This window comes from Dipodomys spectabilis, unplaced genomic scaffold (genome assembly GCF_019054845.1).
Source record: "Dipodomys spectabilis isolate Male_0828 unplaced genomic scaffold, ASM1905484v1 ptg000009l, whole genome shotgun sequence".
Lineage (NCBI taxonomy): Eukaryota > Metazoa > Chordata > Mammalia > Rodentia > Heteromyidae > Dipodomys > Dipodomys spectabilis.
In genome coordinates this window covers 24,146,592-24,434,949 of record NW_024870686.1, presented here as the reverse complement: position 1 = coordinate 24,434,949, position 288,358 = coordinate 24,146,592, and the positions used below count along the sequence as shown (strand labels likewise).

The following is a 288,358-nucleotide window of genomic DNA, read 5'->3' as shown; positions in this document are numbered from 1 at the left end:
CGCTGTCCCTCAAATCTTCTGCTCAAGGCTAGCACTCTACCACTTGAGCCACAACGCCACTTCCGGCTTTTTTTCTTTTTGCTTATGTGGTGCTGGGGAATCGAACCCAGGGCCTCAGGCATACAAGGCAAGCGCTCTACCACTTAGCCACCTTTCCAGCCCCAGAAAATTGTAGAATTAAAATATGTTTATAAAAGTTTTAAGACATGGTAGACTCAAGGGAGAAGTCAAATAGTATAATTCCTTCAAAAGGCAAAGTCAAAGTTGAACAAAATAAACACCAGGAAGCAGGTATTCAAAAGGGATGGGATGAGGTCAAAGAGAAAGGGCATCAAAGACCAATGAAGAGAAGAAGGGGAGGATACAGTCAAAAACTCCATGTAGGGCTGGGAAGGTGGCTCAGTGGTAAAGTGCTTGCCTTACATGTCTGAGGCCCTGGGTTCGATTCCTCAGCACCACATAAGCAGAAAAAGCCAGAGGTGGCACTGTGGCTCAAGTGGTAGAGTGCTAGCCTTGAGCTGAAGAGCTGAGGGACAGCGCCCAGGCCCAGAGTTCAGGCCCCTGTAGGGGAGGGATGGGTGAGATTGTTGAAGGGGGTGGCATTGATCAAGACATACTGTATTCCTCAACTTTGTTCAATGGCAATTCCTTTGTACAACTAATTAATTTTCAAAAATGTAAAAAGCATTTCAGCTCCTACCCGCGTTCTTTTTTCCTCCCTTCCTCCCTCCCACCTTCCCTTCCTTCTCTCCTTCCTTCTTTCCTTTCCTCCCTCCCTTTCTCCTTTCACTCCTCTCTCCTTCATTCCTCCTTTCCATTTTTTGTGTGCTGAAGGTTGATCTCAAGAACATATGCACACAGTCTACACAGAACTACACCCATAAAATTGTAAGTCTTCCACTAACAATGCAATAGGGTTCCCTTCTGTCCACATCCCCTCCAGCATCTGTTGTTATTAGAGTTCTTGATTATAGCCATTCTAACTGGGGTGAGGTGGTATCTCAATGTTGTTTTGATTTGAATTTCTTTTATGGCTAGAGAGGTTGAGCATTTCTTCATATGTCTATGGGCCATTCTTCTTTCCTCTTCAGAGAAGTTTCTCTGTAAGTCTTTAGCCCACTTATTTATCAGGCAGTTGTTTCTTTGAGGATTTGTTTTTGGGGGATTTAATTTTTTGAGTTCCAAGTATAGTTTAGATGTGAGACCCTTGTCCATTGTATGGCTAGTGAAGATCTTCTCCCAATCCTTGGGCTTTCTATTGATCTTGCTAGCTATGTCCTTTGCCATGCAGAAGCTCTGTAATTTCATGCCATCCCATTGGTCCAACCTTTCTTTGATTTGTTGTGTTTCTGGGTCTCTATTAAGAAAATTTTGGCCTGTGCCAAGGAAACCTAAGGTTTCTCCTATTCCATCCTGTAATGTTTTTAGGGTGTCTGCTTTGACTCCAAGGTCTTTGATCCATTTGGAGAACCACTTTGGAAAGTAGTATGGAGGTTCCTCAAAAGACTCCACATAGAGCTCCCCTATGACCCAGCAATCCCACTTTTGTCCATTTACCCAAATGATCACAAACAAGACCATACTAAAGCTACCAGCACAACTATGTTTATTGCAACATTATTTACCATAGCTAAGATATGGACCCAACCCAGATGCCCCTCAGTAGATGAATAGATTAAGAATATGTGGTATACATACACAATGGAATTCTATGTCTCTATCAGAAAGAATGACATCGCCCCATTTGTTAGGAAATGGAAAGGACTGGAAAAAAATTATATTAACTGAAATAAGCCAGGCCCAAAGAAACATAGGTCTCATGGTTTCCCTTATTTGCAATAACTAGCATATATCTGAGACAAGCAGCAAAGGTCAGATAAGATGATGTTAAGCGAAATGAACGCCAGGATAAGGACACAAGTGGTCTTTTCTTTCTTGCTATTGTTTCTAACGTATTTATAAGGTACCATGTGTTTTTTTTTTTGTTGCTTTGTATGTCCCTCCCTCATGGTATAACCCCTGTTTTCACTGTATTTGATGTTAGTATAATTTGGGGAGCGACAGGGAAAAAAACAAATTGTTTAAATAGGGATACAACAGGTGGACCCATTGTAACAATGAGATGTACAAGACGCTATGTTGAAAAATGAACTCTACAATTTAGTGGGGGGGGGGGGAATGTAGTTGTGGAAATGGGAGGGAAGGGATGGTAGGGGAAAAACAAAGGAGGAGGCAACAATGCTTGATAGGAAATGTACTCATTACCTTGCTCATGTGATTATAACCCCTCTGTACGGGACTTTCACAATAAAAAAGTAATTTAAAAAACTGTAAGTCTTCCTAAACATCCTTGTTGACATTCTGGAAAAATAATGAGATTTCAAATTTTCAAATTAATTCCTTTATTAGAAATGAGTATCCAGAATTGGGGGTGTAGCTGGGTATAGCCTAGTGGTAAAGCACTTGCATAGCTTACATAAGTCCTGGGTTCAATCTCCATCACTGGAATAAAGAAATAGATTCATTCTACAAATGCCTCACCATGCAAAGATAGATCATAATCAGATCTGAGGTGTGTATCAAAGATTGTTTTTTATACTTCTTTCCTGCATAATGCAAAAAAATACACAAAAAACCATACTTAGCACGTTTAATGTTTGGCTTTAGTTTTGGTTGTACAAGCAATACAATCAATCTCCCAATTTCATTCTATAACAGCAGAGGTCCCAGTCTGATACAATACAACCAGGATTGTACAAATGCTGAGATTAAGAGAAGTCATTCTACCTCCTCCTCTGAAATGAATCCTTGGGAATTAATTTAAGATGTCAAACTAGATTTAGATAAAAACATGCTGGAGAAACAATACTCTTTTGGTTAAGGAAGAGGTTAATGAGGAAACTGTAATCCCTACTTGAAGGCCCTTGGAATGCAAAGCCACATTTATTTGCATGTGTGGTATCTGTACAAAGTCCAAGGAATTTTGTTTTTGGAGTTTTGATTGTTTATAATGTATTCTCTTTTTATTCCATCTACTAACAATTCCCAGAAATGACAGAAATCAAAAGGCAGAAACATTTAAATGAATTTCGGTTCTAAGAAAATTACCAGTTGCAACATCAACTCAAGCCACAGTTCATGAAGCAGGTGATTATGGGGACAATAAGGAAAAATGTCATTAAATCAGTAAAAAAATAAATAATAATAATAAATCCCCTTGACTCTTGCCAACTCTGTAATAGCGTCTAGAAGTCTGACACTTCAAAATAGTCCTTTCCAAATTTTGCAACAAAATTTCACCAATAACGATGCTTGTTTGCAAGGATGTAGTTGAGATATTCCAAGCTAGAGGACATGAAACATACTGGATGCTTTTTTTTGAGGTTGTTATGTTTTATTAAGTTATTTGGAAAGTGTCAAATGAATCTCGTCTTTTCAAAGTCATCCTGGAAAGGTCACCAACTTTTCAACAGACCAATTCCTCATCTCACTTTTAGGTTATTTCCTTGCACATTTCAGGTTCATAAATTGCTTCATTAAGAACACTGGATTTCAAAACAACCTCATTTTCTTCTAAGGCCCAGCAGTCCGAGCAGAGCCCAGGGTTGGGAAGCCACAGGCCATGGAGCCAGCTGGAGACGGCAGAGCTGCCTTGGCAGGAAGTCGGTCAGATGATTGTTCTGGTCACAAGTTCTCATTTAAAACAGTGTAGCTGTCCTGTTGCAGCCCACTGCTCAGTGTTACCTCTATGTAATAACAATGGTTAGAATTATTGTTACTTAGCAAGGTGTCAATGGCTCATGCCTGTAATCCTAGCTACTCAGAATGTTTAGCTCAGGGAGTTTGCAGTTCAACGTCAGACCAGGCAGGAAAGGTTGTTGGACTCTATCTCCAAAATATCCAGCATAAAGCAGGGCTGGAGGTGTGGCTCAAGTGGTAAAGCACCAAGCTAGTGAGAGCAAGGCCCTGAGTTCAAACCCTAGTACTGCCACACACACACACACACACACACACACACACACACACACAAATACTGTTGGCTAAACTTTTACTTCAAGATCTGTATCTGTCACTTAAATGGCTTCCTCTAGGCTTTAAAATATGCGAAACAGAACAGAAAATGAACCCAAAAATGCAATATGGTGATCACTTGTTAACATTTCTACTTCTGGCATCTTTTGGATACACAGATACTGATCTGCCTTAACTGAATTCCTCTGAAGAGCTCTGTCTCCCTTCTCTAACAATTAACAGTAGGACAGCATCTGCTAGAACCTGTGCCTGAGTGGACGGGCTTGGTTGGGAAGGTACTGCAGAACTTAAGAACCCCTTCTCCCTGTCCTACCTGCCACCTTCCCCTCCCCCACACTTCTCAAGGGCAATGTTTCTCAAAGTATGGGTCAGTATCAGCATCACTAAAGAATCCACTGGAAACTCCAGTTCTCCAGCCCCATCTCAGACCTGCTGAATCAAAACCTAGAAGTGGATTCTAGCACCGTGTTTAGAATGAGCTGTCCGAGTGATCTGAAAGCTTTCTGTAATTTAAGAACACATCCTACCGTTATTCTCTGGGAATATGGGAAACAAGGTCGACTTGATGAGTAGCAGGGCAAAACCAGCCTCAGGACCGTGATCTAGGAAAGCTAAAATGCTGCATGCTGTGAGGTCCCTCCTCTCCCCTCAAATCTATATCTAAATTTCCTTCATTCAAGCTGATCACATAGTACCAGAACACAAAGTCATGAGATTTAGGCAAGGATGTAGTGGTAGAGGGAGAAGGCAGGCCACAGGCAAACTGGGTCTGGCTTAGCTATCCAATTCAGGTCCTAGGATGGAAAAAAGATGGAGCGAGTTGGCTTTTCTAAGGACACATTCAATAGGTCTACTTAGCAGGAAATAGCAAATAGGGTTTAATCAATATATTGAAACTTGAGTGATGGAAATAGGAGCTGCTTCTGTTAGACCAGCAGAGGGGGAGAAAGGAGTAGGGACAGAACGCATAAGGAGAAAGCATACTTACCCCCAACATGAATCCCTGGACCCCCTAAAAAGATCTGTATGCTTCAATTCTATTCTCTAGCTATATTTGGTAAGATACTACATCCCCTTTCCATACCTTTTAAGGCTCACTCTTTCATTGCTTGCTTGAATAGGCAGCTTCTGGTTTGGAGACTCTGGAGTGGAGATTAACCCAAAAACAGCATATAACCTTTTACCACCAATCACCTCTTATACTGGGGGCTACATGACTTTCTTATCAGTCCTTAGACAGACACCTGGAGAGCCAGCCACACCATCTCTTCTCCAATATAATTTTCATAACCAGGAAGACCCTACTGTGTTGAAACTCTAAAAGTTGCATGCCCATCTCCCCATCTTATTTTTAGTGGGTCAAGTCGGCCACAGAGCACATGAGTGCTGTAGCTCAGTGAAGGCCAGTAAGGGGCATCACAGGCCTTAGTCTTGAACCATAGACCCGAAGGGCATGAAAGTGAGAGCAAGAATCTTGTTATAGCAACCTGACTTCTAAAGCTATACCTTTCAACCTTCTTTCTAAGAGAATTCATAAGAAATATATTTCCCCTTGCAACTTACTACCCTCATAACCATGGGAAAAGAAGATTTGTGAAACAATTCGTTTCCTTCTTTATAAAATCATGCTTAGGATACTTTTTTTATTTTATTTATTTGTTTATTGATTTGAACTCAGGGCCTGGGCGCTGTCCCTGAGCCTCTTTGTGCTCAAGGCTAGGTCTCTACTACATGAGCCACAACACAATGGCACTTCCCACTTTTTCTGAGTAGTTTGTTGGAGATAAGAGTCTCAGGAACTTTCCTGCCTGGGCTGGCTTCCAAAGGCAACCTTTAGATCTCAGTTTCCTGAATAGTTAGGATTATAAGTGTGAGCCACCAGCACCCAGCTAGGATATTTTCATTTATTCTACTCTGTTTTCTTAATGCTCTTGAAATTTCTCCCACCTCACCCACAAGATTGATTTCACACACACACACACACACACACACACACACACATCTACATTGATTTCACTCGTATCTCCCCACACACTGCTCTGCAGAGCACTTTGTCCTAGAGACACAAGCAGCGGTATGTTTAAACGCAGCATCCGTAGCATGTTGCTGTCATTCCCGAGGCTGCAGAGTGCTGTGTGTGTGCTGCGTGTGTGATTCTGTCATTGCAATTAAAATCTTAAACCTGCCATAGTCCAGAATTCCAGCTCGATGCTCTCAGTAGCCCAATGAATGAAACATGACTTCCATTGACTTCCTCGACTTCAGAGGGTGTGCATCGGCAGCACATGTGGAGGGGCCCTGTTTCCAGGACCGGCTCAGGAGTTCTCCCCTCCCCCTCCCCCCAAGTTTCAACACATTTCCACTTGATCTAAATCGAGTGCATCAATAGCATTGTATAAGACTGGGGTTTCTCTGTTCTCTCAGTTAAATTACAATAGTTGGAAGGCTGGAAATCTTTCAAGGAGAAAGAAAAAAAAAAAAAGATGGGGTTTGCAAACGAAGAGCGTGCTATTCAGACCCTCAGCTGCACTTCAAACTCTTGCTGCCTTGGGAGCAGGGAGGCGTTCTGCTTCATTCTAACCATGCATTTATGGCATCGCTTAGGAATAGGTCACCAAACACAGCACAGGGCGACAGCCTTCTGCACCCAAAGGAATGTGTACACGAAGGCGCCCACCCCGCCCCACGGCATCTGCAACCCAGACAGACTCAGGATGCTGGAAGATTGGAACCGGCCTTAACCTCTCCTCATTCTCTTCCCAAATCAAAACCCACCGTAAACGCCACGAAGAGCCAGGAAACCTCACGGCTTTAATCATTTCCTTTCCCCCAGCTCCATGTGGCACACAGGACACGCCGCTCTCCTTTGGGCTTGTCGTCATTCTGCAAGGGGTGAAGAAGAAAAAAGCAAATCTGTGTTTCCTGAGGGCGGAGGGCGCACAGAGAAAGCGCCACTTGCAAGCTGTGTTCTTCCATCCATCCCTGGGCTCCTCTCTCTAAGCAAGCCAAGAAAGCCTCTGGCTCTAGCAGAGGTTGAGAGCTGGCGCCACCTGGCTTTGCAAAGTAGAACACGAGGCAAGAGGTGGAGGAGAGCGGAGAGAGCTATAGGCACACTGCTTCCTCGTGGGCACCAGCGGGGCTGGAGGAACGCTGCGGCGCTGCAAAGCACAGGGCACCTGAGCTGTCGACAACCGCCCTGCAATAAAAGGTGAAGCAGTCACTCTGCTAGGAGCCAGAAAAGAAAAAGAAAACCAGAAACGCCCGGCTGCTGACGTTTGAAGAATCCGCACTTGAGACAGGTTAAGTGTGCAGGAATAAGTGCAGCACTGAAAGCATTGCAGATAACTACTATTTCCTGTCCGCGCCCTTCAGCCTGTTCTGAGCAGTTTCTATCAATCATTGGTTCTATACACACTTCCTGCTCAGATCTGCTCAGATCCCAGGTTTCTGGTCTCTATTCCAGTCTATTGCAGCTTTGGGAAGAAGTCAGTTGAGATGTGTGATGCTTGGATGTCTGATGCCCCTTTACAAACAAAATGAAGACCACAGTGCCTTCGGTAACTGCTCCAAGTGATCGGTTAGGAAGTCAAAGGAAATGCCGAAGGGATATTCTTTCCCACTCAGTGCCTATTAAACATGTTCTAAGTTGAATTTGTGTGAGGAAGGTGTAATGGGTTCGTAGAATGATTGTTAATTGGAAGACACAAACTGCTCTATCTACAGCCTGCACTAATTATCAAACAATAATTAATTTATCAATTTCAAAGCCAAGACATACGAGAAATCTCTGGTATTGAAAATAATGATACTGACATATAGTAGAGGAATATTAACCAAAGGCTAAGGCTAGAAAGACTCAAAATGACATGAAGCCTGATTTTATATGTATATGCACACATTCACACATGCACATTCATACCCGTATGGGGAAAAGAGCACTACTCAATAATCATTATCAAGATGGGGAAAAAAATGAAATTACCACTACGCATACATGCATTCACATATACCCACAGGTATATGGATAAAAAAGGACAAAGATACAAGGAAGTCCTCAGTTAAAATGCTTATTCTTAAAAGAAGAGGAGGGAGAGTTGGCACCTTTGAAGTAAATGTGGCATAATATTAAAATCAACTGTTAATGTTCAATTCTGCATATTCTTACATATGTGAGATATTTCATAAAAATTGATTTTAAAGGGCTGTTATAATATAGACATGAAACAGTGAGAATAAAAATTACATTCACAGAAGCCTCAAAACAAAAGAGTTTAGAATCTAGTGCAAGTTATTTGAAAATTACCTTTCCATTTCATGAGATCATACAGGAACACACAGATACATGGATGTAAATAATATGTATACTCGAAGTGCAGGTATGACAGGGTACAAACACACATGGGAAATAGGCATTTGCATGTATCATAAGGTTACATGGCTACTGAGCTTACAAGGTTTTTTCATTCAATTTTCTTTCATTCTTCAAATCATTAGGGGACATTGCTAATCCTCATTTTACAGATGAGAAAACTGAGGTTCCAGGGAAATAATTTTCCCAAACCTTGACAAAAAGTTGTAGAACCAAAACCATTTATTCTACCTCTGAGTCATTTTCACATTTAGTAAACCTATGATGGATGCCCACTATATGCCAGGCATTAAAGCACAGTGTCCACCAAGAGTAAAGACATACACTACACTCAAGGAACTCAGCTAGTGGAGAAGAGAAATATTACACTTCCCTGAGGCTTAAGGGGCCACCCAGGCAGAATCTCAAAGGACAAGTGGAATACAGTATGACATAGAACCGGGGAGATATAGCCTGGGCAGAATGACAGCATATGCACAGATGTAAGGGTAAAAGAAGTTACAGTGCTTAAGTAGCACTAAAGGCTTCTTAGCAAGTGTGTAGGGAGAGTAAGAAAGGAGACTGTGGAATATTATGAGCATTCTATGCTCAGCATTTGTTTTATCCTGACGTCTTTGGAGAGGTGAGTGGGAGAGGAAATGGGGAAGGAAACGCCATAATCAATGATCAATCCATCTGTTGGTACACCAACAGTAGGAGAAATGATGCAGACAAACTCAATATCTGTCACTGCGGAGGCACATAGTAATTTGGAAAGAAAAGAGTGTGGGTTGGAAAAAATAATATTTAGGAGGACTTGATGACAATTGCCAGGTCACTGGCCTGAGCAGTGGATGGGCGGTGGAGCCTTTCCCAAAGGCCTGGAGAATGTACTGTAGGTGTTCGACAGAGAGTAGAAATAAATTCTTCTTGAGAATAAACAGTTTTAAAAGTCAAAGTACTTCCAAAGGGAAAGTCATCTAGCAGGAGCTTGGATTTTTCAGGTCTAATACTCCAAGAAGAGGTTGAGTTATAAAGATATGTCATCAACACTAATTAAAACCACAGAATGGTTAGTCATATTTGCTAACTGCCTCCAGTGCTACTTATGTAGGCAGCACTGTGGGAAAAGCACGTTTAGTAGACTATCTCATTTAATCACAACAGTCTCACAAAGTGTCCTGATGATGTGTTGCCTAGGAAGGTTTCATATCAAATGAGAAGAGGTCTCAAACAAAAGCTAGAGGATTTCTTAGCTCCACCCTAGTGGAGGGGCTGAAGGGGCTGATGGGGGATGGGCGCCCATTCCCACATAACATCTGGTCTCTACTGAGGAGACTCTCTCAAACCAGTTGGGGTTCTTTTGTTCCTCAAGTCATGTCTCCCAGCCTGAAGAGAAGAGAGGAAAAGACAACTTTAAGCTGAGAAACTACCAGGTCTCTTAAACTCCCAGGGAAAATTATATTCTAGCTGTTTATCTAAAACACTTGGGCTGCCTAGTGCCGGTGGGTCACATCTATAATCCTAGCTACTCAGGAGGCTGAGATCTGAGGATCATGGTTCAAAGCCAGCCTAGGTAGGGAGGTCTGTGAGGCTCTTATCTCCAATAAACCACTCAGAAAACTGAAGTGGCGCTGTGGCTCAAGTGGTAGAGCGCTTGCCTTAAGCTGAAGAGCTGAGGGACAATGCCCAGGCCCAGAGTTCAAGCCCCACAACTGATAAAATAATAATAATGATGATGATGATGATAATGATAATGCTAAACACTTGGATTCTAGCCAGGTAGTCCCAAATTCAGCTTGGTCAAGATCATCCAAAGTGAGGTGGACAGGAGAGAAGTGAGTTTTTACATCAAGAAGGTACTCCCCCCAAAGCAAGGAAGGACTGTTCACTATCTTATTCTTAATGATGGATAATTCTCATTAACTTCTCTTTTTTTCTCCTCTCTTCTCTTCTTCTCTCTCCTCTCATCTCTTCTCCTCTCCTCTCCTGTTCTCATTGGTTCCCAATGTTGATCATTTGAGAGTTGATTGCATATGATATGAAAAGATCAGTTGAATATTATTCTAAATATTGGCTCTGCTTCATTCATTTGTCCCTTTAATAGGTATCATTAGGGATTTTTCTCTCTCCAACCTTAAACTCCAGATTGCAAAACCAAGTATAACTTGGTGCTTTCCTTCTCAGGAAAGAAGCCATGACAATGTCCCAGTGGCTCTAGAAGGCTCATTCCCCACATACAAAGGCAATGTGTTTAAAGGTACGCCATGCACGTGAAATGGTGCCTTCCTGACTTTGAGTTTTATTTAAATTCATGCTCTGAACACAAAATTATTATATTCTGTCCCAGTGATTCCTGATATGAATATAAAAGGGAGTTGATCTCTGCAAATGGATGGGAAAGGAAGAAAAAGTTGGTACCTGCTCACATACATCTGCCATGGACATTGGTGGGTCCAGTGTCTGCAATAACATCCTTGGGAGAGCATGGTATTGAGTCGGAAGCTAACCTGGGCTCCCTAGCTGTGCGTATTGAAGAAGTCAGATCTCAGACAGGCACTGGTGGTTTATGCCTCTAATCCTACCTCTTCGACAGGCTGAGATCTGGGAATTAGAGTTACAAGGGCTTATGTCCAAATAACCAGCTAAAAGCTGGAACTGGAAACATAGCTCAAGTGGTGGGCAATTTGAGAGCTCAAGACCCTGAGACCTCAATGCTAATTTTTTAAAAGTTATTTCTCTAGGTCCAGTGAAATGAAGGAGCTGAAGCATCTCTCAAGCCTTTTCTAAATTTAACATTCTGAGTATTTTCACTTATGAATGATCAAGGTTATAACATTGGCACTGAAGTTTCTACCTAGTATGGGGAAGGGCTCGCTAAATGTTGATATATATATATATATATATATATATATATATATATATATATAATACTAACAGAAAAATATATTAGCAGAGAACATCAGAACAGAAGGCAGATTTATGGATCAAAGAGGCCACTAATTAAAAATTAAAATCTGCATGTGTGTTCATACATTTTATATATGTGGATACACATACACATATAAAGTGTATGTATACATATAAAGTATATATATATATATATATAGAGAGAGAGAGAGAGAGAGAGAGGGAGAGAGAGAGAGAGGGAGAGAGGGAAGGAGACAGTGACAGAGAGAAACAACAAGTTGACGGCAAACCAGGTCTAAAAAGAGGTTTTCTAACTATTGGTTGGCCATTTTGGCCACTGGTCTCTATGTATATCATATATTCACCAGAGAGCTGGAAGATTTGATAAGACCCATGTTTAATCAGGTCCATATGTCCTGCGCTTCTTCCTTACCACTATCAATATTGTGTGAGGAAAAAGCTGCATGTTCTGGCGACAGCATGGGTCTTCTTTTAAATGGGAGTCCTAAGAACGCAGCCCTGCTTTTAATACTAACGCTGCATGTAAATTTGCTGAAGGATAATATCCTGAGATCATTTTTCAGAAGTGATGAGAGGAGTCTATTTAATCGAAGAGACTAAAAGAGAGGAAGTTATCTGGCTTGTGCTCCCACAAGGGCAATATGGGATAGTGAGCCAGACCAGGCTGCACTAGTCCTCGAAAACAGGGCAGTCGTCCAGTTCTGTTCTTGCTGTGTGGCCTGGCCAAATCACTTTACCTTTTTGGGGGGGGTCTCAGCTCATCTTCAGGAGCATGCAGAAGTTGAATCACTTTAACCAACTCCACCATTCTGAGATTTCACCCAGAGAAATTCCTGGACTATTTAAACTTTTAACCAACTATATTGCTCTCTGCTAGGTAATTGAGAAAACCAGGTTAGCAGTCAAGATAATAACAGCAAGAGGAGTTTTGTAACAGATCTTGCTTGGACAGAAATTAAAAGGTAGATTGACAGGGCCATTGCCCTTTATTTAGTTTGTTCAATATTCATTTGGTAAGCAGTATATAAAGTGATATGCTAAGGCCTGGGTATATACCTATATTATATATATATATATATATATATATATTGTATGTGTGTATGAGGATAAATATGTATATATACATATAAGTATACATGTATGTGCATATGTGTATATATACATATGTGTATATATGTATATATAGGCCACTGTATCTTGACCACATTAAGAAAGTAATTACCAACAGGAAAATGTGAATTTGCAAGAAAAAAATGCATGGCACAATGCCAAAAAGACACCTAGCATCTCTGAGTCTAATAATGGCTAAAGTCTCTCACAATCCACTCTGGGCCCAAGTGAAGTTATAGCCTTTTACGCGTTCCCTATAAACTGGCCCGTCCTTAAAGTCTTTTCTTGGTATAGATTGTATGATTGTATTCAAGAAGGCTTCATTGATTGTCTTGGTACAGCCAATATCCTGATAAGAACCGCAGAATTTCCTAGGTAACCTGAACCGTGACTCCCTCCCATTTGTGGAGAAAAAATTATATATATATGGAAGGAGAGTAGTGGGAGGATAGAAAGGAAAGAAAAGAGAAAAATCCTGAGAAACATGTTCTGGCAGGCAAGGCCTTCAGAGATTACCATATGTGCTCCATATTGAGCAGCCTGAGGTCTTTGATGTTTTCCTGAACGTAAAGGCATTATTCTTTCTCTAACTGCGCCTAAGTAGTACAGACATTCAAACAATAAGGCTAGAACGGCGTGGACACGGACACGGGTCTAAGTGTTTAATTTGTCCTTCACCCCAGTGCCTGCCACCAGTTAGCGCCCCAGTTTGTACCCAGGCAGCTGGGTAGGCGTCTATGCCCTCGGCCCCAGCCCCCTTTCAGACCTGGATTTGCCTGGATCTTGGAACACCTTAGCGCCAAGTTCGGAAGTAAGTGCTTTCCCAAACGGCGGGACAAAAACTCCCCAGATGTTTCCTGTGTCACAGAAACGAGCTCAGGTTGGATCTGAAGCATTCTTAACGACTGGGGGTCAAGGGGGGCTCTCCAGTCCCGGCGCCCCGAGCGTCAGCTCCTCCCCCTTCCCCTCCCGGTACCCCCCCTCCGCCCCTGCCCCGCGCCTGGAGGGGGGGGTGAGCTTCGGGGTGCGGCCTCTCCAGGAGTCCAGGGATCTACACTCACCCCAGCTCACCTGAGGGGCCCACGGGGGAGGGGAAGGACAATTTATTACACGCAGAATTCTAAACCACAAGCTAGGGTCCCTAGTACATTTACACTGTCCTCTTGGGGGAGTTTATTAACTAGTCACTCAAGCCTCCCCTCCCCCTGTAATTCCTCTCCCCCTGGAGAAGTTCCTGGACTATCTAAACTTAACCAACTATATTGCTCTCTGCTAGGTAATTGAGAAAACCAGGCTAGCAGTCTAGATAATAATAGCAAGAGGATTTTGTAACAGACCTTGCTTGGACAGAAATGAAAAGGTAGATTTGGGGAATTTGGCCATAGCTGGACAAAAAGGAGGCCCTAAAATGAGGACTCTCAAATCCGTTCACGGAACTCTCCATGAGCGTGCTCTTGCCCTCCGGGCCAGGCAGACTCCTCACAGGCTAGCGAGGAGGCCAGCACCTCTCATTCCTCTAAGACCACTAGAGCCTTTGCCAACTGAAGTACCTCCAAAGTGAGCAGGGTAGGGGCTCACCTCCCAAACTAGGAGGTCCAGCAGCTGCTTCCGGGTCTAGCCAAGAGCCCTTCTGGGGTGCACACCACTCGGGCCAGGGTGGCACCGGCAGGATCATCATAGGCCGTGATGGATAGGGAGGGTAAACGCCCAAAGGGAACCCCAACCACCGTGGCCCAAATAACTTCAAGCAGCTGCTGAAATACTTGAAGTATGAGGAAGAAGATGGCCCCGGGGATCCCTGGGGGAGAAAATGCATTGGGCCCAGCGTTTCTGCGCTCAGGCCTCCAAGGAGGTCAGGGAGAATGGGACCTGGGCACCTTCAGGGTCAGAGAAGGAAGTATTATGGGATAGAGACAGAGGTTGCTGTAATTCTCTGCTCCTGAGGCCTGGTCAACTGGAGAGGGCTCCTAGGCTGAAGCAAGGTTTCCAAGGTGGGGGGGGGGGGGTGTAATCTGGAATCTTCCAGATTGGACTGTTTGAAGTTGAGTTGAAAGGGGGGGGGGGGAAATCCTTTTAAAATAACTCGTAAGTAGGCCTGAAGTAACACACACACACACACACACACACACACGCACACATCTTTGCTTCCACTGTTCTCGAATAATTGTCTCTTCTCATGGGAACATCCATCTGTCAATCCATATCATCCTCTTAGCACCCACTGGCTCCAGTATTTGCCTTTTAGGAGAAACAAAGCCATCCAAATGCCTGGCTCAGGATTGGGAAGTGAATTAGTGAAAGGGAGAGCACTCATTTAAACGACTTCTTCCACAGTACTTTTTTTTTCCTGGAACGAATTAAAAAAGTTACCCAGAGAAGAATATGATATTGCATGCCTGGGCTTCAGGCTTGGTTTCTGTGTTCTGACCCTTCCTCAACCCAGCTTTTCCTCTTCAGGAGATTTGGAATTCCCCCTATTGGGCAAGGGTAGGGAGACAGCCAGGTAAGCCACATAGTATGGTGAATTGAGGGGGGGAGGGGGAAGGAAAGGAAAATCGTCTCCAACTGCAACCTGGCAGGTAAGGGAAGCTGGGAGCAGAAGGAGAAAGGGAAATCCGCATTAAAAAGGCAGCAGGCTGCATTCTCCTGCTCAGGTGTGAGGAACGTGTCAACACGTGGTGCACAAGCTGAAGAGGTTGGGCAGCTGTTGATCTGCAGTGAAGTTCTTGGGACCGAGAGGATGTTTTCCTTTGTTCCTGGCCTGCCTGATTCCTTTCCTCCCTCTCCAAATCTGAAAGTTGGAGAGATTTTCCTGGGTTCCCGTTCAAGAGTGGTTATCATGGCGGCCTGGAACCATAAGGAGCTCAAGGAGACCAGGTTTCCTCAGCTCCCAGGCCCCTGTTTTAGGATGCCCCATTTCTACCTACCAACTTCTCAGTCCCACCCCCCCCCCCCTTCCTGCAAATGATCCAAACTACACGTTTGTTTAAAAATCCATCTGAAGTCGCCCCTCTCAGGCTTTCCGTGTCCCGGCGCCTTCCGGTGACTGAAGCAGTCTCGTTTCTGGAATGTGATCATCCATAATTACAGCCTAGCCACTCTGGAAATATATACAAGCTGTGTATATACAAGGTCGGATGCTCGCCGCCCGGCTCCGTCCGCGCAGCGGCGCCCTGCGAGAGGGCAGAGCACCTGCTTGACCTTGAACCTTTCTGGGCTGGGCGAGGGCTAAGAAGGAGGGCTGTGGAGCAGATCCGGGGTTTCCTGGTCCGTCCCGGGGACCCCGCACCGCCAGCCGGGGTCGGTGTTATCTCCCACTTTGAGCTCGTGTCCAGTCTTAGGCCCTTCTAGTCGCTATATTTGCACTGGAGGGGGGAAGCAATGCTCTTCTTCTGCAAGTTGGGTTTTATGCGCAGGGTCCAGTTCGTTTTGAGGGTCTTTCCCGAGGCAGGGGGTGGGGGGTGAAGGTGGGAGTAGAATATCAATTTCCCGATGTGAAGTGGGAGAGTTCATGGAAGCGACTGGGAAGCAATCGCAAGAATTCAAAGATGAGACGTTGATCCACTCTATCCAAACTGCATGGAGGCTGGGGGCAGGCGGGTTGGGGGGACACTCAGGGTGGGGTGCGAATCTGAGGCCACCCCGCCGCAGGGTAAAGGGAGATGGGGCTCGGGTCACATTTTCTGACTTTCTAGGAATTGCATTGGGGAATTTTCCTAGAAGAGGGGGCGGGCGGGGGGGGGGGGGCTGGGGGGGACGGATACAGAAGGATCACCAGGTACTCTCAGACCCATTATTTGGCAAACACCCCTGCTGTGCAATCGCAAAGACAAGCCCGGAGCCGGCGGGAGCCTCTCAAAGGCCTTCCTAACTCTTCTGATGGTTTTTAAGTCAGTGTTGCCTTTAGTGAAAGACAATGTGTTACAAAGGAAGACGCAGTGGTAAATTGTCTTTTAATTTCCACTGACTACAGGCACCCGCCGAGCCTAATTATTTCAAGTGTGCCTTCCTCCTCGCCCCTCCCCGCACCCGCACTGAGCATTTGAACTCAGGGCACACAGCCACCAGCAAACACCACCTCGTCTGGAAACCACGGAAGCCACCCACACGTCAGCCCGCGCGATTGTCGGCTAGTGGCCTTGGCACAGAGCCGGAGCTACGCTGTTTTTCTCATTTGGATTCCGTTCTTTGGGGTCTTACCTGAACTAAGATCATTCTGACTCTAGTAATGGGGTTTGGGGAAGCGCTCAGCTGGCCCTCGGATCCGCGCATCCCTGGTTGGGGATGGCCTAGACTGGACCTGCTGGCTCGGGGCAGGTCTTCCCCAACCCAATTCCCCACCACCCACCCCCAGCTTCCCCTCCCCATCGCCTGCAGGGAGGCCTTCCAGGAGGCTGAGCCCCCTCGTCTGTAAAGAACTGCAGAGGTGCTGAGTAAGCGAAATGGGCTCAGAATCACGTGGATCGCGCCAGGAGAGCGCAAGAGACCCGCCTGTATAGACTGCAGCTGTTGGAAATACCGAATGCCCTTCTGAGCCTTGTACAGTTCTTTCCCTCTTGCTTGCCTTTTCTTCCCCTCATACAAGCTGGTTGTGCAACCTTAAAATTTCCTCAGCTCTGTCTTGATGTTTAGGGTTTCCAGGCCTTTTAAGTGCCCGGGGATCAACTATGACAGATAGATAGATATATAGACAGACAGACAGACAGACAGACACAGAGAGATGCAGTACTGCTGCTTGAATTTGGTTTTCACTTGTCTGTTGGTTGGCTTTGCTATCCCTGAGTTACATAATCAACGATTGAAAACTAAGGAAATAAATCACCATAATCTCTCCTTTCATAGGTATGGTGTATTAATACATCCACTTTGAGTTTTAAAAGTCCTATTGGATGATCATTTATTTGGCCACCTCCAGTAGCAATGGGCCTGGGGGCTTTAGATAAACCAAAAATGTGGGAAATTTATCTGATATTACTCCCCCCCCCAACCCCCAGCACACACAGCATCACTTTCAAGCAGGAAGAGAAAGAGATGACTTTAGAGGAAGAATGTGGCTTCAGGGAACGCTGCAGAACAATTAACCCTTAATGACCATGTGTAGTAGGTATCCTTTGCAGCTGAGGTCCGAACAGAAGACTATGAAGGTGAGCACTTTCTCCCTAGGCCTTAATTCCCCCCCCCCCCCCCCATTTCTTTCTGTACTGGAGAGATGGCTCTGTCAGAAGAGAGAAGACAAAGAGAAAGAGGGAAGTAGCTAGATCATGGAGAAGATCTTTGCTCTGGCTGTCTGTGCACAGTTCTACCCATTCTCCTTCCTTGCTTCCTGGCTTTGCCTGCTCTGTTTCAGCCCTCCAATAGGAGAAAATATTCTGCAGATTCCTTAAACTTTCTCCAGAGACAGCCTTTCTAAATGAGAAAGAAGTTAATAGCACTACTAAGCAACTATTGGATGAGGGCTGCCAGGTAACTGCAAATGAAAATATTTGGGAGATAGAAGTTATGGGGTTTTGCTTGCAAAGGCTGACAGGTGGTTGACAGAGCCCCACATTCAGTCCTTTCCCAACTTAAGAGTAGATAATCCCTTCTGCTCACTGGACAAACTCCTGCCCTGACGAATTGGGAAAATGGCTGAAGAGGGACTTGCCAGGTAGGAACCCAATTCATTCCCTCCTAGGCCTTCATAGCCTTCTCACCTGGAGTTGTTCCTGCCCCCAGGTCAAAGCAAGGAGCTTTAGGTACCAGTAGAAACTCAAATCCAATGAATTTGAATTAAAATCTAAAACTCTGATGCAATGAGGCAAAAAAAGTGAACTTTTAGGATAGTGGATGCTGGGTTGGTTCCTCTAGTTGAGTAAAAGAGATCTGAAAACTTTTGCAGAATAATAGATGTGGAGACAACCCTTTAAATTGGTACCCAAAGCATCAAGTTCTTAGGACAGGGCTGCATCTCTTAGAGCACTCTAGAGTGAACCATAAAGGCTCCTGGAAGGGGTCTCAGCCCTTTTTCCAAGTTGACAGGAGACCTAGTTCATGGCCAGAAGGCTGCAGTTTGTTTGGATACACAAATCTATGGCTCTGGCTAGATCTGTCCTCTTTATACCTCCAGTTCTTTGCAGGCACACATGGTTTGGAAATGCCCTCCTTTTGGGTTTGTGATGCTTAAACAATATGCACCCTGTAAAATGTTTGGCACTTAGTAAGAACTCATGAAATAGTAATTTCTTCCCCATGTCTTGGAGGTATATGTGTGGGAGGAGGGGTAAGCAGGTTTTATTATTTTGGAAGAATTGAGTTATGGAAAAGCAAGGAAGGAGCACTCCTAATTTCCCTTCACTTCTTGCATTGAAGCCTCAGGGCTACCAGATTCTATCTTTTTAAGGTGGCAGATTCTAAGTTCTCTCCAGCTCCTTTGCCAAAGTGAGGGCTTGGATATGCTCCATTCACCCACCTGATTCACTTGAACTGAGTCTCAAAGAATCCATTAACAGGCAAAGAGCAAGGCTTCTAACTATCTCCAAGCCCCACTCAATCAAATTTACGGTGTGGCCCAGAGGCCTAGCCGTAGCAGGCTGAGGCCACAGTATGAAGGGGAGCAGTCACTGGGCAGCCTCTGAGGCCTAGTGTCCAGGAAAAGAACCAAAGGCCCCGAATCAAGTAGCCCAGCCCCTGTTGCTTGCACAAGGACAGAGGCACAGCCCTATTTTTGAACCTAGAGTTTCACCCATGCCAGACAAACCCTCTGTCGTTAAGCTACACCATCAGTCCCAATATTTCCAAAAGCATCCTTCTAACTGCTACCAAAAGTCAGATCCATTTGTCACCAAGCCTTGTTCTTCCTATGAGCTGCCCCCTTGAAAAGGAGTGCAAAGTTTTCTCCACACCTGAGCTCCACCCTATCCAGTGGCTACCTCCATCATCGCCATCTTACAAGGCTTTGGAGACCTAACCAGGAAGAGGAAAGAAACAATCCAATGGTCCCCCCTGGAAGAAAGAGCAGTCCTCTTTTCTGTCACCAGAAGGCAGATGAGTTGGAGCAGTTGCAGGAGGCCTGGCTTGGGATATGGAAGTGTTTAGCAGGTTCAGTGCCATTACTGCCTAACAGGGTGTGAAAAGTAATATGAATGTGAAATACTGTGGGAAAATGGACAATTTCCAAAGCAAAGCAGCCGGGAGGCCCCTCCTCTGGCTGGCCTAGCAGGCACCAAATCCCTGCTGCCCCCTGAATCACTCCAGCACTCATTGCTATTGGCCCAGAACTACAGAGGAAAGCCGGGAAGGGAGGCAATGGCATGAGAAGCAGGGCAAAGGAGGTGAGCTCTGGGATCATGCCAGCAGGAGGTGGGGGATCCAGAGGACAGGTGAACAAAAACCTTAGCAAAATGCTGCCGTTTTCCTAGAATGGTGTGTGTGTGTGTGTGTGTGTGTGTGTTGAAAACAACACTTTCACCAATTTTAGGAAGTAACCTATCAACCCATTGCCATTGGGGAAAGATAGCAAGAGGCATGGAGGTGGGAGAGGGCGGAATGCCAAGGTCCTAGACAGAGGGAGATTGCTCCAATGGAAATCTGGCAAACAAGCCCAGTGCTCTGACCAACATCCTTTCCCCTCCAACCCACAAACGCGCGTTTCTTCTAGGCCTTAGCAATCCCTGGTTTCAGGCTACAGGGGGAGTCCGGGCAGCTCTGCTCTTCGCCCTGTGTAGGTGCCCAGGTGACTTCTCGGGTGAGGACCGGGCACTGCGGAAAGGCCCAGGAGAAAGGTGGGGGCCGATGATCCCCGGGTGCAGCTGGACTTAGCTGATCTCGCTCTAGGCGCGAGGAACCGGGGAGAAGAACCACTGGGCGTTTGGGGACCTGTTGCCTGGTGAAGCAAGGTGTGGGGGGCGGGGGGGGGGCGATGCCTTTCCAGGAAACAAGGCAGGGGCGATCGCGGGGCGCAGGGTCAGTTCGGAACGGTGTCTCCCAGTCTCCTCGCTTGTTTTGTGCTTTCCACGGCGAGGGGTGGAGGCGAGAGCGCAGGCGGCTTTGGTTAGAACGGTTCCCCAACAAACACTGCATCCGGGCAGCCAGGTGAGGGTGCAGTTGGCACAGAATTTGGGAACAGACCTCGCCGGCCTATTCATCCAGCCCGCACGAGCCGCGCGTTCAAAACCCCGGTCACCACGCAAGGAATTCAGCAAAGCCCTGGCCCCTGCATTTACGAGACTAAGAGAAGAATGTGTGTGTGTGTGTGTGTGTGTGTGTGTGTGTGTGTGTGTGTATGTATGTGTGTGTGTAAGCGCGCAAGCGCTCAAGCAGACACAATTGGAATGGAAAGGGAAAGAATCAAGCTCTTGTGCGTCCTGAGACTCCAGCTTCTGTCCTCGCGGCCTGAGCCTCCAAAATCTCGCCCGCTGCATCCTGTCCCAGACCAGGGAGCACGGAAGACCAAATGCAGGCGTGGGATGGAGTCGGTGCGTGTGATCCACGGCAAAGGCCCCACGGCTTCGTGGGAGGATGGAGGCAGGGGGAATCTGGGCTTGTCGTTTCTCCCCTAGGCTCAGGGAGCCTCCGGGTTCTGAGCCCCGGGCTTGGCCGTGGGAGGCGGGGGCAGGGAGGCGGCTGGCCGAATCCGTCTCTTCTTTCCTTCCTTCTGCAGTGAGCTCACTTCCTCCTGGCGCTGAGCCGCCGGTCCCCGGCCTCTGGGTGTCTCCAGGAGTCTCCCTGGAGCCCCTTCCAGCTTCTTGGGGAGATATCCAAGATCGCAGCGAGATTCCTCCGGGAGGAGAGGGGAAGTGAGCGTGTGTGGATGGTTTCTTTCTGGGCCTAGGAGTGGCTTCCTCTAGATGCGTTGTCCTCTCGACTCCAGGGCCTGTGTGTTTCTCTTTTCCTTCTTTATACCGCCCCCCTCCTTCTTTCCCCTCGTTTCTCACTTGAATCCACTTGTGCTTTAAAAAAAAATTCATATGCAGGCACTTTTAAAAAGCAATTTCGCATTTTAAAGTTGGCCGGCAGCAGAGGGAGACTTACAAATAGGATTGGATTTAATTAGCTGGTAATGCTCCTCTCATGCCCAATAATTAAACAGAGATTCTGGTGGCGCTTCGGGGTCCACAAGTGATTATTACAAGCATATTTTACATTTACATTAAAATGCTGTCCCCGGGGTGTAATACAGGATCTGGCTCCATTTATTCGGATGTGGAAGCTGAGCACTGCTTCCCACCGTTGGAAGACTGGCTTGCCCAGCCTGCCGTGTGGGTTTCTTTGATTTTCATTTTTGTCCCGTTTTTTGATTCTAAGACCTAAGGCAAGTGAGTTCTTGGCTCCCAAAGCCACTGTGGATGGAGACAGGGCAAGCAGGCACTCCACTGAGACGGCAAAAACGAATTTTCTATAACACAGATTTGTGTAAAACTCAGAACTTTGTGTTTCCGTACAATGCACAAAAAGCCACATCCGGACCTATCTAGAGAGCCCCAAGGGTAGAAGGGATCAGGGGGCGTCTCAGAGAGACTAGCTCCAGATAGAGATCTAGAAGCCCCACATTCATACCTAAGCGATTTCTTTCCCAGCCAGTTCTCCTTGTGGCCTCTTCCTCTCTCTCCATCACAGTGATTAACTTCCCTCGACTGCTGTTCTTTGTGAATTCACACTAGTGCTCTCTCCAACCCAGAAACATTGTCCACTGAAAGCAGTGCCCAAGGAGGTTTTAGTCCGGGAATCTACCTTGTGGTCCCTGTGGTCAACCCATTCCCACCTCTGCCACTGGGGGTGGGGGGAAGGGGGTAAATTCTCCAGGTTAACTTTAAGCAGAGTGTGTGTGTGTGTGTGTGTGTGTGTGTGTGTGTGTGTGTGTGTTGTCAACCAGAGCCATCAGTAGTTTTGATGAGCACTGCTTCCCTTTTGCAAACACTATTCCTTTCCCAGGAGAAAATAACTTCTTCTCGGTCTGGCTTAGACAAATAATAACCAAGTCAAAGTGTCTGTGGTGTAAACCCCCCCCCCAAAAAAACAAACAAAATAATCAAAACAACAACAACAACCCCCAAACCAAAACCAAAACCAAAAAACATGGGCCTCTAACAGCTGTGTGGAGTAGAATAAAGACATTCAGGAAATGTTGTAGATAGGGCCCCATCCAATGAATTGATCCAATTATCATATCTCTGGCTGTTTCTTTTCTCATCCATCTGGTCCCCTGTGCTATTTTTTTCTCCTTCTTTCTCTCCCTCAAAATATTTCTTGTAAAATTTCCTCCTTAGTTATGCCTTTATCTTTCTTAAACAACAAATCCCTGGAAATAAATACTAAAGATAGGAGAGGAGCCTCGCACCTCTAGTTTCTTTATTTAGCCACCAAGCTGGAATATGTTTAGACCTCAACCTTCTTATCTTCAGAGACCTGGTAATATACATAAATATGCATAAATAGAAAAATACACACACTTTCAGGAATGTGTGTATATGTGTGTAATGTTCTGTGACAACATGCAGAGGAGGAAAACATTTTAAACTTCTGAGAGTACCTTTTTGATTGGTTCCTGGAAGACCAACCTTCTCTCTTGGGAATAGAAAAGACCCCCCAGGATGGAAAGCAGGAGGGGGTGGGCAAGTCTCTGGAACACTGCTACCATCCAAGTCCACTCATGGTCACATGATTCATTAGGACTCTTAATCCTTCTGAGAGCACTAGCATCAGACCCTCTGACCTTGCTAGTGAAGCCCCATAAAACTGGCCAAGAGGCTGGCCAACATATGTACACATTAATTACAGTGATGTGGGCTTTTGGTTTCTAGTCTGATGAACAGCTTCAGGAAGGCGGCAAGGGGCAGAGGGTTTGGGTTCCTGTTCAACCTTTGGATACCCTTTGGTCCTACCAATGTATCAGCTGAACACAGAAGATGATGGGAAACCCTTCGCCCTGTTACTTAACCTTAGTATCTAAGGCTAAACCTGGTAGTGGATCCCTAGTTGGAACAGATAAGAAAAATATTCAAAGGAGCAAACAAGAATAAGCTTTGAAAATTTTGTTGTTATCACCTAACTTATTTTGAAGCAGGGCTGGGGAGAAACCAAAGTGAAAGAAGATGCATTTTTCCATATTAATGGAAAACATGTATACTTAGCAACCCTCTTTCACAGGAGGGAAAGGGAAAGAGAGAGGGGGAGGGGAGGGAGGAAGAGAGGGAGGGAGGGAACAGTAGTCCACTGAAAGTGTTTCCAGCACAATTTATAAGGCATAAGGAAAAGCATGGTGAGGAGGAGCTTGGGTTTCTGCCAATACGTCCACATTTCTGGCTTAGAACCTTAAGCCACAGAATATCCAGAAAACAGAACTGCCCTATTTACAAGTGTCCCCATATAAAACATTTTTTCCAATAAAATGCATTATTTTCCTTCCATATCTAAGTCCTAGATGGAGGAGAGTCACTGTCCAGGTTAGATTTGGGAACAAGACTTACCTATCTTCCAGCACCATATCTACACTTTCCACTGCTATAAAGAAAGTGTTGTCTACTTTGGAGATGAGTCATCATCTCTGGTGTTATCTCTATCGTGTGTGTGCACATGTGTGTAACACAGAAACAACAATAACAATACAAAAAGAAAAAATTCAAGTTGGAGAGTGAGAGTATACCAAAGAAATGATATAGCCTTCCTAGAATTCTAGATAGAATTTTTGATAGCCTCATTCTTTCTGTAAGACATCCAATCTGAAGTCTTATGGATCCTTTGTTCTGCATGTGCCTTTCACAGGTATTTTAAATTATAACCAGGAGGTACCTTCTACCACATCCAGACAGGATTTAGTGTGAGCCTCTTCAAAGCTTCCAAGATCACACCTCCATCACAAGACCAGATATACAGAAACAACTCTCATTCTAGAGCCATAGAAGGGAGATTCAAATTTGCTTTTCCATGCATCACAAAGCTCAGAGAATATACTCAAGAAATAAGTAATTGTGTGTGTGGGGAGTAGGGGATAACTGATGTTTTATAAATAGATAGAGATGTGTCAAGGAGATCTATCTATCTATCTATCTATCTATCTATCTATCTATCTATCTATCTATCTATCTATCATCTATAGGAGAATGCCTGTTCATTAGAAATTAATCTCATCAGAACATAGACCTTTGGGCTGTTATGTTGGCGTGCAGCTGATATCTTAGTACTCTGGAGGTAGAGGCAGGAGAATTAAGAGTTCAAGACCACATGGACCATAGCGATTTCCAGATCAGTAGAGGGTACAAATGAAGGTATCAGAAAGAAAGGAAGAAAGGAAGAGAGAGAGAGAGAGAGAGGCCCTAAATAATTAAGTAAATAAATACATTTAATCAGGATATATCTGATAGTGGATACATTCTTGTCCCTCCCTCCCTCCCTCCTTCCCTCCCTCCCTTTCTTCCTCCCTCCCTTCCTTCCTTCCTTCCTTCCTTCCTTCCTTCCTTCCTTCCTTCCTTCCTTCCTTCCTTCCTTCCTTCCTTCTTTCCTTCTCTTTTTTCTTTAGTTATGTTGGTATGTGGGCTTGAACTCAAGGACTGGATGCTATTCTTTAGCTATTTCTGCTTGAGGCTGGCACTCTGTCACTTAAGCCACAGCTCCATTTCTGGCTTTTTGGTGATTAAATGGAGGTAAGAGTCTCATAGAAATACAGAAAGAATCTCATGGGTATTCCTGCCCCAGCCGCTTTCAAATTGTGATCCTCAAACTTCAGCCTCCTGAGTAACTAGGATTACAGGTGTAAGCTACCAGCACCCAGTGCTAAATGTATTTATATGTTATCACAGATGAAAGAATTAGCTCAAAGAGTCATCTCAAGACTATGGGATTGAAAAACATGCCACAAACTTTCTGTTTAGCTCAGTAGGTTCTAAATTGGAAATCAGATTAGAAAATAGTATTTATATGCAGAAATATAAAACTTATAAATAAGACTTTAAATGCACTTTAAAATTAACTTTAAATATACAGTATTCTTCTTTCATTCTCCCAAATGGGAAGACTTGCTGGATTAAAGTAATTTTCTTCTCTGGAACGACAGACTTGTTTGAATGACTGCACACAGTCCGTGAGGAAAGCTAAGCTAGAACACAACTGAAATAGAAAAGTGTGCAGTTTGTAATCCATGCTTTTAAATGGACAATTTGTGGTTTTGTTATAATTGCTTTAATGTTACTTTTATTATTATTATAACGATGATGTTTAGAGGTTTTACCGTTACATAAGTCAGGTGACAAGCACATTTCTTTTGGGGCAACGTCACCCCTGCCCTCACCTTCTCCCAGTTTTCCCTCTGGTCCCCATTCATAGACAATTTGTTCAGAAGTAATGGCTTTCTAGGAATGGCTTTCTCTCAGAGCCCTTGTTTTTTTTTTTTGTTTGTTTGTTTGTTTTTTACCCATAACTTCTGGAGAAGGCTGAATGCTTTGTCCCTTTCCCAAGGCTCTAGCTGGATGGAAAAGTTCTTGTTTGTCAAACTCTTCTTAGGAAACTTAAAGTTTTACATCTAGATTGGAAACAGAAGAGTGAAAACATCACTAGGTAATCCCAGAAACAAACGCTTCGAGTTGTTTAATCTTCTGTAAACTCCTGGATACCCCCAAATATTTCAAGTCAGAACTGCTGTGCTCTGCTCCTCCAGAGATATGCAAATAAACTTACCCAGTTAAATGAGGCTCACATTGATATTGAAATATCCCAATTTTTCTTGTCCCATGGTCCCTGCTAGTAAACACCATCCTTTGCTCTCATGGAAAAGGTCAAGTTGCAAAAGAAATGAAACCAAGACTTAAAAAAAAAAGTCTTCTTTAAAAGTATAGTCTATAGAAAACCAAAATGGAAAATAATCCCTGTTTTATCCATTTGAGTCCCAAATGCAAAATTAAGTTTGCTTTTTTCTACAAACACAGGTGGTGATTTCCTGGAAAGGAGTTCAGATAATGACCAGGAGAAATAATAGGCTTGGTGTTTGTGAGATCCAAAAAAGGTGGCTGTTGGGGAAAACAGTGGGGCAGGAAAGAAATGAAAGAGAGTTGAAAGAGCCTTTGGTTTCCCCAGCTGTTTGCAGACATTGGAACATATGGTGCTAGGGTTTTTCAAAGATGACAAAGACTAGACAGTAAAATTCTCTCCCTCCCCAAGAATGCCTTCCTCTGCATAAAGATAAGTCTTTAGGGTAGGATATTTTTCTTTTTCCTTTTCTATGGGGAACCAACAGAGGTCACGTACAAGGAATTCTTGTCATTTCGTAAAAATAACAGGGTGATCATGGAATAGCAGAAGTCAAGGTGTTCACGCTTAAAAACAACAACAACAACAAAAAACTTCAAGACCTGGTTTGGTCTGGAGTGATAATACCCAAACGAGTTCTTCATATTTCGAGTTTTATAGACAGTCTTTCCCCTAAAGGATGTACTTTCATTAGGTCATAAATGCACCAGCAGATGGGGGGGGGGGGAGAAGGTGGGGGAGGATTTGAACCGTTCACTCCCACAGAGACTGCAGGGCATAATCCAGGCTGCCCTCTGTGGGGCTTGCTCGCGGCTTGCTGAGGTTTGACTCAAGGGCGAGGTGCTCACCTCAAGGCTGACATTCCACCACTTGAACCACAGCTCCATTTCCAGATTTGTTCTTTTTGGGGGGGGTGGGGTGGGGAGAAGGGGTGGGTTAATTGAAGATAAGAGTCTCACAGACTTTCCTGTCCAGGGTTAGCTTCAAACCTCAATCCTCAGATCTCATCCTCCCGAGTACCTAGAATTACAGGCTTAGTGAATATTTTAACTCGAGGTGGGGACCTCGGTTTTTAAGCTCGGGGTGGGAGGGAAGGGATGCGCACTTGTCCCTGCACCCTAGTTGCAGAACTTTGAAGAATTTCTCCCTCCAGCTAGGAGTCCTCGAAGGTGGACGTCCTTCACCCCTCCTCCCCGTTCCCGGCTGGGAGAGCTTGGCAGGCAGGGAATTGCCACGTCTCCCCCAGCATCCCAGCCTCTCTGAGCGCATTCCTCAGTGTTTTAATGCAGCCATCGTCAACGGGCCCTTTCTGTCAAATCTCAGAGAATGTTTAACTCCACACTTCCGATTTACACTTAGAAGGTCGGTAGCAGTTTTAAAATTATTGTAAAGCACCCACGGATAATATATTATCTGTCTAGGCCAGATTAGCAAGGGGCGCTCTCATACTGGGTGCTTAAATCACACCCTGAAATGCGACAGAGAAGAACTGGAGCAGTGCTTATGTGCTTATTTTCATGGTGTGTGTGTGTGTGTGTGTGTGTGTGTGTGTGAACCCTGGGATCAAGGGCGAGTTAGGTAAAGTGTAGTACCAGGCAAGCGAGTCGCCGTCGTCGTTTCAATCCAATCCCAGTTGGTAGTTCAAGGCGCACAGACTTTAATTGACACCGTGCATATCCCCCAGCTCCTCTCCGACTGCCTTGGCAGAGACGCCCGCAGAGTATTTATTTCTAGGACTGGAAACAAAACAACCAAGCCGGTCTACGGCGTTCAGAGAACGTTCCAAGATGGACTGCCGGAGAAAGGCTTTTTGACCCCAGTGGAAATTAGTCATATTGACAGACGCGCAGGGAAGGTAAATTACCCGGTGCGCTGACGTTACGCAGAGGCGCCCGGTGCTGTGCGTCCGCCCGGGCGCAGAGGGGTGCCGTGGCTCCCAGTTCTTTGCCCCACATTTGGATCCAGCCCTCCTCCCCGCCCCCTCCCCTCACCGACTTTAGCTTCCCCCAACCTGAGATCTCCACGTGAAGGCGACAGACAGAGCCAGAATAAGACGTTAGAGAGGAACCAGACCAGAGAAAGAAGCCCACACAAAAGGAAGGAAAGAGTGGGCTGTGCGTTAGGGCCAGATCATCCCAGAGCGAGGACGGAGAACGGGAGCAGAGGAGGGGATGAGGGAGGAAGTGGGGAAGGCCGAGACTACGCGTTCTCCCCCCCCCCCTCCCAGCCCAGGCCACCACTTGGGAGGTCCTGGCCCCCGTGCAGGCCCGGACAACCGTTTCCCCCCTGGGAAGATCGGGGCTCGGGCGGGGTCACAATTACACCTCGGCTCCAGCCGAGGACTTACAACCCAGCGGCGGGGACGGCCAGTCTGGCAGCGAGGCCCTGGCCTGCGGTCATCAGAAGGAGGCGGGGGGGGGGGGGGGGGAATAAGCCAGTGCACGGGAACCTTTTACAAGGCAAGTGTGGGTCCAAGGAGGGGGAAAAAATTAAAATAAACGCCTTTCATCCAGCATGGGCAGTGCAAATAAAAGCTGCCTTCTGCGAGCAGGCGAGCGGGCGGTTTTGGAATCGAGTTGTTTTGTTTCGATGTAGAGGCTTGGTACAAAGCGTGGGGTATTAACGAGGAGAGTTCGAGAGGGAGAGAAAGCGATCGTGAGGGGTTCAGAGGTTTCCCCCTCAATCAGATCGTGCCGGGATGGAAAGCTCCAGCCTCCGTCCGGAACGTTTCACGAGAAGCGCGCGCACGACTGGCTTGTGCTTGGCACAAAATAGCCCCCCCCCCCCGACCCACCTCTGTTCTGTTTAAAAATTGGCCCTGAGAAATGGACAGGTGGGGGGGGGCGTCTGATTTTTTTTACCAAAGGCTGGACCGGAGGTCTTCTCCAAGCGTAAACAACATGGCCACGAAAGACCCCGAATCTGGGAGCCAAAGACTCCAGGCCGAATTCGCCCGGCGGCGTGGGGCCCGCGCCGGCCGCGTGCGGGGCCTGGCCTGAGCTGAGGGGGAGGAAAGGTACCGCGGGCTGGTCCTGTCCCTCCCCCCGGAGGTGGGGGAAGGCGTCCGTCCCCTTTGTGGGGGGGGGGGGCTCGGCTCCCCCGCGGAGGTGAGTAGGTCCTCGGAGAACCTGAACCTTGCATCTGAGCCTTTAAGAAATTAAAAATGAAAATCCAAACCAAACCAAAGGCTTTGCGGGCTCTCTCCCAGCTGCCCCTTCCCGAAAGGGTGTGGAGGATAGATGGTGGAGGCTGCCAGGGTGTTTTGATGGGGTGTGGGGGGAAACAAAACAAAAACACCAACCCACAACCCCATTCATCTTGAAATAAAGAAAACAAAACGCGCGCGCCCCAGGCGTCTCTCCTCCTGGTCTTCTCATCGTTCCGCCCCGCGGTCACACTCCACGACACGCCGCCGTTAAGAAAGAGGACCGTGGGGGACAAGGATGGGTGGGGCCTAGAAATCCACTTCAAATCCACGTCCCTTCTGCCTTTGATCCTTTCTCCACCACCGTGGCCCGGAGTCTGTCTGGACAGCTTGCCCTGGAGGCCGGGGGAGGAGGAAGGCTCACTCTGCCTCAGGGAGGCGGCGGGGGTGGGTGGGGGAGGGGGGGGAGGTGTCCAGGACATTTATGAAGTTACTTTTACAATAAAGGCTTACAATAAATCCAAATCTTTCTGCAACGGAATTTCCAACTTCTAAAGTATCCTGGGGTCCGGATGCGTACCTTTTCACCTTGGCCAAGGCCCCCAGTCCAGTCTTTTGGCTCAGACCTCACACTAGATTGGTGCAGCATCCCTTTGGAGGATCTGCTAGATCCACTGAGATCCCAAATGTTAGCCCCAGCGTCTGGGGTGGGGGGGAAGGGGGCGCACAACCACACGGGAGAGGTGTCTGCGGGCCGAAGCGGGGTGAGGGAGCTTCTACTGCTGCCTTTGTTCCACTCTTCCCGCCCCTTGTTTCTCTCGTCTACGTACCGAAGCGTTTGGCCTTTCCAGGCTACCCCAAGTTCTCTTCCCACGTGTTCAAGAGCTGCGCCCCCCCTGCCCCTGTCCCAGATACCACGCCCTACCCACCGGATTGGCTTGGGGGGGGGGTCTCGAGGCTGGGGTCTTCGGCGTGGCGCGGTGAGCCGGGCGATGCGGAATCCCAGGCCCAGCTCATCTCCACCTCTACGCTATTGGTAACCCGGCGAGTGGAAGATGCTCAGGCGCGGAGACGGGTGGGGGTGGGGAAGGAAAGCAAAGAAAAGAAGAAGAAGAAGAAGAAAGGGCGGTGTGGTGTGTGGGAGGGGAGCCTCCCTTACACACAAGCACTCAAAACCAACTTTGGGGTTGCCCTGTTTTCAGTTTCTCACACGAAGCGACCTGGAGTATCTGGAGAAGGTTTTTTGTGAAGACGTTTAGGAGGAAGGGTGAGTTTTCTGCTGAGAAACTCAATCTGCCATACAGTAGCGGCCCCATCTGGGATCTGTCACTGCTGACAGCACCACGGGGCACAGCCCTGATCTTCTGCACAGCCTGCATACCCTCCTTAATCAAAGGATGTCTGCGCTGGGGCTCAGCTGACCGCGCCGGGAGCAGCAGGGCCAGTGGATTCCACCCCGGGCCCGCCCCCTCCCCACGCACTCGGCCAAGACCCCTCTCCTCTACCCAGCACATTAATTAAAAGCGGAAAAGACACAGAGGCTGATGTCATTGCTAGCAGAAGATCATAAACGTTAAAGAGTCATCCTACGAGAACCCCTGAAAATGACTTTAATGAATAATTTCAGAGACAGTTATAGCTTTGGGTGATTACTGAGCGAGAATATGAAAACCAGATTTGCAAAAGAAGGCCGTGGACAGGAGGCCACTTCCCCCATTGAGACCTCACCACCGACTTTCTTTCCCCCAGCACTAGTTACGAACAAGATTTTCCCCCACTCTACTCCAAGTTTTCTTCCTTAAAAGCAAAAGCCACAAACACACATCCCAGCCCCCTCACGCAGGCTCTGCTTAAAGATGAGAACGTCAGCTCCAGGCAATGGTTAAGGACAGCTGGCTTTGGATGGAAAGCAATCTTGCACTGGGTTAGTGGCCATTGGCTTCCGTCTTTTTTACAAAGGACTGATTTACTGCCATCTTAATTTGGGTATCTTTTTTGGCTTCTTCTCTAGGCAAGGTGCTTAAGGAAAGTTGGAAACTCTCTGCCCATGAGTAAATGCAGTTTGTTTTAAATCATTTCAGTTGGTTGGAGCAGAAAACAACAGAGGATGGAATGACTTACCTTCACAGAAGGATCTGCAGCTCTCTTCTTACTTCTTGGTCACGAATGCATTGAAAGATGGCTTGGTGTTACAACAGGAATATTTCAAACACTCTATCTGGTCACAGAGAAATAACAAGTTGTCTGGGTCTGGTCGTTCATGACTACTTGTGCATTAAAATATTATTTGAAAAAAAAACCATTTGCGAACAGAGTAGAGGTGTTGATTGGGGGAGGAGACTGGGAGTCTCTGATCCTTTACACCAATGGTTTTAAGTGCTTATAAGTCTACTTCCTTTTCTTGGGAATATTGACATTGTATTAGATCTGGCCCACATAGTTTTATCCCATCTAATTCAAATAAAAAGTTCCTTTATACCCTAAGCAAGAAAGTATTATAGGCCCAAGTGGTATGCAGTTACTGGCTTTTGAGTTATGAAACTGGTTGAGTAGACTTGATCTTTAAGGCAGATCATGGAAATCCCTCTTCCTAGTGTGGCTGCCCTAGCTTCCACCTCTTCCTCCAGCAGCACAGAATGCGGGGCATCAAGGGTGCAGTTGTCTAAAAGCCTCATCTTCATCTCTAGTTCCAACCCTTGCAGTACGATCTTTCCTCCCTCTGGGTTGAGGATAGAACTGTGGGATAGGGGAAAACTAGCCATGTGGTATTTCCCTTGACTAGGAGGAAATGTTCTTTTTCCATTCGAGATCCCATGAAGATACTTTGGAATTGAAGCAGAGACCACTTTGGTGGGAACCTTTGGCTACTGCCTTCCCAGTTTTATTATTATTTTTTTTAATATGCTCTTGGCTCTGGCACTCAAATCACAGGCTGTCTTCTTTTCTTTCTAGGTAAATTCACCGTAGCCTCTGAGCATTCACTTTGCCCTTTTTAGTAAGGAAATAATGACAAGGGCTCTACCATTTGCTTTACACCTCCAACCGGATGCGTTTGTTTTGAATATTTTCATTGCTCAATTAAATCGAGGTGTAGGGTCGATCCACGGGATGGCGAATTCCCTCCCTGTGGAGACTTTAAATAATGCAGACGTCGCCCCCCCCCACTTCCTCGTCCTGGATAAAACCACCCCTACCGTCACCGCACGGATTCCACCCCAGCCGTCCAGGGAAAACGTGCAGAATGCGCGTAACCAATTGCGCGGGGTGGGCGTGGCCTCGGGCTTTGGTTCCGGAATCCTGTACTTGAGCTTTTGAAAAATCTGGGGCCCCTAACATCTAGTCTCTGACCTGCTCGATTAGGATTTCTGGCAAAGCTGGGATGGAATAAAGGCTGAATTTGTGCTTTTTTTTTTTTTTAAAGCCATTTCCCAGGGCAATGGGAAACATCCACTTAAAAATCTCAGGTGTTGCTTTCATAGCCGCAGTCTCTTTACTCCACGAAAGATCGGGCCAACCCGCAGGGCTCCTGGGTCAGAGGTCTGGGCACGTCTGTCTGTCCAGCCAGCAATGGCACAATCCACCCGTCCTTGCTCCGAACGCTGCGACACAATATAGGACAAAGCTGCCGCCAGTCGGCACGAGGTATGGGGTGGGGGTGGGGGCAGCTGACCTGATTCATTAGGTTTTAATAGCAGGTGCAAATGTGGCGATCCCAGAGATACCGCATACTACGTAACTACCTTCTGCCAGGCACCACCGTTTTAGCCAAAGGCCTTGAGGATTTAGCGAGGTGGGGGAGGGCAGCCTTCAGAGCGTCCTGACCTTTCAAGTCACCCCAACCCGGTCAGGGTCTCCCAAGTCTCCACCCTGGGTACCGGAGAGAAGCGCCCTGGCTCTGAGCAGGGACTTGGAAGAAAGAATTGCCTGGGTTGGAAAACTTAAAAGTGGGGAGAGGGAATTAGCAAGGTCCGCGGGGCCTCTTCTCACCCAAACAAGGAAAACCAAAAGGTCTTCCAGGCTAAAAATACATCTTTCGCGAATTCCTGTGCGCGGGCGGACTGCGCGTTCCAGCTGCCGGCCTGGCCGGGTGAGGACTTGGCGGTGCAGCCGCCGATTACACCCAGCTGGGCAGCGATGGCTCCGAGCCGTCTGCCCTGACGTCAGCGAAGCTCCGGGCCCCGCCGTGGCGAGATAGGCAAGCGCGGCCCGGCGCGGGCGCGGCGCTAATCACTCCCAGATGTCCCTAATAGCGGAGATAAAGAACCGAGAGGCCGAGAATAAATTTGTAATCAGGGCCCTACCATCTGATCATCAAAGCGTCCCCAAATGCCGGGAGAATTTGGAGTGTGTGTGTGTGTAGGGGATTGCGTTTGGGGATGGGGTGGGGGCGCACTCCTGGATAAGAACTAACTTGGGCTGCGTGGATAGGTGAGAACAGGCAGAGAAGTTTATAACTTCTGTGTACACCTAAGTCAGATCTTCAGTGCATTTATCGATTTCCATTAGCCCCGCGGGCCGAAGGAGCTTAGCAGTTACAAACAGGCTCATTCCAACTGGGCAGAAGGGAGGTGCGCGCCGCCGCGCGCGGAGCGTGGTAAGGCGTTCACAACTGTCCGGCCCCCGGAAACGTGAGATTGGCTTCCTCTCCTGGAGCAACACCCCTCTCTCCCACCCTCCGTCTTAAACAGGTTTTTTTTTTTTTTTTTTTTTTTTTAAATAGATACGCATAGTGGTTTCCTCCTGCGGCAGCGATTCCTTGCATCTCCAAACTTTTGAAGCTGTTGAGGGGTCGGTCTCCAGCGAGGATCCGAACCCCAATCTGAGGATAGCTCCTGGGTTTACAAAAACCAAAACACACGACAACAGCAACAACAAAACTGCATCCGAGACGAGAGGGAATACTGCGCGTCCGGCAGGCTCGTGGGCGCCCCCTCCTTGCAAGGAGATCCACACGGGCTGTAGGGACGCGACCAACTGAGAGGGTTGGGTTTTGGGTCAACCGAGCTACCCTGCGGACACCTGGGCAGTGCCCAGGCTCCCGATCCAGACCTCTCTGGGGCTCGCGACTTCTAAGACAACCTTGCTTGACATCCAGCGGCCAATCCCTTTCCCATTTCCAGGTGAATGGGAGGGACTTGCGCACCAGGAAAGGCCAGGAGACGGTTGGAATAGAGAAAACTGTGGGTGATGAGGTTAACCTTCGAACCAGAATTTAAAGTTCTGGGAAGAATTGAAAAGTCTCTAGCGCTTTGTGGACCCGCTGTGCAAATGTAGTTGGGTAAAGGAGGCCTCCTTTGCCCCCTTTGCTGTTCCTTGCATACATACTGGACTTAGCGACTGGCTCGACTTATCTCTGCAAAGCTGTAGTCTCAGACACAGTCCACAGGCGGCCTGTTCCCTGTGGGCTTTGCATTTGAACTCAATCTTATCTTCCACTCGAGATTCCGAGTGCTTCCAACTCCTGTTCTGCCCTAACTACAAAGAGGAACTCTGCGATTCTCACCACGGGGCAGGAGCCAGGGAGCAGAGTTACTAGTAAAGGGGAGGAAACCCAGCATCCTTTACCCCTGACTCATGCACACACATTTTCCAAGTGGCATAGAAGCCTACTTTCCACACTCTACTGATGCATCCATACAATCCCGAAACAAGTCCTGGTGTCCTCCTCTATTTGAATCTAGGCTTGGAGTCCTACTATTGCTGGACACTAAAGCCTACTGGCTGGCCCACCTGTAGCTGAGCACTAGAGATTTATAAGCCAAGCAGAACACCCCTCTTTGCCCCCTCCCCCTTGAGATCTTGCTGTCATCTTGGACTTGTGAAGAACCAGGAAAGCTGTTGTCAGTGCCCCAGCTGGGGACCAAAGTCCTGGAAAATTGACACTAAGTTGGGATTGTGGTCCACATCATTATGGACTTTCTTAGATTTCTTCTCAGGCTGCAAAGGGTCAATCAAAACACACTTGCAAACACACACACACACACACACACACATACACACACACACACACACACACACACAGAGCCCTGGACTGCCCATGCTCCAGGGTTATCAGGCTTTGGGCCTGCAAGTTGGTCTGGGGCTGAGCTCTGACAGCCAGATCTACCATCAATTTACCTTCCGCCGCCCCAGCTTCCCATTTAGCTTTTAACGTCAAATCCTACATTTTTGTCGGCTCCGGCCTGTCTAGAGCGCTTGTGATTTCGCTGCAGGAGTGATTGCTCTTAACAAAATGGCAGCAGCCACATTATCCAAGCAATTAAAACAGAGGCTTTTTAGCCAGCCCCGTAAGTAAGAGGTTGGAAAGTTAAAAAAAAAAAAAGGAAGAAAAGGAATCAAAAGAGAAAGAAGTGTATGCAGAAGAGCGAAGCATACAACCACCGAAGGAATGCCGGCCCAGTTTGCTTCCTGGGACATTGATCACACGAAACAGTGACCCATGCATCTAGGTGGCAGGAAGCACCAAGCTGGTTGGCATCTAGGAGTTGAATGAGGGACAGGAGAATTCAAGGGATCCTGGTGACCTCAAAGTGTTACCCAGTTAGACTGTGTCTAGACAGAAGGTTTGGGCCTCAGGTGTGGAAGCATTTGGAGCTTTTAGTTGATCAGATACAGGATACTGCTGAGTTTCTGGTCAACTGGGGCCTCTGGCAAGTTCCAGTGACATAGCACATGACATACAAGAGCCTGATGCTGTAGGAAGCAGCCACTAGCAGAAGAGATTGGGAAATGCCTTGGCCGCAACAAGACAAAGAAGCTGAGTGTCTGGAACTCTGGTTTAAAAGCATGGGTATTACTGGGCTGCTGCACTGCAGTGATGCACTGGGGTCTTTGGTTCCCTTGTACTGTGTCAACCAGAGAAAGCATTAAACCCACAGAAGTACAGGTAAGGCCCGGGCAGGAAGACCAGCTATCCAAAGAATGCATCATCACATGGGCATAGTGACGAAGACTCCTCTCTGGCTCAAGTTAAATTTTTGCTGCCTCCATTACCTTCATTCTATCACTCTGGTAGTATTCCTTTCTTTCACCTCTAGAAGCTGAAGTCTTTCTTCTAATGGGATAAAAAATATAGGCCCGGGAGGAGATTAGAAGCAAAAGGAAGGAGCTGTTCCATCAATCAGACAAGGATCTCAAGAGCATCAGAAAACCAGGGTGCGCCTCCCCCACTCCCTATGCTATAAACAAAGGCAAGTGTCTGTAAACACAGCCCCTAGCCCACCAGGTTGGCCCAGTGCTGGCTGACCTGAAGGGAGAAAGTTCAGATCGCTTTGGCCAAGTTGTTCTAACCCCTGGCCCCTGCGTTGTCGGATGCCTGCAGAAGTCCTACAGCCACTGGTACATCTCTCCCGGGGACACTTGCAAATTTGCCCACTCCGGCCTCATTGGGGCCTACTACAAGCCACTGGTCAAAGTTGGCATCCTTGGGATATCACAGGAAACTCTGTGCCTGCAGACAAGGTGCAGAGGATGGGCTTCAAGATGGAAACTTTCTGGAAGCCTCTCAATATCAGATTTATAAACGTGGCATTTCATGAAACAAACGGTTTATTATTTTTTAAAATATGGTTCACCTTTTTTCCACCCCCTTCCGAATTCATCCTCCCCTCCTCCTCCTCTTCTTCCTTCCCTCCTCCTTCTCCTCCTCCTCCTCCTCTTTCTCCTCCTCCTCCTCCTCATCCTGTAGTCAGTTCTTTATGGTATTTCAGTTTCTCTGGTTTCTAGAGCAGAAATTCAAGCTCAGCAGGAAAATGAGGCCACAGGGACTTTCTTCCTGGATATTAGATATTATGGGACTCCAGGAGACCAGAACTCCCCAAGGGGTGAGGACCCCTTCCGTCAGCTGGTAACCAACGGAGAGTGCCTCCTGTTCCACTGGGCTTTGGGGCCAGGAAGACTTCAGACATTGCGCACGGTTAATATTGAGTTCCTTGTAGCTCCTTGTAAATCTAACCCACCCCTCGCCTCCCTTTAAATCTGTGGTCTTGTTCACGATTTCTTACTTGACGTAAAATTCCTTGTTACCTCATCATAGACATTTTTTTTTCAAAAGCACCCCCACATCCCCAAACTGAGCCTGCTCAGAGAAGAATCCTCTCATCTAGACTACAAGCAATTTCTCCTTTTCCTTTTTTTCCTTTCCTCTCTTTCCCCCCATCCCTTGGATAAAAGCCACACACACACACACACACACACACACACACACACACACACACACGTACATTACTAAACACTGCAGACTATTTCCTACACCAGTAACAATGCCTGGGATTCTCCTGACACCTCTTTCACCAAAAACATATTCCCCAAACACAACCCCTGCCCCAAGCACGTCATCTGGTTGACTTCAGGAAACGAGAACACCTTGGCATCTTCAGAGCCAATTCCCAGCCTTTCTCCCACCCAGACACATCTTCTAAGGACCACTGAAGGGTTTCCAACACTCCACAGAGTTCCAGCCCCCAGGCTCGATTTTTCACTAAAGACCCTTCTCTTTCATACAACTTCCACAAGCTCCTGGACCTCAGTCATATGGATGGATAGGAAGCACTTAAAAAAAATAAAGTTAACAAGCAATTCTGATAATTTAGTTTACTTCTGAATATTTTAAATATTATGAAAACAAGTATAACAGCTTTGTTTTCAAAACTTTTGAGGTATCAACCATTAAAAGATTAGGGTTTTTGTAAAAAAAAAAAAAAGAACACACAGTGGTTTATTGAATACTTACAACGTTTACATCTTCAATATTAATTAAATTCCACTTAGTTTCAGAGGACGGAAGTGCACAAAACAAGTACTGTTGGAAACATTTTCGAATAAAGAACCACCACATAGGAAAAGACAGCACTAGATATCAACCCCCAGCTGAAATGCTAGCGGCCCGGTTTTCTGCTTTGAAATAAAACTTTATAATTGCCAGGAATATTTATACCCAAAGGCCAAGTTTTAAAGATACATTTCACATATACACTAGTGTCCACTGCCTTTATCTAGAAGGAGCTGGGTAAGGAGTGAAGGTAACGCTGGTGTCTACACAGCCAAGAGGCAACATTCACGCACACAGAATCTACTAGTCGATGGGATTCCTTACCCACGCGGTAGTGTCCTCTTCATATTAAAATATGGAATGCTTTTCTTCAAATATCCACTTTTTTTGGAGGGGGAGCCGGGAGCGGATACCTCAAGGTGGGGGGGGGGTCAAAGAGATGGGGAAGGAAATTGCACATAAATAAACGGGATGAGCCAACTGCAAGAAGTCCTCCAGCAGAGCCTGAGGGTTTGCCAAGAGTTCTGGGTCTTCATCTGGCGCTGTGGCCCAGGCTCGCTCATTCTCTCTCTTCTTTTCCCCAAATCTTCACTGCTTGAGCTCCAGAGCCCAGACATGCTGTGGCCAGCCCGTCCGCCCTTTGGTTTTCTTGTCGTTGGTACTCACTGTGCTTTTCAAGATTTCATTCTGGACAGAGAGGGCGAGAAAAAACGGAGAAGAGAAATTCAGAGAGAATGCCTGGTCTCAGGCCACTCGGGTGCTTCCTGGGCTCTGAGTTACAGTACAAGGGAGGGAGGGCTGAAAGGTGGTGGGAGGTGGGTGGGGGTGTAATTTTTCAGTTGTGGCCTTTGCAGAGAGGTGCTGCAGGTTTTGCAACACCATAGCTACTGCCTGGGCCTCCATGCTGCAAGGCTCAACTACCAGACCGGCAAGTTTATAAACAACTGCCTGCTTTGCAGCCGTTTATGGAGGAGCCAGGGGTCTTTTTCTGAGTCCAGATGTAGGGGAGGCAGTGGGGGTCGGTGCTAACTCTGCCTTCTGTTTTCAATAGCAATCGCAGATTCCTGCTCTAGGAAAAATGGGGCGAAGGCCCCACAGCATTGGCGTGGGCCTCTCTCCCCTGGGCTCCCTAGTCGGCCTCCAGCTCAGTAGCACCGCCCGACAGCCTGAGGCCTCTGAAATCTTTGCTTATTTGCGAGGTCACTCGATTATGAAGCAGTCAAAGGACTGAAGGCCCCAAAGGAGAAAATCTGGGAGACAAATGGAATCATTTTTCAGGCCCTTCATGTCCATAGTCCTGGCCCAAACACCACTCCCCTATGGTCACTTGGTAGAAGTCTGACAATATATTTTTGTAACCGTATTTTTGCCTGGTTCACTATAACATTGTTAAGAACAATGACCACAATAATCTGGACTCTTTTTTGGTCTTAAAATGCATACTCTCCTTCAAATAAAACCACTGTTATCTGTGGAGTGTACGCATGTGAGAAATCACATTTTTAATGACATAGCCGAAGCGAAACCTCGGCTGTACTTTGAAATTAAAGACAATATTTACCTGCATGTTTTATGTCTCCTAGTAATTAGAGCAACCATAAAACCTTAGAGTCGTTGGCACCCTTCTTTTTTGGAGGGGAAAATATGAACAACGGTGAAATACTTGGAATAGGGGATTTAGGGCTAACTTACATGAAAACAAAATGGAAATCAAGGTGGGATCCGAGGCCAAATGAAGCCTCTAACGAATGCATAATGAGGGGATTCCCGGGCCGGTGTGACCGACTTGGGAAGATGGGTCTGGACCAATAGTTTAGCAGGCCCATCCTAAGCGATCGATCGATCGTCCTTAGACGATTAGCGTCTGAAACATTCCCTGAAGAAAAGCTTCTCTTCCTCTGGCTGACATCCTTCCTTCTCCTTTTTCCCACCACGACCTGGTTGCAAACAACCTACCGCCTAGGACTACGCAACTAACGGGTGCCCGAGGCTATTTCTGGGCACAATTAGCCAGACCAAGGGAGCAGCAGCCATCTCCGGAGAGAACCCCACCGGTTCCCCCCTCTCCCCACCGCCTTCCGCCCCAGGTACTGACCAACTCCTTCTTCCTCTTCTCCTCTTTCACGTCTGTCTTCTTGATCTCCGCCTTGAAGGCCTCCGCCTCGCCGTTCTGGTCATCCTTGGCCAGCAGGTCCATGAGGTAGGCGATGTAGCTGGTGGCCAGGCGCAGCGTCTTGATCTTGGAGAGCTTGGTGTCGGCGGGGACGTTGGGGATGCACTCACGCAGCTCGGCGAAGGCGCTGTTGATGCTCTGAGTCCTGCGCCGCTCCTTGCGGTTGGCGGTCCCGCGGCGCTTCACCGGGCGCGGCCCCCCCAGGCCCGGGGGCCCCGCGCCGGGCGGCACTCCCCCATAATGGGAGTGGTCCAGGCCAGCGGCGCCGCTGGCATACTCGGGGCTGTAGGACAGGGCCATGCTGTAGTCGGGGGGCGACATCTCCGGGTGGCCGATGAGCCAGCCGTGGAAGTAGGGGTTCTCCTCGTGGCTGCAGCGGCTGGCAGCGGCGGCGGCGGCGGCGGCGGCAGCGGCGGCGAACGGATAGCCCTCATGGTGCACCACCGGGTGGTGGGGAAAGCCCCCCACTAGACTCATGTCGCCCTCCGCGCCCCTCCACGCGCCCCAGCGTGCGCGCAGCCCCGCCGCGCTCTCCGCGTGGGCCCCGGCTTCGGCGATCGCCGCCCTTCCCCACCCCCCACCCCCCAACCCCCGGGCTCCGGGGCCGGCCCGGCAGCCGCAGAGGGGGCTGCTGCAGCCCGGGCCCCCCCGGCCCCCCGCCTGGCCAGCCGGGCCTGCTTCAGCCTCGCTGCGGCCGCCGGTTCCCCATGGGGCGCGGCGAGCTGGTCCCGGCACCGTGCGCCCCTGGCCGCCGCCGCCGCTGCTGCGGGGTCCCGCCCGGCTCTACAGCTCGCGCACCGGCTCCCGCGTCCCGGGTTACAGCCGAATTCAGGCACGATCCTCCGGTGCTCATGCAAAAGAGCCCGGGCTTCCGCGAGGAGGTGGCGCGGAGTCGGAGGGGGGCGGGGGTCGCGGAGAGCGGGATCCGCGCTGCTCGGGCCGCGCTCCGGGCGCCGAGGCTAACCTGGAATCCGAGGGCGAGTCCGAGCCCGGGCTGGAGGAGCCGGCCGGGCTCTGGCGGGGAGGCGGCGGGGTCGACGGCTGGCGGCGAGGCTTACCTCCGTGCGACCCTCCCCTTCCCGCCTCCTCCCCTCCCCCACCGGCTCCAGCCGGGCTCTCGGGCGCTTATTGTTTTAATGAGATTGTTTGGCTGTTGTTGTTTTGGTCCTGCAATGTGATTTTTTTTGTTTTGTTTTAAAGCTGCGAGTGACTCGTCCTCGCCTCGCTCGGCCTCTTTCGGAAGGTTGTTTTTTGGTTTTGTTTTTTTGTTTGGTTTTCACAGAGGTCTCAGTGCATCCATTTCCCGCCCCCCCCCACACCCGTGCCCTCTTAGATCCTCTCCGTGGACGGCCCGAACGCGAGGCCCTGGCAGGCGCCTAGGAGGTCGCAGGCGGCGGCTTGAGCTCTCCGACGGGTCTGGGCGACGGGCGAGGGAGCTCCGGGGTGGCGGTGGCGGCGGCGGGTCTCCGGGCCGGGCGCCGGCAGGGGAGGCAGGCGGACTTCCCCAGCAGGATCTCCATGGACAGCCACATCTTCAGGGCCGCTCGGGTTAATATATGTCGTCAGAGGCTGCGCACGCCAATCCGGGGGCGGCGGGGGCGGCGCCTCGCGCTCTCCGCAATAAAACTTTTTGATGTTCCAGTTGCTAATTGCCGGGGTCCTGGTCTAGGATTGGCTGTTCGCTCATAACCATAAGGTAATTAAAACAAGGGAAAGGGGGCAGGGTTAATTTTTTTTTTTTTAGCAGCCAGAGGTTAATTCAAGTGTTTAACAGATGCTTCACTATTTAAAAAAAAAAATCACAATATTCCCCCCCCCCTTTCAAGTCTCAAATATTGAAGAATCGCAAACCAGGTATTGTATCACTCCACTTTCTTTTCTAGACTGTGTGTGTGTGTGTGTGTGTGTGTGTGTGTGTGTGTGTGAGTGTGTGTAGCCTCAAACCAGGAAGGCGGATACAGCTTTTCCCCAGGATTTTGGTAGGCAATCGAGGCAGGAAAAATGAACCGGCGGCCTGGTGCCGTTTTGTGTGAGAGCCTTCTTGGGCACAGGAACCACCACCACGGCGGGGAACGGGCTCCGGGGGGCCGAGGTGGGTACTCGGAGCGGCTGCGGGACTGGTGCTGTCCTTTGACCTGGCCCGCGCTGCAGGCGATGGTCCCGAGGGTTTTTGGCTTTCTCGATCACATTTCCATCAGTTTGCGGGAGAGGGGTGACTCGGGTTATTGTGACAACTTGGAGAGATCGCATTTGAGATCCTCCTCTCCACACTCCCCCACTCCTCCACCCACCTGGGGTGGACGAACAGCCCCAACTGATCGTAAATGCTTTCCTTTCCTTGTAGTAGAGGAATGCCAGCCAGCCGTGGAGAGACTCTCTGGACGTCCAATTTCAAAGCGCGGTGAGAATCGGCGGTGTGGCCGGGCTTGGTGTTCCCTGGGTTTAACTAGCCTGTTTGGTAAGTAACTGAATATTTTTTACAGCGTGTTCAGAGCTTATTTTCCAGTTTTTATGAACAAACATATAAATACATCTCTGCATTCCTGCCTCCCCATAAAAGCGGGCATCTGTGGAAAGCAGGTTTAGTTATCGGAGGGGAACTATTAAACGCCACTTTAAGAGGCGGGCCGGGAGGACGGCTCGTGGATGTTTAGACTGCAGGCCAGTGGTGATCTCGGACGTACTTTGATGGGAAATGGATCTCCACGTGTAAGTCGCCGGGCCGCGGGGCCCTCGGGCGGCGGCGCGCTCCGGGTGGAGAGCCCCCGCGCAGAGCTTTCGTGGCGAAGGTGAGGACCGTCCAGGGGTAGAAGTTGAAATCGTCCTGGAGTGGTGGACCGCCCCCCCCCCACCTTCGGGGAGGATGTGGATGGCAAAAAGATTTGGCCCCCCGGTGGAGTCCGGTGTGGAAAAGAGTGTCAACAGGAGTTGGTGGGCTGTAAATTAGACGGGCGGAGCGGGTGGAGCGCAGGGTGTGCGGCCTTGGACCTGGCCCGCTTTTGCCACGACAGACGCACGGACGGACCGAAGCCATTAGATCTACGAGCAGCGCAGGCGGGAGACCAAACCTGGCCGGAGGGAACCCAGTTAGTTCGGGGACTCGGGGTCGACTCTGTGGCTAAAGGCCAGGTCAGTTCCCAGAGAGGACATCGAGGACGCGGTGGTGCTTCAGGGGCCTGGTTGAGTCTAGAGCACCAAGAAGTAAATACAATTAAAGGCATATTGTAATTAGTTGGGCGGTTGGAGAAGGGAGGGAACTGAGGACTGTAAAAAGCCAGGCTGGGAGTCCAAACATATCCGCTCTTCTTCAGCTCCCTTAAAAGGGTGCCGAGCGACTTATGGCAGAGGGTAGAGCAAAGGGGAGTAGCTGAATCCCAACCTGTTGATGAGCGCTAGGGGCTTGCATTTGGTATCAGAACAAAGTAGCAGCCAACAGCTGCGTGCTCCCAACCTGGGTGGGTCTGTAGAGTTTTGGACCCGAGGAGATTTTTGTTTTTTAAAGGAACTTCTTAAAGGCAAGAATACAGGTAGGGTGGCAGGATTCTGTTTACATTTCATCAGGAGACATACCCTAAATGTGTAAATACTAGTAGTTCAATCCTCTGACATTGGGTACATTAAAAAAAATCTGTTTATAAAAAAAACACATTTAGGCCTTGGGCTCAGGTAGACTAAGTAAGATGGTTATTCTTGATCTAAGTATTAATAAAAAATAGAGAAAGTATTTGTTTGGTTGTCTTCAGAAAACAATATTTAGGTGGTTAAAAGAAAATAAAAAGAATCCAGAAGATGGCTGGGTTGGGGATGGAGAAGCTACCCGCTAGAGGGGAGTGGGTGCAGTTGTGATGGGTCAGAACTTATCACATCTAGCCTTTCCCAAGCTTTAAAATGGAAACAACAACACAATGAGGGAATGGATTCGATTCGTGGCCCCAGATAGTCTCATGGCAAGTGATAAAAGAAACGGACAGCCTGGAACAGAAAAGGCTCGTAAATGATGCTAATCTGAACATTACTCCTCACTGACAGCATCATTATCAGTTAATTACTACGATCCAGGGATGATCGAAAGCACTGTGTATCTCAGAAACCCAAACTCCAGCGGTTAGAGCCTTAGAAACGCAGAACATTGATGGCTAGGGGACACGTTGGTAAGCTCTAGGGTGTCTCCAACGGTAGTAACTGACTCAGAGAGGCCAGACGGGTTCTGAACGCACCACAAAACACATTCACTGGTTTCTTTTCTTGATGTTTTTTGTGGTTCATGTTTGATCCAAGAATTCGAGGGTGTTAGCCTGCTGTTGTGGAAAGCTGTGAAACTAAGGTGTCGTCTTAAGTTAATCCCCAATTTAGGTAGCTAGGGATGGTAGTGCCAGAGTCAACTGTAATGGTAGTAATAGAAAGAGTGTCGTGTCAGTTTAGATGTTAGCCTGAGGACCCCCTACCCCCTCGTGGGTTGAACTAGAATGGCCTCTGGTATGCACTGCCCCCCAAAGGATACATATTGAGAACTCTGAGGAGTCAGAAAAGTGTGATGATGCACACTGGGGAGCTACTCTGGGTGCCCTGGGAGAAAGCCAGGGGTTGTGGGAGGAAAGGCAAGTTTCCTCTCTAACTCCTTCCAGGCTGAAGGCTGAGGGTCCTGGGTCTGGAAACCAGTTATGGGGAGAGGAGGCAGCCTAGGTTCGAGGAGTGTTGGTGATTGTGTGGCTGCAGTCTTGGTCTTAGCTGATGATGTACTTGCAGTGCTGCAATATTACATTTGCCTCCAACTAGACCAACAGCGCTGGCTTCAATCATATACTTTGGGCACCAGTCTCTGGTCTCCTTTCCTTTAGCAGTATTACAGCTTTCCCTAGAAAAGATTCAAAGAGTACTAGAAAGGCTGAACACACCACTGCAAATGGTTTTAGTGTTGTGAGGCATTCCTTTTAAAATCAAGCTGGGTTAAGCTAAAGTATTTTTCTTTGAACTCTAGGCTTTTTAAAAGGAAAAATATAGATATTTTAAAGATATTTATTTATTCAGTGGCAAGAGCAATTTTGCATCTTGTGTTTTGCTCATGAAAACTCAAAATAAACCGGACCCAAAAGAGATCAGCTCAGAAGGGCATAAATACACGTTGTATATTTACAGGAGTCAGGACTCAAATCCTTCATTTGTCTTTCAAAAGACTTTTTAGCCTTTTTTCTTAACCAAAGCTGTAGAAATAATTTTTGAGCATGCTTCTACATATCTCTAGTAAGGTGAACTCCAGCTCATGCTCAGGACTCAAGAAAGAATATGAAACCCAGAAAGTGTCAGGAAAACTAGTATGATTTTGAAGACGCAGTCTCAGCCTGCCCTACCTGCTCCAAAAACAGTGCTTCTTGTGACGCGGGTGGCTCTCATTACTTTCTTGAACAGGGCTGCATCATTTTATGTGTTAGGCACTAACTTCTACAATGTTTAAAACATTCAGAACATGGTATATGGGCTGAGCAGCTGCAAAGTTCTCCCTCTAACTGGAGTTCTGGAGTTCTTCCTCTTGGCGAAATGATGCCTGTAAACTTGGCAAAAACAAACAAACAACAAAATAACCATCCCTCTAACACCCAAAATGAAGTGTATGAAAAGATGCCTTGACATTTACATGGCTTTATTTCCTCTGGACAATTTTTTCTTAGTTTTTTTTTTTTTAAATGGGAGGAAGGGCAGTGTATTTGAGGCCTCTTTTCTAGGTCTACAGCAGATCTGTGGACCTGGAGCAGGGAAGGGCTAGTCCAGTTTAAATAATGATGGAGGGGCTGATTGATTGCTCATGAACTTTTCAATCCAATTTTGTTTAGGAACAGTTATATCAGTGGAGAAATTCAGGGCTTGCTAAGTGACTGTACATTTCCCTCCCCCCCACCACTTTTCCCTCCCATTTCTCTCTATTTCCTTCCTCATCTGTCTCAAATTTATCCTCCAACAAGGTTTGGATTTATAAGATTTAAATTTTATTTATTTATTCATATTAAAAATAAATTAAAGTTATTATTTTGCTTATCACAGACACCGAGGCTAGTGTGTTGCCATCAACTATTGGTTTATTGTTAAGTTCTTAAGGAAAATTCAACTATTTAGTATTATAGGCAATAGAACGTTCATTTTCTCCATATAATCCACAACCAGATCCCTGTATTAACCAGAAGACATGTTGCTGCTTCAGAGCATTTTCACTGGTAAGGAAGGACTAACCACTTTGACAGGTAGCCAAGTCTGTCCATAAAGCAAAAATACTTATTCAGGCTAACGGCAGCATCAGATAAAAAGGGCCTTACAAGACATAGCCTGCTGCATACAGACGGAAGGTGTTATTAGCCCAAAGAACTATGAGAAATCAGATCTTTACTGATCTTTACTACTCTGTAGCAAAACACAGGATTTAAAGCAAAAGTCACATAAAAATTACATTATTTAATGTAAATCCATACACAGGATTTACATCAAATACTTGCCCACATTATTGTTTTAAGCAAATTATATAGAACTAGAAATATTCTTGGGGTTGAAGGTATAGCTCCGAAGTTGAATGTATGCCTAGCAATGCTGAAGGCGCTACCCCCAAAAATACCCCAAGAAATTACAAAATAACATTTAAATAAAATAAAAGAATTCAAGCTAGGTATTTTCTTCTATGTTGGAAGAAAATCATTCACCACTCAGATGAAGAAATAAACGTGCTTTTGCATAACTGCACTACTGAAATGTAATAGACTTCAACTTGTGTTCACTGTTGCCTGGGGTTCCAAGTAAAATATGAATGAAATTAACAACTTAAAATGTGGGGCTTTGGAGAAATCATTTATGTGACTCAAAGATTTGTTTGTGACTCAAAGCCAGGACCTCGCCTTCGCAGTTCCAACTTCTACGCTTTGGCTTTCCAGGGAAAGTCCTATTCTGTAGCTTCTTTTGCAAATCCATTTGCAAGTCCATGTAGATGGATTTCTTTATGTCTGACAGTTCCTTCGGAACCTGGCCTACATTTCCTTCCCCCCCTCCCCCCGAAGGTTTTTGCTTATAGACAAGGGACTTGAGCCAGGATGGTTAGGTTTCAGGTTAACAAAAAGAAACACTTTTATTGTCAATATTACTGGCAAACCTCGATTTTTACAAGGGTTGGGTTTAGCTGCGTGAGCAGATCAAAAGCAGCTTGGCTCTATTTCTCAATATTCTCTGGAGCTTAGACAATTAACTGCAATTTTGCCTCTCACGAATCAATGCAGAACGTTAGTCATAAAAATGTTCAAGTTAGTCTTTCAGGAGAGACTTTTCCCCCCCACGTGTGCACAACTTCTTACAATAGAATACATTTGTCTCTTCAACTGGAGTTGAGTTTTGAAAGAAAATTCCTTAAGAAAATGCGTGTGAGCCGAGTGTGCAAGCCGCAAGCCTGTCTCCGTGCGCGCATTCCATGCTTGCCTTCCTGGCGCGGTAAGGATCCGGTGCACTGAGGTTTCCCTGGTAATTTGGGTACACCGAGTCTCCAGTTAATGATAGATAATCAGCCTTTGGGTCATTCGGTCATTCTCTTATTACAAACCCCTTCTGCTCTCTCTGATCTCCTTTCAAACTAAATTTCACACAAACAAATAAAGCAAGACAGGGACAAAGTTCTTCTTTTTAAAAAAAGAGGGGGAAATATTAGGAACTTGTGATACAGAACTCTAAACAAGAAAAGGCAAGCCACAAGAGAATAGGAAAGAACATCTTATCAAAATGAACATGTTGTGTACAAAACATTAAAAGGAAAGGCTCTGGTTTCTGTTACAGTGACAGAAAATTAAAATAAAAATAATTACAAGCGGCAAAGTGAAAATATAAACAGAGAAGGCAGGACGACTTGCTGGAAATGCACAGCATCAGGCGGCCAATTTCTTGGTACTGATTAGATCTGCCCTGTGATTGAAAAAGGACTACTTTGTTCCATTTTCCAGGAGAGAATGGTTTTCTTTTTAGTACTTGTGTGAGTGCCCATTTAAGTTAACACAGGCCAAACCCTCGAGGAACAAAAACTGGAATTGCATTCTGCTTGCCATGCATCCAACTTCAAACGAAGAAATTGGTTGCGCACAGAAAAAGGAGAATTCAGAATACATTTAGAGACTTCAATAAATGGGTGTGACTGATTTTTTTTTTCCCCTAACGGAAAGAGAAGTTCATTCTTAGGGAAGTACAACCAAAACCAGTCCTCTCTACTCTCCTGGGGGTCTGCCCTTTCCAGTGACTTCAGAAGGAAACTTCCAGATTGGTCAAGATACATCTCAGATGAGCTGTATCTGGAAAAGTGCAGGAATGCGTGACTCTGGTAGTTGGGATGTCTTGGGAGAGCGCCCCTAGCGCTCCTTTCCCATTCCTGCCCCTTATAAAGGGCCTTTGATATTAGTAATAGCAAAGATTACCCACTAGTTTTTGCTTCCAAGCTTTAGGTTTCACTCCTAAGGAGATCAAACTGCAGTCGTTCAAGCTAGAGGGGCAGGCGGGAGATGGGTGCAGATGGCCAAAGCGTGACTTCCACATTGTCAAAGCTGCGGGTCGGCTACCCCACTGAGTAAGCCAGGATCTTTGTCAAGCAGCTCATCTGCCTCACATGTTGGAAATTCCAACCCTCTTGGTGATTTCTAGGCTCAGTCTAAATGCCACCTCCTCTGGGAAGCCATTCTAGATAGCACGTCTCCTTTACTCTTCACCAAATCACAGCTGCTCCACTCCTTGGAACTCATTTTTGGCAACATCACCCATACTCTCTGGTAGTTGTCTGGAACTGTATCCGTCACCTGCTGTGACCCGTGGATTTCTTAACAGGCCAGTGAATACACTGCGCCCAAGATGCTCAGACAGCGGTGGAAATGAGACGTACAGAAATCTGGTGGGATTGCAATCGGATTGGTTCCTTTATTTCCAAAGAGATGAGAGCTGATAGAGGAGGTGGAAGAGGCCACCACCCGCAAGGCTTTGAGGGGGGCTGGTGAAAGTCTGCTGGGGTTCAGCCCTAGCCCCAGCCTGGCTCCTCGGTGCCTAGCGTCAGGAGTCGGGCAGGGGCCACCTGCGACTCTCCAGCATTGGACACACCATCTTCCTCCGTGTCTCTAAGACTCTAGCTATCTGAGACAATGACAGGGACCTAGCGGGGTATGGGAGCGACAGGAAGTAAAGATTGAAACCCTGGAGAGAGACCCAGGAGACGCTCAATAATTATTCATGCATTTTCTCTTCCTGCTTTGTCCCCCACCCTCCTTCTTCCAGCTACCTGAAGACCCAGCTCAACCATGATGGGTGCCAGCCCGACCAGGTGTGCCCACCCGCGGCCTCTTCTCCATCGACTCGCACCACGCAGACTCGCTGCCCTGGAGGAACGATCCGAGATCGCCCAGGCCTCAACCTGGGAAATCAAGACGCGGGGCTGAGGCCTAGGCCTGAGAATGCTGGGGGGCAGGGAAGGGGGGCGACCGGAGGTGTTGCTAGCTCCTGTCCTTCGCGCGCTTTAGATGTAGACACCTACGACTCTTCAGGCCTTGTTGGGACTGTCCTGATCCCCTTGTTGGGACTGTCCTGATCGCCGGGGCTCCATTCTCATTCTGATCCCTCCCCTTTGGGTTTCTGAAACTGAACAAGGGCTGTCCAGGCCAAGAGAGGTCCTGGCTTTGGGAGGGGCAGAGCCCCAACTTCCCCCAGTCCATCTGCGGGGGACATTTCGTTGGAGGCGGGCAGGAAGGGGTTAACCGCCCCCCCCCCGCGGGGTGGGGGCGCACTCGCAACTTGGAACCCCCAGGTGCTGGGCGCAGGCCGACCCGCTTTCCCTCTCGAGGTCTCCTTCGGGGAAACCCTCCCCGCACTTTTCAACCTTTCTTCCACCAAGTGCCTTGAACTGGAGCTGCACGAACCAATTGGCGGCCAAGCCGGAGACCCACGCACCGTGTCAGCCTTGTTTGCTTTGCAATTACGGCTCGGCCTGTGGCCTCAGCGCCGCCCGGGAGGGTGGGGTGGGGTGGGGTGGGGTGGGGGGTAAATCGGCGTCGGGCCGGCCGCGTTCCGCGCCGCACCCCCGGGGAGGGTGGAGGAGGCGCGGTGCCGGGCGGGCGAGGCGCGGGGTGCGCGCAGCCCGGGGTGGGGGGAGCCGCGCCCAGAGCCCCCGGAGACGCAGGGCTGCGCGACGGCAGACCGACCTCCCCCGGGTCCTGACTTACAGAACGCGCACCCCCGCACCCCTCCCCGATCAAGTGCAAGCCATGCATGGGGCTCACTGTCCGGTTCCTTCCAGTTTTACTCTGTCCCACCCCCCCCCCCCACGCCCCACACTTCCTCCCACGCTCCGTCCATTCTTCTGCAGTTTCGATGGCAGTAGTTCCTCGGTTTCCCCGGCTGGTTTGCGCTGCGCCACGGGCTGGCCCCGATCTTGCTGGCGTCCCCGCGGCTGCGCATTGGTGTTGGCACGTGCGCGCTCGCGCGCGCGCACAAAGTGGCTTTGACTCTGCGGCCTGGGGTCCCGGGCAGCGGCGGCGGCGGGGTGGCCGCGGTGCCCAGCCGGGTGCGCCTCGGCGCGGCTTCCTCCCCGCGCGGGGAGCGCAGCCTGCATCAGCACCACGGTACTTCAATCAAGCCCTAAGCCTGGTCTTTCACAGACAATTACATCTTAGCTACTGTGGAGCAAAACTATAGTATTTACTCTGCTCTACACGGAGGAGCACTTGTAGCTAAAAAGAAAAGTGTGTGTGTGTGGGGTGGGGGGGGCGGGTAGAAAATATGATAATAAAGCTCTTTTTCAAAAATAAAATAGACTCTCAGCCCAAGTGGAAGCACCATGATTTAAATTCCCAGCAGCGCCACGCTGTTTGTGGCACAGATTTTTCCTGCTGGGGGTGGCGGTGGTGGAGACACACCTGTATTTGCTGCATTTCTTTGAGATGGAAGGTTTTGCTGCTCCACCCCCATAATATGTAACAAGGATTATGGAGCAGTATACTCTCCAGGGTGAAAGCTGCCTTTTACATGGATTAAAACAAGGAGGTGTGGCTTGGGTAACTATTTTATGATTTAATCTTAGCTTGTTTACCTATCTTGTTCTCATGTACACTTTGGAAGGAGAGGGGAAGTTGAGGCAGAGAATATTAAAAAAAGATTATGAAATGCATACTAACGTGTAGTTCATTGAGGATGTGTAAAGTACAGATGTTATATTAGTGTCTTGGTGGTCATAAACTGAATTCATACACATTCTAACCAATAAGCAATCACTTTCATATTTTTTTTTGCCTATAATCCTACCTGGAATGCATCTTCACTATCTTGTATGATTCTTGTTGTAACATTTTGGTTCTCACTAAAAACAAATCTCAGAGAGGATGGCTTCATAAAATTGCTCAATAACAAAGCCACAGAATAGTATTTGAAGTCCCTACAACATCATGCACACCCATGTATATCATAAATCATCTTCTAGTCAGTTGACTGCTGTAGTATTTCATGAAATACAAAGGAGTAGTTAGGAAGAGTACTATTTCATAACAATTCTCTTTTCACCAAAAGAAGTGGTCTGGCATATGATCCAGTGAACAAATTATACTATTATTTTCCTGTGTGTTAATCTGTTTGGTATTAAAGCTGCTAGAGTGTCTTAACCATTTACATGTTTTACCATGTTATTTTCAAATGGGTGATCTCAGAGAATTACAGAAATGCTGATGTTAATCCCACATAGAGTGATCAACTATGAAAATAAACCTTAAGGCATTACTACTATTCTCATGTAATTACCAACAAACAAAATAGTAGAGGGAACATGATTACTTTTTATCTGACATTATCCTATAAGGATGTGGCGGCATTCATGTCTTTTAAAATCAGAGCATATTTCAATTCCTTTTAAACCTTTTTCTTTTAACATTTTTGCAATTCTCATAAACCACAGCAACTTGATACTGACAGATACGCATTTTCCACATTATTATTCATTAACTTCTTTGCAAACTCATTAAAATAAAATAATATTCCAAAGATCACCACACAAGAAACAATGATTAGATTCTATGTATTTACTTAGGTAAGCCAATGTTATGAAAATTAAAAACATGTGCCTGGCACATAAATACTTTTTTTTTTTTAAAAGGAATTCTTTTTTGGATGCACAGTTATTATTTTTTAAACAGACTCAGATTTCCAAATACTGAGTTTTCACTCTTGAACAGGCATTGTATTGTTTCAAACAGTAGCTCCTGGAACAATATTGTCCTTAGTATTTTAGAGTTTCAAACAATTGGAATTGGATAAATGCTTTCAGCTGGGAGCACTTTCCTAATACTTTGGTAGGTAATAGGATTCTGTATTCGTGCTGGGTACAAACAGACAGTACCCTGGACAGACTTCCTATCCTTTGCAGAATCTACCAGAGCACTTTTTCCCTCTCTCTCTCTCTCTCTCTGATATTGCTTGTGACCTATCTAAAACATTTCTTGTTTAGATGTGAAGTGAAACCAGAGAATATGAACAAGTACCCTTTTAACTAAATCTATAAAATGATGTCTTAGAGGGATAAATAAAAATATGACAGAAGGAACATAAAAACTCGAAATCTGAAAAAAAGAAAGTTTGCTTAGGCAAGCTCTGATTTGCTTTCATTTTAAATAGGAAATTGAGGAATGATTTTACATAACCCAATAGATGGAATTCTGTTTCCTCCGATCTAGCTCTATCCTGGCTTCTCTGGTACCCATTGACTTTGAAAATTGTTCTTCAATGGATGATGAAGCCCAACCAAAGAAGTGTATGCAAATTACACACACACACATACACACACACACACATACACACGCACATACACACAAACAGGAAGATGCTAGCATACTATGATTTTTAATATTGAGTTAAATATAAGGATCTTAATTACAATGTTATTGTTTTCACTAAATAATTGTGTAGGGCAACACTTGTTATCCAATAGTACTGTTTTTGTTCTGTCAAATGGGATTTAACTAGAATGATAAATTGTATTCATGAAGTGATTTTCATAAACTCTTGCTGAGACAAAAAAGTGAAAAACTTTTTTTTTTCAGGAAGAAACAGGGCAACGTAACTCTCATTAATCTGGGATAAATAAAGCAGGAAACAATCTCCTTACATTCCTAGTGATTATTTTTGCTTTCCTAAACATTGTTAGTTTCTATGCATCTTGTGCTATTCAAGTAGAGATGATGTCTGTAATCAAATTACAAAATCGAATCAAGTGATTATTTTTGCTTTATTACAAAATTACAAAATTTATGTATCATATTAGCCTTTTGAATTGCTTAGTAGGTTGAATGCTGTATTTTTCTTTTTTCAGATAGAGTGACATTTAATATCACTTATAAAGTCACTTATAAAGATAAGTATGATGGTTTATCAAAGATAAAATAGTCACAGTAATGAAGTAACACTTGAATTTGTGTACTGTGTGCTTTGTTAATTATACTGCTTTTAAAATCATGACCCAGGTATTTATAATGGGGACATCTGAGAAGAGAAACTTGAGTCTCCAGTTTGCACAGCAACCGACACATAATCATATAAGGGAACTTGCCCTCAGAAACATTTTTTTTTATAGATCTTGCTATTTCCTTTTTTTCCCCTCTCCAGTGCTTCTTTCTGTGTTTTATTAGAAAGTTACAGAATTAGGAATGCCTGCGGTAATTTACTGCAGGGCTTTTCTCTGCTAAAACACCTTCATATCACTTGATATTAAATAGCTACATTAATGATTGAAAAGTTTTTGCAGCTGTCTTTGTACCTTCGGCCTATCCTCCTTATCCTTCCTGTATTCCCTCCTTCCTTCCCTCCCATTCCTCCTCTCCTTTCTCTTTCTCACTTCTAACTATCTGACTAGAAATAACCAGATCACACACTCTCTTTTTCTTGTTATCTTAAGTGCTAGAACTTTAACTGACAGCCTTATACATTCAAGTAAATAGCAAGCTGAATATTTTATTGTGCTGTTGTTGTTTATGCTCTGATTAGTGCCACAAAGGATTTTAAGCAGTTGTTATGATGGAGTGAAGACAAAGCTTCTGCTGTCTTTAGAGGCCCCAGACAGATATGGGGAGATGGACTTATGTAGAGAGATGCTGTCAGTAATCAAATTGCAGAATAGGTGGGTGCTGGTGGTCATACCTTAACCCTAGCTACTCAGGAGGCTGAGATTTCAAAGACTGAGATTTGAAGTCAGCTGGGAGAAGAGAAGTCTGAGAGATTCCCATTTTCAAAATAACAAAGCAAAAAGCTGGGCTGAGGCATGACTCAAATAGTAGAGCACCAGTTATGAGAAATCAAGCCAAGCAAGCACTTCAAATTGCAGTATATGATGAAGTGATTATTTTTACTTAATTACAACATTTATATATCATATGACGGTGTTGGATTACTTAGTTGTTTGAATGCTGAATTTTTATATTTTCAGAAAGTCAGCTATTTAGGATCAATTAATATTTAATATCACCAGACAGTCCAGACTGTGGAAATCTACTTTTATGCCATTTTCATCAAATGTAGTGTAGTCTATTTGTGCCTGACATAGAAGTCTGAACTGAAATGTAAAACCTTAGAGAAATAAAACATGCTAGGTGCCAGTGATTTCTCTCTTTTTACTATGAACCTCATCAGCAAACCATTTTAAATATATTCATTTGCAAATTACATATCCACATTACTGATACATTATGTAAATTATAAACCCTTGAAAAATAAAGTAACAGAGGATAAGATAAAGAATTAGACAAGAAGTTTAAAAATTTTAAGGTGAGATTCAGCAACATCAGTAAAGGCTGCAAATTCACACTTGAAATAGTCTTGTCTGCTTAAACATACTTGAGCTGATTTGCTGTTGGACTCATGTCATTAGTTTCTGCATTGTTTGTGGTTGGCAAAAGCTCTTAACTAACAAGGAGCAACAAAGTCAGTTTTACCAGTCTTCTGTTAATGGTTCCTGTTTGCATTCTTTGAATGGTGCTTCGAAGGGAGAATCTTTAAAAAAATCTCTTCTTTATGATAAAGGTTTGTTTAGTTAAAACTGGATGATGATATCTTTTTACCTAACACAGCCAGGTAATCTGTAACATATCACAGGCTCTGTACTTGTAAGGACCACTGGCAGCACATCTGGGTGATTTCCCATTCCCTGAGGATAACTGGCTGGCCTGTGCCACAGCGGTTGACACAGAAGCCTGTGATGGTGTGCATGACAATGGTACATTCAGTGCTATTGCATCTCTCTGAGTGTTCCTAGGAGAATGAATACAAAAGGAATTTCTGGTATAGCTCTACCATCTTTCCTTCTTTCTTTCCTTCTTTGCTCCCTCCCTTCCTCCCTATTTACTTTCCTTTCCTTCCCTCCCTCCCTCCCTTCCTTCCTTGCTTCCTCCCTTTCTCCCTCTTTTTCTTTCTCTTTCTTTCTCTTTCTCTCTCTCTCTCTCTCTCTCTCTTTCTCCCTTCCTTCCTTCCTTCCTTTTTTTTTTTTTTGGGTCTGGTCATGTGGCCTGAACTCTGGGCCTGGGCGCTGTCCCTCAGCTCTTCAGCTCAAGGCTAGCACTCTACCACTTGAGCCACAGCGCCACTTCCAGCTTATTTTTTCTGCTTATGTGGTGCTGAGGAATCGAACCCAGGGCCTCATGCATGCAAGTTGAGCACTCTACCACTGAGTCACCTTCCCAGCCCTCTTTCTTTCTTTCTTTCTTTCTTTCTTTCTTTCTTTCTTTCTTTCTTTCTTTCTTTCTTTCTTTCTTTCTTTCTTTCTTTCTTTCTTTCTTTCTTTCTTTCTTTCTTTCTTTCTTTTCTTTCTCCTTGCTTCTTTTTCCTTTCCTTTTCTTTTTATTTCTTTCAGGCTCAAACTCAAGGCTTCAAGCTGGGGCATGGGTTTATTCTTCATATCTGGCACTCCATTGCTTGAGCCTCATCTTCATTTCCAGATTTTTTTTTTTCTGGTTACTTGGAGAAAAGAGTCTTGATGATTTGTCTACCCCAGACTGGATTTGAACCTCTACCACAGATCTCAGCCTCCTGAGTAGCTAGGACTATAGGCATGAGCCATTAGCAGTTGACTCACTTATATTGTAGCTTAGGAATCAAATGGTTCTTGCTGTTTCTTTTCTTTTTTTTTTTTAAATTTTATTTTATTTTATTTGTGAACATACTGTACAGAGGGGTTACAATTACATGGGCAGGATAATGCGTACATTTCTTACCAAGCATTGCAGCCTCCTCCTTTGTTTACCCTTCACCTCCCTTCCCAGCCTCCCCCCTGCCCCCCCCTTGCTGTTTCTTTACCTTGTTGTGTAGTGGAAAAATGAGAAAGCCACTCAGCTACGTCGGACTTTATTTTCTATAACTTTGCCTTATGCTATTTCACAATAGTGATATAGCTTCCTGCTGTTTATAAAGTACTCAGAATCCAGCATCTCTGTAAGACTGGTAAAATAGGACTTGTTCTTCTTGGTTTGATAATGGTAGGGATCAGCTAACAGTGGGTTGAGATGTCAAATAACTGCCCAAATTAACCCAACTGATAAGCAGAACAGCTGGGCTAATTTTTAAAAAAGTATTATCGTGCTGCTTCTGTTCTAGCATGTTACTGATAGACTCTGAAGATAGTTTGGCAATGTCTTAAAAACCTAAACAGAATTGTACTTCTGAACATAGAGCCTGAATGGATATATGAAGACTTAAGATTTACAAAGGATCCTGACAGAAAGCTTATTCATCATCGGCAACAACTGGAAACAGCCCAGATATCCTTCAATGGATAAACAATTATTCTGCTACAGACTATGAATCATGGTGCATCCATAGTATGGAATATACTCAACAAGAAGAAGAAATAAATTATTAATGAGTGCATAAAAATGGAATGATTCTTTAGGAAATTATGCTGGGTAGAAAGTCAGCCCTGAAGGATTACATGTTATATGGTTCTATTTATTTAGCATTTTAAAATTGTATTTATTTATTTAGAATTCTGGAAATAAATTAAAAAGTAGAGAAAAGATTGGTGGTTACCAAGACTTATGGAGCAGTAGGGTGGAAGGGAAGTGGATATGGCTATAATAAGGAAACAAAATGATTCTAGTCATAATGGAAATGTACTATTTCTTATTTCTGCTTATGTGGTGCTAAGGAATCGAACCCAGGGCCTCATGCATGCAAGTGCTCTACCACTGAGCCACCTTCTCAGTCGAAATGTACTATTTCTTAACTCTGCCAGTGGTCATATTGTACCACTGGGACAAAGTGGGTTTCTATTATTTCTTACAACTGCATGAGAATTTAAAATTACAAAAGAGAAAATAAATAAATGAAAGAGGTCAATAGAACTTCAAGGATCTCAAGTCCATACCTTCTAGGACTGACCTGAAAGTAGGTAAAGGATAAGATTGAAAATAGGTGTTGTAAATTTTAAGAATAATTTTCAGCATACTGAAATGCTCCGATTGTGATGATTGATTGTAGTACACTCTTAGTCCTACCTTGGAGAGGAAAAAAATTCTACTTCTGTAAGGAGATTCTGCATACAATTTTTAAACCATCTAGATGAAGCTAGATTGCATTAGATCTGATTGTCACAATCTATTTTTAAAGCCATGAGAAACATATAAAATTATTTTTCATCTCTTTCCAACTTTCAATTGTTTCTTTTCCTTCCTTATTGCCTTCTACTTGAATCCATGTTTTCCCATTATGTGCTGTTTAATCTAGAAAGTAGTAAGCATCCTTATTTATTTGTTTGTTCTTCTTTGAAGCACAAATCACTATGCAGCCCAGGCTTGCCTTGAACTTGTGATACTCCTGCTTCAGCTTCCTGTGTGCTTGGATCATAGGTGTGCACCACTATATCTAGCTAGAGGAAGTGTTCTTATTGTTGATTAAATTATTAACACTTTTCATAAAATAAGGATAGACTGAGTAGCCACATGTGGTCACATGCTTGCAGCATGCTTGAGTGTTCTTATTTTTGTTCTTATTTTTGAATAGAAGTAGTGGAAAAATCTAAAGACTATTGATAAGTTTGCTTAGCCAGGTGCTGGTGGCTCATGCCTGTAATCCTAGCAATTCAGGAGGCTGAAATTTGAGAATTGGGGTTTGAAACCAGCCTGGGCAGGAAAGTCCATGATATTCTTTTTTTTTTTTTTTCTTTTTGCCAGTCTTGGGGCTTGAACTCAGGGCCTGGGCACTGTCCCTGAGCTTCTTTTTTGCTCAAGGCTAGCACTCTACCACTTGAGCCATAGTGTCACTTCTGGCCTTTTCTGTTTATGTGGTACTGAGGAATTGAACCTAGGGCTTCATGCATGCTAGGCAAGCACTCTACAGCTAGGCCACATTCCCAGCCCCTCCATGATACTCTTATCTCCAATAAACTAAAAAAAGCCAGAAGTGGTGCTGTGGCTCAGGTGGTACAACACTAGCCTTGAGCAAAAGAAGCCCAGGGACAGAGCCCAGGCCCATAGTTCAAGCTCTAGGTCTGGCGCCCGCCCCCCTCTCCTCTGCCCACCCCCCCTGCAGAAAAGTTTGCTTCTGGCATGTTGGGAAGATCAGGTCACAGCAATAGCACAGGAGGTTGGTCTCTTGTTTCCAGGCCACCAGTGCAGCCATGGAGCTGTGTGCAGACACACCTGCCAGTGCTGGAGAATGAGTTAACCATTGTAGGGGAGCTGCCGGCATGATAAATAGGGGTTAAATTGTGAGAATTTCAGGACATATTTTGGGGAAGGATTAAATAAATCAGGGGACTTGCTGACAGCAAATAGTATCTTTGAGTGGCTGATTTGAAACCCAGAGTCAGAGAATTGAGATGAATCCCAGGTGGTCATTGGGAGCTGGAAAAAGTCCCAATGAGTTGCCAGACTGTTGGACTTCATTTCAGTACCTTTAAATAATCTTTACGTGCTGGCTTATTAGTTGTGCTCTAGGAAAAGCTTATACTCAATACAATGGTAGAACAAAGGTATATGTTAATCTAGGAAGCATTTTGTTTGGATGATTTCCTTACTGGGAAGGTTAGAAGGCTCTACATTGAACGTACATTAGGTTCCTTTTTATACATTTTAATTTTGATTCTGAGGATCAAACCTAGAATCCAGTGTATATGTCAGCTACTACTGAGCTATGTTCCTAGCCCTCACATTAGATTTTTAACTGTCAGAACAAAAAAAAAGTGATTTTTTTAACGAACTTTACAACTTTGGCACAGGGTGTGGGGGGGAGATGGGAAGGGATGGTAAAGGGAAACAAAAGAGGAGGCCAGAATGGTTGATAAGAAATGTACTCATTACCTTGCCCATGTAATTGTAACCCCTCTGTACAATATTTTCACAATAAAAAAGTGTGGTTTAAAGTCCAAAAATTGAGCTCTTACTGTCTTACAATTGTGACTAGTAAGTGTTATTTAAGGGGATATTGGTGGGCATGAAGACAAAGCATTTTCATTCAACTAGCTTGCACTGGAGCGAGAAGAGACTGGTAGAGAGACTGAAAAAACATTGCAGCACACATAGATATTTCCAAGTGTTTACCAAAAAGAAGCGGTGCGGAGGGCAGGGCAGATTCTGTAAATACTGAGGAACAAACTTCTGAATCCATTGAGGAGAATGTGGTATGGCCAGGCCTTCAATGTTTCCCAGGGTAACAGACAAAGAAATACCCTCCTGCCCAACTAAAACCAATCAAAATCCTAGAATCCCTAACAAGACAACCAAAACGGTCCTACAAAACCAAGCAAAATATGGGCTGAATTTATGAGATCAAGTTGAAGTCAGGAAAAGAATGAGAAGCTTTTGAGAGGAAGGAGATCATCAAAGCTAAGAGAAGCTCAAAGTGGGGTTTAATAGCGGCTATCATGTTGCACCTGAGCCTTGACCACTTGCGGATGCAGCTGGTTCGCTTTAAGATGTTCGCACTCGTAGTCCATTCACACATCCTCCAGTGACCCGGATGCACAAACCCAGGCGCCCAGACCACTCAAGACAACTGGCAACTCCTCAGAGAGATGCAGCTATGGCCAGCAAAATGGACATGTTGAAATCCAATATAATATTTCGCTGAATTATTGTCTTAAGTCCAGCAACGAACAATATTAGGAATTTCCTAATCTGTGACAATCACATGAACTGCATTTTGTACAAATTGTGTGTGTGCGTGTGTGTGTGTGTGTGTGTGTGAGAGAGAGAGAGAGAGAGAGAGAGAGAGACAGAGACAGAGACAGAGAGAAGACGTTATTTTTAATGCTTAATAGTAATAGGATTAGGGTAGTACATTAAACCTAACTTCAAGTTTTTAAAAATACTTAATGTTAGAGTGGTGCTAACATCACTCAAGAGGTTATGTTGGAACATTACTAAATATTATGGCTTTTGAAGAATACATTTTATTGAGTGGTGAGGTGAGTTTTGTGTTTTAATTCATAAAAGGAAGATGATTTACTATCCAGACACACATGAGCAGGTGTAGTAATGCATGAAGCTCTGGAAGTTGTTCAAAACCTGCACTACCTTATACCACAAATTGGAATTATTATTACTACTAGTAATACTAGCATTTGCTATATGCCAGGCCTGTTCTAAATGTTCTAAATGTGCTTTTCATATTAACTCATTTGCTTTTTTTTTTTTTGGGTCATGGGGCTTGAACTCTGGGCCTGGGTGCTGTCCCTCAGCTTTTCAGCTCAAGGTTAGCACTCTACCACTTGAGCCACAGTGCACTTCCGGCTTTTTCTGCTTATGTAGTGCTGAGGAATCGAACCCAGGGCCTCATGCATGCAAGGCAAGCGCTCTACCACTGAGCCACCTTCCCAGCCCCACTCATTTGCTTTTTTAAAAAAGAATTACCCACAAAGCTGCCATTATTACTGAAGAATAACTGAGACACAACAAAATGACCAGGCAGCTGTGAACCTCGTGGCTCCTTTCTATATTCTCTTATCCACTCTCATTCATAATATATTTACTGAACATCTACTATACAAAAGGTATTGGGAGTTTTGTAGTTAGAGAGCTAGTTAAACTAAATAGATTTCTTTGCTTTGAGGTTTACAGCTCATTGGGCATACAGACAAATGGTCCGCTGTATACAAAAGTTAATGTCACGAGAAGTTATTAGTTCATGTTAGTATGTATGTTAACTTTGATCTAAGCTTCTTTATCAAACCAGGGAGCCTTGTCTTACACAGTTTGGGTTAGCTTCTGCTTCTGCTTTCCGGTCTGAGAAGTTTGGAAGGCTGGCACATTGTGATATGAATTTTGACTGCTTTTCTTCTTTTCTCTGCTTAGTGTCTCAGGTTATGAGTTACAGGAGCAGATCTACCTGGCCGTGATTGTGTCACTGAAAACCAATGTCACTGTGTGTAGGGAGGTCTCTGAAGGGGTAGGAGTTTGGTGTTAACTCTCCTTTGATTTGTTTTCTTGTGTAATTGTACAACTCTGAAATATGACTGGGCCCATGAACTCAAGGATGGCCTTAGGAGGGGATTTAGGAGATGGCCCAAACAGCTTGCTCCATTTATTCAAAGGAAAGTCCAAATTGTTTCTTTTAAAGATAGAGCCGCATCTATTATCTTTGACATCTTTTTTTTTTATTGTGAACATACTGTACAGAGGGGTTACAATTACATGGGCAAGATAATGAGTACATTTCCTATCAAGCATTGTAGCCTCCTCCTTTGTTTACCCTTCACATCCCTTCCCAGCCTCCCCCCCCCTCCCGTCCCCCCTCCCAATCCCCCCCCAACCAAAGTTGTACTTCTCATTGCTGCAACAGGTCCACCTGTATCCTTACTTAAACGACTTTTTTTCCCCCTTCCTCTCCACAAATTATACCAACATCAAATACAGTGTAAGCAGGGGTTATACTGTGGGGGAGGGACATACAAAGCAACAAAGAAATAATCTTATAAATGTGTTAGAAACAATTGCATGAAAGAAAAAAAACATTTGAATACATATCTTAGGGTTCATTTCCCTAACATCACCTTATCTGACCTTTTCTGCTTGACTCATACATATACTAGATATTGCAAATAAGGGAAACCATGGGACCTATGTTTCTTTGGGCCTGGCTTACTTCACTTAATATAATTTTTTCCAAGTCTTTCCATTTCCTAACAAATGGGGCAATGTCATTCTTTCTGATAGAGGCATGGAATTCCATTGTGTATATATACCACATTTTCTTGATCCATTCATCTACTGAGGGGCATCTGGGTCTTTGACATCTTCTTAGTCAATTTTGTGTTGCAATTTGAAAATCCCTAAACTATTTCCTTCTTTGACTTAAATCCAGAATTATGTGGAATCAATCACATAAGGTAGATATGAGCTCTGTGTGTGTGTGTATGTGTGTGTGTGTGTGTGTGTGTGTGTGTGTGTGTGTGTGTGTGTGTATCTGTGTCTGTGTGTCTGTGTGTGCTGATACTGGGGCTTGAACTCAGGACAGGGGTACTTGGCTTTTTTGCTCAAGGCTAGCACTCTATTACTTGAGTCACAGTTTTACCTCCAGCTTTTTGATGACTAATTGGGGATAAGAGTCTCATGGACCCTCTTGAATAGCTAGGATTGTAGCATGAACCATAGCCACCTGGCTGCGCTTCGTTTTTAAGACTTTTATCTTGAGTTGTATCTGGGATTTCCTCTAGGCTAATCTTTTTCTAATTGAGTTCCCAAGTTCATTTGGTTGGAATTCATTCATCAATAAATGTTTCTTGAGACCTAGAATAAAGCAAACTTGAAATCCTGGAGTTCATTGATTTTCCCTTCCTCCCTCCTCTGCAGCCTCCCCCCTTCTCCCTCCCCACCTCTCATGTCTTTCTCTCCTTCCCTCCCTCCCTCCCTCCCTCCCTCTCTCCCTCCCTCCTTTCCTTCCTTCCTTCCTTCCTTCCTTCCTTCCTTCCTTCCTTCCTTCCTTCCTTCCTTCCTTCCTTCCTTCCTTCCTTCCTTCCTTCCTTCCTCCCATCCTTCTTTCCTCCCTCCCCCTTCCTTCCTTCTTTCCTCCCTCCCCCTTCTCCCCCCTCCCTCCCTCCTTCCTTCCTTTCTTCTGCTAGAGGTCAAATACAAGATTTCATGAAATCTAAGCTGGTGTTCTGCAACTGAGCTTCAGTTCTCACTGAATTTCTTAAGAAGTCTAAAAAGGAAAATGATAATCCCCATTAGTACTTATGATAAGAAAAGAAAAAAAAAGTAATTCAAAGGTTGTTTAGGAAAATTTTTGTGATTTATTTTAATCTGGAGGAGAATATTCACACTGATATGTATGATCATGGTAATGCAACAATGTAAGTTTTTTGAAGACATGTCTATGAATATCGAGATCCAGATCTGGCCTCTAAATATGTTAGTATGATGCTAATGGGAGTGGCATGTATGCAGATGTGAGTTCAGCCATTTAGGAGCCTGTGTTTAGGAGCCAGAGTTTTCCCCCAGGTATTGGTTCATGAAGAAAACTAGTAAAGTGATATTGAATTAATGACCTTGTTTCTCAAAAGGAGAGACTATTGGCCTAACACCTTTCTAACTTGTAGCTGTCATCATGTGTAGCTTGCTTCTAAATAGGACCTACCCTGGAGAGGGAAAAAAGTTTTGTAAAGAAAGCTGTGTGATATTAATAAGAACCACATTCTGTTTGATGTTTTCTCAAATTATATGTTTCTTTATCTTCGTGAGAAGTTCAAGCATTCAAAAAGGATAAAACCTTCTTTTCCATGGCCCACAAATGATCAACATTTTGGATGATCAAAACAATTTTGTCCTAAAGATATCCCCACTTCGAGCCCAGCTTTAGCTGCTGGTGCTGATTTATAGCTGAAAGCACCACTTCATATTTTTTTCTAAGCATCAAAGTCATAATGTGTTTTACAAATACTCTGAAGTGCTTAAAATCCACGACCCTCTGTATTCCTATTTTTTTCACTCTCCTATTTTTTTCACTCTCCTCTACGTATGTATTTAAATTGGTTAAACAGATGGCTTTCTACTTTTGAAAAAAAAAAAACTGCTAAGCATATTTACTTCAAGATGGAGAACTCCTGGGTTAGATTTCATTCTGGAGTGTACTTTTACAGCCATGTAATTAACCTTTGAAAATGAGGGTATTTGAAGGAACATGGAAAAATCTTAAGATGATTTCACTAACACTGCTGTGGTAGACTTCTCAGAAGCTGAAATGCTCTAGGAGTTTAATAAAGGCTTTGACTATTTATATATTCATATATATGTGTATATAAGAATTTAATACATTGGATGAATGGGCATATATCTATAATGTGATATGTGAGTAAGAATGTAATATATATAATTTTTCTTTTTCTTTTCTTTTTTTTTTTTGCTGGTTATGGGGCTTAAACTCTGGGCCTGGGCACTGTCCCTCAGCTCTTCAGCTCAAGTCTAGCACTCTACCACTTGAGCCATACAGCCACTTCCAGCTTTTTCTGCTTATGTGGTGCTGAGGAATGGAACCCAGGGCCTCATGCATGCAAGGCAGCACTCTACCACTGAGCTACCTATCAACCCCTTAATATATATAATTTTTCATAGTATGGAACCTCACGCATGCTAGTAAGTGCTCTATTAATGAACTAAACTACCAGCCTCAGCGCTTAAAATATTGAAATACCTAAAGTATATAATATTTAAATATTTTAAATACTTTATATAAAGCATGTTAGCTTCCAAAGCATTCTAGTTTTCTCATTTTATTACAATAAGCAAAGGAGGCAAACATTGAGAGGAATTTGTAAAGCTGGGGTTGTAGCTCTGTGGTAGAGCACTAGTCTATCATGTATGAGGTCCTGGGTTCAATATGTAGCACTAAGAAAGAAGGAATAGGTACCAAAGTTTCTTGTAGGGAGATGGGAGTACCAACATGAATCAATAAATGTGGTTTTTTTTGTTGTTGTTGTTGGGGACTTAGTATAGTCAGCGGTCTTCTCCATGTTATAGAAATTTATAACCTGTAGAATGTAGCCTTAGCAAATTTCTAACTTAGGCTAGATTAATATAATGTTAAAAGGAAAACATAGAAAAGAACAATAGAGGAGTGTTGATCTGGTCTATGATTAATTGTTATGAGTCATTGAGTTAGGAATGCTAAGCTAAAAACTGAAAGACCAAACTGTGTGCTGGTGGCTCATGCCTTTAATCCTAGCTACTCAGGAGGCTGAGATCTGAAGCTCATGGTTGAAAGCTAGCCTGGGAAGGAAAGTCTGTAAGACTCTTATCTTCAATAAAGTACCAAAAAGCCAGAAGTGGAGCTGTGGCTCAAGTGGTAGAGCACTAGCCTTAAGCAAAAGAAAAGAAGCTCAGGCCCCAAGTTCAAGTGCCCCAGAACTGGAGGGAAAAAAGAAAAGAAAAAAGAACGACCACTATGGGACAGAATGAGAAGAATTTATGACTCGTACCTGTAAACCTAGTTACTCTCAGTAGTCTGAGATTTGGAGGATTGAGGTTTGAAGCCAGCTCAAGTATAAAGTCTGTTAAAAAATAAAGTTGACCCATTGTAACAACGAGATGTACAAGACACTATGTTGAAAAACGAACTTTACAATCTAGGCGGGGGGGGGGGGGGGGGGGGGGGGGGGGGGGTTAGTTGTGGAGGTGTGAGGAAAGGAATGGTAGGGGAAAAACAAAGGAGGAGGCGACAATGCTTGATCAGAAACGTACCCATTATCTTGCTCATGTAACTGTAACCCCTCTGTACAGCATTGTCACAATAAAAAACTTTAAAAAAAGTTCACTTCTTTGAAATTTGCACTAAATCTTGAGAAGAGACCAGTTTTGGAAAGGCAGATTTTGGGGACACGAAGAGGGAAGAATTCTAAGAAGTGTATTAAGTCTAGATAGATATGAGTTCAAATCTTGGCTCTGTTGTTTTCTAGCGCTATAATTTGGGGAAGTGATTTATCTTTTCTGAGCTTCTTCTGTGAAATGGACAGTACAGTGAAAATTATCTTTTTAGTATCAAGATATATATTATATATATGTAAGTATGTATACTTACATATGTATACATGTACACACATGTATATATGTATATATAATGGTATGCTATACATATTCAGAAGTATGCTTTAAGTAATCAGAAAATGTTAATCCTCTCAGATGGAGAGGGCATTTGAGTATGGAGGAAAGGAGGAAGTAGCCAGTCATGTTCATGACACAATGAGATTATTATAAATGGAAGGCAAATTAAATGAGAAAGACCACGGAATGTGAAAAAATAATTTGAGATTTTATTCAGTTTTTCATCCATTTCTTCCTTTAAGAATTTCTTGAGCTCCTTTATGTGAAGTCTATGCTAGGTGTAGAGATAAATACAAAGAAGACTTTGCCTTCAAATTCTGTTGGTATCAGTGAGAGAAACTAGAAAATTAGACTGGGGGGTAATTCTTTCTTTGAAAACACGAAGAGCTTGAAAGTGGTAGTTTTAAATTGTTAGCGCAGAATATCATTTTCATGACCTAAGGTTTGAAAAATAGTTGCTGTCTCCTGGAGGTTGGAGTTGAATGTTATGTCCAAGTGTGTGATCAAAATCTTGTTGTAGCTCATTCTTAAGTTAGAGGATCCATTCAAAGGAATGAGGAAGAGATTGTAGCCAAAATTTCATCACATCATTTCAAAGAAAATCTTGGCTTTCACCCCTCCCCCCCCTCCTCACATCATTCACAGAAGTATCTTTATGTGGCCCAGGAAATCATCAGAAACTCTTATTTCAGCCTTCTCTAATTACAGTACGGGTATGTCCCACCACGACTAGCTAAATGTTGACTTTGAAATGATTCCTACTACACTTGAGGTTAAATTTCTTAGCTACCCTGGTATTAATGGATAATGAATAATGCATTGAGTCTATAGTATCGGTGGTCTTTAGATGCTGGATGAAGAATAACTGTCCAGGGCTAGGAAGAAACTTGGGAATCTTGGACTTTCTCCATGATCATGTGTTCTATGGGCTCCCTTCCTGTTGTCAGAATTCTGTAACCAGATATCCATACATAAAACACATTGGATGCACATCAACAATTTTAGATGGACTTAAAAGAAATAGCTAGGGGTTTTCTTTCTTTTCCCCATGAAGCTTTGCTTGGGTAGTGTTTGGCTCTTCTATCCACTTCAATTTCTAACTACTGTTTTTCTCTGTACATAGTTTTCTTTTGCTCAAAGCTCAGTAGAACTCAGGTAAAAGAGCAATCTCTTAGTTTATGCTGGCCAACGACTAATCTCAATGGTCATTTTTTAAATTTCATAGTTGGCATCATATTTAATTGTATTTCTGAGCTGAGGTCAAATTACTTTTAAGATGATCATATTTTAATAACTAGCTTAGAAAATGACACTAGGGTCTGGGACACAGCAATATAACATAACATTTAATACTTAAACATCAGCTAATTGTTATTGTTCTATCTCATTTTCTACCTAGCTTTGATACTCCCACATAGACATCTATCTACACTGGATTCAATTTATCCTTTTCTATTTTTGTGACTATTTAGTTCAGGTGGCTAGGGCACTGAGCTAATGAGAACAAGGTCACTGGTTCAATCTTTGTGTGGGCCAGCAAGGTTAGCTTTGTTCAGTGGCCACAGACCTGGTCTAGCCAGCTGTCTAGCATATGTCTGCCCCAGGTCATAAGAGGACAGGCAGGAGTGTGTGGATGGACAAGAGCAAATCCATCACCACCATTAGGAAAAGCCAAGCTGAGCATATGTCCTACTAATGGGGGTCAATAATGTCTCATTTAAATGAGGTTGACATTTTATTACCTCTTGCTGAGAAGGTCTTTTGAACACCAAAGTTAAACATAGTTTTTTTTTTCTTGTGTGTGTGTGTGTGTGTTCATTTCTAATACATAAAAAATAGTATAAGATCCAAGATGATTACAGGTGTCCCAATGCAAATTAATGACTTAAATATTTCAAAAATTGATTTAGTGTAAAAAATGACAGTTCAGTATGGTGATTTCTTTTCTCTTAAAAATATTTTTGGGCTAGTGAAATGAAAGCTTCAATACTTCTTCTAAGTGGTTGTTAAATGTTGCTTTCACTTAAGAACGAAATCATATTTGTTTCTCTTTTTGTTTGCTTGCAATGCTTGTGGATCATAAATCCTGCTTACTCCGGCCAAGAATAGAAACATTTTAATTAAGCTCTCTAAGAATCAGACCTTTAAACCTGTAAGAGGTAGGCACAATTAATTCTGCACTCTCCAAGATTTTGGCAATTACAGTACTCAGTCCATACATACTGCTTTTCATTTTCAGCCAAACATGTTCCCTTTTTGAATTGATTATATAGCATCAGGTTTGGTTAGATTTCATATTGGGCCCTACACCAACTCCACTCTGCAGTGCTCTGCCTCTGACTAAGGCATTTGTGGTAGAACAGAGAGGGTAAAGAATAGAAGGGAAGTCTGACAAGACAATAATATGTTGAGAATTCTTGTAAAATTCACTTATTAAACAAACATTACAACCTTGATTATGGAAAGAGATATTTTAAGATTCTTCCAGTGGCAATACATTTCGAAGGGTAGATATTAAAAATATAAAAAGGTATGCTGTGAAGTTTTGCTTTCTCTCCTGTCTCAGAAATATTCAATTTTACCTTTCTTCTATTGCCCTTTTATTCATTTCTTATGTATTTGATAGAACTTCATGCCAAGTAGTTTAAACCCTCTCCTCCTCCTCTTCATCCTCCTCTTCTTCCTCTTTGTTCTCTGTATTCTCCTTTTCTCCTCCTCTTTCTCCTCTTCTTCCTCCTTTGTTGGTAGTAGTGCTTGAATTCAGGGCCTCACAGTCTTTTAGGCTTGCTTGCTCATGGCTGGAGCTCTACCATTTGAGCCACACCTCCAGGCCAGTTTTTTCTGGTTAATTTGGAGATGGAGTCACATGAACTTTTCTGCCTCAGCTGACCTTGAACTGCAACCCTCTAGGTCTCCAATTTCCTGAATAGCTAGATTACAGGCTTTGTCCTTCCCTTGCTTAATAAGAAAGCAAACACCAAAAAATACTGTTCTTAATTGTGCCCTTTCTACTAATATCTTAGAGATTTTTTTTCATGTAACAGGGTAGCTTCATTGGTTTCATATTTGCATACTATTCTGTTGATGGACTATATAACTTACCTAGCTCCCTAATGATGACCTTTAGTATCTTTTCTGTTACAGACAAAAATGTAATTAATTACTTTAGAGTACAGTATGTAGATGCATCCTTATTTTTTTTTTTTAAATTTTATTTTATTTTATTTGAGAACATACTGTACAGAGGGGTTCCTTATTATTTTTAACATTTGACTATCAGATTTTAAGTGGCTATGGCATAATTTACTTATTTATTCCTCAGTTGATGGGAGTTAGGTTTCCAATCTTTTATTTTTATGGACAATGTCATAATTAATAACTTTGTATATGCATTATATGTGTATGTAAATATACAGAATTCATTTCTTGAAGTCATATTATCAAGTGAAAATGAAAATTTTAACCAAGTTAAACACTCATCACATTATACAATGAGATTGCTCCATTTGTGCCTAAGTTATATTTTTTCCTGATTATAAAATATAAATTATTTTTTCTCTTAACATAGAGACAAACATTTAAAAGGTATGAATTCTTAAGGTTTAAGGAAAATATAAAAAGTAGGAGAAACACAACCAGGAAACTTCAGTGGAGCATGACAGGTAATAATTGTCCTTCAGGGGATCAGAACAAATTTTTTATTTTTTCTTTCTTTCTTTTTTTAAATTTTTTTATTTTTTATTGTGAAAATACTGTACAGAGGGGGTTACAATTACATGGGCAAGATAATGAGTACATTTCTTTATTTTATTTTATTTTTGTGAACATACTGTACAGAGGGGTTACAATTACATGGGCAGGATAATGCGTACATTTGATCAGAGCAAATTTAAAGCTAGAAAAGCTTATATAGTTTAGTTATAAGGATAAAAAACTTACACGTGAACATGTTATGATAACCAATTCAGTTAAAAAATTTAAGTTATAAAAACTTTCAGATATATTTATTATTGGCTTTTAGAAACCTGGGGGAAAACCCTGTGTCACCAAGTTAGAAATCTTAGGATGGTTTGAAGCCATCCTGGGTAGGAAAGTCTGTGAGGCTTTTATCTGAAATCAGCCATCAAAAAGCCAGAAGTGGGGTCAAGTGGTAGAGCACCAGTCTTGAGTGAAAACATGGAGGGACAATACCCAGGTCTTAAGTTCAAGCCCCAGTATCAGCAGGTAAACACACACGCACACATACACACACACACATACACACACATATGCACACAGAAAATCTTATGAAAATGTAAAAGATTAATAATCAATCATCATCATCATTATTATAATTTTATTATATAATGCTATAATTATAAATGGATAATATTGACATGTACAATTAAAATTGCCACATGCAGACCATTTTTATTTGTACTTAATTAAGTAGGATATCAACAATTGTAACAATTATGTTAAACAAAAATTCAATAAGTAAAAAAAGAAGATATAAGTCAGGGAATGTCACCCAAAATGCCATTTCTTAGCTCTCAACTAGCTCTATATATCCTTGTAGTTAACTTCGTTGCTGGACATTTGTGGTTATGTGTGACCTGGTTGACACTTCATTTTAAAGAAAGTGGTTTAAGTCATGGATGAAATATTGGGTTAAAGTACAACACTGTAAGCCTAGCTTATTGGGGGGGCGTTTGGTCTAGTCATGCATTCATTCATAAATGAATTCATTTATTCAACTCATTAATCCATTCCTTGTCAGATTTCATAGATCCATCCACTCCACATCTTTCTTTAGAGACAGGACTGACAATTGGGACACTTCCATAATCTGGTTCCACGTCATCTACCATGGTTGGGTGTCTTGTTAGAAAAGGATTTTAGTTGTCTTTCCAGATATATACAATGGACATATTGCCTCAGCTTTGCTAGTGGTCCAATATATCTTTTTTATTTTCGTCAGTCATGGGGCTTGAACTCTGGGCCTGTCCACTTGAGCCACAGCCACACTTGTGGTTTACTGGTGGTTAATTGGAGGTAAGAGTTGGCTGGCTTTGAACCATGATCCTAAGATCTCAGCCTCTTGAGTAGCTAAGATGACAGGAATGAGCCACCAGTGCCCAGCCAAGCTATCTTTTTTAAAATGGGTTGTATGCTCCCTCATTTTAAGTGCATGAGGTATGGGGAAATAGCTCAATGGAGCTGGCCTACAGAATTCCCATGGGATTGGTGGATCTTAAGCTTCTCATTTTCAAATTGCTGCTGTAATCCTAACGCTTGTGTTTCTAAAGAAAGGGACTATTTGTATCATATTTAAAAATATACACATTACACTTATTCTATATGAATTAAGAGAACTATCTAACTCTTGATGAGGTGAGAATAATTTGCTTACTAATATGAATTTGATCTGTTAGCAATTAACTAAGAGTACAACTATGATATTTACGATATCAGTCTAGACTAGATCTTTCCAGTTAAACTCTTGGCAGTAATAAAGATTTTCCTTACCTATTGCCCAATACAGTAGTTTATCACTCATCACAGGTAACTATTGAGCTCTTGAAATGTGGCTAAGGCAAACAAGGAGTGGATGTTTAAATTTTGTTTGCTTCATTATTTTAAATTTCAATTCAGATGGCCCTATGTGAGCAGGTGGGTGCTGTACTAAACAGTATATCTCTAAACAAGCTCTGGAAATGTGGAATCACAGCATGTGGAATCCAGGCATACCTGGAGTAGAGTTTCAAGTTTGCTTCCTCTGTCACTATGACTCTACATAGCCTAGAAGTAGAAACATCTTTTCCAGGGGTTAGGGAGGGAGGAGCTCATTAGAATCTGGCCTTTCAAAGTCCCAACTCCCATCCTGATAGATGTTTTTGATCCTGCTATGCTGTCTCCCTAGTTATGCCAGTATGGCTATGGCTGGATCAAGTTAGAAAAATTAGTTGGTAGACAAAGTAAGGCCAAGCTTTGACCTTTCCTATCAACTAGCCAAGAGGTATTTGATAGATAATTCCAGGCACTGAGGTGAGGAATGTGTTGTTGGAAGGGAGGGGCTGGAAAATGACATAAAGAACCCCCAATCTTTAGCCTGGTACAAGGTAGACCAGATGCTCCAGAATAGCAAACCCCAGGAAGGGTTACAGAAATTTAGGGAGAGCACAATGGGTAAGTGTTCAGGGAGAGCTTTAGGGCTCTCTTTGTGTGTGCTAGAGCTTGAACTCTGGGCCTGGGCACTGTTCTTGAACCTCTTTGTGCTTTAGGTTAGTGCTTTACCACTTGAGCCACAGCACCACTTCTAGTGTTTTCTGTGATTAATTGGAGACAAGAGTCTCATGGACTTTTCTGGCTTGGCTGGCTTCAAGCAGTGATCCTTATATCTCAGCCTCCTGTGTAGCTAGGATTACAGGTGTGAGTCATCAGCACCCTGCTCTCATTTCTATTTTTATTTGTTTATTTTATTGTGGGTCTTGGGATTGATATAAGGCTTAAATCATAGTTTTAACCAACATTAAAATATCTAATATAGGAGGCAGAAGATAATACTAACAGCAATGGTTGATATGAGACAATATTTTGTATTTGTTGATCCATCACAGACAGTTTGTTCCAGAATTATTTTCCTGTAGGATGCCAGTTGAATAGAATTAGTGTTAAAATTGTGTTGTTTGGTCACAGAAGATAGCAATAATGTTAGATTATGGACTGAAATCAGGAGAAAGTATTGGGTACTATTATCTTGTAGGTATAGCTATCGTAGAAAACAACAATAAAAAATCCATCTTAATTGCACACAGACGGCCAGTATAATTCTTTTTTCCCCCTTCCTTTGCAAGCACCTAGTTTTGAATGTGTAGACAGTTAATATTAGCCAGAGCTTTGTTTGGGGGCCTTTTCACTAACCATTAACTGAGTTTTGTATCGTGACATTTTTGAAGGCAAAACCTTTACTAGGGAGGCCCATGAAAGATGCAAAAGCCATGTGATGTTTTCTGCTTCTGTAGGTCTTTAAGGGTGGTAGTAAATTACATTCTGTAATCGGTTGTTAATGAATCCCAAAAGTTTCCTTGGTGTGTTTTGGTAGGGAGATAAAATAATCTAGCTTGGTACCTGATTTGGCCACTAGAGTTTCATTTAAACTGAACATCAGTCTGTATCTAGGGCTTCGTGTGCTCACACCTGAGTGGTCAGGGCTGCTAATTCAGAAGACAATGGGCACCAGTAGGTAGGAGCAAGAACTCCCCTGTTATTGGTTGGCTGGTAGAGATTGAATTGGTTTTGGTAGGGCTTCTGGTGTAGTCTTGAAGGATCATCTTCCCTTTCCAATGAACTAAATGTATGTAATCATGCTATAGATAGAGACATTCTCCAATCCTATAAATGGCTGAAAAGAACTTTGTGTGTTTCTGTGTTGCTTAAGATGCCGGGTTTGAAAATTTGGTAATTTCTTTGGTGTTTGCCTCTGTTGCAAAAGGTCTATCCAAAATATTGCCAAGCATATTTGGTCCAACTTGGATAACCTGAATGATATTCAGTTCTTACCAATCTTAAAGTTTATAAATCAGTTTCTCATCCTCAGAGGAATTTCTTTTAAAGGATGTTGTTTCCTGCACAATTATGGCCTCCTTTGATCTCACACTACATTTGGTCTTTCAGATAAGGCAGACCAATAACTCCTTAGCCGTAACTTCAGCAGCATAGATAGTGATCATTCGTTGTGTGACATGCAATTCATTATTCAGTGGTGAGTAACCTCCATGGTTCTATATTAAATGTTTTACAGCTCATTTCTTTATGGCTCACTGAGTTAATATAGCACTTATAGCTATGTCTGTGTTCAACAAGGCTAAAAACGTTCTTTGTATTGTTTCATGGTGTGCAATATTTAAACTAAATATGTTAAGCTGGCTCAGTGGGAGAAAAATCACAATAGTGAAGTAATTCTACACAGACAGCTTATTTTATTTTCTCCAATAAGGAGTCTAGTTCTTTGATGTGCCTATCAATGCTCATTATTGCCGTTTTGGATAAATGGGGGTGGGGGTGAATGTAAAGAAGCAAGATTCAGTCTTCATAAATCTCATCAGTATTTACTGACATTCCACTGTTCCTCCCTTATCCATCTTATAATGTACAGTTGAATTATTTGGCTTCCATAAAGACTTCTTTGGAATGCAGTAGAAAATAAAAAGATTGTTTCAAGATCTGATCACATACTTAAGGACAATCTTTCTACAGTTTTCAGTTCACCAAATAAAGTGGTCTGGAGATAGACTGAAGAGAAATTTCCTAATTTTGAGGCTTTGGCAAGCTGAAATTCCACCTGCTAAAAATCTTAACAGTGTAGAGATTGTTGTCCAGTGAATATTTTTTGCAACTTTCTGTTTGGTGCTCAATAAAGCAGATTGTATTACTGTACAGGAAAGAAAATTAACTTGCTGTTCATTTGAGTATTAATCTATCAAAATATTTCCAGGACTTATTTTACAAACTAACAAAAGAGCTATTATACGTTTACCATCAGAAAGTTCTTAGTTCATATTGATATTTTTAATGTCTTAATTGAGTAGCTCTATTTCCTAGCTTAATGTAGACATCATTTTCAGATTATTAGTGAACTAAGAAAAGATTAATTTGTAACTTGAATTGGATTTTTGTTACAGACTGAAAAGCCTTTTTGTAGCCTAAGAGCATATTTTTTCCTCTGGACTGTGTTTTTCCTTACCATTGCTCTCTCTGTACCCACAATCCTCAAGTAAGAGTTACCCATTTCTTCATTTCTATTTTTCACCAGTAAAGCGGCTACTCTGTCCAACGGTTTATACTCATTCATTCTGTATTTCTTAGTCACATTATGAGAAGTACAAATGTTTAGTATGTTTGCAAAGGACACAAATGAAAAGAACACAAAATCTTTAATGATGAACATCAGGATAAAAATCTGGTCAGGTACAACATAAATTTGAACTCTTGTTCAAGAACATTTGTGTGTGTGTGTATGTGTGTGTGTGTTTTGGGAACTTGATTCAGGCTGGACATGATGGTACATACTTGCAGCCTCAGTAACTCAGGAGACTGAAGCAGAATGGCTTTGAGTCTAGATGTTTGAGACTATCCCAGACAATATAGCAAAAATGAATTAAAAAAATCAAACACAATGATTCAGTAAGTTTTAAAAATGTCCATAGACAGTGTAAAAAATCAGATCAAAGCCTTTTAAAACTTTTTTTTCCTCTTAATCATATCTGGGGGAGACTGTGTGTTGTTTTTGTCTCTGTGTAATTTTTTTTTTTAAGCTGAAGAGGTCTAGAGTTTGCTTAAACTTGGAAACTAATTAAACCAAAAAGCTAGTTTGAACGAATTCCAACCTGAAAACACAACAGTTGGCCTTCAATTTTACTCTCCTTTCTCGTGCTTATTCAAATCCAATTAGATTTTTCTTGTGTGTTAATGTTTGTGTGAATTCATGAACTATGAAAACAAGACTTTATCGAGAGAAATTATTGCAGTGAATAATACCAGATTAACAGATAAACTTAGTCTATTCAGTATGAGCTAATGTTTGTTCTTCATAACAAATTCTAGTTGGTTCTGTAATGATAAAAGTGTCAATCTTTATACTTCTGTATAGCCTGAGTGTACATACAGAATACTAATAGTTTCAGCAGCTTACACCCAGTAAGGCAAACCTTTATCAGAATGAAATCTATGCCTAATAAATATCTTTTCATAAACCCTTTTTTACAACTGTTTTGTGGACCATTTGCTGAGCTATCAGGATGCTCAAATGAAAAGAAGAAGACTTCTGTTTCTTTTTCTTTTCTTTTCTTTTCTTTTTTTTTGTCTTTTTGAGACAAGAGTTTCCCTCTGTCATTCAAGCTGGCCTCAAACCTATGTAGCCCAGGCTGATCTTAAACTTGCTGTTCTTCCTATCAAAGTCCAGTGACTCTTACTTATAAGGTTTTGTAGCTCCTTCTGACATTTCTTTATTCAAAAGGATTAAAAGCTATATGAGCAAAAGATGAAATTAAACATGCAAAAATAACCTAATAATGCATAATAGTTACTCAGCAAAGTTTACATTTACAGCACAAAAAGGAGTAGTCCTTATTATGAAATACAACTCTTTTTATTTTTGCAGTGTGGCATTGATTTTACTGCGATTTTGCATTACCTCATTAGCGGTCATGTGATCTATGTTACTATTTATGTTATCTGAGCAAGTGGTCTCCTATAACTTTGTGGAGAGGGGCCTGATTCATTTTCTCTTTCTGGAAGTGGTGTGTGATTCTTTACCTTGCTATGGTTATTTACCTCAATATTTTTATTGTGGACTCTCTCACATAGTCTTCCTACATCGCCAGCATTCCTAGCACAACCAGAAGTTCATTTCCTTTCTGAAATTCCAGTAAATCACAGAGGGTGGAGGAATGGGAAGACATGGTGAGGATGGAGGAGTCCCACCCCCACCCCCTTCCCTTGGCTGCTATTTTCTACTCTCAGGTACCTTTAAGAGGTTCTCAGATTGTTCTATATGCATTCATTGGTTATCCATACTACCTTATGTGAACTTCAGCTTTGTCTTTATTATTTAAGGTAGTAAAAATAGCCTCTAATTCATGTAGGTCTGTAAGCATTGAGGTCAGATGCTGTATCTTATACTTGGCACATCTCTTTTTTTTTTAAAGTCATTAATTATATCTTTTGCCTTTTTGAGCAAAGGCAAACCATGCTGATGGAGATGGAGAGCAAATTCCTCCTCCCTAATTCTGCAGGTCTTGGCCTGTAGCACTCTGGTGGAAGGACTGCGCTAGCTGGTCTTACACCTGTTCTATGGTTTCAGCCACCAGTGGTTCTGACAATTGCAAGGAGAGCTGGCTTTGGAAAGGCCACTGAGAGTGGTGCGGTGTTCTCTACTGGCTTCTCAATGAGCCATAACTCTTTCAGATTCACTGTTCACATATGGCCTCCAAGCAGATCTGGCAGTTTCCATCCACAAGGCAGGCTGGGAAAAGTAGGGTCTGGAAAACTCATAAAAGCAGACAGAGTGGTAAAGGAAAATCAATCTTCTCCTGCTTTGGACCAAGTTGATGAGAATCATTCTCCCTGATTCTCCATAAATTGGAACAAGGCTTAGGACACTAATCCTACTGTAATACCATTTGAAGACGAACACTGACATTTGTGACATTTAAATAACAGTTGAGGTCTGCTATTAAACCAGGGCCTCCAACTGTTTAACCTTTGCCCTTGTGTACTATTACCCTTGGTCCAGTGCATGCAAATGTACTTATTAATGCATTTCAGCTTTCTGATGGCACATGCTTAGTTAGTGTGGCTGGATGTGCTTAATGTGAACTGAGTACCAAACACAAAATTTGCTTAAAAAACTTGTAAATGCACTACATTCCAAAGCTCTTTCTCAGACTGTTTTTTTATATAGTTAAAGCTAAATAAAGTAAAAATCAATTATCCAAAAATATCCCTGTGGGTGAGAAGAGTATTTCCTTGAACTAAATTGAACTAGAGAGAGCCAAAGCCATTCTATTCATTCAACAAACTTTTCTAAGGACTTTCTACATAGCATCTATATAGTAGATCCAAAATACAGAAGATATGCTCCTGCCCTTAAAGATATGCAGCTATATGATAAGGCCAGTAGCTCATGCCTGTAATTCTAGCTAGTCAGGAGGCTGAGATTGCAGTTTGAAGCTAGCCCGGGCAAAAAATTCATGAGACTCCATCTCAAAATGATAGTCATGGTCACATGTGATTGTCATCACAGATAGAATAGGAAGTGCCAATAGGATGATTGTGGTTTAGCCTGGTCTGGGCAGAAAGGGAGAGGATATCCCCAAAATAACCAGAGCAAAAGAGAACACAAACAAACTCTGGAGGTATATCTTAAGTGGTTTAAACTTTAGTACTGCCAAAAGTATGGGGAGGGAAGGAGGGAGGGAATAAGGGAGGAAAGGAAAGGGGAGGAAGGAGAGAGAGACAGAGAGAGAGAGAGAGAGAGAGAGAGAGAGAGAGAGAGAGAGGTAGCCACAGATAGTTGTGCACCTTTATTCACATATTTCTTACTCTAGTCTTTGGTTAATTGTGTATACAAAACCTTTACAGCTTATGAAAATCAAATTCTCATTGTATCTCATTGTAGCTAGTTATACTAACTAATGAATTATAGACTAAGGAGAATGTATCTTTTCCACGTAGATATTATTAAAATATCAGCATAAGTGGAAACTTATCTCAAAAACAAGATGGGTTTGGGATACATTCTTGTGGTTTTAGCTACTTGGGAGGAAGAAGTTGGAGAATAGTAGTCTGAGGTTAACCTGGGAAAACATGGGACAACAAAAGAAAAGCAAAACAAAAAGACTCAGGAATATGGCTCAAGTGGTAGAACAATTGCCTAGCAAGCTCAAGGCCCTGAATCAAATCCTAGTACTGCAAGAATAGTGTTGGTACCTTCATTTTATGTCTTAGAAATTCCTTTAAACATGAGAAAACATTTCCTGCCATATTCCTTTTTGAACTTTTATTTTTTTATTTTGAAAGAAGGTCTCTTACATAGTCTATTCTGGCTTGGAACACTATAGCCAAGGGCAGCCTTGAACCCTAGATGCACAGATAAAAGGTGTGTGCCACCATATCAGGCTCCTCACTGCTCTATTCTTTGTCACTGATGCCATTCCCTGAACACCAGAAAACATGCTGTGCATCTGACAGAGTTGTTCAGAACTGAGTTTTTAATTTGGCTCTCTATTCACTGAATCCTAGCTTCTGATGGCACTTGTTAGACAGTCATTCCTTGAGATGGCTAAGTAGTTTCCCTCCCAGTTTCTAGATGGGTAAAACACAGTGAGCTTTTTAACTGTTACAAGCATTGGCTTCCTCATGGCTAAGATGGCTGAATGGTACTTTGTTGAGGCATCAGAAAGAGCAGTGGAAAAAAATATCTGAGGATAGCCACCCAGCATAGATCTGGGCATGCTGTGTCCCTTGATTGTCTCCTCATAATGTAAAGAGCTCCTATCCTCTACCGCTAGCCTCTCTGTAGTCTGACCCTTATCATAGCACCAGCTTTTCTCTTCTAGTTCCCAGATCCTCAGTGTCCTGAGCCTGTTCTGTTGATTACAAATTGGGGAGGGAGGTGCTGGTAGGGCCTGGTAGAGATGAAAGATGCTACTAAACATTGTAGAATACACAGGAAAACCTACTCCTTTTTTTACAGCAGGTGAGACATTTAGGGCAAAATATCAATAGTCCGAAAGCTGAGTAACACTGTCAAAATCATGCTTGGGATCCTAGGACCCAAAAAATTAAACTTTTTTTTCCTCAAATAGTCCTTTTCCAAGCGCTGTGCTTCTCATACCTGGCCCAATGTGTGCTTGATTAGAATGAGGAAAAGCTTGTATGTGTGGGATGGGGGATTACCCACATGAGCTCCTTTTCAAATATCAGGAGCTAAAGTAGAAAGAAAGGGGTTTGGTACGTCTGCCAGCTCTCTCCTGCCACCATGTTATGAGGCAGAACTTCAAGGAATCTGAGAATTCAACATCATAACCTGGCTTTCCAACCTGTGATAAAGGTATGTTTGTCAAAAATCATAGACTAAAGCATTGTATTTTAGTTTGACTCTTAAATATGAAGATGAGTTATATGGGCTTTTGCTTTTTCTGGGTCCCACGAAATGTTCGGGATTGGTTTTTGCCAGTTAGATTTCCAAAACTCTATGGCTTCCTCCCTATGGATGAGATTAGGTGGACTTTATCTTTTGGGTTTCCTCCTAAGAGCTCAACTTTGGGGAGGTGATGGTTCTGTGGTTATCTGTTTCATGTGCTGAAGCTCAGCATTGGTTCTTTTGAGTTTCTACTTTGTTCCAGAATTTGTGATCTTTGTAGTTGAAACATTAATGGTGATAATCCCCATGATGATGTATTTATCTTAAGACCTTGGCCTACAGCTCAGACATAGGCCTTCGACAGACATGTTAGAATCATCTGATCTACACAGAGGCCTTCAGAATCTCTTCTAGGTTATTTGGAACTGAGGTGTAGACTCATTCTTTGAAAGTTGCTGTAACTCAATGCCATAAATGTAAGAATTGCAGTTGAATACCCTAAAAAAGGGGGGAGGGACTAGGGGACAAGAAAGGGAGAGGGAGAGACCTGACTGGATTATTTTAATTTTTTTTCAAATGGAGATTGAACTCAGGACCTTGAGACTGTTAAAGAACACACTCTACCAATGAGTTGTAGATTTTTTTTTAGAAGTTGGAAAGATGTCTGTCTTCCATTAGGTTTTTTAGTTCCTTCCCAAAATTCCCAGGTGCTTAAGTTGGTTGAGTTGGTTACTGATAGATGGAACCACAAGGATCTTCAAAGTTCCTTTTCTGGTAACTTGTCTCAAAGCTCTGTGCATTGCTTTCGTTGAGCTCTGCTCTCACTCATGCGAGGACACAGGGCATGAAAGGATGTTACAACTTGTCTTCTAGCAGCTGCCCTCCCTTATTATTGGCAGTAGAGTCTTGATTCTGTGCAACATTAACAAGTAAGTTTGGTTCTGGACTTTAATCTTTTCATTGCAAGAAAACAGTGCGAGGTCAGACATGGTTTTCAGTGTGGTATGCTCTAATTTGTAGAACTTTGCAGTTTAAAGCTGTGCCTATACACTTCCAAACAACCAGGTAAAACTCCTCCTCCCAAATGGGTAACTGAGGTTTAAGGACTGTGTGAGGAATAGATAATGGAAAAAACTTTATCTGCTATGTGTAGTTTCTCAGATAGAATCTTGATTAGTCACAATTGCAGTCAAAGTTTCAGGAGATGGTACAAATGACTGGCAAGATGCTGGCCCAGAGAGCAAGAGTGGAATTGGATCATTATTCCCAATTTTACAAACAAGAAAGCCAAAGCCTCTGTTAATGATGGATGTGAAGTTTGAATTCATGTTTCTCTGATTTCTAAGGCATGAGGGAAGCCTGAGGAACTGGAATTGATAAATGTGGAAGCCAATGGAAATGCTGAAAATGACAATTTTTTTGGTTTATGTCATGCAAAAAAAAAATAGGTTCTAGGAAGTTCTGCTCTTATTTAACAATCATGGCTTACGGAGTCAATGGAGAGACTTCTTTTTTCTCTCTCACTTACCTGGAGGATTTAAGAGAGCCTGTAGATTCATTAATATAGTTAAGTTTGGTAAAGGAAAATAAAGTCAAAGTGACATTTATTTTGAGACAGTCAATTGACTGGCTCGCTCACTGTCCCTTCTGTCATGGCAGATGGCTTATTTTGAGGTTCCCTGCCTGCTCTGTCTTTTTCTTCCCTTCCTTTCCCAGGCTTCTCCCTCTGTGTCTCTGTGTCTACCAGTTGCATTGGATTTGTCTGAAGTTTGCTTACATCCAGATTCAGGATCATTGTCTGGCTAATCTGATCATCCATGCAAATACTATTGTTAAGATGACTTTAAAAAAAGTAAACACAATCCAAAAATCATTTTTTAACCTCCTAAATATTTCATTTATGTATTTTTAGGCTTATGTTGATCACAACCTTAAGTTTAAGCACTGAATCTAATAACAGATCCATGGACCAAAAACAAAAACAAAAACAAAAGACCTTTTAAAGTTATGATACAGAGACTTCTATGCCAACAATTTTATGACTTAGTTTTGTTTATTCCTAAGATTCCCAGTCTAATGGGCACATCCAGGATCTCATCAAATGGAGAAAATTTTAAGCATGGTTGTTAAGTGATTATATTTGTTTCAAGTTACTTTACCATGTGTTTCATCTATAAGTAGCAACAGTGAAGTCTGTATAATCTCTCTTAGCTATAGGGAAAAAGTAAAGGATTAAGAAAAGACCTGTGTCCACAGTAGAAAAAAATGATGAATCTTTTCATCACTCAGCAGAGTAGGGATGCTCCAAATATATTGGTTTTCCCTCTCTACTTTGGAGTTATTTATTGGCCAGAGGGGAGGGTGAGCAAAACTTCTTTTGAAGTTAAACATCTTGCTTGGATGAGCAGATATGTTGCCTCAAATCAAAGTAATAAAAAGACAAAATGCTTTATTAAATCTTCTTTATCACTATATTTGTGCTCCAATGGGATGATCTAATTAAAGACACAGTTGAGCCTCTTTTCACTTGAAAAGGAGTTCACAGGATTTCATTATTAGAAGGTTTGCACAAACACGAATACATTTGTGTATTGCTTCCAAGTCTCCCAGTGGGACCTCCTTCCTGTGTTTCTCTAATTATTATGAGGGTCTTGGCTGCTACTTTGTGCTTGATCCTAATTAGTTCTTTTCATCTTCAAAGTACCTGCAATAAGATACTACGATGATTAATATTCATAGTACCACTCTGAGATAGGCCCTGGAAGCAGTACCTTCTTTTCACAAATATGGAAACAAAAGCACAGAATTTGAAGTAGGGCTCATTTGATGAACACTTTGCTTTTCTGGTTCTTAGGTCTCCAATGTCTCAGCTGATATTTGACTTCTGTGCTCTTCCCTCTCAATCCCACTCAGGTACTGACAGTTCATACCTCCTATCTGGAGATTTCCTTTAGTAGCCAAACCAGTCACCACCATCATCAGTTAGAGAAATGTATAAAATTTAGAGAGAACCTGATGGATAATTGCTCCACAGGTGGACATCTTTTTTTTTTTTTTTTCTAGTACTAGAGATTGAAGTCAAGGTCACTAGAACCATGCCCTCAAATCCTTTTGCTTTTAGTTAGTTAGTTGTTTTTTTTTTGACAGGGTCCCACTAACTTTTTGCCTGGGCAGGCCTTGAACATTGATCCTCCTATTTCTATCTCTCAAATAGCTGGAAACTTCAGGTGTGCCTCATTTCACCTGGTTCCTTCTGTTAGATTATTTGTAGGTCTTTTTGATAGGATTCTTGACAAATCCCTTTGATTTAGGAAGCATCACTAGGTACGGAATCTTATTTTCACTTAGTTCTGGAATAATATCATTCATACGTAGAACTTTGTTGTGGGTGGACTTCATTCTGGCATTCAAAAACAGATAGCTTCTTCATTTACCATGGACCTAAACATCTTCTATTGCTTTACACAGATGATTATGTGTAGTATTTGTTACCTGCTTCCCTGAAGAGGCCATTTGAGTCCAGTAAATTAAATAGAGAGGGAAGGATTAACAGTTTTTTCCAAATCAGGGGAAAATTTGGCACAACTGGAAAATTGTTGACATTTTTTGACATGACCATCTATTTCCTTCTCCTAAATGATCCTTCCCTTTCTTCTGTCAAAATCTTATTCTTTTATTGAATTTAGCATTCTCAAAGTAACTAATCTAATAAAGAAATCCACACTGAATTGTTAATGACTCTGCTAATTGTACCTTTCTAAGAAAATCATGACGGTGCCTGGATCTCTGGTGTCTGCCAAACCAATGGCAATTGTTTTTGGAGGGGGTGGGGTGGGGGGGGGGGAGGAAGGGAAGATAGATGGTGGGGGAGAGTAACTTTTTTTTTTGGTTTAGTAACCTATTTCAAAAATATTACATAGTTGTGCTTGTTGGCTTTTTATACTTTGTTCATAAAAGACATTCTTTGTGCCAAAGCTTTCTTCTCCTATGTTCAGAATTTGATGTTAGAATCTAGAAAATTGGCCGGGTGCCAGTGGCTCAGGCCCGTCATCCTAGCTACTCAGGAGGTTGAAATCTGAGCATCGCGGCTCAAAGCCAGCCCAGGCAGAAAAGGAAAGGCCGTGAGACTCTTTTCTCCAATAAACCACCAGAAAACCGGAAGTGGCACTATGGCTTAAGTGGTAGAGCGCTAGCCTTAAGCAGAAGAGCTCAAGGACAGCGCCCAAGCCCAGAGTTCAAGCTCCACAACCAACTTAAAAAAAAAAAAAGAATCTAGAAAATTGGAAGATATTAAAAGGTAAATGTTGAAAACATTACGTGTAAAACTTTGTTTATGTGCTTAGGCTTCTCTGCATTAAAACACCCAAAAATCTCACATGGAGGAGAATATTGTGCAGTAGAAAGCAAAGAAACAGAGGCAGAACCTGTTACTTTTTATTTCCGTTCCGATTTAGATGCCAACTATTCTGGCCCTGGAAATCCCGGATGCAGATAGAGGAGAGATTTCCAGTCACGATGAGTGGTATCAGACAGAGGAGACGGTTGGGAAACAGATGCAATGAATGAGAAATCTGTCTTGACCAGTTTCAGAGTGTTTTTCCATGGGTGAAAACACAGAGATGTAGCCTCACCAGCTTCTCTTGTCAGCTTAGGCAGGAAAGTCCATAAAATTCTTCATCTCCAATTAACCACCAAAAAAAAAAGTGGACGTGTGGTTCAATTGGTGGAGAACCAGCCTTGAACAGAAAAGCTCAGGGACAATATGCAGGCTCTGAGTTCAAGCCCAAGACTGACACAAAAATAAATAAGTAAATAAAAATAAATAAATAAATAAGTTAATTAATTAATTTCTGGGACACATGCATCGCAGTTCATTTTTTGCCTTTTCCTTTTTTAATTTTTACAGGTTTTTAGGCTTTAGTTCAACAGTAATTTGTGATCAAGGTTGAATGAAAGTTTATTTTACTTGTAGTGACATTTTTACAACTAGTTTGAACTTAGGTCTCTCCTTGAAGAAACATTTACCAAGAAATACCATCAAATTCATGGTATAAATGCCATGCTATTCAACTATGTAAATAACATAAAACACTGGCAAAATGTAAACATCAATTTTGTTTTAGTTGTTCTGGATATAGGCACAATGAATGCAGTAACTGATGGAGAGAGTAAGAAATTGTAACAGGGCCCAATAACTCTAGTGCGTTTAGAAGTCTTTTTAGTTTAATTACTGGTTTTCCAGTGCCGTTTATTCTGGTTTTCAAAACGTACGCATTTGTTGCCTCATTGGTACTTTCATACACACTTCAGTGCACAAGAGGGATTTGATTCCTTTACTCATGAAGCTTTTCTTTGGCTGAAAATTAGATGTCTTTCTAGACTTCTTCATTCTCTTAGGCCATTGAGGATATATACTTGGTATCCCAAAGCATTACATCATGCTTACCTATTTCTGCTCAGTTGCCCTCCATACCTGTGAGTTCTGTATTGACAGAGTCAACCAACCATGGACTGAAAACAGGACAAAAACTAGGTTTGTATTGAACACCTACCAACTTTTATTTCTTGTCACCAATCTCTAAATAGTACAGTATAACTATTTATATAGTATTAGCTGCCAATATTGTGTCTTCTGTAGGAAACTTGAATATCTGCAGATTCCAGTTTCCTTGGGGTGGGTCTGGGAACCAGACAGAGTAATAGAAAGCGTATTGTATGGAGCAACCTGAGTACCTTGAGTATCCTCACAGGTCATATCTTGACAAGCTCAGTATTAGAGGAAGCTCACATACTTAGTTAGGGGCTGAGGAATAAATAATAACTTTAAGAATAGTGTTCCAAATGTATCTGTTTTGGAGGAAGACAGTCCTTTGTTCAAGACTGATCAACTCTAACATGTGAGATGAAATTGTAACAGCATTTGATCCAGACTTTGGGGTACATGGAGGATTGTTTCAGCAACCTCCAACTGATTATATAATTTAATTTTTAAATTACATGAATGGGAGAACTTGAAAAAATAGTAAAGGAATTATAACTAAATATAACTTAATATGAAGAGCCTAGATGTCGAGCTGGACCTCTTGGTTTAGTGATGACACCTGTGGCAAGTTACTTAAGTGTATGACTCCTCAGCTTTCTCATTAGTAAGAAGAATGTAAGAGTAATACCTAGTTCACTGAGCTACTGTGAGGATTAAGTGTTGTGACATATATAAAGTGAAGAAGAGAGTCCCTGGCATGGTTAAAGTGACATAAATGTAATTGCTATTCATTTAATTGTCAAATATTTATTAGTAATTTTGTAACTAGTATATATCATCTTTCCAAATTACCATTCTAATCTATTGAGAGAGACAATTCTTTAAGTGAGTTAAGCTCATTTGAGGTCTGTCCTACTTCTTTCCCTAGAGGACTGATCACTTTTTACTGACTCAGAACCTGACGAAAATATGTTCAGGTCTTGAAAAATTCTTAGTATAAACTCCTCATTTAAAAAAAAATTATAGGAAAGCATCTGGACCTTAGCAAGCAAATATGCAATAAAGAATCATTCTGACCTTTTAAAAAAGTTCAAAAAAGTTGATCTTTTTAAAAAATTCAAATGGTAAAAGTATCATGAAGAATATAGTTCCAAGTTGAATTGCTTTTTTGTCAATATTCAGTAAAATGTTTATATGAAACTGATATTTTTAAATTTCAAATCATATGCAAGGAAAAACGATTAGATGTTTGGAATCACTTAAAGTGAAAAATGAAAGTGAATAAGATTGGACTTAAATTCACTGATCAGTGAAATCGGTCCTGAACACACACAGTCTCTCTTTCTCTCTTTCTCTCCTCCCACCCCGTGTGTGTGTGTGTGTGTGTGTGTGTGTGTGGTGTGTGTGTTGGTCCTGGGGCTTGAACTCAGGACCTGGATGCTGTCCCTGAGTTTTTGTACTCAAGGCTAGTGCTCTATCATTTGAGCTATAGCTCCATTTCCAGCTTTTGGGTGCTTAATTAGATCAAGCTAAGAGTCAGAAGTACTGTTTCCTGCCTGGGCTGGCTTTGAACCACAATAATCCTTGGACCTCAGCCTCCTGAGTAGCTAGGATTACATTAGCATTACAGATTTGAGTCATTGGTGCCCAGCCTGAAGCTATTCTTCTTAAGCTAGAAAATGATTAAATCTTGTTTTCGGCTATAAGAGTCAAAGATCCAGAACAGAATATTTTTCTTTCTCTTATAGTCACATCTTTCCCTTTAATTGGAATTAAGCAAAAATAAAACAAACTACAACAACAAAAAAACAACAAATAAACCCGGGATCATTTTCTGACCTCACTTGCTGCAGCAATGACAGTAAGTGGCAAGAGCTTTCCACCTAAGGCCTTGAATCTCTGAATTCAACAGTGGGCTTTCTCAGAAATAGAACATTATTTTCCTAAGTCAAAGGCTTTTCTACAATGAACGAAATGAACACTTTCATAGTAAATTTTGTCAGTGTGTGTGTGTGTGTGTCTGAGAAAGAGAGAGGGGGGAGAGGGAGAGGGAGAGGGAGAAGGAGAGACAGATTCTATTGATCTGTTGACTTTCGGTTAGTCTCTCTTCCCCCTTTGGGAAGTGAAGTCCTACTAAGTGGAGCCTTGGAGAAGGAAACAAAAGATGTTTCCATCTGTTGACAAAAATAGCCATATGTTTTAGAATTGGACAATGACCTGCTCCCTTGGGACTTTGACTCTAGTTTAAGTCGGAGGAGCCTAGAGATGCGCAGAGGGCAGATTTAGAGCAGCAGGAGATGCTGGGATTGGAGTTGAATGCTTACCCTGTCTGCACACCTGGGCCTCCAACCAGTTTCCCAGTCTGATCCTCCAGCCTTCCCAGCATTTTGCAGGTGGCCGTATGCTGCCATTCAATCCTGCCTTACTGTATTTTTTCTCACAATAATCAGAGTAGACTTCTATTTCTTGCCAATGAGTACTTCCATCAATTCACCAAGTGTCAGAATCTGGGTAGCAAATAAATGTTAATATTTTACATGGAATTATCAATCAGTCAATCTAATAGAAACTAGTTTTAGTGAAAAGTAACACTGTTAACAATGTTTTATTTTGAAACTTTTAGCTATTGAGAAATGGTATCAAGTACATGTCTCTGTAGAGTTTCACAAATAAAATCTTCCCAAATGCATTTTGGTTTTGTTGGCCATCTCTGTAGCCAGTGATGGTCTACACTACAGTGTGGTTCTGTGTTTCAGCATTTTTGTTGCTATTTTAGAATTAGAATCTGCTATCATTGGAGTGAGCCATTCTAATGTCTTATGGGTAGGAGAAGGCAAATTAACAAACACGTAATTGGTTTCAATACTGTGCTTTTCAAAAGTGAAATGTCTGCAATGGCATTATTAGCTGAGATACTGTAGATAGTTTTACATGTCAGGAACAATTAACATGTGTCCTGTGGGTCTGATTACTAGCATTAAGGAAGTTCTGCTCTATATAAACCTCCAAGAAAAACCTCCAGGAAAGTTAAAGGTCCCTGTTCTACTATTAAAATGGGAAAGTAATGTGCCCTTTTTTGATTGACTATAAACTTTGTCTCATGGGACTTTGTTCTCAAAGGTGAAAACAAACATGAGTACCAGACAAGTTGTTTACTTTGAAAATTCTTAAACCTTCAGCCCAGACTATTGATCAAAGTTTCTTCAAATGAAACTATAGCCATAGTACCTTATGAATATCACAGGAAATAAACAAGTAATCAGCCAAAGTAGACATTTTTCTTAACTTCAGCACAAAAGAAATCTTGCATGTTTAGAACATTGCCCAAAAGAGTGATAAATCTGATGTTTGATATGTGAAACGGTTATATGTATTGCCTGAGAGCTTGTCATTCTAAAAGATTTTAGGAGTAATGAAATGATTGAAAGTGAATTTATGAGACATCCTGGTTATTACATAGTATAGATCTTTGAAATACAAAAGTAATTACATGATATTCATAGAAACATAGTAAATTAAATGTTTTGCTAGTAACGTAGGTCCTGCATTAGATGTGAGTAGAAAGCCAAATTGCAAACCAGACCTTATTTTACTAAACAAGTAAGAAATCTAAGGTTATTTTCACCAAATGGTAAAGTGAAACATAGATTCTAAGAGTTGAAAATTCCATAAGCTCTGTAATTCTATAGACCTAAGTATAATATTTGAATACAATTAATCTTTTGTGTAGTTGTTTAAATAATTTTCTCTTCTCTAAGCACAGAGCAGAAGGTAAAAATGATAGCAAAGATAAATCCAAACGATAAATCCAAAATTCTTAGGATCTGAGTGAAATTGGGAATGCTTAAATTCTAGTGCATTCTTTTCAGTGCAGACATGACAGGTGAGAGTCAATATTTCTATAATGAGCATCACCCAAGGCAAAGAACAAGTCTCTTCATAGTGTACAGAATCCTGGTACAAAATAGAAGGTGCTAGACTGATGAGGTGGTCTGTGTATGTGTCACAAAGAACTCATAGCTGTGGACAAATTATGTAACCCTTGCAAGCTTCTTTATGAGGAAGTAGGCCAAACTTCAAAGTTCTTTCAAACTCTTGTATTCTTTGATTTAAAGGAGCTGTGTTTGGGAAATAAAGATTCAATTTGTCTAATAAACTGTTATTAAATTTCGCTCTTTGGCCTAACATATCATTGCAAGTTATAAAGTAGAGGTGGTTTCCAAAATGGACATTTTAAACTATCAGGAGTGAATTTGGGGAGTTTTCCTTGAAGAAAGGAATAAAAGAGCTAGCCACATAGTCAGGCAAACTGTTAAGTTGTGAGAAGATAGAGAGATTAGACATTTTTTTTTCTACCAAAGGCAAGAGAGTTGTAAGAGGAAAGTTTTTTTTATTTTTTTAGGTCCAAGAGTCAAAGTGGGGGAGGAAGAAGGAAATCGAATAAGTGCAGCCCCTTCTGCGCTGCAGGTCTTTGAAGTGACGCCAGAACTACAGCAAAGCATTGTGGGATGGGAGGTCGAGAGAAAAAAGTGGATAGAAACTCTTTGTTCAAAAGGTTAATAGTTACGTGTCAGAAGTGCTTTATCAGAGCAAAATGCAGTGTGCGTTTTTGTAGACTTTTTAGAGGAATAAACCAAATTCTGTAACAGCTTTGTAAGATTCTTCTAAGAGTTCCATAGTTTATAACCTGCCCACCCCCCAAGATATTCTGGAATTAAGATCTGTTTTAATTAAAAATAACAGCAACAACAAAATTATGGGAGAGGCTTGATGTTTTATGTTTAAATGTATTCAAAGCAACTGACTATTTTGCGGTACGTAGGGTGAGTGGGTGAAGCAGCTGACAGGAATCTCTGGAGCCTTTTATAACGCACCTGTCCTGATCTATGCCAGGCAGCTGTGTACCTTTGGAATGGCACATATGATCTTCGCTCTTCCTAGATATTCTGATGCCCAAAGATTCCAGCCAATGGTCAAAGCTGAGGTAAATTTAAATTTGACTAAGCAAAATCTGTTTCCTTATTCAGTTAACTGAGTAGATGATTGGCAGTGAAAGTAGTGAAATTAGCATAGGTTACTATAGAAACATTAGGAAAGTTAGTAGCCCTAACTTTAGTTAGTAGTGGTGTTTTTCTTCAGTAAGTTATCCAAAGTGGTTCAAGTCAGCAAATTCCAGGAGGGCATTTTTTTTTTTTAAAGAAAAATCAACATTGTTGATTTTTTTTATATTTGGCAGGTTTGTGTGGAAGTGATGTGGTCCAGTTTTTATTTGTATAGCTTTCCTCAAACGTGCAACCATGCAGTCCATGGGATGATTAACAGAGCTCACAGGAAACCTCCACCTCTGACTGTTTAATTTACCAGGACTTTTAAAAGCAAGGCTGATAAAATTCATAAATTTATCACATCTCTGACAGTTGGTGACACTCATCAAGTTCCTTTCTAAAAATCTCTTTGGTCCTGTGCCAGGTCACTGATGACAAACTGGAGGCAGAACAATCAAGTCATAACTAACTTTTAAGTGTTTCCTTGAAGGTTAAGACCGGAGGATCTGAAAAAAAGAGTAGCAGGATCCTTGCTCTGATCTTTGCTGACATTTCCCAAATCCACAAGGCAGAGGCCATGGCACTAGACTGGAGCGAAGACTGTTCCCTACTCCAAGCTCTACCTGATGGCAAGTTGGATTTTGCAGGCAGGCAAAGGAATATATACATGTATTTTGCAATTGATTCTTGATTTAACTCTGACTTCATTTCTAATCAGATTCTAGAAGTTCTCATCTGCAGAGAAAATTTAAGAGCACAGTTGTAATAAATAACTAACCTCAATATTCCAAGTTGCAAATTTTTGTTGATTACTTAAAAAAGAAGTCTCATTCTTCCAGTCCATTCTAGCATAGCTTTATCCAACCACTGATTTGATATCGTTTTAGGATTATGTATATGGGTGGAAGCTTGGTTAATTTCTAAGAAAGATTCTAAGAAAAAGTTTAAAATGGTAATACCTCCCCTCCATTGTCAAAGTTTCAAATAGAATGGAATGTTTTCTACACTCGATGTCAGGCAAACTATATGTTTCTCACAAGATGGCTAGTTGTCTTCACATAACCAAGTATCGTTCTCTGGAAAAGCAAATTAAGTAATGCTAGACTTAGTAATAGCTGTGGGTACTTTGAGCACCTGTCAAATCAATAATGACATAGGTAGCCTGATAGCAATTTATGAACCATGATCCTCTTGGGAAACATATTTCAAATGCTAACTTCATCTAAACTGTGTATTGGCTAAGCTTGCTCAAATGTATGAAGTGTCAAAAGTTTTTCTGACATCAGGCTTGTTATTGTCCTGTGATTTATGTACTCAAGCAAAATGTAGTAAATAAAAAGATTGGTGGGTTGGTATTTTGAAGAAATGATTAGAAACATTTGCCAATGCTATTCATTTTATATCATTTTTTTCTTTCAAAATTAAAAAAAAGGATTTTCTTCCAGTAAATTTCACAGTACAGAAATTTAAATAATCATAATGATATACAGAAATGTCAGTGAAGTTGATATGAAGTATTCAGAAAACTCTGATCTAATTTTATAATGTACATATATAATAATTATATAATGTTCATATATACTTCTACTTGAATTTTGTATGGCCAGAAATTTACAAAATATCCCATTTATAATCTGAGGTACATTTATGGTGGTAAATTTGACATTATTAAAAACACAGCCATTGTATTTTAGTTTTTCTTTTTTTTTAGTAGAAAGTTCTTGTGGGTAATACAAAGGCTATATTTTTGAAAAGCTTCTTTGGGTAAAAATGTTTTATGTAAAAAAGCACTTTTATTTGCACAGGAATGGAAATAACAATTTCAGCTTTTGGGACAACAGAATATTATTAAGGAGTAAAGGTATCCAAACACAAAAAGGTGGGTGGGTGAGGAAAATGATGGGAGGGATGCACCGATGAAGATGCACCGAACACATAATGGACATGTCAGACTGAAACCTCTTGTACAACAATTGGGAGATAAAGAAGGAACAAAAAGGACAAACTGTATATAGTTTGAACAAGATTTCATTTAGATATTGTCATCTAGAGTTTATTTTAACTGGAGTCTTTCTATTTTTGTGATTACTTAACTAGATTTCATATCAGGCAACTCTGAAAACTCTCTCTCTCTCTACATATGTAGATATTCATGTGTCTATATATACGTAAGTATAAGAGGATTCCCAAGGATTGCATTATGAGTTAATTATAATTATCAATTACCTAGTTGATAAACACTGATGCACATAGAATTCACTAGTATATTGAAGGGAAACAAGAATCCTAATGGAGACAGGCACATTTTAATTCAAGAGTTGCTTAAGGGGCCTGGGAAGGTGGCTCAATGGTAGAGTGCTTGCTTTGCATGTATGAGGCCCTGGGTTCGATTCCTTAGCACCACATAAGCAGAACAAGCCAGAATTGTCGCTGTGGCTCAAGTGGTAGAGCACTAGCCTTGAGCTGAAGAGCTGAAGGACAGTTCCCAGGCCCAGAGTTCAGGCCCCACAACTGACCAAAAAAAAAAAAAAAAGGAAGTTGCTTAAGTAAGGGCTATTTCTGTTTCCAGTGAATCTTTTTTAGAGTATAACTGGCATCATAAAAAAGGCACAGATATAAAAGGACAAATGAGTGGACAGATATCTACACCAGCATTGTTAACTTGTTGGTGAATCTGTTTCCTTGAAAACAAGATAGAGTGAATTTTGTGTATATTTAATGGAAAGTGGCTGCATTTACTGAAGAATGAGGAGAAAACAACTCCCTGATGGAGTCAGAAATTCTGATCTGCTATCCTTCAAATAAAGCCTGCTTCCTAGGCTGGCCAATATTCTTATGGAGGAACTTATGCCTATCGATAAGTTATCGGATTCCTCTCCGGAATCAGCTGGTCAGGAAGGATACAGAGCCGGGAACAGGAGAGAGAAAGGACACTGATAAATGTCTTTGTGAGATAGCCGAGGTGGAGGGGGTGGAGAACTGAGAAAGGAAGAATAGGAGAGGTGAAGATAGGAGAGGGAGGTGGAGGGGGACCCGGGAAAAATCAAAGGAAGCAAATCAAAACAGAGCAAGGAGATGACAGCTAGATAGAGACAAAAGCATCCTTGTAAATGGACTAGCATTCCAGCCCTCTAGACGCTGTTGAATGGGCATTCCTAATCTGGATTTCATGGACATCCCAAACCTATGGAAATTAAGTGCGTATATTTTGAGCATTTATATATATCTATAGATGCATGATTTACTTTTTATTTGAGGGAAAGCATTGTGTTTTTATTTTTTTAAATTTGCTTCTCCAAAGGAGTCCAAGATTCAATACAAGTTAACAACTACTATTTTGGTTGGATCAAACATCCACTTTTAGGACAACTATCTTAAAGGAGTCATTGAGTACTTGAAATTGACTGTAGATAATCCAAGAATATTATCTCCAACTATTAAGATGTCTATTCCGAGAAGATAATCCATTCTTTCAGACCCAGCATCCTAGTTATTCAGCCAAATACCATACACAGACTATTTGCATTCATTTGGTGCCCCAAGAGAGCAGAGAGAAATAGTGTAGTACATTATTAGACATTATTTAGAACCGGGTATTTATTTATTTATTTTATTTTATTTTTTTGTCGGTTGTGGAGCCTGAACTCTGGGCCTAGGTGCTGTCCCTGAGCTCTTCAGCTCAAGGCTAGCGCTCTACCACTTGAGCCACAGTGCCATTTCCAGATTTTTCTTCTTATGTGGTGCTGAGGAATCGAACCCAGGGCCTCATGCATGCAAGGCAAGCGCTCCACCACTGAGCCATCTTCCCAGCCCAGAACCGGGTATTTATAGAACACAAATACTGTCTGTAATGTTAACAAATGGTATGAGATTGCGTGTGTTACACTGTCTCTTTTACTCTTCCTGGTTTAGTAAGTTTTCTATGTTGTTGTTGCTGTGACAAATACTTGAGAAGACATATTAAGAAACATATTATTTTATTATTTTAGTAAGAAAATATATCATTTTGGCTGATGATTCTGATAGGTTTACTGTATAGCTGGCTTGTCTTATTGCTTTGGGTGTGGGAGGAGGTAGACTGAGAGTGTGGGTGGAACAAAATTGTTCTCCTCTTGGTGGCCAGGAAATAGAGAAATATAAGGGGTTGAGAACTGTAGTGACCTACTTCCTCCAGCCAGGCCCACCTTCCAGGGATTAATCCATTGGTTAGATTTGGGTCCTCAGGATCGGATTCATGTTTTGAACTACTACCTTGGGACTAAGCCTTTTGGGGGCTTATTTATATAGAAACCACAATTTCCCCACACCCTCTCCCCTGCAAATGAAAATGATACAAATTGCTTTATAGGGCTATCACAGAGATGAACAGCAATTCAAAACTAACCCACATTTGTTGGGTGCTTTCTCTTTTCCACGCAGCCTGATATGCATTTTATATGTGTTATGTAAGTCACTCTTCCCATAATTTTGTAAATTGGAACGATGTTTATTTCCATTTAATAGATGTAGAGGAGTCATTACATAGATGCAGAGAAGCCATTAAATTTACTCAGTCATGCAACAATAAATGATAAAACTGTAATATGGGTACTGCTCATGTGAGCACTGGTCATGTGATCCCAGACCTCATACTCTGGAAATGTGAGTTGGGACTAGCAATAGACTGGGTGGTCACTTAACCCCTGGTGTTGCTGCTGCGGATGTTGGAGAGGGTCCCATCGCATGGAAAGATTGCTATGCAGTTGTCGCACTGAAGCTGCTACTGTTTCTCAATCATGTATCATTGCTTTACTTCCTCCACGTTGGACATGAATATTCTTCTGTTCCTCGCAGTTCTCTCCTACCTTTCTAGATGGCTGTGTGGGTTTTTGTAGTTCTGGAGGGAGAAAGGATGATTAAGAGTCTCAGAAAGACTCTCATAAGACAGTTTCCTTTCTTTTTTTTTTTTGTTTGTTTTGTTTTTGGGTCCGGTCGTGGGGCCTGAACTCTGGGCCTGGGCACTGTCCCTCAGCTCTTCAGCTCAAGGCTAGCACTCTACCACTTGAGCCACAGCACCACTCCCGGCTTTTTTCTTTTTGCTTATGTGGTACTGAGGAATCGAACCCAGGGCCTCAGGCATGCAAGGCAAGAGCTCTACCACTGAGCCAACTTCCCAGCCCCAAGACAGTTTCCTTTCTGTTAGCTATGCCAAGTTGTTTCCTGGAAGTTCCAGAAGAAATTGTATTTTCCTACAGACTTGTATTTTTTCCTCTCAAAATGAGCTCTAATGTTGTAGAAGTTTATTTTCAACAAGCTGAGTCCACATTTCGTGCCCTAATCAAACCCTATTGATGCCATGTGCTTTTAGCTAGTAATTTCCTGTGGACAACTGTATAATGTGAGCAGATATTACTAGTAGTTGGTATTTTATATTCAGAGAAAGTTCAGGATTTTTCCTCTTTCAAAATGTTTTCTTCTTTCTCCCAGAGGAATACAGATATTCATTGATGTGTTTAGTGTTTAAATATTAGGAAAGCACCATATCAGAATGTAGCTTTCTTTTCCTGTTTATTAAACTTCCTTTCCTTTTTCTTATAGCACAGTGCAGTTCATCCAACAAAATGGCCAGCATCGAGCTTATGAAAAAATCTCAAAGTTTTGTTATTATCTTTAAGTTATTATCTTTAATAAAGCAGTTTATGAATGCAATATGTCTTGAGCAAGGTCAACCTTTTCAACATTCTATGTAGATTTTTTTTGTAAGTTTGAGAAGATACATTGCTGTTAACCTTTTTTTTTCCTTCCACAAGAGAATATTTCTTTAGGAAGAGCAAGGACACATATGGAAGGCCTTAGCTTATCTTTAATGTCTCGTATACCCATTCTGGAGTCCACAGCAAGGCTAGTGAATGGGATTACGTCTTAGAGATAGGATGTCAGTCATTGTGAGGGATGAGCTGGAACATTCTTCAATTTTTAGTGTGGATCACATAGAGAAAAACAATTTACTACCATTGATGAATGTCATTAATAATGAGATAGGGTAAAATTTTATTGTTCTCTGGAGACTGATTTCTGTCTTTTCTCTTAAATGACTTAAATGAAGGTCCAGGGAAGAAAGAGTAGGTTGGCAGACCTCTTAAAGGAAGTTTCTGTTTCAATGATCTATTTTAAAGCTGAGTTCTTCAACTCCCTGTATTGATCTAATTTAATTAAATAGTGATCAAAGTAACTTGAAAAAATAAAACCCAGAGAAAGATGCCAATCACACTAATTTGAAAAAAAAAATTGAGGAAATCTTTATTTCTCCATAAACGTTTAAACTAATGAATCATTGCAGTCCTGTACCGTAACATCATGAGTATTCTGAAATAAGACTCACTTAGCCTATTTCTTTTTGCAAATCATTTTCCCATTTTTATTGGCCTATATTAGTTTCATAAAGGGGCTCTGTAGTGGTATTTCCATGTATACACAGGATGCACACCAATCAAATTGAAACCTCATCTTTTATTCATTCATCTTTCCCCCTACATTTTCTTAATATCAATTAATTATAGCATGAGGTTTGATAAGTCTGTATGTGCATATAATAGACTCATTTGCTTGTCCATCACTACCTTTCCCAGGCCAGTCTTGCCAAGACTCATTGTTCTATTTTCATACATGTACATAAAGTATTTTGACCATATTCATCTTCCCTTCACTTGACTCTACTAGTACTCCTACCTCATAGGGTCTGGTTTACATTCTTCCTCTTTTTTTTTTTTTGTCCGTCATGGGGCTTGAACTCTGGGCCTAGGTGCTGTCCCTCAGCTCTTCAGCTCAAGGCTAGTGCTCTACCACTTGAGCTATGGCGCCACTTCCTAGTTTACATTCTTATGATTCTTTTCTTATTTTCTTTTAGCCTCTGCTAGTTGTTCAAAGGGATGTTACCTTGGTATGTCACACATGCATCTACAGTATTAGATTGACTCTCACATTAACACTATCTTTTAAATCCAGGGAAATTACTGCCTTCAAAACTTTTGGATCCTCAAGTCAGAAAGTCAAATACTCTTTAGAAAGGGAGTCTTAATAATATTTATAAATGAGGTACTTTGCCAGAAACAATTTTATTAAGTATATAAGGCTCTTCCTGTTTGAAACACTGCATGAATGATTCCTCTCCTTGAGGCTCCTGGAAAGCTAGGAGTAAAGTTTTCTGACCTATTATTCCCCCAACATCTTCTCTCACTCTTCTCCCTTCCTTTTCAGAAGCAGTGTGAATTAAAGGGGCTGCACAACTGGTTTCCACTGGTGCCTGGTGGAGCTTTAATTCCTCCCTGTCAGCACATCCCAAGTCCACTCTCATGGTTAGGATAAGGGACTGGATAAACAGTTGAACTTCTGCGTACTTTTCGAAATGAAATTCAACCTCTAGACCTTTGGGGGTTTACCCATTCTTCCTCACTGCTTGAAGATGAGTTTGGAATGAATTTTCTCCTAATGGATTCTATTTGTGGGTGGGAGAAGCAATGGCTGCCTTGCTCAGAGTTGCAAGCGTAACTTCAAATAAGGGAAAAGAGCTATGCAGGAATGTGAGAATAGATGTGATCCTGAGGAAGGTGTGTCTGAGGAGGTGGTGGGAGATTCTAATCGGCTGTTGAATGGAGATACTGTGTATCTCGCATGACAGAAATCACCTCCTGACATTAGATTGTGTTTGAGTGGTGATTTAAAATAATAGAGCTGACAAAGCATTACAACACGATCCAGTGAAATGAACAGGCAACACTGAGATGAGTTACTGAGTACCGATTATCTGGGAGGAAAAGTGATAAAATATAGAAAATAAAATGTGCAGAAATAGCATCCTGGCTAGGTGGAATCATGCCTCCTGCTGGTTTGTTGCAAGGAATTCTTTTTTGGGAAAAATCCTATTGTGAGTTGTGAATCTGGCTGCGCCACTGTAAATGTTATGAGAATCGAGAGAGAACAATTATATGTTATTTTTAAATTATCTCTAGGTAGTTGTAAGAGAACGATTTTAAAAACAAAGATGAAAAAGAAAGCCCTCAGTTTTAGTAGCTACTTTCATGAAAGTAAACTGCTCCCTGTTTGCTTGTTGAGGTTCCTGATTTCACATTAGAGTTTAGAGCTATGGTGAAATGTGTGAAATGCCCAGGCAACAGAGCCACAGAACGGTTTAATTTATCCCGGTTAGATCATCAGGACAGACGCATATAAAGATGCCCCATCTTTGGGTAACGTTGCAAATAACGGAGAGAAGATATTAAATGTCGACCATAATACTCCTTTACATAAAGGCTATTCTTCTTTGAAGACAGAACTTGCTCTCCATTGTCAGAAAAAAATGTGACCTCATGCATCTCCATCAGCAAGGAACAATTGGGCAGTAATAGTACATCAATGAAGTACCAAGAAGTCTAAGATTTAATTTCTTTTTTTCCTTCAGGAAGGTTATGTTCCACTCAGGATTGAATACAAGTCAAGTAGACAGTAGACAAACTTGGTGTAGATGGCAGAGTAGGGGCAGTGGTAACAATGGCATATTGAGCTCCAGTAAGAGCAGGTAGCAGTGAGGGAGGAGGTGGGTGAACAATGGGACTTGAGCCACAGCCTGAACAGAGCAAGGCAACTATGAGCTCTGGAATGGGCGTGATGCTTCAGGCCATGGGGTACATGGTGTTTTGTTTGTATTTAGTGACTTCTGTCTTTCCCTCAAGGGAATTATATGACTTTGCTTGAATTTGTAATGAATACTACTTGCAGGGGAAGTATATTTACTTGACTCCTTGGTGGTTTTGCCTATGTATCTTGATTTCTCCAATGAAATGTGAGGAAATCTTGTCTTAAGCCACATCAAGGCAAAAGCTTTAACTGTGTTTGCATGATTTGCTTCTGTCCACTGCTAGGCATATTCGAGTATGTCCCTGTGAATGGCAGCTTCTTAAGATGAGGTTCTAGAATGAACTGACATGTTGACTTAGAACCTGAAGCAGGGCTCCGGCCCACTGATAGCCTATAGACAATGTGAACGAGACATATTTGCTGTTGTATTTATGGAGATCTTAGGGGTTGTGTGTTACTGCAACACAGCTTACCTATATAGGGAGGGAACAATTTCTGAATAGAAAAATGTATTGGGATAGATAGCTACATGGCTGAGGGCCAGTTAAATAATGAATTTAGCTTAAGCAAAAGATTTATGTAGAATAAAGTCATGGGTTGGATCACACTATGAAAGCCTTGAGTGGCAGATGAAGAACACTGAGTTTATTCTATCTGGAGCACAAAAACCCTGAAAATTAAGAGCACAGGAATAAAGGAATAAGGGTAGAATTTTGGGAACATTCATCCAATAGCAGCATTAAGATGAAGTGGAAAGTGAGAAATAAGCCAGTTAGAAGTGTGTGCTTAGATTGGTGCCTTAGAAATGTTTTGCTAGAAGAGGGTGCAGTTGACATATAAAAATGCAGCAAAGCAATTTTAAAGTAAAAAAAACTGATATAACTGTGCTAACACACAGTCTATTGCTATGTGTACGAGCTATAAAACTTTGATGTAAATGTGCTTTTCTCAGACACAAAGAGGGATAGTGGTTGACATTAAGATGGGAGTTATCAGATATAAAACTATAAACTTCTGTTCCTTTTTGTTTTGCTCAGTACTTCATCTGTATTTCTTTTTCCTTTATTGGCCAGTCCTGGGGCTTGAACTCAGGGCCTGAGCACTGTCCCTAAGCTTCTTTTGCTCAAGACTAGCACTCTACCACTTGCACTGCAGTACCACTTCTGGCCTTTTTTTTTTTTTTTGAATCTTTGTTTTTTTATTGTGAAAATACTGTACAGAGGGGTTACAATTACATGGGCAAGATAATGAGTACATTTCTTATCAAGCATTGTAGCCTCCTCCTTTGTTTACCCTTCCCATCCCTTCCCATCCTCCCTCCCCCCCCCCCCCTCTCCCCCACAAGTTGTAAAGTTCGTTTTTGACATGAACCTTGAATCTTTAAACTTCAGAATCTGGACTTTTACCAGAAACTGTGAAAGACACAGTATTAGTATAGGCCAGCAAAAAGAAAATGAAGTGAAGTAGTATACACGTGCAAAACACAAATTCCTTCCTTTCTATAAGTTATCCCTGCCTCCACTGCTAAGCTTACCTATTATCCTTCACTTGCCTTTTTTGTTTATGTAGCACTGAGGAATTGAACCCAGGGCTTCATGCATGCTAGGCAAGTACTCTACTACTAAACCACATTCTTAGCCCTTCATCTGTATTGCTATATCTAAGGAGGACTATGATTTTACATGGATCTTAAGAACTATCTTATATTTTTCTAACCAATATATCATTAGAAAGATCAGTTCACAGGGAAGAGATCACAGAAGTTTATACTTATACATTATACTTATAAGTATATACTTATATGTATCTAAGTATATACATAGCCAACACAGTCCTTATCCGTGTTCAGATAGGTATTTTCCATCCCCAATTCTTCAACTGAGTTTTCTCAGTTGTGACCCCTTTTTATTTGCCCTGATCACAGTGTTGCCTTAAATCTCATGAAACCTGGCATGTTACTGCTGTTCTGAAGCTTTGTGAGCAGCGCATTTAAGAAACTGAGACTATCTTGCACACCACATTCACTAAAAAGGAGAAATCCTTTCAAATAGATGTAGTTTCAGAAATCCAATTAAGTTTATTTAAGAGGGAATGAGGACCTTATATTGTAGGTGTGGAACCTTACAATCTTTCAAACTGATAGCATAATGATTTGGGGGATGGTTGGTACCTCATAGAATTGTTTCAGCTGCAATGATTGTTTTTTGTGAGCACATTCCCCAAGCCATGATCGTGTTTTGATAAGAAAAATCCTTTTCTCCACAAGTTCTCAGATCCCTTTCATTGCCCCCATGTGCCCCAATTCTGGAACCCAGGTCAGTTCTTGGTGATATGTTTTCAATTTGAGTCGACTTGATGAGAGAAAAATTACCAAAGAAAGTGGGAATGAGCTGTGAGGTGAATAGGATTTTCCTATCAAAGTGGAGGTATTTTTAAAAGCATTTATTATGTTAAACTTAAACATTTATAGAAAGCCTTGAGTGTGAAGTGTATGATTACCAGTTGTGGTTTTGCTTTATTGAAAAATTCAAGCTCATAGGAAATATTCATTGAGGCTCTGGTGAGCAAGCAGTATGTTCAGGGGAACACATTGATCAGCATAAAACAATAGTTTACTACATAATAGGAAGAGGTCATTAAAGTTCATAAATGTTTCCATAACTAAGACATAACTTAGGATCCTAGATGGAACCAATTCTGTTGTGAGGAGAACAGAATTTAAATGCTGCCCGTATCTATGTGTCTTATACATGAAGTGAATGTAGGAGTCAGAAAACCACTCCTCCACTTTCAACATTTTATGAACACTGATGTAATATGGTTCTTTTTTCTATGTTAAAAATAATGACTATTATTTCTGGTACTTTTTTTCTCATGGTAAAGCATATTTCACGAACAAGTAAAAAAGTCTGCCTTTGACCATAAATCAAAGAGATATATAATAGATCGGTTTACTTCTTAGGAAAGGTCAAATGTGTGTGATAGTCTCTGGAAATTTGTTTAGAGCACATAGAATTATCTTATGAATTCTGGAGATCTGTGGGAAATATATTTAATCACATTGAGTGAAATCATTATTTTTTTGCAGGAGTTCTTATCAGGCTCACAGTATTTTTTCGTTACCATATAACTTGTTTTTACTTTTTTACTTTTAATTTCTTTATTATATTTTGTGGAGTTTATTCTATTACATCTGAATTGTTGAGTAAGGAGTAGGCTGTAAGCAGTACTAATAGTACATGATCCTACTTATGTATGTGTGTATGCATGTATGTAAAAAGAGATATCTTAAAGGGTGCTAATAATTAGATCTGGTGGTAGGTTTTGAGTAATTATTATATTTGTTTGGATATTTATGCTGTTAGAGTTTCTTGGGTCATTGTGAAAGGTGCGGTATATTTGAAAGAAGAATACACATAATTTAAAGAATAATAATGTAATGAATAATCACTGCTTGATTAAAAAATTTGCTCTTAGAAGGAAAACATTACATCTGCCCCTGCTTCTGACAAGGAGGTAACTCTCTGGGTGAATTTTGTGTCAACCATTTCTTTGTTTTCCTATATAGTATATCCACCAATAAACCTCTCTATAAGTTATGTAATTGTTATATTTTGATTGCTTTTGAATTTTAAATAAATGAGTTCATATTAAATGCATTGTTCTGTGATTTCTTTCTTTTTCCCTCCCTCCCTCCCTCCCTTCCTTCCTTCCCCCTTCTTTCCTTCCTTCCTTCCTTCCTTCCTTCCTTCCTTCCTTCCTTCCTTCTTTCCTCTTTTCTTTTCTTCTTTCTTTCTGTTTTACAGACTCATCCATGTCAATGTGTATATGATATTTTTCTTTCTTTATTTTTTTTATTTCTCTTAGATTTTTATTTTTTTTGGGTCAGTCTCAGGGCCTGGGTGATGTGCCTGAGCTTTCTTGCTTGAGCCACAGCTCCACTTTCATGTTTTACATAGTTAATTGGAGATAAGAGTCTTATGGCCTTTCTGCCTGGGCTGGGTTTGAACGGTGATCGTCAGATCTCAGCCTCCCAAGTAGCTAGGATTACAGAGGTGAGCTAGTAGCATCTGGCCTGATATCTTTCTTTGTAAGAAGGAAATAGCATTTATTTATTTATATTTAATCTTTTAAATTTCTCTCTCTCTTTTTTTTATTGTGAGAATACCATACAGAAGAGTTACAATTACATGGGCAAGATAATGAGTGCATTTCTTATCAAGCATTGTTGCCTCCTCTTTGTTTCCCCTTCCCATGCCTTCCCATACACCCCCCATCTCCCCCGACCCAATCCCCCCTTCTCCCCCACCAAAGTTGTAAAGTTTGTTTTTTGACATAACGACTTATACATCTCATTGTAGCAATGGGTCCACCTGTGTCCCTAGTTAAACAATTTGTTTTTGACCTTCCCCTCCACAAATTATACCAACATCAAATACAGTGAAAGCAGGGGTTATACTGTGGGGGAGGGACATACAAAGCAACATAGAAATCATCTTATGAATATGTTAGAAACAATTGCATGAAAGAAAAAAATTTGAATATTTATATTGGGGTTCATTTCCCTAACATCAACTTATCTGACCTTTTCTGCTTGACTCAGACATATACTAGTTATTGCAAATTAAGGGAAACCATGGGACCTATGTTTCTTTGGGCCTGGCTTACTTCATTTAATATAATTTTTTCCAAGTCTTTCCATTTCCTAACAAATGGGGCAATGTCATTCTTTCTGATGGAGGCATAGAATTTCATTGTGTATATGTACCACATTTTCTTGATCCATTCATCTACTGAGGAGCATCTGGGTTGGTTCCATATCTTAGCTATGGTAAATAATGCTGCAATAAACATAGTTGTGCTGGTAGCTTTAGTATAGTCTTGTTTGTGATCATTTGGGTAAATGCCCAAAAGTGGGATTGCTGGGTCATAGGGGAGCTCTATGTGGAGTCTTTTGAGGAACCTTCATACTGCTTTCCAAAGTGGTTGAACAAGTTTACACTCCCACCAACAATGCAGTAAGGTTCCCTTCTGTTCACATCCCCTGTAGCATCTGTTGTTATTAGAGTTCTTGATTCTAGCCATTCTAACTGGGGTGAGGTGGTATCTCAATGTTGTTTTGATTTGCATTTCTTTTATGGCTAGAGAGGTTGAGCATTTCTTCATGTGTCTATTGGCCATCCTTCTTTCCTCTTCAGAGAAGTTTCTCTTTAAGTCTTTATCCCACTTATTTATTGGGCAGTTGTTTCTTTGAAGATTTGTTGTTGGGGGATTTAATTTTTTGAGTTCCAGGTATATTTTAGATATGAGACCCTTGTCCATTGTATGGCTAGTGAAGATCTTCTCCCAATCTGTGGGCTTTCTATTGATCTTGCTAGCTATGTCCTTTGCCATGCAGAACTCTGCAATTTCATGCCATCCCATCTGTCCAACCTTTCTTTGATTTGTTGTGTTTCTGGGTCTCTATTAAGAAAATTTGGGCCTGTGCCAAGGAGCCCTAGGGTTTCTCCTATTCCATCCTGTAATGTTTTCAGAGTGTCTGCTTTGACTCTGAGGTCTTTGATCCATTTAGAGTTGATTCTGGTGCAGGGTGATATATAAGGATCTAGCTTTAGTTTTCTATAAATAGTTAGCCAATTTCGCCAGCACCATTTACTGAAGAGGCTGTCTTTCTTCCATTCTATTTTTTTTAGCTCCTGTATTGAAGATTAGATGGCTATAGGTCTGTAGGTTCATTTCTGGGTTTTCAATTCTATTCCATTGGTCCTGAGGTCTGTTCTTGTGCCAGTACCAAGCTATTTAGATTACTATGGCTTTATAGTAGAGTTCGAAATTTGGTATTGATATTCCTCCAGCACTGTTCTTTCTGTTAAGAATCATTTTTGCTATTCGGAGTCTTTTATTGTTCCATATGAATTTTTGGATTGCCTCTTCTAAAAGAAATAGCATTTTAATTACATACATATGAATAACTGAACTAATAGTGATTTTGCATAGGAAATCTCATATGGAAATTTAAAATAGGTATGAGTTGGAAAAGTGTTGAGGAGTATGGGTATTAGTTCTTCTTTAAAGGTCTTATAGAATTCTGCTGTGAATCCATCTGGTCCTGGGCTTTTTTTTGTTGGAAGACTTTTGATAGCTTCCTGTATCTCATTATAGGATATTGGCTTATTTAATTGGTTAACTTCTTCTTTGCTCAGTTTGGGTAACTTGTATTTCTCTAAAAATGCATCCATTTCCGCCAGATTTTCTTCCTTTAGAGAGTATAGCTTTTGAAAGTAGTCTGTTAGAATTGTTTGGATATCTTGGGTACGTGTTGTGATGTTTCCCGTGGCATCCCTAATCCTATTAATATGGGTTTCCTCTCTTCTTTTTTTAATTAATCTTGCCAACGGGCCATCAATTTTGTTTATTTTTTCAAAGAACCAGCTTTTTGTTTGGTTTATTTTGGTTATGGTTTTCTGATTTTCTAATTGGTTAATCTCTGCTCTCAATTTGGTTATCTGGCTTCGTCTAGTAGCTTTAGGTCCCATTTTTTCTTGTTTTTCTAGCTGTTTTAGTTGCAACATGAGATTATTTACTTGGTCTGTCTCCATTCTCTTGATGTGGGCACTGAGGGCAATAAATTTGCCCCTCAGGACTGCTTTTGCTGTGTCCCACAAGTTTCTTTGTGAGGTGTTTTCATTTTCATTGAGTTCTAGGAAATGCTTTATTTCTTCTCTGATCTCTTCTGTTACCCAGGCCTTGTTAAGGAGTGTGCTGTTCAATTTCCATGTATTAGAGAAATTTCTGCGGTATGCTTTGTTATTGAGAGCTAGCTTGATTCCACTGTGGTCAGATAGGATACAGGGGATTATGTCGATCCCTTTGTATTTGCTTAAGTTCCTTGAATGAACTATGATATGGTCTATTTTGGAGAAAGTTCCATGAGCTGCTGAGAAGAATGTGTACTGTGTTGTTTTAGGGTGAAATACTCGGTAGATGTCAGTTAATTCCGCTTGAAGTATGGCCTCACTTAATTCGGTAGCTTCTTTGCCAATCCTCTGGTTGGTAGACCTGTCCTTTGGTGAGAGTGGCGTGTTAAAGTCTCCTAGTATTATCGTATTGGGATCTATTTTATTCTGTAAGTTTGAGAGCATTTGTTTAACATATCTGGGTGCACCGATATTTGGGGCATATAAGTTGATGATGGTTATATCCTCCTCTTGGATTGTTCCCTTTATTAATATGTAATGTCCGTCCTTGTCTTTCTGTACTGATTTTAATGAAAAGTTTATTTTGTCAGATATCAGGATAGCTACACCTGCTTTCTTATTGGGGGAATTTGATTGGTAGATCCTTTTCCACCCCTTCACTCTGAGTTTGTTTGTATGTTTGGCTGAGAGGTGGGTCTCCTGAAGGCAACAGATGGATGGGTCTTGTTTTCTGATCCAGTCCTCAGTTCGTTTTCTTTTAATTGGCGAATTCAGCCCATTTATATTAAGAGAAAGTATAGAGAGATGCATTGTTGTCCCTGCCATTCCGTTTTCCTAAGTTTTTCTTCTTTCCTTTCCTCCTGTGCTTGCTCAGTTAGACTTTGAGTAATGCCTGTTTGGGGCAGGTCCCAGTTCCTGGTTGCTTTCTTCAGGTTGTGTCCCCCCTCTTAGAATTCTTTGTAATGCTGGCTTAATGTTTATGTATTCATTTAGTTTTTCTTTGCTATTAAAAGTTTTCAGTTCTCCATCGAATGTGAATGCTAGCTTTGCCGGGTATATCAGTCTGGGTTGGCAGTTATTGGCTCTCAGGGCTCGTATGGTGCTTTCCCAGGCTTTTCTTGCATTCATTGTTTGTGTGGAGAGATCTGCAGTGATTCTAATTTTTTTCCCGTTGTAGTATAGCTCCTTCTTCATTTTTGCTGCATGCAGGATTGTTTCCTTATTATTCAGATCCATCATTGTTACTATTATGTGCCTAGAAGTGTTTCTCCTGGGATCTTGCTTGTTGGGTGTTCGATAAGCTTTTGTGATGTAGTTAAGGTGGTCGTTTTTGAGGTGGGGAAAATTTTCATTGACTATCTTGTTAAATAGGTGTTGCATTCCCTTGCTCTGGAATTCCTCACCTTCGTCCACTCCGATTATGCGAAGGTTAAATTTTTTAGCATTATCTGCTTGCTCTTGAATTTCCCTTTGGTTTAATTTGAGTGATTTTTCCATATCTGTCACTTTTTGGTCCAGTTGGTGTATTCTGTCTTCTGTATCTGACACTCTACCTTCCATTTCATTCACTCTGTTGACCGTGGCTTCTATTGTGGTTTGCATGATGGAAATGGATCCCTTTATGGATTCAATGTTGGTTCTCAGAGTACTGATCTCACCTCTCAATGAGGTGATATCAGTATGCATTACCTCTAATTTGGCGTTTATCTCACTTCTTACTGAGGTTTGTGCAGCTTCTATTTTTGCATCCAATTTTTGTTTGATATCCTGTATATCTTTTGATAGTTCATCCTTGTGCTCTTTCAATTTCTGATCCATTTCTCGCTTTATTTCTTGAGTCATTGCCTCCAGCAACCCTTGGATGTAGTTTTTGTCTTCCATTCCTGCTTTGCTCCCACTGGGGCTCTCCCCTGCGTGGCTGCTGGCTTTTGAGGTGAGCTTGCTGTCCTGGGTAGTGGTAAACCTTGTGATTTTTCTCTGTGATTTTCGCATGGGGGTTCAGGAGACTGCTCTTCAATCTTGTTTTGGTGTGTCTGTCTTTGCTTGGTTGCTGATTCTCTATTGGTAGAGAGAGTCTGTGCCTGATCTGGATTCTGTTGGGAGCCTATTTCCAGCTGCTATTCACTTAGGATTCTCAGCTCTCTGCTGTAGCAATTCCCGCCTTTGGAAGGGTTGAGCAGCCTAGACTGCTTGTGTTTGCTCCTGCGGGTGCTCTTGGGAAGATCAGATGCTCTGGATGCACTCTCCCAAATACTGGAGTCTGCTATGGGCTCCTGATGTGTTTTTGTTTGTTTGTTTTGGGCTGGTTGTGGGCTTGAACTCTAGGTTTGGGTGCTGTCCCTCAGCTCTTCAGCTCAGGGCTGGCACCCTACCATTTGAGCCACAGCCCCACTTCTGACCCTTTTTGCTTTGTTCAGGTGCCGGTCCCCTGGCCTGGTTCCGGCCCCAGCCTGGAGCGCGCTCGTTAGGCCTGTGCTAATGTGTATACCACCTTGGTTATGCAGCCTGGAGGACACAGTTCAAATTTCTTCTACTGTTGGTAGTCTTGACCCAGGGGCACTGTTCCTGGCTTGAGCATTTAAGCTCCCTTCCCGGGGCGCTCTTGCTCTGGCCTGGCCAGCAGAGTGTGCTCCACCGGCTGGTGGGGCTCTCGAACAGTTCCCAGTTTTAGTGGGTCCTGTGGTCCGGGTGTTGGGGTAGGGAGTCTAGGTCAGGGTCTGGGGATTCCCTCCAGCTCTGGTCTCCCTTGATGGATTCCCTGTCCCCTGATGGGTACTCACCCTGTAGGTCGTCAGTTGTTGTTGCAGTCCATCAGTTGTTGTTGCAGTCCGAGTTCAGTTGGGGTGGTTGCGGGCTGGGTTGGGCGGTCCCCCGCCGGGTCGTTGCGATCGCGACAGGTCCCTTTGTGGCGCTGCTGGTGCCGGGCGGCTTTGGCGGGATGGAGCCTCTCCGCTCCGGTGGAGAGTGATGGGTGGGGTGGGATCCTCCTGGAGACTCCCGGCTGGTAGGTTTCTCTGTTCCTGGCGATCCGCTGTTCTGCAATCCGGTACCTGGTGATCTGCAAGCAGCCCCCTGTGTCTCTGTGGCTCCGGCAGCCCCCGCCGGGCCGGCTGGCCGGCGGCTTGGCGCACTGCCGCGCGGCCAGTAAAGGTTGGGGGAGGGGTCTTCGCTCTTCTCTGTTCTGAAATTCTTCTTTTCCTCTCTTTCTTTTTTTGTTATTTTCCACCTCTGGTTTTTCTCTGAGTGTTCGTCTTTTTGTTGTTGTCGGTCTCTTGGGGAGATTAAAGGTTGGAACTCGAACTCTCTTTTTGGTTGGAGAGAGCTGTGGCGTTTCCCTACTGCCCCGTCGCCATCTTGAGAACTCCGGAAAAGTGTTGAAAGAACGAAGCTTTTATTAATAAAATATGTGCTTGTCCACATATTAGCTGTGTTCACAGCTATCTAGCTACCTTCAGAATGTGATTTTAGGGACCATTGACTCTATACCATACTCCCTGGACCACTCACAGGGTCTAACATTTAACCATTGGTTGTTTTGCTTTGAGGGTTTTGTACCACGTTCCAGAAAGCTAGTGGAGAGCACAAACACACTGGCTGCCAAGTGTGTTGGTAGAAGCTTATAAGTATAGCACTTGTAAGACTGAAGCATGGGAAGATTATGAGTTTGAGGCAAGCCTAAGAAGCATAACAAGATTATGTCTCAGCACACATGCGCATGCACGCGTATGCGCGCACACACACACCAAAGAAAAGAAAAAGAGAAAAATCACTGTAAGAACCTTTCAGTGAAAATGCCATGCTTATGTCCAGTGGCATCTAAAGGATGAGATGAGTGTGGTGGCCAAGAAAAGGGGGGAAGAAGCCATTGCTACCGAGGCAGGAGACATGAGAGGAGAGGGCTCCAGTGATCTAATGCTATGGCTAGAGTGTTGGGCCCACCCCCTAGCCCCAAGGTGATCGTTCTGCGATCTGCCCTTGTTACCCACCGGATTAAAATCACTGGGTTGTTTGTACTTGGCCTCAGCCCCCATTATTTATTGTACTTTTCATATTATTTTTCCTGAGATAATTATTTGAACAGCTCTTTCCTCATCTATATACATGAAGAACTATCTCAGAGTGCCCAAACTCAGCTTTCTGCCTTTCTACAGAGAGTCTGGTGAATAGATATTTCTTTTCAGAAGGACAAGATTTATTTTGCATTTCAAAGTTCTAGGGAAAAAAATCTCAGGTTCCTCTGAGAGCAGATGGGCGAAACCACGCAGGTCTAAATGTTGGAGAACTCCTATCAGTTGTCAAATATTTGAGTACTTACTGCAAACAAGACACTTCATGATTAGTTTGTGTTGTGATGAACAAAAAGCTAAGAAAAACGACTTAAGGAAAGATTTAGCCCACAGTTTCTGATGGTTCTGTCTGTGATATTCTGGTTCTCTGTGTTTGAGCTAGACATCATGACATTGTTGTTGTGAAGTGTCTTCATATTTTCCTGTAGACAGGAGGCAGTCAGAAAGGCAGGAAGAGGTCAGGGACATGGGATCTCCAAAGATCTGCTCCTTCCTCCCAGTGGCCTACTCCTTCTAACTATGTTCTACTTCCTAAGGTTTCCAGAATCTTCCAAAATAGCACCACCATATGGGGGCCAAGCACTCAACACATGAGCCTGTAGTGGACATTTCATATTCAAACCAAAACACTTTGTTCATCGATTACAAAATAGTTTAACCTTGCATATGGAGTATTTTGTTGATATTTACCTTTAAATTTATGAGTCTAAGTATTTATAAAACAACTATAGAAGGAATAATCTTGTTGCACATCGCAGCTCCATGGTTTCAGTAAAGTACAAAGGCAGAACAAGAATCATATCAAGAAAGTATATCACTTTTTAAAACATTTCAAATTTGGGAACAAGTAAATATTCACAAAAATGTTTTAAAAAATATAAAAGGTTTGTAGAAGAGCACCAGCCAATGAACAAAAGTGTCCGATCGAGAGTTCAAATCTCAGTCTTGGACAAAAAAATGATCAAAAGCGTAAGAATCAAATACTTTTGTGATCTAGATAGATCACAGGGTAACTCAATTAAATTTTAGTTAGCAAATAAAAACTGGGACTTTTATTAGGGATTCTGGAGGCTATCATGCTGTCCGCGAGAGACCCTCTTCCCTCCAGGTTGCGTACCATGACTCAATGGGATCTATAATCAAGAATAAGTGAATAGGAAATTTCTCTTCCTTCCTCTAACCCCGATTCCCAACAACAGCCTTTCCACTGGTTAGGGCTGTCATGTAGGAAATTCATAGAAAGTCTATCTGCTTTTAACTTAGTCTGGACAAACCAAAAAGCAATAAAATAATGATGATTCAGAGGTAGAGTTAACCAAAAAAGTTGGAGTCTGTGCTTTACCCTAGAACTAATAGATCTTCCCCTTCACTATTCTTTCCCATGAACAGGCTTAATGTTATCAGTCCACAGTTCCACGTACTCCAGGGGAAAGTTCTGTGAGATATTATTGCCTATGTCTCTTGGAGCTCATTCTTTTTGCCCAGCTTCTGTGGGATCAAGTTGCAGCAGATCAAATTGCAGATTGTACTTGAAACTGTCTCTCTGTTCCTTTCTAGGTCTTTTATTACACACACACACACACACACACACACACACACACACACACACACACACACACACTGATTCTGGGGACCATCTTGCTCCAAACCACTATGTATTTCTCCTGCAAGATGCTTCCAGCTGGCTTCTCTACTCCTGTCTATGACTTTGACACACCAGACACTCTCTAACTTTAGGTTATTTGTACTTGCTGTTCCCTCTGCCATTCTGGCTCATTTTCTCATGTGTTCAGTACTGTATACAAATGTCACATTCTCAATGAGGATTTTGTGGCTGTTCTATATGAAACTGCAGCTCCCAGATCTTGCATATTTCCTATTTTGTCGTCTGATCTATTTTCAGCCTTAAAAACATAGAGTTAAAAAAAAGAAGGGGCTGGGAAGGTGGCTCAATGGTAGAGTGCTTGCCTTGCATGCATGAGGCCCTGGGTTCGATTCCTCAGCACCACATAAGCAGAAATAAAAAAGCTGGAAGTGGCACTGTGGCTCAAGTGGTAGAGCGCTAGCCTTGAGCTGAAGAGCTGAGGGACAGCGCCCAGGCCCAGAGTTCAGGCTCCACGACTGGACCTCCCCCCGCCCGGACCTCCCCCCGCCCCCCTCCCCCCAAAAAAGAAGAGTTTTCCCTCTGTGTTATTTGTTGACATCCAGTATACTTATCGCCATCTAGTGTATTTAAATTTTTTATGCTGGTTATTCTCTCACTACTAGAATTGAAAGTGTGTGAAATTTCTGTTTCCACACTGTTGAATTTATTTCTAATGCCTGAGTTGTAACAGCTTCTAGTACTCATTACACATATTTGTTCAAAGAATAAGTGAGTGTATATATAAGAAAGGGCTTATTTCTATCTGATATTATTTTTTAAGAATATTCTAGGTCAAGATTTAGTTAGAATGACACTTAATTTTCACTTGAGTGAAGCAAAGCACATGTGTTTCCTTGCTTTGTAAAATAACTTGAACTTGAATTTTTGCCTTTCCCAGCTGAGAAGAATCACAGATTGAGTACAAGTTTTGAAATTTCGGACTTTTCTCAAATCTCTAAGGGTCATTAGAAAGTGAAAAAAAAATCTTTAAGATTTCCAGAAATGTTTCTTTTTGAGGACACATTCAGAAATAGATTTTAACTATATATATAATTTAAATTTTATTGTAAAAGTGATGTACAAAGGGGTAACAGTTATATAAGTCAGGTAATGAGTACATTTCTTTTTGAACAAGTATTATTTCTCCCACTTTTTCTCCTCCCTCCCCCCTCTCCAAGTTGTAAAGTTCATTTCCAACATAGTGTCTAGTGAGTATCACTGTTGAATTGGTTCACCTTTTGTCCCACAATTTCTGAGATTCCCTTTCCCTCCCCAAATCAGATAAACTTCTATACAAGACAAAGGGTACAGAAATAAAAAACAGTGTAACACACTGCTGAATCATGAGTGGGTCATGGAAGAGATTAGAAAGGAAATTCAAATGTTCATGCTATTCAACAAAAATGAACACACAAAATACCAGCTCCTCTGGGACACAGCAAAGGCAGTACTCAGAGGCAAGTTTATAGCTCTGAGCTCCTACATCAACAAATTGGAGAGATCTGAAACTAACAATTTAATGACACATCTAAACCTCCTTGAAAAAGAGCAGCAAGATAAACCCCAATCCAGTAGACGGAAAGAAATAATCAAAATTAAATCAGAATTAAATGAATTAGAATCCAAAAAAACTATAGAAAGAATCAACAAAACAAAGAGTTGGTTCTTTGAAAAAATTAACAAAATTGACAGACCCTTAGCAAATCTTATCAGAAAAAGAAGAGAACACACCCAAATTAATAAACTCAGAGATGAGAATGGAAACATCACCACGGAAACAAGCAAGATTCAGAACATTATAAGGGAATACTTCTCAAAACTTTATGCTAATAAGTTTGAGAACTTGACAGAAATGGACCTCTTCCTAGCAAATATTGACATGCCAAAACTAAACCAAGATGAGGTAAACTATCTTAACAGGCCCATATCAAGCATTGAAATAGAAACAGCAATAAGAGACCTCCCAGCTAAGAAAAGTCCAGGACCAGATGGTTTTACAGCGGAATTTTACAAGGCCTTCAAAGCAGAGCTCACACCAATTCTCCTCCAACTCTTCAATGAAATTGAAAGAGAAAGCTCACTACCGAACACATTCTATGAAGCCATCATAACCCTCATCCCAAAACCAGGTAGGGACTCATCAAAGAAAGAGAACTATAGACCCATTTCTTTGATGAACATTGATGCGAAACTTCTCAACAAAATTTTGGCCAATCGACTTCAACAATTCATCCAAAAAATCATACACCACGATCAAACAGGATTCATTTCAGGGATGCAAAGCTGGTTCAATATACGCAAATCAATTAATATTATTCATCACATCAACAGGAGCAAGAATAAGAACCACATGGTTATCTCAATAGACGCAGAAAAAGCATTTGACAAGATCCAACACCCCTTTATGATGAAGGTTTTGGAAAAATTAGGAATCCATGGAACATTCCTCAATACAATAAAGGCTGTATATGACAAACCTACAGCCAGCATTATACTCAATGGTGAAAAACTAAAGCCATTTCTTCTTAACTCAGGAACAAGACAAGGATGCCCACTCTCTCCACTTCTTTTCAATCTAGTATTAGAATGCCTAGCTACAGCAATAAGACAAGATGCAGACATAAAGGGGATCCAAATAGGGAAAGAAGAAATAAAACTCTCCCTCTTTGCAGATGACATGATCTTGTATTTAAAGAATCCCATAGACTCCACTCCCAAATTACTCAAGCTGATTCAAAACTTTGGCAAAGTAGCAGGTTATAAAATTAACCCCCAAAAATCAATGGCTTTTCTGTATGCCAACAATGAGAAAAGTGTGGCTGAAATTAGGAAAGCAACTCCATTTGTAATAGCCTCACAAAAAATAAAATACCTAGGAATTAACTTAACTAAAGAAGTGAAGGACCTCTATGATGAAAACTTTAAAATCTTGAAAAAGGAAATCAACACAGAACTTAAAAAATGGCAAAACCTCCCATGCTCCTGGATTGGAAAGATTAACATCGTGAAAATGGCAATACTGCCCAAGGCTATCTACAAATTCAACGCAATACCTATCAAAATTCCACCCTCATTCTTCAAGGAAATAGAAGAGGCAATCCAAAAATTCATATGGAACAATAAAAGACCCCGAATAGCAAAAACGCTCCTCAACGGAAAGAATACTGCTGGAGGAATATCAATACCAAATTTCAAACTCTACTATAAAGCCATAGTAATCAAAACAGCTTGGTATTGGCATAAGAACAGACCTCAGGACCAATGGAATAGAATTGAAAACCCAGAAATGAACCTACAGACCTATAGCCATCTAATCTTCGATAAGGGAGCTAAAACAATAGAATGGAAGACAGACAGCCTCTTCAGTAAATGGTGCTGGCAAAACTGGTTAACTACATGTAGAAAACTAAAGCTAGATCCTTATATATTACCCTGCACCAGAATCAACTCCAAATGGATCAAAGACCTTGAACTCAAAGCAGACACTCTGAAAACATTACAGGATGGAATAGGAGAAACCCTGGGTCTCCTTGGCTCAGGCCGAAATTTTCTGAATAGAGACCCGGAAACACAACAAATCAAAGAAAGGCTGGACAAATGGGATTGTATAAGGTTGCAGAGCTTCTGCAGGGCAAATGACATAGCTAGCAAGATCAATAGAAAGCCCACGGACTGGGAGAAGATCTTTACTAGCCATACAACGGACAAGGGTCTCATATCTAAAATATACTTGGAACTCAAAAAATTAAACCACCCAACAACAAATCCTCAAAGAAACAACTGCCCAATAAGTAAGTGGGCGAAAGACTTAAAGAGAAGCTTCTCTGAAGAAGAAAGAAGGATGGCCAATAGACACATGAAGAAATGTTCAACATCCCTAGCCATAAAAGAAATGCAAATCAAAACAACATTGAGATATCACCTCACTCCAGTTAGAACAGCAAAAATCAAGAACTCTAACAACAACAGATGCTGGAGGGGATGTGGACAGAAAGGAACCTTACTTCATTGTTGGTGGGAATGTAAACTTGTTCAACCACTTTGGAAAGCAGTATGGAGGTTCCTCAAAAGACTCCACATAGAGCTCCCCAACGACCCAGCAATCCCACTTTTGGGCATTTACCCAAATGATCACAAACAAGGCCACACTAAAGCTACCAGCACAACTATGTTTATTGCAGCATTATTTACCATAGCTAAGACATGGAACCAACCCAGATGCCCCTCAGTAGATGAATGGATCAAGAAGATGTGGTATATATACACAATGGAATTCTATGCCTCCATCAGAAAGAATGACATTGCCCCATTTGTTAGGAAATGGAAAGGCTTGGAAAAAATTATATTAAGTGAAGTAAGCCAGGCCCAAAGAAACATAGGTCCCATGGTTTCCCTTATTTGCAATATCTAGTATAGGTATGAGTCAAGCGGAAAAAGTCAGATAATGTGATGTTAGGAAAACAAAACCTCAAATATGTATTTTAATGTTTTTGTTTCTTTCATGCATGTGTTTCTAATGCATTTATAAGATTATTTCTTTGTTGCTTTGTATGTCCCTCCCCCACAGTGTAACCCCTGCTTTCACTATATTTGATGTCAGTATAACATTTGGAGGAGACGGGGACAAACAAGTCGTTTAAGGATTCAGGTGGACCTGTTGCAACAATGAGAAGTACAAAATGTCATGTCAAAACCAGCTTTACAATGTCGGTGAGGGGGGGGGGGGAGGGGGGTATGATTGGGTGGGAGGGAGGGGGGAGGCTGGGAAGGGAGGTGAAGGGTAAACAAAGGAGGAGGATACAATGCTTGGTAAGAAATGTATGCATTATCCTGCCCATGTAATTGTAACCCCTCTGTACAGTATGTTCTCAAATAAAATAAAATAAAATTTAAAAAAAAAAAAAAAAAAAAACAGTGTAACAAGGGAATAAACCAAAGGAAAGAAAGAAAGAAAAAAAGAAATAACTGCAAACAGTACAATAAAAAACTCTTTGTTTCCATTTCTTGAGTTCTTAATTTTATCTATCTATCTATCTATCTATCTATCTATCTATCTATCTATCTATCTATCTATCTATCTAATTGTGAAAATACCGTACAGAGGGGCTACAATTACATGAGCAAGATAATGAGTACATTTCTTATCAAGCATTGTTGCCTCCTCCTTTGTTTCCCCTTCCCATCCCTTCCCATCTCTCCCCACCCCCCCAACCCTGTTGTAAAGTTTGTTTTTTGACATAATGACTCTTGTACATCTCATTGTTGCAATGGGTCCACCTGTATCCCTATTTAAATGATTTTTTTCCCTTCCCCTCCAACATCAAACACAGTGAAAGCAGGGGTTCTTAATTATATTTTTATGTGATCTACATAATCAAAGAGAACAAAAACATTTGAATGATATTATATATTATTAGGCTAGAGTGGGTGTTTTAAAAATGGAGATGTGATCATATATTTGATGGAACATTGGCTCAGATGCTCAACAACAACCTATGTTTCATTTTTCTTCTCTAACAAGGGAGTAAGAAAAGAGATTTATTTCCCCCCTGTTGGAAGAAAAATGAGGAAAGTGTTACCAAACCTGTCCTAGAATTTGTTTTTATAAATAAAGTTTTATTGGAACAAAGTCAGGCCAATTTGTCTGTGGCTATTTTCTATATTTGCGTTTAGAATAATATGGCAGAATTGCAATAGGGACTATGCAGCTTTTAAAGTGTGTAATATTTACTGTCTGGTTATGTAAAAAAAAAAATCTGTGGATTCCTGACAGACTGTCATCAATCCAAGTTAGGGAAATTAGCCAGAAGTCAGCCATATGGGAGAGGATAAAACAAAGGTTTTGGCCATGTATGTAATGGTTCCTGAGTTTTTTGTTTTTTTGGGAATATTGGGGCTTGAACTCAGAGCCTCACACTAATGTTATTAATAAGTAATCAAATACTTTTGCATAACATTATATATAAATTATTATTTTGCATTCACAATATTTATAAATAAAAAGTTTCTAAACAAATAACTTACCCTCAGATTGAAATTCTGAACAATTTTACTTTAGTTTTGCATTGATTTTCAAGTAACAATGATTTCTGCTGGTAATTTACAGTTCCTTCACAGCTGTTTTGATCAAATGCAATTTTATAAGCAATCCTGCTCCCCATAATATAAATAATCCTCTAATTTACCTGTTTTGATATGTGTGTTGTGATATACACTTGTTTTGCATAAGCCTTGTTATAATGATGACTTTTAATAAAAGCAGATCTCTCTAAATATAACAATTTCACAATAAAAAAGTGATGACATTAATGCTGTAATGAATTTGATCACTATATTGGTGTTTTTAAAATAGAAACAATTTGCTTTTTTGATTTTCTAAGATTTAGTATAATATATGGATTTAATATTCTGTCATAGTTCTAGATCATCAGGACAGGTTACACTGATATGCATTTTGAGGTGTGTCAACTAATCAAAATTAAATATTGTGTTTAAATTTGAGAAGCATTCAGAATTGGTTATCTGCACTTTGGAATCTGTAGAAAGTCTATTTTTAGATTGTTTGTTATCTCAAGATAATAGAGATGAAATATCAAGTGTTATGATATTTATTGGGAAATCCAGGGACATGTGACATTTTTCATTGTTAAATGCCACTCTGGTGGTCTGAAGAAGTTGATATCTATGTAAGCATATGACAATACGATTTACTTTGGCACTGTGGAAAATAGGGTAGATATCTCAGAAAACAGGCTTAAATATGAAATTATTAAAGCACAAATACAGAACATATTTGGCATTGTTCTATTTCAGCAATTCTATCATTAACTCTAAATCTAATAACTAAAAAAAATCGACCTCTTCTGGACTCTAACATGTGACAAGTATGTGTATGTTCTTTCTGGACATGATCTCATTTGCTCTTTACAGCAACCTCTCTGTCCCTATCTTGCTGATGAAGAAAACAACAAGAGTGAAGAGAAAGGAAGTAAGAGAGCCAGGCTTTCACTGGTTCAGACAGTCAGCTTAATCCTGAAGTCTAGCGCTTGGCCTCTGTAATGTATGACTATGCTAGGAAGAGGAAATCTTAGTCTATAGTGAGTGGAGGTACTTAAATGGATCATTTCTTCTTAGCTGTTTTGTACAATCTGGTGAACACCATTATTTTCTGTTGTCCTGTATGTGTCACACACTCTGTATCCTTGCATCCCTTACATTTTCATACTTGTCTTTTTATAGAAGATCCAGTAAAAAATAAAAATGAAAACCATTTTTCCTCAAGTCATTACAGTCATCTTTCTCGTGGTTATTTTTCCCCCTTCATTCTTAAGTATGATACTATAAATCTGACCAAGTATCTATGATTCAGGATGTACTAATTTAAAAATAAAAGAAGTACAGAAATTCCAGGGTTCTTCCAGACAGCTGTATTTTGTTGAATGACTTAGTTTTGGAAGGTATTCATTCTACTAGACACTTCTGGAAACAAATATTTTAGCTTGATTTGTAGTGCTGAAATGATTATTGGTGTTTTACAGATCCCACATACTATCATTGGAAGAACAACATTTGGAAAGCATCTTCCAGAGGACCAATTGTCTAGGTATCATTTCCTACCCTCAATGAAATAATTCAATTTAATTAAAACATGTGGTACTTTGTGCTATATTTTAGAGAATGTTTTGTAAGAAACTTGAAGGTGAAAAGTTCTATCTAGCAGGAACACACATATGGAGGTGATATCATAAGTCTGGATATTCCAAGGTGATGCACATGATTAATGAATTACAGGCACATGATTTGTAGCTTTTTATGCAAACAAACTCGGTGGGCTCTAGATTCACTGTGAATGGCAGCCTTCCTCTCTGTGACTCTGCAAACCTTTGAAACTTTTTGGGAAAAATGTTTCATGCTGATATTAAAAAAATCCCAACTTGGCGCTGGTGGCTCAACCTCTGGAGGCTGAGATCAGATGATCACAGTTTCAAGCCAGCCTGGGTAAGAAAGTCCGTGAGATTCTTTTCTCCCGTGAACTACTAGCAAACTGGAAGTGGGACTATGGCTCCTAGTGGTAGAGCATTAGCCCAGAGCAAAAAAAGCTCAAAGACAGTGCATAGGTCCTGAGTTCAAGCCCTATAACACCCCCTCTACTCCCCCCCCCCACCACATACCATCACTGTCTGAGCTTCTGGATTGTTTGTAGGATGGAGAGGGAAATAACTAGACAGCATCTAGAGATTGAACACCACAGTACCATAGTCTGCTTAATGCATCTCTTACTGGATTTTCTACTTCTGCCTTTATAAAAATTGTGAGCAAAGGCAGTGAGATTTTTCAAGGAACCAGTATGGTAGATGTTACAGGGCAGGATCTAACACAACTCAATTAAAAACAAAACAAAGCATCAAATGCTACATTTGGCTCATGCTGCCATGGGAAGCGGTGGAGCCCAACACTCACAGATGACGTCTTCTTGATTTGGAATATAGGAGTCTCTATCTTGCTGACTGGTAGTTCAAAAACTGTACTTTTTGTGTTCACCATTCCATATGCATTTCACAGTAAACTTACAGGAAAGGCCAGGCAAGGTTTCTTTTCTTGTGGAAGAGGAAGCTCAGAAAGAATCCAATTGCTGACCTTCCCATCCCTCCCTCAACCACACCATCCCTCCCCTCTCCCCCAAGCTTTCTGATTTCATGGCAAAGATTTGGCAATGATTTTTTAAATTAGCGTATATATTTGTACCTTGGTGGGTGGGGGGAGAGTATTACATGGTTATGTTTCCATACATGTTTCCACTATTCAAATTAATCCCCTCCATCACATTCCCTCTTTGCTCCCGAGAAAATAGCAACCACAACGGGTGTCCTTGTTTCATTTTAAAGGTTGCAAATAATCTATTTCAACAGTATTTGGCAATGAAATCTTTTTTTTCTTTTATTTATTTATTTTTATTTTTTATTTTTTTATTGTGAAAATACTGTACAGAGAGGTTACAATTACATGGGCAAGATAATGAGTACATTTCTTATCAAGCATTGTAGCCTCCTCCTTTGTTTCCCCTTCCCATCCCTTCCCATCTCCCTCTCCCCACCCCTCCAACCTATTCCCCCCCCCAAAGTTGTAAAGTTCGTTTTCAACATAAGGACTTGTACATCTCATTGTTGCAATGGGTCCATTAAATGTATCCCTATTTAAATGATTTGTTTTTTCCCTTCCCCTCCACAAATTATACCAACATCAAATATAGTGAAAGCAGGAGTTATACCGTGGGGGAGAGACATACAAAGCAACAAAGAAATAATCTTATAAATGTATTAGAAACAATTGCATGAAAGAAAAAAAAACATTTGAATACAGATCTTAGGGTTCATTTCCCTAACATCAACTTATCTGACTTTTTCTGCTTGACTCAGACATATACTAGATATTGCAAATAAGGGAAACCATGGGACCTATGTTTCTTTGGGCCTGGCTTACTTCACTTAATATAATTTTTCCCAAGTCTTTCCATTTCCTAACAAATGAGGCAATGTCATTCTTTCTGATGGAGGCATAGAATTTCATTGTGTATATATACCACATTTTCTTGATCCATTCATCTACTGAGGAGCATCTGGGTTGGTTCCATATCTTAGCTATGGTAAATAATGCTGCAATAAACATAGTTGTGCTGGTAGCTTTAGTATAGTCTTGTTTGTGATCATTTGGGTAAATGCCCAAAAGTGGGATTGCTGGGTCATAGGGGAGCTCTATGTGGAGTCTTTTGAGGAACCTTCATACTGCTTTCCAAAGTGGTTGAACAAGTTTACACTCCCACCAACAATGCAGTAAGGTTCCCTTCTGTTCACATCCCCTGTAGCATCTGTTGTTATTAGAGTTCTTGATTCTAGCCATTCTAACTGGGGTGAGGTGGTATCTCAATGTTGTTTTGATTTGCATTTCTTTTATGGCTAGGGAGGTTGAGCATTTCTTCATGTGTCTATTGGCCATCCTTCTTTCCTCTTCAGAGAAGTTTCTCTTTAAGTCTTTATCCCACTTATTTATTGGGCAGTTGTTTCTTTGAAGATTTGTTGTTGGGGGATTTAATTTTTTGAGTTCCAGGTATATTTTAGATATGAGACCCTTGTCCATTGTATGGCTAGTGAAGATCTTCTCCCAATCTGTGGGCTTTCTATTGATCTTGCTAGCTATGTCCTTTGCCATGCAGAAGCTCTGCAATTTCATGCCATCCCATCTGTCCAACCTTTCTTTGATTTGTTGTGTTTCTGGGTCTCTATTAAGAAAATTTGGGCCTGTGCCAAGGAGCCCTAGGGTTTCTCCTATTCCATCCTGTAATGTTTTCAGAGTGTCTGCTTTGACTCTGAGGTCTTTGATCCATTTGGAGTTGATTCTGGTGCAGGGTGATATATAAGGATCTAGCTTTAGTTTTCTACAAGTAGTTAACCGATTGGCAATGGAGCCTTGCAATATTCTTCTTCTAGATGGCAAATGTGGCCACGTGGTCATCCAAACAGGAAAGAGAGATAATGAAATTACTTCTGCCCAAGTTAAATTGCCTGCACTTAGAGCAATGTTTGTGGGCTGGGCAAAGTGATACATGCCTGTAATCCCAGATGCATTGGAGGTTGAAGCAGGGAGATCATGATCTGAGGATAGCTTGGACAAAAGTATAAGACCCTATTTAAAAACAAAGTTAGGTATAGTGTTTCAAGCCAGTAATCTCAGCCATTTCAGAGTCAGAGATAGGGGAATTTTGGTTTAAGGTCTGCCCCAGGAAAAGGAAGTTCCTAACCAGTGGCTGCTCATGGTAGCATAGGCCACTGTCCTAGCTACAAGGGAAGCACATGGCCTCTGAAGTCTTTACCATCGCCAGTGATATGGGGAAGCACTAGACGGAGGATCACTGTCCAGGCCTGCCAAGGCATAAAGCAAGACCTTACCTTGAAAGTAACCAATGCCAAAAGGGGCTGGGAGTGTGTCTTCAGTAGTATAGTGCTTGCATAGGAAACAGGAGGCTCTGACTTCGCCCAATAAAACACACACACACACACACACACACACACACACACACACACACACACACACACACACACACACCCACACCCACCCCTCCCAAACAAAACTCCCCATAAACCATTGTTCTTCATTCATAGACTATAACTTTAATTTTGGAGTAAAAGTGAACTGTCCTTTATGCAATGGTGACTATAAATTCTTCCTTTCATGTCTCTAACTAGAAAAACTGAAAGTTGACCGACAACATAGGGCCTCCCCCAAAGTTTCTGAAGACTTCTCTGGTCTGTTCTATACAAAGTTCTGGAAAGCACCAGAAGAGACAGGTGAAAGTAGTTTGTGGGAGTGGCAGAGTTACTGGGAAGTACTAGTATTCAGGGAGCAATAGTAGATGGTTGATCTGTTCCTAGTGAAGGGCAGACTATTCTGGAAGCTGTCAGATGAAATTCTAAATACAACCTCACCTCTGCACATGCGCAGCATGGGAGATGATTGTCTATCTGAAATCTGACTCAGCTGAAATTTCCTGGGTGAATTCCAAAAGTGACCAGAATACTGTGATTTTTTTTTTTTTTTAAAGAACAGTCTAGCAATAAAAACAACAACATGATACTGTGAGAATAGGCCACGTGGGAGATATTCCCATCAACAGTTGTTATTTATGCACAAAAACAGTTTCTCACTAGATATTTCTGTGTCCCAAATATCTTTTTAAGCATTTACAGAAAAGTAATTATGCCCAAATGAACCATCATGGGTGATCATAGGCCGTGTGCGGTTTCACTTATATTTCAGCATTTACCCAGTTTTAATTTTCCTGAGGTATAATCTGGCAGTGTGTGAAAGCAATTGATGCGTCTATTATTTTCTTTCTAATTTCAAGCCACAGATCCCTGGAGACGGATTACGTTTATTCCCCCTTACTTTACCTCTAAAACGAACGAACCAGAGCACGACTTATTTTTCCACAGAGTGGATTACAGAATGGTTAAGGCAATCCCCACAATGGGAGGTAATCTAGAAGACAGCTTGCCCTTCCACATCTGGGCACTGGGTGCTTCCACGATCAGGCGCAGTGAAACGGTGAGGATTGACCACACTGAAACCAGAGCCATACCTCTGCTGCTCCATTCACAAAAGTGAATGGATGGTAATTAATTCATGATTACTTCATTTCAGCGAATATATGGGCCTAAGCTTTTGCTGAGTGATGTAATATTTCACAAGTGGGACCGTGCAATGGAATTTATGGGACTTCCTGAAATCACCAATGTAATTGTTTTTGCTGTTCACATATTAGGCATGGTCTCAGAGGAGGAAAAGCTGATTCTTCTCATATAATACTCATTCCCCAAAGTTTGAAAGTCTGTCATCTTTCTCCATATACTCACTTCGTTAAATAGTTTACAGCTTGCGAGAGGGTCACAAAGTTGGAGTTACAAAATGACTGTCCTGACAGATTTAGACAATAAAACCACCAGATTGTTATATAAATGTTTTTTCTCAGCGGCTGTTTCTGAAACACATACTAAATGCAAATATTGAAACACCTGCATGCCAAGCACAACTCTTTTAACAGATGTTAATCCCTGTGCATTTAACCAATGGATTTGGATCACATAAATGTAACTTACCCCCTTTAGACCATCTTGGAAAAGTACCAATTACCTTATTTCAGCTTGAAAAAGAAAACGCAACTCCCTGTGTTATAGTTTTGGTTTTATACTTGACAGTACAAGTCTTTAAAGAGCAAGGAGAAAATAGAAAAAGCCAATATAAAACTCAGAGCTAATTAGTTAAATTACCTATTCACAGCAAGGAAATTTTACAAGATTGATAATGCTATAATTAAAAAAAAATTGTCAGAGCTGGTGGTTCAAGTCTGTAATCCTAGCCTACTCAGCAGGCTGAGATCTGGATCACAGTTCAAAGTCAGCCTGGGCAGAAAGGTCCATGAGACGCTTATCTCCAATTAAGCACCTAAAAACTGGAAGTGGAGCTGTGGCTCAAATTGGTAGAACCCTAGCCTTGAGCATAAAAGCTCAGGGGGAATGCCCAGGCCCAGAGTTCAAGCCCTACAATTGACAAAAATAAATAAAATATTTTTATTCTATGGTCTTGAAAATTACAAGTTTTGATCGAAGCTATTACTAACCAGGAAGCCAAAAAGTGTTATTGCCATCCCCCACCTCCCTTTTTGTTCCTGAAGCATGGTGCATTTCCTGGCTTTATAGTTAAAACCTGCCTCACATCCTTCTGTTATTTCCTGGTTGGGTTGTCTCCAAGAGATCTTTCTACTTATTCTTCAATCCTCTCCAGACTTTTCCAGGCATGAATCATCCTCATGAGTCAACTGTTTAATAACGTAAGTTACCACTGGTGCCAGGCCCTGTATTGGTTGCTGGATGTATACTAGATTTTCCATATTTACTGATAAGATAACTCTGCAAGCCCTTATAATTGAAGCTGACTCACCTAGGGAATAAATACTCCAGCCCAATTTTTAACCTTCCTTTAATGCTAATGCTTGTACTAGGCTATCATATATCTCACACAGCTATAAACAACGTTCCGAACTTCCATCGCCATTTTTTGTCTTTTATTTTAAAAGCGATATGAAGAAAGATTAAAAAAAAGTTTCTCAGGTTGCTGCAGTATTTTAAATACACATGCTGACTTGATCCTTTGCTTCTGCACCAGGAGTCAGACTGACACAACGTGTATGGAATTGATGCCGTGCTGCTTTTCCAGAAATCTGGTCTCGCTTCTGAATGGCTTCAGTTCTAGAATTTTGCCACCTGGGTTCTGTACACTGCAAGGAACTGATTTTTTTTTTTTTACTCATATCTTGATAAAAATAGAGCAGTCAGACACAACCATTGATAGTTTCTCCTACCACCCACATCCCCGATATTTAATCAAGGATGCTGACATTCTTTGTAACCTACCTCCCAAAGACTTTTAATTTTACAATCTGAGCACATCAATGGGTGGGAATCCATCGGCATCACGGTCCCTTATTTCAGCTGCAAGGAGTGAATGAGTTGCAAAGTTGACCGATGGAAAAAAGTGAGTGGGGAATTCAATCATATGCCCTTTCTTATGGACTATTTCTGGTGCATCTGAGATGATCAGCCATTCTTACCACACCAGAAATGTTGTTCTTAAAAGGCAGATGACAATGTAATTTACCCTAATTCCATTTGAAAAAACAAGGAGAATCAGGTCTGAGTGAAAACATCGATGAAAAGGCCCTCCTACCCTTGTCTGATGTGGTCCTGTCCCAATCACACACTTTTACAAACTGAAGTGTGTTTCCAGAGGTTCTTTAATGTTTATTTTACACGATCTTTACTTCTTTCAGGGTCCTAAATACAGCTGTTTTTCTGAAGTTTTTTTTTTTTTTTTTGGGTCCGGTTGTGGGGCCTGAACTCTGGGCCTGGGTGCTGTCCCTCAGCTCTTCAGCTCATGGCTAGTGCTCTACCACTTGAGCCACAGCGCCACTTCTGGCTTTTTTTTCTTTTTGCTTATGTGGTGCTGAGGAATCGAACCCAGGGCCTCATGCATGCAAGGCAAGCGCTCTACCACTGAGCCACCTTCCCAGCCCTGAAGTGTTTTGTTTTTTTGTTTACTTCTTGGGAGACTAGGTCAAGCTCAGGCTCCTTCTGGTGAGCAGTGCCAGTGTCTGTAGCATCGAAGTAGTTTACAAATGACTCCCTATTTAAACATAGGAATTCTAATGCTCTTAGATCCATTTAAAGTTAAGTTGTGGAAAAGAAATAGTTCTTTTCAACAGTTATTTCTGAGCAGATTTCAATAAGGAAAACACTGTAGATTCACAATGCTACAATAGTTTCTTTTTGTAATTTTTTTTATTTTATTGTAAGTGTGATGTCAGAGGGGTTACAGTTACATAAGTAAGGTGATGAGCACATTTCTTGTTGAACATTGTTACCCCCTCCCTTGTTTTCTCCCACTTTCCCTCCCTCCCCTAACTCCCTCCCCTCCAAGTTGTAAAGTTCATTTCCAATGTAGTGTCTTGTGAGTATCGCTGTTGCATTGGTTCACCCTACAATAGTTTCTCTGTGGTGTGATCTACCACATACTGCTTTTTACAGATTTACACCTACAGTGGAAATTTGCACACTGAAGATGAAGTAAAAGAAGAAAAAAGAGATAGGAGAGAGAAAAAAGGAGAAGAAGGAGGAGGAGGAGAAGGAAGAAGAGAGAGAAAGAAGAGAGGAAAGGAGGGTGGGAGGAAGGGAGGAAAAGAGAAAGAGGAAATTATTACAAATGTTCATGGCATTGATGTCTGTGTAAAGAAGAAAGTCATGTTGCTAAGTCGCTCAGCATTCTATTGACATTTCTTCAGAATATCACCTACAGACAAAGTCTACTTAAGGGAAATTCTGGAAAATAATTATCTTCGTGTGTAAGATATTTTTTTCTTTTTGTCCTGGTGGTGAGGATTGTGTGCTATTGATCTCATAATAGAAATAATGACTTCAACCAGGTTTTCTAAGAAAATTAATGACTGCCTGAGGTTAATGGCCTTCAGTCAATCTCCCAGTCAGCCATTAATCCCCAGGAAATGCCCTGGGCCTTGATCATTATTGAGTAAATAATACAAAAGTGGGTCTAGTTCTCTTGTCCGGCAGAAAACATATACAGCCTTTCTCTTGTATGTCTCCTTTATGACAATAAGAATAATGTACTAACATGCATTTTCTACCAATGCAAACTAATAGTCTTGTTCAACCAAAAAATTATGAAACAAAACATTAGACAAACTTGAACTTCGAGTAAACAGTAAGAAAAGACAGTGAGTTCAGAATTCTTAGATGATTGTAGTTAAGAGTTTGGTGTGAGGTGAAAGACAGAGCCAAATATTGAATGAGATTAGTGTGATTATTGTCCTATTAGAGATTTCAAGTTAAAATTCAAGTTAAATAAACACATAATTGACTCCTTTAATGGTTGCCAACCAAAGACAGGACTCAAATTTACTTTTAAAATTAGGTCCTTACCGTCTAATAAAAATACCTTAAGTAACCACAGCTAAAGAGATTTCAAGTAAATATTAGGAGGAATAGGGTATTTTTCTTATCTTCAGATATCAAAGAATTTTTACAGTCCTTTCCGTGGACTTATTTTTGTAACCCAGGATCTTCAAGAAGGCAAATAGCAAAATGAAAAACATATGCTGGAAATTAGTACGGCAGTTGCCCTTGGCAGTCAAGGGCGCTGCTACTGCACTGCCAAAGCCTAGGAGCTTTGCACTTTGAACAGAACATCTAATCTTCTCATGTCACTAGCCCAAGCTTTACACTAAGTAGGTTCTCAATAAACATTGACAAAAATAGCAAATCCTCATTTGCTCTGGGAGTTCTTTGCATAACTTGGAAGACAAGCTCTTGATCTTGGATATGTGTTGTGTTTTCTCCCACGGTGGCATTTGCTTTTCTTTTTAGGATCTTTGTTTTAGATGTAAAAGGTTCAAATATTGCCTCTTTGAATTTTAGTGAGAAAGCTCTTCCTGACCGTCAGGTTATATAAAGAGATTCATTTCCGTTGTACTCTACAGCTAGTAAGATTTCATTCTATTTTCCTTTTGGGTTTCTGATCTCCCTATATTTGATTCTGTTGTATGACGTAAGGTGCAGGCTCCAATTCATCTTTTTCTGAAGATACCTACTAAATTGTGTATCTTGCCTTTACAGAGGTGAGAAACATCCTCAGCTGAAGTCCAAATATTTTCATATGTATATGGGTTTATTTATTGTTGGTCATGGGGCTTGAACTCTGGGCCAGGGTGCTGTCCCTCAACTCTTCAGCTCAAGGCTAGTACTCGAGCCACAGCGCCACTTCTGGTTTTCTGGTTTTTTTTTTTTTTTAATTGTAAAAATACCATACAGAGGGATTATAATTACATGGGCAAGATAATGAGCACATTTCTTATCAAGCATTGTTGCCTCCTCCTTTGGAGATAAGAGTCTCACGGACTTTCCTGCCCTGGCTGGCTTCAAATCTCAATCCTCAGATCTCAGCCTCTTGAGTAGCTAGGATTACAGGCGTGAGTTTCCAGGGCTCTGCCGGTGTATCTTTAAACTTCCTATTTTGTGTGATTGTGCATGCCATGTTTTAAAATATTTTTAGTGTTTTAAGTAGTTGCCCAAAGGAGTCGCCATTTAACAAAGCAGTTTATGCATAAGTGTGTCTCGCGCAATGTCACGCCGTTCAACCTTCTCACGCATCCCTCCATCGCATCCCTTCTCTCACTTTTCTTAATTTTTTTGGTGTATGTATTGATTTATTTTTACTATTCAACAAAGCAGTTTGTGAATATGATCCATCTTGATCTGTGTCACTCTCTTCAAGATTCTCACCTCCCTTTGACCTACCCTTTTCCTTGTTTTTCTTTATTTTGTGGCATATACAGTGAATTCTTGACTCCATTCTCCTCCCCCACCCCTTCCTCCTTTCATCCATCTACCCCCTTCCCTTTCCACCTCCCCATCTCCCCCTGGCAAGGACCCATTGCCTGTTGCTTATTTTGTTGAGTTTTTGTGCTTGTACTAGGGCTTGAACTCAGAAACTTGTACTTTTGCTTTGTTTTTTCTGCTCATAGTGGGTACTTGATTGCGTGAGCCATGCTTCCAGTTCCAGATTTTGCTGGTTAATTGGAGATAAGAGTCTGGAGTACTTGTCTGCCCCAGCTGGTTCTAAACTATATTACCAGATCTCAGCCTCTTGAGTAGCTAGGATTCCAGGTGTGAGCCACGGGTTCATGCTGTGTTTGGTAGATAGAACACATGTAATTATTTCTGCTTGTCACAAAGTAAGCAATGCCATGGGTAGTCTATAACCAGTTCAGTTTGTTTGTAAGCCATATATTTAAAAATCTTATTAATGAATTATCAAAGGAGTGAAATAAAACAGAATGTTTTCCAAAATGAAATAAAAGTGTCTTTTAGTTAATTTTGCTTATCTTATTATACAGATTTGAAAGAAAACTTGTTTAGCTCCATTTGTGTGTCTTTTTGGAGAGTCAAATTACATTTTTATGAACTAAGAGGATGTCTGATATTTCTGTTTATTATTGATTTCAAGGACTATCTTACTATTTTTTCAAGTCTTGTTTTGAAATGTTCCTTGTAACGGTTTAATATGCTACTAGACTTAGTTTTATTTATTTTTTAATCTTTTGTTGATATTGTATTTTTCTTGCTAACAACTAGATTTTAAAAATTATTTTATATCTTACTTTATGAAAATGTTGTTTTATTATCTTATTATCTAATCCTAATTATCTTAATTACACTAAAAAGTATTTTAGATCTTTCAGAATGTGTTTATTTTAATGTTACGGATTGGACCCACATATCCTCCATTCAGAAGGGAATAGATTTTAAAGAACTGTAGCCTCCATAAAGGGTTAATTGATGGAGGTTAATCCATCGATGGATTCATATTGGAAGGGGTTGGAAGTTAGAATGTGGGACCTAGTTTGAAAAAGGTCATTGGATGAAGAGTGATTTTTTTTAGTATATACATATATTGTTGTAAAAATACTGTACAGAGAGGTTACAGTTACATGAGTAAGGTAATGAGTACGTTTTCTATGGAGCATTGTTAACTCCTCCTTTGTTTTTCCCCTACCATCCCTTCCTTCCTCACCTCCCCAACTCCCCCCCCCTCAAGTTGTAAAGTTTGTTTTTAACATAGTGTCTTGTACATCTCATTGTTACAAGGAGTCAACCTGTATCCTTGTTTCAGCATTTTGTTATTTCCCTTCCCCTCCCCAAATTAGAAAATTGTATAAGCAAGATGCAGGGTACTGATGTCACATACAGTGAAAACAGGGGCTATACCATGGGGGAAGAACATAGAAAAGAAACAGAAAAATCACATAGTACAATATAAATACATTAAAAAAAAACAGCAAGAAAGATAAAACCTCCCTATGTTGGGGTTCATTTTGATTAGCATTATCTTATATGGTCATAGGTACATGGCTTTTGACTTTTCTGCTTGTCCTAGACATATAGTTATTGCAGATAAGGGAAACATTGTGATCAAGAGTGATCCTCTCTCTCTCTATCCAGTCTCCCCTTCCCCCTCTGTCTTTCCCTCCCCTTCATCCTCCCCTCGCCCTCCTTCCTCTCTCTCCCTCCCCTTCTTCCTCCCCTCTCTCCACTCCTCCCCTCCCCTTTCATCTTTTACCCTCTCTCCCTATCTCCTCCAGTCCCCTTTCCTTTCCATCCCTTCCTCTCCCTTCCCTTACTCTCCTCTCTCCTCTCTCTCCCCCCCTCCCTGTTCTTCTCATGGCCCTGTCTCTCATACCTGATTGACATAAGGTGAGCCGCTGTGCTCTGCCTGATATTCCCCCATGCTTTAGAAACAAGAGCCCAAGTGAAAATTTCTACTTTTGCCTTATTCTTGTTTTATTAATTTTATTTTATCTTTTTGGTGGAAATATTTTATCATTTGCTACTAAATAATTATATAGGTTTGACATGGCAGTAAACATCACTTAAAGAAAAAAATCCTCATTTCAATTTTTTAAGGGCTTTTTTAAAAAAAAAACAGGTTTTGAATTATGCTCAAGTATGTTTTAGTATTTCAGTTTGGCAATAGATTTTTTTAAAAAATGGTGTTTATATCAATGGGTTTCCTAATACTAAATATTTTACATGTGTGTAATAAACCCTATATGATATATTAATTTCTCTTTTTTTAGTGCTATTGAAGTTTCAGCTCAGGGTCTTCTACTTACTTGGCAAGTGTTTACCACTTGAGCCACACTCTTAGCCCCAATATTTTACATATTTTTAAAATGTGCTTTTTGTTTTTGCTTCCTAATACTCTACTTATAATTTTCTCCCAATATGCCAAAGGGTTTTGTTTTCTGTTTTGTTAGCTTTATATTTTCTTTTTAGCTTTTTTATATTTTCCTTTTTTAGCTATATTTTCTTTTGGATAAAATATTTAGGAATATCTTCTTGGAAAAGTTTAAGTAGCATTGAATTATCTAGTCTTTGAAGGTCTGGCTGATACTCCTATGAAACCATGTACACAGGGAAAGTTATTGAGGTGAGGCCAGTTTTCTTTCTGATGTGAAATTGATACAGTGGTTTTTTTTTTTTTTTTGTCTGTTCTTTTCTTTTCTTTCCTTTCCTTTTCTTTTCTTTTTTGTCAGTGGTGGGGCTTGGTCCCTGGGCCTGGGCGCTGTCCCTAAGCAATTTAGCTCAAGGCGAGTGCTCTACCACTTGAGCCACAGTGCCACTTCCAGTTTTCTAGTGGTTTATTGGAGATAAGCTCATGGACTTTGCTGCCTGGGCTGGTTTTGAACCGTGATCCTCAGATCTCAGCCTCCTGGGTAACTAGGATTACAGACGTGAGCCACCAGCACCCGGCTTGTCTTTTCTGTTTTTGTTTTTTGAAGCTATAAAACTTTATTAGTATCTTCAGTGATGTCATTAGTACAGATGCTGTGTAGCATAATGCCTTTTTCTGCTTTGAGGAATCTATATTGAAGTCTGTGATAAAAACGAACAAAGAAACAAACAAAACCCCAATAATGGCTCCCCTGTCTGTGCTCTATCCTTAGAATCTGTGACTGAGGTGGGTTATGAGACAAAGGGAACTTTGCAGATATGACTAAGGTTATGGACCTCACATTACAGAGATTAACCCAGACTATCTAATCACAGGAATATTTAGAAATGGTAAGATTTTTCTTTCCTGATCAAAGAGTGCAGATCAAGAGGGACTTGGTCAGCTTCTGCAGTTATTGGTTTTGAAAATAGAGGAAGGGACCAGGAGTTAAGGAATGTAAGTAGTAATTAGGAGTTGAAGCCTGGAAGGAAATGGGCAGCCACAAGGAAGAGAATTCTGCCAACAACCTCTGGGTGGAGAATAGTCTCTTGCAGAAACTTCAGAGAAAGCAGCAGGTGAACACGGTGATTCTGAAATGTTCTCCAAAGGTTTGTTTGTTAAAGGCTTGTTCTCCAGCAAAGTGCTATTGGAATGTGGACTGTTTAAGAGGTGAGGACCTTGCGGGTCCTCAGGACTTGGGGGTGGCCCTCAATGCTTGTGAGACCTTACTCTCTTTGGCTCTTTGATTAAAATGGAGGAAAATAAAGATGAACAAGGTATGTTATATGTATGCATGACATGTCATAGAGGAATCAATTGTTTTATAATTCATACATGCTAATAAAATAGAAGTAACCTAATTTTTAATTTTTCCAGTGCTGAGGATCAAATCCAGGCAGGCCCTTGTACATGCTAGAAGTGCTTTACCCCAAGCCCTCTCGCTCTTTTTTTTGTTTCTGGGCTGCCTTGAGGTAAGCAACCTCCCCTACAAGGGCTCCTGCTATGATATACGAACTTGCACAAGAGGGACAGGGCCATGCCACCCACAGGTAGAAACTTCCACCACCGTGACCCCAAATATACTTTTCCTCTTTTGGAGGTTTATTACATGGATTATTTTGTTACACAAATAGAAAGTTGACTAATACAAATGTATCACACTTATTGACTTGTTTATTTTTATTGGTCATGGGACTTAAACTCAGGGCCTGGAGCTCTTTTGCTCTTTTGTCCTGAGCTCTTTTGCTCCAGGCTAGTGCTCTACCACTTTGAGCCACAGCGCCACTTCCAGTTAATTCATTTAATCCCATGAGAGTCTCATGAACTTTTTTTTTTTTTGCCCCAGCTTGCTTCAAACTGTGATCCTCAGATCTCAGCCTTCCTTCTGAGTAGCTAAGATTATAGGCGTGAACCACTGGTGCCCGGCTGATCCTCTTCTCCCTCCTCCTCTTCATTATCATTATCATTATTACTGTTATTATTGTGCCATGCAATGATCACCTAGCTTTCCTTTTTATATTATTAGAAGGGACTCCAAAATTTAAATATCTTTATTAACTGGTTGTTTTATTATTGCTTTAACCCAGGAGATGACTAAATGGTGGGTAAGTCTGAACTACCAGGCAAAAGTTTATTTGGTACCTCAAAAGCAAACATATGTCTATTTTTGCAGTGTTTGGCAATGCTTGGGGTTATTTATTTTCATCAGTTATGAGGCTTGAACTCTAGGCCTGGTTGCCTGTCCCTGCGCTTTTCTACTCAAGGCTAGTGCTCTACCATTTTGAGCCACAGTGCCACTTGCTGTTTTCTGGCAGTTAATTGGAGATAAGAGTCTCATGGACTTTCCTGCCCAGGCTGTCTTCAAATCGAGATCCTCAGATCTCAGCTTCCTGAGTCGCTAGGATTATAAGTGTGAGCCACCAGTACCCTGCCTCACTCTTATTTTAACATAGACACTGTATGTTTACGTTGCAGTTGTAAACATTTTGTTTATTATTTTATTTATTTATTTATTATAAAAAGGGGTGCAAATTTTAAATTTTTTTTCGGTAATAAGGTTTTCATTTTTTTTTGTCATTATGCTTTTCTTTTTTTGTTTTTTAATTATCTTTAAGTAGTTGTACAAAGGGGTTTCAATCCAACATGTCAACCTGTTAGTACAATGCATCGTGGTCAATGTCAATCCTTTCCTCATTCCCTGCCACACCCGGTCTATAGCAATGCTTCTGGTTCCATTTTCACAGATGCACAGTGAACATTATGACTGTATTTACCCACACCACCCCCTTCCACTTGTCTGTTCTGTTAAGGGGAGAGATCCTTTAATTCTCCCCTCACCCAGCAACACATATTTCAGTTTCTTGGTCTTTTTTTCAACTGTGAGTTGTTCATAGGAAGTATGCCTTTGGCATACCTCTTCTCCCACAGGTGCCCTAGTTTTGCCAATTTGTTTGGGTGCGTATGCACATTACTCTGTACATATTTTCATAGAGTAGAAGCTTCTTTTAAAGGAATTCAGAGGATGGGAGTTCCATAGCTTCATGCAAGGGATACATATATCATGGATTTGAAATTCAAATACATGTATTTGATTGACATTATTAATTTCTTCCCTACTGTACTCCTGTTTCTTTTACATCTTTAAGGGCCTGTTCGCTGCTATATAAATAGTCTGAAGAGGACTAGGTAAGTTTTTTTTTAAAGGGCGAAGATACACAAACTTGTAGCTACATTTTTGTATGATACAGACAAAAATATCTATGGTATCAGTTTGATTATCCTGCTGGCATTTTTAAGCCAGCAAAAAAAGTTAAGCTGACTATAAAGAAACTGCATTTTATAAGTTTGATGATTAAATCCACCACTATGTTGCTGACTAATAAAAGGGAAAAATGTGTGCTTTTATAGGTTTATAAAAAAAAAGGCTAACTATAGTTTCATGAAAAATATCTTGCACCGATTGAATACAGGTGGCTACTTGTTTAAACTTTGAAGGCGTAAAAGCTTAGGATAGATGTCTGAAAAAGGTAATATGGCACAATAAAAAAAAAATCTTCCTTTCTTTGCTCATCAATCCTTTGGGTATTCCATGTCAAATAAACGCTACAACAATTTATAGTAAAAGTACACAGTGGAAGTGCCAACGTTAACACTTGTTAGGACTGGATGCCTGCCAGAGTTTTCACACCAATATTTAATGTGGACCGAAATGTCTTTTCCATTGGAAGTGTGAGAAGGAGCTTGCTTTCCTATATTTGGCAACGCGCTTACGTGAAGTCTGAAGTCAGATGCCCCGCGATGTTCTCTTTATTTCAACGATGATAAATTGTGTTCATTTGTTTAAGTGCATGTGGCAGCTTTAGTGTTCCCACTATAAATTTTGGTTAACTTCTATTGACATGCTGTATTAAACTTAAGAAAAACAAATTACACTTCACCCGTTTTAATTGACTAAATGTGTCAAAAACACAGTCAGGATAGCATGAAAGGTCAGAGCCTGCGTCTCCACTGTAATGGGTGTCATGGAGAGGATCCAACTTTTCTCGTACATTTCATTTTTCATGACGTTTTAGGACAAGGCATACGTTTAACGTTCACTTCCACTTCTCATCTGAACTTCAAAGTTTATCATTGGCCGTGTTACTACCAAGAACACTTTCCTCTCATGTTATTTAAAGTTCTCTTTGCACTGACGTGTGTGCCCGCAGGACAGTGATGTAAACAAGGCTGTGGGGGGAATAGATTTTGGCATTCCGGGGAATGAACTGCCAATGTATGTGCACAGCCATAGATCACTGTAGCATTTCATGGGAAAGACCTGGTTTACATATCTCGTTCCTTCTCCCCTGACTGCAAAAGCCACCCCATGATAGGGAATGGGATGACACTCGGCAAAATGGCTTTGTGTGATTAAAGTCACCAGTTTTAATTCTTGAGTTCTAGGTCCAATGGTTTATATAGTTTTTTATTCTTTTGCTTACTTATTAGCTCAATTATTGTGAATTCAATACGGTTAATTAAACTCTTGCTCACCTGCCAGTCGCCTTTTTCTTGCTTTTTTATCTTCTGGTAATATCTCCTTGTATCAGATCTTTTGATCTCCTGTCTGCAAATTAGTTCCTTTTCAAGTACTCAAACATTATTTTCCAGTATGAATTTGTGTCTGGAAAAACTCGTAAGAAAGCAGGTGTTTGCAAAGTGTTATGTTTTGAACTAGAGGAAACAGGGCTTGTAAATCTAAAAGCTTATTCCATTTTCGTTACTACTTATGTGACTCTCATTCCCCAGTACATGCTTTGCCAACAAGAGACCAGTGCTGAAGAACTGTGGGTATTTATTCTGCCTTGATAGACTCAACATAGGGAAGAATAGCAGAGTCCTTATCTAAGAAGCTCAAGACTGATTGATAGAATCTCATCAAGGGGTTGGAGTTTTCTCCAAGTAAGGAAGAGGCCACCTTTTCCCATTCCACTACCTCTGCATGAACAGTCTCTCAGAGTGAAGCCGGGTCTACATTATGGGTTGATAAACTTCCTAGAAAGAGCCAGATAATGAAACTTTTAGGCCTCTTAGTCCAGATGGTCTCTGTCATGTCTGTTCCTCTCTCTCATGGATGGTACGGTTATTAACATTACATTAACAAATGTGTGTGGCTGTGTTCCAGCAAGTATTTATGGACAATGAAATTTGAATATGATGTAAATTTCATGTGTCATGAAATAACCCTTAAAAATTTCCCCCCATCTATTAAAAAAATGTAAACAGCATTTTTAGTGTGAGGGCTGCCTGAAAACAGTTGGCAGGATGGAGCTAGCCTAAGAGCTGCCAGACTTTAATGAAATGTTAATTTCTAAAAGCCCCCCCCCCGAAATATTGAAGATCGTCCTTTTCATTTAAAATAATGTTTTCTGTTTTTTCTCTTACATGAAACATTCTGTTATCCACAGATGTATTTTCTTTTCCTTCCCTTGCGTTTTCTGTCATATCCTAAATTGATTGGCGTTTGGCATGCAATCTTAGGGGAGTTTGGTGTAATATACATCAGTTCTGTGCCGTATTCAGTTCCAGGTGGGTACTTGCTATTGCTTGATGAAGTATGGAAGGTATGGAAGATTCTGCATAGGGTTTTTTTTTTTCTTTGACCCTTGGAGTGTTTTTGGTGAGGGTTAGGCCCACTGAGAGAGCTTTGGCAAAGATTCTTTGGGGAGTAGCCACTTGTCAATGATGGATAAAATTGGAGGGTAGGTATCACTGACTGAGTTCTATCTGAGGCATGTCCTTCATTGTCCCCTTGAGCTCCTGCATAGAATGGAGCTCTAGTTGCCCACAGCTGTAACCTTCTCCACGCACACCATCTTCTGGACTCCCTTTCAGTTCTCTATGGCTGCTTCCTCGAATCACCTTTGAAGCCATCATTTGTGTGCTAGATTCTTGAGAGATCTTTTAGTGTAAAATGCGAAGTTGTCTTTTGTAAGAGAGGAAGGCTGTCGGTACATGTCAACTTTAAATCCTGGCTTTCTCCTTTTCTGCTTAGGCAAACTTTCCACTTCTCCCAGTACAGGGGATTTCTTCTTCTGTTCTTCAGCTAAAAGGAACTTGCCACAGCTCTTTGTAATCAACATGATGACCAGCTAAGGAACATTTTAATATGTAGTGGGACATCTCCATCTGGGTCATGCTGATTGTTGTACCCCATGTGGAATGAAACATAACACAAGAAGTTGAGTTTCTGGTGCCATTTTGCATTCTTTTCTTCTCCGCTCCCATCCAGTAAACACATAAAAGGATATCTTCATGACAGCTCACTTTCTCTTTTCCATTGTGAAGTGTAGAATTTGGATGAGGTAAAAGGAAAACAAACATGTTTGACTTATTTCATTCTGCAGTTAGGTAGCCTTGCAGCTATGGAGATATCCTCATGGCCCCTGCACTAGTGTTCTATTGAGTTCAATTTTCTTCCAAGTTGCTCATGTTTTTGGTGCTGGAACCAGTTTTTCCGAAAAGGTATTAAAAATTTTTTTGGGAGCACTCTTAGGAAGCTGTGAGAAGCGTGAGAAGAGAAGGGAAGAGTAGTGACCAGAAAGCTTTTTGGAGTATTTTTTTTTCTTCTAATTTATCAGTCGTGAGGCTTGAACTCAGGGTCTGGATGCTGTTCTTGAGCTCTTTTGCTCAAAGCTAGCACTTTACCACTTTGAACCATAGCTCCACTTCTGGTTTTCTGGTAGTTAATTGGAGATAAGAGTCTCATGGATTTTCCTGTCTGGGTTGACTTTGAACCTCAGACCTCAGCCTCCAGAATAGCTAGGATTATAGGAGTGAGCCACCAGTGCCCGGCTGGGTTAATTTTTTCTTACAGAAAGAGATACAAAGTAGAGAAGAGCAAGGGAGAGATTCCAGCATTCTCTTTATAACAGCAAGGGGGCTGTGAGAATGGCAATTAAACCATCAGAGGATAGTTGATGAGATTGAAGGGTGATGCATAGCTCACAAATACAAGCACAGAAAGAAATTTATACAGCATCTCAAAGTTTGTGCCTTTAACTGAAGGGCCTAGTATGAATTCAAATGGAACTTTCAGATAAGAAGTGAATGTATCAGTAAGCAAGTATGATCACATCGACCTTAGAATGTTTAATTCATATTGACTTGGATTAAGAATATTTTAGGTAGTTTGGCATGGAGAATGATGTGAAAGGCTAAGGCAGGAATGAGTAGGACCTGACATGATCAAGGGACTGTCCTGCTCCAGGAGTATTTTTGTCTGCTTCCAAAGATAATAGGCATATTTGTATGGGTTTAGGACTTGACTTGGAAGTTCAAAGTCAAGTCCTGTTAACTCCAGTTAACACTGAGTTAACAGACCAATATTGTCCAAAGGTGAAGAGGTTTCAGGAAAGAAAATGCATTATAAATGGTCTTATATAGGCGGCAAAGAGGTAGGTACTAGATGAACACTCATATAACCTTATTGTAGATATGACTTTTGGTAGGTCACTGGATTTTCTTTAAAAATGTATTTTATTATTATTGTAGAGATGATGTACAGTGGGTTGCAGTTATATGTCAGGCAATGAGTACATTTCTTTCTGAATCATGTCATCTCTTCCCTCACTCTCTCCTACTTTCCCCCCCTCCTGTCCCCACTCACAAGTTGTATAGTTCATTTTCTACATAGTGTCTAGTCAGTACCATTGCTCTATTTGTTCACCCTTTGCCCCACCCTTTCTGTACCCTCCCGTACCCTCCCAGAGATAAACTAATAAACAAGACAACGGGAAAAGACTACAAGAACAGCAACAGCAGCAATAAAAGAAAATCTCTAGTTTCTGTTTCTTGGAGTTCATTTTGTAAAATATTATTTTAAATGATCATACGCACATAGCTCTTGAGCCCTTGGGATCTGTTCCTCTGAGTATCCCAAATGGATATTCTGAGTTCATATTATGTCTAGGACTGGTGCTGGGAGAGAAAGATGTCATGATGGCTAGGCTGTCATCACTGGCTAATGCAGCCTGTGGTCTAGTGACTTTGTAAGTAGCACCAACAATTGTACATGTGTTTCATGTGTTTTATACTACTTGATGGATTCTGACCTTCCACTGCAGTGAAAAACACCTACAAGGTGACATTAGTCTTGCTCCTGATCATAGATTAATATTGCCTTCATCCATTCATTCACTCATCCCTTCATCTTTTTTTTTTTTTTTAAATTTTATTTTATTTTATTTGAGAACATACTGTACAGAGGGGTTACAATTACATGGTCAGGATAATGCATACATTTCTTACCAAGCATTGCAGCCTCCTCCTTTGTTTACCCTTCACCTCCCTTCCCAGCCTCCCCCCTCCCCCCCACCCAATCATACCCCCCCTCCCCCACCTCCAACATTGAAAAGCTGGTTTTGACATGACATTTTGTACTTCTCATTGTTGCAACAGGTCCACCTGAAACCTTAAACGACTTGTTTGTCCCCATCTCCTCCACATGTTATACTGACATCAAATATAGTGAAAGCAGGGGTTACACTGTGGGGGAGGGACATACAAAGCAACCAAGAAATAATCTTATAAATGAGTTAGAAACACATGCATGAAAGAAACAAAAACATTAAAATACATATTTGAGGGTTCATTTTCCTAACATCACATTCTCTGACTTTTTCCACTTGACTCATACCTATACTAGATATTGCAAATAAGGGAAACCATGGGACCTATGTTTCTTTGGGCCTGGCTTACTTCACTTAATATAATTTTTTCCAAGCCTTTCCATTTCCTAACAAATGGGGCAATGTCATTCTTTCTGATGGAGGCATAGAATTCCATTGTGTATATATACCACATTTTCTTGATCCATTCATCTACTGAGGGGCATCTGGGTTGGTTCCATATCTTAGCTATGGTAAATAATGCTGCAATCAACATAGTTGTGCTGGTAGCTTTAGTGTGGTCTTTTTTGTAAACATTAGGGTAAATGCCCAAAAGTGGTCATCCCTTCATCTTAACTCCCCCCCCCCCATTATGCACTGAACTATAGTATGTGTTTCACCTGTCCTCAGAGAGCTGACTAATTGAAAAAAAAAAAAGAATCCACATACATTCAGGACTACATTAGTAATTGTAGCAATCCAGGATTTGTTAAAACGGAATGAGGGCATGATTGGGTTTTTAAAATAAATTGCATGCGAAAGTCAAATGATGGCAATTACAGCCCTTGAGGATGATTTGTGAACAACGTATCACTACAACTAAATGAAGAGCACATCTTCTGTATCTCCAAATTCAACCCAAGTGCTTTCTTTGAGTTTTCTTTGAATAATCCCTCAGATCAAGGCTTCCACGCTGTGGATGGGCGTTCAGCCCCACGCCATTGCTGCCCATGCCACCTCATCATTCCTTGAGATGCTCAGCTGCACGTCATCATATATCATCGCCTTGGAGCCTGCCCCGCGCCCTCCACCTCACACTTCATCGCTTCTTGCATTCTTTCTGAGCTCCCAGCACTGCTACAGAACCTCTGGTTGTGCAGTAATTTAGTTATTTCCAAATCAAACAATAAATCAAACTTTACTGGTATCCAGAATAGTTCTCTTTCATTGACCGATACAGAGACTATTCAACTGTTCATTATCAAGATGGAATTCTTTTTGTGGTAAAATGTGATCAAGAAGGTATGGTGTATAATAATTTCATACAGTTTGTTGATACTAATTCTATAAACCGGAGCAGGGACCTTACTGCTAAGCACTTTGGTTACCTGAACCGAAGAGGAATTAAGATGTTTGCAGAATAGACAGTTAAGGCTCTAGCACTTTTGAATTGGTTCAAGAAGCTCTTGTTAACTTTAGATGAGTACCTTTCAGAGGAGTAAATGGCATTTTTGTGTGGTCTTCCTTTCCCTAGACAGCAAGCCCTTATTCTGATTGAACTATGTATGCTGGACCATCTGAAAGTATAAAATTAAAAATGCTATTGTTACATGGCTTACTGCTGTTTGAAGTATGTTTTCCTGAATTATTTCTTCATGCTTTCAAATGGGAAGTTGTCAACAATTAGTTTATTATATAATACTCTGCCCATGACTCCTTTTTGAAAAACTTCTTCCTTCCTTCTTTCCTTCCTTTTCCCTCCCTCCCTCCCTCCTTCCCTCCCTCCCTCCCTCCTTCCCTCCTTCCTTCCTTCCTTCCTTCCTTCCTTTTTCTTTCTTTTATTTGTTTTTTTGCACCAGTCATGAGGCTTGAACTCAGGGTTTGGGCACTGTCCCTGAGCTTTTGTGCTCAAGGCTAGCACTCTACCACTTGTGCTACAGCTCTACTTCTGGCTTGTTTTGAGGGCTTAATTGAAAATAAAAGTCTCATGGACTTTTTTGTGTGAGCTGGCTTTGAACTGAGATTGTCAGATCTCAGTCTCCTGAGTAGCTAAGATTACTAGTTACTGTGAGCCACTGGCTTCTCGTTAAAACTTTTCCCCATCTATACTGCAGTTTTAGTATTTTTACTTCATTAAAATTATATATACATATATATTCTTAGCACTAATTCATATAAGAAGAAGTTTTAGTTTTAACATCTCCATATATGCATACAATATATCTTGACCAAATTCATTCTCTTTACCATTGTCTTTTATTTTCCTTTGCTCCTCTAAACCATTCTGAACAAGTTTCATTGTTTCATTTTCCATACATGCACAGAAAGTTTTTTTTTTAACCTATTCACCCTTCTTCATCCTCTCTTTTGACTCTCTTCTCTCCCACTAGTGTCCACATCTTGGACTTGACTTGTCTTATATTCCAGTTATTCATTTGCTTGTGTGTGTGTATGTGTGTGTGTGTGTGTGTGTGTGTGTGTGTTAGTCGATCAAGGGGGTTTCACCATAGTATTTCATGCATGCATATGTAGTATTTTAATCCAATGACCTCTCTTACTCTCACATTTCTTTTCCTCCCATACCCCTATTATTCAACAACTTTCAATTAATTTAGTTTTGCTGCCTTTATTCATAGATCCAATGCATTTTGATATTATTCAGCCTCTCACATTCTCTTCCTCTCTTCCCATATTTTTATTTCTCTTCTTAACTTCATCTTATTTCATTTACATTTACATATTTTTCATTATTTGGTAATAGAATATTTTTTATTTTTATTATTATTTTCTAATGTTTCAAAGAGCTTTATTTAAAAGACCAGGGCACAAAAACCGGGCAAATCACAGCACCAAATAAAACCTTAGCTGCCTCCTTGGAGGGGAGTCTGCAGGGTGAACATGAATAAACCTTCCCTGATGAAGCTGGCACCCGCAGGAGTGGTGAGGTGGTGGTGGTGGGGGCTGGGGGGGTGTGGTGGTGGAGGGGGGGTGGGGGGGGGGTGGGAGGGGGAGAGTGGGGGTGGAGCGGAGAGGGCCTCATGAGGGAGGAGGGTGGAAAGTGCTCTTCAGCCTTGTTCCCGCCATCCACAGCAGGTGTGAAATATTTTTATTTTGTGCTCTTTTCTCCTTCTTTTCTTCAGATTCTCTTGCTGTTCTTCCTTTGCCTTTTCTCTTTGACCTTGCTTCTTTCTTCTTAGCTTTCCATACCCGCTCCTTTATTTTGTTAATTCAGTATTGTCCCTTTAACTTTTATTTCATTTTAACTTAGTAGTATCCATTATTTTTACCATATTATTTCTGTGATTAATGTTAGTGGAGTAGTGTTAGTTTTGATTGTATTCCTATGTGTGGTTTGTTTTGGTGTTGTTCCCGCTATGGCAGTTTGCTTTTACTTCTCTGAGTGGAACTGGGGATTCAATCTTCCAGAAATAGGTGTGTACTAAGAAAATCACTGTAATGCCTGCTGTGGCTCATGTCCATAATCCATGCTACTCAGGAGGCTGAGAAGGTCCCAGAAGAAATTACCCTTTCCCCCATTGCAACAATGAGACGTACAAATCGTTATGTCGAAAAACTAACTTTACAACTTTGACGAGGGCGGGGTGAGTGGGTAGGGGTTGTATGGAGGGGTGAGGGAGAGGGGGGAAGCTGGGAAGGGATGGGAAGGGGAAACAAAGGAGGAGGCAACAATGCTTGATAAGAAATGTACTCATTACCTTGCCCATGTAATTGTAACCCCTCTGTACGGTATTTTCACAATTAAAAAAAAAAAAGAAATTACCCTTTCCAATGACTTGATCTTGGACTTCTAGCCTCTAGAACCAGGAGGAAGTACTAGTCTATTGTTTATAAGCCACATAGCCTGTGGTATTTTGTTATGGAAGCCCTAAGCAAACTAATGAAATGATTAATTAATTATTTTAATGGAGGAACATTTCTTTTTCACTAAATAACATTCATCATTAAGTCAGAAGTTAGGGCTGAGGGAATAATTTAAGTGATAGAATACATGCCTAGCCAGCATATAGCCCTCAGTTCAGACTTTAGTACTGCTGCAAAAAGAAAGTCAGAATTTACCCTCTCAAAGGACTACCGAATATATACTGAGTTTTAATATATTCTGAATGAGTTTTAATCAGTTCCAGTCTCCATACTTGCCTACCACTTACATTTTCTTCCTTAACTAATGGTGAATCCTTCAAACAAGCCCTGGACAATTCAAATGTATTGTGAGCCATTGAATTTGGCATTATTAAAGTGTTTCCAGTACTAAGATAAAAAATAAAGAGAAATAAGTGAGATCTTATTTTAGTCTTTAATAGTCTTGTGAGCTTTGTACAAATGAAAAAACTGAAGCTTAGAAGTTTTAGGTGAATTTTCCAAGATGAACTACATGTTCATAATTAAAGCTCTATCCATATTTTCACATTTTAAAGGATTCATGATATGGCTAAATCGTCCAGTGGATGTTTTCTGTCTGAAAAAATTCAAATGTATATGACAACATAGAGTTCACATTTTTGCAATAACATAAGTCTAAAAAAAATAAACCATGGGTTTTGGAGGAATGTAGACTAAAGTTCAAGTTCCATCTCTTTCTCCTACTAGTTTTTTGACCTTGGGAAATTTGTTTAAACTCCAGAAGCCTGTTTCCACATTTAGAAAATGAGCATAATAATATTCCTTATCTCTTAGGGTTGTATAAGGACTAAGTGAGCTAATTCAGGAAAATCACACCATGTGAGGCAGATACTAAGGTCTCATTAAATGCCAGCTGCTTATTCCTCCCCCCCCTTTTTTTAAAATCATAAGCAATGACAGGAATGGTCTAATGAACTCTTCCAATCTTCAGGAATTTTCTTGACTACTCAATATAGTAGAGTACCTTTTTTAATATGTAATCATGATTGAGCAGAGAAGCTGGAGTGCTTTTCTGTAATTAACTGTATGCACCATCATAGGAACAAAAACAGAAGTACATCTGCCATTTCCCAACAGCCAGGGGAGAGGACAGAACTGATGTCTCTTCAACCTACAAACAAGTAGCTTTATCTTTCAAAGGTGGTGACCTTGATTTGTATTTGAAGGATACCTGAATTCTAGCCAGTGCTGCTTTAGGAATGAACCTACCACCATCAGACCCATCTAAAAAGAGACAGAAGAAAAAGCTTTACTCCCAGGTCATACCTAAGTCATTGAAAGTTCTTTCCATAATTTTGTTACGGCTTAGCATCTATGGAGATAGGATAAGAAAAATGACTACAGTCAAAGTCAACCAAAAATCAGATTGGAAAGAGAAAAAGGAAAGGAAGAAAAGCCTCCTGTGTAGGTTTCAAATGCTTCCACTTGTCACTCTTAACTTTCTGATAATTATATTATGTGCAACAGCAAAAAAAAAAAAAGGGATAAAGGTCTTAGGAGTTATATTGATAAACTATGTGTGGTGTTCAAAAATGGCATAGAATATCTTGTTTAAGCTGTAAAAATATATTAGAATGTCATGTTATCTTCATAAATTCTTCTCACACATATAGTGGGTGGAGTTCCCAAGTCCCCCAGGTCCATTACCCATTCCGCTGGCCACTGCGATCCATCAATTGCTTTGTCACATATTTTCAGGCTCACAGTTGGGACTGAGGTATTATGATTCTGGAGGGTTTGATAATAGGTGAATTATTAGCTGCTGGGGACAGATTTGTTTCTAAGCATTTCTGTGGTAGTCTCTCATACAGGAAGGCAATCATTCTCCTGGAACTTGCTCCTCAGACTTAAAAAGACTTCATATGTACTTTATACTTTTATTCCCAGCAAAATTTCATTAGTGGCTAATTATGACTGGTAGAACTTTCTGGAAGTTCACCAAGTGTGTTGTGAGTTCAGATGTATCAGATTTTAAATGCTTACAAAGGGACAGCCCTTTGTATTTTCCATCACTATATTTACCTACATTGTGAATAGTTTCTTTTTAGAAAACAAAGATGTCTAGAGTTTGTTTTCCTCTTTGGCTGAACAATTCTCCAGCCCTCTCCTTTTAGAGTAATTGTTTAGTACTACCTGAATTTTGGAGAAGAAATAATGGATTCTCACGATTATTTAAATATAGCATCTAACTTTGATAAACATGCAAGAAATTAAAGTTTTTTTGTAGATGCTAACAACCAAGCAAAATGAACCCAACCACGTGCCTCCACATAATCATTCCTAAGATTTTCTCAAAGAAATTAAAACATACTTTAGAGGCTTACAGTCATAGATAGGTATTTTCACTGTCTTTCTCCCTTTTTTTTTTTTTTTTTGATGTTTAAGCCAAATAGCTTTACTAATAGAAGCTAGGTAAATAATAATTGCTACCTTGTCTTTCTCCTTTTTTGGATCTAATAACATCCAATTCTACCACTGAACACAGTTTTAAGACAAAAACCTACTCCGAGCCCTATAATTCCACTGATTTTAAGAGTTCAAAATCATAGGTAGGTATTCCCCTATCTATCTCTGCTTTTCTTTGTTAGGGAAGAGGTATTGTGACTCAGGAGTGGGGATTATTTATGTAGTTAAATCTATGCTTCCATAAGAAAAAAAAATCATACTAAGTGAAGTAAGCCAGACCCAAAGAAACATAGGCTCCATAGTTTCCCTCATTTGTAATGATTAGTATATGTCTAGAATAGTCCTAGAAAAGGATCACAATAACTCAATAGCTATGTACATATGACTATCTAAGATGATGCTAAGTGAAATGAGCTCCAATATGGAAACAAGAGGTTTTTCTTTATTGTTGTTTTTGATGTATTATGTGAAGATATTTCTTTTTTCTTGCATTTTTTCTCCCCTCCCTTGTTGTCACTGTATATATACTTATCTGAATCAGGGAAGGGAAGGGGAACAACAAAATGGTGAGACAAAGGACAAAAGGAGAACCAATCCAACAGCGACATGTTGCAGACCACATGTTGCAAATCCAACAGACCACATGTTGGAAATGAACTTTACAACTTGCGGGGGTGGGGGTGGGGGTGGGGGGGGGTAGGGGTGGGGGGAGGGGGTGAGACTGGGGAGGAGGAAAAGTTGGAGAAAAACGAGAGATGGGATAACACTGTTTGACAAGAAATGGACTCATCATCTTACATATGTAACTAACCCCTCTGTATATCACCTTACAATGAAATTAAATTAAAAAAGGAAATTAAAATTTTCCAAGAGCATATTAAATAGGATCAATTTCTCTATCAAAGGTTGACATTTCGAACAAGCACAAAGGAATACATTGGTTCTTCAATAAATTTTTGTCAAAGTTTTAAGATTGGGCTTTAGATAGGTATGCTCATTTTTTCACATAGGCACTTAATTTCACCCATTGTCAGGAACTCAAAAATGAGTTTGACAGTACGTTTATTTTATTATACTTTTTCTGTGAAGGTAGAATGATAAGGAACTAGAATAGAATTCTCCTATCCATACAGGTAGGAAGAGAGAGAGAGGACCAGTGAGCAACAACATGATTCAGGTAGATAATAAAGAAGGAGGGCGTTAGTATAGGCTATGATGGTGGAGAACAAGCTGATAGGTAGGAATTTAGATAGCCCTTCTTTTTCTTATCTATTTGTTTAACTCAGCCACTCACTCAACACATATTTATTGGGTGTCTACAATGTGCTAGGTGCCTTGCTCCCAAAGATAGTACCAAAGAAAATAAACAGTTCTGCCTTCATGAAGTTTAAGGTCTAGGGGTAGCAGGTATAAAATAAAACAAAGAGCTAGATGTAAGAACAAACTGTAGTAAGTCTCTGGGCATTGGTGGCTCACGCCTGTAATCCTAGCTACTCAGGAGGCTGAGATCTGAGGATCACGGTTCAAAGCCAGCCCAGGCAGAAAGTCTGTGAAACTCTTATCTCCAACAAACCACCAGAAAACTGGAAGTGGTGCTGTGGCTCAAGTGGTAAAGCGCTCGCCTTGAGCTGAAGAGCTCAGGGACAGTGCCCAAGCCCAGAGTTCAAGCCCTACAACTGACAAAAAAAAAAAAAAGAAAAGAAAGAAGAAAGAAAAAAGAAAAAGAAAGATAGTGCGTGAAAGAGGGGTGGTTGTGTATCATAACTCTAAAGAGGGGACTTTTAAGCTGAGACTCAAAGGACATACTTATTCATATTTCAAAAGACAGTTTAGACATCCAATACACTAAGGTTTGTAGGATTTTCTACCAAATTGCTATTTTATAGTCATATATTTGATCAATTAAACAAATAAAAATATTTAGAATATGCTAATTTCCATCAGCAAGTATGGAGATCTGGCAGAAAGCAGCTGTTGAGAATAGAAATCTAAGGAAGATTAATAAGATAATTTAGGGGTTAACAAAAGGCCAGGTATAGGAGAACCACAAAGGGTACTAGAGGTATCCAGGACTGGGAATAATAGAACTGTCAAAATGCCTAGACCAAACAGGCTACAATATGAAGGGGTCACAATTCTCAAAATGCTGAAGAGAAAGCAGAGAGAGAGGAAGTGACTTTCACTGTGGAATGCAACAGCTCAGCGTGACTTTCCAGTTAAAGTCATGGAACACAGTCTCAGATCTCTCATTCCTACTGCCCTCCCATGGGCTCCATCCAACTGGAACCTTCCCAGGTAGGAATCAGGGTCTAGAAAGTAGTTTTCTTTTTGAGTGGTGGGGAGGGCAGAGAGAATTTCTCACACCGACCACAACAAAAAGTTTTTAAGAAGTATAAGCTTTGGGAAAAGATGGATGTCGATTTGCTCTGATGTGAATTCATTTGTGATATGAAGTGATTTATCAGAATCAAAAACTGCCACTGCAGAAATATTATCGTAATGGCCCTCTCTCCCAAAATGTTTCCTCATTGGTAAATCAGATTTTACTCCTCGTGGCTTTCTTCTCCTCTCTGGGGATCGTAATACCATCAGAATTGGGCCTTGGAGGTCTATGATGTCTTTACCCCTGGAGGGACAGAACTGTTTTGCAACCGAGCCATGCATGGCTTCGAGGTGTGGTGCAAGCACGTGAGGGTATCATTACAATGTTACATTTTCTTCTGGTGATTGTTCTGTTCTTTTTTAGGGTGATTGTGTAAAAAAGAATTTATCCCTCCTTAAAGTCTGGGATGTTGAAGAGAGGAAACTGAAATGGGCTGGCAAGCAAACACTTGCTGACATTTGCACAGAGGGATTTCTGGGTCAAATGAAGGAATGGCTATATTTACCAACTAGGCCAGATTTCCCTTTTCACCTTAGTTTTAGGTTCGGCATGAAAAAGACAGCTGTCAAATTTTCCAGATCATAACACACTCTTTATGACGTGGTCATCTGGGAAGTAATGAGTACCCAGGCCCAGGGGTCACCTGCAGGTCTAAGATTCTGGCATTTTTTTTTTTTTTTTAGAGAATCCATTGGCCGCAGGAGGAATCATGAGGCTCTGAGAAGCTATTCACTAGTCAGCATGGCTGAGAAAAGAGCAAGTCTAAACACTTCGGGATGAGGTGACTTTCTAATGTCTCAGCCACAGCAAGAAGAGTGGCTTGAAGACTTTGACTGTCACTTCCAGTGGCAGTTCCTGAAATCAAAGTCAGAGAAAGGCAGAGCCTGCCTGTGGAGGCCGCTGAAGGATTGAAGTAAATACACTCAGGGAAAGTGTTGGGGAAGGAGGGTTTTTAGGAATAAGAAACACAAAAGAGCTTCTGAAACTGTCACATGGGAACTTCAAATGGATTACTTGATGTTCCGTTACACAGACACTTATAGACATTTGTATTAAAGTATGAAAACTTTAAAAAGGAATGTACTAGAAATTAAAAAAAATCTGCTCTGTGTATGGTCTCTATAGAGTGCAGATATATGTGAGGGTTTGTGGGAAATTGTAAACTAAAGATTTAAATAGAAAATTATTGTTTTTAATTTTTTTTTTTTTGTCGGTCGTGGGGCTTGAACTCTGGGCCTGGGTGCTGTTCATCAGCTCTTCAGCTCAAGGCAAGCGCTCTACCACTCGAGCCACAGTGCTACTTCCAAAATTACGGTTTTTAAAAGCTGGAAAAGTTGCATTTATAAGTGGAAGTCAAGTATAATTTATTCATTGGAGAACTAAAAGCTGTAGCTTTTTAAATTGTTTCACTTCCATACTTTTATGTCTCCGTCTATAAAGATAGTTTAAATTCTTTAAGAAAGCAAATTATTTATATTTGAATATTTAAGAAACATTTTCAGTAGTTGTTTAGCTCATACCAGGACATGATTGCTTGGTAAGTGAATTTGGAGGGCTGGGGATAGAAACAGCTCATCCTAAGTATTAAATAGCCAAACTCCTTTTGTCTGCCCACAGATCAGATCTCAATGTTGTAATTAAGGGATCTGGGTAGAAATATTAATTTCAGTGCTAGATTGATAGGCACTTCATTGCAATACCCTGTAATGCTGGGAATATCTAACGTTTATTGAGGGCTTACCCTAAGTAGTATGGGAGCTGTTGGTGTTGGAAGGGTTTTTAACTGATGTTTTTTCTTACCTTTTTATTAATTAATTTTATTAATAAATTATAATTAAATATATTTATGAGGTATAAAGTGGTGCTACAATGTGTCCATACTATACATAATCAAGTTAATTAACATATCCATTACTTAAATGTTTATCATTTATTTCTTCTAACTACATCTTTGTACCCTTTGATCAAAATTGGAGAGGGTATACCCCTGGGTCTCTGGTGACTACTACCATTCTATTCTGCTCTCTATTTTATACATAATTGAGAATATCCAGTATTTGCCTTTCTGTATATGGCTTATTTTAACTCAACATGACATCCTCTAGGTTCATAAATACTGTCACAAATGGCAGAATGATTCTCCCCAGTTTTTCCTAAGACCAAATGCTATTCCATTAAGTAGTTATACCATGATTTATCTATTTATTTATTCATTGTTGGACACTTAACATGATACCATAACTGTCCTTGTTAGAGTTCTAATCAAATGAGAGAGAAAGCAAAAAATAGTTGCACAGAAACAATCTTTAGTACTGAATGATCTTAATATTAGACAATGTAGCATCATAGGCTTACAAATGCAGAAGTACTGATTTCTGCATGCAGGCTCAGGCTGTCTGGCTCAGCCCTGAGATTGTTTTCCAAATGAAGGACAACCGAAGTGGAGCAGAAGAGAGCAGCAGAAGAGCTTTGAGTAAGCAGTTGCCCCAAGAAGAATGGGAGCGAAAGATGTTAGGCTATATGACCTTGGCTCTTTTTTCAAAGACACTAGTCAAGGGTAATCAAGGAAATTTCTTTCTCATTGGACCACAGGCATGGGAATGAACTGCTCTCGGTGATACCAGATGCATTTGCTCCAGTAACACTGGAGGTCTTATGTGGCTTTATTTGTAGAAACTGAGGGACAGAGGAGTGTTGCAGTGTTGAGAAGACTTGCCAAAGGCCCATAGCTTTGTGGCCCTGCAGTCTACCCCAGAGTGGACCTTCTCACCCTATTGCCCTCCTGCTTCTCTAATCTGAGCTGTGCTTTCTTCTCTAAAAAAAAAAAAAACAACAACCCCCAAAACAAAAAAACTCTAAAAAATTTCCTTTCAACCTTAAAATGCTCTTATGTGCTTTTAGGTTTATTGTTGGACTGAGAGTGTGAAGTATCTTAAACTACTCGGGCAAAAGATAAAATGGAATAATATTATATACAAGCTAAAATATTGTTTTGATGAAGAGCCATGGTAGGTAATTGCAACTCAATTCTGTGTTCAGTGTGGAAAACTTAACAGCTTAAAAAGGAACAGACAGATGGAATTTCTCTAATGCGTCCAAGAAGGAAATATGATTTCACATGCATATTATATGCAAGTTTATGAATGCAGTCATGGTGTCTGGAACCTAGGTAGGAAACTATGATGAAAATCAGTGAAGTAAAATATCAAAATAAAACATTGCATGACAGGTCTTAATGGGGTGCAGCGCTGGCGCCTTTAATAAAACCACTTGGGAATATTAACGTGATACGTAAGTGGCTGAAGGGGCCTGAACGTCCCTGGTGATATTCATATATCCCAAAATGAATGCTAGCTGGCAATAATTCAAGAAGAGACATGTTTAGCATACCACTAGTGAGATGCCAGAGTCGTGATCACCAACAGTAAATTGTGACCTTTTACTTTGTGTCAGGAATAAATAGACTCTTGTTTATGATTTTTCTATGAGCTTGTTTAGAGCAAAGATTTAGGCATATAATCTCAAATATGGGTGGAATGTGTGATTTAGTAAACAAGCTCACCTTTGTGTATGTAAAAGAGTAAGCGTATTACCAATATGCCAACAAAACCACAGAGAATTCAGTCCACATTTAAACACACTAATGACAATTTGGAACAGTCTTTCTGATGGAACGTTGTTTTTCTTTCTAAATCACCCAGCGTTAATAAGCTTCTAAAAATGGCTTCAAACCAATATAAGTTCTAATTATGGAATTAGAACTTATAACTCCACTTTTATGCCAATTCGGTAGTTAGCAAGTGTCAAAAGCTTTTATTTGGAAATTTTTATGTAAACTTTATTGAAATTCTAACTGATGACTTTCCCCCTCCTCCACCAAAAAGTTTCAAAAGTGTGAAATTACCTTTACTAATTAAAAAATTATGATCGAGGAGCATGATTTCAATATCCTTTAGTATTTCCTCTATTCAGGAGTTTTTAGTATAAATGCTTGTCTTATTTCTGTCATTTTATTTTGTAGGCTATCTTAGAGAATTCTTCTACTTACATCTCAGGGTATCACCTGAAGTGCTTATTTTCTTTTTGGTTAGGATAAGATTTTTATGTGTCTACTAGAACTTCATTTATACTTGCTTTTCCAAAGCATATATATATATATATATATATATATATATATATATAAACTCTGAATTATTGCTTTAAAAATTACAGTGTAAATGAGATACCATGGTTGATTTAAGCATAAAAATGATTTCCTGATTTAAACACTGTACAGTATCTACATATATAAAAATATCATGTTACTCAGTTGATATGTACAATTTTTATGTTTTATGTAAGGTTAAAATTGATTTAGTTTAAAAAGCAAAACATGCTTCTAGACAAAAGAATGATTCCCTAATAACTTGATCTATGTATTCTCTAACTTGCTTCTAATGATAGGTTTATTTTATTGACCAATATTTCAGTATATGGGTAATGAAGAAAAAGAGTTGGCATAACTAGAAAGGAGAATGACAAATACTACATACTGTGGAGAAAGAAAAAAGTTGGTGGCTTAATGAAATAAAAAGAAAAGGCAACACTGGGATTCTTTATTGCAGAATTACAAAATGTAATAAAGTCTCCTAACATGTATAATGCACCACAAAATAAACAAAAGCCACATTATTTGGCAGTTAATAAGTTATGTTGAGGGCTTGCTAAAAACAAATAGCAAGTAGCAAACGTAAATGTGTACATGCGCTGATATATTAAAATGACTATTAATATCCAGGGTGTAATGACTATGGAGAAGACAGGGCAGGGGAAAGCTGTGAGCGGAGTTGAGACTTCATTTGCTGCTTATTTTGAGAGCAGTGACCTGAGCCTCTTGTGAAATATTCTCCTGTGATTTCTCCACCTATAAATAACTTGCTTGGGGTCTGATGGCTTCTAATCAGTGAATTATGATTGCTGACTGGCCTTCAGTTACCAAGAGCAGCATTTATGGGACATTTAATCCTCATAACAACTCCATGAAGTAAAGATTATAATAATCTTCATTTTATAAGCAAGCCAACACTATAGAGTTAGGGCCACTTGCAAAAGTCATCTTACAATGCAGCTATGTCAGGTATTTCTTTCCCCCTTGCTACATTCTAGGTCCTGTGCTGGTTTTGAGGGTTCAACAGAAAAAAAAAAAACAAACCCTGACAGTCTGTTCTCAATTCTTCTGTAGTTTTCTAGAGGTGAGAGATGAATTCTCAGGCAACTGTAATATACAGGCTAAGAATGAATATATGTCATGCACCGGTGTGTTGTGCAATGCAGAACAGCTTCATAGAGCTTGAAGAAAACTTTAGCAGGGAATAAGGAATAGAGTTTTCTTTCTTGTATGTTATCTTGCTAGTGAAAATACACTTATTCACTCTTACTCCTTTTATTCCACAAGGCTGTAGTTCTCTGTCATAGTATTATAGCTTCACATTATGCTACAGGAGCAGTAAAAGAAAAAAAAAGACTATTGTCTTTTGCACACATTTAATGCTAGAATGACCTGACATTTATTTTTCAGGACTGTGTTTAAGAGGGGATTATCTATGGTGCATATATACATATATATATATATATATATGTATATATATATATATATATATATATTTGGGAAAAACACTGAATAATTTCCTAGATACATAGAACCCACAGCCAGTTGTTTATGAGATCAAGTTACTATTTATAAACTCTCAATTTAAATATGTTTAAGCCCCTGCAAAAGGTTTTATGTGTCAGTTTGAAATGTCTTCACATTTAGAAGTTCAGCATTACATCATGTACTTGCCAGCTACACAGATGATGACATGAATTTATAGCATCCACAGAGCCATCAGTAGATCTGATTAGATTTAAGATTGAAATACCTAATAAGGCTGTCAGTTTCTCAAGCTTTGAGCAATGGCATATTGTCTGCCCAGATCCTCTTTTCTAGGAATCTCCTTTTCCTTTGAATTCACAGGGCTGCCATAAGGTACTACCACCATGTTTATGAAGGTGACAGTATATTGGCTCCAAGTGGGAAAAAGTTTCAAGCTGAGCTGCTTCTATTATTTTATGGTTTGGCTTCCTAATTAGGACTGGCTAATTCAAGTTTATTCTGTCTTCCTTTCACATTGGTGGACTGCAGTTCAATTCTGGCACCAACAACTCTGGGTTTAACATAGATGCTACAAGGTTAAGGGTTCTGTCTTCCAGGAGACTCTCTCACTTGAAACTCTTGTTTCACGTGACGACACAGGATGCTAGGTGTGTGTTGCAGAAAGGAAGGGCAGAGAACATAAAGCAAATCCACACTTATGATTATGCACTTGGAGTTTCCTGTGAGTCCCTCAAATTCAGTTATATGCTAAAACAATTTACAGAACTAAAGGAAGTACTTTGCTTACAATTTTTTTTTAAAATTGTGATTGGATAACCTCTGTAAGCTTCTATTCTTTCTTCACCTCAAAGTTCAGATGCATCAACCAGGATATCTTTCTGAGGCTTGGTGTTCAAAATTTTTACTGGGGTCTTATTATAGAGCCATGATTTACTAAGTATTGTCTCTGTGACCAAACTCAAGCCCCAGTCCCTATCTCATCCTTGGAGGTTCAGTGGTTGGAAATTTTCACTTTATGCTTGGATTTCTATTGGTCAGCTTCTATCCTCAATCCACCCAGGGACCTACCATGAGCTACTTTATTACCATAACAAAGATGCTCTTATTTTGAAAGAAATTCCAACAGGTTTTGAAGCTTTAAGCTAGGGGACAAACATTAGATATATTATTGCACTACATAGTCTTTAGGAATTCTAGTGTTAAAACTGAGCAATATGCCTGACAAGAGATGTACTTGTTACCTTGCTGATGTGACTGTAACCTCCTCTGTACAGCATCTTTACAAGAAAATAAAAATTAAAAAAACCCAACTGAGCAATATAATTCAGTCTTTTGAGAATCCTCTACTTAGGTAGTTGATTGCCATTTTCTTCTCCTGGAAGACAAGCCAATATGTAGGGAGAGAAAGGAAGAAAAAAATAATATAAAATGAAACAGAACAAAACAAAAATAGAATGGTAGTTTTATGTATACTTGCATAACTCCAGGCAGGTAGCATATTCTTTGACGCAGTATATCCAGACAATGGAATATTACTTGATGCTGAAAGACATGGAGGAATCTTAATTACTTATTAATAAGTGAAAACAAATCTGAAAAGACTACAAATTGTGTGATTCTAACTCATATAACATGGTGAAAAATGTATGAAGCCCAAATAATTAAAAAAAACTATCAGTGATTGCCAAAGGTTAGAAGGAGAGAAGGACAGAGGATTTTCAGGGCAGTAAAACTATCTGTGTGATACTGCAGATTTAGTACAATTTTGCTCAAATAGAATGTATAACACCAACTTAACATGAGCCCTAACATAAATTTAGGACTTTGAATGATTATGAAGTGTCATTGTGACAACTCTTTTGAGGGTGTTTGACAACACAGAAAGCTATGTGTGTGTTACAAGAAAGGAGGGACTGACAGAGCGCGTATAGAAAAATCTCTATCAACCTCTCAACACTTCTCTGAACCCAAACTTCTCGAAATACTATAGTTGTCATAAAATAATAGTAATAATAATAGCACACACAAAAACTTCATATCAAAATAATCTTTGAGACATACATTAAGCCATACTTTTTGCAGATCTAATAACACCAGATCGAAAAAAGCATGTTTTTCTATTTTGTCTGAGTGTGTATATGTGTATGTGTGTGTACCTTCATGTTTTGTTCAGCAAGGTAGATTTAGTCATACAAACTCTGTAATATGGGAAATGAGTCCTTTCAGATATATATCACCATACCCAGTCCCTGCCATTTGATCTTATAGATAGTTTTTATCGGGATACATACCTGCCCATTTTTAATGAATTGTCTATGACTACTTTTATTATTATAACCCCAGAGCTGAGTAATCGCCACAGACAATATAGAGTACAGGAATTGGAAAATAGCCATTGGCCCTTCACAGACAAAATGTGCTCATCTCTGCTTGAGATCATCAAACATATTAAAAGTGAAATAACATGAAGAACCATAAACTACAGACATGGAATTTAAAAAGGAAACAAAGTTATCAGCACAGACATATTCAAATGAATGCTTTAAATTTAAATAGCTGGAAGCTGGGAAATAAGCAGAATGCGTGGAGTACAATTCCTATAAAACTTGTAAGTGGAACATTATAAATTCTTTGGCTAAATACTCAGTGAAAATGAGCAGGGAAATTAGTCTCATCAAATTCACAACTATAACTAACCAGATACCATCTGCAATGTCTTCCTACGTGGGAGGAAGAGACAGGAGGATCCAGATCAGCTCTTGTAAAGTTTTCATTAAATGAAGCTAACCACTGATTAAAGCAGTGAACATGAAAGAGAGGATTATTCATATCAAATTCATAAGTCAGAGACAGCAAGTGAACTTTAGCCAGCTCATTAGAAATGGAAGAAAACTACATTCATAAAATCTGAAAATGGGATGAGAAAGTCAAAACTTCTGGAACTTTCCTTGTTGGAGGACCAGTCCAGAAAAAACCAAAAACATGGCTGTTGTTTCCAGGATGAATGAGATTCTTTTTAGCATGATTCAAATCAAGCTAACTATTTTCCATTGGCTAAATGTGGTAGAAAATTTATCTTTCCTTTGAAACCCAAATTCTTTCAAATTGTAAAAGAAGCTACTACATTCTGAGTTCAAAGACCAAAGTATTTTGTTACTATTGTTCATTTTTTCAACAAATGTACATGATCAGTTCTGCTTTAAAATATTCTTTACATTTTTGGGGGTCAGTTATGGGGCTTGAACTCAGGGCCTGGGTGCTGTCCCAGGGCCTCTTTGTGCTTAAGGCCTGTGTTCTACCACTTTGAGTCACAGCTCCACTTCCATGGGGCTTGAACTCTGGGCCTGGGCGCTGTCCCTCAGCTCTTCAGCTCAAGGCGAGCGCTCTACCACTCGAGCCACAGCACCACTTCTGGTTTTTCTAGTGGCTTATTGGAGATAAGAGTCTCACGACGGTCTTTCCTGCCCAGGCTGGCTTTGAACCGAGATCCTCAGATCTTAGCCTCCTGAGTAGCTAGGATTACAGGTGTGAGCCACCAGCGCCCAGCTCATCTTCACAGTTTTTAAATGAAGTCAGTAGTTGCTACTGTCTCAGCCAAGCAAAACTTCTCCAAATGTGAATATAAAGCTACTTAGAACTTTAGAGACTCAGAAACATTTTCAACCAACAGAATATAATTTTATGAAAGTCTAGACTGTAGCAGAATAAGTTCTCAATTTACTGAAGTTCTATGAGACAAATATGTAGTTTTTATTTAATTATATTCCTTTCCTTTTTAAAAAAATTTTTCAGTATCTGACACTTTTGCTCCATGGGTAGCATTCTAGCAACTGAGCCATGTCTTCAACCTTTGATTATATATATTTTTTGTGTGTATGTTTTACTACCCACAAATCGCCAGTCATCAACGTAACACCTTGCTAGATATGCACAATAAAAGGGAACTTGAGTTTTCTTTGATATTTTGATAACCTTCAGTCATGTACTAACCATACATTCACACGGGGAGCCTAGAACATAGTAAATAATTCAATTGTTTGGTAGCTTGTGTAAAATCTGGCAAAGGTACCGCCATTACATTCTGGCTTCTGGCCTCTGTGTTAGCAGCTGGCCACCTTTCTCCAACTTTTTATTAGGAAATGGAGATAAAATGTCAAAGCACCTTGAAGTGACAAGCTCTGCCTTCTACTTAGCTTTCTCTTTTCTGGTGTCATGTTTCAAATATCAGATGGTTGTGGATCCTAGGAATGCCGACTGCTCAGTATTTTCTTCTTAATTTAATACCTTCTGCTTCTTGACTGAAATACATTTCTTCCCCTTTTGAAAAATCACACAAAATTTGCTTTCGTGGCTTTTTTCCTGCTGCTATCAGGGAGAAGAAATGCTCTCCCATTTCTGAGAATCGGCAGTCTGTCCCAACCCAGACCTATTAAATTGAATGGCCAATTGTAACAAGGGCTGTGCTATTATCATTAAGCTCTTATTACACATCTCATGCCAAAGTGGTTAAAGATAACAAAGGCCTATTATTTGGAATGTGGGAAACCAAATCATTTTTTAATGCATTATTAATTGTGTGAGCTTGCAGAGTAGTGTGCTAAACAGTATTCAGGGTCCAGTGTTGTAAACAAGAAGTAAGATACAGCGGACTCTTTCCCCCAGTATTCATTAGCATCGCAAAAAGGCAATGAAATAGCCATTTCAATATAAAAAGACTTTTGAAAAAAATCTCTACTTAGCACTATTCAGTCTGCAAGCACCAAGGCTAAGCATAAAATTGATCTTTATTTATAGGCCTATCACCAAAATGTGTTCCTCATTAATTCATATTTTTTTCCCAACCTCACATCCCTCGTTGAACCCATCCAGGTGTTTTTAAATGTTGGGTAATTTAAAACTCAGCAAATTCACACGACCCTATTTTTAAGTGCTTAGTAATTGAATGGAAATGTCCTTAGCTTTTATTTGATTTTTTTTGGTCAATTTATTTACCTTTAAACTAAACTGAAGAATACTATGAATGTGAACTTGGCTGAGGCTTTTGAGTTAAAATCTATAGAGGGACGGAAATAAATGTTGAAGGTCGTGCCAAATGTATTTAGAGATATATTTCTCACAAGATTAAAGCTGAAAGTCCTAAGTTTATTCCAACAATACGGTTCAGTGAAACTTTGTTGTATCAGACATTCCTCATATATAACATTCGTTAAAATAGAAAGAATCTCATGGAAAGGCTCATAAAGTGATTTTCCTCTATGTATTTTCCTGTATGTAATGTTCAGAAGTGTAATACCCTGGAAAACATTACAAAGGACTTTCTTTGTCCATCTGTACTTGTTGTTAAATTTATTTTAGGTTTCTTCATCTGGTTGGTGTTTCACAGTTCTTCCTGAGTTCTGTCTGTATACAAAAAAAGAAAAACAATTCTTATTATTTGCCTCTTAATACCATCAAGAAGAATCTTAGCTGCGTATGGGGGTTCATGCTTATAATTTTTGCTACAATAGAAAGGCATAGGAGGATCTCAGTTCAAGGTCAGCCCTGGGTAAAACTCCAAGAAACAATCTGAAAAATAGCTAAATCAGAAGGCTGGAGGTACTGTTCAAAAGGAAGCAGCAGCTATTTAAATGTGTATCTGAATTTAAAACACTCTTGGCTAAAGAGAAAAATCAGGAGGCATAGAGGCTGTCCTCAAATCAATATTTACACATTCTAATTGTCCAAAGATTTATCAGAAATATTACATTACCACTTAAAATACAAATGTTAAACCTTCTCTTCCAGAACCAGATGTTAAAGAATCATTAAATTACATTAGAAAAATGGTAGTACTAGGGTGTGTAGTTATGACCTCATGTTTGGGCAAGTACTCTACAACTTGAATCATGTCCCCAGATCTTTTTTTTTTTTAATTTTCATTTTCCAGATGGAATTTTGTACGTTTATTCTTATTGGTATGAGGCTGAAATCCTTCTACCTGTTGAGCAGCTTAAATTTACAGCCTTTGGCCAATAAACTTGAACAACAACAACAAAAAATCATCAAAAACAAAAAACTTTGATCCTTTTGCCACAGCCTCCTGATAGTTGGGATCTCAAGTGTAGCGACCAGGCCAATCTACTTATTTCCTTTTTTTGTTGGTCGTTGGGCCTGAACTCTGGGCCTGGGCGTTGTCCCTCAGCTCTTCAACTCAAGGCTCTTCAACTCTACCACTTGAGCCACAGTGCCACTTCCGGCCTTTTCTGCTTATGTGGTGCTGAGGAATTGAACCCAGGGCCTCATGCATGTGAGGCAAGTACTCTACCACTGAGCCACCTTCCCAGCCCCTGAATGAAGGTCCTTGAGGGCATATTTTGTTCTGCAAAGTTTCATTCATCCTCTTCTGTTTTTCTACAGTGTAAAATGTCTTCCAGACTATTTTCTGCAGCTAGTGGAATCTTGGAACGATTCGAATCATGAGGAATCCTGTTTGAAAATCAAATTGGCTGTCTCCAGTTGCACATGGTGGGGTATACTAGTAATCATAGCACCTGGGAAGCAGGGACGGGAGGATCAGGAGTTCAAAGCCAGGTGGGCTGCTGAATGAGACCTTATATCCAGTCCAAATCATGCTGGGAGAAGTGGCTCAGACCTGTAATCCTACCTACTTAGGAGGCTGAGATCTGAGGGTTATGGTTCAAAGCCAGCTGGGACAGGAAGTCTAAGAGACTCTGATCTCCAATTAAACGCCAAAAAGCTGGAAGTGATCAAGTTCCATTGTATCCATAAACTGCTTTATTGAATGGCAACTGTTTTGTACACTACTTAAAGATAACACAAATACATTAAAAACAGAAAAAAAAACAACCAAACAAACAATAAAGCTTGAAAGTAGAGCTGTGGCTCAAGTGGTAGAGCACTAGCTTTGAGCCAAAGAAGCCCAGGGACAGCTCCTAGGCTCTGAGTTCAAGTCATTTATTTTATTTTCAAAAGGAAATAAGTGGGGGCTGGGAAGGTGGCTCAGTGGTAGAGTGCTTGCCTTGCATGCATGAGGCCCTGGGTTCAATTCTCAGCACCACATAAGCAGAAAGAGCCAGAAGTTGCGCTGTAGCTCAAGTGGTAGTGCACTAGCCTTGAGCAAAAAGCTCAGGGACTGTGCCCAGGTTCAGGATTCAAGCCGTAGGATGTGTACAAAAAAATGAACATTAAAAGACCAAACCAAACAAAGTAAATAAACAAAATAGCAACAACAAACAAAAAATAAATAATACTTGCCTCCAATCTGCAGAGTAAATTCACCTACCTATTATATTTCTGTATTATATGCTATAGGTAAAACCCCCTAACCTCCTTTTTCAAAAAAAGTGCCAGCCACTGGGGGCTCATGCCTGTAATCCTAGCTACTTAGGAGGCTGATACCTGAGGATCATGGCTTGAAGCCAGTCTGGCCAGCAAAATTCCATGAGACTCTCATTGCCAATTAATCACTAGAAAACTGGAAGTGGGTCTTTGGCTCAGAGTGGTAGAATGCTAGTATTGAGCAATAAAGAGATAGTGCCCAGGCCCTGCATGCAAGCCCCACAACTACCACCACCACCACCAAAAAGATAGTTTGCACTGCTCTAGCATGAGTTATTAATGTCCCTTAGCCAAATGGATGATTCCATTAGACAATGGAAACATTTTTCTATGTCACGAAGGCTATTCTATTTTTCAATATTGAATATCAAATTTATAGTGAACAGGTATGTGGGAAGAATGACATTTTTGCAGAGATAATTTACCTCCTCTTCCTGTATTTTATTTCATATGTGTGTCTCAAGCAAATGTTAGCTCAATGGGTGGCTTCTCACTCCTTCACTTATTTATTTATTCCAAGATATTTTTTGCATGGCTAACGTGTTTGCCTGCAGTGGTAGACACTAGTATATGAGCTGCATAGTTTTCATGTGTTTGAGGTTCTGGCATGAAACAAGGGTCTCCAGTAGCTGGTGAGGAGAGCTGACAGGAGTTGGAGGTTAAGATGCAATGGCGACAGACAGCAGCACTCAAAAACCTGTCCTGTTTCTGAAGGTGAGGAGATGAACATCTCCGTTCAAGACAGGCTGGTAGGAAAGCAGCTGGTGTGCCTTCGAGTTACCTTGCAAGGCTTGCTGAAGCAATCTGCAGATGTAAGAAAAGTTCCTTCAGCTAATCGAGATTCAGCTTACAATAAACATCACTTTGAGAACATAACTGTGGTGGTACATGGAAGACAATGAACATTTCTTGTGTTCTTAGGTAAATTTCCGAACTCCATCTTTTCTTTTCTTTTTGTCGGTCATGCGGCTTGAACTCTGGGCCTGGACGATGTCCTTCAGCTCTTCAGCTCAAGGTGAGTGCTCTATCACTTGAGCCACAGCACACTTCTGGTTTTCTGAGTGGTTTTTTGGAGATTAGAGTCTCTCGGACTTTCCTGTCCGGGCTGGCTTTGAACCACAATCCTCAGATCTCAGCCTCCAGAGTAGCTAGGATTACAGGTGTGAGACACGGGCGCCCAGCCTGAACTCCATCTGAAAAACCTTGCACCCCTCAGTATACAGAAAATTCTCACAGTTCATTCATAAATTTAAGACTTTGTGAACAGGGTGAGTAATCCATGTGACATAATTTGTAAATAATTTTTCGGGAAGACAGTTTTGGATGTCGTGTTATGCAGTCATGCTGTTTGCAGGAATTGTAGCCAGGGGCTAGTGTCAACAATTCAAACCATCTTTGCTTGCTGTTAATGATTATTGTACATTTTAAGTGAACAACCGTATGTTTGATAATGGCACATAAATTTAAGACACCTAACTAGCCCAAGGAAACAAATGCAGATGACTAGAATGATCTAGCAGGCAATGTGGTGAACTGGAAGCTGTGGCCATTTAACTGATGTGCCACTGATAGTGCCAAATAGAAATATGGACCGGCTGGGGTATGGCAGTTTTAAATTTCCAAAACAATCTACAAATCCATATTTTCCCATGATCCCTTCCCCTACTTTAATGCCAGTTCTCTGATCTGACCTAAATTTATTTTTCTCACTAAATAATAACCCATAATTTGAGCATTAAAAGAGATTTTGGAAAAGACTACTTTTGTGAACGTTGTGCTCACTGTTCAATGTTATGAAAGATTTTGGTGTAATTTAAATATGTGACTGTCCTTTAAGGGTAGGTTAATTTTAATGAAGGGAAAGATATGTACTATGGTAATCCTTTTCTTGGGGCAAGAGATGGAGTAGGAGTTTCTTTGTAGAATAAGTAAAACAACCTTTGAAAAGTACATATTCAGTGCCACAAGTACAGAGTTTTGTGCCAGGTAGAGATTGTGTTCTCTCTGTGGCAACTTATTTATTCACATTCTTTTACTAGCCTGAATATCATTTTGGAAAAAAAAAAACCCTCAAGTTTTTGAAAGCAGATAGATTTTCCCCCCTAAAATAAAATGATTTTCCAATAAAAAAAAATATTTTTTTTTATCCAAGGGCCAAAGTTGCTGTGTGACAGCTCAGGTGTTTATAGTCACCTCCCAATTACCTAGCCACAGGATGTTGGATTTTCATATTAATTCTCTGTTCCTTTGCCTCTCTCTGACTCTTTTATTGCTTGTACTGCCGCCGCCTTCAGCCTGGCAAATAGAATGATTTTACTAGCAATTCTTTCAGAGGCAGGTTGAGAAGCTCTTGGAACCTAAGGCCTAATTTGAAGTTAGAGTTTTTGGCAGTTTTTACTGATACATTCCCTTGCCAGTCCTACTTGCCTTTAAGTAGCTAAGGATAACTGGGATTTGTGTTTTCTTCTCTTTGTAAAACGCCCAGGATTTTTGGTATTTTGCCTTGAGAGGAAGAATGTCAGGTCTTTTTTTTTTTTTTTTTTTTAATAGGGAAAGCAAGAGGAATAATGCTAATGCTGGACGTCAGTGAGAGCTAAGCACATGGCTGGTATGGTCGGGTCAGGAGAGGATGGCTTTGATACATTTCCTTCTACCGCTGTGCCTTTTACCTTAGTTCCCTCACATAGAAAATAAGGTAGATGGGCAATGTATGTGATTCCCGCCCCCTCTCAATTGTGCTCTGTGGAGGTCCAGAACTTTTATCTAGTTACCTCAGAGAGTTGAGTAAGGTAGAGCTTTGATCTGCACAGAAGTTTATTCCACTAGGCAGTTTGAAAACCCAAATTCCTTATGATTGTTTCGGAAACATTCAAGAAGTCTATGTATGGGCATTGATTTCTCCATCTAAAATTCTTATGTTGGAATGTAATCACCACAGTGACAGGCTCTCGAGGTGAAGCCATGGGGAATTGAGTAAAGCGTGAAAGTGGGGGCTTTAGGAATGGGATTAATGTCCTCATTAAAACAGACTTGAGAGAACTTGTTCTTTTCACTAAGTTAGGTCACTTGGAAAGAGGACATGAGGAAGACTGGATCCTCACCAGATATGGAATCAGCTGGTGCCTTGATGTTGACATTCTCAGCTACTAGTGCTGTTCAGAAATAAATTTCTGTTATTTTTTTTTAAATAAATTACCAAGCTGAGGCATTTTACTTAACAGCAAGGCTAGACCAAGACAAATCTCTATCTGCTCACAATGGAAACACCACACTCCTCCCAACCTGAATAATTTTTTTTCCCCCATGTTTTCTATAGAAGATTCTCCCGACACCTTCTGTTAATACCCAATCCCTATTCATTAAAAAAATCAATATATATGTCAAATGTCATAAGCATGCCATTAATTCCTGAAGAGCAGACACCCTTTATCCCCCCCTACCTATATACAACATATCTCTGAGCGCATATTAGAAAAAATACTATCACCAAGGTACAGTTTAATCAGTGAACATGTCGATATTAATATCAGGATTTTCCTCTACGTAGGCAAGGATGATAAAACGTTGCTTTTCTCTAGTGAAAATACATTTCTTTTGTGTCCCCCTCCTCATTTCCTGTCAGAGTGACGGAGATTTGATTTTAGTACATTCAGAGTTGCTTCCTTCCACAGAATTGCATTTGGGTTCTGGGGATTTATTTAGTGCTGGGAATGAGGAGGGGGTAATATACCCTTCATTTTTTAAAATTTATGCTGTGATATTGTTCTAAGAGGTGGAAAAATGGGTGGATAAAATGAAGAAGTGTCTGCCTTTGTGGGATAGACACACAAGATATCAAGTGGTATGAAATCCTGCCTGCCCTCCTGGCCCCAGTCAGAATAAGGAAGAAACACTTCAGTTAAGGTTGTTGGATGCTTCCCTGAGAAAGTGGCATTTGAGTATAGATCTAAATAAAGTGGAGGGAGAATTGTGCTTCAGGGACGGATGTCTGGGACAGAGAGCAAGATGAGTGTGGAAACTGCAAGCAATATCTAGAAGACTGGTGAAAATGAAGTCTGTGGAAGGGAACAGAGAGAAATTATTTCAGGAATTATTGTTATTATTATTATTGTTGTTGTTGCTGTTGTTGTTATTTTGATGATCTTGGGGTTTGAAGTCAGAGCCTTGCCCTTGCTAGACAGGAGCTTGACCAATTTAACAAGGCTTTCAACCAGCACTTTTGTGCATTCAGTATTTAGTTTTATTTTTATTATCTGTATGTAAGTAGTTGGACAAAGGCATTTCCATTCAACAGGGCAGTTTATTAATATAGTGCATCTTGATCAGTGTCACCCCTTTCAACATTCTCACCCATCCTTCTCAATCTACTCTTTTTCTCACCTTATTATTATTATTATTATTATCTTTGAGTAGTTGTACAAAGGCGTTGCCACATCACAAAGACGTTATGGATACAATATTTCTTGGTCAATGTCACCCCTTTATTGATAAATGGGGGAGGGATGTGAAGGAGATATATTAACATGACTTTTAAAGTCCTTGGTCTATGTGATGTTAGGAAAACGAACCCTTAAATATGTATTTTAATGTTTTCGTTTCTTTCATGCATGTGTTTCTAACGCATTTATAAGATTATTTCTTTGTTGCTTTGTATGTCCCTCCCCCACAGTGTAACCCCCGCTTTCACTATATTTGATGTCAGTATAACATGTGGAGGAGATGGGGACAAACAAGTCGTTTAAGGATTCAGGTGGACCTGTTGCAACAATGAGAAGTACAAAATGTCATGTCAAAACCAGCTTTACAATGTCGGTGTGGGGGGGTGGGGGGGTATGATTGGGTGGGGGGAGGCTGGGAAGGGAGGTGAAGGGTAAACAAAGGAGGAGGCTGCAATGCTTGGTAAGAAATGTATGCATTATCCTGCCCATGTAATTGTAACCCCTCTGTACAGTATGTTCTCAAATAAAAAAAAAAAAAAATAAAGTCCTTGGTCTGACCAAGCTGATAAATTGAATGATTTTCTGAGACAGGAAAGACTAAAAGAGGGATAGTTCAGAGCAAGGTTAAAGAATTAGGAGTTCTGCTTTGTATGGTAGGTATAGATAAATGTGGGAATCTTGAATAGGCAGATGAATATCTGCCTCTGGTATTTAAGGGGAAGGCTGAAACTAGACATGAAAATTAGTGAGTCTTTTACACTACTTACTGGGAGTTGGTGCAGAACAAAACAAAGCAAAACCCAAAACAGACCAGGCCAAGACAAACCAGAAGACATTCAACTGAGCGTGTGTTTAAAGGCAGAGACTAGTATGTCAGAAGAGACAGGTAAATGGATTGTTGACTGCAATTTCATCCTATATTTATGTAGCAGGTCTATTCTAATTCAGAGGAACTGGATGGAGATTAAATAATGGAGATTAAATTTACTTCCATGAATTCAAAATCTCAGAAGTCTTTTATTGCGACTATAGATATCAACTAAAAAGTAAATGATCCACAGGGACCACAGCATGACTGATGTGGAGCTGTCTTCTTGCTGGAAATACTGTGTAGCACAGGGCATAGAACAACAGCACGTCATCAAGAAAACTACACTGACAACTACCATTTGTATAAAGATTGTGAGACTGTAATATAAATACAAGTGATAAAGCCAAGATCTACCAGTTTTCTACTTTAGACAAAAGGGTTAAGATTTCCTCATGGTTTTGAACACACATTTTTGGATGCAATGAAAGCAAAATTTACTCAGAAAATATTCTTTCCAATTGTAGATATATGACAATTGGAGATGAACAGGTACCAAAGTAGTACAATCAGAATACACACTGAACTTCAGCAGCAATGAAGAAAACAACAGCTAAAATTGATTATCAATCAATATTAATATTATGGCACGTCATTAATTTAAAAAGAGGATTGGTTACATGTGTACCCTCATGCAAAGTTTGTGTGAGTATAAATTAGAATACATTCTAAAACTTAATTTGGGAATTCATTGAATGATTTAAAACTTAGATTAATTCTGCTTCTAGTAATTTTAAGAAAATATTGTTATATCCAAATATTTATTGAAGAATTACTTACAAAAGGGAAAAATTAGAAAGAGCTTAAAAAACAATGGTAGGAAATTTGTTAAGTAAATGGTGATAAGTTTACGTGTCATTACTTTGTACTTATATATAATTTTTTTGGTTGGTTGTGGGGCTTAAACTTAGGGCTTGGACACTGCCCCTGAGCTCTTTTGCTCAAGGCTGGTGCTCTACCACTTTGAGCCCTAGCTCCACGTCTGGTTTTATTTTTATTTTTTAAAATTTTAATTTTTTATTGTGAAAATACTGTACAGAGGGGTTACAATTACATGGGCAAGATAATGAGTACATTTCTTATCAAGCATTGTTGCCTCCTCCTTTGTTTCTCCTTCCCATCCCTTTCCACTTCTGGTTTTTGAGTGGTTAATTGGAGACAAGAGTCTCACAGCGACTATTCTGCCCAGGTTGGCTTTGAATTGTGATCTCAGCACCCTGAATAGCAACGACTGCTTTCTTTGCATATTTTTGAAGCTATTTGATGACATGGGTAAGGATATAAAAAAAAAAAAGATGGTGATAGAATTAATTCATTATGAGTTCAATTGTGTGTTTTAATATATGAATGTATACAAATACATATGTAAATAGAAAATAAGAAAGGAAGATTTCTGCCAAGATATTTACAATGCCCACCTTTGGCTAGTGAAATAAAGGTGATTTTGAAACTCTCCAAAGAATCTTTTACCCTTTCTAAAATGCTCATAATTCTCATATAGTGCTTTTATGTTTATAATTAGAAATTATGAATATTTATGAGGAAGATAATATCTGCAAACATGTTTGTTTTCCTTTTATTATTATGATGAGTTCTGTTCTTCTGTTTACCATGATTGGACCTCTGCCATTTAGCACTCAGTTATATTTACAAGTGAAAAAAGAAACTTGGAAAGTCATGTACAAATGTTTTTTCATTCAACTTGATCTTATTCTAGTGGTTGTATTGGTTGCTTATACTACATTGCATTGAAGTCCCATGATATACTACAAGAAGAAGGTAGAACACAGAATGAATTGGCTGGCCAGTAGAATCGAACTGGATGACTGAGTCCTTGGTATCATATAAATGCTAAATAGTAAAGGACTAAGTAAATATATTGAATCAATGAGTTGTTTCTTCTTGTGGTGTAGCCTCTAATCTGATAGAACACTATAATGGTAAAGTATTTCTTAGGCCAGAGATAAACTCTCAGCTTGAATCTGAAAATTGTTGTGGTAGGAAAAACCTTGAATCCCTAGCTAAAATTTAGATGGAGTAAAGAGTCTTTCCTTTAGTTAGTGGATAGAGAATACCTTGGGAAGTTGTGTGAAAAGCATTGTAAAATTCGTTTTGGGTAATGGTGAGGCTGAATAGTGATCTTTATAGAAAAACTCAACCTTGTTAAGATAAATATGTGTCTCTCTCTGGGTGTGTACTTAAAATACTGAAGTGGCTAAGATTTTCTTTCTTAAGTTTATAAATGGTATGTATGGAGAAGGATGTAAGGATGCTTCTCAGGAATGCTATTTCTGGCTTTAGAATAACTCAGACAAAATAATTTGCCAAAAATGCTAAAGTAATTGAAGCAACTCTGTGTAATTGAAGCAAAAGGAAAACAACTTTTCCCGAATCACCTCTAAAACATTCGTTTCCCCTAAATGACCCAGATAATTGCCTCAATAATTCATTTCATTTGACTATAAAGACCAGATTTCTACATTTTTTCTCTGTATAGAATACAGAAGAAACAAAAGACTGAGCTCCTTTCCTTATGGAATTTCTCAATGAAATTAAAAAGAAAATAACTTGCCTGAAGTATGACAAGAAAACCAAAGATTTTTAACCTGAGAATTTGAATCTACTGGAGGCAGGTTTATTTTTTTTCCCAATTTAGTGTCAAACCATTTCCATCTATTTTGGCAAAAATAATCTGGAAAAAAGCATTATGTTTTAATTAAGCCAAAACCGAAGTATCTATACACAGTTATACATTTGTTTTTAACATCCTTCTGTTTTTAAAAGTTGTATTACCAGGTTGTCCTGATGTTTCAGAATTTACTGATCAAAAAAAAAAAAAGAATTTTGAACCACACAGTAATTATAATTTCAGGGTGTTTTAGTGCCCGAGGCCATCAAAGAGTCATAAATGTTTTAAACAGAGTATGCCTGTTGAATCTTTTGAGGTAAATTTGGTGGACTACTTCTAATAGGGTTTGTTACTAATAGAGAGGCTTTCAGAACAAACGTAAGTTTTCCTTGGTTGTTGTCAGAGTGAAATACTCTAATTACCCCATCTGGTCTTTGGTTGTTTACAATCTCCTCCTGAAGTTCCAGTATCCTGAATTGTCCTTAAAACACATAAATTACTCTTCAAAGGTAGCCTGACGTGTGGCAAGAGACTTCCAAATGGAAAGGATAAGAAAGGTCCGCTGAGTCCTTTCAAATGTGGGTATTGCAGTATATTTAAAACATAGTGTAGTCTAGACTGAAGAATGAAACCTCTAAGATAATTTAGCTAAAAGAAAAAGTACAGGCACTGATGAAGTAAACACTTTTGTAATTACTGAAGACCCTTAATACCTTAAATACTAAAACAAGGGCTATTTTGAGGAGGTTGCTCGGGGGGCAATGACTTGCAATCTCACTCCAATCCTTAGAAACAAACAAATAAGCCCAGGAATCAAAACAAACCGTAGTGTGACACATTAGTTCTTAATTACATGGCCTAATTGGAATTTCTTAGGTGGCTCCAACTTGGATAAAAGTAAAGTTTGTGAGGTTAATGAATGATATAACTGCCTTAAATTAACCTTTAATGCCAAGATTCAAGTATGAATATTCATTTTCCTCCTACCTCCCTAATATATCATTTACATCAATGAACTGTACATTTGACATTCTTCACCCCAAATCAAAATTCTACACAAAAGATTGCAATAAAGAATATCAGATTAAGTCTCAGATGCCTTTTTCTTGTCAGGAACTATTCCAGGCCTGAATGAAAGTGTCGCTGGCTGATCCCATGGTGCTTTGATTTGTCTAGCCATATTGACTGGCTTCTCCAGAAAATGGCTCCATAGCGCTTGGTTTTTTATTTATGTTGTGTTATAACCATTGCAGACTTCATTTTACTTGGAAACTTATTTTCTTTGATTTTTCCCTGCCAGGAGATCATTTCCCATTTCCAGATTTTATCATCCTTATTATAAGGATTTTGGGGAAGTAGCATCTGGCATACCACGATCAATATACTGCTTTTAATATTTGGATATAAGCCAAAAGTTTGGTATCTGGAAAAGAAGTGAATACTTGAAAGGGCTTTTTAATGTAGTTGATGTAAATGTTATCTTACTAATAAGATATAATTTAATTAACAACTGCACATAGATGCAGAAAACCCTTACTATTGTCCTGACCATTCATTAGTTATTATTTTGTAAAGATAAGTGGTACCTTTGTACTCAAGGCAGAGTTGTACAACGATGAATTCTGGCTAATTTTAGCTGTGATTGGCAAAATAACAATAGTGTTGGCTCTTCTTTTTTCAGTTTGATGTTTTCTACATATTTGTCACAAGGGAGTTGGCACTTAGAGACTTGTGTGTTAGGATATTTAATGCAAAATGTAAAGATAATTCAATGCAAAAATGAATAAAATGAGGATAGGGATGAAAGCTATTAAGAGAACAAACTGGAATTTTGAGAGCTAGAAAGTATAAGATTTGAAGTTAAAAACAGATAGGCTTATAAGCATCTTAGAGTTGCCAAAGGAAAGATCAGGGGCTTAAAGTAGAGTGATGGAAACTACTAAAAAATAATGCAAAGAGATAAAAGATGGCTGGTAAAAATGACTAGAGCTTTGCCAACCTATGACAAATGTAAAAATGTCTATCATTGTGAAACCAAAATCCCAGAAAATTTGATGAAAATTGTAAATCCACAAATTCAACATATACCAAGTATATCATGCAAGCATACCATAATAAATTGCTAAAAAGTAGCAATGTTAAAATCTTAAAAGTAAGCAGGCCTGAGAAAGAACAGAAAATAGAAATATAAAGTGCTAAATATAAAATACAAAATGTTACCTTATAAATACATTAGAAACAATAGCAAGAAAGAAAAAAACCACTTGTGTTCCTATCTTGGGGTTCATTTCACTTAACTTCTTCTTATCTGGTCATAGATACATAGCTTTTGACTTTTTCTACTTGTCCCAGACATATACTAGTTATTGCAAATAAGGGAAACCATGGGACCCATGTTTCTTTGGGCCAGGCTTATTTCACTTAATGTAATTGTTTTGTCTGTTCCTCCCCCATGGTATAATCCCTGTTTTTACTGTATTGATGCCGGTATAATTTGGGGAGGGGAAGGGAAAAAACAAAATGTTTAAATAGGGATACAGGTTGACCCAGTTTAACAATGAGATGTACAAGATGTTATGCCAAAAAAACAAACTTTACAACTTTGGGGTGGGGAGAGATGGGAGGGCAGGGATAATAAGGGGAAACAAAGGAGGAGGCAACAATGCTTGATAAGAAATGTACTCATTACCTTGCTCATGTATCTGTAACCCCGCTGTAGAGTATTTTCACAATAAAAAACTTATTAAAAACAACAAATACAAAATGTTATTTTCAAATAGAAAATAACAAAGATAAAACTAATTACTGACTTCTTAGCAGAAACAATACCAGCCACCCTTGAAATGCTGAAAGGAATACAAATATGCAATCTGTCAACTTAGAACCTATCTATGCTCACTAAAAATCTTTATAAAATACGAGTCAAAATTAAAGATAAAAAAGGTTAGGAAAATTTGTCCCAAGACTTGTATAATCAGAAATATTAAAAGCAATTCTTTTTATTGAAGTTAAAATTAATCAGGTGGAAACTTCGACCTACTCAAAGAAAGTAAGAGCAGTGGAAGTGGTAGATAGGCAAATATCAGTGACTTTTTTGTTATTCATTAAAAAATGACAATAGGAAGTTAAGAATGATATTCTATGGAGTTTATAACAAACAGAAGTAAAATGGATGACAATGATAGCAATACATGGAATTGCAGTTTAAAGTTAATTACATGGAAGTGCTAAAACTTATTTGACGATAGACTGATTAGCTAATTTTACTTAATAAATGCCAGAGTAATCACAAAAAAGGAAATACTTGAGTTAATAGAAGCAAAAAAAATGGATCACTAATAAATGTTCCATCAAAAGTAAAAGAGAAAAATACAGAACAAAAATTGGGAATGGCAATGTGGGTCAGTGGGATAACATGTGTGACCCATGTTCAGGACCTATCCTCAACTTCCGGAACCAAAACAGAACAAAGCAATACAAAACGAACAAAGATTGGATTGGAAAAATAGAAAACAGATAGTGGGAAATATGGCCATACAGATACTAACATTAAATGTTAATGATTTAAACATCCCAGTAAAAGATTGTTAAAAAGGATTGAGCAACACCCCCCCCCAAAAAAAAAAACCCATCAAAAGTATGTTCCCTAGGTATGTTACCTAAAAGGAAAGCATAACAAGTGTAAGTAGGTTGGAAGTAAAAGACAAATACTAATCAAGAGACAGCAGGATTGTCGATATAAGGATTAGACAAAGTCCAAGAGGACTCTGTCTATTGCCAGACACAAAGAAAGATATCTCACAATTCTAAAAGGTTCTTTACAAAAAGTACTATTAAACAAAAATGGACAGAAGGGAAGGCAAAAATAGACAAGCCCAGCAATCATAGCTGGAGATTTAAACACTTTTGTGTAATGAATAGTACAAGTAGGAAAAATCAGTAAGCATTTGGGACTTGAACATGACTATACTTGATATACTTGATATACGTTACAATGATTGAGACCTAGATCCCACAAGGACAATGCACATTGCTTTCAAGTGTATGCAGAACTGTCAGGGAGTTAAGTATACACTGGGTTGAAGAACAAGCCTTTGATTAATTTGAAGAGATGAAGGTCATACAGAATAAAGGATCATATGATAATATTGATTAAATTAGAAATCAATTAGTGAGAAATATCTGTAAAATAAGCATTTGGAAATAAAACAACACATTTCTAAATAATCTACAGGTAAAAGTGGAAATATCAAAGAGAACAAGAAATTTAGAACTGAGTGATAATGTAAACATAACACTAAATTTTGTAGAATAGAGTTAAACTAATTCTCAGAGCAACATTTATACCTTAAACATTTGGGCTACAAATCAAACCTTAGCTCATTAACTTTTGCCTGAAGAAAATACACAAACAAGAGAAGATTAAATCCAAAACTTTGTATATAACTTCAAATGATCCTGGAATCCTTAGGAACCCGTTGTAAACTTCAAATTAAGAATCCTTCATCACCAATGATTATTCCAAAATTGGTATCCCAAGTCCTTACCTCTTTCTTGACCTCTAGAATTTTCTGTCTCACTGCTTTCAGATCATCTATGGTTAAATATTTCTTAGATGCCTAGGAATCAAAACTTCTTAATGGAAATAAATTAACCCACACCTCTTCTTCTGGATTCCTTTTCCTTCTTTCCATCCACCATCTCTCTCTTCCTTGTTTAAAGTTAATGGTATGTCACTATGTATTCAGCTTATACTAGTTGGGGTCATCTTTTCTTTCCCTCTCACACTCATTCCATCCATCACTTATTTCACCCCTTAAAAGCCCCCAGAAGCATTTTTTTCTTCCTTCCCTCTTGTCATGGTGTTGGAATAAGTCACCAGCATTTCCTTGGCAGATCAGTGAAACAGCTCAATAATTCATCTCTGCCGCTACAAGCTATCTTCCTGTGCATGCATTTCCATAAGGCTGTCAGGGTGATATTTCAAAAAGGCGAATATGATTTTGTTATAACCCTCCTCTGGCTTTGATGTATCCTTAAGTCTACTGTCTTTAAAGCATCTTCTGAAGTCGTTCATGTTTGGGACTCTATTTCTCTCACGTCTTTATTGTTCTACTATTAATTTTATGTTCTACCTGTGGTGAATGTCTCTCTGTTTCTTTCAGTGTTATGCTTTTCTCTTCCTTCTAGGCCTTCACAGATGTCTTTTTATTTTCTGGAATGTCTTGCCCAACCTTTTTTCTTTTCTACTCTCATGATCTGCTCCCTCATGCTTCTATTTGGTCATTTGACTTAGTCGACTGCTTGTTTCTTTTTTCTTTTCTTTTCTTTTTTTGTCTATCATGGGGCTTGCACTCTGGGCTTGGGTGCTGTCCTTGCCCTCTTTAGCTCAAGGCGAGTGTTCTACTGCTTGAGCCATAGTGCCACTTCTGGTTTTCTAGTGGTTTTATTGGAGATAAGAGTCTCGCCGACTTTCCTGCCTGGGCTGGCTTTAAACTGTGATCCTCAGATCTCAGCCTCCTGAGTAGCTAGGATTATAGGCGTGAGCCACCAGTGCCCGGTATAAGTGGTTGTTTCTATTGGAACTTGCTAGAGCTTTTTTCCTCTGTCTACCTCCTTCTTCAATGCATTAGTGTTTCTTTTAAGGATTTAACTGCATTTAATAATTTTGTTTCTGCATTTATTCATTTACTTATTTATTAGTTTTGAGATAGAGAGGGTCTTACTATGTTGCCAAGATAAGTCTTGAATTCATGAATTCAAATGATCCTTCTGTTTCAACCTCCCAGGTAGATGGGACTACAGATATGCATCGCCATGCCTGGTTTTACGTTAATTTCTTTACTTTCTCCTCTAGTAGAATGTAAAAGTAATGTGCACCTTGCAGATAAAATTGTGGTAATGGAAGACTTCTCATGCAGTAATACCTGGAAAAAATATTCGGTAACATTAATACCAATATTGCATAAGCTTGGTAGACATTCAATAAATACTTTGTAGTTTATATACTTTACTTGTGGTTGCACATAATTGTACGTTACTCTATAACCTATGTCCTCCCAGATTTTTTTTCTCTATTAAGAGAGAAAATCTAATTACTTGCCTTATTAATGAGTATAGCTGCTGTATTGAATAGATTATAAACAAATATTATAAGTTTTTAAAAACCATATGATATATTTTATTTTATTTCCTTTCATTGAGAGTGATTCTGAGTATAAAATTCTGGATCTTTGCCTGAATATCTTTGTCTACAAATTTTAACATCCCAAATAAAGGAAAAGTTGATGAGCTTCTTACCACGATAAAGCATTTTGCCTACATGTTTCCTATTTTTGCATTATTGAGTTGCCTATTTGTTTTGGCCCTTTTACGGTGAACATTCAAGTGGTCAGTACTAAAATTATACTATGCCATCATCAAATGTCCAGCCTCAGATCCTTATTAGGCTCATAACAGATTCATTAGAGATTAGAAGGGGTCAGTGTGCCCTTTTGGCATGGCTCTCAAACACTGAACTGCAGTGGAAAAACAAAATCATTAAAATAACATTATGCATGAATAGTCATTAAACCATGTTAAAAAACATTTGGTTCATTTAACCATATCTTGGCTTTGATGCATTTGTTCATCAAGTTATGCTAATAAAGTTGGCAAAAAATATTATATATATTAAAACAACCTCTAGTTACATGTTCATGATTTTAGTTTTCTTTTCAGTACAAAGGTAAATTAACAATAAAAAATGTGTTCATGCATAGCTGAGAGATATTATTGTGTTAGCCTTAACCACAAATACAACACATTTAGAAGTGAGTGTTCTAATTATAGCACATTTAAAAGTATTGTAAGCATAGCCAAACTATATTATTCTGTCAACCCTAATCCTTGAATTATAAGAAAGATAAAAAACTATCAGTCATATGGGAAAAGAATTGGATCCAGACACACACTGATGTTTTACAGGTATTTAATTTCCCACAAATGTAGTAATCTAATAAGAGACAAGTAACAACTGATTAAAGGCTTAATTTTAATAGATCCAAGTATTGTAATCTGATGTTGATGCTTTTTTTTTCTCATTGGAACCCATGGTCAGTGTAGTGATGACATTCATTCACTTGGACTCATCAAACATTTTTTTTCCATGTAATGTGTGTCAAGGCCTGTTATTAATCTGAAGATTAATAACACATCATTCATAGCATTAAGAGGGTAGATTAATAGGTGGAAATATGCTCCATTTGTGGGCATCTTTTTGAGACACCCTTCCAGCTAATGAACTTTAGGTCATACTCCGTGGGCCTTCACTGGAAACCCTCCTTTATCCGAGTGCCCCTTCCTGGAATTTCATGGTTGTAATACAGAAAGGCCAAAGGCAGCTCTGGCTGGCCCTCATCTGGCTATTCCTTTTAAAATGTTCTGAGAATTCCACATCTGGTTCTGGGTTATCTTTTTTTTTTTCCCTCTCCAAATAAATACTCTAATTGCATTTAGGTTTTTTGTTTTAATTGATCTTGTACTGAATTTACAAAGAAGCTTCACTGGTGCATTACGTTTCTTTGCTATTCAACGTGAAGGAGCACTGTCATTATGATTGGTGCCATCTGCAGCACACAGGGGAAGAAATACAGTCAGAGCTGAAGGCTTAGAGCCTACCTCCTGGATCTCATGGGCTTTTCTTGTGACATGTCTCTAGATTCTAGATTGGTACAACCCACATGGCAACAGGAAAGTTTTCTCTGTGCTGTTTAAATTTTGCTTTATTTTATTCCTTAAAGAGATTCCTCCACCCCTTTAAGGGGGAGAAAAATATGTTTTTTTTTTCCCTTCCATTTTACAGGCAAACCACTTCAATAGAACATGGCTGGTGGCCATATGGCCATATGGTCATATATGAATCCAACAATTAATATGGCAGAGACAATGGTCTGTAGCCAGCTTTAATATACCATCCAGGTAGTTCTTTGATGATGAATGAGGAGATGATTGCAAAGAAAATGATAGTAGCATTTATAAAAAGGTATGTTCTCTTAAGTCATTTAATGATATTCTAATTATTAGTTGTCATCTGTTTAATGCAACCTTCTTGGCATTTGTGGAGGTACTTAACACTCTTTATGTATAATTTTATAGCAAAAATATGGCATTAATATTCAAGGAGCTTACAGTCCAGTAAACTTTTGAATGAGTGCTTATATTACCCTTATCTGAAATTCCCCGGTCTAGACTTTTGGCTGGTATGGCTTCCAAAACTAGCTTTATGATGGAATTTCAAAACCAGTACTTCTAGCCAACACCATTAAGCAAAGAGTGACTCAAATATTAATGAAAAATCCAAACACCTTCCCCCCTCAGGAGAATATAAACTCAACTAAACACACTAGAATCTCATAAAGAAGTTTTCGTAATTTCTGGGAAAGAGGTTATACCAGTTTGTGTTTTATTTTACTAGATTTTTATCTCCCAGATTGTCCATCCCTGATCATTTCTTTTAAGTGTAACATTTGCAGAATCAGAGCTTCAGCACCGCAGTCATCACTCTTCACAGCCGGAGAGCACAGATGGTGTGTGGTTAGAATCTGCTTCCTTTATTATTCCTTGGTACCAAAAGTGAAGAAAAGGAAAAAAACAAAAGTACAAGAGTAAATTGCATAATTAAAAAAGTTACTGAGAGGTCACTGTTTAACTGCTTCCTGGGGGAAATGACATGTTATACAGCCTCTCCTCAATATGAGTAGTTCACAGTGATAATTCTGTGGACCTAGAGACAATATTTCATCTGATGTAATGGATGATTCTTTGTTTTTGATTAGTTTTTAGCTGTTTTCAGTACTGTTGCTAAATAAACAGACATTTTATGCTTATGCCATAAAATAATTTGGTTGAATTTCTGAACAAAAACTTGTGATCAGATGCAAAAATTATAATATAATTCAAGTTAGTAAGACATTACAGAGATGATGGCAACTATGGAACTTTTTACCAATAGGTCTGACTTCTGGAGGGGGTTGGGAGCACTTCCTCAAAATATTTTCAAGCAGAGATGAAATCTACCACCTGCTTTATGGACTGAAATAGAATTATTGAATACGAATTTCAGAAACCAGTACAGTAAAGCACACAGATAAAGTTACTACCTATTTCCACATATGAAATGTGAAAGCTAACTGTCATCAGTAGAGTGACAGTACAATCATGAATTTAGGTGGAACGTGTTTAGTGGTTGTTCTTTGTGAAAACTTTTGCCTGTGCCTGTGCCAAGAGGTAGAAATACAGAGGAAGGGTTAAATAATGAGACTACCATTCCACCAGATTTGGTCCCATGGATCTCTTGACTTTCAAACAATAAGATATGGCATGACTCTTACAGTATGCACAAGTCATGACACTGACCAGAAAGTTTATTGAAAAGTTTTGCTGTTTGTTTCTTTAGCTTGACCTGCAGTATTCCAGGGCACTTACAACACTATATGATATCCTTAGAGAATACCAAGATGAACTGTCTAAACCAAAGGCAAGAACTTAAGGAATATTTTAAGAAACCATGAAAGTATCTTCAGTGAGCATTAATTGCTCTGTAAAAACCTGTTGTTCACTCATTTAATTACATCATTTTACTTTGAATTTTCATTAGAGGAGACTAAGATTTTAAAATTCAGGTTTTATATTTACAACATAATTTATCATGGCTACTGTAATGGGAAGAAAATTGAGTCCATTATTATTTTATTTATTTTATTCAGATTTAAGAGTTACCTGAATTTAAGATGTGCTTTTGACTTTTAGTGTGGCTTACAACAAAATGTCTTAATTCTTTCCTGGATATTTTCTTTCATGTCTAAAATAGATAAAATAATAATTACAGCTGGTCTCTGGAGGGCTCTTGTAAAGATTAATAAAATGAAAAGAGGAAAAGGCAAGCTTAGTTAACATTTCTTTTGAGGAGCTGTCAGGACAAAGTGGGAAACAATCATGGAATCTAGTCACAGCCTAAATTCTTCAGGAGGCACTGATCTCTATTCATCATGAACAGACACATTTTTGTTTTTGTTTTTCAATCATGTATTCATGAAACCACATACCTATGGATACCAAGGGTCTACTGTAATTTTAATAGATTTTCAAATGATTATCCTAGAGTTTTAGGTAGATAAATATATAATATGTAAATATTAACAGCTTTCTTTTCTCAATATACACATTTATTATAATGACTAGAAACCCCAGAATAAGCTTGACTAGTAATGATAACTATAATCATCCTTGGATAATTCCTGATTTAATTTGATAGTTCTTATGTATGATATTTATCATTTTCAATTATTAAAAGTTTAGAGATCACTTTCAGGTTAGCTTTTAAAAGGTTTCTAGGAGTCTTTACTCTCTTTTTATCAGCTAAAAGAATGTCAGGAACTGCTTTACTTTCAGCTTTCAAAACAATTCTAAAGAATTTTCTCTTTTCATATGTTAAGATTTTGTAATACATAGATTTCCAAATTTAAGCCCTCTTTTGCTTGCAAAAATAAAAATCTGTTATAAAAACTGAAACTCTGTTAAGTTTTAGATATGAATATTTTATTCATATATATATGTAGGAAGTATGACTAGAGATTAGTTTTGCTTACATGTGAAATGACAATTTAGCTGGGTATAGAATTTGATGTTCAAATAACTTTGAAGACATCAGTCTACTATGTACTTAAATCTGTTGCTGCAGGTAAAGAATCTGAGGCTGGGATCTGAGGGTCTAATTCTCTCAGCTTAGAAATAAAAAACCTCTCACAATTAGATGTGAATCACAACAAAAATTTCTGAGAAGCTTAGACAATTACATGTAGAATTCTATTTTGTTAAGCCTTATTTTTATGTTTTTGTGTTCTATGGTGCAACTGTATTGTGTCCCTGATATCTATGGCAAAGGGAGATAATGAACATATTTTGTCTGTTTATTTCATTAACAGGTATCTAATGAAAGATTACTAAAGTTATAGATAAGAATCAAGTTACTCTTACTACTGGGTGGGAAATGATTAAAGAATATACTACTTTGTTAACAGGAAAATAAATGTAAGATTGAATTATGTAATATTTGGGATTCTTTTTGGAAAGTGTTTTCAGGAACAAGGTAAATTGGATCTTTTGCTCAAGCGATGAAAAAACATGCCAGATGTTAAATATCTAGGGCTAACACCATTTTGAAAATGAACAAACACTTGACATTTACTAGTTCTGAGAGTGAGTCTATTAGATTAGAAACTTGCAGCAATTAAAAATTTAAGCTCCTTTAAATAATCCACCCCTGTTTAAACTCAAGAAGATCCTAAAGACATTTGAAGTACTGATTTATTTTTTGTATGTATTTTCCATATTTATGACTCAAATTTGTTTGGTAGCTACTGGTTGCACATAAATTTACTAAAGTTAAGTTTGAGAGCAGAGCAAATGAAGATCTTTATTTATGAATTAATTAGTTCTGAAATTTGTTTCAGATCAATGATGAATTTGATGGTCATTTTACGAATTGTCCTGCCAGTTTTCATGCAAAAGAAATGTCATGACTTTAGAGAATCTTTTTTCTACCAAGAGTCATTTGGATATTCATTGCATCCTTACAGTCCAGGCAAAATTTCGCATACAGGTGGATGGGGCATGAGAAGCATATGTGTTTTTCCCAGCATGCATCAAATGCCTGACTTGAAGAAACCATGCTTGTTCAATGAAATTGGTTGTTTCATTTGCACCTTATTTCTTTTGTCACATTACAAAACCCTTTCATGTCCACTTATGAATATTGTGTAGAAATGAACTATGCAGCTTGGGGCAGGGATGGGAGGAAGAAATGGGGAGAAAGCAAAGGAAGGGATGGCATTGTCCAAAAGAGAAATATATTCATTACCTGACTTATGAAATGGTAACCCCTCTGTAAAACACCTTAATAGTAACAATAAAGTTATATTATAAAACACTTAAAAAGTAAACAAAGAATGTTTATTATTAGTTTTGTAAGAGACTTAAAGTGGCCACTCCACATGATACAAATATATAATAGTAAGGGAAAAAGATTTATTTTGATATTTTAGATTATCAATAGAATGTCTGCCATCAGATAAGAACTCTAAAAACATAAAATGGCATATTGATTTTATTCCATATTAAATATGTTCATTGAATAATTGAGACTTGCTTTCTAGTGGACTCATAGTTACCTTGAATGGGGCTATGTAGGAATAAGATGAACTCTCATTTTGTTTTAGCTTTGTAAAACCAGGGCCCACTGGGGGAAGATATTTTTAGAATGAATTTGTGTATATTGTAGTTCTGCTATTACTGTGCCATCCAATGCACTTTGGCACAACATGATATTTCAACAGTTACTTGAAGTTCACAGTGCCTGTGAACCCTTTGTGATCAGCTAGGGTTATTTTTAAACCTAATTTTAGATATCTCAGAGAAGTGCTGCTCTGTATTCCACATGGCGATTTCTGCAGCATTTGTCATAGAGGACTCATTGTATGTCCTGAGGCTGCATTTACTGGGAACTTCATTTTTCATTTTCTGAAAACAGAGACTCAAAGCCGAAGGAGGGTCATGATATTTTAATTAGGAAGATCACACCTCATTCATTCAGGAATCCTTTGGTTACACGGAATAATAATTTGTTATTTGTTTGTTGAGAAAAATATTTTTGTATCCAATGAACCTTTGATGTAACTAACTATTTCCATCCTGTGAGTTTCTTCATCAGTGAATCCATCTTATGTACAAGTTGCTAGAAATTCCTGGGAGAACTCTGTACTCATTTAACTTGATGACAAAACAGCAACATGCTAAATAATGCGATTAAAGTTGTTAAAAGCCAAAATAAACACTTATAATTATCTCAAGGAAAAATGGTGTCAGGCAAGCTCAGGCTCTATAAAATGGTACTCCGTGTGCGTCTTTCAGGTCCCGCTGGCTAATAGATCACAGTTAAAGGTCTGTTAACAGACCTCTGACGGCTGAGCTGGGTAGCTTGTGGTTTTCTTCGAAATCCATTGGCATAATGTGAATTTATGTGTGAGGTGCAAATTGGAAGTTGCCTTCTATTGGTGCCCTTGGCAGAACAGAAATCATACTGTAGGGCTAGCAGCAGGAAGTACATTGCTTTGAAATTACCCAGCAGGGTTTCTACTTGCAGTTCTTGCTGCTTCTGAGACAGGGGCCTTATATTGTCTGGCCATGATTAAAATCAAAGTGTAGGCTTCTTTGCTGGGTGCCAGTAAACTTAGGTGAAAAACAGAAACAATCTGGAGTTTTAATTATTTTAAAGTGCAATGTAGGCAAGAAACAAAGATGAAAGCATTTTTTGCTAATCTATCCCAATTATTCCACATAAACAATTTAGTTAGAAAAAGAGGCATAGAGAGGGAGAGGGAGAGAGAGAGAGAGAGAGAGAGAGAGAGAGAGAGAGAGAGAGAGAGAGAGAGAGAGAGAATAACTTGATTTTCAAGAGACTCTAGCATCTCATAGCTATAAAACACATCCATGCCAGGTATGATATTCTACCAACATTCATAGAAGTATTCAAACATTATATTTTGGGTAAATAGAGAAAACTATGTGTCTTTACCTGATTCCAAATATAAGATGATGTGCGTGCATGAAATAGGCCTCCAAAAGCATTAGTTAGAATTTTCTGGTGAATTACTAACTTAAAATAGTCTATGTATAAAGAGAGTTATCATTGTGCCATAATTAAAATTTGCACGATTCCAAAGACTGGGCAAATAATGCCTTTTATGTCCAGAACTGGCAACTCTAGATTTTTGTTTCAAACTTCTTTTTTTCCATGAAGAGTATAAAAATCCAAATCATATGCTCAGACATGACTTTCTGTAATAATCTCCTGGGAGAAAGATGTAGTTAATTTTGAATAAAAAATAGAGCATGTAAACTCACTATTGCATTGTTATCAACCAGCTCTCAAATGAACTGTGGTCAGTGGTCAAAATCAGAAGTGAAGGGCAGTAATATTTTGGGAAATTGTTCTATTAAACCCATATGTAAGTGTGTAGAGTTCATGCATTAAGTTGAACACCTGCTTATGCGGAGGTACTGTGATCAGGACTAAGGATAGGAAAGTGCACCTGACAGTCAAGAGAAGATAGAACATCAAACAGTTACATACAGCTGTTATTCTGGAAACTGATAAATACCAGATTAAAGAAAGTACATTGTGTGCCACATAGATATTTTGGTTAATACCTGATTCAGAAAACTGTTCCTGGCCCACAAAAAGACATGTGGATATTCCATTTCCAGCACAGTTCCCATTTTGTTTTATTTATTTAAACTTTCATTTTGACATGTCAATTGATGAGTACAATACATCTTATTTAACAAAGAAAAGTACTGCTTTGATTGCAAGGTTAGAAATAACTTTAGGGGAAAAATGGCACATTGCTTTTATTATTTGTGGTCAGCTTCACTTCAATCCTTCTCAAAACCTTGAGAAATCCTAAGATCCACATGGCAAAGTATATGTCCTGTGTGGTGACATTGCTCTAGGTTAAATGTCTTGAGCTCTGAAATCCGCTCAGGACAAGTTTAAATTTTATATCATTTCCACTTGAGTTTCAGAATGAAAGAGAAAAATCCTCTTGAGACCATGAAAACATACTGTGAAAGAGACTTTACACAGATCTTTTTTGAACCTGGCTGTTTGGGTTTCACAGGTAAGACAGCAGAAGATTCAAGAAGCTTCTAGCTCTACAAGTTAATATGACGCTTGGCTGCATTAAAATTTAAATCTATTTCTCTGGGTGGAAATATATTTTATTTACGATGAGAAATTTGAAGTGTTTTTTTTTCCCTCTCCAAAGTATCATTCTAGTTCAATTTTATATAATTTTCAAGCCAACCTTTAATCCGAGTGGTAATTTCCTTGAGGAAGCATTTCCCTGGCATGGGTTGAGTCCAATGCACATATTCAGTATTGCATCACAGCAGCACCACCTATTGTTTTCTTGTAGCCTTTCTACTAGCTTCATTGACTCTTCATTTATTTCTCTGAGTATCTTTGGGGTATACTCAATGTACTTTGTATTTTAATGACAAGCTATGGTGCAAATACAATGAATTTTGTTCTGTAGATAAAAGGAAGGTTGGTAGGCTTGTAGGTCTTAAGGTTAAATAGTGACATTGGATATAGAGGCAATATGCTTATAAAATACTTATGGATCTTAAAATAATGTTAGCCAAAAGTGATTACAAAACCCCATCTCCACAGGAAGGGAGGGGTATATGAACAGGCAGAAAGACAAATGGAACGAGATCAAAGCTATTAAGCAAACAAAATAGAATATGGACAAAGGCAACATTTCAAAACAAGGAAAAACATGGCTTCTCAGTAGTGTTTTGGGGACACCTAGATAAGTGCATAAAAAAGACAAAATTGCACCTGCTTATCTTAATAATGTATAGTAGAAACCAAAATAGATCATGCATCTAAATGCACAAAAAGTTTCAGAGGTGTCTAGGTGTGGTGCCTCCCAGCCAGCCAGGAGGCAAAGATTGTCCGGATCATGATTTGAGGTTCTCCCAGGGAAAACGTTAGTGATACTGATCTCAAATAATAAAGTTGGGAATGGTGATGCACACCTGTTATCTCAGTTACACAGAAAGTGTAAACAAGACCCTGGTGATCTAGGCCAGCCAAGACATAAATCTGAGGGAAAAAAGGGCTGAAGGTATGACTCAAGTGGTTGAACCTCCAATCAAACACAAGGCACAGCATTGTGAGTTCAAATTCCAGTACTGCAAAAGGAGAAAAATGTTTCAGAAGTAAAAAAGAAGGGAATTATAAACTTAACAAATTAATATTCAAAACATATAAAATATTTCTTAGGATTAAGGAAAAAAGAACAGAAAAATGGTCAAAAGATACAGATAATTCACAAAAATAAGAAAATAATGATTCTAACACCTATGAAAACATGTTGAGCCTGGCTCATAAGAGAGAAATGGAAATTAGAACCAAAGTGAGATTCTGTTTCTCACCTACCTAATTGGCAAAGATCCCAAAGTATTAAAAAAACATACTCAGTTGTAGAAATTTTGATAAAGTGTTCAGATGATTTACGACTCACTGGAGAGGAATTTATCATTAGTGAACAAAAGCACCATATACATTTGGTCTTCAATCCTGCAATACTGCTTGTAGAAAATTGTCTAAAAAGTGTAAATTGATATATGGTCTAGACTGTTCCCTCATGGAATGACAACCCTCAAAAATGAAATAGCTTAAATATCATCAGAGAACTGTCTCAATAAATTAGAATGAATTCACACATGGAGCACAGGGCCTTTTTTGCTTAATAAAGGTGTCCTAAATGCTTATTATTTTCAGAATATCAAATAGCAATAATTAGAGTGGTTATTTGGCTGTCTAAAGCTTGCAACCAGTTTCTTAAAACACAGTACATAACTCAGATGTCATAAGTTATAATGTGAAGATGTAAAGTATATAAGGAAATCCACCTTGTAATGACTAAATAGTTAAGTATTATCACTCATGATTACTTCATTTGATGACTTATAGGAGAACATGGTGTCTCTTACTTTTAGCAGCAGCACTGATTCATATATCCTGTTGAAATTGTATCTATTGAACATTCTAACAAGTATAGCTAGAAAATGATTCAAGAGTCAAACCAGAGTGAAGGTTTCCTTCTTGGTAGGAAACAGTGGAAAGACAGGATGCAAATGGCAGCAAGTTTTTTCTGTCTTCTGATTTCCATTTTTTTTTGTGCCTCTTGTTTGAATATTCTAAAGAAAGCAGGTGGCAAAGTAGAATCCTGATTGTCAGGGTTCCCTAATGCGCTAGCATTATAAACCATAAATGAGGGTTGGGAGTGTAGGACAATATCATAGGAACTGTCATGGGTGAGAAAATTGGATTGAAGTGTTTACATATGACTGGAATTTATAAGGAGATTTTTAGAAACCAAATAACATTAGAGTACAAAGTTATTTGAATACCAATGAGACTTGATATATACATTTGAAAAGCTTATTTGTATTATCTTTAGGTAGTTGTACAATGGTTCTCCCAGTTAACAAATCAGTTTATGAATACAATGTATCTTGACTGATGTCACCCTATTCATCGTTCTTCCCCATCTCTCCTAGTGTGAGCCCTCCCCTCACTTTTCTTAATTTTGAAGCATATGCAGTCAATATCATGGCTACGTACCCCACCCCCGCCTTCCTGTCTTCATTTGTCTATCTCTCCTTGACATCCATCCACCTTTATGTAGCTGATGCCCAGTGTTCATTTTGTGGACTGTTAGATTTTCTAAGAAATTACAGTGCTTGAGTTGTCTCCTACAAAGGCCATATTTCAGCTAATAATATATTTGTGTACACTTGAGTCTCACTATATTAGAAAAATTAGTTTCAAATGAATAGCAAATGACAAGGAGCTTCAGAATCATAAGGTGCCATGCAAATATACAAACTATAATCGGGACATTTGATGATAAAGCTCAAGATATTCATGAAATAAGTTGTGAAAAGATCTTTAACAGCATTTCAAAGATAGAAACAATATTTTGCTATTACTTTTTTCAGTTGGGCTCTTTTTTTAGTTTCAGAAATTAGATGAGTCATAAGTCTTTGAGACTTTAGACTTTGAGACATATTTTTTCTTAAACACATACATGTGAATTAGCTTCACATAACCACTTGGAGAGTTTTGTGATCCTTGAAACATTCAAATTAAATTTTCTATTACAAGATGTCTCCATATGGTATATATTGACTCCATAAGGGCTTTGAATTACTGTCATTGTATAACTTCGTGATTTCATTATATTAAGGTGTCTCTATTGTGTAATAATTTTTTCATTCATTCATTCATCAAGGATAGCCCTAATGCAATTACAGTTTCATTTAAAGCTCATTATTCATGGTTATCAATTTGGAGATAAGAATGGAATTATGTTGATAAGTTTATAAACTGATGGCTGGAAGCCAATCAGATTGCTGTATTCTTTGAAATTATTCCATAATGATGTTACTTATAGAAACATGTTGATTTGAAAAAAGTTTGGGGGCTTCAGTCTTGTTTTTATCTTTCTTGCGATTGTTCCAACATATTTATAAAATGATTTCTTTATTGTTTTGTATGTCCCTCCCCCAGGGTATAAGCCCCACTTTCCCTGTATTTGATGTTGATATAATTTGTGGAGGGGAAGGGAAAAAATAAATTGTTTAAATAGGGATACAGGTGGACCCATTACAACAGTGAGATGTACAAGATGTTATGTCAAAAACGAACTTTACAACTCTGGAGGGTGGCTGGGGGTAGGAGGGTGCAGGGCCAGTAGGGGGGTGTGAGGGTGGGGGAGGCTGGGAAGGGATAGGAAGGGGAAACAAAGGAGGAGGCAACAATGCTTGATAAGAAATGTACTCACTATCTTGCCCATGTAATTGTAACCCCTCTGTATGGTATTTTCAGAATAATAATTTAAAAAATCTTTAAAAAAGATAGGAATGTTTTTTCACTTTAATGTAGACAGAAAAAGTATGTGAAAATCATGAGTTGAACTAAAATTATAGATAGTCTGTATACTTGCAATTAAGGAACACAATCTGCATTAAGAGCAAGCTAATTCTGAAGCTTTATGAAAGAAATAGTAGCTTAACTAAATTTAACAATGATATGTGACATGTTTCCAAGGGAAGCAGAGAATCATTTTGAATAAAAATGTTGTAACAGGTCAAAAGAAGTAAAAAAAGAAATGTACTAAAGTCATCCAGGTACCAAATATGTCTTGGCATAGGAAAATAGCTTCTATATCAGATTTAAGAATAACATTCAAAGGGAATAGCTGCTTTTTTATTGAAAAAGGAAATCAACTGAAAATAGAATATAAATATAATAGAAAATATACTAAGTATTCATACTATTTTTCTATCTGCAGAATGTAGCTATCACTGACTTTTTTTTTTACAGCTCAGTAAATAATTGTAGAGCATCTACTAGCACATAAGGTCCTGCTAAGCATCCTAGCAGAAATGAAGGTCAGGGCTGGGAATGTGGCTTAGTAGTAGAGTGCTTACCTAGCCCGCATGAAGCCCTGAGTCCGATTCCTCAGTACCACATGAACAGAAAAAGCCAGAAGTGGCACTGTGGATAGTGGTAGAGTGCTAGCATTGAGCAAAAGAAGCTCAGGGACAGTGCCCAGGCCTGAGTTCAAGCCCCAGGACTGGCAAAAAAAAAAAAAAAAAAAGGTTAAAAGAATTTGTAATCCAGCACTGAGCACACATTTTGAAAGGAAAGCAGCCTCAAGGGCTACACTAGAAGCACAATATTGTGATAGTCAGTGAAAGGAAAGAGCATGTCCAGTGAGAAAAATTTAGGAAAAATCACACAAAAAAGGTCAGAATGTGTCTGGATGATGTAATTGAGATAAATAGAAATAACACAAGTGATGTTTATTTTGCTTAGGCGCCAGCCTGAGCATTACATGTACATATAACATCATTTAATCCCCAGTTAAATGTAGAAAGTAGTTTTGGTATGGCCATTCCACAAGGCAGAAGGTCAATTTCCCCTCACTCTTTTAGTGAATGGAGAATCCAGAGTTTGGGGGCGCATCATCTAATTTGGGCTTAAACCTTAGCCCTCTATTTTACTGACAGCTACAGAAGAGTTGTTGATGAAGGTCAGAAATGAAGCCCTACATCTATCTACATCTCAAAACATTTGTTTTTAACCTGCCTTTTAAATGTTATTAAAAATGAAAAGTTGGCATTGGCTGGTAAGAAGGCGAGCACTACACATTCAGTTTAAAAGTAATGACACAATTGCACATATCTCTTGGGTATAACAGAGTCAGTACACACTACTGAAGAAATACATGCTAACATGAAGAAAGTGTGCATGCATCTAAGTAGAGATTAATATGTAAAAATTATTAGTTGTAGTATGACTTTGGGACTTTCTCACCTTTCCATTTTTTTCAGTCAGTTAAACTTGTGCATTGTACATTGTCAAATCTTCCTTTTCTTTAGCAAACAATTTGTGACTTCAATTCGAAAGGATTGATGAATTAACATGTCATCAGTAATCAATAGAGAATTGTTTTGCCAAATGTTTGCTAACATACTTGATCTTTCTGAATTGTTTTGAGGTTTTACTTTTCATGTTTTAATTTTTTTCTGTAATGAGGAATGTGGATCTGATAAGATGATGTATATTTATCAGAAGTTAGGCATGCATGATTGTGACCATATGAGGCCGTAATAGTTTTATTTTGCCTAAATGAGAGTCTTATTAATCATTTTGCTAGTTTCATCTTATGGTGCATTCTTCAAACAATAACTAATGATAAAAGCAGAAGAAATGATAAATGAAGATGGTCAAACTATTCATGTTCCTGATGTAATAAGAGCTTGAAATAGAATTTGGCAATTATAGGATTTTAGCTTTAACTAGATTAAAATACATTTTATTGACTTGACTTCAAGGAACTACTAATTGCCTTATAAATCACTTTATATTTATTTTGATTAGGAAATACCATTGATATATATGTGCATTTATATTTATCAATATAGTTGATAAATAGATCAGTGTTATTTGGAGCACCATATTTTCCTACTTAAAAGGGGCTTCTGGTGGCAACAAAGACCACAGTGATCGTGTTATGTTGACTTACGCTGTAGTTTGGATATTAAACATCGCCCAAAGGCCTATGCATTAAAGTCTTGGTTCCTAGTGTAGCACTATTGGGATGTAATGCAGCCTTTTAGAGGTAGGATGTAGCCTGTGCTGGTAAGTCATGCTTAGGATCTAAGCTACTCAAGAAGCTGAGATCTGATGCTCAAAGTTGGAAGCCAGCCAGAGCAGACAAATTCTCAAGACTCTAATTTCTAATAAAGCAGCAAAATGCCAGATTGAGGCGTGGTTCAAGTGATAAAGTGCCAGCTGTGAGTGAAAAAGCCAAGTAAGAGTGTGAGGTCCTGAGTTTAAGCTGTAGTGACGGACAAAAAAGGAAAGAGGTGGAGACTAGTAGAGAGTCTTTAGGTTATTTATTGTTGGCATATCCTTGAAGGGGATTATGGGAACCTGGCTCCGTCTGCTCTTTTCTCTCTCTTTTCTTTCTGACCATAGGCTGAGCTGTTTTGCTCCACAGAGTTCCTGCTATGCTCTGTTGTTTTGGGCCTGTGAGAACAGATTCTTATTCTCTATGTGGCTTTGGCTTTCTTACCCATGGTTCTTCTGTAAGATTGTCTAACTTAATCAGCATTAAGTATTCTATATAACATTCTATAAAGGATTCACTTTATGGTAAACATTGTGCAGCAGTGGCTCATATCTGTACTAGTCACTGGCTTGATTCTGAATTCTCTTGCATTTTTTCCTATTGAGGGGGTCCCTCAAATAAGTGTGTGTGTGTGTGTGTGTGTGTGTGTATTACTGATACTTACACAGTCAGACTTACAGCTTATGTTAAGGAAGAAAATATAAAATCATTAAAAGGACTATTACTGATTAGTGGTATAATGGGTCAGGAAACAGCTGTTTCTATTCACATTATTACTTTTCTCTCTTATAGTTATGCTCTTAAAATGACACAAAAATCTAACATTAACTGAGTCTGTGTTTACTATGATTTTAGGAATTGTTTTAATATGATGTTCCATGAGACTATTTTATAAACTATGATCAAGTGCTTTGCACTGATGCTTGTGAATGAAGTTAGTACTTTAATTAAATAAAGATATTGCGAAGTGGGTTTACAATCACATTTGGATTTGGATTTGGTTTAGTATAAATTTTCAGGCATGAAAATTTTCATGCATTCTTTTATTTTTTATTTGTTTTTTGGTTGTGGGGCCTGAACTCTGGGCCTGGGCGCTGTCCCTCAGCTCTTCAGCTCAAGGCTACTGCTCTACCACTTGAACTTCAGTGCCACTTAGCACTTTTTCTGCTTATGTGGTGCTGAGGAATCGCACCCAGGGCCTCATTCATGCAAGGCAAGCACTCTACCACTGAGCCACCTTCCCAGCCCACTTCATGCATTCTTTTGTATTTTGTTTTTGTTTTTGAATATATTTACCTCATGAATTCTTTTTTTTTTTTTTGTCAGTCATGGGGCTTGAACTCTGGGCTTGGGTGCTGTCCCTGAGCTCTTCAGCTCAAGGTTAGGGCTCTACCACTTGAGCTACAGCTCCACTTCTGGTTTTCAGGTGGTTTATTGGAAATAAGAGTTTCACAGACTTTTCTGCCTGGGCTGGCTTTGAACCATGATCCTCAGATCTCAGCCTCCTGAGTAGCTAGGATTACAGGTGTGAGTCACCGGCGCTCGGCCCCAAGCATTCTTAAAGCTTCTAAATCATCACCAGATATTAAAGTTGGAAACTTTTCCAAATGTGTTGTCTTAAAGTATGATATTTTTTAGCTAGTGATATTTTTTAGGATTTTAGTAAAGTTTGCATTGCTTTGATTATTTCTTTAGAAGGCTGTTGTTGTCAAAATATAACTAGCTAAAAATTTAAGTTGAGGACATTTTCGAGAATCTACTTTATAAAAACTAGACAATTTTTATGAGAGACTTTCTGTAAAAATCCATTGGAGAAAAAATGTTAGCAAGATAAAGACATACCATTAATATAAACAGTCAAATGTTCTGATCTAAATATGGTATACTCAGGATAAAATTAGACCCCAAAATTAAACAAAATACAGCAAGTAACTTAAAAAATATGTAACCTAGAGGTTAACATAAGCTATTCTGAAATGAGGCTGCAAAATGCACAGAATTCACAGAACTAAAGGTGAGTGTCAAATATACTGAAAAAATTTACTTTGCTTCTCTCAAAGGGTGAAAATGCAGTCTGGCTCAATCTATTCCATAATAGGAAGTAAAAATTTAAGGGCAAAAGTATACTGACTGGGATACCAAAAATATACACCTGTATCTTTTCATCATCTGCATTAACAAAATATAGCTTGGCAAAAAGAAAGTCTGAGTTTGGTCACTGGCCAAACCTCAATGATTTTTTCTTACATGAGAAGCATTGTATTGCATGTTAAATAACCCCAGGTCTTCTCAGAATTGGGAATCAGGAAAATATGACTCAAATCATAGTCTGCCAATGACTGTGACTTTGAGTAAACAATTGACCTTCCTGAGCCTTAATTTACTTACTTATAAATTGGGTATAAACTGTCTTGCCTGATTCCATCCAGTAAGGCTATCTGGTTAGTAAGAGAATCAAACAAAAATCCTGGCACAAACTTGTGAAATGAATAAATTAGGGAAGACATGCATACAGACATTTTGTGCATTCTCCAGTTCTAAATGCACAGCAATTTGATTCTTTCATCCTAATCTTATAAAGCAGTGTAAGAAAAGTTTTTTGATTTAATTATTTTTTATTTTAATTTTATTGTCAAGGTGATAAACAGAGCGGTTATAGTTACATAAGTAAGGTACTGAGTACATTTCTGTTGAATTTGTTACCCCTTCCCTCACTTTTCTCCCACTTTTCCCTCTCCCATTCCCCATCTGATTTGTACAGATTTCTGTCTTGTAAGTATCACTGTAGCATTGGTTTTCCCTTTGTTCTTTATCTTACCATTTTGTTGTTCTTTGCTTTCCTAATTCAGATAAATGTATATATAATACCCAAGGTACCAAAATAAAAAACAGTGACAACAGGGGATAAACCATAGGGTGGAAAACACAAAAGAGAAAAGAAATCACATACTACATTAAAAACAACAACAACAAAGAAAAACCACTTGTGTCCATGTCTTGGAGTTCATTTCACTTAGCATCATCTTATATGGTCATATGTATATAACTATTGAGCTGTTCTGTTCATCTGCTAAGATTATCATGGATGTATAACTAATTATTACAAATAAGGGAAATTATGGGACCTATGTTTCTTTGGGTCTGACTTACTAATTACTTAGTATGATTTTTTTTCCAAGTCCTTCCATTTCCTTACAAATGGAGTGGTGTCATTCTTTCTGATGGAAGCATAGAATTCCTTTGTGTATATATACCAGATTTTCTTGATCCATTCTTCTACTGAGGGGCACCTGGGTTGGTTCCATATCTTAGCTGTGGTAAATAATGCTGCGATAAACATAGTTATGCTAGTAGCTTTAGTATGGTCTTGTTTGTAGTCATTTGCCCAAAAGTGGGATTGCTGGGTCATAGGGGAGCTCGATGTGGAGTCTTTTAAGGAACCTCCATACTGATTTCCAGAGTGGATAAACAAGTTTACACTCCCACTAACAATGCAGTAGGGTTCCTTTTTGGCCGCATCCCCTCCAGGATCTGTTGTTATTAGATCTCTTGATTATAACCATTCTAACTGGGGTGAGGTGAAATCTCAATGTTGTTTTGATTTGCACTTCTTTTATGGCCAGAGAAGTTGAGCATTTCTTCATGTGTCTATAAGAATAGCTATTAGTCACATGGAGAGGAAATAAGAATTATTTTTTTTAACTTTCAAGGAGATTATCTGGTTAAAGACTGTGATTTTTCTGGATGTGGCTGTTTTATGTATACGTGAATGTAATTGTGGTGAGCTTAGGCTGGCTGCACATGGGTGACACTGGGTGAATATCACAGGTCTTTACTTAAATTTTTCTGCTTCATTGACCAAAGCTTCAAGATGTGTATGCTGCTGGAGGAATATCAATACCAAATTTCAAACTCTACTATAAAGCTATAGTAATCAAAACAGCTTGGTATTGGCATAAGAACAGACCTCAGGACCAATGGAATAGAATTGAAAACCCAGAAATGAACCTACAGACCTATAGCCATCTAATCTTCGATAAGGGAGCTAAAACAATAGAATGGAAGACAGACAGCCTCTTCAGTAAATGGTGCTGGCAAAACTGGTTAACTACATGTAGAAAACTAAAGCTAGATCCTTATATATCACCCTGTACCAGAATCAACTCCAAATGGATCAAAGACCTTGAACTCAAAGCAGACACTCTGAAAACATTACAGGATGGAATAGGAGAAACCCTAGGTCTCCTTGGCTCAGGCCGAAATTTTCTGAATAGAGACCCAGAAACACAACAAATCAAAGAAAGGTTGGACAAATGGGATTGCATAAGGTTGCAGAGCTTCTGCAGGGCAAATGACATAGCTAGCAAGATCAATAGAAAGCCCACGGATTGGGAGAAGATCTTTACTAGCCATACAATGGACAAGGGTCTCATATCTAAAATATACTTGGAACTCAAAAAATTAAACCACCCAACAACAAATCCTCAAAGAAACAACTGCCCAATAAATAAGTGGGCGAAAGACTTAAAGAGAAGTTTCTCTGAAGAAGAAAGAAGGATGGCCAATAGACACATGAAGAAATGTTCAACATCCCTAGCCATAAAAGAAATGCAAATCAAAACAACATTGAGATATCACCTCACTCCAGTTAGAACAGCAAAAATCAAGAACTCTAACAACAACAGATGCTGGAGGGGATGTGGACAGAAAGGAACCTTACTTCATTGTTGGTGGGAATGTAAACTTGTTCAACCACTTTGGAAAGCAGTATGGAGGTTCCTCAAAAGACTTCACATAGAACTCCCCTATGACCCAGCAATCCCACTTTTGGGCATTTACCCAAATGTTTACAAACAAGACCACACTAAAGCTACCAGCACAACTATGTTTATTGCAGCATTATTTACCATAGCTAAGATATGGAACCAACCCAGATACCCCTCAGTAGATGAATGGATCAAGAAAATGTGGTATATATACACAATGGAATTCTATGCCTCCATCAGAAAGAATGACATTTCCCCATTTGTTAGGAAATGGAAAGGCTTGGAAAAAATTATATTAAGTGAAGTAAGCCAGGCCCAAAGAAACATAGGTCCCATGGTTTCCCTTATTTGCAATATCTAGTATAGGTATGAGTCAAGTGGAAAAAGTCAGATAATGTGATGTTAGGAAAACGAACCCTCAAATATGTATTTTAATGTTTTTGTTTCTTTCATGCATGTGTTTCTAACACATTTATAAGATTATTTCTTTGTTGCTTTGTATGTCCCTCCCCCACAGTGTAACCCCCGCTTTCACTATATTTGATGTCAGTATAACATGTGGAGGAGATGGGGACAAACAAGTCGTTTAAGGATTCAGGTGGACATGTTGCAACAATGAGAAGTACAAAATGTCATGTCAAAACCAGCTTTACAATGTCGGTGTGGGGAGGGGGGAGGGGGGTATGATTGTGTGGGGGGGAGGGGGAGGCTGGGAAGGGAGGTGAAGGGTAAACAAAGGAGGAGGCTGCAATGCTTGGTAAGGAATGTATGCATTATCCTGCCCATGTAATTGTAACCCCTCTGTACAGTATGTTCTCAAATAAAATAAAATAAAATTAAAAAAAAAAAAAGATGTGTATGGCATTGCTTAGTTAAAAGTCCTCCCTCCCTCCCTCCCTCCCTCCCTCCCTCCCTTCCCTTCCTTCCTTCCTTCCTTCCTTCCTTCCTTCCCTTCCTTCCTTCCTTCCTTCCTTCCTTCCTTCCTTCCTTCCTTCCTTCCTTCCTTCCTTCCTTCCTTCCTTCCTTCCTTCCTTCCTTCCTTTCTTCCTTCCTTCCTTGCCTGCCTAGCTGCCTGCCTGCCTGGCTGCCTGCCTTCTTTCTTTCCTATTTCCTATTTCTTTCTTTCTGCTGACACCAGAGTTCGAACTTAGGGCTTTGTGCTTGCTCAGGCTTAGCCGATGCTCTACCACTTGAGTCATGCCTCCACCCAGGCTCTTTGCTGTTTATTTAATGGGATGAAATCTCATGGATTTTTTTTCTTCTGTCTGGGCTAGCTTTCAATTGGAATTCTCTGGATCTTGGCTGCCTGAGTAGCTAGGATTATAGGTGTGAACTTTCAGTGCCTGGCTGGAAGCCTACATTTTTGTATGAAACTTAAATATGGAATGTTGGCAACATCTTTATTTCTTTTAAAACAATCTTGCACAGGCCAAGCAAAATATGATCATGCACTTCGTTTGACCTGCCAGACCCCGTTTCCCCACTCAATTTTAGTGTATTAGTATTAGATCTACTATATATTTAAATTGTACGATAGTCCTTATGAAAAAAAAAAAAAAAACGGCTACAAAGGGAAAAGTAGTTTTGAAAAGGAGAGAAAGAAGAGGTGGAGCCTAGAAACAAAAATCTCCAATTCACAATTTTTCTCAAGCTGACTCATACATAATTAAAATAAAAGGAGAAAGCTAGGTCTGTTGACTTGTACTCCAGTACTCTAGAGGATCAGACAGGAGACAGTCAAGCACAGACAGGGCAGAAGAGCAAGACCCTTTCTCAAAACAAGTGAAAGCTAAACAACAGTAACAATGACAACAACAATACACACACACACACACAAACGCACACACAAGTCCTTTAGATACTGTTTAGAACATAAAAGACTATAAAACCGTTGATCTCAAATCAAAACTGTTGATTCTATCAACAGAGTTGACAATCACCTCTAGTTTTTGTTTTCTTATCTAGAATTTGCATAAATTGGGTAATGTAAAGCAGGGCGTACTCTTTGCAATAGTGATTATTGTAAAGGAATTAATTTCTAGTCATGTCTTGCAGAGAAAAGATTTCTCTAACCACACATAGTGATATTCTTTCACAGATCTGTCTTTGCTGGGTGTTCTTATTTTTAAGAAACTTGTTTTTATCTTGTTTTTTCACAACTTGTTTTTTCTTTCTTGCTATTGTTTTAAAGGTATTTAAAATGTACTATGTGATATTTTTGTTTCTTTTGTATTTTCTTTCTCCATGGTATAACCTCTGTTTTCACTGTATTTGATGTCCGTGCCCTGCATCTTGTATATACATTTTTCTAATTTGAGGAGGGAAGGGAAATAACAAAATGCTGAAATAAAAATATAGGTTTACCCATTGTAACAATGAAATGTATAAGACATTATGTTGAACTTTGCAACCTGGTGGGGGGAGGGGAGAGGGGGAAGTTGCAGAGATGGGGAAGGAAGGGATGGTAGGGGAAAAACAAAAGAGGAGGTAATAATGCTCGATAGGAAATGTGCTCATTACCTTAGTTGTGTAACTGTAACCCCTCTGTACACTGTTTTTACACTGTACACTGCCATAAAAGCATTATTTTTTTCTGTTTTCCCCCTTTTGTCTCTGCTTTTGATTTCTGTACCTTTTGTCTCATATGCAAGTTTATCTGATCTGGGGAGGGGAAGGGGAAACACAGAAATGTTGGGACAAAGGGTGAACCAGTTCAGCAGTATACTCACTAGACACTATGTTGAAAATGAACTCTAAAACTTGGGGGAGGTTATAGGAGGTTGGGAGGAGAAAATCTGGGAAAAACAGGAGAGAAGAGGGAACACTGTTCAAAAAGAAATGTACTCAGTACCTTGTGTAACTCCTCTGCACATCACCTTTGTAATAAAAATTAAAATAAAAAACCCTAAAGAGGAAAAGGTAACATATTTAAAAAAGAACACAAAATGTTTTGTTTTACCTTCAGATCACTTAAGGATTTTACATTCAACTCCTTTTGTAGGAAATTCATATTAGAATTTAGAATTCATTTCTAAACTAATTTAGAATTAGTTTAGAAAATATGAGATGGTAATACTAATAACATAATAATCTTGTAAAATAAAACTAACTGAGCTTTAGAACAAAATAGTGTGCAATTATATTGATTTTATTTAAATAATGTTCTCTCTTTTATATGCAGATTCTTTTTTTTTTTTTTTTTGTTCATTGTGGGGCTTGAACTCTGGGCCTGGGTGCTGTCCCTCAGCTCTTCAGCTCAAGACAAGTATTCTACCACTTGAGCCTCTTGCTTGGCATTTTTTTTCTTTTTTCCTTTCACCTCAAAGCCAACACTTCACCACTTGAGCCACACCTTCCCTTAGGCTATTTTTTGGTGGTCAGTGGGAGAGAAGAGTCTCAGATTCATCTGCCTGGGCTGTCTGTGAACCATGACCCCAAGATCTCAGCCTCCTGAGTATTTAGGATTACAGACGTGAGCCACTGGAATGTACGATAATTTATGACTAAAACATGTGGAAGAGAGATAAGTTGGAGTAGACCATGATGATTAAGAGTAAACAAATTGGAACAGCCAAGAAGGAAACACTGGAGTGGGTGGGTGGAGTTATGAGCAGTGATATTTTCCTGTGTTTCTAACAGGCAGAATGAAAGGTACTCTTTTTTTTTTTGTCGGTCGCGGGGCTTAAACTCTGGGCCTGGGCGTTGTTCCTCAGCTCTTCAGCTTAAGGAGAGCGCTTTACCACTGGAGCCACAGCTCCACTTCTGGTTTTCCAGCGGTTTATTGGTGATAAGAGTCTCTCGGACTTTCTTGCCAGGGCTGGCTTTGAACTGTGATCCTCAGATCTCAGCCTCCTGAGTAGCTAGGATCACAGGCGTGAGCCACCAGCGCCCGGCTGAAAGGTCCTCTTAGTTACCTCTTACTGAATTATTCTGAAGAAGTACACAGTTTTTCTCCAGGGACGAAGACTTTCAGGAGTTCAGTAAAATTACAGGCAGGCAGGGAAGATTTTAAAAGAGTATCTTGTACCTTTTTTTTTTTTTCTGGGCTCCCAGGATGAGAATTCCCCAACCCCTAAACTCCAGAGGTGGGACAAGAAAATTGGAATTCTCTCAATGTTATGTCCAAAAGTGAGAGTTGGAGGAGAGGTAGGGATTTAATAAGAATCTGAACTACATCCTAAAGGTGGGAAGATTTCGTAGTGAACATCAGATGTGATTTTAATCGTGCCATTGTAGGTATATATTGCTAATGCTTCTCTCTTAATACTGAAAGGAAAGGAAATATAAGTCCGACCATATTCCTGTCAGTCTGGCAATCTCATGCTTACAGTCTGGAACTCGAATACATCCAGCTGTTGGGTTCTGGCTAACCTTCCAACACATATTGATTCCCACAGGGACATGACTATTTGGGCATAGATCCCATTTTAGTGGATTCTGACTTCTCATCACACTTGAGAAGTGAGGTCTTGGGAGACCCCTCTTGAAAATTTCTGATGCACCCCATAAAGAAAAAATAATGTCATCCTGGACCTTCTCTCATTTAACTCTAAAGTTCATTATAAAGCTTTAGGCTCAGTAATCTGTTCTGTTTACTCACTTAACCCTCCTGGATCCCTGTGTTTTTGCTTTGCTTTAGATTTTGGTTTAGGTCCATAGATTCTTTTTGGAGTCACCGCTGGACCCTACAGGGTAAGACCGGTGACCAAGATTGAAAGGTTGCTGGGACATTCAGTTGTTAAAACTGGGAAAGTCCCAGGTAAATCTGAACTAGTTGGTTACCCTGGAGAGGGGAGAAAAAGGAAATGCCAGATTCCAAACTCAGTGTGGAATATTTATACAAAACCAAACCTTTTACACTAAAAAGATTAACCTTCTCTTAGCATATTTCCTATGACCTTAAAAGAAACTCTGTCTCTTTGTTTGCTTTGAGAAATATGTGTGTCTTAAAACCCTGTAATAAATCCTTTTTCTGCTTAAACTAGCTCCAACAGATTTTCTTCCCTGCAACTGAACTCTACCTGACTCAATACCACATGCTGTATTTACACTGAGGAGATTTCTCTAATGAGCTCAAAATCATTTGAAGAGAACTTGCATCTGGGAGTTTGGGGAATTTTTTTCTTCTATTTTTTTTTGTGGTCAGATATTTTGGTAGCGATGCTCTGATTTTCCTTTGGAGAATTGTTCCAACTCAGAAAGTCTGGGGAGGGCTGAAATTGCACACAAGCCCAGATGACAATTTTTTTTCTCGCTATCTGGTCAGAATGATGGCGCAGGCATTGGCACATGACCCAACAGGGCAATGAGGATTATGTGTTTCAGAAGTTCAATTGTGCTACTGAAAAAGAAGTTTGTTTTTCTTGTGTATGACTACTGTAGGGACAATTTGAACTTACACTTGCCACTGGACATAGAACTTGCTTGACAGAAATGGAAGTTGCAAGGGAGGGAGTTGCTAGAACTTCTGGATCTGGGCATGCTTGAGAGATTAACAGCTGGATAATTCCATGAAACTCTGTATTTTGATCAAAATGAGAGAGTTGTGCTTCTGTCCATAGACACAGGAACAGTACTAAATAATTCCACATATTAAATGAAATTAAAAATCTATGAATACATAAATTTTGTGTATTGCCCACACATGATTCCCTTATTTAAACATATAATTTGCATTTAATGTACCAGATCAGTTTAAATATTTGATGGCATGTGTGTGATCGGGAACATAGAGGGTACTTAAAATGAGGAGAAATAGGGTAAACTTCCTTACCTTTGCTTAGCATGATCGCTTGCTAACATGATGGACTGAGCAAGTTACATTAATTCTCTGTATTTCATTGGCCTCAACTGATAAGTGTAGGTGATAATAATAACTATCTCATATAGTTACTTTGTATAGATGGTAGAAACTTGTAGGATAGCAATAGACATGCACTGTAGTAAGTTTTAACCCTTACTGGCAAGTAATGAACTCTTATTAACTCATTGTCTTTTCAATGTAACTTGAAATTATTTTAGCAAAATAATTTTAGGAACATAGCACATCGCAAATATGTAAAAAATATATAAAACTTTTAAGTATAAAAATAGACTTGGAAATGATGTTAACAGAAAGCAAAAGAATTAGGTAACGATGTAGCATTTTTATATGTTATTAAGGGCATATTTGAATTTTGCTCAATTAAAATTATTGGTTATGTGGCTGTTCTTCCATAAAAAGGTACACTTAATAGTCATTGTATACTAGTAATGTATTACATAAAGAGAGAAGTATGTATCAGGGCGTTGAAATTCAAAAACCATCCTGGCTAGTAAATATTGTAGCTTGACAATAATAAACAACTTATACACAGAATGCTACTTTACTGCATTTGCTTTCTAGAAGAAAGATTAGAACTAGGTCATATATCCAATGTGAAATACAGAGTATTTCAATTAAGATTCAAGTTGACTTTTTAAAGTGTTGCTCAAGTCAAATGCTACTCTATGTCAATTACTTCCAGCTGCTGAATGAGTTTGTAAAGTTAGAGGGCATTATAACAGCACCGTCTGCAACACTTCTTAATTTCACTTTGAGAGCATAGATGATAAATCACAAAATGCATCGAAATATGTCAAAATACGAATAAGCAATAAATAAAGAATAGAATAATAAGTGATAAATGAATAGTCCCCTTTCTTCTCTTGTAGAACTACATGCAAAACAAAAGCTGCAATGTGTTTGTGAATTTCAAAAGGCAAATATTTACTTCCTATGCTAATTTAATCTTACACCTTGATTTAGAAGCAATTTTGCATATCTTTAATACAAATGTTGAACTTTTTAAAGTTGCAGGTAATTTTCTTGGAAAAGTAATGGTGACATTGTCGCACTACCTTTCCTTTCCTTCTCCATCTTCTCTTTCTTCTCTCCCCCCTCCCGTACCTCCTTTTTATACTGGTACTAAGGAACTCAGGCCTAGGTTCTGTCCCTTAATGTTTTCATTCAAGGATAGCTCTACCACCTGAGCCACAGCTTCATTTCCTGCTTTATTGTGGTTAATTGGAGATAAGAGTCTCATGGGAATTCCTACTCAGGCTGGTTTTGAACTGTGATCATCAGCTCTCAGCCTCCTGAGTGGCTAGGATTACAGGCATGAGACACTGGTGTCCAACCTGTCATTGCTGCATTCCAAAACCAAGAAACACATGATAGTTTTACTTCATGTTTTAGTAATTGTAGTGGACTCTCCCTGAGTCTTACATACATAGAATGAGGAAAACAACAATAGAATCTTTCAGTGGTCATGCATTTGACCTTACTCTGTAAACTCTTCAGATCAAAAAATAAAATGAATTGATATTTTGAAATAAGTGTACACATACAAAAATGTCTTGAAGAATCCATTGGTCTCAGATTGGATTGGAAAGAGAAAAGGTTCCTTGCTGGCCAGGGGTTTATTCGCCATTTTTCATTTCTGTTTGTAATTCCTGTCATCTTTGTTTCTTATGCTTTGGCTAAAAAGGGCGACTCATATTTATTGGAACTGGGTTTCAATAAACATTATACATTATGGTGAACCAAAAAGTGATTTATTGATAATTTGTCACTGATATTTATGAAAATGTAGACCCCTAGAGCTCCAGAGCTGGTAAATCATATTCTACAGTTCTAGTTTGTTGGAGCCACCCTACCCCATTCCACTTACTACCTGAAGGACACCATTTAAACTCACTGCCCCATGCAACACAGGTCCTGTTAATCATGCACTTGCTAATGCAAGGAGGAAAAAGAACAACTGTTAGAGGGATTTTTTTTGTTTCAATATGTTTTCAATTTAATTCTCAAGTTGCAGAAATAATAAACTGATAAAATATAATTAGATGTGAGATTACAACTTAATGAGACCAGAGAAGGGGTAAAAATGTAAAGGGAACAGTAGGTTTTTTTTTTTTTTTAGTTTGTTTATTATGATACAGCTGTCTAGAATTTTCACATAGTTTCCAGATGCAGGCAGCTGTTAGTCCTTTGCTATTAAAGAAACAAAGGTTCAGAGTTCATGTTGATCCACTTGTTGTAGACTAGAGATGTTTAAGGTGACACTTCACGGAGCTGTGCTTCTAGTCATTTACAAGATTGTCAGGGTGGACATAGTGTTCGCTTGCCTCTTGCTTGCTCACTTATCTCTTCTGGCAAGCACTTCAACGGCAAGCAGCCCCACTCTTCCTAATATGTTTATCTCCCATGGTGATGTCAGTAGAACTCAGCAAATCTAATATTCGTTCTCAAGCAGATTTGCTGGTGTTCTTTGTTTATAAGAACAGGCTCTGTATCACTCTCGCAGCTGCTTCCTCTAGATACATAGCCCAGGCTTTGTGTTTCTAGTTCTTTTTAGACAGGACTTGGGTGCTGAACAAAACATCTACCTATCTTACTTTAACCCATTTTCCCCCCTTTTCTCCACCAATTCCAGTGTTTCCCCCCTTCCCCCACAGATAGATAGGTCTATAATCACTTTCTTTTCCATTGGACCAATTCTTTACAACATAAAGTTGTTCACACCAGTAAAATGAGGCATACTTTTTCAAAGAAATAATTGAGGGAGAAAGAAATGGAATTTTTAAAATGCAAAAGTAGTAGAAGAATGTGTCTTAAAATGCAATGCTCTGGGCTTTAAGAAATTAAACTCATGGAAATAAAAGTATGTTTCACAGAGAAAACTATAAAATGGTGTCCTATAAAGAATTCTATTACGAGTCAAATTTTTATTAGGTAATAATCAATTGCTGTGTCTCAATTTTTTTATTTTTAATGGTTTGATGACAAATATATGATGGAGAAATGAAGAATAATCATTTTCTGTGGTTGGTTTCAGTGTCTTGGAAAAGTTTTATCTTTTTATGGAGGAATAATAATTGAACTTAAAATCAGCAAATATTGAATCAAGGAATTGGTAGCTTAATAAGTAAAAGATGCAGAAACTTTGTGTGTGTGTGTGTGTGTGTGTGTGTGTGTGTGTGTGTGTGTGTTGGGGTAGAGTGCTTTAAGACTGGGTCTCAGTATGTAGTTAGGTTGGCCTAGAACTCATGATCTTCCTGCCTTAGCTTTCCAAATGTTAGTATCATTGTCATGTGCCATTAAGCCTAGTCAGAACTTATTTGTCATCATGATTATTAGGGTAATTTACATAATTTATTTTCACATTTTATTCATGTCAGATTTGCTTTTATGTGAGTTTCAGCTATATTTAGTTTCACGCTGATGGCATGGGAACAACTTTACGGACCATCTCTAACAAATGAGATGCACATTTTCTAGTTTTAGTCAGTATCACACTATATAGCTGGATTACATTGCAAGATTGCTCATTTTTATATAAAAGAGAATCATATTTACACATTGTCAAAGGACAAATTACTAGTTTTGTACCCAAGGTATTGTCTTTTCAAGACCATCATCAACTGTGCTGTGCTGTGCTGTGCTGTGTTGTGTTGTGCTGTGCTGTGCTGTGTGTGTGTGTGTGTGTGTGTGTGTGTGTGTGTGTGTGTGTGTGTGTGTGTGTGTGTGTGTGTGTGTGTGTCCATCCTGGGGCTTGAACACAGCCTTAGGGCTCTCCCTGAGCTTTTATACTCAAGGCTACTGCTCTACCACTTGAGCCACAGCTCCACTTCTGGAGGAGTTTTTGGTGTTTAATTGGAGCTAACTATCTCCTGGATTTTCCTGCCTGAGTTTGCTTTGAACTACAATCCTCAGACCTCAGCCACCTGAGTAGATAGGCATGAATCATTGGTACCTAGCAACTGTTATTCTTTTGCTAGGTTTACAGGCGGAGTATGGTCTAGATTGTCTTGACATTTTTAAGGGTTTTAGAGGGCAAACCCTTGTGTTTGTTTCTAGATGAGTTAACATATTATACAAATGTTATAAGCATTTTTAATAGCAATTTGAGTAAGTGCTCAATTGTATGCTGACTTTGCATGCAAAGATCTGAGTGTAAATTCTCACACAATTTGACATTGGTTTTTACAAAATTCTTAGTGTTTTCAGTGTATAAATTTATGATATTTAGGGATTGATGTAAACTGACCCATTCATACTGCAATCCAGGGATGGTGGTAGTTTTATACCAATTATTTTTGGATATGAATTTATACAATACAAATTAAAATTTCAAAGTTTAAAAGAAGATATATTTTGAATGTTTACATTTTAAGTAATTTTGAATGAGAAGTGTTTTAAAATGATCTCTGTGGTTAGAATTTATCAAAAGAGCTAACAAAATATAATTTCAATCAGATGTCCTTAGATGTTTCTGGTTTTGTTTTTTATTACCTAAGAGGGGAGAACAGAAGAGAGGAAAGGAGGGAAGAGGAGGGAGGGGATGGGAAGAGAAATTGTATAATGGGTTTCCATAGTGGTAGTGAATTGTATCCAGAGGGATTCTAAGATCTTTAATCAGTTGACTTTAGTAAATCCCAAGAAGGTAATAGGACCTCTCAGAAGAAGGGTGCTGGAAGTTTAAGCCAGTAAAATGGCCCATGGAGTGAACTACATAACAGGAACTGAAAGGTGGCCTCTAGATTCTGAGGACATTCCCAACCAACAGCTAGGAAACAAAGCAGTTTTAAAACAAACAACAATAAACCCCAAGGACTTCAGGCAAAAAAAGCTACATGGAGCAAACTAGTACAAATGACTTGAATAAATTCGGAAGACGACCCTGACCTCCATATGAAAATCTGGCTGACAGCTTCATTCCACTCTTGAGAGACCCTGAGCTCAAAACCCAGTCATACCATTCCCAGACTGTTCATCTACAGCACTGTGAAAATAAGTGAGTATTTTAGGTTGCTGAGTTTGTGTAATTTGTTACAGAGCAATAGAAATGAACACAGCTTTTAACTTGCAGAGCTAAGAATAATCTTGGATCTGTCCAACCCTTCAACTTTTTGCTCCCCCCTCCCATGCCATGAGTGTACTATTTTACTCTGTTGCACACTTGTTCTCTTCATAGTCTTAAATCTAATCTTCTTCTTTGACTGTAGATTCAAGATCAAAGGTAGGCAAAATACCATTCAAAGCCTATTTGTTATTCTTTGCATTCCTGGTAGCAGGCTAAGGAAATAAGAGCAGGAATTAGCACTTAGCTGGTCCAGACTGATATGAGGAAGAAGAGCAGTGCTGGAGAATTTATAGGTGTCTCATTGATGTTCTTAACTCTGTGGTGTTAATATAAAATGTTGGCACCTTATTTTTAAGTTCATATCTTGGTAGAAACATATAAAGACTATTGACATAGTTTTACTTTGGTTTGCCACTAAATAAGATGTTGGTATATTAGCTGGCATGTGATTTTTTTTAATGATAGATCTATTTGTAAAATATATGATTTATAAGCAATAATGTTACCAAATGAAGATTCTAACCAAATGAAGATTCCATAGAGTAAAGAGAAAACTGGAATGTTACCTTTGCCTAGCCAGTGGACAAGGGATGTAGAGTGGGCATGGTAGCATCAGGATGTATATGGGCAGTGAACTTGGAGTCATGTGGAGATTTTCTGTCCTCATGAGGTATAAGAAGTACTCCAGGACTGGGAAGGTGGCTCAGTGGTAGAATGCTTGCCTCGCATGCATGAGGCCCTGGGTTCGATTCCTCAGCACCACATAAACAGAAAAAGCTGGAAGTGGCACTGTGGCTCAAGTGGTAGAGCACTAGCCTTGAGCTGAAGAGCTGAGGGACAGTACCCAGGCCCAGAGTTCAGGCCTCACAACTGACAAAAAAAAAAAAAGAAGTGTTCCATGTTTCATATCTACCAAGAGAAACACCCATGAGACCGTGTCAGCTATAATTTGCTGCATAAACATAGTTGTGCTGGTAGCTTTAGTATGGCCTTGTTTGTGATCATTTCAGTAAATGCCCAAAAGTGGGATTGGTGGGTCATAGGGGAGCTCTATGTGGAGTCTTTTGAGGAACCTCCATACTGCTTTCCAGAGTGGTTGAACAAGATTACACTCCCAAGAACATAGCAGTAGGGTTCCCTTTTGGTCACATCCCTTCCAGTATCTGTTGTTATTAGATTTATTTTTTTGCATGTTTTTTTTAAATTGTAAAATGTACAGAGGGGTTACAGTTACATGAGCAAGGTAATGAGTACATTTCCTATTTAACAGTTGCCTTCTCCTTTGTTTTCCCCTACCACTCCATCCCTCCCACCTCCACAACTACCCACTCTCCCTTCCTTCCCCCTCCGAGGTTGTAAAGTTCATTATCAACATAGTGTTTTGTACATCTCATTGTTACAATGGGTCAACCTATATCCTTATTTAAGCATTTTGTTTTTTCCCTTCCCCTCCCCAAATTGTTATTAGATTTCTTGATTATAGCTATTCTAGCCTGGGTGAGGTGAAATCTCAGTGTGGTTTCGATTTGCATTTCTTTTATGGCTAGAGAAGTTGAGGATTTTTTTTTTTTTTTTGGTGAAAATACTGTACAGAGGAGTTACAATTACATGGGCAAGATAATGAGTACATTTCTTATCAAGCATTGTAGCCTCCTCCTTTGTTTACCCTTCCCATCCCATCCTCCCACTCCTCCCTCCCCCACCCAATCCTCCCTGGCCGCCCCCATCCCCCCAACCAAAGTTGTGAACTTCATTTTCGACATAATGACTTGTACATCTCATTGTTGCAATGGGTCTACCTGTATCCCTATTTAAACGATTTGTTTTTTCTCTTCCCCTCCACAAATTATCTTCATGTGTCTATTGGCTATTCTTATCTTCTCTTCAGAGAAGTCTCTCTTCGGGTCTTTAGACCACTTATTAATGGGTCGGTTGTTTCTTTGACAATTTGTTTTTGGAAGATTTAATTTTTTTGAGTTCTAAGTATATCTTATATATGAGGCCCTTGTGTGTTGTATGGCTAGTGAAGATCTCTTTCCAGTTTGTGGATGTCTATTGATCTTACTAGCTATGTCCTTTGCCATGCAGAAGCTCTGCAGTTTCATGCAATCCATTTGTCCAAACTTTCTTTGATTTGTTGTGTTTGTAGGTCTTTATTAAGAAAATTTTAGTCTGTGCCAAGGAGCTCTAGAGTTTTTCCTATTCCTTCCTGTAATGTTTTCAGGGTGTCTGCTTTTACTTTGAGGTCTTTGATCCATTTGGAGTGGATTCTGGTGCAGGGTGATATATAAAGATCTAACTTTAGTTTTCTACAATTTTGCCAGCACCATTTACCGAAAAGGCTTTCTTTCTTCCATTCTATTTTTTTTGGCTCCCTTATTGAAGATTAAGTGGCCATAGGTCTGCAGGTTCATTAGAGTGTATATTCTTGCAGGAATGGATGGAAAAATAGCATGCAAGTGGCACATGGGAAGGACTGATAGAATGAAAGGGCGGTTTTGATATTCGATTATACAGGAATTGTGAGGGAGCATCTGGTTATGCAGAAGAATGTGATTGGACCATGCAGTTGTTGAGAAACATTACTAAGGGCAGAGAAGATGAATTAGAGATGATGTGAAGACAGAAAGCATGTCTTGTTGGTATCAACTAAGCACAAGAATTGGGAAATGGCATCTTAGTTTTCTCTCTAAAACTTATATTCACTTATTTTGTTTCTCTGCTACTGGATAGTAGGCTCTTGAGGGCAGAAATCTTGTCTGTACTTGTTCACCTGTTGCAGCCCTGGGATCCTGTGTGGGATCCTTAAATATTCCTCGTATAACTAAATGAATATAAATATCTATATACTTATAAAGTGGAAGAATTAATTGCAAAGGGATTTAAAAAAAAGGAATTGACTTTACAAATGCTGGGAGAAGACATATGAAATTTTTATCTCATAAATTTAGTGAGAAGCAGAAGTTTAAAGACATCTCCAGCAGCCCAATTTCTACTTGGTTTTTTCCTTAATGCTCAGATTTTCATAGATGGGTCTCTTCCTGTACTGGGATGAATATGTGTAGACTTAACTCTGCTTGTTAATTTTATTTACCTTTATGTGTAATGCTATGATCAAGGGTGCCAGGACTGCCTCTTGATATATTAAATCAGAAACTAAAGGAATTTAAGACATCCCTTTACTTGGCTGTGAGCCTGATGAGCTTCAACTGAATTCAGTGTCACAGAATACGGTTCCCGAGTTCTGCTTGTGCTCTGTTTGGCTAGTAGAAAGCAGAGACTCAAGAGAAGTAGAAGACCAAGTTGCAGTCAAAAAGCCTTGAGTGGTATGTTCTGAGAAATGCCTATGGCCTTGATGCTAATAAAAACTTGGTGAACTCTTAGAGGTCTCTGGAAGTGTCTTGAAGAAAGATGGTTGAAATATGTTTGTCTTTAGTGGAAAAGCCAATCCACAAAAATAGAAGAGTTCTTGAAGTCTTAAGCGTTTCATGACTGGCTAAGAGCAGACATTCCAGCATCCTCTTCCCAGAGCCTGGGGTATTAAAATACCATTTAGGTCCTTGAAGTAAGTTGATATTTTCACCTCATAAAAATACCTCTGCATGTTCACCTGAGAAGAAGTAAAAAAAAAAAAGTGACATTTTTCTGGTGACTTTCATGAAAAAAAATCCCAGCACCCCTCCTTTTTTTTTTCTCAAAAGAAGAAATGGAAAAGTCTTCGATTCCAGATGCTTGAAGATGGAAGTAAAGAAATTAGTATGCTTAATGTTTCCAACTATATATAATATATATTATCTATATATGCATATAGATACATATAGATATTATCTATATGTACATATGTATACTTATATATGCATATATACTTATATATGTATCTATGTATATAGATATACATCTAAACTGTGTAACTATTATGTACATGCACGCATACATAGGAACAGTCCTATCAATATTCTTTAGTAATTTTTTTCTTTTTGACTTCTGTCTTGCTTGCATTTCCGTGTACAGCAAAAGTTGGATTTCTTCTTGGATATCTAGAACGAACTTCCTAGGTGTCTGTTCTGACTTCTGCTTGAAGCCAGTAGAAGATGCCCCATGTTTAAGATGCCCTCTTTTGTCATTGCTTGTGGTCCAATGCCCTGCATTTGCATGTCTTTCTCCTCTATGGAAATTAATATTTGAAACAGAAATGTCATTATTAGCATTGAAAAAAATTTAAACATTTTTATAGCCCTTCAGCTTTTCTGTAGTGTCAGCTTGTTTTCCATTCCCAATGCTAAGTGCCCAATGACAGCCTGTAGAAGTTTCCCCGTAATCCAGCTTTATCCATTAACAGACACTCAATCACTAAAGTGCTTACTAGACTAAACATATTTATCCAACCGAATCACACTTTACAATGCAAATCTGCCAATCAGACCCCAGCTATTAACAAGGAACTGCTTTAAGGGGATTTTGGTGTTTGTGCTGTGAAGAGCCTGCTTACCTCCAACAAACCACTAAACCAAATTAACATAGCTGTATCCTCATAAAAGAAACCAGATATCCTGTTGTGAAAATAGAGAGCTTGGTGGGACAGGCCTGCTTTGATGGCGAACTGTGCAGCAAAGTCCTTCAGACTTCAAATCTGGCTACCACAAAGTCATTACGAACTTCCAACATCGGGTTTTTGATATAAAAAAAAAAATGTAGCATTGGGTAACTTAGTAAGTCGTCAACTCTGTTACTGTTATAATTACAATAAGTGCCGTAATTGTTGGATAAGTCTCCTTAATTCTAATTGCTCCTTCAACCAAGATCACGTTGTAAAAGTGCTAGCATTAGCCAAAAGTAAAATCCAAGAGACACAAATGTGGTAGTAATAATAATTCTTTTTATTGGCCTGGCAGAGAGGAAGAGAACAAAGCTTTAAAAACTTCAAAGTTCTGACCAGAAAAAAAAAAAATCAGAATTGGAGAAACTCATATAACTATTTGCCACTTTATTAGACCAATACTTAACTTAGGACCATCTCTACAAGTTAAAGAAAGTTTGACAACGATTTTTCTTGTAGCCTGAGAAAGTTACGCCATATGTGCTGTACTAATTTAAGATTTCTGTCACAGACTACATAATACGGTCCTGTATATCTTCATGCAGAACTCTTAATCGCTTCAGACTTATTGGTATTATACCCCTGTGAAATACCAATATTTTAAGGTAGCTTTGACATTTGGTAGAGTTTGAGGTAATTTTTTCCCCCTATTTAGCTAGCAGAAGAAGAAAGGTAGAATTTAGTCAGGGTTAAGCTATGGACACAAAGTAAATAGTAACTCGTGAAATAATAGGCCATTATGTTGTGCAGAAAAAGCCTGCTACTGTATCTCAGCTCCACACTTCTGGTACTAAAATGAAATATGAATTTCCAGTCTTCACTGTTTATCAAAAATAATGAGCACTTTCTTATTTTAGTAGACTTTATAGGCATTTCTGGGGAAAATATTATGTGCGGCTAAAACAGGCTTTATTTTGGAGGTCACTCTTCACTCGAGAATAATTTCCAAAGCGAATAAAACATGGTATGTGCATTTTCCTACAGATCGACTGAGTAAAATCTTAAAGCCAATGTACAAAATGGTTGTACAGCAATATATTGGTAGCCTGCTAGATGTATTTTAAGAACCTGAGTATATTCCTAAGGTAGGAATAATCAAATTCTTGCTTGGAAGTACACTCAAATGTTGTCTATTATCCTCATTTCTTAGGATACAAGCATGAGTTGAAAAAGTATTTGGGGTCCAGAGTTTTCTATAAAATTTGTGTAAGAAGTCTTCCTTTGGATTACCTAACTAATAAAAATTAGATAAGAACAAATATTAGTGCTTTTGTGTAGGCAAAGATGTAGAATGTTTTCACCATTTAAATTAGTAGTATAAACAAATCTATAGATACATGTAAGTATTATTTATGTCACTCGCATCAACCATTGAGCATGTGAAATTATTTGCACTAAGCTTATGGAAAAATGATTGTAAGATTGAGATCTAAAAGTGATCTTATACTTCATGGTTAGGCAAGAAGGATGAAAATGCTGGCAAACTCATAGTAAGTACCAGTATTAGAAGGTGCAGGCTTTGCTTTACAACTTAAAAAAAAAAATCAAGCTATTCTAGAGGACAGAGTATTAAATTTAATTATAATGTGGCTATGTATAGCGCATAATAAATATACATCAATGATAAATATCTATGCATGTGTGTAGGGATCAAACCTAGAGCATCATGCATGCTAGATAAGCACTCTGCCAGGAGCTATATTCTCTATAAGTTTGATGGAATTTTTGAAATTTATGTTCGGATAAGAATATTAGCCATTCACTGTTGCATATTGACTTTTGGAACGGCATTTTTTTTAAAAAAGCAATACTGTGTAGAACTCAGCAAAAGTATGAATATCATCAAGAATAACACTAATTGATACTATATTGCAGAGGTAAAAGAAGCAAGAAATATACTCCATCATAGAGACACTTGTACTCTAGAATTTAAAAAGAATACAGCTGGGTACCGAGCTGCTTAGGAAGACCACCTAAGCAGGAAAGGCTGTTACACTTTTATCTCCAATTAACCTCCAATAAGCTGGAAGTGGAGCTGTAGCCCAAGTGATAGCCTTGAGCAAAAAAGTTCAGGACAGTGCCCAGGTCCTGAGTTCAAACTACAGGACTGGAATTGCATGTGCGCGTATACACACACAAACACACACACACACACACACACACACACACACTCTCTACATATATGTATGTGTATATATATATATATATATATATATATATATATATATGAAATATACAAATAGAGTATGTGGAGAAGTAAAGGGAGAAAAGATAGGCAGAGGCAGAGATAGTTTCCAGCATGGGATTCTAAATTTTTCTTGACAAAGACTGTCGTTTTTACTTACTAATGTCATTAGTGTCTAGGTGTTACACAAGAGAGATAAATTTTTTTTTTTTTTAGGTCCGGTTGTGGGGCCTGAACTCTGGGCCTGGGTGCTGTCCCTCAGCTCTTCAGCTCAAAGCCAATGCTCTACCACTTGAGACACAGCGCCACTTCCGGCTTTTTTCTTTATGTGGTGCTGAGGAATCGAACCCAGGGCCTCAGGCATGCAAGGCAAGCGCTCTACCACTGAGCCACCTTCCCAGCCCCGAGACTGATAAATTTTTATTGACTAAATGCATTAAAAAATTTTCCCAGAAAGGAAGGAAGGAGACTTATGGGACATAACATGTGGAGATAATATTTTCCCTCAGGCCACTGAGGTAAAAGCCATGAAGGAATGAAATGGAAGAACACACAGGGGAAGGTTATAAAAGGAATAAAGCTTGTCCTTCTAAGTTTTCTCCCAAGGAAAGTCAGATAAAAAACAAGTTTAGAATGGGTCAATACTTTGAAAATATCAGAGATTCTCTACTAGTTTAGTTTTAAATGCAAGACTATCTACAATCAGCCTTAAAAGAGATGTGACTTTTATTCATTACTTTCCCCAGCAAGTACAGGAATTGCTATTAGATATCTCTGATCTGAATCTAATGATTTGTGTTGAAGTGTGTTCAGATGTAAGGCCCTGTTATATAGTTATTCCTAATTTAATCTTACTATACAAATCAACCACACTTCTAAAGGAAAGGATACAATTCTGCAGCAAAATGTTCTCCTTTTTCATTTCTAAAGATTTATTATTTATTATTATTTATTATTTATTCCCCATGTGCTTAAAAAGAATTTATAAAGATTACTATCATACTTATTTCAATGTGCTTAAAGTATCTTCTATATTTTAATATATTTTATAATTAAATAATTTTAGAACATTTTATAATCTAGCATTTTAAAGGTAAATAACTAAATAATTTTAGAATATTTTATAATTTAGTATTTTAAAGGTAAATAACTCCTATGCCTTAGAAATGCTCACATAGCACTTCTGAGGTCAAACTCACTTGGAATCACCAGATTCACATGGAGTCACCAGAGAGACCCATTTGGTTTTTAAAGATTCATCTTAATGTTCATTATCTCTCTTTTTCCTGCTTATTTTTGAAATTCAGTTGTACTGAAAGTGTGTGGCATAAGAACTCATACTGAGGAAGTAAGTCAGTCAATGTGTCCAAGAAATACAAATACAAGGCTTACATTCCAAGTATGGTTGGGCCTGTTGAGTTCTAAGTTGGGGAATGAGTTGTGAGCGAGTTGCTAGAGAGGAAACATTTATGGATCCTGGGACTCCAGAATTCAAACACATCTTTAAAAGGGAGATGACTGGGGGCTGGGAAGGTGGCTCAGTGGTAGAGTGCTTGTCTTGCATGCCTGAGGCCCTGGGTTTGATTCCTCAGCACCACATAAGCAAAAGAAAAAAGCCAGAAGTGGTGCTGTGGCTCAAGTGGTAGAGCGCTAGTCTTGAGCTGAAGAGCTGAGGGACAGCGCCCAGGCCCAGAGTTCAGGCCCCACGACTGGACCGAAAAAAAAACAAAACAAAACAAAAAGGGAGATGACTTTTTGACATTGGAGTTAATAAAAGAAGATTGCATATTTCAAAATAACTGCTAGAGAACATTTAAAATGGTCTCAATTTAAAAAAAAAAGATAAACGTTTGAGATGCTGGATATGCTGATGACCTTGTCTCTTATACTTCATATTCTTGTGTTGAAATACCAAATTAAATTCCACAAATATAAAGAATTAATGTGTTAATTGAAAAAATAAGATGTACTTTTTCAGTGACATAGAATTGCTATATAAGATGATACCAATGTATAGGTTTCTACTTATATAAGAAGTGGCATTCTTATTTATAAAACATTATTATCTTCTTTTTAATGCTAACTCAGATGTTTTGGGGGGTTGTTTTCTGAGCCATGACCTGTCTATGTAATCTCAATTAAACTAAAAACATCTAAATTCTCTTGCCTCAGAATCCCAAGTGAAGGGATTCTAGGTGTATGATACCTCGCCCTGTTAAGTCATATTTGTGTGTGTGTGTGTGTGTGTGTGTGTGTGTGCCTGTGAGTGCATACATGCTGGTCCTGGAACTTGAACTCAGGGCCGAGGTGATTTTCTTAACTTTTTTTTGGTGTGTGTTTGTGTAGCTAGTAATCTACCACTTGAGCCACAGCTCTACTTGTGGCTTTTTGGTGGTAATTTGGAGATAAGAATCTCATAGACTTTTTTGCTCCCGCGGGCTTTGATCCTCAGATCTCGGCCTTCTGAGTAGCTAGAAGTACAGGTGTGAGCTATCACTGCCCAGCAAGTCACATGTTTTTGAGAATTATTTTGATGTTCCTTTGAGTGAGTCATGAGTGATAGTTTCACCTTATTTTAAAAAATGTGCTTTTATTTTTAAAAGCGTATATTTAAAATATTTAGCCAATTATGAATTGGTACCATGGTAGTCCTGTTGTTAAACTCATACAAATGTCTAGCCACATTTTCCTATGATACCTATTTTTTTTCAAATCACTTTTTTCTGGTGTCTGCTATGCTCCTTTTACTAAGGCCAAGAGGGTAAAATGAGGATTTGGCAACAGTAAAATATGGTCAACATTTCCTCTCAGACACAGAATTTTATGGTAGTAAAGAAAAGCAGGAGTCATCCAATGTTTTCGACTTAGTAATTTTAAGAGGGAAATGATTTGTTTTTGCTTTTAACAGCTGTCCTTTTCTGTATTCTACATATGATATTTATTGTAGTTCATGATTAATGCATCCAATTTAATTAATAAATTTCTAGATTGAGAACTCAAAAACACTGCAAGAAAATTACTTAGTTTAAATCCCCCTTTTAAAATCTATGTAGAAGCTTAGATTAAAATGAATACTTCTTAAGATTAACACTTTACGTAGAATGCTCTCTGGAAATTTTTACTTTTTTATAGGTTTTTTTATTGTGAAAATACTGAACAGAGGGGTTACAGTTACACGAGCAAGGTAATGAGTACATTTCTTTTTTTGGGGGGGGGGGGTCTGGCCATGGGGCCTGAACTCTGGGCTTGGGCGCTGTCCCTCAGCTCTTCAGCTCAAGGCTAGCGCTCTACCACTTGAGCCACAGCGCCACTTCCAGCTTTTTTCTTTTTGCTTATGTGGTGCTGAGGAATCGAACCCAGGGCCTCATGCATGCAAGGCAAGTGCTCTAGCACTGAGCTATCTTCCCAGCCCCATGAGTACATTTCTTATCAAGCATTGTTGCCTCCTCCTTTGTTTTTCCCCTACCATGCCTTCCCTCCCACTTCTACACTCCTCCTCTCCCCACCCCCCACCTAAATCGTAAAGTTCGTTTTCCAACACTGTCTTATACATTGTTACAATGGGTCAACCTATATCCCTATTTAAACATTTTGTTTTTCCATTCCTCTCCCCAAATTATACCAACGTTGAATACAGTGAAAACAGGGGTTATACCGTGGGGGAAGAACATATAAAGCAACAACAAAAAATCATGGTACCTTATAAATACGTTAGAAACAATAGCAAGAAAGAAAAAAGCACTTGTGTCCTTATGTGGGGTTCATGTCACCTAACTTCATCTTATCTGGTCATATGTACATAGCTTTTGACCTTTTCTGCTTGTTCCAGACATATACTATTTATGGCAAGTAAGGGAAACCATCGGACCTATGTTTTAATAACTGTTAAATATAAAGTCTTAATGAAGATATACTTCATGATGTGTTTTTTCTAAAAATAATTATTTTATGTCTATTTATTTTAATGATTAAAACACTATGTCTGAAGCAGTAAATTTATGGGAGACTTTATGGTAAAATTGGTGCATTTGGAATCTCAGGGTTCTTAGAAATTGTTGTATTATTTTAATTACTTTGAGTTATTCATCTCTACTTCTGAGCTTGATATTTGAGAATGAAATGAAATGCAAGCAGAGTACACAATAGACATTGAAGTACCAGATGCCCTTTCACGTTATTGTACAGACATTATTTCATTTAATCTTCTCATGAACTTTATTCATTTATGTTCGGAAAAAGAAATGGAGGAGAAAAGAAGTTAGGACTTAGCCAAGGTAGCATCGCTAAAAGTGCCAATGGTGTGGGGCCTTGGTGGCCTATTCCTGTAATCCTATTTACTGAACAGACAGATCTGAGAATCATGGTTCAAAAGCTACCCTGAACAGATAAATCTGAGAGACTCCTATCTTCACTCAACCATAAAAAGCCAGAAGTATGGGTGTGGCTCAAATGAAAAAGTGTCAACCTTGAGATAAAAAAAGCTAACCATGAACATGAAGCCCTAAGTTCAAGTCCACGTACTGGCAAAAACACAAAAATGGTGGCAATGGTGAGAGGCAGACCTAGAGTCTGATTTGAGAGCTTTTATTGCTAACCACTATATAATTGAGGTTAGTAATGTCTTCCATACACAAGGAAGGAAAAAGAGACTCGGAAACATAAAATTATTTGTTGAAAATAGAGTTCATGGAACATGGGTTTAAATTGAGTCTGTTTAGGTTCAAATTCTAGCATTAAAAAAAACTGCAGTGCATTTAGATTATCAACTCAGATTTAACACAGAATCAAAGAAGAAAGGATCTTATTCTTATGTCTGATGGTTGAGAGCTTATAAACTTGTCACATGAGTTAGAAGTTGGTTTGGATCTCTGATGCCTTTCTTAATGAAAGCAATACCAGAAATACTGCAGGAATAATACTCTTGCAAAAGCTTATTTTTAAATAAAAGTAGGAAGCCAATGAGGTCGTTGAGAATGTTTGGAGGCTCATAATTGTTGCTTGTGATGTTTACTTGAGTAAGTATGGGTTCTGGTCATTCATTTACACATACAAGAATTTTTCAGAGCCTGCTCTGCTTTGGAGGTGTCTTAGAGGTTTTTGTGATGTCTTTCAGTGACATCTTTAGTCAGGAACTGCCGAAACACAAGCTTTTAACTTTGTGACACCAGGAAAAGGAAAATGGACCGGAAAGGAAGACCTATGGTTTTTACTGGAAAATGTGTACCTGTGATTGGCCAATCTGCTGGCCCTTTACAGAAGGTTAATGTTCAGTGATTAAAGATGAAGAGTGAATGATAAGACACGAGGAATTTTACAGCAAATGATGACGAACAGTGCTCTGCTGACGAGCATGATTTGTTGTGACCTTTCTCCATGTTCTACAGTGACTAATGACGCTGATTACTGACTATTAGATTTTACAACAATCTGGATAACTGTCCTCATAGTTTTAATTCTTGAGGGAGAAACAATAAATGAATGTAGAGAAGATCCTGGAAAGAGCTAAAAGTGTGGATCAGTTGTAGAAAATGAGAAAAAAGTAGTTTTATTGGGGATGAGCAACATAGAATTAATCCCAAGAAACATAAAAGTGAAGTTTGAATATCCCACATAGAAAATGCAACTATTAGCTTTGTTAAATTTTATTATTCTTCAGTGATAGAAATGGAGACACAGGAGGGCAGTTTTTAAGTCTTAAATGTGGAGTTATTTCTGTCTAAAAATTAATGTAATCTTTTATGAATGTTTAAAGCTTTTACAAAGCTTGAGAGTTTTTCATGAGGTTCTCACTACAGTTGGATTGTTATTGTTTATTATTATTATTATTATTTGGAGGCACTGGGGATTGAACTCTCATTTGCAACTCTACATTTAAACCTTGCTGCTAGCACCTTGTTTTCTGTTGGTTATTTTTAAGGAAAGTCAAGGCAGGCCTGGGCTGTGATCTTCCTATTTTTGCTTCCCTGTGTCTCTAGGGATGACAAATATGTGCCATTGTTCCTAATCATTGCACTTCTTTTGTAGCTGGGATGACAGGTATGTACCACCAGACCCATCCTTTCGTTGAGCTGAACATTCATGCATAGACTGGCCTTGAACCATAATTTATATATCTCATTCTCCCAAGGAGCTAGGATTACAGATTTGAGCCACCACGCCCAGCCTGTAATCAGAAAATATTTATAAGCATCACTTTGTAAAGATAACAAATAACTTTGTCAGATGCTGAACAAACAATATAACCTGCAAAGATAAACATGAAGCAAACAAGTTATGAGAGAGAGAAAGAGAGAGAAAGTATACTTAATGGTGTAGATATGAAGCTTACAGGACAAAGCAGTGGACAAAATAAGGGAGCTGCTCATCTGATGATCTATGTTACAGTCAAAGAGTGTGGTGAACGTGTGAGTCCTTAAGAGACCGAGGAATCTACCAACTATTCAAAGAGTGGTTCAAGAACCAAAGGGCAGTGTTTTCTCTTTTAATTACTTCTTCTACTGAAAGGTGATTTACTTTCTTTTTATTAGTTCACAATTCTTATTTAAGGGAAATATTATTTGGAAAATTTATACTTTACAGTTAAAAAAGTGGCCTACAATTTAGGGTTGTTGCAGACTTCCTTCAGATTTTTTCCCCTTCTTTATTATAGTTTATATAAATACTGATTTATCTTAGAAATGAATTATGGGCAGGAGGACTCTTTCCTTCTTTCTTTCCATAGCTCATGGCATTCCAGGAAAACCTCATTTCTGTTGACGAATGGCCATTGGCATCCAGAAATCTGGCATGTGGTTGAGAAGCGGGGAGACAGCTGACATGAGAAAAGCTTGAGAAGGAAACCATAATCCCCCTTCGAATTCACCGCTTATTAGAGGAGCTAAAATGATTAAGCAGCTGGAGTTTTTGATGTATGAGGGAAGCTTAAAAGAATTACATGCACATAGGTTGGCTGAAGAGGTAAGGAGTATATAGCTCTGCATGTGAGTTGGGGCTCTGATAGCCATTTGCAGATAATTGAAGGTCTAAACCCTGAAGGAGAGGGATTGTGAAGGTGGTCTTTAGGGGCTTATCTATGGGTAATGAATGAACTGAAGAAAAGAAAAAAATGGTTTCATCAGGAAGACTTTCATAATGGGTGAGATTTAAGAGGCCATAAAATAATCTGCCCTGAGAAGTGGTGAAATTCCCATGGCTTGAGTCACTTAGAGGAGGCCTATAAAGTTCTGGAAGTGTGTAAGGCTGCCCCAGTGTGGGGAACAGATTTGGTCATGGAGACCATCCTTTGTCCTGTTGTTTTATAGCTCCATTTTAAAGATGAATCAATCAGTAAACAACCAATTTGGAAACTCCTCAGGAACTGAGTCTCTCTTATCTCACTGATAATTTTCTTTCAAGTCATAAAGGCACGCTCCCCCAGCTCTGCCTCTTCTGATTTCCACATACTGTTCCTGACATTATCTCATTTTCTTAGGGAACATTAAGGCCCAGGGGTAGGATTGCAAGATTGAAAGGATAGCACAATGTACTTCATCAGAGGGCAGCATTAGTGAACCTTCCCTGTATTATGATCTCTTCCCAAACATGAGTGCTGTTGTTGTGCTGACCCAGTGTTTTTCAGGTTCTCTATGTATTCATCAGTATTTGGATCATACCAATTCTAGACAGCTGTTGTCTGGGGTTATAACTAGGTGCAATTTCCTTCCTGTAATTTTTGATAGACAATAAGGATAACTAAGCTAATATGCATAATTTGAAAAAGCTAAAAGAGGTGAGATCTTGGAACACTTCATTTTGAACTCCAACAGAATAATTAAAGAAATCCCATGACCTTGTAGTGTTCTGTCCTTTGATGTCTTAGTTTCTAATGCTTCCTTCTATGTGGGAGGAATAATGAATGATTCTTACAAATGATTTATATACATGTTTTTCTTCTCAGTGTAGTTCATACAAGTAATGACTAGAATTAATCTAAACATTCAATAGTAGATTAAAATGTTTTGTTGTATCCTTTGATAAGACATCATAGCTATGAAATTCATGATTTTAAAGAGTATATGACAGGTAAAAGTGAATGTGATAATGTTGGAAGAAGAAAGTCGATTAAAGTAGCATCCTCAATATATCTGGATACAAAGATGAACAACATAAAGGATGAGATTTATCTTGCCTTTCAATCTTTGAGTAGTGAGATTATGAATGATATTAATCATCTTTGGGTTCTGTTGTATGTTCTACAATTAATAACTCTATTGCTTGCCCTACATATTATTTAAGTAGATTTTTCTTTTAAGATAAAAATGTGCATTTGGTATGGGTGTTTTGTATTAAGCAATAAAGCTACAAGATAAGTTAGACAGAAATATTTGTGGTGTGTTGGAACAATTTAGAAAGTGAGCAACCAGAGTTTGAATTTTTTTAACCTAAAGTTTTTTTTTTTTGATGAATTGTAAGCAGAAGAAATTTGGCGATTCATCCATGTCCACATTTTACAAACTCTCCCACGATATTGTAGTGTAGCAATATATTTTATCATGTTTAGCTCAAAAAAGCATCTATTAGAGGACTAGAGGTACAGTATCAGATACTTTAACCAGTGCTAGCAAAGAGAAATAGGTTGTTTCTTGACTTTAAAATTTCTTTTATTTTTTTCTATGAGGTCCAGGCTGGTTTTAAACTCCTGACCCTCCTGTCTCAGTGACGTGAATGCTGTGATAATAGGCACATATTTCACCACATCTAGATATGTGATATATTTCTAAGTTTTCAAGAGAAGGATACTACTACTGTTATGTCTTTATTTATTTGTTTGTTTTTGGCAGTACTGGAATTTGAGCTCAGGGTTTTGAGCCTGTTTACTGCTGTACCATGCCTTCAGTAGATATCAGGTTTGACAGTAATAAACAAAGGAATTACTATGAAAACCCAGAAAAACCCCTCAGGTTTTTGTGATTAACTTCGTAATAAAGTTTTTCTTGTTATCTTTCCTATTTAACATTATTATGAGACTAGAAGGATAAAGATGATAACAACCACAATCAGAAAAATAATGAAATATATATGAAAGTCACCAGATGGTCACAAATTAAAAATGTAGAATTTATTAACTTCACCAACATTTATTGTGTTCCTTTGGTGACCTTGGTACTCTCCTAGGTCCAGAAACTTGACTAATAAATACATAAAAGTTCTTCTTACCGATGAAGTTTCATTATAGTAAACTTCCAATCCTTCTACAACATTAAGTTTCTATACATGCAAACTAGACAGTATTGTTAGCAAGGAAAAGCCTCATCCCAGAATCAGATGTCAGTCTCTCAGAATAAAATCATTGTACCTTCTTAATATATTTATCTCTCAGGATGAACCTTTTTTTTGTATTTGCATATTTACAACATCATTCACAAACTGTATAAAATGATCAATAGAGGTAGATACGTCCCGGTGGGAGACAGAAAGCACGAGAGAAACACACTGTTCCATCATATAGCAAATGATTTTGCTAGTCATAAATGGCTCATGAGCTAGTGGTTCCCTATCCCTGCTTGTTTGCTCTTAGTTGATTGAACAATGACTATTTTTCCCATATGTGATAAAGCATGCCTGTAATCCCAGTACCTGGGTTGGAAGAGGCAGGAGAATTGTAAATTCAAGACCACCTGAGCTACACAGTTAGACAAAAATAATTAAATCAATAATAATCGGGATGTTACAAGGAAGGCTGTGTGTATATATATAGATGTGGGACTATACATTGCCAAAATGTAATTCCAATGGTTTGGCTCTGTATTAATTATAGACACTGAGTATCACTTCTTCAGGTGATAATACGGACAGCAACTGTCATGGTACACCATTCTTTGATATTCTATTCCCAAAGCTACAAAGTTGAGAATTATTTCAGCACTGAGTCTTCTGTGACACTTTGTTTTAAACAGAAACAAACGCCACCTGGATGAATCCTCACTGTTTCCAAGACTGTTGTAACAGCAGCAGTCCCCAGCAGGGTCAAATGTGATGATTTTAATGGCTTCAGTGGAGCACTGGCATGGAGATACAGTTTCAGAGAGAAAAGCCTGCTTTCTGCCAAGGTAATGAAACTGCTCATGGTCTGCCAGGGTCAATTAATAATGCAGCAAGAAGACCCTGTTCACCAGTGGTCACTTGGAGTTGGACCAAGCCCTGTGTGAGTGGAGCCGGGCTGCTTTCCACACTGGTCATCACATGGCTGTAATTGCTAGGTACAGAGAGTCAACAACAATATTTTCTCTCAACCTGTTTGGACTAGAAGGCTTCCTTTCCATCATTTAAATACATGACTCAGATATTGAAAGACAAGTCCCCAGATGTCCCATATTTGAACCTCCTACTTACCTGCAGCTCTGTCTACATCCTTCCTGCATCCTTCCTTCAGTCTAATCTTCCAGAAGCTAATTATAATATTTCCACATACATTCTCTCTTAACATCTCTATGAATGTGTGGAAATATTCTCAGTTTTTGAATGACAGATGCAACGGTTAGTCCCTCAAACCACTCACAAACTGCTTTTAGTTATCTTCTTCCACATTAAGTAGCCCAACATTAGTAGCCATATAAACATTTTGGTATTCCAAAGAGTAACAAAAGATTCAGAAAAGAAGATAAGCAATATTGTTTTGCAATACTTTTTTTTATAAAAACATTAAAAAAATGAAAAATCCATGAAGACTAAAATATCAAAACTTTAAAGGATGAACCAGCTAAAAAGAATAAAATTATTTGTCAATTTATAATGAGTCAAAGTGTGCAATATCAAGAAGAGAATACAATAGATTACAACAGAATACAAGAGCAACAGATATCAGAATGACTTAAAAAAACAAAATGCCCTTCATTAAAGCATAAAGCATAAAGAGTTTTTCTGATGGTACAAGAACATCCTCAAGCTATGGTGAGTATGGACTAAATATCTCTCTGAAATGAAATAATTAGGAAAGACAAGAAAGATGGTGAGCTAGAGTCTAGGAAGAAGAACATGAAATTCCTTACTGGCTAAAGAACTTATAGGACAAAAATTATTTACATACATATATGCATACATATGTATCTCTATACACCACTTATTATTTACATACATATGTGCATACATATGTATCTCTATACACCACTTATTAGCTCATTGCTTGTACTGAGGGAAAAACAAACTAAGGCAAAACTTTAAGGATTGGATTTACAATTTACCTGGGTGCAGAAGTTCATCTCATGGCAAAACCAGATCTGTCTGACAGGTGAGTATTGGTGAGAAAGAAAGGCTTTATTTGGTGTCAAAGAATGGAGAAGAGAGAGCTTTGTTCACAAACCAGCTTCTCAACTCTGAGGAGTGAAGATATAGAATGAAAATAATGAGGGAGAGAGCTAGGCTAATAAAGTGAATGAAAATATAATGTCTTTTCTGGGAGTAGGCGGAGATCTTCCAAGAACTCAGGTGCCACTTCCTTTCACTCCTTTTATGATATGATATGTCTGGTCATGGTAGCTGACAGGTGCCTTGAAAGAAGAATGGAGACTAAGTATAGGTCAAGTTAACCTTGAATCATAGTTTGGACCAAACATTTCTCAATAACCAGCATATCTACAAGCAGAGCTGAGTAGAATCCGACCCAACGATTAGGAGGCAAAGAGGACAAACAGTATGAAGACATAGAGAGATCCAAGGGTTTTCATTCCATGCCCATCACCTATTGGATAAGCAGTGAAGTGTCTATGTCTTTAATAAAAGTAACCGAAGATATTTGGCAACTGCTACCATATGCCATAAGAGGTGTTCTCTACAATAAAGCTAACGGAAAACTATGAATGTCTTGCCAAGTTTCATGAACTCTACAAGTAAGTTATGTTTTTTTATTATTATTATTTTGGGAATCAGATTCAAAGGCCTCATGCCTGCTAGTGAATTGTTTTACCACTGAGCTATAACCATAGCCTGAATAATTACTTTTAATACAGTCAGCCTCATGTTTAGGGAAATAGTATGCTTCAAAGACAAAACAGAAGTCTTCAAGTTATTGAACTCAATTTAAATAAACTTTGGAGTTCAAAATCCATCATCTTATTTGGGCCAGTAACTTAGCTTTTCAAAATCTCAGTTCCTTGTTTATGAAATAGCTACTTCAAAATGTTGCTTATAATAATTTATCACTAGACAATAGTGTCAGTTGTGAGTAATTCAAGTTCAGTATGTTATTAGATTGAAATCACATTATTTTATGACGTGCAGATTGCAGTGATTGGAGTGACACTTCCACCTGAGAGGAGGTGTTCAGGCTTACAATGTGTAATTTCATGTTCTCACTGGGAAGACTTTGGGTGTTCTTTATCTCCACATTGTTGTTGTCTGGGGTTTTTGTCTGCTTTTCTCTTCCCTGATCCATTCCTGCTTTCCCACAGAAGCACATTGGCTTCTTGCTAGCTGCTCTTGCTGTCCAACGTGCCACATCCCAAGTATGAGATACAGATTCTACAATTTATAATGGGATGTAATTGTAGACTTGGGGAACTGGGCTGGGAATTTCATCAAGTGCCTATTTTTGTTTTCTCGTATTAGGGTGTCGTAGGGATCACCTTAACATCCCAAAAGAACAGGCTGGAGATACTCTCATCCCTTTCATTCCATGTGGTAGAAAGATGTTCTCTCTCTCTGATTCCTCCAAAGTCCTCAATTCTGTTCTAAATTCAGGAAGATGGGCCATGGGATTTCCTATTATACTTGGAGGAAAATTATTATTATTGGTTTTTAAATTTTATTGTCAAGGTGATGTACAGAGAGGTTACAGTTACACAAGTATTGTAGTGCGTACATTTCTGTCAAATTTGGTACCACCTCCCTCATTTTTCTCCCACTTTCCCTCCCATCCCCCATCCAATTTGTACAGATCATTTCCAACCTAGTGTCTTGTGAGTGTCGCTGTTGCATTGGCTCCCCCTTTGTCCTTTGTCTCACCATTTTTGTGTCTCCCTACCCTTCCCTAATTCAGATAAACGTATATACAATACCAGGGCACCAAAATCAAATACAGTGAAAACAGGGGAGAAAACACAAAAGAGAAAAGAAATCACATACTACATTAAAAACAACAACAACAAAGGAAAATCTCTTGTGTCCATATCTTGGAGTCCATTTCACTTAGCATCATCTTATATGGTCATATGTACATTGCTATTGAGCTATTCTGCTCATCTGCTAAGATTATCCTAGATGTATACTAATTATTACAAATAAGGAAACAACTTTGGGGGGGGGTGGAGATGGGAAGGGATGGGAAGGGATGGGAAGGGGAAACAAAGGAGGAGGCAACAATGCTTGATAAGAAATGTACTCACTATCTTGCCCATGTAATTGTAACCCCTCTGTACAGTATTTTCACAATTGAAAAAAATCAGCTAAAAAAGCAAATAAGGGAACCAAGGGATCTATGATGCTTTGGGTCTGGCTTATTTCACTTAATAGGATTTTTTTCAAATCCTTCCATTTCCTTACATATGGGGCAGTGGCATCCTTTCTGATGGAAGCATAGAATTCCATTGTGTGTGTGTGTGTGTGTGTGTGTGTGTGTGTGTGTGTGTGTGTGTGTGTGTGTGCGTGCAATAGAGTTTCCTTTTGGCCACATCCCCTCTAGTGTCTGTTGTTAGATTTCTTGATTATAGCTATTCTAACTGGGGTGAGGTGGAATCTCAATTTTGTTTTGATTTGCATTTCTTTTATGGCCAGAGATGTTGAACATTTCTTCATGTGTCTATTGGGCATTATTATTTCTTCTTCAGAAAAGTCTCTCTTTAACTCTTTAGCCCACTTATTAATGGGTCAGTTGTTTCTTTGAGGGATTTAATTTTTTGAGCTCTAAGTATATTTTAGATATGAGACCCTTGTCTGTTGTATGGCTAGTGAAGATCTCCCAATCCTTGGGCTTTCTATTGATCTTGCTAGTTATGTCCTTTGCCATGCAGAAGCTCTGCAGTTTCATGCAATCTCGTTTGTCCAACCTTTCTTTGATTTGTTGTGTTTTTGATTCTCTATTAAGAAAATTTTGGCCTGTACCAACCAGCCCTAGAGTTTCTCCTGTTCCTTCCTGTAATGTTTTTAGGATGTCTGCTTCTACCCTGAGGTCTTTGATTCATTGGAGTAGATTCTGGTGCAGGGTGATATATAAGGATCTAACTTTAGTTTTCTACAGGTCCAATTTTGCCAGCATCATTTACTGAAGAGGCTGACTTTCTTTTTTCTTTTTTTCTCATTCTCTTTCTTTTTAAAAAATTTTATTTTATTGTAAGGATGCTGTACAGAGGGGTTACAGTTACATGAGTAAGGTAATGAGTACATTTCTTTTCGAATAGTGTTACTTCTCCTTCATTTTTCTCCCACTTTCCTTACCCCCCAAGTTGTAAAGTTCATTCCCAAAATAGTACCTTGCAAGTATGCATGTTGCATTGATTCATCCTTTCTCCTTTGTTTCACCATTTGTTATTCTCCTTCCCTTCCACAAATTGATAAACTTACATACAAGACACAGGGTACCAAAATAGAAAACAGTGACAACAGGGGATAAACCAAAGGAAAAATAAAACAATGAAAGAAAAAGGAAATTACTTCCCACAGTACAGTAAAAACTAAAACAAAAACAAAGAAACAAAAAACCCTCTTGTTTCCATATCTTGGAGTTCATTTCTATTAGCATCATTTTATTTGGTCATAGAGCTATTGTGATCCTCTGCTAGGACTATCCTAGATCTATATTAATTATTACAAATGAAGGAAACTGTGGAGCCTATGTTACTTTGGGTCTGGTTTACTTACTTAATATTATTTTCCCCCCCTAAGTCCTTCAATTTCCTTATTAATGGGGCAATGTCATTCTTTCTGATTGTAGCATAGAATTCCATTATATATATATATATATATATATATATATATATATATATATATATATATATGTATGTATGTGTACATATCTCACATTTTCTTGATCCATTCATCTACTGAGGGGCATCTGGGTTGGTTCCTTTTCTTATCTATCGTAAATAATGCTGCAATGAACATAGTTGTGTTGGAGCTTTAGTGTGGCTTTGTTTCTGATCGTTTGGGTAAATGCCCAGGAGTAGGATTGCTGGGTCATAGGGAAGCTCTCTGTTTAGTCTTGTGAGGAACCTCCATACTGCTTTCCAGAGTAGTTGAACAAGTTTACACTCCCACTAGCAGGGCAGTTCTGCTGCATTTCTTTACACTTTGTCCCACCATTTCTGTTCTCCCCCTTATCCTCCCTCAAACAGATAAATTTACATACAAGACTTACATACAAGACAGAAATAAAAAAACAGAAACAAAGGAGAAAACAAAAACCTCCCAAGAAACAAAAACAAAAAGCAAAATAACAAAAATCCTCTTGTTTACACTTCTTGGTGGAAAATTATTATTAAGGCTCTCGCAATGAGGAATGTGGAGTAGCATAAGTTTCTTTCTTTCTTTCTTTCTTTCTTTCTTGCTTGCTTTCTTGCTTTCTTGCCTTCTTGCCTTCCTGCCTTCCTGCCTTCCTGCCTTCCTGCCTTCCTGCCTTTCTTCCTTCCTTCTCCTTCCTTCTTTTTTTTTTCCCAGTTGGTTGTGGGTCTTGAACTCTGGACCTGGGCTCTGTTCCTGAGCTCTTCAGATCAAGGTGAGGGCTGTACCACTTGAGCTGCAAGCCACTTCCGGTTTTCTGGTGGTTTATTGGAGCTGAGAGACTCACAGGCTTTCCTGCCTGGGCTGGCTTTGAACTGCTATCCTCAGATCTCAGCCTCCTGAGTAGCTAGGATTATAGGAATGAGACACTGGTACCAAGAGTAGGGTAAGTTTTCTAACAGAACTTGTTGACCCTAAGTCAATATTTTTCTTAAGCCTTTTGACAGTTAAAGTTAAACACCAGGCCTATATTATTTTTTTCCTGCCAACTTTGTCTATCTATATATGTGTATCTATGTAGTTATAAAATGGCTATGTGTGTGCAAATAAAATACTATTTTTTCAGTAGATTATAAATTGATGCATAGGAAATAAACTTGAGTAATAATCTGAGGTTAGGGATGAAAACTATACTATGATCATAGTTTTTAATTTATGCCGCTTTCAGAAGAATCAAAAACCACTAAGCAAACAATCAATTTTCCCTCATTATATAGAGATCCTGAGCTTCTTAGGTAACATATCCACAAGCCACAAATATTTCTTTTTTTTTCCAGAAAACAATTTTTCCTCAGTTTTTAAAGTACATAAAAGTCAGTGAGTTAGTTTGTCTACAAAAAAGGACTGAAACCATTTTCATATTTTAGTTACTATTGATACATTAAAACAAAAATCTGATTCTCACCAAAGGGAATGCTGCTTGAAACTGTTATTGCCTTTTTATGTTTTCTTCTTTTTAATGATCTATTTAGTAACAAATGGACTCTCCATTTGTTAGTTGTGACCCATTTTACTGTTACATAGTAGTATTCAATAATATCTATTTCTTTTGCTAATATTTTTTTAAAAAACATTTTCCTTCAATTATGCCATTTGTTTCTCTAAAATCCTATTTTTTGTGTGTTTTGGGAAGCTATACTACTTCGTACGGTAATTCTGCCCAATCATTAAGGTTTTTACAGCTGGAAAAGGGCAGCACAAATTTAACCTTGTGTCTTAGGAAGTACTGAGGCACAAAAATGTGCCAGGGAAAACAAACATACATACACATGTGCACATACACATACATTCCATTCTGGGCATAAAATGAAGAACTGGTCTTTTTATTGGTTTGTTTTCCTTGGATTAGAAAGAGGAATAAGGAATTTTAATAGTACAGTGATGCTGTTCTGGTTTTATTATTGTGTATTTTAAAATGGAGTTTCATTATCTTATTTCTATACGTGTATCTATTTTCCATTAATCTCTTTGATTTACCCTCCTTTATTGCTCTTTCTTTTACCCCCTTTCTACTTCTTCCCTATTTTTCAACAGCTTTCAGTTTACCTGGGCTATCTTCACACACAGACACAATGTGTGTTAGTATTGCTTGACCCATCAATTTCTCTTTCCTTCTCCTCTACACTCTGGTCATACCAGAAAGGGCCACAAGTACTGTTATGTTTGTATATATGTATATTTGTATATACATATACACGTATGTATCTCTCTCTCTCTCTCTCTCTCCATTCCGCATTTGAAAGAAGGTGTCTTTCTGGATCTGGCTTACTCAATTTAACATTGATTGAAGGACATCTTGGTTGCTTCCATAGTTTAGCTATCATAAATAGTGCTGACAAAAGTGTGCTTCATGAATTTGCATGTCAGCCTTACTCAGAGTCCACACTATTATGTTCTGTATATTCCACTTTCAACCTATGTGGCTTCTGAAATCAGCGCTTGACTGCTCTTTTGGAAAGGGAGGCTCTGTTGTCCATAGTCAAAACTTCATTTAGTTTTCATTTACATGCTCTTACACATTACTTTTGTTAAGCTTTATTTTTGAATTGTTATGCTTTCCTTTTTAGAAGTTTGGATAGATAGAAGGGGTGGGGAGGTTGGGCTCAGTTCTTTGAGGTGAGTCTTCTTCAAATGTCGCCTTTATCCAAGGATAGACGACTGGTTTTGGTATCTCATCACCTTATTTAACAAAATATCACTTTCATGAGTTCCTATTAGCCATGTAGCCATTTGTCTATCCATCTATCCATCCATCCACTGATTATTCATGATCTGGTAAAATCTTTGAATATCTTAGTATATTACTCTCTTACTCCACTTAAAAAAGGCCATGTGTAGCAGGGTGCTGGTGCTCACACTGTAATCCTAGCTACTTAGGAGGCTGAGAACGAAAGGATCTTGGTTTAAAGCCATAGTGGATGTATACACAGTAACCCTTTGTACGTAATAACTATGTATATCAGCATATTCCAGTCATCCTAGCTTCTTGGGAGGTCAAGGATTGGGCAGAGCATGATTGCAGGCCAGTCCAGACAGAAAAGTTTGTGATACTCATCTCAGTGAAAAGAAGCTGGCTGTGATGGTACATGATTATCATCTCACCTCTGAGAGGAAGCCTAAACTGGGTGGATTACAGTTCAGGCTTATGCTGGGCAAGGGAGCAAGGCCACATCTAAAAAATAACCACTGAGTAAGACCTATCTTACTAACATTCAATTTTTAATATTAGAAAATATGTCAAGAAATAAAATTCAGGAACACCATATATTTACTTCTATTAATAAATATTTAATGCCAAAATAATTTATGTAGAAAGCAAAAAAAAATGGCTAGTACAAAAAAATACTGAAGCATCATTAAAAAAAAAAAAAGAGTGTGATGGACTTTCCTGCCCAAGCTAGCTTTGAACCATGATCCTCTGATCCCCACCTCCTGAGTAGCTAGGATTATACTGGAACCTGGCTTGAGTCTGATATTTTAAGTAGCAGTATGACCAGAATTTAAAAATCAAAACAAAAATTAAACAGCAAAAGAATACTGAAGGGGGAAAACAAAGGAGGAGGCAACAATGTTTGATAAGAAATGTACTCATTACCTTGCTCATGTGATTGTAAGCCCTCTGTACAGTATTTTCACAATAAAAGCTTATAAAAAGATGCAAATAATTTTTGTCCAGTAAAAAAAAAGAATACTGAAGGCATGACTCAGCAATAGTATTGCCTTTAAAAAAGATTTTTGTCATTATTTTTAACAAAATACATTAAGTAATACAAAATCAGTAAAGTAATAAACTTCATCTCTCCATTAACTCACCTTAAAATGGAAGAGCTACAGATCAAGTAACTACAGAAAGGGAGCACTAGGTGTTTGATGTAGGTTTTAGAAAGCTACTTGTATTGGTATAGGCTTGTAGGCAAGTTTCTACCATTTCTTGATTATTTCTTTTCCCATTTATTCTACAAATTTTCAGGAAGTACATTTAAGTGGAAAATTGAGTAAGACTAACAAAGATAATACAATTTACTTAGTTGCTATAATAAGCAAATTTCAAAAGCTTTTTTAAAATAAGGAAACAATGAAATTATTAGCAAACTAAAAAGTAAAAGGTTAACCATGTTACTTCTCAATGAGTATCTAAGATATGTGTCTTTATAATCATTCCCAGAAAAGGTCAGATAAGTTGATGTTAGGGGAATGAACCCCAAGATAAGTATTCAAATGTTTTTTTCCTTTCATGCAATTGTTTCTAACATATTTACAAGATGATTTCTATGTTGCTTTGTATGTCCCTCCCCCACGATATAACCCATGCTTTCACTGTATTTAATGTTGGTATAATTTGTGGAGGGGAAGGGAAAAAACAAATCGTTTAACTAGGTATACAGGTGGATCCATTGCAACAATGAGATGTACATGTCGTTATGTGAAAAAACGAACTTTACAACTTTGGCGGGGGATGGGGGAAGGATCGGGTGGGGGGAGAGGGAGAGTATGGGAAGGGATGGGAAGGGGAAACACAGGAGGAAGCAACAATGCTTGATAAGAAATGTACTTGTTCGGGCTGGGAAGGTAGCTCAGTGGTAGAGCCACTTGCATGCATGAGGCCCTGGGTTCGATTCCTGAGCATCACATAAGCAAAAAGAAAAAAGTAGGAAGTGGTGCTGTGGCTCAAGTGGTAGAGCGCTAGCCTTGAGCTGAAGAGCTGAGGGACAGCGCCCAGGCCCACAGTTCAGGCCCCACGACCGGACCCAAAACAAAAACATTAAAAAAAAAAGAAGAAATGTACTCGTTATCTTGCCCATGTAATTGTAACTCATCTGTACTCTATTCTCACAATTAAAAAGAAAAAAAAGAAAAAAAAAAAGAAAACAAGGTAGGTTAAGATGACATTTTTGTTCTTATTTTTCTACATGAAATATTCTGCTTCCTAGGAACATTTGGTTATTTTCCCACATTCTCTCCTGGTCACAAAAAAAAAGAACATTAAAAGAAACCATTTGGATTTTGCAATTAGATAGAGACTTTTCCTAAAGGGCTAGTTCTGGGGAAAAACAAGATAAGATAATGTGATTAGTCTTCACTGCATGTTTGCATCTATCAGCTCACATCTTTAAAGGGCTGCTTAGTCATAAAAGAACCTAAATGGACTTTCAAATACACAGAAATTATAAACCTATATTCTTATTAGTCTCAAAAAGAAAACATAGGCTGGCCAGTTGTGCCTCATGCCCATAATCCTAGCACTCAGGAGGCTGAGATTTGAGCACTGTGGTTCAAAGCCAGCCTGGGTAGGAAAGTCTATGAGACACTAATTTCCAATTAACTACCAGAAAGCTGGAAGTAGAGCTATCACTCAAGTGATAGAGAGATAGCCTTGAGTGCAAAAAGCTCAGGGACAGTGCCCAGACCCCGAATTCAAGCCCTAGTTAGGGCCCATGTGCGTGTGTGCATGCTCACGTGTGCGTGCACACCCCCCCACACACAGAGAAAGAAAGAAAGAAAGAAAAAGGAAAACTAGAACTCTTTATGTTCATTTTTCTAACATCATATTTCATTCACATTGGTCTGAAGAGCAAAGGAAATATTAACTTCACATTTCTACTTATGTGTGTTCTATGAGCATGTATAGAGGTCTATTTTGTTTATGATGTGTCTTTCATATAAATATAATATCCAGTTACTTCACACACACACACACACACACACATGCACACACACACACACACACACACATTATCCTCCTGATACTTCCTTGACCTTGAATTCCTCTTTGAATAGTTTTAAACTACTTTGATTCACCCCCAAAGTCTATTATTATTTCACCATATCAGAAGTACAATGATTTAAAAGGAAACCAGTAATGATATACTAAAACAGCTCCTTTCTTTGCTTTTTTTTCTAATCTGACTTTGAATACAGTTCCTAATTTTTATTTGCTTATTTACATTTTAAAATTACTATCTTTAGGTAGTTCTACAAAGAAGTTACTATGTGACAAAGCAGTTTATAAATATAATACATCTTTATCAGTTCCACCCCTTTCAACATCCTCACCTAACCTCCCCTGCCCACCCGTTCCTCCTTCTTAATTTTGTAGGATATACACTGGATTCTTGACTGCCTTCTCCTATTCTCTTTGTCATTTGTCTACTCTTTTCTTCTTGACCCCACCCAACCCCTCTCAAGTACCTGCTTCTTGGTGTTTTATTTTTCCGAACTTTGATTTTGCCTTTCTAAGAAATCACACTTTTGAGAGCTCACTTGAATTCACCACATTTCAGTTAATATATTTGTATAGCCTTTCATACCATTCAACATATTTAATTACAAGTTTGTAAGCTAATTCTAGCTTCCATGTACAAGGGAAAATTTGTATCCTTTGTATTTTCATGTTTTTCCATTTTTTTACAAATGAGTACAATATCATATTTTCTAATGGATGAATAGAATTCCATTGTGTATATATACCACATTTTCTTAATCCATTCATCATCCATTGATGGGCATGTGGGCTGATTCCAAACCTTGGCTATGGTGAATAGTAGTAAATATGGTTGTGCTGGTGACTTTACTGTACCCTGGTTTGTAATCTTTTGGGTAAATGTCCAGGAGTGAGATTACTGGATCATAGGGTACGTTTAATTTTTAGTAACTTCCACACTGATTTCCAGAGTGGTTGAACAAGTTTACATTCCCACTAACAACGTATTAAGGTTCCCTTTTGGCCACATCCTCATCAGCTTCTCTTGTTTGTTTTCTTAATAATGGCCATTCTAACTGTGAAACACAATATTTTTAAGTTGCATGTAAATAAGTAACCTAAAACATTTTATGTGAAGCCTTTTAATTTACTAGATAAATATTTGGGGAGCATAGTTGAAATTTTTGTTTTGGTACTAGGCATTAAGCCAAAAACCTTAAACATGATTGGTAAATTCTCACTGAGCTATATCCTAGTCTATGATTTTTATGTGAGATAAGATCTCATCCAGGCTTGCTTCAAATTCATTATGTTCCCGCATATACCCTTTAAGTGCTGAGATTACAAGCTTTTAAAAAATATATGTATGGGTTGTTCATATATATATATATATATATATGTAATTATTTTGTATGACTTTATATATATGTAATCAGTCTTTTTTAAATAATAAAGTTAATACTATAAATCTAAATGTATGTGCTTTGTACTTTTAAGTTTGGTACTGGATTAAAAGCAAATTAGAAACTTTAGGCTGCCTTTTTAACTTGTTGGCTGTGTTCTTTGCCATGCAAAAGATTTTTAGTTTCTTGCAGTCCCATTTACCAATCTTTCTTTGATTTTCTGTGTTTCTGGATCTTAGAAAGTCTCTATCTGTGACCAGAAGCCCTACTTTTTTCCCTACTATTTCCCTTCATGGTTTCATGGTTTCAGGTGTTACATTGAGGTCTTTAATCCATTTTGAATTGATACTGGTCCAAAGTGATATATAAGGATCTAGTTTCAGTTTTCTACATGTGGTTATCCAGTTTTGCCAGCATCATTTGTTGGGAGACTGTCTTTCTTCCAGACTGTTTTTAGCTCCTTATCAAATATTATATGTTTGTTGGTCCATGAGTTTATTTCTGGATTTTCTATTCTGTTCCAATGGTCTTTTATTATGCTAGTACCAAGCTGTTTTCATCACTATGGTCTTGTAAGGTAGTTTCTGACCTTATTTCTGTTGATATGTTATATTACATTTGTTGATTTACATATATTGAACCAGCTTTGCATCCTGTGATGAATTCTGTTTGACCATAGTGGATGATTTGTTGTTGTTGTTGTTGTTGTTAGTTGTTGAGCTCAGTTGGTCAGAATTTTGTTGTGATGTTTGACATCTGTGTTCACCAAAGAGATTGGTTTGTAGTCCTTTTTATTTGATGGGTTCCTATCTGATTTTGATATGAGTATAATGTTGGCCTCATCTATCTACAAAGGTGACTTGTATTGGGCAAATAAAAATGGGCAAAGGATTTCAATAGACATATTTCTAAGCATAGCAAAATCTATCCAAAATCATCAAAGGTGAAAATCAAAGTCACAATGAGCTACCCACTAAATACATCCCACCCAGTTAATGGCTATACTAAAAAACAAAGGCAGACAATAACAAGTGTTGATGAGAAAGGGAGAAATTGAAACCCTCATTCATTGCTGGATAGGAATGTAAACTGAAGCCACTACAACTTTAGGAAACAGTTTGGAAGTTCTTTTAAAAGTAAACAGAAACATCCCATATGATCTAAAATTTCTACTCTTAGTCCTCTACCCAAGCAAGAAGTGAAAGAATTTCTTCACAAATCCATGAACACATATATTCATAGCATCATTGTTCAAAGTAGCTCAAAGTATTACAACTCCACTATCCATTAACAGTTCAATAGATAAACAAAGTATGGTTTTATCCATACAATGGAATGTTATTTGGACAAAGAAGAAAAAAGTACCCATACATGTTCCAAATAGATATATTTAAAAAATATTATGTAAAATTAAAGAAGCCAGACATGAAAGGCCACATAAGTATATGCCATTATTTATATGGAAAGTCTAGAATAGCAAATCTATAGAAACAGAAATCAAGCTAGAGAATGTCTCTTCCTGTCTCTTTAGGAGTGATAATAATGCTTTTGGAATTAGAGAGTGGTAATGATTGATGATTGTACACATTTGTGAACATTTTAAAATCACTGAATTGTGATTATATCTCCAAACACCTAAAAAGAAACTAAAATCAAAAGCCTATGTGTTATGAGATAATGTTAAACAAAATGTACCTCAAAACAGGGACACAAGTGGTTTTTTTCTTTCTTGTATTATTTTTAATGTACTTATAATGCACTATGTGATTCTTTTGTTTCTTTTGTATGTTCTTCCCCTACAGTATAACCCCCGTTTTCACTGCATTTGCTTCCGGTGTTCCGCATCTTGTAGTATAGTGGAAAGCTTAAATGGGGATGAAGGTTGGCCCATTGTGATGATGAGATGTACAGGATACTATGTTGAAAAGGAACTTTACAATGTCGGGGGGGGGGGGGCAGGGAGGTGTTGGGGAGGTGGGGAGGGAAGTGATGGTAGGGGAAAAACAAAGGAAGAGGTAACAATGTTCGATAGGAAATGTACTCATTACCCTAAGCATGCAAATGTAACCCCTCTGTACAGTATTTTTACAATAAAATATATATTTAAAAAGAATAATTTACATGTGTAAAAATTATGAAAAATTAAATTAACTAATCCTATGACTCTGAAAAAAAATTACCCCAAAGAAACAAAAGAAAATAAGTAATTAAGAACAAAGATTGAAATTTAGCAAACAAAATGAAGTGTACTCTTTATCTGACTTAAATAACTGGAACTCCTCTGTACACCACCTTATCATAAAAATAAAAATGCATGAAAAAAGAAAAAAAGCCTATGCGTTGGAAGTTTCCTTTTAAATGAAGTATGTAACTAAGAATAGTTCATCAGTAGTGATTATGGTTCTCATGGGGAATGGCTGACCTTGGGAAGCATAAAGTAGGGACTTCCTGGGTATTGGAAATAGTTTCTTTCTCCATCTGCATTGTGGTACATACATGTACTTACATATATCATAATTTCTGACTCATGAATACTTAAAAATCTTGTAAGTTTATATTACATAATAAAGGATTTTTAAATAGTTCAAATATTCTGTGTTAATAGATAAATATTACATTTATTACAAGGACTATATTTTTCAGTCCTAGAAAAAATGTAATTCTAAGTGGATATAAAAAGGCATATGGTATTTTGTCATTCAGAATTTATTTTACAAGTATACATACAGTGAATGCTTAACTTGAGACCATCTCTTCTCATTTTCTCCTTTTACATTTGTTCATTTTTATGCTGAGGAACAATTTGATAATGTCTGTTTATATTATAAATACTTTCTAGCTCTGAATTTTTTTTGGAAATGACAAAAAATAGTCATCAAACATTTGTAACCAAACAAAAAAAATGGAAAATGAATTTAAGGGAGAGAAGTATTTGTATTGATACTTGTAAATATAATGGAATGTTCTAGGTTTTGCAACATCTGAAAAGTACAGACTGTTTCTGCTTATCAGGAAAATTATTATATTTATTTAAAAAGGGCAATAAGCTTGCCAATTACTAGAAATATGAGTAATCTTTGTAGGCTTAAAATAGCCTCTGTTTATAAAGACAAAATTTCTGTGCCTGCTTAGATTTTTAATGATCATTAAACATTCTTCTTAAATTAACATTTGGCTTTAGTTTCTCCATGAATCAACTCTGAGACAATTAATATTAGTTAATTTTGATTGAAACATGCCAAGAAACCTCATGTTCTTCCCAAGGAGCTGAGGTTTTTCCTCTCTCTTGGCTTGAATAAAAATATTACATACTTATATTTTGCTTAAGAATATTTTCAATGTATTTTAGAAAGAAAAAACTTCCATTAAAAGCATAAAGCTTGTACATAACATTTTTTCGGCTATCAAAACATTAAATTATACTATGACATTGCTATACAGATGTAAAACTCAAATTTGATTCATACATAACATTAGATACTCTAAATTCAACAACTTGATTGTGTTAATGAGTTCCCAGATAACTGGTCTACATTAATGTTGTGTATGCAATCCAGCTGTTTCCCAGAGAGACTAGTAATGGAATTGAATTGTTTGAATGAGTAAAGGAGATTCCTTTATACACCTCGTCATACAGTAGTGTAGGTGGATATTATTCCAGTCAGTTGGAGATCCAAATAGAACAAAAAGATGGAGGAAGAGCAAATTTATACTCTGTGGGAGCCACAGATTCAACCTTTCCTACCTTGGGATGGCACATGGGTGATTTTTGGTTTCTGGGCCTTTGTGCTTTGACTGGGACTACACTACATACTTGTTTGGCTTTGTTAGACTCTACAATCCATCTCATGAACCCATCTCTCAAGAAACTTTGTTCTTACTATCTGGAGAGAAAAGAATTGTTCAGGCAACATGCTAAACATAGTGGAAGTGTTATGAACGTTGATTAGGAAAGGAGCATGTTTCGTTCAGCCTCTTGCTCTTACATGTCAAAGAGCAATGATGAAGGTCAGTTAAAGAGATGTATTATGCACATACAAGCATGCTCCTCCAGGAAGATGGTACTTTAGGTCATTTTCCACCATCTTTCTTGGTGATACCAACAAGACAAAATCAGGGGTAGGGGAAAAAGGTATGGACTTGTGGGTCACTGTCTGAGTTCTAGTTCCCCTGGATCTTGGAGACATTAAGGCTGTCTTCTCTTAAAGGAAGCACTGTGGTTCCTATGAGATAATTCCTCCTACTCCAGGGTGTAGTCTTATCATTATAAAGAATAAATTATTGTCCTTATTTACAGGTGATCTGTGATATAAAACTGCTTTTTTTTAAGGAATAGTTTCAATCCTTTGCCATAAAGAAGTTATAGATCAGTCCTGACTTTCTGGGAAAGATATTTTTTTCTTAAAAAAATTAGCTTTTGATTGCACAGTGAGTTTGGACAATATAGCTTAGAATAAAGATAAATACAAAGTGGAGTCAAAGATGCCAAACTCTTTTAAGTTAATTTCTGGGTCCAAGTAAGTGATCATCTTATTACTTGTTTATTTATTTCCAAAACAGTGTAAGTACCTGGCCCCCCTCTTCAGATCCTGCCCATATCTCATGTCAAGAGCTTCTGTTCCCCAACTCCCAGCTTTGCTTCCACTCAGCAGGAAGTAGCCACATCAACACAAAGCAGCCAGAACAGAAATGTCATCTCACAGCCTGCAGACATGGAATGAAGGATTGACAGGAAGGAAGGCAATATGGAAACCATATTTATACTGCAAATTTTAAAGTATAGAAAAATGTTCAAAACAATAAACTTATTAATTTGGTTGTTTGGGAGGGGGAGGAGAATTAAGATAAGAAGTGATGAATGGAGGATTTAGCTTTTTCTTTCCCTCCCAGGCTCTTCCCTCATCTTTGGTTTACCTTCCACTTTCAGTCCTTTACTTAACCCTTTCTCCTCCATCCTTTGCAGAGGATATTGACTATAACTTATCCTAACTCTCATATTTGTCTGTATCTGAAAATGGATGGACATTGAAGAAAGGAGAAGATGGCACTCATAAGAGAAATTCCTAGCTGAGCACTGGGATTTCCTGTCCATGTCAACCCTTTCTGTTCTATAAAAGATCTGAGCACTTACTGAGCACTCAGTGATGGAGATTTGAAACTAAGAGTTCACTTACATTTTTGTCAGTGCTGGCCTTGGGTAAACCTGTTTCCTTGTACCATTTTTTTGTCTACCAAGTTTACACAATATGGACCTCCGATTCTGACTACAAATATTACTCAAGTACTAACTGTGTTTTCTTATCCTAGGGACCATTAGGAAAATCAGTACTGCTAGTGAAAGACAGATTTATTTATGTAATGCATAATCTCACATTGTTGAGCCTTTGCCAATTATGTAAATAGTCTGGCTTGTAGTCTTTTTAAATTTAAGAATGAAAATGCAACATTACAAAGCGATTAGGTAGTTAAGATACTGTCATCAATGTGGGCCAAAGATCTAAATAGTTCAAGGAGGAAAAAAGATCTGTTTTGGCTCCTGTACAATTACTAGATTTCCATTTCCCATGCTGCTCACAAACTCAGGCACGTGGGTTCTAACAAATTTTTACTTTCCTCAAGAATCATTCAGGCTTTTTAGTTTAATGGCATTTAAAGCCACAAGTTTATTTAATTATTTAAGGACATCTCAGGGTTTAGTAACATTACTATGAAAGATTTATTAATTTTTCCAATAATTGAAATAATTGTAATTTAAATCAAAGTAATCTAGGTTAAGTAGTAGGGAGAATTTTTTTTTCTACATGAAGAACTAACAAGGCCTTGTAGGCTTTATTAAGCCTGTATTAAGCCATTGTAAAGGTTTTCTTTGGCTTTGAATGTTAAATACTATGTGGTCTACAAACTGGTGGCAAGGGCTTCCTTACATTTTCTACTTGTTAAGTGGTCCTGCTTATAGTTACCATGTACCCACTTCAAAGCCACATTCTAAGTACTAAGTAATAAAACTGGTTTTGTTAGCTTTTTAAAAAAAAATTTCTGAGGTTAAAATAGAAAAGAAAAGCTGTACTCAATATTAATTTCTCTCTTTCACCAAAAACAATGCACTTACGCCAGCATATTTTTACTGTCTCTGAAACTTCAGACAAATGACAAGTTGGGATTTCAGAAGTTCTGAGGATTATATTTTTGATATTTTAATAGGCCTATTGCCAGGTATGATTAGACACTCAATAAATAATTGAATCAAATTGTTTGGGTACTTTCATCGAGGAGAACATAATATAGATTGCTTTTCTTTGTTTGTACTTTAGAAAATTTCTGGAAAGCCTTCATTAAACAGAAAACAAAACAAACCATAAGACCCACAAGGAATAAATAACAAAATCAACTTTGGAGCTATGGAGTTTGCTTTAGCAGCTTGTACCTTGTCCTTTATAACAAAACTTCTCTGCTAATATGAAGCAGCTGTGGCAATTTCACAAAATGGCCTAAACTGTTGAAAAGCCATTAAGAGGCTGATGTATGTAGAATAAAAAGGTTCATTCAGCTTTTTAAAAGGTTTCTCAATATGGAGTGTTATTTTATTTTATAACCAAGTCTTACTCATATTAAGTTTACATGCCACAGAAAATTTTAATGACCATATGGCTGGGTTTTTTTTTTTTTTTGTAAAATAGCATGAATTCTTCAGCATACCTCAAATTCTTTTAGAAAAAAAATTAGTACAAATCTGTAAGGTACCCTGTGCAAATTCCCACTATTAAATGCAAAAGTAGAAAATTTAGCTGTGCATATAGGATGAATTGTCCTTTATGCTTGCAGTGAAACCTAAATATATTAGAATAGATTTCTTTGCATAGTCTGTTGGAAATAATGAAAGGCATTTGCTTTCTCTGCTCTTTCATAGGTCTAAATCTCAAGTATTAACTGTATCCTTTTGAATTGAGCTTTTATGTGCTGTATGATTAAAAAAAATTAAATCTTTTCCTAAATGTGTTTAAAAAATTATTCGCCCTTTCTCTTTTTTTCTCCTCTGCAGATGATAGCTATTTGGTGCCTTCTATATATTTGCCTATTTTACTTAGCCTCTTGCTTTGTATCCTTCATGTCGCATTTACAAGGGAGAGTATTAACATGGTGAGGTAATCAGCATCTGACTGATCTACCTGGAATAGATATGATATAATTTTCAGCAGATTAATAACTATATGGCCTCAATAAGCATATAAATGTATTCCTTAGAAATGCTCTGTGGTGTAATTTTTTTTATGTGTTCTGATGTATGCACCTGTTGAGGTCAGAAAATGATGCTCTAGTATATGGTACTTTGTCAGGCTGAGTGCTTTGAGCAAAAGAAGAACCAAGATCTCTCTGATCCCCAGCTCTCCATCTCTTTCCTCTTGAAAGGCAGGGAGGAGCTTTCTCTGAAGTTCTCTTATTTGAATAAGAGAATTATTATGACCTCCTCCCCCTAAAATCTCATCACACAGAAGATTAGCTCTTAGGAAAGGTAACTAAATGTCAATACTACATATTCTTCTGAGAGCTGATACCTGAGGGACTCAAGCTACATCTTCAGACAAGCACTGCTCATGATGCGGTTACTCTCCTCATCCTCTTATAGCACATCTCACATCCTTCCTTCCACATGCCCTACTTCTTGCTGTTGCCCCAGATGCTATTTAAATTTCACCTACCTGGCCCTTCCTTCACAGTTATGTTTGGGGTGGTTCCTCTGTGCACTCATGTCATCAGTTTGTGTGGACTTTCTCAGACCAATCTGAGTATTGTCAATTTCCTAGACTCAAACTTATTCCTTACATACAATACATAAACTACTAAAGTGCATCCAGCTGATGATGCCCAGAAAACACATAGCCATGGTGAGCCTCACATACCAGAGACAGTGTAGTTCCAATTTATTAAAGATCCTCATTCTGTTATATTGGTCTCAAGACCAGTGTTGTTTTGTGATCTGTAATAGAAGTATATATTTGGTTTTCATCTCCATTCTTATTACATAAGTAGCAGTAGTGATGAGAGCATCTTTTGTAATAATATTAGGCCTTTTCCTGTTTATGCAAAACTTCCAGAGCAATGAAGATGAAAGGAGTAAAATTTTTTTTACTATTTATAATAAGCTTCTTTCAACCCACGCCTGAATTTATTTTAATGAAATGACTTTGGAAAACCTCTAGATGGTCGGAGGATAGGGAGTAGTTGTAGGGAAACTCACCATTTGATTAGAGGATTCAGATTTTTCAGTTTAGCTGTGTTTTTTTTTATTGTGAAAATACTGTACAGAGGGGTTACAATTACATGGGCAAGATGAGTACATTTCTTATCAAGCATTGCAGCCTCCTCCTTTGTTTCCCCTTTCCATCCCATCCTCCCCCTGCCTCCCCAACCCTCCCTGCTCCCCTCCCCCCCCCACCAAAGTTGTAAAGTTCCTTTTCGATGTAACGACTTGTACATCTCATTGTTGCAATGGGTCCACCTGTATCCCTATTTAAACGATTTGTTTTTCCCCTTCCCCTCCACAAATTATACCGACATCAAATACAGTGAAAGCAGGGGTTATACTGTGGGGGAGGGACATACAAAGCAACAAAGAAATAATCTTATAAATGTGTTAGAAACAATCGCATGAAAGAAAAAAAACATTTGAATACATATCTTAGGGTTCATTTCCCTAACATCACCTTATCTGACCTTTTCTGCTTGACTCACACATATACTAGATATTGCAAATAAGGGAAATCATGGGACCTATGTTTCTTTGGGCCTGGCTTACTTCACTTAATATAATTTTTTCAGTTTAACTGTTGACCTTTGGGAAGGAGAGGGTTTAGAGAATGAGTTAATCATGGTTGATCAATGATATCCAGTCATGCCTACTTAATGAAACCTTCATTAAAAAACAATGCGATGGGGTTTGAAGAGCTTCTGGGTTGTTGAATTCACAGAAGTTCTAGGAAGGTAGGATATCTGAAGACAGCAGGAAGCAGCCAAGCCCTTCATACCTTGTCCTTTGCATCTCCTCCATTAGATATGTGTTTCTGTAGCAAACCAATAGTAAATAAACTATTTGCCCAAGTTCTGAGAGTCATTCCAGCAAATGACCAAACCAAAGGAGTCAAGAAGACAGTGTAGAAATTGACATTGGAAGTAGTCTCTGTCTTGTTGAGCCTTGGCCTGTAGAATTTGACTCTTAACTCTTGGCAGACAATGTGTAAATTAAATTTAAATTATAATTGAATAGTGGCTTTGGAACATTTGAGTTGAATTACTATGGAAGGACTCCTCCTTCCCATCCTACCCATATGGAGACCAGAAGTAAAGAAAAGCAATTTGTTTTTCCTTATAACTAGACAGAATAGAAAACTTGATTCATAGGAAATATCATTGGCTATACTCTAAGATATTAAGTAAACCCAAGAATGGAATCTGTAGGATGTGATCAAGTAGAAGTACTCAGATTTGTGGGTTTTCTGAACACTCAATCAAAACTATTTTATGTCAGGTATTTTGCTAGGTGATGTGATAGAGATAGCAAGAATGAATGATGCTTTTTTACTTCAAGAGATTAAAATTTTTTTTTATAGTAAGACACTGCTGTTCCATTAAGAGTTGTGTTCCTCTGGTTTATAGCATTAGTAACAAGTGATACAAGATAAAGGTAGTACTAGTGGATAGCAGTGTTTCTCAGAACACCTTGCTAGGCAGGTTAGATTTGAGTAAGGTTAATAGTAAAGCCATGACAAAGCAAAATACATAGCATATTCCAAGACTGAATATTGTAGAGTTCAACAAGAACTCAGGAGATATAGTATGGAAATTGCAAAATAAAAGACTGGAAAACTCAAGGGAAGTCAGATTTTGCTTGCTCCAGTCTAGCCTCTATTTCTCATTGACTAACAATAAGAGCAATCCAGATAAGCTACAAAAGCATAATTTTCCAAAACTCAGCAGACAGCTAAAGATAAAAAAGAACTGAAAAAGTTGTGTCATGAGGCCATCCTAAAAAAGAAGAGACCCTAGATTGTTTTGTTCTTGGATTACTGCAAAAAAGGAGCAAATATATCATTGTCATAAATAAGTAGAAACCAATTCAACTTGTAATGAATTTTTTCTCCTTCCTTCCTTCCTTCCTTCCTTCCTCCCTCCCTTCCTTCCTTCCTTCCTCCCTTCCTTTTTGTTGCCAGTTCTGGAGGCTGAATTGAGTACCCCACTCTTTCACTTGGCTTGCTTCCTTATGAGGGGTACTCTTGGCCATTTGAGCCACATGGCCTCTAGCCCAGCTTTTTGCTAGTTAATTGGAGATAGAATTTTCTGGGCCTTTTGGGGAAGGGTGGGAAGGCTGATTGACTTTGAACTTCCATCTTTCCAATCTCAGCCTCCTGAGTATCTAGGACCACAGGTGTAAGCCCCAGAACTCCAATTTGTAATGAATTTTTAATAGCTAGTGGACCAGAAGGATTGGAATTCCAAGGATCCCCTACCTATACAGTCCATACTCACTTGCCATCTCTTTCTTACAGGGGATTTATGGAGTTCCCACAGCCAGCCAATGAGCCAAAAGACTGGGACAGGGAAGGAGGCTCAACTAGGTTTCCTACAGGTGCCTATTTGGTGCATCAGAATTTCCACAGTGCACACAAGAAGAAGCAAGAAATTATGACCATGATCAAGAGAAAAAAATTAGTCAATATAAACTAACCCATAGATGGTGCACATACTGAAATCAGGGCACAAGAAGTTTTTGTGCTGTTTTGTTTTGTTTGCCAGTCATGGTGCTTGTATTCTGGGGTGATTGCTGTTCCTGAGCTCCATTTTCTCAAGGCTAGTGCTTTACCTCTGGAGCCACAGTGCCATTTCTGGCTTTTTCTGTGATTAATTGGAGATTAGAGTTTCACAGACTAGACGTTCCTGCCTGGCTGGCTATCCTCAGATCTCAGCCTCCTGAGTAGCTAGGTACAGGCATGAGCCACCAGTGCTCGGCTAAGGAGGTTTATTCTGCAGCACCAGGTATGCAACCCAGGGCTTGTGCTTGCTCTCCCAGCCCCACAAAGACTTTAGCTATAAGAAACAAATGGATCTGATGTGATATATATATATATATATATACATACACACACACACACACACACACACACACACACACACACACACATATATATAATAAGAACCAATAGGATGAGATCATGAAGGAATGAAGAGAAAGCAGCAGAAAGGTACAGATTTGTAACAGTGTGCTTTTGACTTGCTATCTGCTAACAAATAAGAAAAAATTACAATTGTATTTGCTGAATAAATTGAGGCTTGGATAATGTTTCATGTTCAGACAAGATGCTGAGAATGCATAACTATGATATTATTCCTTCATTTGCTATACTTTAAAAACGTATTTTGTACATTTGGGGCATATCATATTCTTTTTCTATTATTATTATCATTACTTAAAATTCCAGCAATATTAAGAAAAACTGCAAACTAGGTTTCAAAATGATGTTAATGTGATTCACAATTTTCTTTGTATGAGCCATTTTGTCATCTGTGAAGACTAGTGATGTCATATATATCTTTTCCCAAATTTATTAGTAATTTCAATGATTTGATTGAGATAGTTCATTTAAGTTTACCTCTGGTTCATTTTTTAACAGAAATGTGTCTTTAATAGTTATTTGGTTCTATATTTGCCTAGTAATATAGCTATAACAGTTAAATGGATAAAGACTGATCATTAAATGAAAAAGAGGTAAGTCCATATTAGGTTGTTTATTTCAAGCCTTTATAGAAGGTTTAATTATTTATTAAAATATCATATTAGAAAAATTTTAAAATTAACCATGTCAGAAGCAATACTTCATAACTGAAGTGTGAATGAAAATGAGGGACAAAAATAACAGATGAGACTTAAGAAGGGAACCCATCCTGGAGTGGGAAATAAAGAAAATCCTAAGGAGACTGAAAATAACACAAAGTAATGACAACAGTGTTCAAGGTCCACAGTAAAGAAACCAGGGCAAATAAAGCTTTGGGACATGAGGAAAAGAAGGAATATCTTTGGAAGAAAATGTCAGAGAACTTTATAATCCAAGAGAATTTCGGGACAAATAGCACTGATGATAAAAGAGAAGAGTCCAAATTCACATAATGCATGGTGGGTTCAACTTGGAAAGCTCTTTCTTTCCGTGTCCTACTTTGTGAAGAAAATATTGATTTTTAGAACAAAGAAAATTAAGATGAAGTAGTTTTGGTTTGTACCACACAGTATTTTGTTTGCTATTTGGTTTTCCCCCCAGTTCTTCTCACACTCCTATGTAACTAGAATTAGAGAATTTTGTAATTCTTCACTTTCCATAGTATCTGTCTTGTCGTGGGAACAGAGTGCACAGTAAAATTAATTAGTTCAAGCACTCAATTATTTATTTCCTTACAGTCATTGAAAATTACAAAAAAGATCGGATTCCACACTGTATCCAAGTCACTCATGGTCTACTAATTGGCTGACTTATGTTACAGCTTGGATGTTGACTGTCTTCCACAGGCCTTTTAAAGGCTTAGTCCCCAGAGTGGTGCTATTGAGAGGTTGTGGAGACCTTAAGAGGTGGAGCTTAGTGGAAGGCATTTAGGGGAATGATGGAGCTTTGACTCCTCTTCACTATTGGCGTATTAGCCTTAGAGCCAGTGGTCTTGCTTACTTTTGTCACGATGAGCAGCCACCGACCAGAGGCCTAAATGCAATGAGTCTACCAGATTGTAGGTCAGAACCACACAACCACGAAACAAAGTAAAAGATTTCAGTTTGGCTGGGTGGTGCTGGCTCACACTGTAATCCCAGTTACTCAGGAGGCTGAGTTCTGAGAATCGTGGTTTGAAACCAGTCCATGCAGGAAAGGTTGTAGGTCGTGAAACTCTAATCTCCAATTAATCACTTAAAAACTGAAAGTGGAGCTGTGGCTCAAAGTGATAGAATGCTAGCCTTGCCCCCTTTCCTGGAGTTCAAGCTCCCCTTCCAATGAATAGGGAAAAAAAGGCTCTTCTGTTTCTAAGTATTTTAGTGACAATATGTAATAATGACCAAAAGGTGATCACTATGAATCATATCAGTTAATTAGTGGCATTAGTGAAATTACAAAAGCATAATAAGTTTTTGACAATGTTGTGATATTTGTCTTAAAGTCAAGTGCAATTTTTCTTTGATTCGGTAAAACAATGCAATAAATGTGAACTTAGTGATTGGTAAATAATGTCTAAAACCGTTATTCAATTTTTTTTTTTTTATCATTTTTAAGCAGTAAAGTAGAATGAATGATCTGAAGTTCTTTGCCTTTCATAAATATTAATGCCCTTTTATTTGCAACACTCTATAAAATTTTATGTATAAAAGGGACAGGAAAAGCATTTGAAAGAACTTTAACAGTGTTTTTAAAATTAACTTATGGAGTCTGAAGAAATCTAATTAACATGGGTAAGTTAATTGCAAGCTGTACAGAAGGGAATTTGTCATCAGTAATCCCAAAACTAGTTTTCACTAGAGTGAAAAATATGGTGCTTGCTTCATATGCAGATATTGTGTATATTTCAATCTCATTTGGGCAGTCTGGTTATTTTAATAATTATTTACAGATTTTTTGTAGCAATACACATTTGTGGGTCTATAGTTCATATAATTTTAAGATTTCTCTTTAAGAACACAACTTGGAAAGAATCAATGTAAGTGAGGGACTCTGAATCATAAGCTTCATTAGATCCATGAAAAGTGATTTTTACTCAGTTAAACAGTTTTAAAGCTACCAGCACAACTGTTTATTGCAGCATTATTTACCATAGCTAAGATATGGATCCAACCCAGATGCCCCTCAGTAGATGAATGGATCAAGAAAATGTGGTATATATACACAATGGAATTCTATGCCCCCATCAGAAAGAATGACATTGCCCCATTTGTTAGGAAATGGAAAGACTTGGAAAAAATTATATTAAGTGAAGTAAGCCAGGCCCAAATAAACATAGGTCCCATGGTTTCCCTTATTTGCAATAACTAATAGATGTCTGAGTCAAGCAGAAAAGGTCAGATAAGTTGATGTTAGGGGAATGAACCCCAAGATAAGTATTCAAATGTTTTTTTTGTTTTTGTTTTTCCTTTCATGCAATTGTTTCTAACATAGTTATAAGGTGATTTCTATGTTGCTTTGTATGTCCCTCCCCCACGGTATAACCTCTGCTTTCACTGTATTTGATGTTGGTATAATTTGTGGAGGAGAAGGGAAAAAAAACAAATCTTTTAACTAGGGATACAGGTGGACCCATTGCAACAATGTGATGTACAAGTCATTATGTGGAAAAATGAACTTTACAACGTTGGTGGGGGGGTGGGGAGAGGATCGGGTGGGGGAGTGGGAGAGTATGGGAAGGGATGGGAAGGGGAAACAAAGAGGAGGCAAAAATGCTTGATAAGAAATGTAAAAAAAAGTTTAAAAAATGATACTAATCAATTTTTTGTTATGTCTAAAATATGCCTTTTTTGAGGCTGATTTCTTGTTTTTTTGTTCAGTCACCTCATTGTATTAGGTAAGATATATATATATATATATATATATATAGCTTCTTTTGGTTATAATAAATATATCTATTGGGAAAAAGGAAGTAGAGAACAACATAAATTTCTCTGAGGATAAGTACATAACTCCTGTAAATTTGCTTTGTTGAATAGATTTACTTTTATACTTAAAAATAATTTAGAATTACAGCTCACAATTGAAAAGAAATTGGCTGAATCCAACACCTGTTTTCTTACCTGTGTTTTAAGAAAATCTTAAGGAAGTGTCATGGATTTTTAAACTATAAAGTATATTAAGCAACTATTAAATGCTAGATACTATGTCTTTCCAGTCGGTAATTTAGTTATCTCTCCCTTCTTGACTACCTTATGTTAACTTTCCCCTTATCTTTCCTACCTCCCTTCTGTTTGTCTTTAACAAAGTCTTCCAGGGACTCTGGCAGTAAGAGCTTTTTCTTTTTTCTGCTGTGATACACTAGTTTCTAGGTGATAAGTTAAGCATTGTATTCTTTAACATCTAAGAATAGTTTTAATGGATTTAAACACTTGACTTTAAGCCACAGTTCAGCTTTCAACTGATATGATGTCACCTTTTATAAGGAAAGAATAAATGAGACCTATAAGTCAATTGGATGATAGGGTAAGTGCTTATATCTGACATCTTGATTAATATGAATTATGTCAAGCTTATTTAGTAGTTCATAAGTTCATGTCAGCAGTGATAATCTAACCATTAGTGATGAGACTGAAAATGTAGAGCCTGTGCCTGGAATTTGCTTTGAAGGTTAGGAGACCAAGCCACGAAAGTTCAACCCTAAGATAGGACAGGAAATAGAAAGTAGAGGATGTTAAAAAAACATTCATGGATATTATTTACTTCTTTGCCAATACACTTGTCAATAAAACCTTCAGGTCATTTCTATAGCTGTTGGATGTTGTTACCTGGATTACTGGCAGGTTCTTCTTTCCTCTTAGTTATTCCTTTTTGGGAGTGCTTCACAGCTATACAAGAAATGTGTTATATTTATCTCTCAAAACAAGGCTCAATCAAGTCCTACTGAAATCCAGATTAGCCATAGCATCTGCTAAGTGAATTCTTTTTGATCTGATAAACTTATTTTGGTATACCCAGTACACGATCTTGTCCTGATTTTTTTATGCATTCTTAAGGTCTATTATGTTCCCACTGAGCCTGGCTGTCATCCGAGCCTGGCTGTCATCATGCTACATTGTCAGCGTGGCTTTACTCCCATCTTCATTGCACATGAGATTCTCCTCACCTGAGAAATGTAAATTTATAGTTTACTTACAACTCTATGTCTATAATAATTGTTTGCTGGATGACTATTAGTTCAATTGTCTCATGAGTATTAGAGTTGGGAGTCAAACTCATTCTGATTTATAAATAGAATTTCTAGGGAGAAGTACTAGGTTCACCTAAATTATTGAGAATCCGTTATTCTGATTCAGGTGCTAATGTACAAGGTCCTATGCTGTAGCTTCACAAGTGATGAAATCCAAATAGATTACAGGCAAGCAAAGATAAAGGCAGTAGCCTTCCTGAGGCAGCCCAATCTTTACCCTGAGTGTCATACATATATTGCTATTTTCTATGTGAGCCATGAGGTGAAAAATAGTCATCAGAACCAGAAAAAATTATATATATATATATATATATATATAAAAAATAGAAAGTTAATTGCAATCATAAGTTGAAAAACTGTGATGTCTCCATTTAGCTAGAAAGAATAGTGTATGCATGCATAAAAGATTACTTTTTTATAAGGCCTATACACAGGATCATAATTTCCCCCTGAGTAAATTGCTAAAACAGCTTTATTTTAAAGTAAAAATCAAATCAGGACCACTGAAAAATAATTCAAAATGTCAATTACATTTAAAATATTGTTATAACTATTCCTGATTTACATTGAACAGGCTAAAGAAGAAATCTGTTAAGCCATACTAGTTTTGTTCTGATGCTATAAAAGCAAGGTAAATGGAACAAAATTAACTTCTACTTGGTGAGGGGTTAGTTTATTTTGTCAAAGGTAATATTCATGATGGTTCTGATTGACCTCAACTTGAACAAGGCCAACAGGGTTACTTTGCATTTTGTCAACCTCACTGTAAGTGGGCAAATTACACATCCAGATAATTACGTGTAGAAATGTGTGTGTATTTGTGTGTGTGTGTGTGTGTGTGTGTGTGCATGCACGCGCATTGCATCTGTATGTGTGTATGAGAGGGAAGAAAATATACTTATTGAGAAATCTTATTATTCATTTATACCAATTTTCCACAAAGAAGTCTACATTCCAAAAAAAACCACACACACACACACAAAATACACTCCAAGCAAGTATTTTGTTAAATGTCCTTGTAAGAATGTGTAAAAATATATAAGAAGGCTAGATCTGGCTATCTTATGTTCTTTTTTTAATTTACAGTTTCTTCTTCAACTTATTTTGCTTCTAATTGACAAAATCTATAAAGATTTGCTTCAGTAAAGATAAGCTTTACTGAAACAAATGCTAAAATCCTTTTACAAATATTGATATAATAAAAATGTACTTTAGGGTAAGATATTTCTATTCCAGAGAAAATCATGGTACCAGAATTTATTCAATTAACTTAGAATTATTGATGAGTGTAAAATTATTGATGAGAAAATAATTTCCAATTATAAGAATATGATTTATGGGTGAAAATTTGAAAATATTTAACAAAATATATGTACATATGTATATATTAATTCCAAAGATAGTCTTTCTTAGTACTGATATAAGTACTCATCTTTTTTTTCTTAAATTAAATTTCCAGAATTACATTTTCTCCTATACAATCCAAATGTTTAATATTATTCTATATATGGTTTTTCTATAATTCCCAAGTCAAAGGTAAGAAAATTAATATGTATGCTATTAATTTTGATCAGAACATTGAAAATTTTAACTAACAAGTGCTTGATTCATGGGAAAAATGCTGAGCTATTTCAGGCAACCTATTTCATTTAAGAAGGCAACTTTATTTTTGTATCATACTGATTTTTTTTTTGCAAGGAGGGATCAATTCTCTACAAGGGCATCATTTTATGATTTGTAATTCTAACATTAGTCATTCCCATGAAAAAACTTAATGTAGTTCATGTTTTCTTCTGACAACTCAATTAGATGCATAAAGTTTATTGCATTTTTATTCAATTGTTTTTATTCTTAAGAGTTCTAAACAATGACGATAAAGTGGTTCTTTTTATAAAAAGATTTTTTAAGGGTGCTTTTATAGGGGAAAAAAATCACACACTTCCTTGCGTTATACAGCAAGCATCCTGTGTGTTATTTAGAGATCCTTTATCATGGAGGGTGGTCCAGTGGTAATTGACCAGAGGAAAAAAGGAGTGTACAAAAATTTAATTATTATTTGACCTCAAATAATTATATGCCACTAAACTAATTAAAGAGCCAATTAACAATGCACCACTAATGGGCAGTCTGCTCCTTACATGACTCACTCAGCTTCCACAAAGAATAAGTGATTTGTATTAGCAAAGAGTTGTGAAGGATGTTTTTGCGACTAACTATGGCTGTCATTGCTATGTTAAATCACAGGCCAACCTCTGGGTAAAAAGAGACAGGCTTATCAAGAGCCAGGGAAACAGCAGCCCTGGCTTGATAGCTCTGACTCAAGGCCTTGTTTCAAACCGATGACTCAGTGCGGGGCAGTCAGAGAGCTCTGTTCTTCTGAGTTCCTTCCAAACTAGCCATTCAGGCTCTAATGTTCAGCTTGCGTGCCTCATGCCGATTATGTCTGTGAAGTCCATCACAGTCAGCCCTATTTTCTTCCAAGCATTCATCTTCATTTCCAAGGGAATGAAGAGGGATTTCAGTGGTACCACTGTTCACAAAGGAGAAGTTAATAGTCCAGTCAGAAAAACAGCTGAAGAAACTGCTTAGCAGAATGTGAATTCTCACATAGGGCCTTTTAATATGTCAATGTAGAGTGTTTTGAAGCCTGCAATGAGCATGTTGGGATAGCCTATGCAGTTTATTTGTTGAGACTCAAAATAACCACAGTATAAATTTATCTGTGAAGTATCATGATGAATCCCCTTTGTACAATTAATATATACTTTAAAATGAACAACAACAACCCATAACCACAGGAAAGGGAAACAGTCTATGGTGAGCGTTTGCCTACCAAGGGAGAGTGAATGAGGGTGAATATGGTCAAAATACTCTACACACATCTATCAGAGTAGAACAATGGCACCTGCTGAAATTATCTGATAAAGGAAAGGAGACAAAGAGTATGGTAGAGGGAGAGTGTGCTGAAGTATATTGAATGTATACGTGAAGGTGTGGCTGTGAATCTCCTCCTTGTAAATTATGCATGCTAATAAATAATCTTGAAAAATATCTACAGGTATAAACAGAGCTCCCCCAATTGGCATGCTTTCTTGAGTGGTTTTTCATTCTGTTCCTTTAGGAAATGTTTTCTAACTGCCTTACTCATTCTAACCTCTTATGACAAAAGTACAAGGACCTTATAAAATTGTTCCCTATTCAACAACATATACATTCATGTAGTTGTTTGACCAAGTGACAACAACCAAAGAAACCCAATAAAAGTGCTGCTATGTATCTTCCAACGACAACAAAAATGTCACCAGAAATAATCAGTGTCAAGTGCAGGGGGAAAAAAGGGAGGGGGAAGTTGTGAATTATTGGAAAAACTAAATCCCTAGTGGCAACCTTGCCAATCTATTACTACCAACCTTCAAACAAGGCTAACCTGGAAATCAGACTTCTATGTCAATTCAATTGACTTTTAAAGGTTGGCAATGGATTTGACAAACTTTAAAGACTGCACAGGCCAGCAACCAATTTTCAAGCTGCTTCTGGCTTGTAAGCTGCCAATTTGTAATCTCCAATTTGAATTCTAAAGTTTTAATGACATCCCTTATTTCACTTTAATTTGCTAAGAAATGATTCTCATTTTTTTTTGCTACCTTCTTTTCAATAAAAAGCTTTGCAGTCAGATATGTAAAGCTCCGGTCAGATAAAACAACTCTAACTTTTATAAGTAATCTGATAGAGATTAATTATTGTCTCTATTTTGTGGGTGAAAAAAGATGCTTAGAGTAATTATAGGATTCACCCCCAACAGCATAAAGCTGACAGAGCATATGTCTTTTAGATAAAAATCTCATATTCTTTTCAATTATCTTACATCATGAACTGAATTTTATCTCCTAATGCTATAGTCACATGTAAGGACATGATTCCCCATGTGACTTTATTTGGAGATAGGACCTTTATAGAGGTAATTAGTGTTAAATGAGGTCATAAGGGTGGTACTCTAACCCAATAAGACTGGCGTCTTTTATAAGAGGAGATACCAGAGAAAGGCCACAGAGAGAAAAGGACTATTTTGCAAACCAAGAAGAGATAACACTGGAGACATTAACACTGCTGACAACCTGACCTGGTCTTCCATCAGCCACAGTTCAAAGAAAATTTTGTGGTTTAGGCCGAATAAACACAAATGAACAAAAGCAATGGAACGATTTAATTCTCTTTCATGCAAATCATCAGATATCATTTGCTTCCTATTTTCTGCTATCCAATAGCCTTCCTATCATCCAGTGATGATCCAGTCTCATTCCAATCATCAGTTCAAAATATTTGGATATGTAGAAATGATTCCATTAAAAATTATATGTATGTTTGTTGACTGAATGGTGCTACTTTCTTTAATGTTGCGAAATAACACTCTATTTGAAATATTTCCCCTTTCTTTGGAGTAGTGAACATTGGGTTTATATATCTGTTTCAATCTTCAAAAGCTTGTGAAAAAGAGTAACATTTTTGTTTCAAAGTAATTTGTTGATATAAACCTCTATTTTTCTACTTAAAAATGTGAAAAGATCCAGGGAAAAGTAGCTTATACCTGTAGTCCTGGTTTCTTGGAGTGGAGATCTGGAGAACCTTGGTATGAGGCCAGCAAAAAAGTTCTGAAGACCCATCTCAACAAAGCTGGCATGCCGAGTTGGCCTGTGCCCACCATCCTAGCTGTATGGGAAGTGTGTGTATATATATATATATATATATATATATATATATATATATATATATATATATATATATATACATTCATACATATATATGTACATGTATACTTACATACATATACATTTATCTATCTATCTATCTATCTATCTATCTATCTATCTATCTATCTATATCTATATCTATATCTATCTATCTATCTATCTATCTATCTATCTATCTATCTATCTATAGGCTGGGGGTATAGATCACGTGGTAGAGCACCTACCTAGTAAGCTCAATGCCCTGAGTGCAATCTTTAAGTAACACTGAAGAAAAAGAAAAGAAAAAAAAAGGAAATTCAGAAGTAAAAAGATTTGTGCTTAGACAGAAGGAAGTATTTAATTTTATTGTCAAGGTGATGTACAGAGGCGGTTACAATTACATATGTAAGTAGTGAGTACATTTCTTGTCAAATTCATTACCGCCTCACTCATTTTTCTCCCACTTTGCGTTCCCCCAATAACTCCCCCCGAGTTGTACATATTTCCAACTTATTTTCTTGTGAGTATTGCTGTAATTAAATCCAAACATTATATTTTTATTTGGTTTTCTAATTACATATTTTGAATTCATTGTGGAAATGGCATTAAAAAGGCTGAAACTAAATTTAGAAACTGCCTTTCAAGAATAAAAGTATAACTAAACATAAACTTATAAAAATACAATAATATGACTATATCATATTAAAAATAACCAGAGTGGGTCTTTATTACACATATATGGAAAAGCAAATTGTTAGGATGCCCCAAAGTATGAAACACAGAAAACAAAAATAATATATTATTTGTTATGAATTATAATAAAAAGCTGTTTCAGTCACAAATAGAATTATAATAATGGATATTTTCCAGTTTCTTCAGAATGAGTGAACTAAGTAATACAGATTAAATATCCCTTTGGAAAAAAGGTTTAAGGTATGAATTTAGTTTTAAGGGATTACATTACTATGACTGTGAGATGAAAGGATTAAGAAAATAAAATATCTCCTTAATATAGTGCTCTTACGTAGAAATGGACTCTTGGCAAATACAAAAATAATTTGTTATTTAAAAGAGTAAAATGTGCTTGTTATGAAAAAAGTAAAATTTCTACACAGCTAAATTTGATAATATGAAATATTAATTTCCATGATATCCAAATATACACTATGCTTTTATGTATATGAATGACATAAGGAAACTGGAAAGAGTTGAGGGGAAACAGAGGAACAAGCTTCAGTTTATGACATGCTTAAAGCGCACCTTGGGATACATTTATTATGGACATACACAATTAATCCTTCAGAGACTGTGGCTCACATCATGCTTTCTTTACCTGTTCATTGGTTTACACCTGCACATTAGGGGCACTGCACCTGGCTGAAATGTGAGTGACTCTCAATGCCAGCTTGTTAAATCTTTTCCTATAAATTTTCCTCTTTAAAATTTAGCAAAATAAATTCAGAAACAAAGAAATGCACCTACACAAACAAGCAGATCCTTGACAAGCATAAATAGCCACTGGACTCAACCAAGAAGCACAGGTGGAAAGGAGAGTTTAAAGGACCTTGGAGCACCATGAATATTTTTCACCGTGTCACAATTACAGCAACACCTGGTTCTACAAATGGGCTAATCCAGTGGGAACGTTTTCTAGCATTCAGTGGGTCTCAGAGCAGCGTGAATACATTGAAAAGGAGCTACATGCTGACACTGAGTTGAAAATGTATGGGATCCCATGCCAGTGACCTTGTTGGTAACTATTGTTCTGTCTACCAAATAAGCTGGTAGGATGCATTCCTACGGAAACTATTAGTAGCAAAACTCAATACATTATGAAAATATCCTGATTTGGGGAATATCTTGAGGTTGACATAAACCAATTCTTATTTGATGTGAGGATGTAAGGAAATATTAAGCAAACTAGTAAAGCCAGATTACTGTCTGAATGTGAAGTTGTTATTTCTCTCTCTTTTACCTATTAAGATCAGGGTAAGAGTAACTTCACTGAGAAATGGAGTGATGGATATCTAATGTCACATGCAACTCCAGTGACACATCACTGGTTCCTGATCATCTTGATTTCAATTTTTGCTATAAATTCAGAATAATGTAAATATATACTATACTTAATTTCATATCTTGGAATTATACTCAGTCCTGTCATTAACAAAGATAAAGCTTTTGATTTATTGCAAAATCCATATGCAGGGCTAAAAATCAAGAAATTTATAAGGACTGAACAATGTTTTAAGCATAAAACGTACATAATACAAGTAGATAATTGATACTTTAAAGCATAACACAGTTCCATACTTTGCTAAGTAAGTATGAATAGGCTAAGATTTGATAGATACCACTAATGCTAGTATGCGTAAGAGAATTATTTAAAGTTCTATCTTCCAACTAAAGTCTCCATAAAAGGCTATAGTATTTGCTTTTGAGTATTGTGACTATTCTAATTGACCTCTAGACACATTTATTCAGAAGTTAGTATTAAATCACAAGCACTTTTCTAAGTGTAAAAACAAATCACTCTGGGTTTATCTTTCTCACTTTCCTCTTAGTTGATATGGAAAATAGAATTGACTGAATTTTTTCCCCATTGCTTATTTTATGGAAATAAAATGTTAAAATACAACCAGAATGGTAAAAAAAGTAGAGTTTGCAATTTACCACAATTGTAAAGAATATATTTTATTTATTGAATAATAATACGAGGTATTATACTAGGTATTTTATTATATATTATATATAATATTTTACTCAGATAGCAACCTAAGATATAAATATTCTTATCTTGTTTTAGACATGAGAAAAAAACTCAGAGAAATTAGCTTGTCCAAAACACCGCTGTGTTAAATTTAAATAAATGCCTAACTTCAACGGTTTATGCTGTTAGTTATTTTGTCTCCTTATTTTAAAACTTCTGTGTGCCAGTGTACATCTTACAGGATATCTAGAGTTTCCTTTTTGAAAAATCTTTTGTTTTAGACACTATATGCTATAACAGAATAACCGAGACTGGATAATGCGTAGAGAACAGAGGTTTCTTGTTTTGGCTCACTGTTCTGGAGTCTGGGAAGTCTCAGAGAATGGAACTGGCAAAGACCTTGTGCTGCTTCTACTCACGGCAGAAAACAGAAGGACAAGCAGGCACACAGGGTAGACAAAATATGAAGGACAGATAGCCTTCACCTGTAACATTGCAAAGAAACCAGTTTTGTTTTGTTTTGTTTTTAGTAATGGAGTTTGAACTCTGGGCCTTGTTCTTGCTAGACAGGCACTCTACCACTTAGCCATACTACTAGCCCGTTTACATGGTTTATTCTTGAGATAGCGTTTTGCCTTCTAAGCGAGTGCACATCCGGACATAATTCACTGAGGCTTCCCATCATACGTAGCATGATAAATATGTGCCACTGTTCATAGCGTCCTCTTCCCCTCAAATTGAAATGGATTCCCATAGACTTTTCAGCTCAAGTTGACCTGGAACCATAGTCCGCCTCATCTTAGCCTTCACATAGTTTGGGACAATACCTGCACGACATGATGTCCGGTATTGGCTGAAAAGGAGTCTTGTGAACTTTTCTGCCTGGGCTGACCTTGAATTGCAATCCTCCCCTTCTCAAGTATCTAGGATTAACAGGTATGCATCATTGGCATCAAGTATGATCCAGTCCTTTACCAGAGAGAACCAAGTCCCTCAAGGAGGGCACTAATTCCCTGATGAAGACGCCATCTCCAGGGACCAAAATTTCAAAGCTCTGCCTTCCAACACTACCACATGAAGGGATTCCGTTTTCAACAGATGAAGTTTTAGGAGAAATACTCAAATCAAAGCACTAGTTAAGTCAATATTTTAGCCCAAATGTCAAAATCATTAATATTTATTGAAGTAACACTTGATTTGATTTCTTTCCTTTAAATATTATACTTGCTTTGTCTTGTGTTTTTTCTTTGTATACCCTCTTTTTACCCTTTGTTTACCCTCGTTTATGGCAACGTATTGAATGCTGTGTATTTTTTCTTAGATTTTGTTGATGAATAATAAATTTTCAGACCCATTTCAATGTTTGTCTCAATCTGTAATTGCCTAGGTTGGTTTGCTTAAGCTTGAAATATTTTTATGAGCCTAAAGAAATTAATATGGTTTTTTAACTGGTGGCAGTTTTCAAAAACAATATCTCCTGTCTCATTTATTCTCCTAGAACAAGAGTCAGTAGCTTTTCCTGTAAAAGGACAGCTAATAAATATTGAAGCTCTGTGGGCTCTGTGGTGCTTATTGTAGCTACTCAACTGTGCTGTTGTAGTAGAAAAGCAGCTGTAGTCAATACATAATTTCCGAGCAAAACATACTAGTTTTTGGCCCAAATAAATCTTTATTTACAATAACAGCCAGCAGGTCAGCTTGTTCATCAAGACTGTATCTCAATTAACTTTTTTTTGCCTGGACTAGCCTTGAACCATGCTTCTCCTGTTCCCAGCTTCCAAATATTTGAGATCATGGGTATGCCACCATGTCAGGTTCTATGTACAAAAAAAAAAAAGAAAGAAATAATGCTTCACAAGGTAAAGTCAGGAATCAAAAAGAACAATTTCCAGAGATTTGAACTGATCCCTAATTAAAGAACTGAAAAGATGAATCCAGTAGGATTTCAGAATTGCTTTATCCACATTCCATCCTATCACCCTTTAGGATCAATCTCCTCACCAGTCTCCTCTCCTCAGGTTTTTAACATTTGAATCTGGTTGACAGTAGAGTCAACCATCTTTCAAAGGTTTCCTGATACATCCATCTATTCATGTTTCTGACAGCACAGTATTTTTAGATAGTCTCATAAACCCTCAGTGTGCTTATTTTCTGTTATTTAGTAATCTTTATGTATTAGTATAGAATTTTAATTTTAAATGTCTGCAATCAGGAATTAAGAAGTAATGTTCAACCCTTTTTTTGGTATGAAAATCTTTTTAAACATAAACTTTCATTCAAAATCACCAACTATACAATAGGAAAAGGAAAGAAAGCACTTAGGTTAATGTGGAGGAGAAATGGTGAATCTTTCTTTTCATTTTTCTTGCCCTTCTAGGCTAAATACAAGGAGCATAACAGCTCCTTGTAAACCTCTGGGGAAGTATACATGTTTTGTATGTTCTTTGACACGGAGCCATGAAAATTCAATGTATTCCACTCAGACAACTTGATTTATAGTTCCAGTTCTCTATTAATACACAATACACTCTTGTATAAATTGATCAACATGTTTGGAAACCCACTTTTCTTATTTCATAAAATGCATACATTGGGCTAAACAATCATGAAGCTCCTCTCTCTGGAATAGTCTAGAATTATTAATGCTCTATGTAAAACTCACCTAGAATGATATCCTGAAGGTATCAGGAGCAATAATGCTGAATTAATGGAAAAATTCACTCTGCTTGGAATTCACTTACTTTATGGAGCTGACCTATAAAATATATTTTAAAATATGATACTTAGACTTTAATAGACTTTTATAAATTAAATTCAACCTATAGCTGTATTCAAAGCCTTATTACTAAAACAAATTTATAAGATTTAAAAATTCTGCACACACATATGACCAGATAAGATGAAGTTAAGCGAAATGAACCCCAAGATAAGGACACAAGTGTTTTTTTTTCCTTCTTGCTATGGTTTCTAAGTATTTATAAGGTACAAGGTGATTTTTTTGTTGCTTTGTATGTTTCTCCCCCACGGTATAACCCCTGTTTTCACTGTATTTGATGTCAGTATAATTTGGAGAGGAGAAGGAAAAAAAAACCAAAATGTTTAAATAGGGATACAGGTTGACTCACTGTAACAATGAGATATATAAGACACTATGTTGAAAAACGAATTTTACAATTTAGGAGGGGTGGGGGGAGTATAGTTGTGGAGTTGGGAGGGAAGGGATGGTAGGGGAAAAACAAAGGAGGAGGCAACAATGCTTGATAAGAAATGTTCTCATTACCTTGCTCATATAACCCCTCTGGACAGTATTTTCACAATAAAAACTTATTAAAAAGTTCTACACACATTCAATTTTAAATCTAATATAGGTGCAAGGGGAATAATTAGTAAGGATAGGGTTAAAAATATGTTTATACCCATCAGCTGCACTGGACATAGATGAAAATGAACTAAGCAACCCAAAGACAGTGATGGGAAGGGGGGAATGAGAGGGAAAGAAGGAACAGCCTACACTAAGCAAAAGGAAAGAAATGTAAATATCATCTGATGTGGAAGAAATAATTGAATTTTCAAAGCTCATAGAATTCACACACTTTATAGATCACGATCATGATAATTTGCCTTGTGAAGGTTAAAATGTGTTGGTGACTTTAAGTATTACTATTCCACAATACTGTGAAATATGTGAAATGTATGTAATCACCTAATCTCAACTTAAAAAATGAAGAAACAAGTAAACAAATAAGTAAATAAAATAGTTTCTACAGGCAAAAAATGTTTATAAAAGAGTTTCCTTGGGCTGGGAAGGTGGCTCAGTGGTAGAGCGCTTGCCTTGCATGCTCAAGGCCCTGGGTTCGATTCCTCAGTACCACATAAGCAAAAAGAAAAAAGCCGGAAGTGGCGCTGTGGCTCAAGTGGTAGAGCGCTAGCCTTGAGCTGAAGAGCTGAGGGACTGTGCCCAGGCCCAGAGTTCAGGCCCCACGACTGGACCCCCCCCCCAAAAAAAAGAGTTCCCTCAACAATCTTCTTTCAAGCCCCCACCACAATTGTCACAGTATTTAATACCTAAGGACAAAAATCTTCAAAACATAAATCTCTCCCTAGTAACTATGCCAACATTCATAACAAAAAGAATTCTAAAAGGGCTTCATTTTTTTCTTTTTACTTGTTGGCAGTAATTATTTCTGTTTCTAAAACAAGTTCATCTGAATTTATTACATTGCCCTACATAGAAATTCGTACAAACTACAAATGAGCTCTACTTTAGCTTATTTAGAATACAGTTAATAAGAGAAAAAAAGTGTTGGTATGATACAGTATTAAATTGAAGTTTAAAAGCTTTAGCATAAAGATTCAGTTACAAGAATTTGAGGTGAACTAGAGTGAGTAGTTAACATCTCTCAGGCAGAAAGAATAAATAATTTCTCAGAGCCATATTTTAATGTTAGAGAAGATTTAGTCAGAAAGCAATTTCTCACCATGCCCACCCATTTCCCCCTCAATTTGTATAAAAAACCCATAGAATGAAATTCTCAAGGAATGTCATAAGCACATCATGGTTTTGCTAATATTTACTATAAAATGTTGAATTAAAAGTCTCAAAACACTTCTTGTTTGCCTTGATAAATCAACATTCTTTGGAATATTCTATTTGAAAATAGACTTTTTTTTTGTGGGTCATGGGCCTGAACTCTGGGCCTGGGAACTGTCCCAGGCCCAGAGTGTATTAAAAACAACAACAAAGAAAAACCTCTTGTGTCCAGGTTTTGGAGTTCGTTTCACTTAGCATCATCTTATATGGCCATGTGTACATAGCTATTGAGCTATTCTGCTCATCTGCTAAGATTATCTAGATGCCAGTGGCTCAGGCCTGTAATCCTAGCTACTCAGGAGGCTGAGATTTGAGAATCATGGTTTGAAGCCAGCCTGGGCAGAAAAGTCCACATGAGATTCTTATCTCCAATTAACCACTCAAAAACTGGAAGTGATACTGTGGTTCAAGTGGTAGAACGCTAGCCTTGAGCAAAAAATGGCTCAGGGACAGCAACCAGACCCTGAATTTAAGCTCCTCGACTGAAAAATAAAGGACATGTTGTGGATACGTTGTGGAAGTATAACAAAGAACGCATATAAGATAAACCAACTAAAGATGTTTCTACAGACTTATTCCATTGCAACAACCCAAAGCATTTAACCATCCAAAGTTTTCTATCAAAATGATTGATACATGTAGAACAATAACATTACAGAAACAAAAAAATACTTCTGAATGGTAACAGATTCATTTCCATTAACTACCAAGTATTTTCAATCATCTAGTATTTTAAAAGATTCTAGTGTTAAATGACTGCCAGAAACATGATATATCTCTAAATGTCATTACTTAACAGTCTGATAATAAGGAATGTCTGCCAAGAACAACTGACTCATGCCATGGAGGAAAAAAGCAACTTATCCTTGTATATGGTTTAGAATATGCTAAAAAAGATTGCCATGCAGGTCTTCCTATTATTTTCTTTCCTTTAAAAACCTATTTTCAGGGCTGGGAAGGTGGCTCAGTGGTAGAGTGCTTGTCTTGTATGCATGAGATCCTGGCTTAGATTCTTCAGCACCACATAAGCAGAAAAAGCTGGAAGTGGCGCTGTAGCTCAAGTGGTAGTGTTAGCCTTGAGCTGAAGAGCTGAGGGACAGCGCCCAAGCCCAGAGTTCAGGCCCCATGACCGACCAAAAAAAAAAAAAAGAAGTTATCAATGGTCCTTCTTATAATAAATATAGGTCATGTGAATGAATTATTCATTATTCTAAAATCTGCCAAATACTATCAAGAATTTTCTTAAACCTATATCTACCATAAGACCAGACAAAGGTGCTGATGGACAAATGAGTATTGAATTCTTGGTCTATAAAGAAATATTAATCAATTAATCAAAGGTAACATGCTGAGGTAAATGACTACATTCAAAACATGGTATTGCAAGTGGTTGGCCAGATTTTCTTTTCTTTTTTGTTGGTGCTGGGATTAAACTCAGGACTTCATATGCTCTACCAACTGAGCTATGGGTCGGTGCCACGTTTTCTACAATCTCTGGCTCAGATTTGTGTAGTTTCCCAAGGGGGACAATCTGCCATTTGTGAGGAAGTACCGGACCCAGTGGCTGACCACATACATGAGGCCTGGCTTTGCTAGGTCTCACCTACTGAGAGTTAATCATGGAAATTGCCATGCAGGTAGGTTAGAACCTGTGGCATGCCAGTCATTTTCTATTGCTAAACCTAATTTTTGTTTGTTCATGCGCAAGTCATTTAATTTCTTAAAGGTTAAATGCTCTCATTTATAATGTGGAGGGATTAAAAAAGGAATCCTCACAAGCATAAAATGTAACGCTGCAGATAAAACAATGTGCACAGTGGCTGGGCTATGGTAGTTCCCTCAAACACTGGCAGGTTTTGCTATGGTAACCCAGCTGCCGTCAGAGGTTAAGAACAGTTATCATGGATAAAACCAGGGTGACTTCATTTAGGAAACAGCCACAAGTCCCCATCTTTCTTTCTTTGGGGGTGATGTTGGAGTTTCTAGAACTCTATGAGAAGAGTGTATTTGATGACTAAATGCTGATTTAGAAAACTGTTCTGTGGTCCCAAGCAAGATTTTCTTCTTGAATCATATCAATCATTTACTGAAGTTTGAGAGCATTCAGGATATTGTCAAGAAGCTATGTGACCTGGGAATCTTCCTTTTGATGATATTTTCTGAAATTCTTTGGTATCTTGCATTTACGACTTCTCTTTTTGAAAATATAATTTTATTGTCTTTAAGTAGTTGTGCAAAGCAGTTACAATTCAACATGTCAGTTCGTGAGTACAGTGTATCTTATCAATGTTACCTTTTTCATTTTTCCCCACTCCTCCCAACCCCACTTATTCCCTTAAATTTCTTAAATTTATTTTCACATATATTTTATTTTACTTTCAAGGTTCCTCCTTTAATACGGACTTATATAAGAGTCTAGATTTCCTCCCCACATGGGACAGCCAGATATGCTACAGAACTGACAGAATGACATTTGATGATGATAAACCATTCCTGCCTCAGTTTCTCCATGTGGCATATAGGAATACTAACATATACCTCATAAATATAGGAACTACAATACTAATAACAACTTTTAACATAATTGTCAGATACTTGCAGTATCTAGAAGGAAACAAGTATCTACACAAATTTCAGCTGTCTTAGAATTTGTTTTTATTGTAGTCGTTTTGGGGTGTTTAAGTAATTTGTACAATACATCTCAGATAATAAATGGAGAGCTGGCTTTCGATCCCAAGACAATACTCCTATCAAAGCTTTATTTGGTTTATATTTCCTTCCTATATTATCTCATGAAACCTAGCATTTATCACTATATAATAACGATCTATGTATCTGTCTTCCTTCTTCCAAATATAGAGCAAATTTTGAAAAGGGAACTTTTTTTTGTATCTTTTAAAACCCCAGTCCAAGTGTGTATTTGATGACTAACTTAAAGAGTTTACTTTCTCCATTTTCTTGTCTCTTGGTTCCCTGAGAAAGTTTCAATTTCCCTGATTTTTGCTAGGCAAGATTGTGCCAGGAAGCACAAGGAAAAGGCGAGAAATTGGAAAAGCACAAGCAATGCGCACGGACACAGAAGTGTCAAGAGGTTCAGAGAAACGTAATAACTGACATAAGAGACAGCCCGTGAAAAGTATAGTGCCACCCTTGTTGCTTTATTACATCAGGGGAAACATCTGTTCATCATTCTGCACTGTTTCCCCGTGGGGGGGGTGAGGGAAGCCCCAGCTGCGTTCAGGTTGACTCTGATGTTCAATGTTTTTAAGGGTTATACAGATTTATTTCAGGTTCACAGTAATCTACCAAGTTCTAACCTAACTATGCCTACAGTTGAAGTTTAGCAACTTCGCTTATTCCATTTTTAGTTTTAATTTTATGCTTCTCACATACCTAGCCATGGCTGATTGGCCAAGTTGTTATGTGGAAGATATATTTGCCTGGTCCTAGCTCTCTTATGATTTCTCTACCTACAGGCCAAGCTTATCTTTATGATTACCATGTACCCAAGACATTTTTACTAAGTGCCTGCTATCAACCATGCATTCAGATATACAATATCCCATTGAGATATACAATAAACAAGGAAACAAGCAACAACAACAACAACAACAAAAGCCAGGAAAGGTGAGGGGATGCTGTAATACTGGGCGATTGTAGCTGTTTATGTGAGATGGTGTGATTTGGCTCCTTTTAGGGGGATCCTGAGGGAGGAGATCCGAAGGAAGCAGGAAAGTCCTTTGTTTACTCATCTCCAGGATGAACATTTCAGGCTTGAAAAAGTAGTGAGTGCGAAGGCCTTCAGGAAAACATTTGAGGTGTCTGAGAACAGAAATCAGTGCAATTGAGGGGAATGAGCCAGGAGTCAGGTGGTAGGAGATGATGTTAGAGAACAGATGGGGACTCTCTTAAGGTTTGGGTCTTCTATTAATTGGTGGAATCACAGAGGTGAGACCGGATCTCACTATAGGGGTTGAGAGAAAAGAGGTGGACTTGGGAAGATTGAATCCGGAGGTGCTGATCCTAAGCCCTTGTGTGAGAGAGGGAGGGGGCTCAGGCCAGTGGAAGCAGCAGAGGTGGTGAGAAGCAGTCAGACTCTGGATTCATGCTTCAGGCGAAGCCAACAGGCTTGACTGATATTTGGAGCGAGGGAGTCAAGGATGAGTCCATACTGTTGGACCTGAATGACTGGAAAAACAGAGTTGCTCTTGACTGAGCTGGGCAGAGGCTAGGTGTGGAGGAGAAGCTTTTAGAATAGGAGGCAGCCACATTTTTCATTTCTTGGTAAATAGGAGGAGGCCAGCATTTTTTTCTTTTTGTATTTTAAAATTTAAACAAATCTAGCTGGCTTTAACTTTTGGCCTGGCAAGTCTTCATGTTAATCTGCTGAGAACTTTTGTTGGAGGATGATCTCTCCAAGGGTGATGAGCAAGAGGTTTTTGTTTTTTTTTTTTTAGGTTATAACTTAAAAGGTAATAAATTGAGGTTGCTCATGATAAAAGACAAAAATCTCTATACTCAGCCTATATAGACAACTATGCCATAGACTTCCTGGTGTATGAAATCAAACAGCATATGGTTAATGTAAATAATCAGCTGTCTATCTGGGATTATAAATAATGTAAATTGAGGTTAAATGAATAAGTACTTACTGAAAACTCAAGTACTAATTTATGGGTGACTTAGATCAAGGATTAAAGAGTGGTTGAGTGTCTATTGAGAGAGAGAGTCTGGATGTTTTGGTGGCATTCCTGTATCCCATGAGGAAGAGGACATGTGGAAGGAACTCCTTTGATGATAGCTTTTTCTCATCATTTGTGAAACTGAGAATTATTGAGGATGGGTTTACATTTTATATAGCTGTTTAGAATCCACTTTTTTTCTTTTCGTTTTTGTGCCGGTGCTGGGGTTTGAACTCAGGGACTTGTGTTCTCGCTTGACTTGTCTGCTGATGGCTGGCACTCTACCAGTGGTGCCATGCCTCTACTCCCAGCTTTCTTCCGTCAGTTAATTAGAGATATGAATCTCATGCACTGTTCTGCTCAAGCTGGCTTTGAACCATAATCCTCAGATCTCAGCTTCCTAAGTAGCTAGGATCACAGGAGTAAGCCATCCAGGGCTAAAATTCCCATTTTAATGATGAAATCCAGTGAGAGCAATCAGGAACTTGGCTAGGGATGTATCTTAGCAGTAAGGAACTCACCTAGCATAGTAAGGTAGAAGTGGATTTCCTCTGCAGTACCACAAACAAAAACAATCCTAAACACGAATTTGTCATAGTGTTTAGTTAAAATACTAGGCAAGAAAATCCTTACAACTAATGCTCTCATAGGAAATAGCCATCAATACCTCATCAGGCACACATGCAAATAAGGGTCCCTGTGTTCTTAGGCTTGTGTCAAACAAATGGCTGTTCATGGATCCAACACCATCTATAAAAGAGGTGAGTCTTTCTGACCAACAGCCTCAACAGAGCAATCTTGTTTCTAAACATAGAAGCAATTTTAGGGCCTCTTTCAGGGCAGGGAGACAATTATTGCTAAAACAAATAAGGCAGTGTCTCTCTACCTCAGGCACTGAGATCGTTTATCTGAGCCAGGACCACAGCGTTTGCAGCAGCCCATCAGCATAGCTGGCCTGCATTAGGCTGAGGATTTCTCGTTGCAGGGCTGAGTAGTTTAAGACTGATGCATCCCTTAACTGAAACAGACCATGAGACACAGGAGTGCTGTGTGTCTCATACCCACTGGCAAGTAACAAAAATCTCTAGTGCTACTTGCTAGAGATGGAAGGTTTCAACCTTAAAATATTAATGACCATGTGAAATTTCAGAATGTGATTTCTGAGTGGTCTCCAAATTCTGCTTGTGTTCTGAAAACATCACTGAAGTTTTGTGAGGTCAGAGCGGGAATCTGCAGGATTCATGTCCTTCTAGCCAATTAAATTAAACTTCATAACTAAATAAATGTAATTTCCATAAATAGCCTCGTTGAGGTCCCATTCTCTGTTCATTACTGACTAATTAAAGGCATCTTTGGGATGCTCTTTGACCAGCATGGATGTGTTCTCAGGCCTTGGATCTGTCCCCTACCACATGATTTAGCTCCAAGGTTGTTACCTTTACTGATCCACAGTAAATTTTGTGTGAGTTTTAAGTGAGAAGTCATTCTAACCTCCAAATTCTTCCATTTCCTGTTTATCGTGACACCTCTTAGCCCTATACAGTTCAGTTTTCTTTCGTCTCTATTTTTCATTTCTGGGTTCCAAAGCAAACAAGAACAATTATCTCGACAGTTTTTTGTTTTTTTTTTGGGTCCGGTCGTGGGGCCTGAACTCTGGGCCTGGGCACTGTCCCTCAGCTCTTCAGCTCAAGGCTAGCTAGCACTCTACCACTTGAGTCACAGTGCCACTTCCAGCTTTTTCTGCTTATATGGTGCTATGGAATCGAACCCAGGGCCTCATGTATGCAAGGCAAGTGCTCTACCACTTAGCCAACTTCCTAGTCCTCAAGACAGTTTTATTCATCCTCAACGTCTTAGACTCACCTCTAGCCTCACATTTAGCCAAGGACTTTCCTTCTGTTGATAAGAGTGGGATGAGGTCATGGGAATTCTCTCTTCCTCGTTTCTCCTGTGTCTTAATCATCCTATATTCTTTTGCTCATTTTCCCTTGCCTGGCACAAAGTAAGGATTCAGCACATATTTGTTCAATGAATAAATGGTTTCTTCTTGACCAAGTCACATAGACAAATGGTAGGACTTTACTCTGCTTCGTTCCCTGTATCTTCCCTTCTCCTTTAAAGTATAATTATTTTTCTTTGAGTTAGCTGTTTTCTGTTTTAGATAGGCAGGTTTTTGTTTTCATTGTTATGTTCATTGTAGAAAGGAAAAATACAAATAAAGAATTCAATTCACTCCCTACACAGAAATAGCTCTGCTAACATTTGTATACATTAAATTTTCTATTTTTTTCTTTTTTCTTTTGCAAATTAAATGTCTTTCCCCCCTCTCCTTTTTTTTTGGTAGTAAGCATTAAACCCAGTACTTTGTACATGCTAGAAAAATATTCTACCAAGCTTCTGGCCTTCCCTTATTTATTTAAAAACATTTCCTTTAAGCTGTCTATTTGCTGCAATACTTTGGGTTTTGAGGCCAAGATTGGCCTAAAAATCCCAATCCTTCTGTCTCATCCTCGGAAGAGCTGAGATTATAGGCCTGTGCCCTCAGCACAAGTTGTTTCATTTCTTTGAGCTTAAATCTATACATCTAAGACCCAGTTATATAACTGTAATGTGCAGATTAAACGTATCAATTTATAACACAGCCTGGCACATAACAGTTGTTAAACATTTAAGCTTGTAATTTTCCCTTTCATCTTTCGCCTTACATTGTCAGTCTGCTCTTGTCGGCTCTCTATTTGATCTATCACAGCTCCTGGCAAATTAATCATAACTGGATAAATTCCCAGTCTGATAATTCCAATATTCTTACCAAGTCTGGTTTGTTCTGATGTTTGCTCTGTCTCTTCTACTTGTCCGGGGTTTTCTTTCCTTCTCATATGCCTTGTATTTCTTTGATGATATAGTAGGTGAAATAAACTATTGTATATAGGACTGCTGTAATGTAGTGGTAAGTAAGGATGGAAGGAGAACTTTCTTTCTTTCTTTTTTTTTGGGGGGGGGTCCGGTCATGGGGCCTGAACTCTGGGCCTGGGCGCTGTCCCTCAGCTCTTCAGCTCAAGGCTAGCGCTCTACTGCTTGAGCCACAGCACCACTTCCAGCTTTTTTCTTTTTTTCTTATGTGGTGCTGAGGAATCGAACCCAGGGCCTCAGGCATGCAAGGCAAGTGCTCTACCACTGAGCCACTTTCCCAGCCCTGGAAGGAGAACTTTCTATAGCCCTAAGAGTTGAAGTGATTCTATGCCTCTGAACTGTGGACTTCAGAAACATTTTTCAGCTTTTCTCACCCTCACCATGGTGGGATAGAATGGTTAGAGTGGTCAGGTGTTGGGCATTGACATTGCCTTGGGTTAGTTGGGTTCTGCTAAAATTCCACAGGGCTAGGCTGTGAGAAGTTAGCTAGGCTTTTCTAATCAGGCTTTGTTAAGAGCAAAGTGGTAGAATGTTTTTCAAAAGGGTGCCATCCTCCACTGCCAGAAACACCAGGAACAGTTGCCTCCAATATTTACTGTGAAAATTAGTCCCTGGAGTAAGAGGACTGGCTAGATCTGGGACATGAACTCCTGGAGTTGTCAATCTAGCAAGACTTGAGTGATAGTTCATGTGTGCCAACACTCTGTTTCCTTTACTGTTTCTCATTAAAATATCTACTTCTGCTCTGGTAGCTGTGTCTTCCTGGATTTGCCTACCTGTTTCTCCAGCCATAAGGGCAGCAGTTTGCCTTTCCTCAGATCCAAGAAGAGCTGTTAATTTTTCAGGCTATCTCTTTACTCATAAGGATGGGGTGGTTGGCTTGCAAGATTCTTATTAAAGGACTAGAAACTAGAAGTCCAAAAGCATACTTAAAGCAAAAGGAGGAAGAACCTGTCAATTATTCTAAATTATAAATGCTTAGGAATTATTTTGGTGAGATGGTATTTTTCTTAAACATTCACTATCTTGCATTTATGTGCAATACATATAAATACATTGTTTTATTCGGTAGAATAAAACAAAAGAATCTTAGTTGCCATACATAATTTTATAGCTTAATCATAGGTTTTTCTACTCAAGCAGAAAGGCAATCAGATCCAAAGAAAAGTGGAAAGGATGAATTCTAATCTGTTAGGAGAACTACTAAAAAAAGTGAAAGAGAAAGCTATAGTGAGTGGTATTCTTGGTAAATCCACAAACATATTTCTCTCCTGACTTTGGAAATGACTTTTGTGTAATTCAAAAGTAGCTTTTCAAGTTGAATTTTCAACTGAGCATCTTATAGTTAAAACTAGGAAAAAATTCCACAAACCAAAGGAAGTACAGTCTTCATCTACAATATTCATTGAAGTATTATGCAGTTGAAAATTGTTCAAGAAGACTGCTTAATTTTATCTCTATAGTCTCCACTGGAACAGTATCAGTATTGATGAAAACATTCTGATGTAGCAGACATTATGATTCCAATTAAATCACACACTTCTGTATAAGTCTACATAGTCATAAATCTGTGAACTTCAACTAGAATGCAACAGTAAATCTGTTTCTAGAGCTGCTTCTGCCTATGGTCTTTTTTCATGACTATTTTCCTTCCTTTACAATGTTAGGGATCGGACAGGGAATGTGGCTTAGTGGTAGAGTGCTTGCTTAACATGTATGAATCCCTGAGTTCGATTCTTCAGCACCACATAAACAGAAAAAGCCAGAAGTGGCACTGTGGCTGAAGTGGTAGAGTGCTAGCCTTGAGCAAAAGAAGCTCAGGTACAGTGTAATAGCAGAGAAGCATTTGGGGTTTGAGTGAGGAAGAGATTTTTGAGGAGAGATTTGGACTTTAACTTCTGAATTCTTGATTACAATGTGTGGTACAAAACCCATTTCTTAATTTTCCACCTCTGCTTTCTGGATAAAAAATTCACATCGTTGGTATTGACTTTTTAATCTTCTTTGGTTAATTTTTAATAATTCTCTAATTTCCCTCCTATCAATGAGGGAAACTTGTCATCTCTTAGAAGGCATCTTGTCTGCTTCTGATCTTTGCTACTTGATGTAATGGAAATATTTCTCATAGTTTTCCTTATGTATAGTGAGTATTATGTGCTCTTGAAGGTCCGGACATCCCAATGGAAAAGTCCTTCCTTCCTTCCTTCCTTCCTTCCTTCCTTCCTTCCTTCCTTCCTTCCTTCCTTCCTTCCTTCCTTCCTTCCTTCCTTCCCTCCCTCCCTCCTTCCTTCCTTTCTTCCTTCCTTCCTTCCTTCCTTCCTTCCTTCCTTCCTTCCTTCCTTCCTTCCTTCCTTCCTTCCTTCCTTCCTTCCTTCTCCTCCTCCTCTTCCTTTTCCTCCTCCTCCTTCTTCTGCTCTCCCTCCCCTTCTCTTTATCTGTCTATCTCCAATCTCTCTCTCTCTCTCTCTGAATTGGGGCACATAAAAACCCCTTACAACCTGATTCATTATCTATAAAATTACTACAAGAATGTTTCTAGAGAACATCTATATGTCAATCATTGTGTCTGTTCCTGTGAGGTAGATGCTGCTATTGTTTCTATTGTTAAGAAAGAGCAAATTGTATGCACCCCAAGGTGAATTAGCTTGCCCAAGGCTATGTAGCTAGTAAATGGTAGAAGTAAGTAAGCAGCGGCAGGTCTAGACTCCTCATTGCTCTATTGTATAAATATGAGTTATCATGTGCTCATAAGAATCCTTCCTTTTGCTGGATATCTATAAGGGTTCAGTGAAATGATTTTTTGCAAACATCAGTGCACCATGTTAGGCACATAGTTCCCAATGGCTGTCATTAATATTAAACTTGCAATAAAATTTAATTCTATGTTCAGAAGAAAGGAATAAAACTGCAAAAAGTTTTTTGTTTGAGGACTATCTTTTGTTCTTAATGTAGTACAATTACAATTAAATAAATGGAAAATTGGATTTGGGATTATTTTGCCATGCTTTTCTTTCCCTGTATTGCTCAGCACCGTTTCTATGGCTGGAGACTACTTTTTGTGTAAATGTAAGTTTCCTTCTGAGTAGATTACAAGTGGAACTGACTTTTCTAATTACCTACTCAATTGACCTGGGACAAAGAAGGTTAAAGTTCCCACCTAATATATGATCATTAAAGCTTTTCATGTAGCTTTTCAGACAAGCCAGTCTGGGAAAATCCTGAGTCAACATCATTTTTGGTGCCAGACTGATAAAACAGTTAGTATTTGTCAGTTACAGGAGAAGGAGACTTGGTGAGATGTTAATTAGATGTCATACCTCTTCTCAGACAAAAAGGAGAGAATTAGCTTTTGTTTGCCAGCCAGATAATAAAGGTTAAAGTAAGCTTAAGTCATATAATGAATTATTTAAATGATGCCAGAGCTTTCAAAATGGAAGTACGCACTGAGCAATATTCTGCATGAAAATGTTTTTAATTTCATGCCAGATCATCTCACCCAAGGTGGTATCCGATACTTTGTGTCAGTTATAAAACATTTTCTAAAAAACCCTACCACACTTAACAAAATCAACTGTTTTAGCTATTATCTGCATTTGCGTCTTTGATTTTTGTAAACTTTCTTTTCTTTTTCTTTTTTTTTTTTTTTTGCCAATTTCAGAAATGCTGCAAAAACAAACAGTGAGTAAATCCAATAATTGTCCTCCAAGATTTTAGTCTTAGTTGAAATCAATCATGTGGGCCATTTATCTCCACCCACCCCCCCTGCCACCAGACCAGTGTAGACTGGTTACTTGAATGGCGCTCATCCACATGTGGTTCAGTTTGGAAATCCTTAGCCATAATTGATGAAAGATTGTTTTTCCTTTACTTTAAGATGAGATAAACAACATGCTTTAAGAATGGGAGAATACAATTTATGTGTAAATTATGTCTTTTAACTACTTGAAAATTAAATATATAATTGGATTTATTTAATATTTTAACCATTCAATTGAGTAGTTTTATTTTACTATTTTATTTATTAAATATTTACTTTTATTTACATCTTTAAAGTATTTTACAAATTTTTAGAACATCAAGTTTATGCATCAATATTCAGAGAACAAGAAAAAGCATTTCATGGTTAAGATAAGCTTTGATATTTTTATCATATTTAGAAAGTTGTGTTATTTTATATGAGACTACAAGTCTTAGAAAATGTTTTTACATTGCTGTTAATTTATACTTTGGCATAAAACAAACTAGATTTTTATTTCTTATTTCCTCTCATTTAAGTAAAGAAGAAATTTGATTTTTGTTTGGGATTTGCTATGAAGTGTTGCATTTCAATATACATCAATGGTGCAAATTCAGATTTAATCTTTTTTTAAAAATTGTGAAAATACCATACAGAGGGGTTGCAATTACATGAGCAAGGTAATGAGTACATTTCTTGTCAAGCATTGTTGGCTCCCCCTTTGTTTCCCCTTACCGTCCCTTCCCATCTCCCCAGGCCCCAGCCTCCCCCTCCCCCTTCTCTCGTCCCCCCTCCCTCCTGCGCCAAAGTTGTAAAGTTCGTTTTTCGACATAAAGACTTGTACATCTCATTGTTGCAATGAGTCCACTGGCATCCCTATTTAAACAATTTGGTTTTTTTCCCTTCCCCTCCACAAATTATACCAACATCAAATACAGTGAAAACAGGGGTTATATATACCGTGGGGGAGGGACATACAAAGCAACCAAAAAATCACTTATAAATATGTTAGAAGCAAAAATATGTTAGAAAAAAAAACCACTGTGTCATTACCTTGGGGTTCATTTTGCCTAACATCAACTTATCTGCTTGTCTCAGACATATACTAGTTATTGCAAATAAGGGAAACCATGGGACCTATGTTTCTTTGGGCCTGGCTTACTTCACTTAATATAATTTTTTCCAAATCTTTCCATTTCCTAACAAATGGAGCAATGTCATTCTTTCTGATGGAGGCATAGAATTCCATTGTGTATATCTATGACATTTTTCTTGATCCTTCATCTACTGAGGGGCATCTGGGTTGGTTCCATATCTTAGCTATGGTAAATAATGCTGCAATAAACATAGTTGCGCTGGTAGCTTTAGTGTGGTCTTGTTTGTGATCATTTGGGTAAATGCCCAAGAGTGGGATTGCTGGGTCATAGGGGAGCTCTATGTGGAGTCTTTTGAGAAACCTTCTTGGTGTGACAAATAACTTGTTAATCTTCTTGTCTCTGTCTCTCTGTCTCTCCTGTTTTTGCCTTTCTTTACTGATCTGTCTGTCTGAGAAGAAATTGAATCATAGAACATTCAGGAAAGCATTAAGATGAATGACTAGGGCTTGCAGCAGCAGGAGAAATCCCGTCTATCTTTCTTCCTTTCTTTCTTCCTTTCTTTCTTTCTTTCTTTCTTTCTTTCTTTCTTTCTTTCTTTCTTTCTTTCTTCCTTTCTTTCTTTCTTTCTTTCTTTCTTTCTTTCTTTCTTTCTTTCTTTCTTTCCTTCTTTCTTTCTTTCTTCTTGTCTTTCTCTCTTTTTTTTTTTTGGTGTGTGCTGGTAATGGGCTTGAATTCATAGCTCTCACTTGGCTTTTTTGTTTAAGGATGGCGCTTTACTACTTGAGCCATACATACTTTGACCCCAATTTTTCTATCCTTGATCATACCTTGTTTTCACTACAAAATATATACTTAAATACAATTAATGTAACATTTTGATAAATTTGGGAAATTTGTATCATAGGCTTCTTTTAAATTTTAAAGTCTTAATTGTATTTAGTGCTGGTGTCAGTTATAGAAAATAAAAAGATATTCATATGTAAGTTAGATATAATATTTAATTATGTAACACATTATCTGATTATTTCTTTTCATTTTGAAGGGCAAAATCTCTCATTACAACCTACAAACAGGATTTGAAAATGAAGAGCAATATATTTTGGAATATGGTTTTCAATGTTGACTAAACTTTACAGACCTTATTATATTATGTAGTACTGTTAATGAAATATTTTTGTGTAAATACACACATGTTCCTGTTTGCATTAATTTGCTGGCATGAGACAGTGCAGATCATCAGAGGAGCTGCCTATGGCAAATGTTAATTATGAGTGCTAAATTCTTAATCTCACTGGGCTGATCTTATCCCAGAGCAATGGGGACACAGGGATTGGGAAACTCACTGGGCCTGCTTTATTGGCACTGCGGATTCTCCAGATAAACACTGATGGCAGAGGCTCAAAAAACCACAAAAAATAAAAACAACTTCCCCCCCCCCCAAACATTGTGATGTCTGACATCCAACATCTACTTTCAAATGATCTCAAAGTACTCAGATTTCCATGGGCAACTAATTGCTGTGAAGTTGAGATTCACTCTAGAACCCTGATCTTTGTTCCTGGAAGAACATTTAAATTCCAATAGTCTGATTCTCATAACACATAAAAAGAATTCCGAGACTACACCAACAACTCAGAATTTTATCTTCAATGCCATGGTGTTACATATATCCAGTTGTTTTCAGTGTTAGAAATTGATCCTCAAGTCTCAGACTTGGGAATTGTGGCCCAGAAATGTGAAATGACTAGTTCTTTGTAAACTATAGAAACAGATCTTTGGCATTACTGTATGTGTTTACAAAGTCTCCTTTTGTCAATTGGAGGAGACGCTGGGGCTTAGCATGAACTGAAGTACAGGTTTTATAGGATGTCAGACAAAATGATTTTTTATTGAGGAAGGGTCAAACAAGTTGTGTTTTTTGTTGGGTCACACTATTGAATATGAGGACCATATTATAAAAATTCAGGGCTCCCACAAGAAGGTAAAGGCTAAGAATGGTGATTTAAGACTACATTATCCTGTTTCTAATTCTTTCTCTTTCTTCCTGCGGAAATGTAATTGCAGAAGCTGAGAGAAGGGATTGGAGCATAGGCTCTCATATCTGTTCTGGAAAGAGTCGTAAAGCCTGTTTTATGAGTCTCTCTCTAGGCTCATTCTACTTCTCCAAATTAAAGGAGACAATATGACAATCTCATGAAGCTCTGATCATATATCTTAATTTGTGAACTCAGCAGTATTATCAGTACTGTGTTTAAGTGGCTCAGAGAAGACAGCAATGAAATTAATGACTTATCAATAGAAATTCAATAACAAGTCTTTGCTGTTGAAACCAAAGCTGTATTTTTTTACACAAGGAACTTTCAATGACAAAATGATCATTTCCTTAACCTGATGTGTTCAAGGTCAACATTGCAGTTTTACAAAGGAACTATGAAACATATTGATAATCAGCAGGATTGACTCAGTTCTGTAAAGATAAAATGTTCTGAATAATCGGTGCGGTAGTCATGCAATCATAATACTCTTGCCATTATAAAATTGTGATATGCTAGTCTAAGGACTAATAGGAAATATGAAGTGAATTATTTCTGCTTAAGATTTAACAAGGAGTTTTCGGAGTGTGGGGTTTTGCCTATCTTTACGATTTTATTTTTAGTGTTGTTTTTTTTTTTTTTGCCAGTCCCAAGCTTGAACTCAGGGCCTGGGCTCTGTCCTCAAGCTTCTTTTGCTTAAGGCTAGTTCTCTGCCACTCCTGGCATTTTGGTAGTTTGTTGGAGGTAACCCTCTCATAGCCTTTCCTGCTCTAGCTGGCTTTGAATCTTGATGCTCAGATCTCAGCCTCCTGACTAGCTTGGATTACAGGTGTGAGCCACTGGCTCCCTGCCCATTTTTATGCTATTAAAAATTAAGGGTATTTTTGTGTCTCAGTGTATGTTATGTGTAAGGACTCTAGGAACTTGTTTGAAACATTTTCATCAGCTGTTTATTTTCACGCCAAATAGATTCTTCACGTCATGTGAAGTTCCCTTCACCTGCACAGGCTTTGTCAGAAAGCACAGACTAAGCCTGCACCAACAGTGAGCCATGATTATTTTCCCAAGGACCACCCACTTCTGAGAGTGAGAAGCTACTTCTGCCTCCTTGCCAGGCCTATTTTAAACCTTAGAAAAAGAAGTATTTTATCAAGACGTTCTACAAACTACACAGCATTCATTAGGAGCTATGCTTCCAATATTTGGAACTGGGGTATATTTTAATAGAAGAAAGTTTAGAGCTTACAGTTTATGTCACTGAAAAAGCTCTCAGTGAGAAAAAGAAATTGTGTGTGAGCTTTAGCTCCAATGCTTGTATGGTTAATGAGATGCCATTGATCATTTGGGGAGAAAAGTAATATCCTTTGACATATAAATCTTTATGCACTGGTTATAGACTAAAAATCCATTCTTTACTGTGGTGAAGCATTACTGAAGAATACAAAAAAGTACATTAGCCTGCAAAAAGAAAATCCCAAAATTTATTGACACAACTTTGCAAATCACAGTTAATTGAGTCACAAATGAAACTTCAAATAAAAGAAATAATGTGGTAATTGCTCCTCTCATCTTATATACTTGTTGGCATACATTATGGGTTTGTTATCTTTTAAGAGTATTAAATCATTGTACAAAACATTGCCAAAAAAACTCTTCATTTCCTTTTAGTGACTTCTTACTGCCCTTAGTGGAAGTTTAATAGACAAGGAAGGACATGATGCAGTTTTAATGACAGGAAACCCATGGCCTTCCAAATGAATAAATTCCATCACTCACTGCCACAAAGTGTGCTAATTATTTCCTTTGATAAATTAAAAGCTATAAAAAGTCCAAAGTATATAAGCATGTGGTTTAGTTATAATCAACCTGTCTGCATCACTGAAAGTCATTATTTAATACATGTTGCAATCTTTTATTCAGCTAATTGTATAGAAACTTTTACTGATTTGATAGATGACTAAATAAACTGGCCAACTTTCACATTTCAGACTTTAGGATGTTAAAATCAAGAGTAAACCTATTCTTTTGACTTTAAGGCCACAGATAAGTTTTTTTTAATGAAATTGTGAAACAAACAAAATCAAGAGCCAATCATGCCTAAATTTGTAGAGGGATCAGAATATTATACTTGATTTTTGCTATATTTAAAAATTTAATATGGGAATGGAATAGTAATTCAAAAACTCAACAAAATTTAGTATGTGCGCTCTATGCTTGGTAGTGATCTTATTCATCCCACAAATATTTAACAAACCATGTGCTCTGAACGTACAATAGTCACAAAAATAAAGCCCATTTTTGTCTTTATAGTGCTTGCAATATAGTAGAAGAGACATCAATCTAGGGAAGGAATCCATAAGGAGCAACATGGAATGTGATGTAGAATTTATGGCTTCATGATAGCTTCAGACTCTAGGAGAATTGTCTCATGCATGGAGGTTAGATTTTTCTGATCATTGAAAGATGAACAATGAACTGAGGACAAGGAGAATTCCAGGTAGAAGAAGGGCGTCTCCGAAAGGCAGAAGGTCTATGCAGTAAAAGAAGCGAGTCAGAATTGTGCTAGCCCATTCATTGCCGCTGTGCTTTACTCCAGTAGAGTGGATGCATTCTGCTTCAGTCCAGCTGGGCTCCCTTTCTGCCCCATCCCCTGCTTTACTGGGGACCCAAAGGCATGACAGGGGTCACTAGCCCTGGGGGAAGGAGAGTAAGATAATGAATGAAATGGTTAAGATGGAAGTATGGAAGTCAGGTGCTTCAAGATTTTGCTCCTTTGTAGCAAATTAAAAGGAATTAGGAATGTTTTCTACTAAGTTTGTTCATATTGAATGTATCAACTTTACAACTTTAATGGTTCACAATTTCCATTGTTTTTTTTTTTCAGTTCTAAGTGGGCTTCAAACAAAGGTAAATCTGTCGTGGTATTATCTTTCTATTTTGCTCTTTGTCTTATTTTTCCATTCAAGAATGATATCACTTGTAGTCTGATCACTTATCCTCACTATTTAGGCTGCCAAGAATTTAAAAAAATGTATGTAGTATAATTTTTCAGGTATTTATGTGAAGATAAATTAAGAATACTTAATAATCCTTTCCTTATAGGTATCATGATTCTACTGGGTTTTTAATTCTCTTGAGTTTAAATTTTTATAATGCTATTCTTTAATAGAAGTAAATGTGTTTTATAAATTGTATTATATCTTGAAAACCTGTAATGATATTAAAGCCAAATGTCCCTTTAGTGTGAAATAGAAGCAAAATCAAGTGACAATGACTAGTTATAATTTACTGTGAGATGTTAATGAAGTTGTTTATTAACCTTCCATAGGAGAAGTCCTGTTGAAGATTTTTAAAGGTTGTAGATTAAGAAAAAAATAAAAATAAGAGAAAAGAAAGGAAGCTACAAGCCATATTAGGATTTTATTTTCTTGAGGTGCTGGGGATTGAATCCAGGGCCTCGCATGTGGTACACAAGTGCCACCCACTGAGCTCCACCCCCAGCCTTCAATGTAAATTTTTAAAAGGGGACATAAATTCTTGCAAAGAGTAAATTAATCAGATAGTAGTTTTATCCAATCATTCTTCCATATATCTTTTTAAATAAATCTTAAAACTTTCAATAAATCTTTAAAAATAAATCATTAAAAATTTAACCCCATAACTTCCTCCCTCCCCCCCCAGTACTATAAAGGGGCTGAGCAGACTTTGAACTGATTTGAGGTAAATGGTCATAGAACCAAATCAAAAACTTGCAACCGATAATATGTCTTAAGTTAGGAGATCAGAGAAGATGTCATAAACAGACTTTAGGGAGCTCTTTAGCTAGTGTGACAGAGAAGGAGAGAGAATCTTTCATAGTGAGAGGAGAAGAACAGGAGGGAATGAGAAAAGCATCCTATTGAAGCAGGTGTGAGAAAGAGAGTGAGTTAGGATGAGCTTGGTCAAGGAGCTTGAATTTAACTGTTGGTGATATCCGGTAATAGAAGAATCTACTTTGAAAGACACAGGTGAGATATAATAAGTCCTTAAAACTCTCAGTGGTGAGGCTGGGGCTGTGGTTTAGTGGAAGAGTGCTTGCCTAGCATGCATGAAGCCCTGGGTTCGATTTTTCATACCACATAAACAGAAAAGGCCAGAAGTGGTGCTGTGGCTCAAGTGGTAGAGTGCTAACCTTGATCAAAAGATGCTCAGGGACAGTGCCCATGCCCTGAGTTCAAGTTCCAGGACTGGCAAAAAAGAAAAAGAAAAAAAACAACTGTCAGTACTGAGAGAGAGAGAGAGAGAAAACAAAGAGTTAAGAGGAATTCAGGAGATAATGGAAAGTAAGTGACAATTTTGGGAGAAAAGTGCGAGGGGGAAATCAAGGCAAATCCTAGAATTTTAGATTGTGTAACTGAATAGACTATGGGAAATATGAGAAAGCATCTGGCATTCATAAATTGGATTGGGACAATCAAGGAGGCAACAGAAAATGTCAATAAATATTACTTCAATTTTAAGCATATGTAAAGGCTTTCATTAAACACAGTGCTTGTCCAAAGCAAGAAGTCTTTCTTGACTTCATATTTCTCTGGCTTTCTTGGACAATGCTGGGACAGCATTGTCAGACTTCTCACTGGCATATGCAATGTATTTTCTTTTATTTTATCTGGACATTCTTTGATGTAATTTTAGATATTTGTTCATCTCATCCAACTACTGCATCCCTACTTTCTCCCACACAATTTTAAGAAAACTTAATCCTTTTAACTTTTACACAGAGACCTTCTTTTACAAAGTATGAATTATTTCTTTTTTCAAGCTTGGGACTTCATCCAGGAATCCACACCTCATTTTTCAAGCCTCAAATCAGACACATTTCTCTGCAACTGTGACTTACATGCAGTAGGTGGTTGATAAGTCTTTTTCAAGATGATAAAATACTAAGGACAGTGGGAAGATGGTTTGGTAACTCCTACATGCCTGTAACCTATTTATTTCACTTTATTATCAACATATTTTCAAACACTAGCATGGCATTTATGAGTCAGATGGTTTCCTGTGTAATTCTGTCTTTTGTTTATGTTGTATTTGCCTGTAACCAGGTCCTTATCATCTCTTTGTACAGTTTGCTTTTCCTTCCTTGTTCCAATTACATTTTTACTTATTTTTGAAGGTCTTTTAAAAGTATAATTACCTTCTTTAAGTCTCCAAGCTTCCTTTTCAGCTTGGTGCCAACAGTAACTTAATGAACTCCCAAATTCATCTGTGTCATTAAAGATGTTACTAAATATTTCTAGTCTAGGATGATTCCTTTGAAAAGACATTCATATCTTCCAAGCTGATACTGCATTGTTGATAAATTAGTCTTCTTACATATTTTTCTGACAAGTTTGTACCCTCATCTAGTAGCAATAATTAAAAAATTCCTAATAAAATAAGTTTGCTTCACCAAACTACCTCCATTCAAATTACCTAGTTTGCTGATTACACAACCCTGTGAGACAAAAGAAAAACAACGAAGACATTTTTATGCCTATTTCAAAGGTATTCAAGCAGAGATGAGTTGAGCTGAACAAGGTCACTCAGCCAGAAGTGGCTTTTAAGTGTGCATCTTCTGACCTCACAGCCAGTGTCTTCTCTGCTCCACCATGCATTACCACTGTGCATAGACTAACATTGGATTTAAGGCTAAATTAAAGGCTTTGTTAAAGATTTTTGGCAGCCCTATCCCAACGTTGATTTCATCACTTCAAAAAAGTGTATTGTAAAGGTGAATACAGAGGGGGTTACAGTTACGTGATTCAGATAATGAGCATAGTTATATAGTTGTATAGTTCATTTCAAACCTAGTGTCTAGTGGGCTTCACTGCTGAATTAGTTCACCCTTTGTCCTACTGTTTCTGTGTTTCCCCTTTTCCCTCCCCAAATTAGATACGTTTATGTACAAGACAAATGCCTAGGAGGCATAGTTAGTCTTCAAAACATAGTTCAGATCATCACGTGACACTGATAAATAAATTAAATGATTATATTGCTGTATCTTAATAAATATCCATATCCTATGAAGCCAAGAACTATAAAAGTCGCACAGACATTTAAATATAGTACTAGCGAACCCTGACACAGGTCTAATTTTAGAATGTTCTGTTGATCTTTACAAAATAACTTATTCTTTGAGGTTGGCACTTGAATATTTAATCAAATTTAGTAACGTCTGACCAATAATAGGGATTTTTCAAATATTTGCTAACTTACTTTGTTGATTTTTTTGATTATTTAGTGAATTTCTCAAATGTGCCCATTGCTTTAAGTGGTAAAATGTGGGATGCCTAGTTCTCTGTCTCTTGTAGGAGGAACAACACTCGACAAGCAGACATTTGGCTTTCCTCTAGAGCATCAGGCCTGAAGTGAGCAAGAATAGGAAACAAGCCTGGAAAGATACACAGTGTCAGCCTCCAATCATCATCTTTGGCAGATAGCAGCAGTTAAGGTATTGTCGGCATAAAAATATGTATCAAATTTGCTCTTGCACAGGATAATCTGATGCAACGAAATCCTTAGTAAAATTGAATTTAAAGTTAAACTCAATCTTTTAGAAGGTTTCCTTTAACTATTATCTCTACATCCAAGTATTCAGCCATATCCCTGAAGTTGTCTTTTTTGAAAAACATATTTCTACTCTTTTAAAATATTCATTAAGAGTGTCATTCTAAGCTTCTGCTGACAAAAACAAAAGGATCTGGCATGCATGCAAGTAGCCAGAGGGTTTTTTTTAAAAAAATAAAGAATCCTTTATAATATAGACATGTATATTGTTATTAATGAAATGATACAATGCTTTTTTCTTTACCTAGATTAATGGCTAGAATGATTAATACAACATTTTCTAATTTCCTACTGTCCAGCCTGGGGTAAATTGTGAAGAGAGGTGAAGATAAAGACTGCATAAAAGAATCTACCTTATGTGGATCTGCTAGACCAGAGAGGTTTCTCTGGAGCAAAACAATTGCCACACTTATCGTAAATGGGAGGCATAACATTATTTTGCTAAGATGTGTTTCCCTTTTCAGTCAATGTGGGGAACAAAGGCAAGAATAAGAGACGAAACAGTTTCCCTGTGGCTCTTGGCGCTAACTTGAAAGATAGATTACTCTTTGCAGAGATGTTCAGGCTACGTAAAGATTTGAACATTTTTATAGTCAGATTTCAAAGGTTTATACCATGTTTTAGAAAAACTAAATTTGGTCTGAAAAATTGGCAAAGTGTAGCTTGCTGTGAGAATAGATAATTTCACGGAGGGAAGGAAGAGACATGCATGGGTTTAATCTATGAAGGAACAAATTCTCTTTAAAGAAGACTTTCTCTATTAAAACAACAACCAAAAAATGAGTCTGTGTTAGAATTTAAAATTTGCATGTCCCAATCACAAGATAACACAAACACAGTGGCATTTAATCAGCTTGCTTGGTATAGGACAAATTGCAATTGTTTATGTGAAGAACATTTCACAGTAACTTTACTAACGTACTTCAATTCTTGCCACCACCCCCCATGCCCCAAAAAAGATGTACCTAGAGAGAATTTAAAAGACTAGAGGAAATACAAACAAATGATAAATTCAGGGTGAGACCTTTGCTCTGGACACCTTGTTTTGTTGGGGGCCATATTTCATTTCTTTTTACTGCATTTTTTTTTCCCAAGAAGAGTGGCTGCTAGTTAGTGGGCTAGACTCCCCCTCTCTTTCAGGGAGAACCAGGGCAGAGGGAGTTATGATGTGTGCCATATTGTAAAAGGAAACATTTGCTTAGAAATCTCTAGCTGACATTTTTATGCAAGATCTTGTGCCTTAAAGGCAGTGCAAAGCTGAGCAATGTTTTCCTTCCAGCGTGTGAGGAGGAGCTCAAATTAAAATGGACTGTACTCACTTTTTTTTTCCTAATGAAAGAAAAAAAAAAGAACAAAAAAACAGCATGCTCTGGTTGTTTCTCCCACTGAGAGAAAGTCAGTGTAGAGCGCTGCTTGGCTACAAATATTGCTGCAGATCTGTAGTTCACTCACCCAGAGCATGGTACAGTTTAGATATGCCATTTTTCTCCTTCTGCTAGAAATTTGGCAAAATGTTTATTTTTGCCAGTCCTGGGGCTTGAACTCTGGGCCTATTGTCCATGAGCTTCTGTATTCAAAGATAATGCTCTACAGCTTGAACCACAGCTCCATTTCTGGCTTTTTGTGGTTAATTTGAGATAAGAGTCTTGTGGACTTCCCTGCCTTGGGCTGGTTTTTAACCTTGATCCTCAGATCTTAGCCTCTTGAGTAGGTAGGATTACAGGTATAAGACCCTGGTACCTGGCTCATGCAATTTAATAAAATTGGATGGAGTCAGAACATTCGGCTAATTTAGTTTCCCTAGGTCATCATTCACTCAGTCTTTAAGTGTTTTAAACTTTATTCTTATTTTTATTTTGTGTGGACTATATGTATGTATGTATGTGTGTGTGTATATATATATATATTTTTCCCTCAATGATTTCAATACCTCATGCCTGAAGTTTTCAAGGTGGTCTTCATGGGTTCCATGATCAGTGTTCGCTCCTTTGCTTCTCCTCACTCTGGCTTTTCAGAGAGTGGCAAAGGCACTGAGGCAAAGGCCAATCCTTGAGCATTTGAAGAATATTTCTGTAATTCATGTATTAGTTTCCAACAGCACCGAGGCTTGAACTCAGGGTCTGCATTTGCTAGTCAAGTGTTCTACCACTCCTGTCATACCTTCTCCCTTTTGTGCTTTAGATGATTTTATGGATAGGCCTACTGGCAGCCTTGACCGTTATTCTACCTCTGCTGCCTTTGTAGCTGAGGTTACAGACATATGGCAATGCCCTGGTTTTACTAATATTTTGTCATGACCTTGAATTTTGATTCTCCCGATCTTTGTCTTCCAAGTAGTACACGCATGAACTACTGTGCCTAACCTTCAAAAATTACTTCTTGAGGTTGGGCTATATCAACAACCCAGAGCAGCTACGGTTAAAATTCAAAATTCTCCTTTTCAAAATCCATCTAACTATTCCTACACATTTTAAAGTAGACAAAAGAGATCCTCACCTACTCAGAGTTAGTCTTAAGCTAACGACGAACAAATAAATGCTATCAAATAAATTTTCATCTTGTTTAAGAAGTTTTAAATGAAAAAAAATACACTGTGTTCTTATACACAATGGTATCAAATGTCCCAGTGATCATAGCTCCTACATTGAAGTTGAATTTCCTACAAACAGGGATTATTTTCTGTTTTATTCCCTGATGTGTCCTCACGTGTGATGTCATTCAGTTATTCACTGAGTCAAAAAGTGTTTTTGTATTGTATTTATATTCCTGCATTTCATGTAATTTCTGAAGATGTCAATATTGTAATCAATAGGAATTGATACACAAAAGACATTTCATACAATTACTAAATTCTAGGGGATTAGTCCCTCAGAGTTACTTTTGCTCTTCCCTTATTTAAAATATTTTCTTCCCATAGTCAAACAGTGCCCAGTGAGTCAGGTCAGTGCTTTTGGACCAATTCGAGAAGCCAGAGATGAAAGTCTTAATTCCATAAATGGAAGCAACAGGATTCTCTTGTACTGATATTCACTAATATTTGACAATGAGTATAGTTATTTATAACCATAAAGAAATTAAAGTTATAAGGATTGCATATGAGCTGTCACACTGGGTTTTGTGAATTTTAGTCTCAAGTTTTCACTTTATCATGATTTCATGCATTTGCTATATTGCTACTAGGAAAATCCAAGAGTCTACTTGTTCTTCCTGCCAAATTCAAGCCCTTGAAAGGAAAGAGAAAATGCATCCCTACATTTAAGTGTCATAGCCTTGGACCCTAGGTTATTTCAGATTAGATTTGTATTCAATTTGCATTCAATTTCTATGCTGGGCATTGGTGGTTCATTCTTATAATCCTAGCTACTCAGGAGGCTGAGATCTGAGAATTTTTGATCAAAACCAGTCAGAGCAGGAAAGTCCCTGAGACTCTTACCTATAATTAACCACCAGAAAACTCGATGTAGAACTGTGGCTCAAAGTGATAGGATATTAGCCTTGAGCAAAAGAGTTCAGGGACTGTGCCCAGGCCTTGAGTTTAAGCCCCATGAACAAACAAACAAAAAGCAATTTCTATGGTTTATTTCTTGGAAGGTTTGAGTTTAAGGGAAAGAACTAAATGAATAGCAATACATACTGCAAAAGTGTTTGAAATGGACCAGGTTTATTCTATAAGAGTCCATGGTTCTACTTTCTGTTATAACTCTCTGTTTGCTAGGTAAGGGTGCCTTTAGGTGGTCTGGGCTATGTCTGTGTGACATATATCTTCCTTCTTTTTTGGCTCTACTCTTACTTTTGGGCCTTGACTTCGATCACTATTTCAGAAAGGCAGGAAGTCAGCCACAATAAAATGAAACCCAGGAAATTTTGGTTTTTCATAAGAATAGCACATATTTTGGGCAGTAATTCCAGTGGCTATTTGTAAGGATATAACAGCTACTTTTATGTGGAGTCTTGAATTCCTTGTCTGTCCAGTCACACATAAACCCAGAAGAAACGAGTCAGAAGATTTATGGTTGTCTCTGTCTCTGAGATGCTACTTTAAATACCTAATCTATAATTCTCTGGAGTGAAATATCACCTAGGGAGATCAAGGGTCCTTGATAGATGACATTAGAAGCAGAGCTGAATTTCTCTGCATGGCAATATTCAGTTCATTTCCCATCTAAGAATGGAGTTTCAAGACTCAGAAGTGTAATCAAAAGCCCCAATTTTCCACCTTACCTAAATGACCAATGAAGGCAATTATTTAAAAAAAATTGAAATGTGGGCTCACTCTTCCAAGCAATTTATCAAATAGATATAGTCCATATCTAATTCAGAGACATGTTGAGGACGATTATACTGATAAATTTAAATATAATGAAACACAAGGATGCATTCTAAACTTAGGGACCAGATAGTTCTCAAAGGGCATTTGGATTTTAAAGCAACAGCTGTCCTTACTGATCCACTAGTGTTAATTAATGGCATGCTTCTGACAATGGCTTTGTGTCTCCATTTACTTAATTTATTTTTCTCATCTTCAAAGGAAAGCATTTTCTTCCCAGAACAAGAGTGGAATTTGTTTGATGCGAAGGGCAGGAAAAAAATCCAGTGGGGAGCCAAAAGAAGGGGATTACTTGGAGTCACGTAAAATCTGCATCCTTATAATGTAGTAGATATCCTAAGAATATATAGAGATAGGGCTAAAATTTGCTTAAAACCT

The 288,358-nt window shown here is 38.8% G+C and overlaps 1 protein-coding gene and 1 long non-coding RNA gene across 2 annotated transcripts; one reads left to right on the top strand and one right to left on the bottom strand.

The window, feature by feature from the left end:
- Window positions 1-37,841: 37,841 nt before the first annotated feature.
- On the bottom strand, window positions 37,842-41,116 carry Hand2 (heart and neural crest derivatives expressed 2). Its single transcript, XM_042701604.1, has 2 exons — window positions 40,148-41,116; window positions 37,842-38,739 (listed from the first exon to the last, which is right to left on the bottom strand). Exons 1-2 carry the CDS (start codon window positions 40,700-40,702, stop codon window positions 38,641-38,643), a joined length of 654 nt encoding a protein of 217 aa, XP_042557538.1. The 5' UTR covers window positions 40,703-41,116; the 3' UTR covers window positions 37,842-38,640.
- A 759-nt stretch (window positions 41,117-41,875) lies between these two features.
- On the top strand, window positions 41,876-49,606 carry LOC122125013. The gene is made up of 3 exons (XR_006150710.1): window positions 41,876-41,921; window positions 42,570-42,683; window positions 49,496-49,606. It is a non-coding gene; the product is annotated as an uncharacterized LOC122125013 (long non-coding RNA).
- Window positions 49,607-288,358: the final 238,752 nt, after the last annotated feature.

Excerpts from the sequence above, each read along its gene's own strand:
- Hand2 (XM_042701604.1), bottom strand. The coding sequence starts at position 40,702 with ATGAGTCTAGTGGGGGGCTTTCCCCACCACCCGGTGGTGCACCATGAG. Across the intron at positions 38,740-40,147 it reads AGAAGAGGAAGAAGGAGTTG|AATGAAATCTTGAAAAGCAC; the intron begins GTCAGTACCTGG and ends CTCTCTGTCCAG.